At 44.9% G+C, this 288,358-nt stretch overlaps 1 protein-coding gene across 3 annotated transcripts; it reads right to left on the reverse strand.

Annotated features, from left to right (window-relative positions):
• Positions 1 to 13,113: 13,113 nt before the first annotated feature.
• LOC141107481 (SLA class II histocompatibility antigen, DQ haplotype D beta chain-like) lies at positions 13,114 to 237,472 on the reverse strand. Of its 3 annotated transcripts, none has more exons than XM_073598249.1 (6): positions 237,316 to 237,472; positions 236,820 to 237,089; positions 230,434 to 230,715; positions 226,473 to 226,586; positions 226,348 to 226,377; positions 13,114 to 13,196 (listed from the first exon to the last, which is right to left on the reverse strand). In XM_073598249.1, exons 1-6 carry the CDS (start codon positions 237,386 to 237,388, stop codon positions 13,129 to 13,131), a joined length of 837 nt encoding a protein of 278 aa, XP_073454350.1. In that variant the 5' UTR covers positions 237,389 to 237,472; the 3' UTR covers positions 13,114 to 13,128. The 3 variants fall into 3 exon arrangements, with proteins under 3 accessions (XP_073454350.1, XP_073454352.1, XP_073454349.1); XM_073598251.1 differs by lacking the exon at positions 13,114 to 13,196 and adding an exon at positions 200,226 to 207,140 and having other exon boundaries at positions 237,316 to 237,471; XM_073598248.1 differs by lacking the exon at positions 13,114 to 13,196 and adding an exon at positions 213,892 to 214,680.
• Positions 237,473 to 288,358: the final 50,886 nt, after the last annotated feature.

A 288,358-nucleotide genomic window follows, 5' to 3' on the forward strand; every position in this document is an offset into this window, starting at 1 on the left:
ATTTTTTCTACTTGCATTACAGACTCTATCCTCTTTTTGATGGCGGCCTGATTGTTTTGTGGTTTTTGGTTTTTGGTACACTTTTTTATGCTATATTTGCCGACGGTCATATTTTGCTTATAGATGTGGTATCTGCATCTATATTTCTACTTTTTCTTTTTGTATCACATTATATAATTGATATACCAGTTAGCAATATTATTGCATACATATATATTTTTCCTTTCTTGTATTATTGTACATGGCTTTGCACTAAGTCTAATGTGACACATTTTCATCCACATAGTATGGTTCACATTCACCTTCAGTTGATATTTTACTACCCACGCACTTTTAGTACTTATCACTTAATTATTGTCTGGGCATAGCTGCCTGCATTTAGGTAATTTTTGAGTTTTTTACCCCCTTTTATTTGTTAGTTTTTTAGGTAGCGCCATTCACCCCATTTTTTGTCTATTCACACACAATATAATAACATTTTTTGGGTAAAATATAAAAGATGAGGCTGCATCAAGTAAATAGATACCAAGCTATATATCAAGAAGTCTTCTGTCCTTTAATTTGGAAAGACTTATTTGTTCACCTACTATTTTATTAATGATGCCACAGATAACTTACACACAACAAAGCTAAAGTTGATTGATCGTAATACAGCTAGGTCCATATATATATATATATATATATATATATATATATATATATATATATATATATATATATATATATATATATATGGGCACAGGCACAATTTTCATACTTTTGGCTCTGTATGCCACCAGAAAAAAATTTAAACAAAACAAACCAAATGAATTTGAAGTGCAGACTTTCAGCTTTAATTCAAGGGGTTGAACATAAATATCAAGTACAAATTTTAGGAATTGCAACCATTTTTATACACAGTCCCTCCATTTTCATGGGCTCAAATGTAATTGGACAAATGAGTATAATCATAAATAAAATGTTCATTTTTAATATTTTGTTGAGAATCCTTTACTGGCAATGACTGCCTGAAGTCTGGAACTCATGGACATTACCAAAGATGGGGTTCCTCCTTTCTGATGCATTGCCAGGCTCTAACTGCAGCTGTCTTCATTTGTTCTTTGTTTGTGGGTCTTTCTGCCTTTTAGTTTTGCCTTCTAGCAAAAGTTATAGGTCGGCAATTAACTGCAAGATTGTGCCACATCCTAAAATATACCAACAAAAAAAGAGAAAATTCCCCTAATGGTGGACTTTAAAGGCACATGTAGAGAAGTGTAAGGAGAGTATATAATATATAAACAGTAGTTTATTCATTTCAAAACATAGTAAAAACATCGAGCAACAATATAACAAACATTGTAAGGAATGCAACTCATGTACTTATACACAGATAAGATGTTGGTACCAATGTACTTGCACCCGACGCGTTTTGGAGTTACGTAGCCTTCTTCCTCGGAGGTGGATATAGGTTAACAAAGATTTCTAAATTAAAGACAATGTATTGACAAAAGGATGGTAAGCATAGGGGTATACAAAACCATAAGGACATAAATACATACTATACTTTTCATTTTATTTACACTTACATTGGCACTGTGTAAGCTGACTTAGCATTCCAGAACAATTAAAAGCAAAGGCACTGACACTGTCAGTCTATCCAACGTATTCCTGATTGTGGTAGATAGAGGTTAATTAACGTATTCAAAGTGTTGTTACTTCATGCATAGCAATGAAGAATTTATTACGTATAGATGTAAATAGGTAGTTTAATTCCTCAAAAATTGAAGAAAGGACCAGAGATGGGAGGCATAGAAAGGTTTAAAAACCTGGCGCTCCACTGAGGCCGTGGGCGGATCCTGCAAAATGTAATGATGTAGATATGTAATGGCCGATCGTTGGTCAAAAACTATGAATGAACAAGATTAGATGGAGAAATATCTTTAAATAGTAAAGGTAAACCATACCTGATAATACTACCGTAGATGGTGTTGTGGAAAATTTTATATTAATGTATTGTCATAAGTCTCCCAGTGTGTGTTCAATCGCAGCCCGCTCTAAATAGCTGACTGGGGCAGACCGACCCTGGCTGAGACCTGTTAGGTAGTAGAAAACTTCCTGGTGTTTGGAGAGAAGTGTTTGCTGAGAGAGGGCATGTCTGCCAGCAAAGGGCCCCTGTGCATTGCACAGAACGATCGTCTGGTGGGGATGCGTTCCCTCTGCAAAGACATTATCGGTTTAGAGGTGTTTTGCTCTTGTCACCCCTGGTATGCCTGATCAACATGTTTGGGGTGCCATGACATACACCTGCAGATAATCTCCCATGCACGAGGAACTTTAGTCATCATCATTTAGTATATTGTATAATGTCCTGTAGTCACTGTTCATTGGTTGTTTTGTGTTCTGTTGTTAAATCCTTATATGGTCACTCACATCCTGTGAGGTCATATCCTGTGAGGCTGAGGTCATATCCTGTGAAGGAAGCGATTGGCTGTTGGGGCCAGGGCTTCCTGTTTGTGATTGCTTTTGTGGTCTTTTTGAATAAAGGAGGCAGACTGAGAGCTGTAAGAGCAGTCTTGCTGAGATGAGAATGTAAGAAGGATGTGTTGTGATTCTATTTGTAAGCATGAGGCACACACCAGAGGATGAGATACACCAGAGGAGAGACATATGATCAAAAGGTGAGATGGTATTATATCATTAGACGAAATTGTTATTATGATTAAAAACAGGAGATTTAGCTGTGTGCTTTGCGTACAACCAAATTTCGCTAACAGAATGGCGAGCCAGGTACTTTATGGAGCAGACAGAACCCCCATCCACATCGGTGAGAAAAGGGGGGAGAATGGATCCCAGTCTAGGACATTTCTTTCCGATGTGTTGGGGGGCCTTTGCTCTGCAATCGTCTTTTGAAATAATGCTGGAAGTTTGATCGTATGTCTGGTGTGTGCCTGGGTGTGTGCCTGCGTGTGTGCGTGCGTGATGCTGTGTAATGCATATGAGAACTAGAAATGTATGAATTGGGATTATTTGCAGCCTGCAATGTGTGTGTGGCTGAGTAGTTTTGTAAGTAGCTGAACTTGTTTGTAAAGATGCCATGAGTTTAGTGAAGGGGCAGGCATTGTTGTTTTTGTATTGAAAGGGGCTATGCCCTGGGGGAAGGGAACTCTAATGTTCTGAACAGACATACAAGCATTCACTGTCTGTATCTCTCGTTCCTGTGAAAGATGATGTGAACTGAGTTTGAGTGTATGTTTCAGCCGTGTAATTGTGGGTTATGTGGCTTGGTTGTTTCATTGGATAGCATGTGTTCCAAAGTTGTGGGTTTTTTTGTAACTTTAACACTTTTAAATGTTTGTCTAAGCGTTCATTTAGTATCTCAAATGTGTAATTTTGTGCAGAGAAATTTTTGGTTTTGGCAGGAAAATGGTTTTTGTCTGCTACTTCCTTTTGTTGTCTACCATGTGACTACGGTCGGCCATTTTCTTTTCCTTTGTGTGTGAACTTTAAAATGTTTATCCATCTTGGTCAGTTTTGGCGGGAAAATGCGCCATTTTGTTGGGGTATGGCCTTTGTTGTGGTCACCATGTGCATCGGCGGCCATTTTGAAGACCTGTGCTCCATTGTGTATTCCTTTGTGTGTGCAAAGCCATGTGCTTTAAGCTACAATCTGGCTTTTAGGCACCATTTTGTGAATTCTATTTTTGTACTGTTTACGTACTTTTCAAGGAAACTATTGCATTTTCTGTATTGAATATTGGTTTTAAGTTGAAATGCCTGTCGCATATCCAAGTGCCCATGCATTGTTGGGACATCACAATAGGAGCTGTTTACACCCTGTGGGGGTCTCAGGTTTCTAGGTAATAGCATGGGGGAGTTCTAACTCTCAGAGTCAAATAGAATGTATTGTTTAAGACGTTTTATTTCGTGTCTTATGTAATTTTGTGTCTTGTCATTTGTTAATGTCGGCCATATTCTGTAGTCCGGGTTTCATTCACCATTTTGCCGTGGACCGATTTTCGATTGCTGCAACTGCCTTTTTGTTTATGCTGATTTTAGTCTCCAGCGAAATATCTCTGGTTTTGTACTGAATTCCATTTCCAGTGGAATCATTTAGGTTTTTATTCCAGTTGTTTTAAAGAAGTTTATGTTTCTAGTGAAGATTTCTAATGTCTTGATAGAAAAAAATATGAAGCTATTTGAGGCTTCCCCTCCCCCTCCCTCTTCCTACTCAGGTGTGCAACAGGAAGTTGGTGGGAGGGGCTTGGGGTCGTTTGACTTGTGTTTGGAAGGACGAAATCATTTTTATTTTTAAATTAAATTAAGGTTAATACTGTAATACAGTTTTGGGTAGAGAGCAAACAGGAGGCATCCAAGTTATTGTTGTAATATCTTGGTACAGATAGAAGCCATAAGTTTGTTTTTGTTTTGAATAGCGGAGGATTTCATGGTGTTTTTATAGTTGTCGGATGAACACGTTTAGAAGGCTGTATATCGTGAGACTGGTCGGGCCGTGTATAATAGTCGGAATTCCAGTTCGCGATTGTATTAGCATAAATGTGAAGAGTAGTACGCTAACAGCCCCGCTCAGGCCATGTATAAAAATCGGAATGCGGGGGTCGATTATGGTGACAAAGGCGCAAATCATAATCGCTCTGAAAATAAAGCGCAGGGTTCTCTGGACGCAGAGTTCGCAAAAAAAAAGCGATTTGAATCGTCATGGGCAATAGGTCGTCCATGCACCCCAGTCAGACAGCTACATAATACATGAAATCTGAGTTCTGAGGAAAAGGCCATTAAACCCCAGAAAGATTGACATAGGTGGTCCAAGGATACTATTTTGGGTATCCCTCTGGAGTTGATGTTGCGCGACTGTGGCTTCAGAAATCTGTAATGTTGAGTGAGTTGATGGATGTGTAGTACACGTTTGTGTGATTAAAAATACACAGGCCTGTTTTTGAACTTTGTGTGGCTGGTCCATGCAAAGATTTTGAAATGCTCTCGTGCCTTTCAAATTGTATTCTTTTCTATCGCTAAAAGAGTGAAGGCAGCATTCCATCTGGTCGTTTTTATTTTTTCATTTTTCGTTTTTGGGAACTATGAAATATCTCCCCCACATTTGTATCTAAATGTTTGTCTTTGTTTCATTGTTTGTGTGTGGTAACAAGATGTTTGAACCTACCGCGACAGCCCTCTTGCGTGTCGCGGCTGTTGTATTTAAGAAAAAAAACAAAAACGTGAAAGTAAGATTTACAGAGGGTTTAGTTATTTTCGGTTTTGTGGAATGTCAGTGACAATTTACCAATGTACATGAATGTTGTATTGTTTACCATTCTTTGAAGGATAGAGTAATAACCTTTGTTTATAAGTATCTTTTCAGGTCCAGTTTCTGGAAGTGTGTGTACAGGTGTATAAGAAGGTAAAAGTATCATAGGCTATTTCACTGTTTTATTCTGCACCATTCTAAACCCTGCATGTCTTCCTCCAGTTTGTAATGAGGAGGGAAGAAAAGGGGGGATGGGAGTGGTGAGAATAACACATTTTCAAACCAACAATACTAACCGCTCTAATTCTAACCAAGTTTGTGCCAAGACTGTCTTTCTTTGATAGAATTTGAATCAGCAAGCAGCAGTCTGGTGAAGTAGGCTCCCATCCCAGATGCTAAGAACCTTTTTGTCACTGGTTCCAGGTATTACACCCCGGATGATAAGCCACGCACAGGTTATGCAGTGACCACAGTCCTGATGTCTGGGTTATTGTCATATGAGGTTTGTTTGAAGGTCAACCAAAACCAGAGTTGTACTTTCCTCATTAGCTGTCACCTACATTCTCAGCTGATGGGGTGGGTGCAGTCACTGTAACATGAACTTCAAAAGGTCCACCAACGGGTTCACGAGTCCATCCTGGACCCTGACACAATAACCAGTTTACATTCTTTCCAACCAGGTGACTGGGCCATTGTAAAGAAACTTGAGGGATGAGACCACACCAGCCAGTGCAAGAAGCTGATCAACCACAAAAGAGTAGAGGAGTATCTTTGTTAATTTATATTTTTTGTTTAATAAATTTTGGCAAGGGTAACGATGAAAAGCATCCCAACTGGCTAAGAAAGAGAACAGGACACATGGTCGGGTCTACTAGTGCCCCAGCGGTACATGGTACGTGACGTTCATATTGGTGTGAGGAGTTTTGACAGACTAGTAAAATCCAAACAGACACCTGTCAAAAGAACTTAACAGAACATTTATAGAGGGTAAAGTTAATTATAATTTTAACAATAGCTCTGGTTCTTGCCAGTTTTGGTATCGGGATAACTAGGTAGCCCACAAGTGTGCTACAACTGTAGTTTGGTATTAATGCGGATCTACAGCTTATAAGGTAATTCCCCTAAGGCAAGAGGTTCATGTGTGCTGGTGAAACTCGTCCCAGCATCTTATGTTGCGGCCGATTGTGAGGATCTGATGGCGCGAGAGAAGGTAAGAATGGCAGGGACAGCTGGAAGGGAATTGCTTGTACACGGTGGGGGCTTGAGTTTATGAAACGCTTGAACAATTTCTCATCCATGGAGGATGAGATGTTTTCATGTAACTGTTGAAGCTACAAGGAAGTTCCCACAGTCCAAGGGTTTCTGGGAATTCATAAGTAAAGATTGTTATATCAGGATCAGGGATAGTAGTGACAAAGTTCAGGCCCATATGGATAAGGTTTAGATCCCTACAAGGCAAAGCCAGAGCTATAGATAGTGAAGGTTGGAATCCTTTTTAAGGGTTTGGGAATCGTTGGCCTCCATCTTGCAACCCCGGCGGACATGAGCAGTCCGCCGGGGAAGCTGAACGTGTCGGCGGGTGGAGTGGGCGTGGCCATGTCCCGACGCGGGTGCTTGCACATGCGCGATGGGGACTCGGTGGCTATTGCTCCACCCGGGGGGCTATTCATGGCGCACCTGCCCTTCCTCCATTCTAGACAGTCAGCTGTTGCTCATTGTATCAGCAGCTGAATGGGGAGGAGGGCTTTTTATACCTGGACACTGCTCACACCGAGCGTTCGTTGCAGTCTGCAGGATGCTTTCGGCCTGAGCAGGTGTCCAGCTGTCTGATGTTAAAAGTAAGCGATAATTTTAACCATTACCTAATCAAGGCTATATTTAACACACCTTAATGATCAATGTGTCATTCCACCCTCTGCATTCATACCTGCTATGTGGTAGGGCACAATTCACCACTGAATGGTTTAATTTGTCTTGTCTAAAAATAACAATGTTTTCCTTATCTATTTAGTCTATTCAAGAAACTTTCTTCCTTATCTAGATTTTCTTTATGGTCTGTTCTGACTGGCCTGACTGGCCAATCATACTATAAACCATTATAATTCCCCTTACTGCATATAACACTAGTTAATTAATGATAGCTCAGTTCTATCAAAACCCTACCAGTTTTTTAGATACTGATACATCTTTATGCCTTAAACTGTTAGTAATATCCAGTCGGAGAGATTACTCACCCAATTAATGGTACTTTCATACCCCCTTTTCTTTTCACCATTATCCTCAGCTATTCAAGACATATCAAGCCAATACCAGTTACCTTTTACGTACCCCCTTGAACCATCTACGGTAGTATTATCAGGTATGGTTTACCTTTACTATTTAAAGATATTTCTCCATCTAATCTTGTTCATTCATAGTTTTTGACCAACGATCGGCCATTACATATCTACATCATTACATTTTGCAGGATCCGCCCTCGGCCTCAGTGGAGCTCCAGGTTTTTAAACCTTTCTATGCCCCCCATCTCTGGGCCTTTCTTCAATTTTTGAGGAATTAACCCTTTCATGACTAAGCCTATTTTTGAAATTTGGTGTTTACAAGTTAAAATCCGTATTTTTTGCTAGAAAATTACTTATGCCCCGTACACACGGTCGGATTTTCCGATGGAAAATGTCCGATCGGAGTGTGTTGTCGGAAATTCCGACCGTGTGTGGGCTCCATCGGACATTTTCCATCGGATTTTCCGACACACAAAGTTGGACAGCAGGAGATAAAATTTTCCGACAACAAAATCCCATCGCGTCAACTTCGACCGTGTGTGGCCTGTTCCGACGCACAAAGTGCCACGCATGCTCAGAAGAAATTCCGAGACGGGACAGCTCATTCTGGTATACTTAACGTTCGCAATGGATACAGCACTTTCGTCACGCTGCAATGTTCAAAATGGTTTAATACAGCGCACTCTCTTCTTCTTTATAATGTGACAAGAATTAAGTAGTTTTGCTGCTCATATTCACACACACTTCTCACAAAGTTTTATTTGTGTTTTTTTAGTGGGATTCCCTGAATATATTGTTATTAGTTGTCACATCTGACAGTTTTATATATATATATTTTTTTTTTTTTTTGGATTTTCAGCCTTTTTTTTTCTTTAATGTTTGGATTTTTTCCAAGGCTGATCTTTGTTCAATGTTATTTTTATTTTTACTCCAGAATATTTTTGGGTGTGTTTTGTGTGTCAAGTTACCCCAACACCATTGATATCTTATATTATTTAATTTCCAGGAGATTGTTTGTTGTTGGTGTCCCTTGTTCATTTCACATTGTATATTTGAAATGTACCTGAATCCTCACAAAAAAACTGTCCTTTTTGAAGTAAAACACATAGGAGAGTATAATTCAAAACAAAAATCCTTTATTAAGGGATCAGAACCAAACAAAGAGGAAGGCAACACTGGATCAACATGAGAAATTAGCGAAGCCTGGGACCCCCACGGCAGACATCAATTCTTCAACATCAAAATTGGTGGCCTGAGGAGTCCATATGTAAGGGAGGGCAGTCTGGTCCAGAATTCGCAGAGATCCGGATAGCAGCAGATGACATGTAACTCCCCAGGCTGTGGTACCACAAGAGGCTGCATTTTTTGGCCGACCAGACTGAACCCGGGGCAATCACTGTCTGGTCTTCCTTTCACGCTTCCTTCCCGGCTGTGGCTGTGCAGTTGGAGATGTGGCAGGAGGAGGAGTAGGACCTGGAGGAGGAGGAGGAGGAGGACCTGCAGGAGGAGGAGGACTGGGAAGACCTGGAGGAGGACTGAGAGGACCTGGAGGAGAGGGAGGAGGAGGAGGAGGACCTGCAGGAGGAAGAGGAGGACCATTGCGAAGGTGTGTCTGAGGTGTAATTTGGCCCCTCATACCTTTCTCCAGAGCCTCCGATACGAGAGCCTCACACATTACTTTTTGGCCCTTCTCCATCCTCTGCATTTTATATGCAATGAAGGCAGCAATGTTCTCCTCCATGGTGTGGGGTGCTCCCAGGACCTCTGTAGCCCTCCAAAAGAATCCTATAGCAGCCTCCTCTAGGGCACTCCTCCTACTGCCACTTTCTGTTTTCAGGGGGGGTGGAGGGACCTGCAGATCAGCCAGCCAGCTCGGCCCGGCCACCTCCTGGCTGAGACTTCCCTGTGTATGAAAAAAGGACATGGTTTTAGTTGTTGCTTCATCAATCACAATCCTAAATTAGTACTCCCAACTAACATCTAGTTAACATCATTGATTGGACAAGCAGAAATATTTAGAGGAATGCTATACCTGGCTCAATCTGGGCTCCTCCACATGTGGCCTGGAAGGCCCAGGTTGGGCGTCAGAAGCCTCAGCCGGGGGGGAAGGAAGCGTGGAAGGAAGACTTGAGAGGGATGACCTGGGTTCAGTCTGGCCTGCCAGAAAGTGCAGCCTGTCGTAGTACAACATCCTGGGGACATAGATGTCATCTGCTGCTCCGGATCTCTGTGAATCCAGGACCTTCTTGCGCTCCCTCAGATATGTGCTCCTCAGGCAACCAATTAATATCTTTAAATAAGTGATGTCTGCCGTGGGGATCACCTGCTTCACGATTTCACACAATTGCTCCAGTGCTGCCTTTCTCTTTGCTTGGTTCTTGAAATGGGGGTGGTTAATCTCCCACAGACATGGCAGCTCCCTTAGCATCTCTATGAATACTGACATGAAGTCATTATCTTTGAGTACCATATCCATGTTCACTGCAAGACACAACACAAGACAAAGCCTAATGTCAGACAAAACTCTCCTAATCTTGTTACAATATAGGCCTCAATCTAGAAGCAGTATAGGCACAAGTTTGTCTCTTACCTTCGTTCTTACGATCGGCGCGTCCAATGCTCCTTCCTCCGCTCACAGATCGTACGTAATATGCACGCGTGTTACGCTTTATACACACTGCGCATGCGTGTAACTCCGCCCGCCCCTGACGTTCTTTCTAGTCTATTCCCCGCCCCTTTTTGTTCGGCGCAGTGGGTGAAGAGCATGATGGCGGAGTTCGAGCAGGTGTGTGCTAATTATAGCAACGAGGAGGAGGAGGAGGAAAGCCCGGATCCAGGCACGTCCCGATCCAGAAGGAGACGTTTTAAGGCCACAAATATGTCCTTTGGGGAGATGTTGGAGATGGTCGACATCATGAGGAAGTCCGACTATGACGGAAAATATGGGCCTTACCCCCACCCCAACATCCGAAAGGCCAAAATCATTGCTAAAGTGGTCAAAAGCCTTCACAGGAATTTCGGGGTACGAAGATCTAAAGATCAGCTCAGGAAGCGGTGGTCGGACCTGAAGTTGAGAGAGCCAGAGCAGTACCGAAAGATCCGGAGAGTGCTGCAAAAAAGTAAGTAGTTGTGCTGTGCTCCTATTCTTTCTGTCTTTATTCTGTTTAAAAGGACAACTTTAATGTTCATGTGCCCATTATTCGTTCGTATCAAACATTTTTCTTTCGACCTCTAGAACACCATTGTTTAGGCCATATGCATTTTCACACATTTTTTTGGGGCCTACTTGGATGCCAAATATTTGTTTGTGTAGATGGGTTTGTTACTAGAATGAAATGCCAACTAGATTGTGTGTAAGGAGAGGACACTGAGCAGCTGTTTTCACATCTGGACACTGGAGCACTAGTGTGGGACACAAGAACCCCATTTTTATTAGGGGGCCACACAGGTGCTCCAGTGTATACTATAGGGGGGTCTCCATCTGTGAAGCTTGTACTAAACAGGTAAAGTATTGCAGCTTGACAAAGGCCAATAAAAAATATACATCTTGGAACTCTGCTAAAATAGACAATTTTACCCCACTTCCAAGCAATGTTTCCTATTTCTAGTTCTGCCATCAAATATCTGTGTGCTAATTATACCATTTTTGTTTTACATAGGGGAGAAAAGACTCGGAGGACACCCCTCATCCGAGGAGACCACAGACCCCCCACCTATGGAAGAAGGTGAAATACCCCCAAACGAAGCTGAGCAGGAGGAAGAAGAAGATGTGGTGGAGATTGGCACCACAACAGGTGAGTGTCTGCGACCACAGACTCAGGTAAAAGAGATGGATGGTGGCAGATTTTTGAGACCTATTTTTTTTTATTTATCTCTTTTTAGGTGATCGTGAGGTTGTGGATCCCCAACGCTTTACTTCTGAAAGTGCCCAGATCCTGATCGGGGAGATCATGGGGTGTAATGCCGAACTGCAAAACATCCAGCAAAAAATCCATGATGTTATTAAAAAAAATAATAACATCATTGATGTTTTGGGGTGAATTTAAACCCCACAAAATCACTTTTTGTATTGTGGTTCAATCTTTTAAATTTTTTTGCAATGTTTAGAAAAGCCAAATTTGGCGGATGCACACAGTGTGCCAACATGTGCTATCTGCCATCATGGGAGATCAATGGACGCGTTTTGGGGGTGCAACCCTTTCCTCAATTATAAAGTAGCATTGAGGAAGGGCTTGCTCCCCCAAAACACGTCCCTTGATCTCCCCTGATGGCAGATAGCACATGTTGACATTCGTAAATTGGTGTCCATCTTCCAAATTTGGCTTTTCCAGGGGTGATTTCCCCCCATCTGAACGCTATATCAAACCCAGTTCCTAAATACTGATGTCTGATATAGCCTTCAGGTTTTACCATATGTGAACTTTGTAAGTTCTAGTTTTTTGGCTTTCTTGTTGGTTTTACACAGGCCTGTTTTATCTGAAATGGATATTTCGATTTTTGATAATGCTACTGCAAAAATTGTTATACAACAAACATGTTGGTTTGTTTTAAAAACCTTTGATAAATGCACATGTGATTGTGCAGGTATAAAAAAAGTGGCTTACTCAAGAATGTGTGGATTATTGTCTCAACACTACAACACTTTTGGGGTGATGTAATAGCTGTTTTATGCAAAAGTGGGGGTTATTTCTTAAGGGCAAATCCACTTTGCACTACAAGTGCAGGTTCAGTGCAGTTGCAAGTGCACTTGTAGTGAAATGTGTTTTTGCATTTAGGAAATACCAGCCAACAATGCTTTGTATAAGGTTACCCAATCACAACATTTTCTGCACTCAAAACATTTCTGCCAGGGTCAGCTAAAACAAACACAAGCAGTAAATGTCCACAAAGAATTTCTTTTTTTTTTATTTGAAAAAGGCTTCACATATTGTCTGGCATATTGATAGCCCCCCTACCCGCAAAGAACTCCAGGTATCGTAACCGGACATCACGGGCACTCAGGGAGGGCAAGCCAGGACGGCTGCTTTCAAGCGCCGTCAGTGTTGTTGGATGTAGGATTCCGGCCTCAGGCCCAACTGAGCCAGCATAGTTGGCAGAATGTTTTCTTAAAAAATTATGGAGAACACAGCAAGCCAGTATTATATGGTTCAGTTTATACTCCGCCATATGGATGGGTGCCAGAAATAGTCGGAACCGGCTGGCCAGGATTCCAAATGTGTTCTCCACCACTCTTCGGGCTCTGGCCAGCCGGTAATTAAAAACCCTCTGTTCCGGGGTGAGGGTCCTCATCGGGAATGGCCGCATCAGGTGGTCCCCCAGCGCAAACGCTTCATCAGCAACGAACACAAATGGGAGACCTTCCACATTGTCCTCTGGAGCTGGCAAGTCCAAGCTGCCATTCTGGAGACGCCTGTAGAACTCCGTCTGGGCGATGACTCCACCATCGGACATCTGGCCATTCCCACGTCCACATACAAGAAGTCGTAATTAGCCGACACCACCGCCAACATCACTATACTATTAAACCCCTTGTAATTATAATAGTACGACCCCGAGTTAGGTGGTGGGACGATGTGGACGTGTTTCCCATCAATTGCCCCTCCGCAGTTAGGAAAGTCCCACCGCTCGGCAAAGTGGGAGGCCACAGTCTGCCATTCCTGTGGCGTGGAAGGAAACTGTTGAGGAAAAAACAATAAACATTACTATTTTTTCACAGAAACATGGCAAGCAGATTAGACACAAACATTCTGGGGCAACCTCCAGATAGCATTTATTAAGGGGAATTTAACAAGGCCAAAGTATAAGGTACACCTATCATATTCCCCCTCCCCCCCTCTCATGGGCCATTTCTAACATTATAGGGGGGGAACTCTTGGACAGGTAACCCTCTTCACTTCATTGAGAGATGAATGCCTAAATAATGGGTATTACTTGGAACAGCCCCTCCTTAGTTACACTATTGGCAGACCACTGGACAGGTAAGAAGTGTCATAATACAAAGATATAAATACACATTGTACACATTTGAGGACATTTGGACATTCTGCTATTACCTATCAAGATAATAATAGGATACAAAAACTTTAAACAGTACCATTGGAAAGTATACAGGCAGGCCCTTGCACTACATGCTTTGGGGAATTCATCCATAAATCAGAGCACAAAAGAGATGGGTATAGTGTGTATGGGTTTGGCAAAGTCAGCAGATAGATGATTGAGGATAGAGAATTGGGATCAGCTGACTTAGCAGTTGGGGGAGGGAGGGTTACTAAAAATTATTTGGGGACACCACAAAAAAAAGCCTCTGCCACTCTGCCTGAATTTAAATCAAAAATAACATTTACAAACATTTTAGGGGGTGTTTGGGGTAAAGCACTACTATGGAGCTGATAAAATACATTGTTAAGTGACTACATGAGGTGAATATAGGGCAGGAGACACCATGCTGGGGAGGTTATTGAAGGGCAAATATGTATGAAGGACCTAAAATAATAATTACATAACAATCCAGCATGCATGAGGACAAAGGGGACATTCACAGCATATTACAATCATGGTAATTAGGGAATGAGGAAAGAAATACAATATATTAGCAAACATTCAATACAATAAAATGTGATATTAAAGGATAAAAATCTTACCTTCATATACTCCTTCTGCAGGACCTGGATGATGGCAGAACAGGTCTCTGGGATAATGATCCCCAGAGCCTGGGGGGAGATGCCTGTCGAGAACTTGAGGTCCTGCAGACTTCTCCCTGTGGCCAAATACAGCAAGGTAGCGACCAACCTCTGCTCCGGAGTGATGGCTTGCCTCATGCAGGTATCCTGCCTGCTGATATAGGGGGTCAGCGAAGCCAACAAATGGTGAAACACGGCGTCCGTCATCCTGAGAAAGTTCCTGAAATCATCAGGATTATTCTCACGGATCTCACGGAGCAAAGGCATATGAGAGAACTGGTCACGCTGAAGCAACCAATTCTTGGTCCATGAACTCCTCCTCACCCTGTTCATGGACTGGACTTGTGTCAAGGTCAGGACCCCAACACCAAGCCCCCGCACAGCACGAACTCTACAAGGAGTACGCATACGAAACATGGCTAGAAAACGGTCGGCTGCTCAGAACGAAGTAACAGAACGCACTGAAGAACAGTAAGGCCTGTGAAGAGCGACCTGAAAAACAGCAACGAGCAGGCAAGATCACACAGAAAACTCTGATACGAACTGACTGCACGCACTGAAGAGCAGATACAAACCCACAAGCACAAACTGAACGGCAGAAAACGATCTGAAAGCCACCAGTCTGAAAAAGCGCGAATCGTCTCTCACCAAACTTTTACTAACACGAGATTAGCAAAAGGAGCCCAAAGGGTGCCGCGCTTGGTTCTGAACCGGCCTTTTCTAGTCTTGTTGTACGTGGTGTACGTGACCGCGTGGTTGGCGATCGGAAATTCCGACAACTTTGTGCCACCGTGTGTAGGCAAAACAAGTTTGAGCCAACATCCGTCGGAAAAAATCCTAGGATTTTGTTGTCGGAATGTCCGAACAAAGTCCGACCGTGTGTATGCCCTATTAGAGTTCCCAAACATTATATATATTTTTTTAGCAGAGAATCTAGAGAATAAAATGGCGATTGTTGCAATATTTTTTATCACACGGTATTTGTGCAGCGGTGTTTTAAACACAAATTTTTGGAAAATGGACACTATCATGAATTTTAAAAAATCCAAACAGTAAAGTTACCCCAATTTTTTTGTATAATGTGAAAGATGATGTTACGCCGAGTAAATAGATACCAAACATGTCACCCTTTATAATTGCACGCACTCGTGGAATGGCGACAAACTACGGTACCTATGACGCTTTAAAAACTTTTTACGGTTACCAGGTTTGAGTTACAGAGGAGGTCTAGGGCTAGAATTATTGCTCTCACTCTGACAATCGCGGCGATACCTCACATGTGTGATTTGAACACCGTTTACATATGCGGGCGCGACCTCCGTATGTGTTTTCTTCGCTGCACGAGCTCGCGGGGACAGGGGCACTTTAAAAAATTTTTTTTTTATTTATTTTATTTATTTTTTTACTTTATAAATTTAAAAAAAAAAAAAATAATTTTTTTTTTACTTTTATTGCTGTCACAAGGAATGTAAACATCCCTTGTGACAGTAATAGGTGGTGACAGGTACTCTTTATGGAGGGATGGGGGGTCTAAAAGACCCCCCATTCCTCCTTTACACTTCAAAGTATTCAGATCGCCGAAAACGGCGATTCTGAATACTGTGTACTTTTTTAAATTCGGTGCCATTGGCAGCCGAGTAAACGGGAAGTGACGTCATGACGTCGCTTCCGCGTTTACAACGAGAAGGCTGGAACGAAGCCGCCCACAGCTTCGTTCTAGCCCGCCCCCAGCCACCGAAGGTACACGATCAGACACCGGGCCTCCCGATCGCACGGGAGGCCCGGTAACAGCGGCGGGAGACGGCGGAAGGGGGGGACGTCCCCTCCCGCTCCTCCGGTATAACAACCGAGCGGCTTTTAGCCGCATCGGTTGTTATACTCAGGTAGCCGATCGCCCGCTGTAAACAACGGTGCCTGCAGCTGTGGGCATCATCCCGGTATAACCCCGGAAAGCCGAGTACGCATATCTGCGTACGGTCGGCGGGAAGGGGTTAAACTACCTATTTACATCTATACGTAATAAATTCTTCATTGCTATGCATGAAGTAACATCACTTTGAATACGTTAATTAACCTCTATCTACCACAATCAGGAATACGTTGGATAGACAGACAGTGTCAGTGCCTTTGCTTTTAATTGTTCTGGAATGCTAAGTCAGCTTACACAGTGCCAATGTAAGTGTAAATAAAATGAAAAGTATAGTATGTATTTATGTCCTTATGGTTTTGTATACCCATATGCTTACCATCCTTTTGTCAATACATTGTCTTTAATTTAGAAATCTTTGTTAACCTATATCCACCCCCGAGGAAGGAGGCTAAGTAACTCCGAAACGCGTCGGTTGCAAGTACATTGGTACCAACATCTTATCTGTGTATAAGTACATGAGTTGCATTCCTTACAATGTTTGTTATATTGTTGCTCGATGTTTTTACTATGTTTTGAAATGAATAAACTACTGTTTATATATTATATACTCTCCTTACACTTCTCTACATGTGCCTTTAAAGTCCACCATTAGGGGAATTTAGTTTTGCCTTCAGCAAGTGAAATGCTCAATTGGGTTGAGATCAGGTGATTGACTCGGCCATTGTAGAATATTCCACTTCTTTCTCTTCAAACGCTCCTTGGTTGCTTTTGCAGTGTGTTTTGGATCATTATCCATCTGTAAAGTGAAGTATCGTCCAATCAACTTTGCTGCATTTGGCTCAATCTGGACTGACAGTATATCTCTAAACCAGCTTTTCTCAACCTTTACAACACATAGGAACCCTGGAAATAATTCTCCAGTCTTGGGGAACCCCTGCTAAAAATGGAAAAACTACAACTCATCATATATTAGTGTGATGGTCAATGAGAAGAATGCTTCTTACACTTGTGGTTATTGGGAAGAATTACCCCCTTACAGATAACTAAAAAGATCAATGGTGTCCTTGAGAACTTACCTGAGAGGCAGAAATTGACGATTGCTCAGGCAACCCCTAGCAACCTCTAGTGGAACCCAAGGGTTTCACGGAACTCTGGTTGAGAAACCCTGCTCTAAACACTGCAGAATTCACCCAGCTGCTTCTGTCTTCTGTCACATCATCAATAAACACCAATGACCCAGTGCCACTGGAAACCATGCATGCCCATGCCATCACACTGCAAGCTCCACCATGTGACCACAGATGACGTTGTGTGCTTTGGATCATGAGCTGTTCCAAGCCTTCTCCACACTTTTTTCTTCCTGTCATTCTGGTACAGATTAATCTTAGTTTCATCCTTCCAAAGAATGCTTTTCTGGAACTGGTCTGGCTTTTTTAGATTTTTTTGGCAAAGTTTAATCTGTTTTTTCTATTCTTCAGGCTTATGAATGGTTTGCACCTTGTGTATTTGCTCTCATGAAGTCTTCTCTTGATTGTAGACTTTGACAATGATACACCTACCTCCTGGAGAGTGTCTTTCACTTGTCTGGATGTTGTGAATTGGTTTTTCTTTACCATAGAGAGAATCCTGCGATCATCCACCACTGTTGTCTTCCGTGGATGTCCAGGCCTTTTTATGTTGCTGAGATCACCAGTGTGTTCTTCTTTCCTCAGAATGTACCAAACTTTTGATTTGGCCACTCCTAATGTTGCTGCTATCTCTCGAATGCATTTGTTTCATTTTTGAAGCCTTACAATGGCCTGTTTCACTTGCATGTACAGTTCCTTTGAACGCATGATGTAGATTCACAGAAATAGATTCCAAATGCAAATACCACACTTAGAATCAACTCCAAACCCTTTACCTGTTTAATTGATGAAGAAATATCGAAGGAGTAGTCCACACCTGGCCATGAAACAGCTTTTGATGCAATTGTCCAATTACTTTTGGTCCCTTGAAAAAGGGGGGATGGCTATTCTTAAGAGCTGTAATTCCTAAACCCTTCCTCCGATTTGGATGTACATACCCTCAAATTAAACCTGAGAGTGTGCACTTTCATCTTAGCTCCATTATATAACTATAGCTTGAATATGTTTTGGTAAATACCTAAAAAAACTAAAAATTATGCCTGTGTCCAACTATATATGGACCTAACTGTATGTAATTTCAGTTATTTGTCATTTATAATTCACAAACACCTCTTTAGCAAGCAATGAGTGCAATTTATGGTTCATTTCACTCAGGTTACAGTCTTCTATACGCTCTGCTTGCTTCAAACGTTCTCACAATATGTTATACTGATTGTGGTAAAGTGGTAGAATATCTCCTCCTAGTGGACATATTTACAAGTGTACAATGTAGTAAGGGGTGTGTTTAAAAAAGATTCAATGGCAATTCACCAAGCAAATTGTTTATCAAATGAGTATCTCCATGGCATTTGCCAATCAGTTTCTGTCTGTATTCACTGTATGCATAATGCAGCAGCTGATGAGCAAATTTTGCCAAATTGAATGGAATTATTTTGTGTTTATTTATGTGTATAACTTTTCTATTATGTATATAACTTTGGGCTCCGGGCGCAGTGCTCTGCACCCCGAGCCCAACCTTTTTGAAGCCAATTAGAGCCTCAGTCTCTAATCATGTGCTTAAAAAAAAACCTCACAGAAACCAATGCGTCCAGGCACCCCGCATAGAGATTAGGGACTGGCGCATGGAGATTAGGGGGGAGGAACCCCTGCACCCCTATTGGACCAGCCGCCGTTGATGGCAGGTGATGAATCTTAGTTATGAAGTCAGGAAAACTCAAGCCTCAACCAATAGAGGGGAGCACAGAAGAGGGTTTGGGGCTAGTAAAAGTAATTTATTTTGTCTGTTCTTAGGCATCACATTTACCATTGTATTCTTAGGCATACGTTTAACACTGAGACCTAGAAAAACCCCCAAAAAAACACTTATGCCGCGTACACACGGTCGGACTTTCTATCCTACTTGGTCCTGCACACTTTCTGACGGACTTTGTCCGCCAGGTGCGCCGGATTTTAAAACGGACGGACTTGCCCACACATGACCAGACTTTGCAGCGGGCTAAGTCCACCCATCTTTCCGACGGACTTTCGCCGGAGTTACGGCGGACTTTCAGAATGCACGGACTTGCCCACACACGGACAAGTCCGTTCATTTTGAACGTGACTCAGGTGCAACGGGACTAGAAAAGGATGTCAATCTTGCCGCTTTTATTGGCGAGATTGACACCTTGCGAGCCCCATCGCGGGTCATACCAGGCCCTTAGGTCTGGTATGGATTATAAGGGGAACCCCCTACGCCGAAAAAACAGCGTGGGGTCCCCCCTAGAATCCATACCAGACCCCAATCCGAGCATGCAGCCTGGCCAGTCAGGAAAGGGGGTGGGGATGAGCGCCCCCCCCTCCTGAGCCGTACCAGGCCGCATGCCCTCAACATGGGGTGTGGGTGCTTTGGGGGAGGGGGCGCCCTGCGGGGCCCCCCCACCCCAAAGCACCTTGTCCCCATGTTGATGAGGACAAGGGCCTCTTCCCGACAACCCTGGCCGTTGGTTGTTGGGGTCTGCGGGCGGGGGGCTTATCGGAATCCGGGAGCCCCCTATAATAAGAGGGCCCCCAGATCCCGGCCCCCCCACCCTATGTGAATGAGTATGGGGTACATGGTATCCCTACCCATTCACCTAGGGAAAAAGTGTAAATAATAAAACACAACACAGGTTTTTAAAATATTTTATTAAACAGCTCCGGGGGGGAATCTTCCTCCGGCTTCGGGGGTCTTCTTCCGGCTTCGGGGGTCCCTCCGGTTCCTCTTCTCCTGGCGTCAAGTTGGTTCTTCTCCGCTCTCTTCTCCCGGTGTTCCAGTTCTTCGGCCGGCTCCTCCGCTGTGTTCAGGTAGCTCTCTTGCCAGCGGCTTCTTGTCTTCTCTTCTCCAGATGTTGACACGACGCTCTCTCCGGCTGGACTACTCTCTGAGGGCTGCGTTGTGACTTATATAGGCGGAGACCCCGCCCCCTTACGATGTCACAGTCCCTGGGCATGCTGGGACTGTGACGTTTTAGGGGGCATGGTCACTGGGTGATGTTGACCACGCCCCCTAAAACGTCACAGTCCCAGCATGGCCAGGGACTGTGACATTAAAAGGGGGCGGGGTCTCCGCCTATATAAGTCACAACGCAGCCCTCAGAGAGCAGTCCAGCCAGAGAGAGCGTCGTGTCAACATCTGGAGAAGAGAAGAGAAGAGAGGAGAGGAGAAGAGAAGGGAAGGGAAGAGAAGAGAAGAGAAGAGAAGAGAAGAGAAGAGAAGAGAAGAGAAGAGAAGAGAAGAGAAGAGAAGAGAAGAGAAGAGAAGAGAAGAGAAGAGAAGAGAAGAGAAGAGAAGAGAAGACAAGAAGTCCGGACCTCCGCTGGCAAGAGAGCTACCTGAACACAGCGGAGGAGCCGGCCAAAGAACTGGAACACCGGGAGAAGAGAGCGGAGAAGAACCAACTGGACGCCGGGAGAAGAGGAACCGGAGGGACCCCCGAAGCCAGAAGAAGACCCCCGAAGCCGGAGGAAGATCCCCCCGAGCTGTTTAATAAAATATTTTAAAAACCTGTGTTGTGTTTTATTATTTACACTTTTTCCCTAGGTGAATGGGTAGGGGTACCATGTACCCCATACTCATTCACATAGGGTGGGGGGGGCCGGGATCTGGGGGCCCTCTTATTATAGGGGGCTCCCGGATTCTGATAAGCCCCCCGCCCGCAGACCCCGACAACCAACGGTCAGGGTTGTCGGGAAGAGGCCCTTGTCCTCATCAACATGGGGACAAGGTGCTTTGGGGTGGGGGGCCGCAGCGCGCCCCCCTCCCCCAAGGCACCAACCCCCCCATGTTGAGGGCATGCGGCCTGGTACGGTTCAGGAGGGGGGGCGCTCGCTCGTCCCCACCCCCTTTCCTCACCGGCCAGGCTGCGTGCTCGGATCGGGGTCTGGTATGGATTTTAGGGGGGACCCCACGCTGTTTTTTCGGCGTAGGGAGGTTCCCTTTATAATCCATACCAGACCTAAGGGCCCGGTATGACCCGCGCTCGCTGCAATAGGAAAATTTGTTTTTCCTATTGCGGCGAGCGAGAAAAGCAATACCCTGCCATCGCGTCGTATCTGGTCCGTTGGACCAGCATACACACGAGCAGGCTTTCCATCGGACCAGCACACAGACGAGCGGACTTTCCGCCCGAAAGTGAGTCCAACGGAAAGATTTAAAAATGTTTTAAATCTAGGTCCGGCGGGCTTTTGGGAAAAAGTCAGCCGGAAAAGTCCGCCGGAGCCTACACACGGGCGGATTGTCTGGCACACTCTGGTCCGCCGGACCAAGTATGCCGGAAAGTCCGACCGTGTGTACGCGGCATTAGACCTCATTCACAATGCATGGCAGTTTTCTTTGCAGGTCTTTGCTAGCAAAAGATGCCAGCAAAATCTTATGTATATGAGCTCTCTGCACTCTATGCATGTAATGTTTGAACAAATTTTACATGCATACTGCCTTACAGCATAAATGGCATCTATTGGCCATCACTGCTGCTCAGCAAGATGCTAGAACACATGCAGATTCTGCCACCTGAATCCTAGCAATGAAGTATTCCAATCATGTCACCAATGGCAAACTTATAGAGGCACAAAGTTCCCCATTAGGTCTGATCCTGAAAGTTGGTGTAAGGAGCCTTTAATGCCTGTGTAAAATTTATTAGGCTTGACCAATCAAATTCTACAAAGGCAAAAACTACTCCTCCCACTGCTGTCAGGAGCGAACCTGATGGGGAACCCCACCGCACTAAAACCATTTTGGCTCTGCCACCTCATGTTTATTTAGATACTCCATAAATTATTCATACTGTCAAATGGACTTCATCCCGACTTACAGCCTGATATCGGATAAGCAAAAAGTTTGGATAGCTGCACTCCCAGAAATAGCACAAAATAACTTTATTCAGCAAAAAGTTAAAATCATTGCGAGATAGGCATACGGGCAGGGGGGAGAGGAATAGGTAGATGCGTTTCACACGATAATTGTGCTTTGTAAAAACCACAGCCTGATATACAGTGACCCGATCAGCTGTAACACTATGACCACTGACAGGTAAAGTGAACAACATTGATTATCTTGTTGCAATAACATCTGAAAGTGGGTGGGATATATTAGGGAGCAAGAAAACATGTTGTCCCTGAAGTTGATGTGTTGGAAGCACAATAAATGGGAAAACATAAGGATTTAAGTGACCTTGACAAGGGGCAACTTGTAATAGCTAAACGATTGGGTCAGAGCAACTCCAAAACTGCAGCTCTTGTGGGATGTTCCCAGTCTGCAGTGGTCAGGATCAACCAAAAGTGGTCCGAGGAAGGAAAACTAGTAAACCAGTGACAGGGCCATGGACAGCCAAGGCACATTGATGTATGTGGGGAATGATACAATTACAAGACCTACTGGAGCTCAAAACGCTAAAAAAGTTAATGCTGGTTCTAATAGAAGCTGCAGATCAGTCAGAGTGCCCATGCTGACCTGTGCCCACAATGGGCATATGAGCATCAGAACTGGGCCACGAAGCAATGGAAGAAGGTAGCTTGGTCACATGGATTCAAGAATGGTTTGAGAAACACAAGAATGAGTTTGAGGTGTTGACTTGGCATGCAAATTTTCCAAATCTCAATCCAATTGAGCATATGTGGGATGTTCTGGAAAAAAACAGGTCCAATTAATGGAGGCCCCACCTCACAACTTACAGGACTTGAAGGATCTGCTATTGATGACTTGGGGGCAAATACCACAGCATACCTTCAGAGGTCTAGTGGAGTCCATGCTTCATTGGGTTATGGTGGGTGGTCGTAATCAGAGTCTATCTTTAATGCCACAACAGAGGCTCCTTTCATAGATTTTATTAACATTAACCACTTACGGACCACCCGCCATCATTATACGTCAGCTCTTTGAAGTGGAATATCATTGTTACGGCAGCAGATAGCTGCCATAACCCCAGTATCCACTTCTTCAGCGGACGGTCCACTTTCAAATAAAAGTGGTCTCAGCGGCGGATTTGCAGCGAGATCACTTTTATCGGTGATGGGAGAGGGGCCCCCCTCCCGCCGCGCTTCAGTGCCCTCCGCTGCTTACCAGAGCCTCTGGAAGTGGCGGACACGAGCGGATCCTGTCCCCTCTATGGTATGGAGACGAGTGAGGGGAAGAGGGCCTTTCACCCGGCTCCATACCATTGCAGGGCAGAAGCGAAGTCAAAATGTAATTTCTACCCATAGCTCTTAAAGAGACCTTTTTTTTTCAAAATGACATTTTTTAAAAATTGAATTTAAGTGTAAATATGAGATCTCATCATTTTTTTCAATGCACCCTGTCCTGCCGAGCTCGCGTGCAGAAGCAAATGCATACGTGAGTAGTGCCCGCATATGAAAACGGTGTTCAAACTACACATGTGAGGTATCACTGTTAGAGCGAGAGCAATAATTCTAGCCCTAGACCTCCTCTGTAACTCAAAATGTGCAACCTGTAGAATTTTTTAAACGTCGCAGATTTTTAAGATTTTTAAGGATAAAGGTTTGTCCCCATTCCACGAGCGGGCGCAATTTTGAAGCGTGACATGTTGGGTATCAGTTTACTCGGCGTAAGATCATCTTTCACAATATCAAAAAAAATGGGGCTAACTTTACTGTTGTCTTATTTTTTAATTCAAAAAAGTGTACTTTTTCCAAAAAAAGTGCGCTTGTAAGACCACTGCGCAAGTATGGTGTGACAGAAAGTATTGCAACGACCACCATTTTATTCTATAGGGCAGGGGTCTTCAAACTACGGCCCTCCAGTTGTTCAGAAACTACAATTCCCATCATGCCTAGTCATGTCTGTGAATGTCAGAGCTTTACAATGCCTCATGGGACGTCTAGTTCTGCAACAGCTGGAGGGCCGTAGTTTGAGGATCCCTGCTCTAGGGTGTTAGGAAAAATATATATAATGTTTGGGGGTTCTAAGTAATTTTCTAGCAAAAAAATTATTTTAACTTGTAAACAACTTGGCTTCCTAAAATGCATCGCCCCCATACCATAGGTCCCTGTCTAGCTCACTCCCTTAAACTGTGGGATGCGGTTAAATACTCAGCAGGTCTAATTTCTCCTCATCTCCCACTACTTCGTCTCCTCCACTGCCCTTTATTTAAACCAGGTTGTGATAATCCACTGCAGTTTAAATGGTGGTCCGAGAATGGTTTCACAGATGTTCATTCGTTATTCACCCCAACCAAGATCATCTCTTTCGCGGCTTTACGTTCCTCACACGATATCCCCCTTAGGGAGCATTATAGTTACCTACAAATTAGACATTTTCTCCAACAGCTTATAAAATCCCATTCTGCCCCTTTATTATGACCCAATTTGAGAGCCTTTGTAGATCACGCCCCCAATCCTCAGGTTTGATTTCTCTAATATATATCACTATAATTGAGTCTAAGACACCAGCATTGAGACCCTACCATCTCCAATGGGAGGCCGAGCTTGGGAAACAATTAGACCTGGAGGATTGGCAAAGCATGACTACTGCGCTATCTAAATGCTCTAAGAATGTTCTCTTTTTGGAGAACACTTACAAAGTCTTCTATAGATGGTATTATACCCCGGCTAGATTAGCAAGCTTCATCCCAGCCTATTCCCCTCTTTGTTTTCGTGGGTGTTCACAGGAAGGCACGATGGCGCATATTTGGTGGACCTGTCCCAGGGTTTGCAGATTATGGGTCAGAGTATATGCACTACTACGTAATCTTTTTAATACCACCATAAAGCGGGACCTTTTGAAGCCCTTTTATGGAAACCGATTACAGAACTTCTTCGTCCTGAACGTCAACTAGCAGCACATATTTTCACTGCAACTAAATTGACCATAGCAAGGGCCTGGAAAACTCCGAACCTTAGTTTTGAAGCAGCTAAAAACAGTGTGAATGATATCATGGTAAACGAGAAACTTACGGCCATATTGTTGGACACACATGACACGTTCCTCAGGATATGGCAACCCTGGGTGACTTATAACCGCCCATCAAGATTTGACCTAACGCTCCTTTCCCTATAATGGGCCTCCATTCCCCCAACCCCAGGGTCCTTCCTTCCCTTCTTTCTACCCCCTTCTTCTCCTACTTTCATTTTCTTTCTCCTTCTCCTCATTCAAGCCCTCAGGCTTAATTCTGCAGAGATTGGATATTTAATATAATATACGAATTATCACATGCAGAGGTATGTTCTCCTCTTTGAAGTTATTCAATTTAAGCTGACTTTATTTTTGGTTCTTTTTGTTCCTCATTTTTTTTTTTTGCATATAACATTACATATTGCAACAATATCTTGCTATGTATTTTTTTTTAGTTATTCATGTGCGTTTGCAAAGATACTACTTTGTGCTGGTTCTATATAGTTACGCCAGTAAACGCGAGTTGAGGATGTGCCTTGGTATGTCGCCTGGCCTTGGCTTAAAGCAGGGTTCCACCCAAATTTTGAACAATATCTGTATGTATTCTCTTCCTTGCCTAGATGCTGACATGCCGTTTAAAAAAATTTAAATCGCCGTAATTACCTTTTATTTTTCTATTCTTCTTTGCACTTCCTGGTTCTCCTCCCATGGGAGTAGGCATGTTTCAAGCCTCTCCCACACTCCTGGGAGCTAGTCTCAGGCTTCCCAGGATGCCACTGAGCATGTGCGGGAACGAGCAGTGAATGCTGGGAGCACAGCATTCACCACATCCAGGAAATAAATGCTTGTGGGCTTCAAATGCCCACAATGAAGATGGAAACCGCCTGCAGTGAATAATATAAGTTATTCTTTCCGACAAAATCTGACACAGGCGGACATATTACACACAATATGTGAATATGTAATGCTGAGAAGAAAAGTTTGTGAATGAACTAAAAAAAAAAAAAACGATAGATAGGTGGACCCCCGCTTTAAAGTAGCCTGAGACCAGGCTTAAATTTTTGATCATTAGCTCTAATGGCCGGTTACCGGCAGCCATGTACCTGTTCATTTATGATGTATCCATCACTGTTTTGTACTTTTCTGTTGATAGGCCCAGTCTTAAAGTGGTTAAATAGATCAGTGATTTAGGGGAACAGGCTGGGGTTCACTTTGTCTGAAAGTGTTCATTTTTATGTAAATTTTTTATTTAGTTTTAGTCATAATTATTTTTACTAAAATGCCATTTTAGTCATCTGAATTGTTTTAATTGCAGTCGTATTTCAGTCGACTAAAATCTAATGGGTTTAGTTAAATTGTAATGCATTATTTAAGCATTTCTCTAGAATTGCCAAACTCATTATATACTGCTAGAGTAAAAATCGAATAACATATTATTATTTATGATATTAAGGTTTGAACTCATCTCCATACCACAGAGGGGACAGGATCCGCTCGCGTCCGCCGCTTCCAGAGGCTCTGGTAAGCAGCGGAGGGCACTGAAGCGCGGCGGGAGGGGGGCCCCTCTCCCGTCACCGATAAAAGTGATCTCGCTGCAAATCTGCCACTGAAACCACTTTTATCTGAAAGTGGACCGCCCGCTGAAGAAGTGGATACTGGGGTTATGGCAGCTAGCTGCTGCCGTAACAATGATATTCCACTTCAAAGAGCTGATGTATAATGATGGCGGGTGGTCCGTAAGTGGTTAATGTTAATAAAATCTATGAAAGGAGCCTCTGTTGTGGCATTAAAGATAGACTCTGATTATGACCACCCACCATAACCCAATGAAGCATGGACTCCACTAGACCTCTGAAGGTATGCTGTGGTATTTGCCCCCAAGTCATCAATAGCAGATCCTTCAAGTCCTGTAAGTTGTGAGGTGGGGCCTCCATTAACCGGTTCAATACCAGGCAATTTCACCCCCTTCCTTCCCAGGCCAATTTTTCGTTTTCAGCGCTGTCGCACTTTAAACGTCAATTGCGCGGTCGTGCGACGTGGTACCCAAAAAAAATTGACGTCCTTTTTTCACCACAAATAGAGCTTTTTTTTGGTGGTATTTGATCGCCTCTGCGGTTTTTATTTTTTGCGCTATAAACAAAGGAAGAGCGACAATTTTGAAAAAAACACAATATTTTTTACTTTTTGCTATAATAAATATCCCAATTTTTTTTTTTAAAAACACATTTTTTCCTCAGTTTTGGCCGATACGTATTCTTCTACATATTTTTGGTAAAAAAAATCGCAATAAGCGTATATTGATTGGTTTGCGCAAAAGTTATAGCGTCTACAAAATATGGGATAGATTTATGGCATTTAAAAAAAAAAAAAAAACATTTTTTATTTTTTTAGCGGCGATCACGATTTTTTTTGGTGACTGCGACATTATGGCGGACACATTGGACACTTTTGACACATTTTTGGGACCAATCACATTTATACAGCGATCAATGCTATAAAATTGCATTGATTACTGTGTAAATGTGACAGGCAGTGAAGGGGTTAACCACTAGGGGGCGGGGAGGGGTTAATATGTTTCCTAGGGAGTGATTACTAACTGAAGGGGGAGGGGACGCTCAAGGGGAGGAGACCGATCAGTGTTCCTCCGTTCTGGGAACACAGATCGCTCTCCTCAGAGCTGACAGGCTGTGGATCTGTGTGTTTACACACACAGATCCACATGCCGGCCCAGTTAACGGGCAATCGCGGGTGCCCGGCGGACATCGCGGCCGCCGGGCACACACACCGGGTCCCGAGGAGCGCGGCGGGCGGCGCGCGCGCGCCCCCTAGACGCCCGGGAATCCCAGGACGTCATATGACGTCCACCCAGGATGGGAGATCCCATCTGTGGACGTCATATGACTATGGGCGGGTAGGGAAGTGGTTAATTGGACCTGTTTTTTTCCAGCACATCCCACATATGCTCAATTGGATTGAGATTTGGAGGAAGGCTTACCAGAGCTATTGGACTCAACAAGGCATATGCCCAATGAGTCCTCAAGACTTGTGGTGAAAGCACACTGGTAAACACATCCACGTTTGCAAATCTTGACACAAGCGAATGGTGATCACACTGTCCCTCAGATGACTCCCATTAATCCTTTGGGATCAATCCTTTGCCCTCTGCTGCCCTTTTCTAAATCGCCAGCAAAATTCCATCCCCAGCCTATAATAATAGCACAATAATGTTTAAAGTATTGCACTATTGTACAACCACATAACAATAGGTAGAGGGCATTTACTAAGCTGCTGAAAGAAATTAAAAAAAAGAAGGCTTTTCTTTTTTTTTTCTTAACATTTTATGTTGGTAATATATTCAGGTAATATGTGCAATGGCATTTCTGCCAATAGAGTTTACAATTTTTTTGTTTTTTTTATATTTTAAATTTGCACCTCTGTTTGTCAAAAAAAACTATATGTTTTTGTTTGTTTATGAAACTTGGTTTCATTTATAAAGACGTAATATATATCACAATGGCTAAATCTGTGTCTGTAGTGCATGTTCAAACCTTAATATCATAAATAATAATATGTTATTCGATTTTTACTCTAGCAGTATATAATGAGTCTGGCAATTCTAGAGAAATGCTTAAATAATGCATTACAATTTAACTAAACCCATTAGATTTTAGTCGACTGAAATACGACTGCAATTAAAACAATTCAGATGACTAAAATGGCATTTTAGTAAAAAAAATTATGACTAAAACTAAATAAAAAATTTATAGCTCTGTTAAGCCTTCCTTATGTTGGTGGTGGCTTCTCCCATTATCCTCCCTTCACACCTGTCCTTCTACTGATGTCCTAAGGTGGTCATTCACTTACCTGGATTAACATCATATTTCAGTTTCCATCCATGGACTTTATTTATATTCCATCACGTTGTGGACTTTATTTAGTTTATTCATTTATGTATTTGCATGTGTGTCATTAAGAGTGTGAAACATCAATGTTTATTCATTTTTTCACTGTACCATATACGGTCTTATCTATTATGACCATTCTCATTTAGAACATATACTCGTTATTAAAGGATTGATGGGAGCCTGTGTCTCTTAGCCAATAAAGCTTGCCGATCGGAGTCAGGAGGCTGTGGCTTTAACAGACAGATGGATCATTGAGGAATGCTGAAGCTCAGGTGGGTAGATGTCCCTCCCTCTGTTTTTCAAAAAATTAGCACTGGTCTGAAAGTGCACTTATTCTATAATCAGACCATTTTAATGATTTTTTTCATGTTTGTTTTTTGCATTTACACACGCAGGCCCGGATGTACTCCCTTTGCCGCCCCAAGGTCAGGTCCTTCAATGCCCCCCCACACACACTCACCACCATTCAGGGCGTGGTTTACGTAAAACAGTGGGTGTGGCTTGTGTGGGCGTGGTTCTAATGGGGGTGTGGTTAGAGTCTGAGATGAATGAAGGGTGGAGAAAGAAAGGGGAAAAGAGAGAGGGAGGGAGAGAGAAAGAAGGAAAGAAGGAGGGAAGGAGAGAGAAAGAAGGAAAGAGGGATGGAGCAGGCCCAGATCCCACACCACAAAAGAAATATGTGTATTCCAGAGTTTAACAAATCGGCAGATAAAGATACTCCAAACACCTGGGGTTAGCGCTTCAATCATCCCAGCACCATGGTTGTTATGGTGTCAGGATGATTGAAGCTCATTATTACTATTATTACTTTGTAATATAGAATGAAATCATTCAACTCACCATAATCCAGAATCAGTGGGACCCCTCAGCGTGTCACCTGCCATGTTTGCCTGCCACCAGATGCCATCAGGTGCCCCCAACAGAGTCCGTCCTTACATTAGGTTCCCCCAGAAGCAGAGGCCCTCCTTACAGATCTGTGTCCCTGGCAGCGGAGCCCCCCTTACATCTGGTGTTCCCAGCAGTGGAGCCCACCTTACATCTGGTGTCCCCCAGTGGAGAAGCCCCCCTTACATCAGGTGTCCCCACTGGAGAAGCCCCCCTTACATCAGGTGTCCCCAGTGGAGAAGCCCCCATCAGGTGTCCCCAGTGGAGAAGCCCCCCTTACATCAGGTGTCCCCAGTGGAGAAGCCGCCATCAGGTGTCCCCAGTGGAGAAGCCTCCCTTACATCAGGTGTCCCCAGTGGAGGAGCCCCCCCTTACATCCAGTGTCCCCAGTGGAGAAGCCCCCCTTACATCTGGTGTCCCCAGTGGAGAAGCCCCCCCCTTACATCCAATGTCCCCAGTGGAGAAGCCCCCCTTACATCAGGTGTCCCCAGTGGAGAAGCCCCCCCTTACATCAGGTGTCCCCAGTGGAGAAGCCCCCCCTTACATCAGGTGTCCCCAGTGGAGAAGCCCCCCTTACATCAGGTGTCCCCAGTGGAGAAGCCCCCCCCCTTACATCCGGTGTCCCCAGTGGGGAAGCCCTCCCTTACATCCAGTGTCCCCAGTGGAGAAGCCCTCCCTTACATCAGGTATCCCCAGTGGAGAAGCCCCCTTACACCCTTACATCCGGTGTCCCCAGTGGAGAAGCCCCCATCAGGTGTACCCAGTGGAGAAGTTCCCCCTTACATCTGGTGTCCCCAGTGGAGAAGCCCCCTTTACATCTGGTGTCCCCAGTGGAGAAGCCCCCCCTTACATCCGATGTCCCCAGTGGAGAAGCCCCCCTTACATCAGGTGTCCCCAGTGGAGAAGCCCCCCCTTACATCAGGTGTCCCCAGTGGAGAAGCCCCCCTTACATCAGGTGTCCCCAGTGGAGAAGCCCCCCTTACATCAGGTGTCCCCAGTGGAGAAGCCCCCCCTTACATCCGGTGTCCCCAGTGGGGAAGCCCTCCCTTACATCCAGTGTCCCCAGTGGAGAAGCCCTCCCTTACATCAGGTATCCCCAGTGGAGAAGCCCCCCTTACATCCGGTGTCCCCAGTGGAGAAGCCCCCATCAGGTGTCCCCAGTGGAGAAGTTCCCCCTTACATCTGGTGTCCCCAGTGGAGAAGCCCCCCCTTGCATCAGGTGTCCCCAGTGGAGAAGCCCCCATCAGGTGTCCCCAGTGGAGAGGCCCCCATCAGGTGTCCCCAGTGGTGAAGCCCCCCTTAGTTCCGGTGTCCCCAATGGAGAAGCCCCCCCTTACATCAGGTGTCCTCAGTGGAGAAGCCCCCATCAGGTGTCCCCAGTGGAGAAGCCCCCCTACATCCGGTGTCCCCAGTGGAGAAGCCCCCCTTACATCAGGTGTCCCCAGTGGAGAACCCCCCATCAGGTGTCCCCAGTGGAGAAGCCCCCCTTACATCTGGTGTCCCCAGTGGAGAAGCCTCCCCTTACATCCGGTGTCCCCGCCGGGAAGCTGCCCACCCTCTGCCCCGCGGCCTTTCCCACAACATGTCACAGACTGTCAGACCAGCAGCGGGGCGGGGGGTGGGCGGCACCACAGCTCAATTTCTATTGGCAGCCACAAGGCGTTCTGGTCTTCTGCAAAATGGCGGCCAGTGGAGACATTGTCTCCGCCGGCCGCGGACCTCTAGCGGCGGCGAAAAAACGGTAAAATAAGGGGGGGCGTCCGCGAAAGACGAAAAGTCGCCGCAGGAGCGGCGCCGCCCCTGCACCACTGAAGCCCTGAGGCTTGGCCTCGGTGGCCTTGTGGGAAATCCGGCCCTATACTCATGCACAAAAAAGGAATATTACACACTAAGCCCCCCTTACATCTGGTGTCCCCAGTGGAGAAGCCCCCCTATCATCCGGTGTCCCCAGTGGAGAAGACCCCCTTACATCCATTGTCCTCAGTGGAGAAGCCCCCCTTACATCAGGTGTCCCAGGTGGAGAAGCTCCCCCTTACATCAGGTGTCCCCAGTGGAGAAGCCCCCATCAGGTGTCCCCAGTGGAGAAGCCCCCCTTACATCTGGTGTCCCCAGTGGAGAAGCCCCCCTTACATCTGGTGTCCCCAGTGGAGAAGCCCCTCCTTACATCAGGTGTCCCCAGTGGAGAAGCCCCTCCTTACATCAGGTGTCCCCAGTGGAGAAGCCGCCATCAGGTGTCCCCAGTGGAGAAGCCTCCCTTACATCAGGTGTCCCCAGTGGAGGAGCCCCCCCTTACATCCAGTGTCCCCAGTGGAGAAGCCCCCCTTACATCTGGTGTCCCCAGTGGAGAAGCCCCCCTTACATCCGATGTCCCCAGTGGAGAAGCCCCCCTTACATCAGGTGTCCCCAGTGGAGAAGCCCCCCTTACATCAGGTGTCCCCAGTGGAGAAGCCCCCCCTTACATCCGGTGTCCCCAGTGGGGAAGCCCTCCCTTACATCCGGTGTCCCCAGTGGAGAAGCCCTCCCTTACATCAGGTATCCCCAGTGGAGAAGCCCCCCTTACATCCGGTGTCCCCAGTGGAGAAGCCCCCATCAGGTGTCCCCAGTGGAGAAGTTCCCCCTTACATCTGGTGTCCCCAGTGGAGAAGCCCCCCCTTGCATCAGGTGTCCCCAGTGGAGAAGCCCCCATCAGGTGTCCCCAGTGGAGAGGCCCCCATCAGGTGTCCCCAGTGGTGAAGCCAACCTTAGTTCCGCTGTCCCTAGTGGAGAAGCCCCCCCTTACATCAGGTGTCCTCAGTGGAGAAGCCCCCATCAGGTGTCCCCAGTGGAGAAGCCCCCCTACATCCGGTGTCCCCAGTGGAGAAGCCCCCCCTTACATCAGGTGTCCCCAGTGGAGAACCCCCCATCAGGTGTCCCCAGTGGAGAAGCCCCCCTTACATCTGGTGTCCCCAGTGGAGAAGCCCCCCCTTACATCCGGTGTCCCCAGTGGAGAAGACCCCCTTACATCTGTTGTCCCCAGTGGAGAAGCCCCCCCTTACATCAGGTGTCCCCAGTGGAGAAGCTCCCCCTTACATCAGGTGTCCCCAGTGGAGAAGCCCCCATCAGGTGTCCCTAGTGGAGAAGCCCCCCTTACATCTGGTGTCCCCAGTGGAGAAGCCCCCCATTACATCAGGTGTCCCCAGTGGAGAAGCCCCCCTTACATCAGGTGTCCCCAGTGGAGAAGCCCCCCTTACATCAGGTGTCCCCAGTGGAGAAGCCCCCCTTACATACGGTGTCCCCTGTGGAGAAGCCCCCATCAGGTGTCCCCAGTGGAGAAGTCCCCCTTACATCTGGTGTCCCCAGTGGAGACGCCCCCCTTACATCAGGTGTCCCCAGTGGAGAGGCCCCCATCAGGTGTCCCCAGTGGTGAAGCCCCCCTTAGATCCGGTGTCCCCAGTGGAGAAGCTCCCCCTTACATCAGGTGTCCTCAGTGGAGAAGCCCCCATCAGGTGTCCCCAGTGGAGAAGCCCCCCTACATCCGGTGTCCCCAGTGGAGGAGCCCCCCCTTACATCCAGTGTCACCAGTGGAGAAGCCCCTCCTTACATCAGGTGTCCCCAGTGGAGAAGCCCCCCTTACATCTGGTGTCCCCAGTGGAGAAGCCCCCCATTACATCAGGTGTCCCCAGTGGAGAAGACCCCCTTACATCCGTTGTCCCCAGTGGAGAAGCCCCCCTTACATCAGGTGTCCCCAGTGGAGAAGCTCCCCCTTACATCAGGTGTCCCCAGTGGAGAAGCCCCCATCAAGTGTCCCCAGTGGGGAAGCCCCCCTTACATCTGGTGTCCCCAGTGGAGCAGCCCCCCTTACATCTGGTGTCCCCAGTGGAGAAGCCCCCCTTACATCCGGTGTCCCCAGTGGAGAAGCCCCCCATTACATCAGGTGTCCCCAGTGGAGAAGCCCCCATCAGGTGTCCCCAGTGGAGAAGCCCCCCTTACATCCGGTGCCCCCAGTGGAGAAGCCCCTCCTTACATCAGGTGTCCCCAGTGGAGAAGCCCCCATCAGGTGTCCCCAGTGGAGAAGCCCCCATCAGGTGTCCCCAGTGGAGAAGCCCCCATCAGGTGTCCCCAGTGGTGAAACCCCCCTTAGATCCGGTGTCCCCAGTGGAGAAGCCCCCCCTTACATCAGGTGTCTTCAGTGGAGAAGCCCCCATCAAGTGTCCCCAGTGGAGAAGCCCCCCTTACATCCGGTGTTCCCAGTGGAGAAGCCCCCCTTACATCCGTGTCCCCAGTGGAGAAGCCCCCCTTACATCCGGTGTCCCCAGTGGAGAAGCCCCCCCTTACATCAGGTGTCCCCAGTGGAGAAGCCCCTCCTTACATCTGGTGTCCCCAGTGGAGAAGCCCCCCTAATATCAGGTGTCCCCAGTGGAGAAGCCCTCTTACATCAGGTGTCCCCAGTGGAGAAACCCCCCTTACATCAGGTGTTCGCAGTGGAGAAGCCCCCCCTTACATCCGGTGTCCCCAGTGGAGAAGCCCCCATCAGGTGTCCCCAGTGGAGAAGCCCCCCTTACATCCAGTTTCCCCAATGGAGAAGCCCCCCATTACATCAGGTGTCCCCAGTGGAGAAGCCCCCATCAGGTGTCCCCAGTGGAGAAGCCCCCCTTACATCCAGTTTCCCCAATGGAGAAGCCCCCCATTACATCAGGTGTCCCCAGTGGAGAAGCCCCCATCAGGTGTCCCCAGTGGAGAAGCCCCCCTTACATCCGGTGTCCCCAGTGGAGAAGCCCCCCCTTACATCCAGTGTCCCCAGTGGAGAAGCCCCCCCTTACATCCGTGTCCCCAGTGGAGAAGCCCCCCTTACATCCGGTGTCCCCAGTGGAGAAGCCCCCCCTTACATCAGGTGTCCCCAGTGGAGAAGCCCCTCCTTACATCTGGTGTCCACAGTGGAGAAGCCCCCCTAATATCAGGTGTCCCCAGTGGAGAAGCCCCTCCTTACATCAGGTGTCCCCAGTGGAGAAGCCCCCATCAGGTGTCCCCAGTGGAGAAGCCCCCATCAGGTGTCCCCAGTGGAGAAGCCCCCATCAGGTGTCCCCAGTGGTGAAACCCCCCTTAGATCCGGTGTCCCCAGTGGAGAAGCCCCCCCTTACATCAGGTGTCTTCAGTGGAGAAGCCCCCATCAGGTGTCCCCAGTGGAGAAGCCCCCATCAGGTGTCCCCAGTGGAGAAGCCCCCATCAGGTGTCCCCAGTGGTGAAACCCCCCTTAGATCCGGTGTCCCCAGTGGAGAAGCCCCCCCTTACATCAGGTGTCTTCAGTGGAGAAGCCCCCATCAAGTGTCCCCAGTGGAGAAGCCCCCCTTACATCCGGTGTTCCCAGTGGAGAAGCCCCCCTTACATCCGTGTCCCCAGTGGAGAAGCCCCCCTTACATCCGGTGTCCCCAGTGGAGAAGCCCCCCCTTACATCAGGTGTCCCCAGTGGAGAAGCCCCTCCTTACATCTGGTGTCCCCAGTGGAGAAGCCCCCCTAATATCAGGTGTCCCCAGTGGAGAAGCCCTCTTACATCAGGTGTCCCCAGTGGAGAAACCCCCCTTACATCAGGTGTTCGCAGTGGAGAAGCCCCCCCTTACATCCGGTGTCCCCAGTGGAGAAGCCCCCATCAGGTGTCCCCAGTGGAGAAGCCCCCCTTACATCCAGTTTCCCCAATGGAGAAGCCCCCCATTACATCAGGTGTCCCCAGTGGAGAAGCCCCCATCAGGTGTCCCCAGTGGAGAAGCCCCCCTTACATCCAGTTTCCCCAATGGAGAAGCCCCCCATTACATCAGGTGTCCCCAGTGGAGAAGCCCCCATCAGGTGTCCCCAGTGGAGAAGCCCCCCTTACATCCGGTGTCCCCAGTGGAGAAGCCCCCCCTTACATCCAGTGTCCCCAGTGGAGAAGCCCCCCCTTACATCCGTGTCCCCAGTGGAGAAGCCCCCCTTACATCCGGTGTCCCCAGTGGAGAAGCCCCCCCTTACATCAGGTGTCCCCAGTGGAGAAGCCCCTCCTTACATCTGGTGTCCACAGTGGAGAAGCCCCCCTAATATCAGGTGTCCCCAGTGGAGAAGCCCCCCTTACATCAGGTGTCCCCAGTGGAGAAGCCCCCCCTTACATCCAGTGTCCCCAGTGGAGAAGCCCCCATCAGGTGTCCCCAGTGGAGAAGCCCCCCTTACATCCGGTGTCCCCAGTGGAGAAGCCCCCCATTACATCAGGTGTCCCCAGTGGAGAAGCCCCCATCAGGTGTCCCCAGTGAAGAAGCCCCCCTTACATCTGGTGTCCCCAGTGGAGAAGCCCCCCCCTTACATCCAGTGTCCCCAGTGGAGAAGCCCCCCCTTACATCCAGTGTCCCCAGTGGAGAAGCCCCCAGTTACATCTGGTGTCCCCAGTGGAGAAGCCCCCCTCCCACAGCAGCGGAGACCCTCTAACAGGCAGCGTGGAACAATAGGCGGAGCCGGCCCGGTGGCTGCCAATAGAAATTGAGCCCGCCGGGAGGCTGCCCACCCTCTGCCCCGCGGCCTTTCCCACAACATGTCACAGACTGTCAGACCAGCAGCAGGGCGGGGGGTGGGCGGCACCACAGCTCAATTTCTATTGGCAGCCACAAGGCGTTCTGGTCTTCTGCAACATGGCGGCCAGTGGAGACATTGTCTCCACCGGCCGCAGACCTCTAGCGGCGGCAAAAAAACTGTAAAATAAGGGGGGCGGCCGCGAAAGCCGAGAAGTCGCCGCAGGAGCGGCACCGCCCCTGCACCACTGCCGCCCTGAGGCTTGGCCTCGGTGGCCTTGTGGGAAATCCGACCCTATACTCATGCACAAAAAAGGAATATTACACACTAAGCCCCCCTTACTTCTGGTGTCCCCAGTGGAGAAGCCCCCCCTATCATCCGGTGTCCCCAGTGGAGAAGACCCCCTTACATCCGTTGTCCCCAGTGGAGAAGCCCCCCTTACATCAGGTGTCCCCAGTGGAGAAGCTCCCCCTTACATCAGGTGTCCCCAGTGGAGAAGCCCCCATCAGGTGTCCCCAGTGGAGAAGCCCCCCTTACATCTGGTGTCCCCAGTGGAGAAGCCCCCCTTACATCTGGTGTCCCCAGTGGAGAAGCCCCCCTTACATCCTGTGTCCCCAGTGGAGAAGCCCCCATCAGGTGTCCCCAGTGGAGAAGCCCCCCTTACATCCGGTGTCCCCAGTGGAGAAGCCCCTCCTTACATCAGGTGTCCCCAGTGGAGAAGCCCCCATCAGGTGTCCCCAGTGGAGAAGCCCCCATCAGGTGTCCCTAGTGGTGAAACCCCCCTTAGATCCGGTGTCCCCAGTGGAGAAGCCCCCCCTTACATCAGGTGTCCTCAGTGGAGAAGCCCCCATCAAGTGTCCCCAGTGGAGAAGCCCCCCTTACATCCGGTGTTCCCAGTGGAGAAGCCCCCCTTACATCCGTGTCCCCAGTGGGGAAGCCCCCCTTACATCCGGTGTCCCCAGTGGAGAAGCCCCCTCCTTACATCAGGTGTTCCCAGTGGAGAAGCCCCTCCTTACATCTGGTGTCCCCAGTGGAGAAGCCCCCCTAATATCAGGTGTCCCCAGTGGGGGAAGCCCCCCTTACATCAGGTGTCCCCAGTGGAGAAGCCCCCCCTTACATCCGGTATCCCCAGTGGAGAAGCCCCTATCGGGTGTCCCCAGTGGAGAAGCCCCCCTTACATCCGGTGTCCCCAGTGGAGAAGCCCCCCATTACATCAGGTGTCCCCAGTGGAGAAGCCCCCATCAGGTGTCCCCAGTGGAGAAGCCCCCCTTACATCCGGTGTCCCCAGTGGAGAAGCCCCCCCTTACATCCAGTGTCCCCAGTGGAGAAGCCCCCAGTTACATCCGGTGTCCCTAGTGGAGAAGCCCCCCTCCCACAGCAGCGGAGACTCTCTAACAGGCAGCGTGGAACAACAGGCGGAGCCGACCCGGTGGCTGCCAATAGAAATTGAGCCCGCCGGGAGGCAGCCCACCCTCTGCCCCGCGGCCTTTCCCACAACATGTCACAGACTGTCAGACCAGCAGCGGGGCAGGGGGTGGGCGATACCACAGCTCAATTTCTATTGGCAGCCACAAGGTGTTCTGGTCTTCTGCAAAATTGCAAAATGGCGGCCAGTGAGACATTGTCTCCGCCGGCCGCGGACCTCTAGCAGCGGCGAAAAAATGGTAAAATAAGGGGGGGCGGCCGCGAAAGTCGAGAAGTCGCCGCAGGAGCGGCGCCGCCCCTGCACCACTGCCGCCCTGAGGCTTGGCCTTGGTGGCCTTGTGGGAAATCCGGCCCTATACTCATGCACAAAAAAGGAATATTACACACTAATTTTCCATTACAAAAGTGAAAAAGCTACTTCAAATTCAAAACGCCAGTATGAAAAAAATCAATACTTTTTATTTCTGCTCTTATTTTAACATTTACCGGAAAAAAAAAATTAATAGAGAGGGAACACTGGTCATGTGACCAGTCTTGCTTCCTTTCCTTCATGCTATTCACAGGCTGGTTGAAGGAGACATATACCAATGCAAACAAAGATACCATTCAGCAGGGAGCAACTCTTTTATCAAAGTTTTAAGAAGCAGCGTTAAAGTTACACTAAGCAATAGTATGTATTTTTAACTCAAAAAAGCCCCTTTTATTGCTCTCCACCTCCTCCAAATCTCCAAATAAATTTTTTCTGCTGTGATTTATCATTCTGTTAGAGGGTGGCTACATTCATTCCCCATGGTCCCACTGTATGTAGGAACACAGCCACCCTGAGATGGACTTTGGACGCGTTTAGCGCGAAACCCGGCTAAACGCGAGTTACCGCATTTAGAAGCGTTTGGCACTTGAAATGCCTCTAAACTCAGCTTCTGAACCCATTTTTTTCAATTCCAAAAAAAGCCTCTAAACTCAACTGCCTAGAAACTACTGTAAACGTGTACATGTACTGATAAGCGTGGAAGAGCAAGAGGTGAAGGCGTGGAAGCAGGTGCTGTTACCTGCCTAACCGCGCGAATATCCCATGATATGAAATTTGGGACTATCTCGGCATTAGTTAATGACACAAAAGTAAGGAGAGGGATAAGTAAAAAATATATAAACTTTAATAATTACAAACATTGCAAATCATTGTTACAAAATAGTGCATATATGTAACATACTAAAATCAGTTACATACACCACATTGGACGTAAACATTGACGGAAAAACCGTAAAGTTTCTTGTACAGAGGGGTATATAGAATTGTTTCCTCAACCGGTTTCGCGGTTAGAACCGCTTCTTAAGGAGGGATAGGTCTAAAATTAATAATTTTGGATTTAGACAAGATTAAAAATTACACAGCAAAAGGGGATAAAGGACACAATACAAAAATAATAATGTGGAAAACTGGCTCACCAACTCAGACGTATTCAGTGGAGAAAATGGGACCCAATACAGATTCCCCCACAGTGGACACGGGGGATTGTGGACAGGTTCTGATTAAATAGGTAATGACCAAAATGTAAATATCAATAAACAAAAGGAATAGGGGAGTGCTCACCCGGGTGAAATGATGGGAAAGAGAGAAATGGAGAAGTGACAGAGAGTAAAATAAGAAAGGAGGAGAAGAGAGGGAAGGAGGTGGGGGGAGAAAAGGAGGGGAAAAGAGGGGGGAAAAAAAGGGGAGGGGGGGGAGGGGAGGGAAAACAGCAAGAGGGAGGGAAGGGAAAGGAATGGGAAGGGAGAGGGAAAGGGAAGGGAGGGAATGGGGGGGAGGGGGGAATGGGAAGGAGGAGGGAGGGAGGGATGGAAAGAATAGGGGGGGGGCGGCAGGGGAGGGAAGGAGGGAGGGAAAGGGAAAGGGGGAGGAAGGACTGGGGATGAAAACAGGGAAGGGAAGGGAGAGCCAGGGGAAAAGAGAGATGGGGAGGAGGGGGGGAGGGAGGGGGGGAAGGGAGGAGAGGGAAGGGGAAAAGGAGGGGTAGAGGAGAGGGAAGGGAAGAAGGTTGACAGTGAACAAGGAGGGGAAAAAGAGGCCTAGGGAAAAGGAAAGAGAGGAGGAGAAAAGAGAATGTAGCAGATTCACCCAAATCGTCCAGTGATAAGGATATGTAAAAACAAACAAAGAGGTAAGCACTCACCACATAATAGGCCAATCTATAAAAATGCATGGGCTGTCTGCATCAAGATGTCGCATAGAATTGATAAACCAGTGAGAGTAATCCTCAAAAGCGGAAGGGCTTAGTAATCAGGTTTGAAAGTGCAATGAGGCAGAATAATGTCAGGAAATGTTCCATCCGCTGGTAATATCTGTCATTTGGCATGCAGTACTGAGGTCCACCAGCAGGTGTCTCCTGGCAGTTTGGAACTGTCAGGAGAGCTTTTCCCTACTGATGTTATGTCATCTTTGGGCCGCAGTACTGGCGTCCACGAGCGGATGGATCCTGGCAGTATGGAGCAGACAGTACCTCCTACAATCAGGTGTCACTTGAGGCCAATCACAGGCCTATAAATACCCGGCAAGCAATCACATGTTTGCCTTGGTTTCTTCCTTGTGCCCTGACCTGCTAGCTTGTGATCTGATCCTGATTCTGAACCTGTTCCTGTGCCCTGAACCTGTCTCCCTGTCCCGATCCCTATCCTGTCCCACCTGTTACCTTGCATCCCTGCCTGCAGTCTGATCCATCCATCCTCTCCCTGTCCTGTGTTCCATACCCCATCTGCTGATCTCCCTGTGTTTGACCTTGGCCTGGCTTACGTTTATGTCTCTGGAACATCCCCTGTCCATCTGCTGATCTGCTGTGTATGACCCTGGCCTGGCTATTGTTTATGATCCTGGTATTTGCAATTTATTGTACTTATCTGTCTGTTGTTGTTTGTGGGTCTCTGTTTGTGGTTGGTTATTGCACTGTGTCATATTAGAGGTGGTTGTACTATATTATTCACTTACTTTAATAAATTATTATATTTTCACTTATATACATTTTGGTGTCCTCTGTCGCAGATCACACGGTTCTGGTCACACCTGTTCATGACAGTAAACCAAGGCCATCTCTGACCAGAAGTGACTGCGCAGAGGAACCATTGTAGTGCTCTTACTGCTACTAAAATGCAATCAGAAACAGTTGTTCTCCTTGCATCACTGGTGTTGGAGGATAACAATTACTGTCGTCTGGTATTGAAAGAGTGGGCCAGGGATCAGCTCCTGAAGTGTATCCGTCTGGCCCATTCTCTGGTTGATCAGGGTAGGTTACTGTTTAAAAATGTTCAGCCCCTGATACAGGTGTGTGCTGAGCTAGCCTTGTCTAGCAGTCCTAAAGGAAGTGACGATTTTTCTCCCCCTTTCAGTAGTGATCAGGTGGAGTCTCTGGTATGGCTGCTGGAGGATGATGCTGTATACTTTCTGGAGCATTATTCAGCTTGTCCTAAACAGGTGCTAGTGGACTGTATAGATTCGGTGCAGTCCCTGGTTAGACAGGCAGTATGTGAACCCACGTTTGTTCAACCTGTACTACAGGCATGGTCAGACTTATTATTTCCAGCCTCGGTCAGCTCTTCACAACCCAGACCTGCTATTAGACCCCTGCCTGCCCAAGAGTCTTTTTTCCCCTTCACCCATGGCCACCTCCATTTCAGCCCAATATACTCTTCTTCCCACCAAATATCAATACCCTGTCTCTACCCGCTGCACTTATCCTGCCTTTAACCCGCCTGCCTCTTCTCTGCTACCTACAACTTCCCCACAAGAACTTCCTCTGGCCACTGTTCCCTCTTCCTTGCCATATCCCAGACCTTCTCTTCAGTATGCCTCACCTCCTACCTACAGTCCTGCAGTCACCTACAGATCTCCAGCAGTTAAGCCAAAGAAGAAACGGAAGTTCTTTCCAACCCACACGATCCTGCCAGTAACCCAACCTGCCTCCACACCAACCAACCTGCTCCAGTCTGCTTGCATGCCAGCTGAACCTGATAACCCATCTGATTCTGCCAAATCTCTGCCTGCTATCCAGCCAGTGTCCCAGCCTGATGTGTTCCTGTCTGCTGCCCAGCCTGATGTGTTCCTGTCTGCTGCCCAGCCTGATGTGCCACCGTCTGCTGCCCAGCCTGATGTGCCACCGTATGCTGCCCAGCCTGATGTGTTCCGGTCTGCTGCCCAGCCTGATGTGTTCCGGTCTGCTGCCCAGCCTGATGTGTTCCGGTCTGCTGCTCAGCCTGATGTGTTCCCGTCTGCTGCTCAGCCTGATGTGTTCCCGTCTGCTGCCCAGCCTGATGTGCCACCGTCTGCTGCCCAGCCTGATGTGCCACCGTCTGCTGCCCCGCCTGATGTGCCACCGTCTGCTGCCCAGCCTGATGTGCCACCGTCTGCTGCCCAGCCTGATGTGCCACCGTCTGCTGCCCAGCCTGATGTGTTCCGGTCTGCTGCTCAGCCTGATGTGTTCCCGTCTGCTGCCCAGCCTGATGTGCCACCGTCTGCTGCCCAGCCTGATGTGCCACCGTCTGCTGCCCAGCCTGATGTGATTTTCCAGAGCCTGCTACCCAGCTCGAGGACCCGGAGCCTGCTGCCCAGCTCGAGGACCCTGAGCCTGCTGCCCAGCTCGAGGACCCTGAGCCTGCTGCCCAGCTCGAGGACCCTGAGCCTGCTGCCCAGCCTGATGTGCCACCGATTGCTGCCCAGCCTGATGTGCCACCGTCTGCTGCCCAGCCTGATGTGCCACCGTCTGCTGCCCAGCCTGATGTGCCTCCGTCTGCTGCCCAGCCTGATGTGCCACCATTTGCCCAGCCTGATGTGCCACCGTCTGCTGCCCAGTCTGATGTGCCACCGTCTTCTGCCCAGCCTGATGTGCCACCGTCTGCTGCCCAGCCTGATGTGCTACCGTCTGCTGCCCAGCCTGATGTGCCACCGTCTGCTGCCCAGCCTGATGTGCCACCGTCTGCTGCCCAGCCTGATGTGATTTTCCAGAGCCTGCTACCCAGCTCGAGGACCCGGAGCCTGCTGCCCAGCTCGAGGACCCTGAGCCTGCTGCCCAGCTCGAGGACCCTGAGCCTGCTGCCCAGCTCGAGGACCCTGAGCCTGCTGCCCAGCCTGATGTGCCACCGTCTGCTGCCCAGCCTGATGTGCCACCGTCTGCTGCCCAGCCTGATGTGCCTCCGTCTGCTGCCCAGCCTGATGTGCCACCATTTGCCCAGCCTGATGTGCCACCGTCTGCTGCCCAGTCTGATGTGCCACCGTCTTCTGCCCAGCCTGATGTGCCACCGTCTGCTGCCCAGCCTGATGTGCTACCATCTGCTGCCCAGCCTGATGTGCCACCGTCTGCTGCCCAGCCTGATGTGCCACCGTCTGCTGCCCAGCCTGATGTGCCACCGTCTGCTGCCCAGCCTGATGTGTTCCGGTCTGCTGCTCAGCCTGATGTGTTCCCGTCTGCTGCCCAGCCTGATGTGCCACCGTCTGCTGCCCAGCCTGATGTGCCACCGTCTGCTGCCCAGCCTGATGTGCCACCGTCTGCTGCCCAGCCTGATGTGCCTCCGTCTGCTGCCCAGCCTGATGTGCCACCATTTGCCCAGCCTGATGTGCCACCGTCTGCTGCCCAATCTGATGTGCCACCGTCTTCTGCCCAGCCTGATGTGCCACCGTCTGCTGCCCAGCCTGATGTGCTACCATCTGCTGCCCAGCCTGATGTGCCACCGTCTGCTGCCCAGCCTTAAGTGTTCCGGTCTGCTGCCCAGCCTGATGTGTTCCGGTCTGCTGCTCAGCCTGATGTGTTCCCGTCTGCTGCTCAGCCTGATGTGTTCCCGTCTGCTGCCCAGCCTAATGTGCCACCGTCTGCTGCCCAGCCTGATGTGCCACCGTCTGCTGCCCCGCCTGATGTGCCACCGTCTGCTGCCCAGCCTGATGTGCCACCGTCTGCTGCCCAGCCTGATGTGCCACCATTTGCCCAGCCTGATGTGCCACCGTCTGCTGCCCAGCCTGATGTGCCACCGTCTGCTGCCCAGCCTGATGTGCCACCGTCTGCTGCCCAGCCTGATGTGCCAGCATTTGCCCAGCCTGATGTGCCACCGTCTGCTGCCCAGTCTGATGTGCCACCGTCTTCTGCCCAGCCTGATGTGCCACCGTCTGCTGCCCAGCCTGATGTGCTACCGTCTGCTGCCCAGCCTGATGTGCCACCGTCTGCTGCCCAGCCTGATGTGCTCCTGTCTGCTGCCCAGCCTGATGTCCCAGTGCCTGCTGCTCAGCCTGACATCCCAGTCTGACGCTTCAGTGACTACTGCCCAGTCCAATCTACCTGTTGTTCAGCCTGTTATGCCGGTACCTGCTGTTCAGCCTGATGTGCCAGCGCCTGTGTCTGCTGCCCAGTCTGAAGTTCCAGTACCTGCTGCCTGGTCTGATGTCTCGGTACCCGCTTTCCAGTCTGATGTGCCCGCTTCCCAGCCTGATGTGCCCGCTTCCCGGTCTAATGTGCCCACCTTCCAGCCTGATGTCTTGGTGCTTGCTTTCCAGCCTGGTGTCTCTTTGCCTGCCTTTCAGCCTGATATCTTGAAATTAGTATGTCAGCCTGAAGTTTCAGTACCCGTGTCTCAGCCTGAAGTTTCGGTGCCCGTGTCTCAGCCTGAAGTTTTGGTGCCCATGTCTCAGCCTGAAGTTTCGGTGCCCGTGTCTCAGCCTGAAGTTTCGGTGCCCGTGTCTCAGCCTGAAGTTTCGGTGCCCGTGTCTCAGCCTGCTGAACCGGTGCCCGTTACCCAGTCTGTTGAACCGGTGCCCGTTACCCAGTCTATTGAACCAGTGCCCGTTACCCAGTCTGTTGAACTGGTGCCCATTACCCAGTCTGTTGAACCGGTGCCCGTTACCCAGTCTGCTGAACCGGTGCCCGTTATCCAGTCTGCATCACTCGGCCCATTAAGCCAGTACCCGTTATTCGGCTTGCCGGACCAGTGCCCGGTGTCCAGTTCGCTGAGCTGGGGCCCCTTACCCAGACCACTGGGCCGGTGCTTGTGATCCAGCCTGCCCTTACGGTGCTCGCTTTTCGACCTAATTTTCCAGAGCCTGCTGCCCAGCTCGAGGACCCGGAGCCTGCTGCCCAGCTCGAGGACCCTGAGCCTGCTGCCCAGCTCGAGGACCCTGAGCCTGCTGCCCAGCTCGAGGACCCTGAGCCTGCTGCCCAGCTCGACGACCCGGAATCTGCTGCCCAGCTCGACGACCCGGAGCCCACTGTCTGCTCTGATGTGCCCGCTGTCTGCTCTGATGTGCCCGCTGTCTGCCCTGATGTGCCTGATGCACAGCCTGAAGTGCCTGTTGCCCAGCCTGATGTACCCCCATCTGTTGTTCTGCTTGATGCCATAGACTATGGACAATTACAACTAGTTGGAGCATCCGGAGGCCGCTCCTTTGAGGGGGGTACTGTCAGGAAATGTTCCATCCTCTGGTAATATCTGTCATTTGGCATGCAGTACTGAGGTCCACCAGCAGGTGTCTCCTGGCAGTTTGGAACTGTCAGGAGAGATTTTCCCTGCTGATGTTATGTCATCTTTGGGCTGCAGTACTGGCGTCCACGAGCGGATAGATCCTGGCAGTATGGAGCAGACAGTACCTCCTACAATCAGGTGTCACTTGAGGCCAATCACAGGCCTATAAATACCCGGCAAGCAGTCACATGTTTGCCTTGGTTTCTTCCTTGTGCCCTGACCTGCTAGCTTGTGATCTGATCCTGATTCTGAACCTGTTCCTATGCCCTGAACCTGTGACCCGTGTATCTGATCCTTTCTCCCTGTACCGATCCCTATCCTGTCCCACCTGTTACCTTGCATCCCTGCCTGCAGTCTGATCCATCCATCCTCTCCCTGTCCTGTGTTCCATACCCCATCTGCTGATCTCCCTGTGTATGACCTTGGCCTGGCTTACGTTTATGTCTCTGGAACATCCCCTGTCCATCTGCTGATCTGCTGTGTATGACCCTGGCCTGGCTATTGTTTATGATCCTGGTATTTGCAATTTATTGTACTTATCTGTCTGTTGTTATTTGTGGGTCTCTGTCTGTGGTTGGTTATTGCACTGTGTCATATTGGAGGTGGTTGTACTATATTATTCACTTACTTTAATAAATTATTAAATTTTCACTTATATACGTTTTGGTGTCCTCTGTCGCAGATCACATGGTTCTGGTCACACCTGTTCATGACAGATAATAAGCAGTAATTAAACCCCCAATAGCAGGCAGGTCTATAATAAAGAATATATATAAGGGGTCAGTTCTCACAAGGTCGGTAGTTGATGGACATAAAGGGGCTGAGAAAGAAAAGAAGGGCAGAGAATGCAGAAAGGAGGGTGCCTAGGGCTGTACGGAAAGTGTGAATGAGGTAACAAACAGCAGCACATAATAGGAAGGAACACCCTGAGTGTGCACAGAACAAAGGCAAGAAATGTGGGGGTGGTAGGGACACATTCCTCCATCCATCGTAGATCCCAGAGAGTCTGCAGATATAGAAGGGTAGGAGGATGTTACCAACTAGCCAACAAACTTACCGGCCTGTGAGAAGAGGATCCGGAGAGCAGCCCAGCATCAAATGTCCGAACAGGCTCACTCAGCGGTCCCGAGCAGGGCCGCTAAATGAGCTCCCCAACCCGGACGTCAGAACACGCCGCGGTGAGCGGCGTCTGACGTCACCGGGTCTGTTTACCCACACTGCGCAGGTGCACGGGGCCGTGCTACTGCACAAGTGCGCGCTGCCGTCAAAAGGATCGGAATGATTCAAGACTAAGCAGTGCAAGCAGGTGAAGCCTGCCAGGGTAAACACATGTCCACCGGGGGAGATAGAACAGAGGATAACAAAGATTCCAGAAACACTGAGGGAAAGAGAGCGAGTTTTCTAAACGGCAAAAATATACAAATTGAAAAGCTGAACATAGAAATAAGTAAAGCACAATAATTACATAATAATAATATGCATTTCTGGGAATCAAGACACCAGAGCTGTCACCTGTCATCGTATACATACAGGATCATACATAAAGAAGAAAACAGCCTATGGATGATACATAAACATGATATGGAACCTAATGAAAGGGGAGGGGGAAAAAAGGGGGGACGGAAGGGAAAGGTAAAGGAGGGGGGGAAATGGGTAAGTAGGGGGAAAGGGAGAGGGGAGTGTAGAGGGAAAGAACAAGGGGACGGGAGGGGGGAAAAGAGAAGAAACAGAAACAAGGAGGAAATGGAATGGGGAAAAAAGAGGAGGGGGAAGGGGGGGAGGGAGGAAAAAGGGGGAGAATGGGGGGGAGGGGGTGAAGGGGGGAGTGGGGAAGATATACTATGATGTCACAAAAATGGTTTGTAAAATATTGTTTCATTGAGGCCGGGGGGATGCATGGCGTTAAGCCATTCTATCCATAAGGATTCCCTCTGAAGGACCGTACGGTCCCAGTCACCTCCCCTGGGTTTGGGCTGCACCACCTCAAGGATTACAAATTGAATAACAGAGTTGTCAAATCTATGGTATAAACCAATATGTCTACCGATTGTTGTCAATTTCCCGTTCTCTGAATAATAGAGATGATCACCTATTCTCTGTCTTAATTCGTAATAGTCTTCCCAACATAGAAGGTTTTACAGATTCATAGCATCAAATAAACCACACCTCTGGTACTGCAATCTGCAAAGGTTCGCGGGATAAAGAGCTCCCCGTTGGGTAGGACGAACTGCTGTACCTCACGAACCCAGGGACAGCGGGGGCAATCCCCACATCTGAATGTACCTTTAGGTCCTCTGCTGGAAGATTTTTCCAAAGTGTAATGACTGGAGGTCAGTTGGTCCCGCAGGGAACAAGCCCTGCAGAACACCACCTCCGGGGCAGAGCCTACATATTTACCCAGGATGTGATGTTCAGCCAAAAGGTGCCAGTTGTTAGATAAAATGTTACAAAGTACATTGTGGTGTGCTGAATAGGGATGAGCCGAACACCCCCCTGTTAGGTTCGCACCAGAACATGTGAACAGGAAAAAAATTCGTTCGAACACGCGAACACCGTTAAAGTCTATGGGACACGAACATGAATAATCAAAAGTGCTAATTTTAAAGGCTTATATGCATGTTATTGTCATAAAAAGTGTTTGGGGACCTGGGTCCTGCCCCAGGGGACATGGATCAATGCAAAAAAAAGTTTTAAAAATGGCAGTTTTTTCGGGAGCAGTGATTTTAATAATGCTTAAAGTGAAACAATAAAAGTGTAATATCCCTTTAAATTTCGTATCTGGGGGGTGTCTATAGTATGCCTGTAAAGGGGCACATGTTTCCCGTGTTTAGAACAGTCTGACAGCAAAATTATATTTCAAAGGAAAAAAAGTCATTTAAAACTTCTCATGGCTATTAATGCATTGCCGGTCCGACAATACACATAGAAGTTCATTGATAAAAACGGCATGAGAATTCCCCACAGGGGGACACCGAACCAAAATTAAAAAAAAAAAAATGACGTGGGGGTCCCCCTAAATTCCATACCAGGCCCTTCAGGTCGTGTATGGATATTAAGAGGAACCCCGGCCAAAATTTAAAAGAAAAATGACGTGGGGGGTCCCCTTAAATTCCATACCAGACCCTTCATGTCGTGTATGGATATTAAGAGGAACCCCGGCCAAAATTAAAAAAAAAAAATTACGTGGGGGGTCCCCCTAAATTCCATACCAGACCCTTCAGTTCTGGTATGGATTTTAAGGTGAACCCCGCGCCAAAATAAAAAAAAAAGAACAGCGTGGGGTCCCCCCAAAAATCCATACCAGACCCTTATCCGAGCACGCAACCTGGCAGGCCGCAGGAAAAGAACGGGGGACGGGAGAGCGCCCCCCCTCCTGAACCATACCAGCCCAATGCCCTCAACATTGGGAGGGTGATTTGGGGTAGCCCCCAAAACACCTTGTCCCCATGTTGATGAGGACAAGGGCCTCATCCCCACAACCCTGGCCGGTGGTTGTGGGGGTCTGCGGGCGGGGGCTTAAAGGAATCTGGAAGCCCCCTTTAACAAGGGGACCCCCAGATCCCAGCTCTCCCCCCCTGTGTGAAATGGTAAGGGGGTACTTTTTGACAAGAGACAGTTTTTGACAATTCCTTTATTTATTTATTCTTCTTTCTTCTTTCTTCTATCTTTTATCTTCCTTCGGTTTCTTCCTCCATCTTCTTCTTCTTCTGGTTCTTCTGGCTCTTCTGGTTCTTCCTCCAGTGTTCTCGTCCAGCACCTCCTCCACGGTGTCTTCTTCCCTTCTTCTCCTCGGGCCGCTCCGCATCGATGGCATGGAGGGAGGCTCCCACTCTTCTCTTCATCTTCTTCTCTTCTTCATCTTCTTCTCCGGGCCGCTCCACATCCATGGTGGCATGGAGGGAGGCTCCCACTGTGTGACGCTTCTCCTCTTCTGACAGCTCTTAAATAACGGGGGGCGGGGCCACCCAGTGACCCCGCCCCCCTCTGACGCACAGGGACATGACAGGACTTCCCTGTGGCATTCCCCGTGACGTCACAGGGAAGTCCCGTCAAGTCACCGTGCATCAGAGGGAGGCGGGGTCACCGGGTGGCCCCGCCTCCCGTTATTTAAGAGCCGTCAGAAGAGGAGAAGCATCACACAGTGGGAGCCTCCCTCCATGCCACCATGGATGCGGAGCGGCCCAGAGAAGAAGATGAAGAAGAGAAGAAGATGAAGAAGAGAAGATGATGAAGAAGAGAAGATGAAGAGAAGAGCAGGAGCCTCCCTCTATGCCATGGATGCGGAGCGGCCCGAGGAGAAGAAGGGAAGAAGACGCCACGGAGGAGATGCTGGACGAGAATACCGGAGGAAGAACCAGAAGAGCCAGAAGAACCAGAAGAGGAAGAAGATGGAGGAAGAAACCGAAGGAAGATAGAAGAAAGAAGAAGCATTTAAATAAAGGAATTGTCAAAAACTGTCTCTTGTCATTTTTAACATTTTTGACAGTTTTTTAGTGAAATGGTAGGGGTACAACCTTTACCATTTCACACAGGGGGGAGGGTCGGGATCCGGGGGTCCCCTTGTTAAAGGGGGCATCCAGATTCTGATAAGCCCCCCGCCCGCAGACCCCCACAACCACCGGGCAAGGGTTGTGGGGATGAGGCCCTTGTCCTCATCAACATGGGGACAAGGTGCTTTGTGGGGGACCCCAAAGAACACTCCCAACGTTGAGGGCATGTGACCTGGTACGGTTCAGGAGGGGGGGCGCTCTCTCGTCCCCCCTCTTTTCCTGCGACCTGCCAGGTTGCATGCTCGGATAAGGGTCATGTGTGGATTTTTGGGGGGACCCCACGCAGGGTTTTTTTTACATTTTGGCGTGGGGTTTCCCTTAATATCCATACCAGACCTGTAGGGCCTGGCATGGAATTTAGGGGGACCCCCACGTCATTTTTTTTAAATTTTGGTTCGGGGTTCCCCTGTGGGGAATTCCCATGCCGTTTTTATCAATGAACTTCTATGTGTATTGTCGGACCGGCAATGCATTAATAGCCGCGAGTAGTTTTAAATTACTTTTTTCCTTTGAAATGTCATTTTGCTGTCAGACTGTTCTAAACATGGGAAACATGTGCCCCTTTACAGGCATACTATAGACACCCCCCAGGTACGAAATTTAAAGGGATATTACACTTTTATTGTTTCACTTTAAGCATTATTAAAATCACTGCTCCCGAAAAAACGGCCGTTTTTAAAACTTTTTTTGCATTGATACATGTCCCCTGGGGCTGGACCCAAGTCCCAAAACACTTTTTATGACAATACCATGCATATAAGCCTTTAAAATTAGCACTTTTGATTTCTCCCATAGACTTTTAAAGGGTGTTCCGCGGCATTCGAATTTGCCGTGAACACCCTAAATTGTTCGCTGTTCAGCGAACTTGCGAACAGCCGATGTTCGAGTCGAACGTGAGTTCGACTCGAACTCGAAGCTCATCCCTAGTGCTGAATATATAGTAATGAACCTGACAGGATTATGTGAGGAGGGGGTTTTTTTGTGGTTAAATAACAGGGCATTGTGAGAGTGTGACAAGGCCCTATTGAATGCCTTTCTAAGGTTGGTCGAGGAATATCCTCGCATTAAGAGACATTTGCGTAGTGCCCTGGCTTGGATCCTAAAATCACTTTCCAGTGTACAGTCTCTGCTTAAGCGCAGATATTGTGCATACGGTATACTATGCACCAGCGAACTCGGATGAGCGCTGGTAGCGTAGAGTAGAGTATTACCGGCCGTGGGTTTGCGGTATAGGTCCATGCCAAGGGTACCATCTGGTTGTTTGATGATATTGAGATCTAAAAATGAGATCTGATCAAGGTCAATTTTAAAGGTGAATTTGAGATTCAGGTTGTTGTCATCTAGCTAATGGAGAAACTTCAGGAGTTTGTCTTTCGCTCCCGTCCATACTAAGAATAGGTCGTCAATAAAACGAAACCATAGTAATATGTCATTCAGGAATTCTGTGTAATGGTCGTCCGAGTGGATGAGTCTCTCCCAACCCCCAAATACAGATTTGCATATGATGGAGCGCAGGATGTCCCCATGGCCAGTCCTTGTATTTGTAAAAACCATTGATTGTTAAAGGTAAAATAGTTTTTGGTTAGAATGAAATATAATAATGCAGGGACAAAATGGTAAAGAGGCCATGTGGTCGTATCCTGTTCAAAGAGAAAGGAACCAGCTGTCCGTACGCCCTGCTCGTGGGGGATACTGGAATAAAGCGCCTCAATATCAACAGCCACGAACAGGGCGTCCGGAGGGATCTGGATTCCCTCAAGGCGCTGCAACAAATCCGTAGTGTCCCTAATATAGGACGGGAGACTGCGTACATGCGGCTTTAGAAACGCATCAACAAATTTACTGGCGTTGTCGGTTAAAGAACCTATCCACGAGACAATGGGCCTTCCTGGGGGGTTACGAACATTCTTGTGAGTCTTGTGAATGGAATAAAAGGTGGGGACACGGGGAAATCGGGGAATCAGGAACTCCAGCGTGTCTTTGTCAATGAGGCCCGAGAAAAAGGTACTGATAAGATAGAGGAGAGTTCAGGAGCAGTTGAAAAAAATGCCCAACTGCTCCTAAACGTCTGTTTACCAGCAGCAGTGTACATGAGGCCTAAGCAATGGATGTGTATGGATTATTTTTGGAGAATAAGGATTTTGTTACTCAAAAAAAATATAGTGTATGCGCTAAAATGGTCTATAAGCAGCAGCGTGCAATCAGTGTAGATATACAAACACCAAAAATACATATTAAAAAGAGAAATTCAGCGCTATAAATGAATAAGTGCAGTATGTATAAAGTCTCTATAAAGGGTAAAGAAAGTGAATAAAATATGATATGACAAACTAATAATGTGAATAAACCACAAAATAGAATAAAGTGTCCATGTGTGAAATAAAAAATGCAGGTGTAGATGATCAGCAATATCAAATTATCACCCTCTGTGTCTTGCCAAATGAGATGAGAGTAAGGTCAGATGAGAGTAATGCCCCATACACACTATCATATTTTCTGCTGATTTTTTCCTTCAGGTTTACCAAAACCATGTAGTGCAAGGGCCTGCCTGATTGCATACAAATTGAAACTCCTAAGGTTTGACTTCATATTATATGGTTTTGGTAAATCTGAAGGAAAAACTTAGTAGAAAAACTGATAGTGTGTATGGGGCTTAAGAGGAGGTCCAGCGATTAATGAATGCGTATTTGCTGTCCTATAATTTAGACAGCAATTGGCTTTGGTGAGTTTGCATTTTTGGTGGAGGGAAGACACAGAGGCTGATAATTTGACATTGCTGATCATCTGCACCAGGGACTTGCGGTGAGGTCAGTGGCTGGTGAGGCACTATCTAGTATCAGAGCCAGGTACACACAGGTTACATACTCCGCAAACGTTAGAGTGAGAACAATAATTCTAGCACTGGACCTTCTCTGTAACTCTAAACATGTAACCTGTAAAAAAATTTAACAGCGTCGCCTATGGAGATTTTTAAGTACTAAAGTTTGGCGCCATTCCACAAGTGTGCACAATTTTAAAGCATGACATGATAGGTATCTATGTACTCAGTGTAACATCATATTTCATAGTATACAAAAAAAAATCAGGCTAACTTTAGTGTTTTATTTATTCATGAAACAGTTTCTTTCCAAAAAAAATGCGTTTGAAAAGTTGCTACGCAAATACCGTGTAACATAAAAAGTTCCACCATTTTATTCCCTATGGTGTCTGCTAAAACTATATATATATATAATGTTTGGGGGTTCTGAGTAATTTTAGCAAAAAAATGATGATTTGTACATGTAGGAGAGAAGTGTCAGAATTGGCCTGGGTGGCAAGGGGTTAATTACCCTAAGTAAGTAAAAAAAAAAAAAAAAAAAATATATATATATATATATATATATATATATATATAATTATTTTTATATTAAGGTAATTTACTATATTTTCAAAAACTGTACTCCAGCAGGTGGCTTAATGGACAATTTACTGAGTTATAACTTTAAACCAGTAATTTTGCAGTGAATAGATAAATAATAAATTATTATCTTATAACATATAACATAATGATATATGATTTAGCTTGTACCTTTTCAGCAGCAGCAGATTTTTATTCTACCTCTTAACTGTGTGAGAAAAACATGGGATTATGGGTAAATCTTATACCCATAAACCCATGTATTTCATTGCAGATAAGAGGGCTGAGCTGGAAGGGAGCATTTGTCTTTTAGATACCCCCCCCTTCTATGACACTGCAGTAGGAGGCGTGCCTCCACTGTAGCATTTTTATTGGACAGCTTGGGCCAATGGAACTTTACCATTGGTCCAAGACTCCAAGCTGTCCATTGAGCTCAGTGCCTCTGACAGGAAGTGAGGAGAGGCACTGTGAGTTCATCTTTTCAGTCTGCTGCAAACAGAGTTGTATTTACACCGGCCGCTCTGTATGTAGCTTCTGACAGGCTGCGCAAGGAGCCCCGTATCTCCGGAACCATAGATGATAGGAGCCTCAAATTTTGACCAGTGGTGGGGTAGGACTTTATCTAACCCCAAATTTGGGGTCTCTGTGACCACAGGTTGCCGAGCTATGACCCCCAAAGTCAATGTTTTTTGTTTGTTTTTTATTCATGGCTCTGCCTCCCCTGACTGCATGTCCTTGATCTGCACTTGGATTTTATTTCACACATGGACACTCTATTTAATTCATTATATCATATTTTATGCACTTTTACCCTTTATAGAGACTTTATACGTACTGTACTTATTCGATTGTAGAGCTGTATTTCTCTTTTTTTTATAAGGATTTTTTTAAAACCAGAAAAATACACAATACTTTTAACATGCTTGGGAAATGCTTTAAACCAGCCTGTAAGGTGGTAAACCTGTTGGATGTACTAAAGCAAAAGTAACATTTACAAAGAAAAATTATTATTTACATTGTTGATAATAGACTTTTCCTGGTCATGGACATATGACCATATTTGGCCAATGACATCAGCTAGCATGGGGTTTGCAGTGCTAGCTCCATAAGTGTATGGGAGTGTTGGTTCCCCTTATACATACGATTATGACATAGTGACAGCATGTTTTCTCAAATATAGGAGAAACACAGTGATTTGATTACCCAGTGTCATCAATGAGGGATGATGTAGAATTAATTTAAAGAAACTTCTGGGTCAGATTGCCACAAGGAGAGGCACACATATGTACTGTATATGTTTATATACCAGGCATGATGTAGCAATCAGGATATGAGCATTGATACAAGCTTTCATCCTCATATACAACCAGGGCAGCCATCAGAAAATTTTGGGCCCCTTACACAGCATTCCCCATGGCTTGCCTATGGGCCATCCTACTGAATCCACACACCGGCCACCCCACCTGTACGCACTCAGCCCCCCTCAATCCTGTATATATGTCATCCCCCCCTCACACCTGTATATATGTCAGCCCCCATACACCTCTATATAGATCAGCCCCCCTCACACATACCTGTATATATATGTCAGCGCCCCCCAACACACACCTGTATATATGTCAGCCCCCATAACACACACACCTGTATATATGTCACCCCCCCCACACACACACCTGTATATATGTCAGCCCCCCTCGCACACCTGTATATATGTCAGCCCCCCACACACACACCTGTGTAACGCTTACCCCCGAAGGAGCGGCTGATATTTGCTATATCTGTAATTCACGTTTACTACTCAACCCTCGCAGCCCATAGATTTAAAAGTCACAGTCCTTAATGCTTTTTCTTAATGCTTTATTCATCAACATAAACTGGGATGGGAGAAGGACTTCCTTTGAGATGCTCTTCTGTTACATTGTCATCTTTCAGTGAAAAATACAGGAAAATCTGAGTACAATTGCGGACAGTCAAGAAATCATTTTTCAATGATCTCTTTAATCAGGGACGATGGAAGTAGATTTGATAGAGAATTATTTCATAAAGAGTCACTCTGAATAACTTCTTCATCTGGATAACTTTAAAAGAACGATCCATATCTCTACATGTGTGCTTGCAGCTTCACCGCTACCTCTTTACCACTACTTCCCACCGACATGGTACTTCCAAATTAAGCTAAAGGAGAGCTTGTCTTGTATAACTCCTCCCGCTTGACTGATTGGAATCCCGGGGCAATGCTGAACTCAAAGTCATAGGCCGTTACTGCCCATCTCACTGACTCATGCACCAACAACCCTCAGTCTCTGGCAGTACCTTTCCCTTGGGCTTTCACTCACTTGATCAATAGACCATGTGCCACTCATAAAAGATCGATCGCCCAGTTTCCTTCCGCTTTGCTGCTACTTCATCCGCAATGATCCTCAGCTTTCTCTATCTCTTTGTGGCCCGTTCCCCTCCCCGCAGGGGCGGCCTACGACATCCACGACTACATGCAGAAAGATGACGTCTGTTCCTCCATGAGGACTGGATCTCCACCCTTCTTGCTAAGGTGAAGCTCCGTTGGGGAAAACCTCCAACTTCCCCTCTGGGAGCCAGGCTGGCTCTCACGCTCCTCAGAGCAGGACGCGGACTCGGACCCCTCGTGGCACCATGTGACCCCTTTTTATTTGAGAGTCCCGGGATTACCAAGTAAATTAATGATTGGCTGAGACCAACACATAAACCACCTGTCACTCAAACATGGAAATCAAACAAAACAGGCCTGCTGCAAATAGCATCAGCCTGTCTAAATTTACCTGTAACAGAAACTAACAATAAAGGTCACCTGCTTAAATGTAGGTGCCCGCTACATACACCCCCCACTTGAGTCACAACTGTCCCCAGTTGTGAGGAATACATTTTAAAGAGACTCCTTAAAAGTTCAAAAGGAAAGAGCATCTCATTACATCAATGGGAATGGGGAAAAAAGGGAATAAACATTAAACAGGGTTAACATCACCCGTCACAGTATACAATATTGACATACGAAAAAAATATTTACATGGCCTAACTGTAGATCCCTACATTTAACACTCAATACAAGTGGAACCAAACCACTGCTCCCGTAGAAGGAATACTCTGATTACCACAGGCCTTCTTCTGTGGAATGGACAGCCGTCACATCTCCAATATACCTAAAGGAAAACACACAATAATTTCTAACTACTACACAAAAATTACCAAGCAGAGGGGGTTATAATCCTCTACCAGGTAATTTGAACAAATATACATTCCTTTATGGCATGTATGTCCCCATTGAGATAATCGCTCAATAATTGTTCCGACATCTTGGCCCCTACCCTAACACACCTCATAAATCAATCATTCAAAGAAGGAACTGTGCCAACCTCCCTCAAGCAAGGCATCTCCAAACCCCTGCTAAAGAAACCCAATCTCGACCCTAAGGACCCTAACTGCCGCAGACCAATAACAAGCCTCAACACCATCTCCAAGATTATGGAGAAAGCAGTAGTACATCAGCTACAATGCCACCTGGACACACACCAACTCCTGAACCCTCTGCAATCAGGCTTCCGCCCAGGCCATGGCACAGAAACAGCACTTCTCAAAATATGGGACAACGCCCTTGAAGCAGCAGATGACGGAGAATCGTGTCTCCTGGTACTGTTAGACCTCAGCACAGCATTTGATACAGTGGACCACAATACTTTACTTGTCCGCCTCACAGAAGTAGCAGGAGCTACAGATTCTGCTCTAAAATGGTTTGCATCCTTCTTAGAGAATCGCTCTCAGATAGTGAAACTAGGAACATTCACCTCGGAAACCCAGGCAATCTCCTGTGGAGTCTCTCAGGGCTCACCCTTGTCACCAGTGCTATTCAACATCTACATCCGCCCACTCCTCAATATCATCAGAAAAATGGACCTCTGCTTCCACTCATATGCTGATGACACCCAACTCTACCTTCGCATCACCGGACAAAAAGACCATCATCAGCAATTAGAGAAATGCCTCGCTTTAATAGATGACTGGATGACCATTAACTCCCTCAAACTCAACGGTTAAAAAACAGAACTTCTTCTCCTACACGCTAACAAAAATTCCAAAACTAAGACTCCGTGGACACCTCCCACCATCCTCGGACAGACCATCTCTCCAAGCACCAAAGCCAAGAGTCTTGGAGTCATCTTTGACTCAGGAATGACAATGGATGCACAAATAGGATTAGTAGTTAACGGATCCCACCATCTCCTCCGCCTGCTACGTAGACTCATCCCCTTCATCCCAGAAGAGGACAAAGCGGCAGTTGTTGGAACAATCATCAATTCCCGACTCGACTACGCAAATTCGCTCTACGTAGGATTACCCCAATATCAGCTTGCGCGCGTACAACTCATCCAAAACACGGCGGCAAGACTGTTAACAGGAAAAAAACCCTGGAAATCCATTTCCCCATCCCTAAAGAGCCTACACTGGCTAACCGTAAAGAATCGGATCACATTCAAGAACCTCTGCCTCACCCGCAAATGCATACAAGGAAATGCTCCGCTATATTTCCGGGAGAAAATAAAACACTACACACCTAATCTCAGTCTTCGATCAGCTAACCAAAACCTCCTCATCATTCCCAAATACCGCTACAAAGCAAAGGGAGAACGAAGATTTGCAGTCCAAGGACCTCGGCTATGGAACGCTCTTCCGACCTACATCCGCATGGAATAAAACCATCAAGCCTTCAGGAAAAAACTAAACACCTTCCTTTTCCAAGAAGCTGACAACAGAGAATGCATCTAGCGCCTTGAGGCGATTCAGTTCGCATTTGCAGCGCTTTACAAATCATTCATTCATCCATCGCTCCCTCAAAAGGAGTCCAGCAGTACTCCTGCAAAGCACATCCCAATAGACATGCTGGGCAATAAATCTGTTTGTCCATGGAAAAAAAAACTTTCTGTATGGCTGTTAATTAAGAGTCCTTGAAGAAGTACTTGTGCTACAAAGGGATTCAAGCAGAGACAGCACACCCTAGTGTCCTTAACTTTGTCCTTGGTAGGCACCATGAATATGAGTCTCCTGCTTAACAGTTTAATTGGGGAAAACCCACCCTAACCCATCTGCCATCCTGCAGTCAATCTGGGTAAAAGACATACACTTGTGAATACAATCCTTCTCACAAATAATATCTCAGGTCAGGCAACCTCTTTCGACTTATCTCCCGGTCCTCTCACCGAGATAGAGTAACTGCGGGTATTTTGTCCAGCTGTTACCACCAATACTCTTGTGGATCGCTCTTCCAAGCTTCCACTCTCGATGAATGTCTGTAAGCTAAAGGAGAGCTTGTCTTGTATAACTCCTCATGCTTGACTGATTGGAACCCCGGGGCAATGCTGAACTCAAAGTCATAGGCCGTTACTGCCCATCTCACTGACTTGTGCACCAACAACCCTCAGTCTCTGGCAGTACCTTTCCCTTGGGCTTTCACTCACTTGATCAATAGTCCGCGTGCCACTCATAAACGATCGATCACCCAGTTTCCTTCCGCTTTGCTGCTACTTCATCCGCAATGATCCTCAGCTTTCTCTATCTCTTTGTGGCCCATTCCCCTTCCCGCAGGGGTGGCCTACGACATCCACGACTACACGCGGCAAGATGTCGTCTGTTCCTCCATGAAGACCGGATCTCCACCCTTCTCGCTAAGGTGAAGCTCCGTTGGCTCCCCGGAGGGGAAAACCTCCAACTTCCCCTCCGGGAGCCAGGCTGGCTCTCATGCTCCTCAGAGCAGGACGTGAACTAGGACCCCTCGTGGCACCATGTGACCCCTTTTTATATGAGAGTCCCAGGATTACCAAGCAAATTAATGATTGTCCGAGACCAACACATAAACCACCTGTCACTTAAACATGGAAATCAAACAAAACAGGCCTGCTGCAAATAGCATCAGCCTGTCTAAATTTACCTGTAACAGAAACTAACAATAAAGGTCACCTGCTTAAAAGTAGGTGCCCGCTACACCTGTAAATATGTCAGCCCCCCCACACACACCTGTACATATGTCAGCCCCCCCACACACACCTGTATGTATGTCAGCCCCCCACACACACCTGTATATATGTCAGCACCCCCAAACACACACCTGTATATATGGCAGTCCCCGCACACACACACCTTTATATATGGCAGCCCCCCTCATACACACCCACCTGTATATATGGCAGCCCCCTCACACACACCTGTATATATGTCAGCCCACACACCTGTATATACGGCAGCCCCCCTCACACACACCCTACCTGGTGCCAGCTTGTTTAAGGCAGTAGAAGTGGCAGCTTGGTATATGGGGGCGTTGGGTTCCCCTTTTCATATCACTTTGGCACATTAACAACTGCTCTGATACAACTGAAAAGATATGCTTAGATTGTTCGAAGCTGGATGCTGTTCTGAGAACTTCTTTGTGGCCTGCCTGGTCCTGCACAGCTTCCATCCCCATATGTATCTGTGCAATGGTGTCATGGTCTCCAATTTTTCAGGCTGCAGATGAGTTTTACCATTACCTTGGCACAGGAACTACCGTATTTATCGGCCTATAACACGCACTTTTTTCCCCTTAAAATCAGGGGAAAGTCGCAGGTGCGTGTTATACGCTGATCCCCGCCGATCCCGAGCTGTCACATTTTCAAAATCGCGGACCGCGATTTGAAAATGGCGCCGCCGGAGCCGAAGTACACAGAGCCGGTCCACGGCTCTTTCCGGCGGCTCTCGTTTACTTTCGGCTCCACTCGTAGTCCCGAGCGGAGCTATCCGAACCTACTCGGATAGCTCCGCTCGGGACTACGAGTGGAGCCGAAAGTAAACGAGAGCCGCCGGAAAGAGCCGAGGACCGGCTCTGTGTACTTCGGCACCGGCGGCGCCATTTTCAAATCGTGGACCGCGATTTTGAAGCCCTGGAAGCAGGGACAGGGGATCCCAGGCTGCACCGGGGCAAGGCTGCACTGGGGAAGGCTGCACTGACAAGGCTGCACTGGGGAAGGCTGCACTGACAAGGCTGCACTGGGGAAGGCTGCACTGACAAGGCTGCACTGGGGAAGGCTGCACTGACAAGGCTGCACTGACAAGGCTGCACTGACAAGGCTGCACTGGGGAAGGCTGCACTGACAAGGCTGCACTGACAAGGCTGCACTGACATGGCTGCACTGGGGAAGGCTGCACTGACAAGGCTGCACTGGGGAAGGCTGCACTGACAAGGCTGCACTGACAAGGCTGCACTGGGGAAGGCTGCACTGACAAGGCTGCACTGACATGGCTGCACTGACAAGGCTGCAATGAAGGGCATTTAAATGTAAGTTTTTTTCCCTTCAACTTCCCTTCTAAAAGTTTTTTTTCCTTAAAATTCCCTCCTAAATGGGGTGCGTGTTATACGCCGGTGCGTGTTATACGCCGATAAATACGGTATTTATTCCAAGGACTTACAAAGAACAAGAGGGCACCAGATACAGGCAAAGGAAAGATCTTACCATGGCTAAAAAAAGGGTTTGATATGGTAGCATGAGTGATTAACCCAGACCAATTCATAAATCTAAAAAAAAATGTGCTTCAGCCCCCCCCCTTCCCCCGCCCAAGTTGATAAAGGATTTAACTCTTTTGCTGTCATGAACATTAGCATAGCCCTGTAAACTGACTCCTTACTCCTATAGTGTTTGGGAGTGCTTTTACATGTTTTCAGTTTACTGTCAGCTTTCTGGTGGATGTGACTTGGGTGGCTTTGAAGCTACCTAACTACTTACACACATGCTTCAATGTGCCACTTCCACCCTGCCAGACCCCCGCCATGAAGCCTAAGCTCCACTGCCCCTCTTGGGCACCATACACTGGTCCAAGCTGGAGCAATGTAACTATGCAATAAAAGCCATACATGGAGTTCAACTTTTTATGGTACCTTTTTAAGCTATACACAACATAACTGAAATTGTTTGACCATAATAAAATATTACCTTTCAGTCCTGTACCATTTAAACTACAAACTACGGTACCTGAAAATCTCCATAGGCGACACTTTCAAATTTTTTTACGGTTACGAGGTTAGATTTACAGAGGAGGTCTAGTGCTAGAATTATTGCTTTATTGCTCTCACTCTGACGATCGCGGTGATACCTCACATGTGTGATTTGAACACCGTTTACATATGCGGGCGCGACTTCCGTATGCGTTTTCTTTGCTGCGCGAGCTCGCGGGGATGGGAGCACTTTAAAAAAAAATTTCTTATTTATTTTTATATTAATAAATTGTTTTAATAAAAAAAAAATTGATCACTTTTATTGCTGTCACAAGAAATGTAAACATTCCTTGTGACAGTAATAGATGGTGACAGGTACTCTTTATGGTCTTTTAGACCCCCGATCCCTCCTTTGCACTTCAAAGTATTCAGATCGCTATTTTCGGCGATTCTGAATACTGTATATATATTTTTTTTTTTTCATGACGTCGATTCCGTATTTACAATTAGGAGACTGGAACGAAGCCGCTTACGGCTTCGTTCCAGACTGTCACTAGCCGCCGGAGGTGGCGGATTGCCGATCGGGCCTCCCGGTGGGACGGTCAGAGTGGCGGGAGGCGACGGGAGGCGGGGACGTCCCCTCCTGCTCCTCCAGTATAACAGCCAAGCGGCTTTTAGCTGCATCGGTTGTTATCCCTGGAAAGCCGTTCGCCGGCTCTAAAAAACAGTACCGGGATGATGCCTGCAGCTGCGGGCATCATCCCGGTATAACCCCAGAAAGCCGAGGCCGCACATCTGCGGACACTCGGTGGGAAGGGGTTACAATAATATACTGTGCTATAGACCTATTGATTAAACAGCTGCAAACACCACAATTTGGCAAACATTGTGCATGATTATAGAAAGTTAAAAGGTACTGCGCTATACATGTTCATTAATATACAGTGACTTATTCAGAAAGTGACATATATTGATCAGCCAAATGGTGTATCATACAATCCTATCCAGATTAGACCATTCACTTATGTGTATAAACTATAGTCCAAAAAAAAAACAACTACAGGAGGAGCTTGACAAAGTGTAATGAACCCGGAAGTAATACCCGTGTGTTCACAGCCCCCCATTGATCACGGCCATGTCTTGCAGTGCTACAAACAGACAACTTCTGCTACGGAGACAGTTGAGGCTAGTTGAATTAAATGTTGGATGGAATTTATTTTAAAAATATGCATACATTTGGAGATGCTTAAAATGACCTAGTAATATTAAACCAAAAAATTAAAAACTTTCCCCACGTCATAAAAATTAATACAAGGGGGCGTGGTCAAGATGGCGACCTAGACGGACGTGTGTGCCTGGAGCTCCACACCTGGATGGCCTGATTATCCGCTTGAAAGGATCTACAATACACCTAACCTATTGTAGCAGAACCGGGTAGCACTGGGTATGAAAAGGGGAGCCTCTGGGTCGCAGCGCAGGAGACAATCGACTCAAAAAACCCTGCAATCTCCCCAGGGCACACGTGCGTCCTGCATTTCCAATATGGCGTCTCAAACTGAGCAGCCGGAGCAATCTCCCCTGGGGACTGATCAGTTCAATGCCCTGATGCAAGCCATCACAGGCTGTCAGACTACACTGACGGCGAAGATAGAACAAATGCAGATGGAGATGGGCCTTATCAGATGCAATCTTGATAAACACCGGGACAGGCTCTCCGAGGCGGAATGGTGGGTAGGAGACACGGAGGACGTGTTTCGGTCGCATGGCGACTTCATCCGCACGTTACAAGTTAAAATGAAAGCAATGGAGTCCCGTGCGGAAGATCAGGAGAACAGAAATCGGAGAAATAACCTCCGTCTGGTGGGACTCCCAGAGGGATCGGAAGGTCGTGACCCGGTGGCATATACCGAGCAGCTGCTTTGTTCGCTCCTGCCACAAGCAACATTCTCCCCCTACTTTGCGGTCGAGCGAGCGCATAGAATGCCGTCAGCTAGAGGTCCGCCCGGAGCACCGCCGAAAACCTTCATATTCCGACTCTTGAACTTTCAGGACCAGGACCTTGTTTTGCGAGAGGCGAGCAAGATGGGAGAGCTACGCCACGACAATGCTAAACTCATGTTGTTTCCTGAATTCTCCGTTGAGACGCAGAGGCTCTGACGCACAGTCGACCAGGTCAAGGCCCAACTTCGCACCAGAGATCTGAAGTACAACATGATGTTCCCGGCTCGGCTCCGAGTAGTGGATGGTGAGACAACCAGGTTCTTTACCTCCCCAGACGAAGCTTCACATTGGATTGAGACTCTGCCCCGAGATCACTAACGGGAATAATGGCGGTTGGTGTTGCTCCTCTTTATCCAACTGACTCAATCCCCTTAACCTGATTTGTTGTCTTGGTGAATCCTCCCGAATCACCTTACGATTCGGCGCCCTTTGCCCCCCTGCTTGCCAATGCCATGGAGGGCCTATTTACAATCTTTTGGTGACCCTTGTTGCACATTGAGTGGCGGGGTGACTGATAACGGCCCGTCCATTTTGGATACATTGACCTGTCAGTTCCCTTCGTACCTGTATCCAGCTACGGTGGATATCTGCCTAGTGGAATATGATGTACTCTTCCCGGATACCACTCACAATTGTGTCTGGAATAACTATATATAATGCTATTAGCAGTCTCTTGCTAACTGCGGGTGACTAGAGAAGAGGCTTTACTATCTTTTCGAATGGAACATGGGGGAACTGACGGGGGGAAATATGATGTTGGCCTCTGAGGCCGGGATGAAGTGGGTGTTTATACTGCTGGCGCTAGTTGTTGTATAAAATGTTAAGCGATTTATGTCCGTATGATGGGAGGTTATGGAGGAGTAACCCCCGGGTTCTATGCATTGTTCCTTTTGCACAATTACAGTAACTCAGTTGGTACCCTTAGTGGGAAACTAAGAGAAAATTGCTGTCATTAAGTAGTATTTATCTTAATCCAAGTTGGGATCCATTTTTATATGATGCCTCCAGGGAAACTAAGGTACATGGAGTCTCCAGCTCCCCCTCGCCTTGGTGGGAAGTGTGTCCCGGGTGTATTGTCTAGTCGCATTGCCCCCATAGGAGGTCTTCCTTACTAGGGACCATTTGTTCTCTCTTTTAGGGGTTTATTTTTTGGGGTACTAAACACCTTTTGCTATGTTCAGCAGGATGTGGGGAGGGACGGGACGGGTTGTTACTGTTGGGTTTGTTGTTTTTAGTTTTTGTGTTAATTTCTTTTATTTTAGACAGATAAGCGATACTGAAGGTACTTTTGATCTGAAATGGCAGGAGGTCCTGGTGATCTGTTACTCATGTGGGTGGCGGGTCCGTCTTGGAATTGTGTCAACCATGGATGTGCTCCCCCAGTGTCCAGCAAATTGTATAACCTCTGTAGGTCCATTTGGCTCCTCTAACTCATGGCCCCAATAAAGGTCCATTCATGGAATGTCCGTGGGCTCAATAATAAAATCAAACGTTCATTGGTTTTTGAATTCCTTAAAAAATATACTCCTCATATATGCGTCCTACAAGAGACACATTTGGTGGGTAGAAGAATTTTGAGCCTTAAACGTCCCTGGGTGGAGCGACATTTTCATGCTACCTACTCGGGATACTCCCGAGGAGTAAGTATATTGATTCACAAGTCCCTCAACTTTGAATTGAGGGATGTTAAGCTGGACCCTGGGGGAAGATATGTAATTGTTCATGCATATATTGACACAGTTGAAATGGTAGTAGTGGTCCTCTATATGCCACCCCGGCTGACCTCTCTCTCTTACATACTATTATCCCTCTGGTGGCCCAATACCCTACAGATAATGTTCTTTTGGCAGGGGACTTTAATATTGCTCTGAACCCTTCCTTGGATAGGCTCACCCCAGACCCAGCCACGGACATGCCCCTCTCGAGATAGGCGGGACTGTTTGGCTTTGAGGATGTGTGGAGATGGAAACACCCCACAGATCACTCCTATACATGTCATTCCCTTTCTCACAACACGTTGTCTAGGATTGACCTAATCTATGCCAGCCTCGGTCTGCTGCCTAGGGTTAGAGAGGTTAAGCTCCTCCCTAGGGGCATCTCAGACCATTCACCCTTGTTATGTGATATTCAGACAGGGACACCCCCAACCGACAGAATCTGGCGTCTATCCAGATTTTGGATATCGCACCCCACTATAGAAGTTGAGATTGCTGCAATGATTAGACAGTACTGGCAGGTGAACGCTGGTACGGCCTCACCGGGCATCGATTGGGATGCTTTTAAGGCCTATATTAGAGGATGTTATCTCTCCTCTATAGCTACGGAAAAATGATGAGATAGTCTTGGAGGAGGCTGAGACCAAGGCCCAGTCCCTTGAATCTAGTTACGCTCTTACAGCTAACCCTATCATAGGACAGGATATGAAAACGGCCTATAGAGAGGTGATGCTCCTGAGAACTGCCAAAGTACATAAACGTCAGCTAGTCCAAACCCAAAGAATATTTGAGCACGGGGAAAAAACAGGTAGACTGTTAGCTTGGATTGCTAAAGAACAATCCCCGACTTCTACAATTGCCAGAATCCAGACAACGGACGGGACGATAGCGACTGACCCCTCGGATATTAATAGATGTTTTGCAGACTTCTATACCGCATTATACTCATCCAAGTTAGGATACTCTGAAGAGGAGTTATCAAGTTTTCTTGACACGGTGAGATTCCCAATGGATAGCCCAATCACGCTAGAGGAGGTCCAACAAGCGCTGGGTTCTTTGCAACCAGGCAAGACCCCAGGCACGGATGGGTTCCCGCCCGAGTTTTATAAACAGTATGGGGACAAGGTGGCTCCTAGACTGCTCAATATGTTCACCAAAACACTTAAAGACGGTGTCCTCCCCCCTTACATGGCCCAGGCCATAATAGTAGTGCTCTCTAAACCTGGGAAGGATCCCCAGCTGTGCTCGTCCTATAGGCCTATTTCCCTCCTTAATTCGGATGCCAAAATACTAACCAAAATTCTTGCTAGATGCCTAAATGAAGTTATACTTTCCTTAATTCATGAAGACCAATAGGGGCCTGTCCGGAGGTGGTGGGTTTTTGGAAAGCGGTACTACAAGATATTAACCTCATAGGAAATCTAAATGTCCCTTATAGTCCTATTCCCCTACTATTGGGCATATGTGATAATCTTGAGGCCCCCCAGAGGAAAAAGTTGTTTATATTCTATGCTGCACTATATGCCAGGAAGGCGATCCTCCTTCATTGGAACCAATCTCACCCCCCCCACCAGGCAACTTTGGCTTTCTCTCATCAATACAGCACTCCCTCTATACAAACTAACATATCTAGGATGGAACTGCCCGAAGAAATTTGACAAAATTTGGGCGAGCTGGGTTCAGGCTAGACATTTGACTCTTGATTAGACGTCATTAACCCGGTTTATCTACCCTTTTAGACTCAGAGGTGAACTTGGTCTGTGCCTCATGTTCCCCCCTGCTGAGGTCTGGGGCCGATCTTTAGACCAGTGCCCTATGTAATGTGCTCTGGGCCTGGATCGCCCCCCCCAATGGCTTCTGCGTTTTGTTTTATTTTTATACTATGCTGAAAGACTTTTGAACTAAGTGGATATTACATTATTGTTTATCACTGTCGCTGTAAAATGTCTGGAGATATATTTTACAATCGATTCATGCTTAATATCTGTCATAAGTTTTATTACTTGGTCTATTTTTTGTTTGTTTAATCTATATAAATAGAATTTATGTTAAAAAATAAATAAATACAAAAATAAAAAAAGGAAATCTCTTGAAAGTTTAGATCTGTCCTTATGGAACATGGATGGAACTATATGTAATAAAACACTCCATATCTACCAATAACTGTAATGAGTTGATATCGTAATGTGTTATAATTGAGTATTAACAAGTAAGAAGACAGATGTAGTAAACAATTAGGAGGTATTAATAAAATAAATAATGTCTCACTCCACGTTCATACTATTTGGATAGTAGGACTTCAATTCATAAATCCAAAAGGTTTCCAACTTGGAGACCCCCCCAACATTTGATCCACTCCTCCAGGGTGGTATGTATTTGTCTATGATTTGAAATCGAGTACCCTCAGGGTTCTTATTACGGTATTTTAAAAAGTGTTTGGGTAAACTATGATTTGTTCTCCCTTTTTTATATTTGTGATATGTTCATTCACCCGCACGGAGAATGAATGTGTAGTTCTAACAATAGTGTATCCCGCATGGACAGGTTATTAAAGAGACAATATTTTTTCTAGCACATGTAGTGAAATGTTTCATTTGATATTTGTGCTTCGTTACTGCAGATTCAAACGCTTCAGTCTTTTTTCTGCCGCAAGAGTTGTAACAACCGACATTGCATTTATGGAAAGGATAATACCCCGGTATATTATAAAAGAAAGTGGTTCTTTTGGGGGGATTAATTACATTGGGGGTTATAATACCTCTGAATGACTTTGGCTCTTTCCAGAAAGATGACATAGAAATAAATGCCCCCTAATTGGGACTTTAAATGGACCACCAACTCAAAAATTATAAAAATAAATCTTTAATATAATGAATTAAAATACAAATACAAAAGACCACATATATTAAAGGATGCACAACATGTGCTACATAAGACAAACCAATGTTTTGTAAAAAACGCATGCAATATAAATGCCCAAATGCCCAATGCATTTCTGGTATCAGATGTTCCTATACCTTCTTCAGGATCCAAGGGTTCAGAAAATTTAGTGTTCAAAATACATTCTGGTGTAAAGATTCAATATTAGAAATGCGTATGAGGAGCCAGTGAGTTCATATTGGCACTGCACACCTTGTCATTGGTGGTAATTGTGAGTGATTAGTGTGTTCTCTGGGTGAGTGGCACCCGCATAGTCTCCTAGGGAGTGTTAAAGTTATGGGCTTCAGTAAGATGATAACTAGACCGTTCATAAAGGCACTGTAGTAAGGCTAAATAGCCCAGGGAACAATGTCCCAGTAATCCACCTTAGATGAAACCTGTCCCTCCTGCATGCATCCTGAGATCTGACACAGCACGCAGGAGGGACAGGTTTCATCTAAGGTGGATTACTGGGGCATTGTTCAGTAGGGTATTACTTTCCACTTTAGTTACTTTTTCTATCTCTATCTAATTCAAATTTTTGATAACCCTTTCAAAGAATCTACATTTTAGGATCTGGGCCTGCTGGTGGAAATCCTGGATATTGGTACAGTTCCGTAGTAAGCGGAGAAATTGGCTACGCGGAACTGAGCTGAGCCACAATTTATGGTGACAGCTATCTACAGGTATAAACCCGTTATGGTCAGTCAGTTTGAAATATGTTTTAATTTCAAATTTTAAGGTCCGATAATAAAATTATATAAGGATTCCTGGTCTCCGTCCTTGGCCCAGAGAAGCAATTCGGGTCTCCTCTGGCCATAGATGACATCCTCCTCCCATTTGGCCATAAATAAATTGGCCAGGCTAGGGGCAAACTTGGCCCCCATAGACATTCCCTCTTGTTGGAGATAAAATTTGTCATCAAACCAAAAGTAATTTCGTTTTGTGGCAAATTGTAATAATTCCATTATGTATTGAAGTTGAAAGGGGGGAAGGGTACCATCTTCCTCCAAATAATAATTAACTGCTTCTAAACCCAAATGGTGGGGAATACATGTGTATAACGCAGCCACATCTGCTGTGGCCATTCGATAATTACCATGAAGGTCAATCCTCTCAAGGAGTTTAATTGTCTCTTTGGGAAGTAACCAAATCTATGCCACATTCTATAGAGCATCCTGGGGGATGTGTTGAATTTTTATGTACTTTGGGGGATAGTACATAACTGAAATTCTAGGGGCGACAAAAATGAAATACGAGCTCTTTTTTTTTATCCAAAATATGGTTGTTCGAATCTTTTTTTTTTTAATCAAATCATTTTTATTATTTTATATGAAAACTACATTGACACAATACAGACAAAACCACTAAAATAGAAATCACACCAAACCAAAACCCCCCAGAAAAAAAACAAACAAAAAAAACAAAAAACCCCAAACCACTTCCCTTCAACAAGCCCGCCAACCCCGCCCCCCCCCCCACCCCCACCCCACTCGGAGTATATATGACACACAAAAAAAGGAATAACAATATCCAGCATTACAAAGTACACAGTACACATTGGTTGACATGACACCTAAGTCATAGATTTAAGCCATCTAGACCAGATAACATCAAACTTATTCAGGGAGTTCCTTAGGGAATATGTATGCTTTTCAAAAAGAATGATCTTATTAAGATCTACAATCCAATCAGGCACAGTCGGTGGATGTGGAGAGGTCCCTTTAAGAGCAATCTGTCTACGGCAACAAAAAGTATGCGCCTTATAGTATTACCAGTAGGGGAGGTGTAGATAGAGGTGTCACAGTGACCCAATATACATATAAGCAGTTCAACCGGAATATTATTATCCAATACCCTATTTAAGGTACCAATCACCTCCACCCAGTACAGTAGGTGACCGCAATATTGTGTCAATCCCGCCGCTGTTATCGGTGAGATATGACACCTGCGAGCCCCGTCGCGAGAGCCAGCGCCGAGCTGGCTCACTCATCAGGAAAGGAAAAATGTGTTTTTTCCTTTCTTGATGAGCGACAAGCATTGCTGACAGGTGTTTGGTATGAATCATGAGGGGCAACTCCACGCCAAATTTTAAATAAAAAACCGGCATGGGTTCCCCTCCAAGAGCATACCAGGCCCTTAGGTCTGGTATGGATTTTAAGGGGAACCCCCTACGACAAAAAAAAGGCATGGGGTCCCCCAAAATCCATAAGAGACCCTTATCCGATCACGCAGCCCGGCCGGTCAGGAAAGGGGGTGGGGACAAGCGAGCACCTTCCTGAACCACACCAGGCTGCATGCCCTCAACATGGGGGGGTGGATGCTTTGGGGAAGGGGGGGCGCTCTGCGGCCCCCCCACCCTAAAGCACCTTGTCCCCATGTTGATGAGGACAAGGGCCTCTTCCCGACAACCCTGACTATTGGTTGTCAGGGTCTGCGGGCGGAGGGCTTATCAGGATCCGGGAGCCCCCTTTGATAAGGGGGCACCCAGATCCTGGCCCCCCACCCTATGTGAATGAGTATGGGGTACATTGTACCCCTACCCATTCACCTGGGGGAAAAGTGTCAATAAAAAAACACTCTAGACCGGTTTTTAAAGTAATTTATTAGGCAGCTCCAGGGGTCTTCTTCCAACTTTGGGGGTGTCTTCCGACTTCTCCGCTCTCTCTGGCCTCTTCTCCCACTCTCCGGTTCTTCTCCCACTCTCTGGCCTCTTCTCCTGGCCTCCGGTTCTTCTCCTGCTCTCCGGTTCTTCTGCCGGGCTCCGCTATCTTCTGCTTTTTTGCCGCTCTTTTGCTAGCGGTGGCCCGGTTCCCTCTTCTCTTTTTCTGATGTTGACACGACGCTCTCTCCCGCTGTAATGCCGTTTGCGAGGTGCGCAACGACTTATATAGGCATGGGGCATGGTCACCGGGTGATGTCACTGATGGGGGCTGACTTATTAAAGGGGGCTCTCAGATTCAGATAAGCCCTCTGCCCGCAGACCCCGACAACCAACGGCCAGGGTTGTCGGGAAGAGGCCCTTGTCCTCATCAACATGGGGACAAGGTGCTTTGGGGTGGGGGGGCCACAGGGTGCCCCCCCTTCCCCAAAGCACTCAACCCCCCATGTTGAGGGCATGCGGCCTGGTACGGTTCAGGAGGGGGGGCTGTGTGCTCAGATAAGGGTCTGGTATGGATTTTGAGGGGACCCCCACGCCTTTTTTTCGGCGTAGGGGGTTCCCCTTAAAATCCATACCAGACCTAAGGGCCTGGTATGCTCTTGGAGGGGAATTCTTTGTCGTGCTCACTGCAATAGGAAAATGTATTTTTCCTATTGCAGCCAGTGCGAGATGTACAGTACCCTGTCGCCAAGAACCAGCGCGCTGGGATCGCGCTGGAAACACATTCTCATGGGCAGGTACTGTATCTTTGAAATTTTGGACATTGCCACAAAAGATATATTAATGTACCTGTGTTACCGTATCTAGCACAGGCTGGCTCAGATTTCAGTCCATTTGCACAGAGAAACTGCGGAGTTCTATAGACATTATGGAGAATAAAAATCTGGGTCAGTCTGTGTGATGGAAAAAGAGACACCCTGGATGGGGACCGGAGGACATCGTCCCAAATCTCCTCAGAGATGGGACCAATATCTTTCTCCCAGCCAACCCGAGAACGGATGGGGAAGTTCAATAGAAACCCATCTGACAGTACCCTATAAGTAACCAAGGTAAGACCCTTTGTTGACCCTGCCCGTCTAAGACAGGGATAGAGGGGACAAACATCTTAGCAGAAGAAAACTGGGCATGAAGAGCATGTCTTAATTGAAGGAATTGGTAAAACCAGTTGGATTCTACAGAAAACTCTCCCCTCAGATCTTCAAAGGATTTAAGTATACCATTCTGATATAGCTGAGCTAAAGTAGTTATTCCTAGTTTTGCCCTCTAAAAGCCTCTAAGAGCCGAACCTTTATCTAGTAATTTACCCAATTCTTTCTTTATACATTTGACGTTCCTTCAAAATTCTATATGAAGCACCCACCCCATTTAGGTGGGTGCTTAGTGTGTTCTGTTATTAGTGATAGGTAAATTTGGCCTAGGCCTTGTATTTTTTTCCTTAGGCCTGGTTGTTTATTTGTGGGTGGGAGTGTTAGAATAGAGGGGGGTGTGGCCACCTACACTCTGGTTCAAGGAGGTCCCCTCATCCTTCCAGTGGAAATGTTCTGAAAGGGAGGCAGGATTTGGGACTTGAGTGGCAGGCAGATTATATGGAGAGCCCTGGACCAATCATTAAATTGTACTGGCAGGGGCAGGACTCGCATATAAGCTGGGGTCACATGTTTCCAGGGGGGAGATTCAGGAGTCAGCAGGAGTTGGAACCATGTAAAGAGTGCTGCAGGAGGAGGCTTGAAGGCCTGGGGGTTCAGAGACCCCAGTGCCGGATAGCAGGAGTAGAGGTCGTCATGTAGACCAGAGAAGAAACCGGGCGTCCCAGACGGGGATGTACCGGACCATGAGGAGGAGGAAGTAGGAGCAAAGAAGACGGAGGAAACTGGGAATTGACTTTCTGTGAGTATCATGGACTGTTAATTGGGAGTGAGCAAAGGGAGTGCAACCCAGTGGTGCTTATCCATAAACTTGCTATGAGTCCAAGGACCTAGTGAGAAGTACTTTTCTGAACTGACAGAAATTGATTGCAAGAGTCAAGAAATTAGGCGGTGGAGGCCTGGGACTTTGGAATCTTTTATCCACAGCATTATTCAGTGATGCTGGTCAGCTCAAAAAAAAAGGAAAGTGCACAAGACCAGAGACAGGAACCAGAATTAATAGAGGCATCTCATAGCTTCTATCTACTTGTTTACCAACCCAAGTTCAAGAATAAGGTTCTTTATAAAATATAAAGACTGTCTGGTGTTCTGAAGTTGCATGGGAAGGAAGATCAGGGGTCATTGACATAAAGGTAATGAACAACTTTGCAGCTCCCAAGGGAGTAGTGCGCTACATATACATCTTTTTTTGGTAATCTGACTTATCCAAAATAATGATTCCACCCCCCTTATCGGCAAGGCGGATGACTAGATCCTTTCTTAAACCCCTAAGACCTGCTTTTAACTCTGTCCATATATCTTTTTAGTGGACAATTTATCTAAGTCCCTCAATACTAAGTCTTTAAAGACACTTACCGAAAGGGTAATGGAACCCAGAGCATTATATAATGAGGGGTTATGAAGACCAGAATGGGTGACTCGTGAAGAGTCTATATTAACCTTGGCTATTGTCAGATTGGCAACAAGGTATCTTTGTATATTTAGTTTGCGAATGTAATTTTGGATATCAATAAACGTACCAAATTTATTCATAATGGAGAAAGTGGACGTAGAGTTGTTAGGTGGAGGCAGGATAGACTTCTCTGAAGCATGTGTCCACAATGAGTACTGTGGATTTTAGCTGTAGGTAGTAATTTTTGTAAAGTCCAAATCTTCCAAATGTGATAAATCGTTTTTCCCCATTCCAAGCTTACAAATGTTCCCATTTTCTACAAAGATATTGAAAAAATATGAAACAATTACACAAAAAAAATTCTGTAGTTGATGTATTTGTTTTTCCCCAGCTTATATCTAAGCCCTTCCAACCGTCATTCTCCTGTTCAATGAGATTACCTCTGTCACTAGTAAAGATGGTGTCACTGGACAGGAGGATGTAGGTGATGAATAGAGATGGGCCGAATAACCCCCGGTTTGGTTTGCGGCAGAACTTTTGAACATAGCAAAAGTTCGGAACCGAATAATGAACCCCATGAAAGTCTATGGGACCCGAACTGAAAAAATCGAAAGTGCCCATGTTTAATGCAAGTAATTGGGCATACAATGGATATGGGGGACCGGGTACTGACCTGGGGGACATGTATCAATAAAAAAAAGTTTGTAAAAAACATAATTTTTAAATGAGCAGTGATTTATTGGTGCTTAGCCACTTCCCATCCCGCCCATTATCATATGACATCCGCAGGAGGGATCTCCCATCCAGGGTGGGCATCATATGACGGCCTGGGCTTCCTGGCCATCTGGGGGGCGCGTGCACACCCCCACCACGTCACTCAGGAGCCGATGCGCGTGCCTGGTGGCTGCGATGTCTGCCAGGCACCCGTGATTGCGCGTTAACAGAGCAGGGCCATGGATCTGTGTGTGTAAGGACACAGATCCATGTCCTGTCAGGTGAGAGGAGACCGATCATGTGTTCCCAAATGCCACCAAAAGAAAGCTCTATTTGTGGGGATAAAGTGATAAAAATTTCATTTGGGTACAGCATTGCATGACCGTGCAATTGTCATTCAAATTGCAACAGCGCTGAAAACTGAAAATTGGCTTGGGCAGGAAGGGGGTGAAAAATGCCCAGTATTGAAGTGGTTAAAGTGAAATCATAAAAATGAGAAAAAAAGAAAAATTCCTTTAGATATAGTGCCTGGGGGTCCTCTTAGTCTGCTTGTAAAGTGGCGCATCTGCACTGTGTATAGAACTTGCTGCAGCAATAATGACATTTATTAAGCCAAAAAAATAACATTTTTCCTGCAAGCTTTTTTATTTTGTAAATAACGGTTTGGGGAGCCAGTCTGTATGATGAGGCCACAATTTAGTGCACTTGGAACCAGGGGCGGATCCAGAGTCTAGTCTCGGGAGGGGCACTGCCAGAAAATACGTTTTTTGGGGGGCAATTTATCGGGGGAAATGGCTGGTGTTGGCGCTTCAATCATCACAGCACCATGGTTGATATGGTGTCAGGATGATTGAAGCGCATTATTTCTATTATTACATTGTTATATAAAATTAAATAGTTCAACTCACCATAATGCAGAATCAGTGGGAGCCCTGAGCGTGTCACTTGCCACCGTCGCCTGCCACCAGATGCAGCTTGTCACTTGCCACATCGCCTGTCACCAGATGCGGATTGTCACGTCGCCTGCCACCAGATGCGGATTGTCATTTGCCACGTCACCTGTCACCAGATGCAGATTGTCACTTGCCACATCACCTGCCACACGTTATGGATTGTCACTTGCCACATCACTTGCCACACAATACGGATTGTCACTTGCCATGTTACCTGACACACATTGCGGATTGTCACTTGCTATGTCACCTGCCACACGTTATGGATTGTCACTTGCCACACGTTACGGATTGTCACTTGCCACACGTTGCAGATTGTCTCTTGCCGTGTCACTTTCCTGCTAAGGTGGTCTCTTGCTGTGTCAGGCAGCATATTACCAGTCAGGCGGCAGAGAGATGATGTCATCTCTCTGCTTCCCGCGGCTGTCTGGAAAGTGAGGGTGGAACTGCACTGCAGGGATGCGGCAATTGTGGCTCGGTTGGTAAGGGGCCCGCCGGCTCTCTGATTAGCCAGATTTGAGATTTTTGGGATAAATTCTGGTGTCTCTTTCGCAGACTTTGAATAGAAGTAACAGGTGCGGAAAAATTGGGCTTTGAGTGTCGGAGGTGCCTTTACACTGTAACCCTATAGAGCTACTTTTGATGAAAGCAAGAATTGGTCTTGCTTTCAAAAATTTAAATGATATGCCCCTGTCAAATAGGTGTGGAAATATTGGGCTTTGGGTGTCGGTGGTGCCTTCACACCGTAACCCTATATAGAGCGGTACTCTTGATGAAAGCAAGAATTGGCCTTGCTGTCAAAAATTTAAATGATATGCCCCGGCTAAACAGTGGCAGAAAAATTGGTCTTTGGGTGTCAGTGGAGCCTTCACACTGTAACTCTATGGAGGTACTCGTGATGAAAGCAAAAATTGGCCTTGCTGTCAAAAATTTAAATGATATGCCCCGGCTAAACAGTGGTGGAAAAATTGTTCGATGGGTGTCTGTGGAGCCTTCACACTTTTACCCTATAGAGGTACTCGTGATGAAAGCAAGAATTGGCCTTGCTGTCAAAAATTTTAATTATATGCACCTGTCAAAAGCTAGGCAGCCTAGACAGTCTTTCAGAGATTCAAGATTCAGAAAGAACTTAATCAGCGACATCAGCCTCAGGGCCTAGAGAGCTGCTGCTAATCCAGGACTGATTCATTTTAATAAATGTCAGCTGGTCCACGGAGTCTGTGGACAGACGCACTCTTATCTGTCACAAAATCTCCGGCAGCACTGAATGCCTGTTCAGAAAGCATGCTTGATGCAGGACAATCTAGCACAGGGATATGCAATTAGCGGACCTCCAGCTGTTGCAGAACTACAAGTCCCATCATGCCTCTGCCTCTGGGTGTCATGCTGGTGGCTGTCAGAGTCTCGCTATGCCTCATGGGACTTATAGTTTTGCAACAACTGGAGGTCCGCTAATTGCATATCCCTGATCTAGCAGCTCAATTGCATACTAGTCAAGTTCTGGCCATTGGTCTATTCTCATGACCCAGTACCCAGTGTATTGGCGACTGGAAAGCTCCATGTCTGTTTGCACCCCTAGATAATCTCCCACCATATGATGCAGGCGCTGTCGACGGGATATGAAAGCTGACAGCCCTGGGCACAGAGAATTAAAAAACGTTTGAAATGCATCACTGAGGCGGCCCTCTTCTCCACAGCTCCTCTCTTGACCAATAGAAGTCTAAAAACTACATTTTCCACAAGACTGTAACCTAGCCTAGTCTGGAAAGGCATTACATAAACTCCTCTTTAAGGTGTCCTCAAGAGATTTCATCTTCTGCTCCCTCTGTGAGGACAGGATGAGTTCCGGGCCTTTCTCCTTGTAACGGTGATCAAATAGGGGTTGTCAACCAGTAGTGATCCTTCTCCTTGATGCCATACATTCTTGAGTCCTTTTCACTGGCATTAAAGAATGAGGGAGCCCATGCACTGCAAGTTTGTGGAGGCATGAGAAGCAGACTCCTTGGGTCACTGAGGATTACAGTCTGGAACTGCCTTCTCCCAGCCACGTACTATTCCCAAGGGTTCTGGGGGTGGAAAACCATCTGTTAAAGGTTGATGTATGTCTTGCTTCACTCCCTCCAAGACTGCCAGAATCCTCCTCCTCCTCCCTCCCCTCTTGTATGTTCTGTGACATAGCAAGAATGATGTCTGCATAAAGCGGGCCTTGAGAGGAAAGGAAGTCCTCCTCTTTCTCCAGATGCTCTGCCTTGAGTGCCCTGTCCATAATGCCATACAGAGTCTGCTCCAGCAGGAACACAACAGGGATTGTGCCACTAATGCATGCATTGTCACAGCTCACCATCCTTGTCGCCTCCTCAAATGGTGACAGTACAGTGCATGCATCCTTTATCAGCAGTAGGGATGAGCTTCGAGTTCGAGTCGAACTCATGTTCGACTCGAACATTGGCTGTTCGCAAGTTCGCCGAACAGCGAACAATTTGGGGTGTTCGAATTCGAATGCCGCGGAACACCCTTTAAAAGTCTATGGGAGAAATCAAAAGTGCTAATTTTAAAGGCTAATATGCAAGTTATTGTCATAAAAAGTGTTTGGGGACCTGGGTCCTGCCCCAGGGGACATGGATCAATGCAAAAAAAAGTTTTAAAAACGGCCATTTTTTCAGGAGCAGTGATTTTAATAATGCTTAAAGTCAAACAATAAAAGTGTAATATCCCTTTAAATTTCGTACCTGGGGGGTGTCTATAGTATGCCTGTAAAGGGGCGCATGTTTCCCGTGTTTAGAACAGTCTGACAGCAAAATGACATTTTGAAGGAAAAAACTCATTTAAAACTAACGCGGCTATTGCATTGCCGACAATACACATAGAAGTTCATTGATAAAAACGGCATGGGAATTCCCCAAAGGGGAACCCCGAACCAAAATTAAAAAAAAAAAAATGACGTGGCAGTCCCCCTAAATTCCATACCAGGCCCTTCAGGTCTGATATGGATATTAAGGGGAACCCCGGCCAAAATTAAAAAAAAAAATGACGTGGGGTTCACCCTAAATTCCATACCAGACCTGAATCTGGTATGGATTTTAAGGGGAACCCCGCGCCAAAAAAAAAAAAAAAAAAAACGGCGTGGGGTCCCCCCAAAAATCCATACCAGACCCTTATCCGAGCACGCAACCTGGCAGGCCGCAGGAAAAGAGGGGGGGACGAGAGTGCGGCCCCCCCCCCCTCCTGAACCGTACCAGGCCACATGCCCTCAACATTGGGAGGGTGCTTTGGGGTAGCCCCCCAAAACACCTTGTCCCCATGTTGATGAGGACAAGGGCCTCATCCCCACAACCCTGGCCGGTGGTTGTGGGGGTCTGCGGGTGGGGGGCTTATCGGAATCTGGAAGCCCCCTTTAACAAGGGGACCCCCAGATCCCGGCCCCCCCCTGTGTGAAATGGTAAGCGGGTACATAAGTACCCCTACCATTTCACGAAAAAAGTGTCAAAAATGTTAAAAATGACAAGAGACAGTTTTTGACAATTCCTTTATTTAAATGCTTCTTCTTTCTTCTATCTTCCTTCATCTTCTGGTTCTTCTGGTTCTTCTGGCTCTTCTGGTTCTTCCTCCGGCGTTCTCGTCCAGCATCTCGTCCGCGGCGTCTTCTATCTTCTTCTCCTCGGGCCGCTCCGCACCCATGGCATGGGGGGGAGGCTCCCGCTCTTCTCTTCTTCTTTTCTTCTCCGGGCCGCTCCGCAATCCATGCTGGCATGGAGGGAGGCTCCCGCTGTGTGACGGCGCTCCTCGTCTGACAGTTCTTAAATAATGGGGGGCGGGGCCACCCGGTGACCCCGCCCCCCTCTGACGCACGGGACATGACGGGACTTCCCTGTGGCATTCCCTGTGACGTCACAGGGAAGTCCCGTCAAGTCACCGTGCGTCAGAGGAGGCAGGGTCACCGGGTGGCCCCGCCCCCCCGTTATTTAAGAACTGTCAGACGAGGAGCGCCGTCACACAGCGGGAGCCTCCCTCCATGCCAGCATGGATTGCGGAGCGGCCCGGAGAAGAAAAGAAGAAGAGAAGAGCGGGAGCCTCCCCCCCATGCCATGGGTGCGGAGCGGCCCGAGGAGAAGAAGATAGAAGACGCCGCGGACGAGATGCTGGACGAGAACGCCGGAGGAAGAACCAGAAGAGCCAGAAGAACCAGAAGAACCAGAAGATGAAGGAAGATAGAAGAAAGAAGAAGCATTTAAATAAAGGAATTGTCAAAAACTGTCTCTTGTCATTTTTAACATTTTTGACACTTTTTTCGTGAAATGGTAGGGGTACTTATGTACCCCCTTACCATTTCACACAGGGGGGGGGCCGGGATCTGGGGGTCACCTTGTTAAAGGGGGCTTCCAGATTCCGATAAGCCCCCCGCCCGCAGACCCCCACAACCACCGGCCAGGGTTGTGGGGATGAGGCCCTTGTCCTCATCAACATGGGGACAAGGTGTTTTGGGGGGCTACCCCAAAGCACCCTCCCAATGTTGAGGGCATGTGGCCTGGTACGGTTCAGGAGGGAGGGGGGGCCGCACTCTTGTCCCCCCCTCTTTTCCTGCGGCCTGCCAGGTTGCGTGCTCGGATAAGGGTCTGGTATGGATTTTTGGGGGGACCCCACGCCGTTTTTTTTTTTTTTTTTGGCGCGGGGTTCCCCTTAAAATCCATACCAGACCTGAAGGGTCTGGTATGGAATTTAGGGGGAACCCCACGTCATTTTTTTTTTTTTTAATTTTGGCCGGGGTTCCCCTTAATATCCATACCAGACCTGAAGGGCCTGGTATGGAATTTAGGAGGACTCCCACGTCATTTTTTTTTTTTAATTTCGGTTCGGGGTTCCCCTTTGGGGAATTCCCATGCCGTTTTTATCAATGAACTTCTATGTGTATTGTCGGCAATGCAATAGCCGCGGTAGTTTTAAATGAGTTTTTTCCTTCAAAATGTCATTTTGCTGTCAGACTGTTCTAAACATGGGAAACATGCGCCCCTTTACAGGCATACTATAGACACCCCTAAGGTACGAAATTTAAAGGGATATTACACTTTTATTGTTTGACTTTAAGCATTATTAAAATCACTGCTCCTGAAAAAACGGCCGTTTTTAAAACTTTTTTTTTGCATTGATCCATGTCCCCTGGGGCAGGACCCGGGTCCCCAAACACTTTTTATGACAATAACTTGCATATTAGCCTTTAAAATTAGCACTTTTGATTATTCATGTTCGTGTCCCATAGACTTTAACGGCGTTCGCGTGTTCGAACGAACATTTTTCCTGTTCGCATGTTCTGGTGCGAACCGAACAGGGGGGTGTTCGGCTCATCCCTAATCAGCAGCCATTGGCGTGGGCAAAAAAAGCCGAGCCTGAGCCTGTCATTGTGCCATACTCACACAGGTACTCGTTGACGGCCATCTTCTGCATGTGCAGCTGCTGCAGCATTGCCAAAGTCGAGTTCCACTTGGTGGGCATGTCACAAATCAGGCAGTTTACGGGCAGGTGGAATTCCTGCTGAATTTCAGCCAACCAAGCACTGGCTTTGTATGACCACCTGAAATAGCAACAGACTCTTCTGGCCTGCTTTAGCAGATCTTCCAACTCTGGGTACCTAGTTAAAAAACACTGCACCACCAAATTGAGGACATGTGCCAGGCTTGGCACATGTGTGAACTTTCCCTGTCTAAGAGTGGACAGGAGGTTTGTGCCAATATCGCACACCACCATTCCTGGCTCCAGCTGGTGTGGCATGAACCACCTCTGGGCCTGCCCCTGCAGAGCTGCAAGAATCTCTGCTTTGGTGTGGCTCCTGTCCCCTAGAGAGACCAGCTGAAGCACTGCATGGAACATTTTAGCCGGACTCATTGAATAGCCCCTTGAACGCTTAAGGGGTACTTGTGTTTCATAGGACAATTCAGCAGAGGAGGGAATGGCGGAGGAGGAGGGGATGTAGCTGACAAATCTTGCATCATCATCACTAGCTATATGGAGACATAGGAGCTCAACAAGCTGCAGCACTGAGCCCCCTGCATCCTTCCGAGTTGCAAGCACAGTTACCCAGTGTGCTGTGAACAAAATATATTGTACCTGACTATGCTTGCTGGACCACATGCCAGCAGTATCATTGACCTTGCAGCTGACTGCCTTGCCCAACAATTCCACAACATTGCCTTCCACATGATTGTACAGAGCTGAAATGGCCTTATGTTAAAAGAAATAGCGACTTCAAACCTTCCATTGTCATGCAGTCTTTCAGAGATGGTAAGCCAGTCCTCCACCTCCTCTGCATGTTGTGGCTGGCTAGCACGGACAACATCACTAAACAGAGGAAATGATGCCCTGCCTGAGGACAGACAGTGTTCACCTTTGCCTGTGGACACATATGCTGCTGCCCCCCTTACAGTATCATGGGATGTCTGCCTCTCCTTGTTGGCCTCCCAGACATGATGGGGGAGCACTTAACTAAATGGTATAAAGATGTGAAAATGTGTACGTGGATGCACTTTAAACAATGGAAAGTGGTGTTTGGTGCACTTTAACTTGAGTAATCACTACACAGACACACTCCACTAAAACACTATAATATATTGGAGTAAAACGCACTGAAATATACTGCATTCAATGTGCACTAATGCACTGAAATATACAGCGTTGAACACGCACTAACGCACTGAAATATACTGCTTTGAACGCGCACTAATGCACTAAAATATACTTCGTTAAACGTGCACTAACGCACTGAAATATACTGCATTAAACGTGCACTAAAGCACTGAAATATACTGCATTAAATGTGCACTAATGCACTGAAATATAAAGCGTTGAACGTGCACTAACGCACTGAAATATACTGCGTTGAACGCGCACCAACGCACTGAAATATACTGCATTGAACGTGCACTAACGCACTGAAATATACTGCATTAAACATGCACTAAAGCACTGAAATATACTGCGTTAAATGTGCAGTAATGCACTGAAATATACTGCATTAAATGTGCACTGTCATGAAGATCCTGCCAGTAACCAGCGATCCAGGCGCACGGGAACACGGCCACGGGTTCCACTGCGCATGCGCGCGTTCACGGGTGCGGTCACGCACGGGCACGCGCGCGCGCACTCCCGCTGTTGTCAGGCGGGCTATTTAAACCAGTCTGTCACACTTCATCCCCGCTGTCTGCTCTACAGCGTTCTGTGTGTGTTACCTGATCTGACTAGTGTATCCTGTTATCTGACCCGGCTTCCTGTTTGACCATTCTGCTATCCGCCTGCACCAGACCCTCTTGGCTTGCCTGACCATTCCTCTGTATCTCCCTTGGTACCTCTGCTGTCCGACCGATACCGACCACCGGCTTGTTGACCTCCGCTGTGTATACCAGCTTCCAGTCTGCTACCTACTGCTTGTTCCTGGTTCCAGTCCCGTGTTCCAGGCTACTACCTGCTGTGTCCCTGGTTCCAGTCCTGCGTTCCAGGCTACTACCTACTGCTTGTTCCTGGTTCCAGCCCAGCGTTCCAGTCTGTTACCTACTGCTTGTTCCTGGTTCCAGTCCAGCGTTCCAGTCTGCTACCTACTGCTTGTTCCTGGTTCCAGTCCAGCGTTCCAGTCTGCTACCTACTGCTTGTTCCTGGTTCCAGTCCAGCGTTCCAGTCTGCTACCTACTGCTTGTTCCTGGTTCCAGTCCAGCGTTCCAGTCTGCTACCTACTGCTTGTTCCTGGTTCCAGTCCAGCGTTCCAGTCTGCTACCTGCTGTTGTTCCTGGTTCCAGTCCAGCGTTCCAGGCTCCTACCTGCTGTTGTTCCTAGTTCCAGTCCAGTGTTCCACTATCCGGCTCACTTACCTGTTGGGCTTCTGATCCTATCTGCATTCCAGTCTCTGCCTTCAGTCTTCTCTTCAGGTTCCTGACTCCAGAGGGTGCCACCACTACTGTACTTCCAGCAACCGTTGATCCTGCCAGGCACCCATACCACTCTTCACTCCTGGCCCTCTGTTTCCATTCCAGGAGAACGGGAGTGGGAGCTGTAAGGGAGGTCTTTCCCTGCACTTCGGGCTCACAACCTACCAGGTACGTGACAGTAGCAGACAGCCATGTCTGAGCCTGAGCAGGGAACGTCTCCCATGGAGGAACTCTGTGCACACCTGGCAGGATTGACTGAAGCAGTCAAGAACCTACAGCAAGGATACACCAGGCTGGAGGAACGAGTGTTAACCCTGTCTAATCCCATTGGGGTCCAGGGAGCTCCCTCTGCTCCTGCTCCTTCAGTCGGGCCTTCCTCAACGGTGGTAATGCTTCCTCCAGAACCTAAGGTTCCTACACCTGAACGTTTCTTCGGAAATCGCCATAAGTTCAGAGCCTTCCGCAACTCCTGCGAATTATTTTTTGCTCTTCAGTCACGTACCTTTTCCCTGGAGGCTACAAAGGTGGGCTACGTAATTTCTCTACTCTCTGGGGACCCCCAAACCTGGGCCCATCGCCTCTTAGAACAGAAGGACATATCCCTGACCAATCTCTCCACTTTCTTTGACGCACTGGGTCAGTTGTATGACGACCCCCAGCTGTCCGTAACCGCGGAGACTGCTCTGCATACCCTTCAACAGGGTCGCAGAGCAGCAGAGGACTATGTGGCTGAATTCAGGAAGTGGAGTGCAGATACTAATTGGAACGATGCGGCTCTCCGCTATCAGTTTCGGTTGGGACTTTCTGATCCGCTGAAGGATGAATTGGCCAGGGTGGGTACACCACAGACTTTAAATGCTTTAATCGATCTAGCCATCCAGATCGATCGATGCCTACGAGAGCGTAGGTCTGAGAGAGCTATGGGGTCTTCTCGTCCAACTTGGGTTACCCCTAAGGTTCCCCATCATTCTTCACCAACACCACCCACCTCTACGTTTAACTTACCTGAGCCAATGCAACTGGGAGTCCTGCGGCCTTCGCTCACCCAAGAGGAACGACAACGTCGTCGAGCAAATAATTTGTGCCTGTATTGCGGGGAACCTGGGCACTATGTCAGGAACTGTCCCCTAAAACTCCATAAGTGTTTTTCTCTATCTACTGACTATGTGAACTCCCTGGTTAAAAATACCACTCACCTTGCTCTTCCTCTTCTGCTACAGCTTCCAGGAAAGACTCTACAAATAACCGCCATTATTGACTCGGGAGCTTGTAGCTGTTTCATGGATTCTCTTTTTGCCTCCTAACACCAAATACCTTTGTCGCCTAAAGCCCATGGACTCTCTATTCATCTAGCTGATGGAACCGCTATAAAATCTGGACCAGTTACTCAAGAGACTATCCCAATACCCGTTTCCATTTTCAATGTCCATCAGGAACAGCTACGCCTGGACATTATCACTTCACCCCTGTTCCCCATAATTCTCGGCATGCCATGGTTACAGGCTCACAATCCGGACATTAACTGGAACACGGGTGAGGTTACCTTCTCCTCTCCGTATTGCCAACAGTTCTGCAAAACTCAGAATACCCAGGAGAACCCTACTCTACTATGTCTAGATACAGACCCCAGTCTACACCCGTCCATTCCTGCTGCCTATCATGACTTTTTGGACGTATTTAGCAAGCAGAAGGCAGAGGTGTTACCCCCTCACCGGACCTATGACTATCCCATTGAGTTACTTCCCGGTGCTGAAATTCCTTTTGGAAGAATATTTCCCTTAACTGAAGTGGAACAAGGGGCGTGGAAAGAATACATTGATGAAAACCTTAAAAGAGGCTTCATTCGTCCATCCACGTAGGTGCAGGCATCTTTTTTGTACAGAAGAAAGATAAAACCCTCAGGCCTTGTGTGGATTATCGCGAACTAAATAAGATCACCGTGAAGAATCGGTACCCTCTCCCCCTAGTACCAGAACTGTTCCAAAGACTGGGGACGGCCACCATATTTACCAAACTTGACCTCCGCGGGGCCTACAATTTAGTTCGTATTAGGGATGGAGACGAATGGAAGACCGCTTTTCGTACCCGCTATGGACATTTTGAGTACCTCGTGATGCCTTTCGGCCTGTGCAATGCTCCTGCTACTTTTCAATAGTTTATTAATGATGTGTTACGTGATTTTCTAGACCTGTTTGTCATCGTCTATTTAGACGACATATTGATTTTTTCTTGTTCCCTTGAATCCCATCGCAGGCACGTCAGAAGTGTGTTGGGCCGACTTGGGCCGACTTCGACAACACGGTCTATATGCAAAGGCTGAAAAATGTGAATTCGAACAGGAAAGTATTCCATTTTTGGGGTTAGTCATTTCGAGTAAGGGCATTAAAATGGACCCTCAAAAGGTCAGTGCAGTCCTAGATTGGCCAGTCCCGACAGACAAAAAAGGAATCCAGCGATTCGTTGGATTCGCTATTTTTTACCGTAAATTTATTAAAGGGTTTTCAGCCATCATTACACCCATCACACAACTAACCAAACAAGGTACACGCTTCCATTGGTCTGCTGATGCTCAAAAGGCTTTTGAGACCCTCAAGGGCCTTTTCACCTCCGCCTCTGTACTAAAGCATCCAGATTCCTCTCTGCCATTTATAGTAGAAGTGGACGCATCTGAAATAGCAGTAGGGGCAGTGTTGTCCCAAAGACAGGGAACTAAGGCCCTGCTGCATCCTGTGGCCTTCTTTTCTCGTAAATTGTCCACGGCAGAGAGAAATTATGATGTAGGTGACAGAGAGTTGTTGGCAATCAAGTCAGCATTGGAGGAGTGGCGCTATCTGTTGGAGGGTGCCGCTCATCCAGTCTTAATTTTTACAGATCATAAGAACCTGGAGTATTTGAGATCTGCAAAGAGGTTAAAACCACGTCAGGCCAGGTGGGCTCTCTTTTTCTCCAGGTTCTCCTTTCATGTCACTTACCGCCCTGGTTCCAAGAATACCAAACCTGACGCCTTATCTAGGATGTTTCACAAACCCCAAGAGATTTCCCCTCCAGACACCATCCTGTCCCCGGGGAACTTTCTTTTACTTCAGGGAGATCTACTCTCTCAGATTAAACAGGCTTCCGCAGGATTAGAATCCTCCATTAGAACAGGGCTTCAGGTTAAGGATGGGTTACTGTGGCATGAGAGTAGGATCTTTATACCTGAAGCATTCCGAGTTTCAGTACTGGAGCTCTGCCACGATCATGCGCTGGCTGGGCATTTTGGCGTAGCTAAGACCACTGATTTGGTACAGCATGCCTTCTGGTGGCCTCAGCTACGCAAGGATTGTAAAGAGTTTGTAGAGTCCTGTACCACCTGCATTAGGAACAAAGGGCACAAAACAAAGGCATGGGGTCTACTAAAACCCTTGCCTGTCCCAGACAGACCCTGGAAAATGCTCTCTATAGACTTTATTGTAGAATTACCCCCGGCTGGGGGCTTCACCTCAATCTTTGTCATAGTGGACCGGTTGTCGAAGATGGCTCACTTTGTCCCAATGAAGGGCACTCCTTCAGCTACAGAAACAGCACAAGCATTCATTAAAGAGGTCATCAGGCTCCATGGGGTACCAGTCAATATCGTTTCAGATCGAGGGGTACAATTTACCTCTCGATTCTGGAGGGCTTTGTGTAAAACCTTGAACATTGAACTTTCATTTTCATCAGCTTATCATCCCCAGACTAATGGGCAAACAGAAAGAACAAACCAGACCCTTGAACAATATTTGCGCTGTTTTTCTTCCTTTGCCCAAGATGATTGGATTTCTGTTTTGCCATTGGCCGAATTCGCTTATAACAATTCTATTCATTCTGCTATCAAACAGACTCCGTTTTTTGCAAATTATGGCTTCCACCCTTCATTTTTACCTAACTCTCTTCCAGAATGCACGGTACCCGCAGTCCAGGAGAAATTGGATTTCTTTACCTCTAACAACCAGGTTTTACAGGACACCATGACCAGGACCCAGGAGTATAATAAAGCAACCTTCGATAAGAAAAGGCGAGGTGAGCTCTTACTTGCACCTGGGGATCAGGTATGGTTGTCCACAGTAAACCTCAGGTTGGCTTGCCCTTCCAAGAAATTGGGTCCCAAGTTTGTTGGACCGTTTTCTGTTAAACGGAGAATTAACGAAGTTGCATATGAACTTGAACTTCCGGATTCACTAAAGCAGTGGTTCTCAACTCCGGTCCTCAGGACCCACTAACAGGCCAGGTTTGCAAGATAACTAAAATACATCACAGGTGATTTCATTTACTGCTCAATGATTGCAGTATTCTAGTCTGCATCTCCCCAAGGTAATACTTAAAATCTGGCCTGTTGGTGGGTCCTGAGGACTGGAGTTGAGAACCACTGCACTAAAGGTACATCCAGTTTTTCACGTGTCCTTGCTCAAACCATCTATTGCCAACCTTTTTCCAGGTCGAAGTACGGATCCTCCTGATCCAATCTTGGTAGATGGGGAGGAGGAATTCGAGGTGGAGGCTATCATGGACCATAGGAAAAGAGGTACCCAGAATCAATTTTTGATAAAATGGAAGGGGTTTGGCCCAGAGGAGAATTCTTGGGAACCAGAAGATAATATTCATGCTGAAGATCTGTTACAAACTTTTAAAAGATCCCATCCAGAGAAATTTTCTCAAAGGGGCATCCGGAGGCTGCCCCTTGGGGGGGGGGCAATGTCATGAAGATCATGCCAGTAACCAACGATCCAGGCGCACGGGAACACGGCCACGGGTTCCACTGCGCATGCGCGCGTGTTCACGGGTGCTGTCACGCACGGGCACGCGCGCGCGCACTCCCGCTGTTGTCAGGCGGGCTTGTTGACCTCCGCTGTGTATACCAGCTTCCAGTCTGCTACCTACTGCTTGTTCCTGGTTCCAGTCCCGCGTTCCAGGCTACTACCTGCTGTGTCCCTGGTTCCAGTCCTGCGTTCCAGGCTACTACCTACTGCTTGTTCCTGGTTCCAGCCCAGCGTTCCAGTCTGCTACCTACTGCTTGTTCCTGGTTCCAGTTCAGCGTTCCAGTCTGCTACCTACTGCTTGTTCCTGGTTCCAGTCCAGCGTTCCAGTCTGCTACCTACTGCTTGTTCCTGGTTCCAGTCCAACATTCCAGTCTGCTACCTACCGCTTGTTCCTGGTTCCAGCCCAGCGTTCCAGTCTGCTACCTACTGCTTGTTCCTGGTTCCAGTCCAGCGTTCCAGTCTGCTACCTACTGCTTGTTCCTGGTTCCAGCCCAGCGTTCCAGTCTGCTACCTACTGCTTGTTCCTGGTTCCAGTCCAGCGTTCCAGTCTGCTACCTGCTGTTGTTCCTGGTTCCAGTCCAGCGTTCCAGGCTCCTACCTGCTGTTGTTCCTAGTTCCAGTCCAGTGTTCCACTATCCGGCTCACTTACCTGTTGGGCTTCTGATCCTATCTGCATTCCAGTCTCTGCCTTCAGTTTTCTCTTCAGGTTCCTGACTCCAGAGGGTGCCACCACTACTGTACTTCCAGCAACCATTGATCCTGCCAGGCACCCATACCACTCTTCACTCCTGGCCCTCTGTTTCCATTCCAGAGGAATGGGAGTGGGAGCTGTAAGGGAGGTCTTTCCCTGCACTTCGGGCTCACAACCTACCAGGTACGTGACAAACGCACTGAAATATACTGCATTAACCATGTAAAGGGTTTGTTAACCCATATATATAAAACTATGCCAGCTCCTCTATTAGAGGCTGGCATAGCACACTGTGTCAGTAGTTTTACAAAACGAGCGCTGTAAATACCTAATTTGAGCTGTCTTCAGGCTGGTGACATGGCTCGTGGCCGTTTTCCAGCTCCGATGGATGGCTCCTAAAGGGAAGGGGCCAAGATCTCCCCCTGATGTCAGCAGGGGAGTTCATGTGACCACTCGTCTCCTCCGCAGAAGCTGTGTATCGGAGCTGGAAAGTGGTCGCGAGTCACATGACTGGCCTGAAGACAGCTCAAATTCGTTATTTAGAAGGCTTGTTTTGTAAAACTAATGACATAGGGGGTCATTTACTAAGATGAATGCACTGCGCTGGTTCAGACCACTTTGTGCGTCGGATTTGTGTACACGCGATCGGAAATTCCGACAACGGATTTTGTTGTCGGAAAATTTTATAGCAAGCTCTCAAACTTTGTGTGTCAGAAAATCCGATGGAAAATGTGTGATGGAGCCCACACACGGTCGGAATTTCTGACAACAAGTTCCTATCACACATTTTCCGTCGGAAAATCTGACCGTGTGTACAGGGCATTACAGTGCATCTTCCTATTACTGCTTTAGCCTAATGCTCTCTTTCCACTATTTCAACCCCAAAGTTGCGTGATTTACAGTGTGCTTTTTCGACTTGTTTTCCACTATTGCAACTTGTCATGCTACTAGGGACTTAAAAGTTGCATCACAAGTTCTACCCCATGATTTACAATGAGTACCGTTCATATGTCTGCGACTTCAAGTTGCAGCAACTTCAAAGTAGTCCCTGCACTACTTTGGTCCCACTTTGATGCGACTTGAGGTCCATAGACCTCAAAAATACACAGGCATTGCTTCAGGTTTCGGCAAAAAGTTGCGGGAAACTCGCGGCAAAAAACACGCAACGTTGGGCTTGCAATAGTGGAAACCGAGCCTTAATGCCATGTCATGTGACTAATTCAAAACATCGGAGAAAAAGTCGCACTGAAGTTGGAACAAAGTAGTGCAAGAACTTTTTTTGGAGTTGCACCAATTAGAACGGGAGAACATTGAAATACATGTGTTTTGACTTGTCCTGCGAGGCCACTTGGGACTGAAAAGTTGCATCACAAGTTGTTCCCCATGATTTACAATGAGTACCGTTCATATGTGTGCGACTTGCTTACGCACATGCCGTATACACAGCGGGCACACATCTTTATTACAGAAATCCATATTTGGCATGGAAATTAACCACTTGCTTATTGGGCACTTAAATCCCCCTGCTGTGCAGACCAATTTTCAGCGCTGATGCACTTTGAATGACAATTGCGCGGTCATACTTAGCCAAATGTTTTTTTTAAAGTTCCCACAAATAGAGCATTCTTTTGGTGGTATTTGATCACCTCTGTGTTTTTTTTTCTTTTGTTCCAAAAAAAAGAAAAGACAGATTTTTAAAAATAATTTTGTATATTTTTTGATATTTTGATATTAAATTTTGCAAACAGGTAATTTGTCTAATTTGTCTCCTTCATTGATGTATGCTGATGAGGCGGCACTGATTGGTTACACTGATAGGCAGCACTGCTTGGGACCACTGGTGGGCATTGATAGGTGGCACTGGCAGGTGGTACTGGTGGGCACAGATGAGGCAGAATTGCCTCTTCGGGACCAATGTCCCTTGCACCTAAGCCGGTGATCAGCTTTTATTTTTATCCTTATGCTGTCAGCGTGAGGAGAAAAAATAAACAATTCCCAAGCTTTAGTTTACATCATGTGATCAGCTGTCATTTGCTGACAGCTAATCGCATGGTAAGGGGCCAGAATCGGCCATGAATTCGATCTGTGATCACCCGAGTCTCAGTGACTCAGTGCGCGCTGCGCGGCCTGCAGGGAGCACACAGGGAGCCAGTCCTATGACAGCCTCCCAGAAGTTCAGGTCCACGCTGTGGCCGTCGTTTGGCTATAGCACAGACACCAAGTGGTTGATAGAAAAACAGATGCAGATTTCTAGGACTGGCCAAAAATCATGTGTAGAGTCAAAGGCAACTGATGACTTTCTATTAGGTCTATAAGGTCTAAATGGGCCATTAACATGCATCACAATTGAACTTAGGAATTTGTCTTTGCAAAGTTAAACTAATTAAAATTCTTTCTTATTTTTGCTTGAGGATAGACTGCAGAGGGATTAGAAGTTTTGTCAGATGTCTACACCCCTGATAGGGTGAAGACACCTCCCAAATTTTGCCAATTTCTCATTCAAAATTATTCACTTCCTGTCACATAGCCAAACAGGAAGTGAGGGTAAAACCCTACCAATGTATGTCCTTGGGGACACACAGGTCAGTATAAATAGTTTCATCCCAAATTATTATGTATCTTGGGGTTTATTTACTAAAAGGTAAATCCACTTTGCACTACAAGTGCACTTAGAAGTGCAGTTGCTGGAGATCCGAGGGGGACAAGCAAGGAAAAGAAAAAAAAACAGCATCTTTGCCTCTACATGATTGGATGATAAAGTCACCAGTGCTTCCCCTCAGATTTTCATCAACTACACTTGTAGTTGTAGTGCTAGAGTGAAATTTGCATAGTGGAGGCACTAGTTAGATTGACCTGTGTGTCCCCAAGGAAAATATTGTTAGGGTTTTACTCTCACTTCCTGTTTGGCTATGTGACAGGAAGCGAAGCCAATTTTAAGAAAAGGGACACAAAGCCCAACCTTAAAATAAAATCAAAGTCAATGGTTTTGTATTTTGGACAGCTATTTTAGATAAGATACAATTTCCTAAACATGTCCTGTCGGGGGGGGGGGACTTGTGGACTGAGGCTGAAAACCACTGCTCAAAAAAGAAATTTGAATACTTACCACTCTGAAATGTTACTTTCCTGACAGGCTCCATGGCAGCATACGTGTGGGTAGGCTCCGCCTCCATAACTACCCAATAGGACCCCCTCTCCCATAAATCTTTGCTCTAGGCTGCTATCCATGTTCCTTTTTTGTCCTCCTCCGTAGGACCAGGTGTTGGTTCTCCTACCTGAAGATAAACCTCCCTACGATCGATTCAGCCGAGTGCCAATGATTCCTCCGATAGGCCCTGACTGTTAAGCAGGGTATGGAGTGTATAGCAGAGTAGCGCTGAAGATTGGATCGGTTCATCTATGTGCGCACGGTCTGTTTGCCTAATGTTTCAGGTGACCATTATCTGCTGCCAAGTCCGGTGTGTGTGTGTGTTTGGATGGCGGTTCCTCGGCCCAGGTGATCGTAGGTGGAGGGGTAAGTTTTTTATTCATTTGCTTATGGCAGCAGTGTTTTTGTGTTGTTTACCTCTGTGTGTTCCTCTGCTTCACTGGTGTCCAAAACGGCGCTGACGCTCCTTGCGTTCCAGCAGCTGCTCTCTCTGTGACTTCCGGGTAGCGGCGTGCGCTCTGCGCATGCGCGGAACCGATACGAAATCGAGGCTTGGTTCGCGCATGCGCGCGAGCGTCTTGCGTCTGATGTCGGCGATGACGTCACGGGCGCCACTTTTAAAAGCTGTGGAAAGCTTTCAGAGCCCCGGGAATGATCGTGGGGATACGGCGACTTCCCGGGGCAACTATCTTGGCGATTTAAGGTAAGACAATCTCTATTGTCTGGGGTTGGAGGTCTGTTGTCAGCCAGCTGAATGTGTGAATCTGTCTCTGCAGCTTCCTATTGTATTGACACCATGGACTCCTCACTGCCCCCTAGTGGCCAGCCCGCTTGTAGCAGGTATGTTTGCAGTTATGCTTTTCTGCCTGTACAAGGATTGAGAGTAGGATTTTAGGACACTAGCTGATTTCTTTCTCTTTCTCTTTCTCTTTTCTTATCTTTTCTGTGTTTCTTCTCTTACAGCCCTTCTAGGTCTGTTCCACACCGTAGTTCTCATAAAGGAAGTGGATCATCAAAATCACACCACCGGCAATCTTCCTCCAGGTCTAGCCATCATAGATCTCCTTCCAGATCTGAACAGAGCAATAAAAATCCTTCTCACCCCCCTTCATCTCACTCTAGATAGAGATCAGGAAAATCATGCTGGGGATGTAGGATGCCTGTTCCAACAGACAAATCTCTCTGTGATCACTGCTTCTCTAAAGCTGCAGATGAGAGGGATGGTGCAGACCAGCGTTTGGAATCTATGGTGAGGCGGGTTGTGAAAGAATCTCTACAAGAAAGAGAAGCTCAACAGCCCCGTGATTCCATATCAGACCCATTATGCCCTCCAGTGGGTGAAGGTTCTGTGCATGAGACATGGGAATCTTCCCAGCCAAGTCACCCTTCTGCTCCTGTTTCAGATAGCGAATGGGATCTGGAAGATCCTGGTGTGGGGTTTGAGTATGCTCTAGTCCCTTCTTTGGTGAAGGCAGTAAAAGAGGCCCTGAAGTGGGAAGATCCAGTTACTTCCCCCCCAAAACAGGAAGTTTTTCAAGCAGCTCAATAAGGAGCGACAGTATTTTCCTTTTCTCTCTGAGCTGGGCGATGTCATTTCTGAGGAATGGAGCAAGATGGACAAGAAAAGTTCCATGCAGTCAAAGGTCTTGAAACTATATCCTTTTAAGGAAGAGGAAGTAAAGCACCTTGAATCAGCTCCATTAGTGGATGCAGCACTAATGAGACTAGCAAGATATGTAACGCTTCCCTTAGAAGATACTGTATCTTTTAAAGATCCTTTGGAGAGGCGAATTGATTCAGATTTAAAAAGAATCTACCTGACGTCAGGAATGGCATGTAAGCCAGTACTTGCGATAGCTGCAGTCTCCAAAGCTTTGGAATCTTGGTCTGATAATGTGGATGAGTTCCTAAGAGGTATCTCTACTGAAACAGCGAAAGATTCTCCTATCCAGGAGATCAGGCTGGCATCAGCCTTTCTTGGGGAGGCATCTATTGATGTCATCCGCCTGATGTCCCGGGTTATGTTGGCGGCTGTTTCAGCTCGTCATGCTTTATGGCTCCGTCCGTGGTTGGTGGATCCAGCTTCCAAGCAAGCTTGGTGCCGAATTCCGTTTGAAGGTTCTTCATTGTTCGGCAATAAGCTCGATAGTGCCATAACCAGGGCCACAGGTGGGAAGTCTGGTTTCCTCCCTCAAGACCGATGCCTACAAAATCAGAAACGCCGTTTTCCTAGAAGACAAAAATCTGATCGCGCTAGGGATGCGCGCAGCTACAGACCTGGTCGGGAATTTTCAAGATCCTGGAAATCCAGGCAGTCCTCTTTTCAGAAACCCGCAAAAGGGGCTTCCTCTGGCAACCTGGACTCCACAAAGTCCTTTTGAGATTGGGCCCGCTCAGGCATGCCAGGTGGGGGCTCGTCTTCGCCACTTCGGGCATGTCTGGGCGGCCTCAATCCGAGATTACTGGACCATCAAGAAGGTCTCCTCTGGTCACAAGTGGGTCTTCAACAATACCCCAAGACTCAGATTTGTTCCCACATCTCTTCCAGGTTCAGAAGAGAAAAAGCAGGTCCTATTAACCTACGTGAATTGTTTATTGGATCAAGGTGCAGCCGTCCCTGTTCCAGAAAACGAACGAGGCAAGGGCATGTATTCTCCTCTGTTCATGATACAGAAGAAAAACAATACATGGAGGCCTGTAATAGATTTAACATATCTCAATTCCTTTATCTGAAAGGAAAAGTTCAAAATGGAGTCTTTAATTACGATCCAACAATCAGTACATCTGGGAGATTGGATGATTTCAATTGATCTAAAAGATGCATACTTTCACGTGCCAGTGGCAACAGAGTTCCAACAATTCCTCCACTTTGCGGTAGGCAATCAGCATCTGCAGTTCACATGTCTACCCTTCGGCCTAACAACGTCACCTAGGGTCTTCTCAAAGGTCCTGTTGTCTGTGGTGGCTTTACTTCGTATCAAGGGGGTTCGTCTCCACCACTATTTAGACGACCTACTTCTCTTAGCTCAGAACAAAGTTCAGCTTTTAGAGCACAAGAGCTTAGTCATCTCCACCCTGCAGGAATTCGGGTGGCTTCTGAATCTAGAGAAGAGCCATCCAGAGCCGACACAATCTCTGGTGTTTCTAGGGGCTCACTTCAACACATTGGAAGGCACCATCTACCTTCCAGAGGAGAAGATTGGAGTGATTCGAGACAGAATACACGCAGCCCTTGCGTCATCTCATCTCTCCGCTCTCCAATGCTTGAAAGTAATTGCACGATGACAGCCACCATTCCTATGGTGAAGTGGGCCCAATGGCATACACGACCCTTCCAAAAAGGGTTCCTTCTACAATGGGATTCTTCCAGCCAAGTCCAGCGCATACACCTTACTCCATCCATGAGGACGTCTCTCCTTTGGTGGCTTCAAGGGAAGAATCTGCGCAATCACCATTCAATCATTCCCATCTCATGGGTCACATTAACATCGGATGCCAGCAATCGGGGTTGGGGCGCTCACTGCCTTTCAGAAGTGGCGCAAGGCCGATGGATTTTCCCTGCACGAGGGATTGTCTCCAACATTCTGGAGCTGAGGGCCGCCTTTCAGGCACTCCTGTCATTCCGCCATCTAATAGAAGGGTCATCAGTAATGCTAAGGTTGGACAATGCAACCGCGGTGGCTTACATAAAGAAGCAGGGTGGAACTCGCAGCTGGTCTCTGTTACAGGAAGTGGAGCCAATAATGAGCTGGGCTCAGAAGTATTTGTCCAACATCTCGGCAGTTTACATTCTGGGGATTCAGAATGTACAGGCGGACTTCCTCTCGCGGGTTCAAATGGACAACAACGAGTGGTCTCTCCACAGAGAGGTGTTCGAGTGGCTTCCGACACTGGGAGTACTTCCGAAAGTCGATCTGTTTGCTTCCCCATGCAATCACAATATGCCCAGATATTATTTAAGGTTCAGAGACCCTCAGGCATATGGGATAGATGCTCTCTCAGATCAATGGAAGTTTCAGAAGGCTTATGCCTTCCCTCCGGTACCAGTGATTCTTCAATTTCTCCGGAGGCTCAGATCAGAGAAGGTGGAGATCATTGCAGTGATTCCTTTCTGGCCCAACAGGCCGTGGTTTCCTCTGTTATCGCTCCTGAGCTATCAAGACCCAGTTCCCCTTCCTCTCAGGCCGGATCTACCGTCTCAAGGCACGACGTTACACCCATGCCCATCTTGCCTACACCTCAGGGTGTGGTTCTTGAGAGGGAAAGGCTTGAATCTCTAGGCTGTCCTGAAGAAGCTATTTCAACTCTTCTCAGTGCCAGGAGGGGAAGTACAAATAGAGTATACGAACGTATATGGTCTAAATTCTCTGATCACATGTCTTCCTGGTCAAATCTGTGTAAATCTCCAGCAGTACAGGACATTCTAAATTTTCTCCAATCAGGACCTATCTTTAGCAGTCAGCTCACTAAGAGTTCAAGTTTCAGCCATCTCGGCCTTCACAGGAGTATCTTGGGCAAATCACGCATTAGTCCGTCAATTCTTTAAAGGAGCTATCAGGCTTAAACCTCAAAGAAGACCTAGGTTTCCCAAATGGGACCTTCCTATTGTCTTGGATTTTCTCTCCAATCTCGGATCAGATCCTGACAAACCTCTTTCCATGAGAGATCTCACGCTCAAGACCACCTTCTTAGTAGCTGTGACATCGGCTAAAAGAGTGTCAGAGATTAGAAATCTTGGTTCAGAAGAACCTTTCCTGACCTTCTTTTCAGACAGGGTAGTGTTGATTCCCATGATTGGGTCATTTTTGGGCGAGTTAATTCCCACACGTATGCTGCCATGGAGCCTGTCAGAAAAACGGAAAATTTATATCAAATACTTACCATAATTTTTCTTTCCTGATAGGCTCCATGGCAGCAGGAGTCCCTCCCAAATGTCTGGAGTAGGCTAGTTACGGAACATGGATAGCAGCCTAGAGCAAAGATTTATGGGAGAGGGGTCCTATTGGGTAGTTATGGAGGCGGAGCCTACCCACACGTATGCTGCCATGGAGCCTATCAGGAAAGGAAAATTACGGTAAGTATTTGATATAAATTTTCCGTTTTCCTGGTCACTATCCATGGCAGCATACACACAATCCATGCATGTGCTACCATGAAGGCACCAGGAAAGTAACTTAAAACTCAAAGAAAAAAAAAAAAAAAAATGAAAAAGGGATTTGTCCAAGACATGCCAATCAGCCTAGTTAAGCTGTAGCTGGGAAATCCGTTGCATGAAAAGAACACACATAAAACATAAAAAATTTGAAACAATTTTATTGGTCCAAAAAAAAACAAAAAAAAAAAAAACAGGACTTGGAAAAGAAGCAAGGAAAGCAAAATACACACATGTATGTTAATTTGAGACACTAACAGAATATGTTTGAGGTTTGACCCTTTTGCAGTGTAAATTAACAGAAGTTAAAAGGAATGCACCCACAAATAGACATCTATCAAGGATTAAAACATTAGGCACAACATCGTGAGAAATAATTTTAAAACTAAGGCAGCACAGACAGTTAAATCAAAGATAACAACGTAAAAACAACAAAAATTGCCAACATAAAAAAGATTTCATGGTAAAATAACCACCACCCCAAAAAAAACAACAAGCCAAAGTAACAAATAAATAGCATAAAAACACATCTGTTTTGCAACAACATAATCAACAAAATTCAAATAGAAAATACATGTGTTAGAAACTCGATAAGGACACCCCAATGTATTCTCTTGCCGACAGCCCCCCCAATCTTGGCTCTTTTCAGGGCAAAGTAAAGATTGCTATCTGCAAGCTTTATATAACATAGGTTTGTGTGCTAATGAGGCAATTGCAAACACATGGACAGTCCATGAAACACACAAAATGCAAGTTCACCCAATGTAGAGAGAATGTAAAAGTGGGTACACCTGTTAAGGATGTCCTTAAATTACTAACCCAAAAAACACATTCTGAGCATGCCCAGAAACATCCAAGTAATGTTCACACACAAAAAGCACCACCAAAAAAAAACAAAGTTCCTGAGCATGCCCAGACCAACCCAAATGCATTTCACACACCAAAAGGCACAGGAAAAAAACAGTGTCCCGGAGCATGCCCAGAACAACCCAAATGCAGTTAGCACAAAATAAGCCACCCCCCTGTCCAAAATTAAGCACATCATCCAGCATGCACCAAAATTACAGATGGGACAAAACACCCCCCAGTTCAGGGGGGCAACTAGCCTAACATGTTCAATAATTATACAACAAATACCATTGCAGTCTAAGGGAACTGACTTGGTAATTTTACTAGTCCCCACTTGGCTGGCTTATCTTCTAGTTATTGGCCTTAAAATGGGTATAGGGCCCAGGTCCCACCCTAAGGAACATATATCAATGTCACCAATTGGACAACCCCAAAAACGAAACCAGGAGAAATGCCCGGTGACCCCGTCCTCCTCTGAGGCATAGTGACTTCCCAGAGCCTTTCCCTGTGATGTCAGAGGGGGCGGATAGGGAAGTCCCTGTGCGTCAGAGGGGGCGGGGTCACCAGGTGGCCTGGCTCTCCATTATTTAAGAACCGTCAGAAGATGAGAAACGTCACACAGCGGGAGCCTCCCATGGATGCGGAGCGGCCCGAGAAGAAGAAGGGAAGAAGACGCCAGCGCCGCAGAGGAAGAACACCGGAGGAAGAACCAGAAGAAGAAGATGAAGATGAAGGAAGAAACCGAAGGAAGATAGAACAAAGAGGATAGAAGAAAGAAGATGGAAAGAAGAAGACTTTAAATAAAGGAATTGTCAAAAACTGTCTCTTGTCATTTTTAACATTTTTGACACTTTTTTTGTGAAATGGTAGGGGTACTTTTGTACCCCCTTACCATTTCCCACAGGGGGGAGGGCCAGGATCTGGGGGTCCCCTTGTTAAAGAGGGCTTCCAGATTCTGATAAGCTCCCCGCCCGCAGACCCCCACAACCACCGGGCAAGGGTTGTGGGGATGAGGCCCTTGTCCTCATCAACATGGGGACAAGGTGCTTTGCGGGGGACCCCAAAGCACCTTCCCAATGTTGAGGGCATGTGGCCTGGTATGGTTCAGGAGGGGGGGGCGCTCTCTCGTCCCCCCCTCTTTTCCTGCGGCCTGCCAGGTTGCATGCTCGGATAAGAGCCTGGTATGGATTTTTAGGGGGACTCCACGCCATTTTTTTTTCAGAATTTTGTATGTGTTTTCTTAATGCTGTTTTTATCAATGAACTTTTATGTGTTTTGCCGGACCGACATTTCATTATAGCCGTGAAGTGAACCAGCGTAAAAAAAAAAAAAAGTCTAGAGGTGCGCCCGTTCAACCTATGCAAATGCATTTACGTTGCTTGACATTTACTAAGATTTTGCCGGCGCACTAAACCAAAGCATTTGAACAAGTGCAAATGCCGTTTGAGCATGCGCATTGTATAAATTCACCTCCCGCAGCTCTAAATGTATTTGCCGGCGCTGCCGGCTTGTCAGAAAAAGACACTTTCTCATTCTATTTTGGCTATATTTGTTACTTGGACAGTTAGTACTACACTTCCCCACATCACCCCACATCACCCCCATAATATTGGCACTTCCAGCTTGTTTAAATTTTAAGTTAAAGATGCCGTGCGCCATGTCTATAGTAGAGTACCGATCACCTCTTCCCATGCGCCGGGAAGAGAATAGTAAATGGGGGATCACGCTGTGTTACCGGCGCAAATGCTTTGTAAATACGAAAATGTCATTTGCGCATCGGCGTGCACCGCAAGTCATGGCGCAAATGCTTCGTAAATCAGCCCCATAGTGTGCTATGTCAGTCTCTAATGGAGAGGCTGACAAAGCCTGAAATATACTAAAATATACTGCGTTAAACGTGCAGTAACGCATTAAAATATACTGCATTGAATGTGCAGTAACACACTGAAATATACTGCGTTGAATGTGTACCAACGTATTGAAATATACTGCAGGAAACCAGCCCTGACAAAATAAACTGCCACTAAAGTAAAAATGAATGGTCGCACTATCACTAGATTCACACTAAACTGACACTAAAATAAAACTAATGGTCACACTACACCCACACTGACTGAACTATCCCTACATTCACACTAACGTAAAGATGAATGGTCGCACTACACTCACACTGAACTATCGCTAGATTCACATTAAAATGGTATTCTACACTGACAATAGAATCATAATAGCACACTAACTCTCTAGTAGCACTGAACAGGGCCCTGTTCTATCTCTCTCCACATGCCAATATCACTAGGGATGAGCTGAACACCCCCCGGTTCGGTTCACACCAGAACTTGCGAACAGACAAAAAGTTTTTACGAACACGTGAACACTGTTCTATGGGACATGAACGTGAAAAATCAAAAGTGCTCATTTTAAAGGCTTATATGCATGTTTTTGCCATAAAAGGTGTTTAGGGACCCGGGTACTGCCCCAGGGGACATGTATCAATGCAAAAAAAAGTTCATAAAAATGAAATATTCCTTTAAATTTTGTGCCTGGGGGTCCCCTTAGTCTGCCTGTAATGTAGCACATTTTCCCATGTTTAGAAAAGTACTGCAGCAAAATGGCATTTCTAAAGGAAAAAAAAAGTAATTTAAAATTGCTCACGGCTGTAGTGTATTGCCAGATCCCGGCAATATACATAAAAAAATAATAAAAAAAAAACCAGCATGGGTTCCCCCCCCCCAGTCCATACCAGGCCCTTCGGGTCTGGTATGGATATTAAGGTGAACTCCACGCCAATTTCTTTTTTTTAATAAATGCCGTGGGGGTCCCCCCCAAAATCCATACCAGACCCAAAGGGCCTGGTATGGATGAGGGGGAACTCATGCCATTTTTTTCTTAATTCTGTCATAGGGCTCCCCACTTCAATACACTATATTATATATTGTACGCTGCACTATATACCACTACACTGAGGGCACTATATACTCTGAACTGCAGTATATATACACTATACAGACTGCACTATATACTCTCCTGAAAAATTGGGCCTTAGGTGTTGGTGGTGGCAGAACACGGTAACCCCTCACAGTTACTCTTGTTTGGCGCAGGAATGGTCCCTGCTGTTCAATATTATTTCAATATTATTTCAAAAATTGTAATTACATGCCACAGTCAAACAGGTGCAGAAACATTGGGCCTTAGATGTTGGTGGTGCCAGAACACTGTAACCCCTCACAGTTACTCTTGTTGTGTGCAGGAACGGTCTGTGAGCATCTGCCTCTCTTTGGAGGCCTTCCGGACATAATGGGTATTTTTTTTTTAACACCGCACTACACTGTATTATATACTGAAGTGTATTTGAAACTGTACACACTGTATAATATACTGTGTACACCGCCTGCACTGTACTATCTACTGTACACCGTTGAATACATATATATATATATATATATATATACTATATATACTCTGCATGCAGCGTAGCCTATATATACAGTGTAAACTATATATATATATATATATATATATATATATATATATATATATATATACTGTATTTATCGGCGTATAACACGTGCCGCCGTATAACACGTACCACAAGTTTAGGAGGGAATTTTAAGGAAAAAAACTTTTAGGAGGGAAGTTTAAGGAAAAAGCTTACATTTAAATGCCCATAAATGTAGCCTTATCAGCATCCATCTGCAGCCATGTCCATCATTGCAGAATGACAGATTTCCATCTGCAGTCTTTCCCAGTCTAATTGCAGCCTTGCCCAGTCTCATTGCAGCCTTGCCCAGTCTCATTGCAGCATGATTGTTTAAAATTAGCGCCGCCGAGATACACAGAGCCGGATGTCCTGTGTACTCGGCTCCTCTTGGCTCCTCTCACAATCCCGCCCAGTCCCACCCCTTGGCCCGGCTCCTATGATGGACATAACACAGGTCCAATGGCGGGACTGGGCGTGACTGCGAGCAGAGCCGAGAGGAGCCGAGCCTAGCCTTTTCCTTTCCTGGCCCATCCTCATGTCAGCACATAATGGGTTAACACCTCCCCCCTCACTCGGGCACATGATTCCGCCCAGAACAGGGACAGACCATTTAGGCAGGGGGGACCATCCATACACCTGTCATTGTGAGACAGCAGCAGCGGAATTGTAAAGAATACACTGTGCCTGCGGTGTGTGTTCGGCATTCAAAGCTCCTTTCTGTATCCCCCCTCTAGTCTCGTGCAGGGTCCCCCCCTCCAATCACCAGTGCGGTGTGTTAAGAGAACTGGGAGGCAGAGCTCACTGTAGTTCCTGACAGGCTGACCAGAGGAAGGGAGGAGGTGAGCTGAATTTTTTCTGGAAGAAGTCTACTATTGTGGAAAGTTGCAAACTTTCAGGTTGATGTGTTCTTCAGGAGATGCAGTGAAGGGTTAAATTGAAAGAAGAATTGGAGGAGATAGTGAGTGTGGGGGGATCACATTTGACAGATAACATCTAAGCCTGAACAGTCTGTCTATGCAAACATCCCCCAATTGTTCAGACTAGATAATGTGAAGTCTATGAAAAATTGTGAAAAAACCTCTATGGGGGGATTTTTAAGGCAATAAAAAGTATTTTTAAGTTTTAATAAAATTCATTTATTATAGACAAAGAAAAATTCATTGGATTTCAACATGTTGTAAACATTGTACATAATATTTAATAAAAACTTTGCATATTGAAGAAAAATTGAAAGTGATACTGCCTACTACATAATTCAGTAACCACCGTTGCAAACAGGTGGTGCCGAGTAGCAGTAATCCAACGCGTTTCAATAAGTAATATTCAAAGAATCTTCTGAATCGTCATCAGGGATATTATATCACTATCTACAAAGAATCAAAATTGCAATGTTATGAAGTACATATAAGTAGTGTGTTATTTAAGAGTAGATATAAAATATCCAATATTGTATCTACATAATAACTTACATTTTCCTTATATATTCAAAAGGTAATAATAACCGATGCATTCCCCATGTCAGGGCAGGGTAGAATCCAAACATCCCCAGTCCACAGAATCTGCCACTCATCCTCTATAGGACGGCTGGATACAAATGAATCCCACAAATGGCACTCAAAAACGTGGCTCAGTGACTGTACAGAAACATTATTTATATATGAGAGTGTGGAAACCCCCCCATCACTCCAAGTTAAGCCCCCACCAGTAAAGGGTTACATCTCAACAAAGGAGAGAAATACCCATCCCCTCAGACATTATTGAGAATGCTGGTTTTAAAATGTCTTCTGCATCTCAATTCTCCAAGAAGTGAGAAATAAATTGTTTCCTATTTTAGTCAGTCTTACCTGTACTAAAACCATCTAGAAAGGGTCTGAAGCTCTCGGCTTCATTTAGGCCTGGGGGGGGGGGGTTGTGGCTTTTAGGTATCTGATCCAGCGCATTTCGCGCTGCAGCAGGACCCTGTTCCAGTCGCCCCCTCTCATGGGCATATGTAACCTGTCCAAGACTGAAAAGTTTAATTTTGGTAGTCTGTAGTTATGTTGTCTAGCAATGTGTCTTCCCAAAGGTAAATAAAGATTACCTATACGCATGCTATGCATATGTTTCTCCACTCACTTGCCAAGTTCTTGACGGGTTTTGCCCACAAAGAAGGCACCGCACTGACACTGCATGAGGTAGATGACGCCTTGCGTCTTGCAATTTGCAAAATGTTTCAAACAAAATGTCTCCCCGTTGGGCAGTGTCAGTGAGGTCCTCCTACCTATAACCACACATTGTGAGCAGGATCCACAAGGATAAGTGCCCCAGGTTTTACATGGATCTTTCCTTGAGTTTCCCTTATATTCACTTTGTGTTAACATATTTCCAATTGATTCTGCTTTTTTTATATGTAATCTGTGGTTTGGGTGTCACTAATCCTCCCAAAATGGGGTCCCCAGTTAGAATAGACCAGTATTTCGAAATAATTTTTCTTATTGAATCATGTTCATTTGAAAATCTCATGATAATTCTTGTTATCTTATCTTCCTTACTTCTACATTTAGTTTTAAAGATAAGGTCTCGTCTGGTGGTATTTTTGACACGGTTAAATGCCTTTTTTAGGGCTGATTTAGTATATCCCCTAGTTAGCAATCTAGTGGTCAGTTCATCCGATTTTTGCTGGAAATCTATATTAGTACTACAATTCCTTCTAATACGTAGAAACTGACTAAAAGGAATTGATTTCTTCAGGGAGTCAGGGTGAAAGCTATCCGCATGTAGCAACGTATTGCCAGCGGTTTCTTTCCTGTATAGTTTACTTGCAAGTCCACCATTTGAACCTTTTAGGATGGTAATATCGAGAAAATTAACCTCATGAAAGTCATGTGACATTGTAAAAAAGAGTAGACATGTGCACACTGAAATATTTCGTTTCAGAATTTCGTTTTCGTCTGAAAAATACATTTATTTAGTTACTACCGAAATTCGTTTTTATTTATTTCGTTTTTCGTTAAAAATTGCATTCATCCGAAAATCCAAATTAAGGTCGAATCTGTCATTGAAGGCTTATGGTGTCTGTCGAATGTTCAAAGAAGATTTGACGGAGCAGCTAAACTGTACGACACCGTATAGTTTACCTGCTCCGTCGAATCTTCTTAGAACTTTCAACAGACACCATAAGCCAAAGTACGTGTGTACTTATTTCTAGCTATTTTACTGCTCCTCCTCTTTGGTTACAATCAGCCAATAACATTCATCATCATCATTATTATTTTTATCTATCTTTTCTCCCCCACGTTGAATCTTTTCTCCCCTACGTCAAATCTTTTCTCTCTATGTCGAATCTTTTCTCTCTATGTAGAATAATCTTGGACTAATAGAGTTAATGTTAGGCACATTCGACCACAGGTTTGATGGACACAGATTGCTATTGTCATCATCATGTCGAATCTCCTATCTATATCGAACTGTTGTAGCAACGAAAATGAAAATAAAGCATTTGTTTATGTCGGATCTTTCGTTTTTCCGATTCTGTACTTTCGTTATTGTTTGTTAAAATGATAACTAAAATACCTGAAATTCGGACGAAAATGCATTCGGACGAAAACAAATGCACATGTCTAAAAAAGAGATTAAAACTGTTCTAATTCATAAGATTCAGACAATCTCTTAATTCCATTTCTGGACCATCCCAAATAATGAGAATGTCATCTAGGTATCTCTGCCACATTAAAATCTGGCGAGTATACATAGACGACACTTCTCCTGACAAAAAATCTTTCTCCCACTCCCCCAGGTATAGATTGGCATATGAGGGTGCGCAGCACGTTCCAATAGCCACTCACTGTACCTGGAGGTAATGGGAGCCTTTGAACAAAAAAATGTTGTGCCTTAAAATAAAGTGCAACATTTGAAGGACAAAACAGTTAAATTTCCATTCTGTGGCTGCCCGTTGTCTAAGAACCCGTTCAATCACTGCAATGCCAAGGTCATGTGGAATACTGTTATGCCGCGTACACACGAGCGGATTTTCCATCGGAAAAATCTTGGATGGTTTTTCCGAAGGAATTCCACTCAAGCTCGCCTTGCATACACACGGTCACACAAAAGTTCTCTGAACTTTCGACCGTCAAGAATGTGGTGACGTACAACACTACAACGAGTCGAGAAAATGAAGTTTAATGCTTCTGAGCATGCGTCGAACTGTTTCCGAGCATGCGTAGGAATTTTGCGCATCGGAATTGGTACAGGCGATCGGAATTTCCGATTGGAACTTTTTCCGACCGAAAAATTGAGAACCTGCTCCCAATCTGTTGCTGGCTGGAATTCCGCTAGAAAAGTCCGATGGAGCATACACACGGTCGCATTTTCGGACCAAAAGCTCTCATCGAACTTTTGCTGGCAGAATTTCCGCTTGTATGTACAGGCATTATACAGGAATTCCACATGTAACCAATATTGCTGAATAGGGGATCACCAGATTGTCTAAAATTTGTAGTAAGTGGATCGTATCCCTCGTATATGTGGGTAGATCCATCACATGCGATCTAAGGTGTTGATCGATTACCTGGCTTATTCCTTCTGAAATACAGCCATATTTCTGGCTCCTTAATCTTTTGTTTGATATATAAACTCTTAAATAATATCCTCCTGGCAAAGAGATTAATATCTTTTATTGTCTCAAAACTTTCCATACCACTATCTGGACAGAATGAGAGACCCAATGACAATGCATCTTGTTCCGCTGTTGTCAAGATGTATGAGGATAGATTGATAACGTTCAATCTTCCTTCTGGGTCATTTGGGTCAACGGAAATATCATTGACAGTTGTGTTAGAGGTGACAGGGTAGGTGGGGGTGCATTGTTGATGTCGGTCGATCTGTGGTGGACTTGAGTCCATGGTTTTTCCAATCAAGTTTTTCAACTAGGTTTTGTTGTTTACATGAATCCGATTGGATTTGAACAATTAATGTATGTCCATTTGTTGTCACCATCATGGCTGATGATTGGATGGACATATACTGGTTTCTAGTATCAAGGGACCTTTAAAGCGTAAGTTTCTGTGTAAGTCTCTTTGCAAGTTTCTTGGAACTTCGTGTCATGATGCGCCTGGCTCCATATTCGAGACACGGGTCTTCATCTATATGTCATCTTTTTAGCCTGTCATTTTTTCCGTATTATTTAAACTCCTTTATTCAATATTTATTCAATATTACGCCAATGGTTTATACATAGGCTTAACAAAAGTTTAGTAATAGTGGGAAAGGGTTCTGTTTTAATTTAGCATGTATACCCATCCTCTATTTTTTTAATATTGGTTCCATAACACTCAATATATCTATATTACACTACAATAATATCAAAAATATTATCTATATAACGGAGTCAGGTAATCATATTTTGAATAGGATGGGATCATGCATTAGTGCACATTTCCTTCATCTAATGCAGTTTGTATTAATGTATATGGTTTTATATCATATTTTATGTGGTTTGTTTAACCACTTGCTTACTGGGCACTTAAACCCCTCTCCTATCCAGACCAATTTTCAGCTTTCAGCACTGACGCACTTTGAATTTGCACTTTGAATTGCACGGTCATACAACACTGTACCAAAATGAAATTTTTATAATTTTTTTCCCACAAATAGAGCTTTCTTTTGGTGGTATTTGATCACCTTTGCAGTTTTTATTTTTTGTTAAAAAATGTAAAAAGACAGAATTAAAAAAAAAAAAAAAAATTTATATTTTGTTATAAAATTTTAAAAAAGGTAATTTTTCTCATTCATTGATGTATGCTGATGAGGCAGCACTGATGGGCACCGATAGGTGGCAGTGATGGGCACTGATGGGTGGCAGTGATGGACACCAATGAGTGGTAATAATGGGCACTGATCGGTTACACTGATAGGCAGCACTGCTAGGTGGCACTGATTGGCACCACTGGTGGGCATTGAGAGGTGGCACTTGTGGGCATTAATAGGTGGCACTCCTGGGCATTGAAAGGTGGCACTGATGGACACTGTCAGGTGGCAATGGCAGGTGGCACAGATGAGGCATAATTGCCTCTTCCTCTTTGGGACTGATGTCCCTTGCAGTTGAGCCATGATCGGCTTTTTTTTCTCCTCGCGCTGTCAACGTGAGGAGAAAAAAACCCCGATCACAGAGCTTTTGTTTTGATCATGTGATCAGCTGTCATTGGCTGACAGCTGATCACATGGTAAGGGGCTGGGACCAGCCCCTTACTCGGATCGATGATCACCCGAGTCTCAGTCACAGCGCATTTAGCGCGCGCCCTGCAGGGCGCATGCACAGGGGAGGCCGTCTTACGACGGCCACCCGGAAATTCAGGTCCGGGCTGTGGCCGTCATTCGGCTATAGCGCGGATGTCAAGAGGTTAAATGTGTCAATGGCTTGAATTATGATGTTAAGTGTAGTAAGGTTTTATACATATAATATTTTTTTGTTTTTATATATCGGTTGCCTTTATATATATCTATTTCAATAATGTCAGATTGTTAATGGGATTGGCATGTGATCTTTTGAATTAATTTGTTAATCATTTAGGCATTAAAGCAACTCCATTTGGAGTATGATTGCAGCTTTTTCATTAAGTCCTGAGGCTCTAGCAACATAGAAATATAAATTTTCTAATATGTATATATATATTTACTAATGCCCCCACATACACGTACGATAATAGAGAGTTTTTACTAACATCATCCATGATCACACGTCTAACCTTTGGTCCCTTTACACAGATTAAAATAGTGGGATAATGCCCAACAGCACGTCAATTAACGGACATATTTAGATATATTAGTAATCATATTAATGTTCACCTTTATCTACATCTAAATTCTTGCACACCAATATGATTGGGATTAATAGAATTATTATTGTCACTTATTACATATGAATACGAGTTCTGTTAATGTATACATAGCACACATGAATGTAGAGTGGTCTGTACAATATGGCCCATATGGACTATACATTCACTGATGTGCTTTCACATTTATGTTTAGTGAAAATACATAGTATTCACTCATTTATCCTGATGAAGATGAATGGATATAGTTTAAATTAAATTATTTCAGTTATCTAAATTATTTATCTACAATAATATATATTTTTATGTATCCATTCATTTATGTATTTATTTTTTCACGAATATTTACTAAATATACACCATAGGTTTATATTCTATAATTCATACATTTTTCACATATATCTTTTGACACACTTCAACACAGTGTTGTATATATGGTGTAGGGTACATATATATATATATATATGGTGTAGGGTACACGTACACATGTTCGTATATATTTTACCACACTATACACTTGTTTTTCATTTTTTATTTTTCATTTTTATCTTTTACTTTTTATTTCATATTTCATCACAAGCTTTAATAAGCTTTCAATGTTTTACTTCATTTCACTAGTATCATCATTATTTTTTATACATATATGCACATAGATTTTCTTTATGGGCATATTCTAAACACAGTTGTGTTAAGTTATACAAAATGTGTGGAGATTTCAGGTGACCAATTAAGCTTGATTGATTAATCAATCAATTTAGCAAATTTTCTGATCACATGGTTTACAATTGAAATGTATTTATACTGAGTTCAGTTCTGTGAATAGTAGCTATGACTAAACACTGTATTTAAGTGTGAAACGTGTCAGCTCTTGTCCTTTCCTGCTGTGGCTTGTATTTTTGTTCACAATCTTTGAATAAAAGGCAAAAACTTTTTTGGAGTGCGGCTGTCCAGAACTTCTTCCTGTTTCTAATGGCTATATGCATTGCCGGCACCTGGGCTTCTAAACTGGATGAGAGGCGTTTTACTTTTGTTTGACCTACCTGGAGCGGTGATATCCCCTTCCACATGGAAGTATGAGTCGGCCGATCGATTGATACCAACTGGTCCTCCTGCTGAACTTTACCCGAGACTGTCTGCATGGACTCCATCTTGAACCTCTTGATGTATATGAACACATTTGATTCCTTCAAACTGAAACAGGCCAGAAGGTTCCTGCCAGATGATTTTGATGGTCTTGTAGCAGTTTATATATTTTGCAAACATTTTCTCTTCTGAGATCTGTTGAACATAAATTAAATGGATACAGTGGTTAGCTTTGGAATTCTCCATTGTCCTCCCACCTGTCTTCTGGACCCACTGGTCTTTGGTGATTGTTGTCCAAACCCTCAAGATAAAGGCTACAATCATCAACTTCACTCAGGCCCCCTGGCCCCAACTGTAAGAGACTGGTTGGACGCACCTTTAAAAGAGACTTTCCAGCCATCTTAGCAGCTTGCTCTGGACTTGATTTAATGTCAAAAGTAACTTTGAGATACCTCCACTATGATCCATTAAATCTGCAGCCTGTCCTATAAGATTTGGCCTCCTGCACCCTCTGAAGTTCAGTGGGCTTGAGTGAAGGATGGCGGCTTCCTCTTACTAGTCTGTGGCCACAGTCCAGACTTTTCCTCCTATCATTCGCTTAATTGCATTGTTCAGCGTTTGGCTGGACAATAACCTCCCATTATAGGAAATTTTGAAGGCTTGTGTAGATGTTCTGCCTGCCCTCCAGCGGTGTAACCACAATGCTCTCATAGCAATGACTGAGTGCGTCAGCGCTTGTACTAGGTCTATCAAAAGCAACCAAAAGTCAGTTGCTAGGTTCCACTCTTTTCAGAAACAGTGCCAAATCTTGTAGTTTCCAATGTTGAATGTAATGCCATTTCTGAAGTTTATATATCGAAGTTAACTCTATTGCTGATTCGCAGGCAAAATTTGTCACTGCATAGATTCTGTGCAAGCCTGATGGCCAGATCACCACAATTTCTGCATTCCAGATGTCTTTCTGCATGAGTGTTTTTGATACATTCTCAATGCATTTTGCCACTTTCCAGATGTGTTCCATACAGAAACAATGCAACAGTCTACTCTTGTTGGCTGCACTAGAATGCGCTGTACTGGTGTGAACGAATTAATTGGAATTAAAGTTAAACACTATCCATGCGTTCTTGATGCAGAATAAAAATGCACTGGACTGCATCTGGTGTGAACAAGTCCACTTTCTCATCCATAGGCTCTCTGAAGGCAACCATGTTATAAAAAAAGCAGACACTTGCTGCACCGGACACTAAAGGGCAGCGTCCACCCCTGGAAGTGCAGTGCATAAACATACAGCAGCTATCTTATACGGATAAAGCTTAGGGAACCTGTTACTGTAAATTGGTCTTCTGACGAGGTCTCTGTCATCCTTCAGACGAGCGCTTTATGCTCTATCATTGTTGAAAAAGACCATTTTTCATGAACGAGCGATTTACGCTCTGCCATTATGGGAAAAGACCATCCTTCATGAACGAGTGATTTACGCTCTATCATTGTGGGAAAGGACCATCCTCTATCAACGAGCGATTTACGCTCTATCTTTATAAGTGTTGCTTGTGGCGTGGATATTTGCAGCATACTTTCTGCTATAGCCTCCTTAATAGGGCTTAGAATTTTGTACAACCATATCCTTGTGAGGCGACCTGTGCAATTTAATTTTTCTGCCACTGCAGACTGTATGCAGGCCCAAAATGCACCCTGAGCTGGGTGAGGCATTTTCTATCATGCTGGCATAAACGCACGTGCCAATTTCCTAGATCCTGTCCCTTCACCGGGTAAGTGGAAATGACTCCTTTAGAGTGTATTGACCACATGCTTAATGAATGTGACAAACTGTTAGTTGTCATCGTCCTGATCAGGATAAGATGATTGTTGGCAGGTCGTATGTTTTTTGGAGTGTTGCGTTCAGGGTTTCTGCTCCTAAAATAATGCAAAACACCTTGATTTGCATAATTTCCTTGAGCAGTCTTTTAAAAACCATGTCCCACGTTGCTCCCTCCTACCTTTGCTAATCTTCTGTGCCACTAACAGGTGTGGCAAGCTCATATTTGTGTAGCCATGGTGTTGCAGCTAGTGACAAACAATCCACCAAATCACCCACTGCCAGACTTCATACATCACTTCCAGAGACAATGAACAGTCTTTTGCGAGTTTTGTTTTTGTTTTTTTATTGGGGGGTACAACTTGGATAGGGATTGGAATATGGGATGCCGATAGGATTTGTCATTGCCATCATATTTATAATTGAAGCACAAAAGCACAATGTTTGAGACAGAAGATTAGATGTGACTGGACATTAAATGTAAATTTCCTCCTGCATCTTCATGCAGACTGTTACTCCTCCTGCAGAAACTTGCTTCCTTCTACCCACACTGGTTTCCTCCTGCACACACTTGTAGTTACTGAAATGAAATATGTCACATGTTGGGGGGGCGTGGCCAACTGGCCAAAGGGAAAGACGTGCTCCAGAGGAGCTCCGCTCAGCTCGCTGCTATCCACAGCCATCCTGAGGATTCTGGAGACAGGAGAGCATAGAAACTCTCCCCAGCCATCCTCAGTGAACACTTGCTTAGCTCCCAGCGGGGATTACTGCAGCTGACAAGCCGTTTTGGTGTCCTCAGGCCCGCGGCCGGACCTACCACTATACAACAGGCCGCCGCCATCTTGAGGCCTACTGTGCCTCCTACATTCCCAACCTCCCGTACCGTGATCAGCGGGCGGAGAGGCAGCAGATCGCCGCACAAGGAAGCTGGTCATCCCTGGGAAGGTGCTGCAGGGTGAGGGGGCCTGAACAGAAGTAGGAAGGCACACAGGAGCCGTTCCTAGAGGACCGTGGCCGCCGCCATCTTGAGGCCTACTGTGCCTCCTGCATCCCCAACCTCCGGTACCGTGATCCGTGGGCGGAGAGGCAGCGGATAGCCACACAAGGAGGCCGGACATCCCTGGGAAGGTGCTGCAGGGTGAGGGGGCCCAAGCAGACGTCGGGTGGTACACAGAGGCCGTTCCTGGAGGCCCGCGGCCACCGCCATCTTGAGGCCTACTAGCCCGGACAGAGTCTCCAGACCCAGGAAATTTATTTCCTCATAACAGCGCCGCTCTCCCTGCACCATAATTTGGGTCCTAAGGGTCTCCTACTGCCCTCTTGGTGCCACCAGGTGGGCTCCTGCCTCTCCCTTCCAGCCCCCTCACCCCCCTGGAAGCTGGGCCCAGATGGAAAGAACCCGATCATGGATGGCTGAGGACACCCATCCCTGAGTCCCGTGCCACCCCGACAGCGACAGGCTATTTTTACAGAACAGCGCACCCGAGACCTACATGGCGATAGCTGGCTCACACTCCTCAGAGCTCACTGACCCTCATCAAGGCACCATACAGAGATGTCTTCTTAGAACGGTGCCCATCGATCCTCGGACCCCCAAAGACAAGATGGCGCCCGGCCGTAAAACAGGGAAGACCAAACCTCCACCTACCACTTCAGCCGGCACGGTGGAAGACAACAATACGAGACTCAAAGACCCCGGGGGAGAACCCTCAGCCTCATCTGTGAACTCAGTCGCACTGCTAGACACAGGCGCTTGGGAATCTCAGTCAGCCACACATCTCCTGCCAGGAGAGCCCACCAGAACGGAAGCTACAGCCCTCCTTTCTGCCTTCAGAATGGATTTTGAATCATGGGCAAGCAAAATGGAAGATTCCCTTCATGTGGAGCTAAATGTTATGAGACAACAAGTCACAGCTAATGAGGAAGCAGTGTCAGTCTTAACCACTGCTCAGGATGACCATGAAGCACGTATAACAGCACTTGAAACCTCAAACGCGACACACCTCCATTGCCTGCGCCATCAGCAACTCCGCATAGAAGACAGCGAAAATCGCAGTCGCCGAAATAACAGTAGACTGCAAGGCATACCGGAGGCAACGTCTGGAGCAGAGTTGAAACCCACTGTCATAACTATCCTCAATAAAGTACTGGGGAGAGAGGCAACATCACCAATTGAACTAGACCGTGTTCACAGAGTGGGAGGTACGGAGTGGGAACAAGATGGTCACCCCTGAGATGTTCTTTGTCGGGTCCACTACTTCACCTTGAAAGAAGAGGTCATGCGAAAGGCATGGAGCCTGGGTTCAGTAGACTTTTTTGGCGCCCCTATCCACCTGTACCCGGACCTGTCTGGTAATATGCTGTACATGCGTCGAGTGGTGCGCCCTCTCCTCGACCTTATACGACAAGCCGGAGCTTCATACACATGGGGTCACCCCTTCAGCATCAAGGTGACCAGAGGAGTCAGCAGGTTCACGCTATCAGACCCAGATCAACTGCCAGACTTTTTCCTCTTTATCGAGCAAGAACCGGTGGATATCTTAAACTGGCTGGATCCTCCGGAAGATCGATCACGACAGATGGGACTTGGCTCACTCCCGCAGCGCCGTAGACGTCCTAGGTCTAGATCAGCCTCATTCGGCCCCGGGATAAGAGGACCTACCTCTCCAGAAGATTGATACAACAGCTCGCTGGGGACTGATGTCTTGTATCGCCTTGACTAGTCTCCCATCTCGCAGAGGGGTCCCGTAGCCTTGCCATATTTCTGGAGTCATGTTATCTTTATGACCCTCGGACTGTGACTTTCCTCTTCTTTAAAACCAGAGCTCTCTAGTAAACCTGGAAAGTGATTCTGTAAGTACAGGACTTGGAAATACTAGCTCTTTCCCTGCTCTTTGCCGATTTAACAACTGGCTGGGGTTCGGAAGAGAGCATAGGCAATAGTCACTCTGTGACTCTCACTGTGACGGGCGCCAGGTAATGCCAATATGCACTAAATGTTTTTTTTCTCTGTTATTATGTTCCATTTCAGATTGTTCTCTCCCACCCCCCTATACTGTATGTGCTGGGGGGTTTGTGGTGGGGGTGGGGGATACCGCTCTGGGGAGCTTTGACCACCGGCTTTAATTAATCTCTGCTTCGTGAGATACAGGTCTAAAGGAGCAACCCACGGGGTGGTTGATTGCGTCCGTGAGTGAATCCTCCGCTTCCCCCTGCCCTCCATTTATGTATATTATGGGTTTGGCTAAATAATTTCTCTACACACAGGAACTAATATAAGTGTTCTAGTTATGTACCCCTAGGCTAACTACCTGAATCCTATCCACAAATTTAGTGGGATGTTCCCAACTGTTATCATTAAAGGTAGTTCACATGACTCGGTTTCTATTGTTTTGTTGAATAGGTAAAGACAAGCGCATTCACGAGTCTTAACCCACTGGCCTTGTATATCTGATGAGACTTAGAAATAGAGGCTCTGGGGGTCATTTACTATAGCGCTACGGCGCTAATTCACGCAAATTGCCGCGAATTAGTGCTAATTCGTGGCAATTTAGTGCGATTCACTATTGCGCTGGTGAGGAAATACTCCCAAAATCGAATTTACTATAGCTCCCTGAAACTAAATAGCGCCCAAACCCTTACTCTGCTAAAACCTGGAGAATTGCACATGGAAATAATATTTAGAGCATGATATAATTGCCTAAATGGTACTGAAATATGCGGTATATTATTTCAAGATTATCTGCTTTTAAACTGTGTGAAAAAGTGATTTCTACGCTGAAATATCTTTAAAAGTCTGAAAAGTGAAAAATTCCTCGTTTTTGGACAACTAGGTGCCAACACAACTGAGCATGCTCAGATCTGAAAATAACTCTCATTTTAACTCAAGTGTCTTTTTTACCCGGAGCTATAGTAAATACCAAATTGAGAGCTAATTAAAGAACATTTTTTGGAAGTTAAAATCTCCTCTAATTTAGTCCAAATGAAGTTTCAGTCATTGATTCTAATGGAACAATTCTAACTTTCACAAAAAACCTTTTAATGTTGAGATGAAATGTATCTTTCTGTGAAATAAATATTCCTTTGCAACATTGTTTCTTCTACTTAAAATATTTTGATTTTAAGAATGCTACAATGTGGAATGTTTTGATGTTTTGGTAAAATATATTTTTCTCTGTCACTTTGGCCTCTTTCACACGGACGATCCGTATGTCCGTTTTTCATCCTTCCGTTTTCGGATGAAAAACGGACATACAGTCATCCCTATGGAGCGTCGGATGTCAGCGGTGACACGTCCGCTGACATCCGACCCGCTCCGATCCGAAAAGTGTAACGGAGGAAAAACCTACTTTTCCATCCGTTTTCGGATCGGATCGGATGACGACGGACACTACGGACCGTCATCATCCGATCCCCCCATAGGGGAGAGCGGCGCTCTGACAGGTCCGTCGCTGCACAGTGTGCAGCGATGCACCTGTCATCTTCCTGCTCAGCGGGGATCGGCGGAGCTATCCCCGCTGAGCAAGCGGATGTTCACGGGGCGGATCATGGCTGATCTGCCCTGTGTGAAAGAGGCCTTTCACTTGTTACTCTTCATCTCACAACAATCTTTACCCCAAACTCACACAGGTGTCTTTATAATCCACAAACAATACCATTGCTGATGCAAATTTAAAATGAATCACAATTTTTTGTGCTTTGTATCATTTCCAAATATTCATAATTTGAGCCCAAAAAATGTGATATGTGTACCAACATCAGAAATCAAAATGTAATTCCCAAAAATTTGAGGGTAATATTCTACTCTCACCCACAAAAAAAAACAAATATCACAGAATAAATCAAGAAGAATAACTCTTGAGTAATGTAATTCCATCACTTGTCCATAGAAATGCAGTATTTATGTGTTTTTATGTGTATTTATGTGTAGTTATATGTAGGGGGTTCTTGAATGTGGCAGCTACGTGGCTTAGAGGTTAGAACTTCTGCTTAGTATCCCTGAGGGTCTGGGTTCAAATCCCAACCATGTTACTTCATGTAGAGAAGTTGTCTCCTATCTCAGGTCCTTTAACTATGTCTAAATGTAGTAGTTATGTGTAGGAGGGTTCCACCACCATTGTAAGTCTTTTCCAGATACACTACATAGCCCAAAGTATTGGGACGCTTGCCTTTGCACACACATGAAGTTTAATGGCAGCCCAGTCTTAGTCCATAGGGTTAAAATTTGATTTGGCCCATCCTTTGCAGCTAGAACAGCTTCTGGGAAGGCTGTCCACAAGGTTTAGTGTGCCTATGGGAATGTTTGATCATTCTTCCGGAAGTGCATTTGTGAGGCCAGGCACTGATGTTGGATGAGAAGGCCTGGCTTGCAGTCTCTACTCTAATAAAGCCAAAGGGTGTTCTATCAGGTTGAGGCCAGGACTCTGTGCAGGCCAGTCAAGTTTCTCCACCCCAAACTTGCTCATCCATGTCTTTATGGACCTTGCTTTGTGTACTGGTGTGCAAACATGTTGGAACAGGAAGGGGTTTTCCCCAAACTGTTCCCACAAAGTTGGGAGCATGAAATTGTCCAAAATGTCTTGGTATGCTGACGCCTTAAGAGTTCCCTTATCTGGAACTAAGAGGCCAAGCCCAACCCCTGAAAAACAACCCTGCACCATAATCCCCCTCCACCAAATCATTTGGACCAGTGCACAAAGCAAGGTCCATAAAGACACGGATTAGTGATTTTGGGTTGGAGGAACTTGACTGGCCTGCACAGAGTCCTGACCTCAACACAACAGAACACCTTGAGGATGAATTAGAGAGGAGACTGTAGGTCAGGCCTTCTCGTCCAACATCAGTGCCTGACCTCACAAATGCACTTGGAAGAATGGTCAAACATTCCCATAGACACACTCCTAAACCTTGTGGACAAGAAGAGTTGAAGCTGTTATAGCTGCAAAGGGTGGGCCAAATGAGTTTTGAACCCACTGCTAATACTGGGATGCCATGTGCATTTAAAGGCAGGCATCCCAATACTTGGGCCAATATATTGTATATTGCTTGTGACACTGAGCATGGCTATGGACTTAGGACTGGTTCACACCACAGAGATGCAGAGAAAATGTGTGGGGCTGCCTGGTGGCTAAGTGGGTAGCAGTTCTGTCTAGCAGCACCTGGGATGTTGGTTCTATTCCCCAACATGCTAATCCTTGTGTTGAAGTTTATATGTTCTCCCTGTGTGGGTTTCTCACCACAATCCAAAGACATGCTGGCACCTTATTTGTCTCCTGTCGAAATAGGTTCTAATGTAAGAAAGTTAATTTTGGACTTTATATTGGAAGCTCATTGCAGCCAGGGACTGATGTTAATGTTTATTAGGACTAATCATGCCTAGGGACTTGGACATTTAAAATTTTAGGGTTTACACTACACAGGTACATATGCTTAGAAAACTGTTGCTTTGTTTATGTGGATGCAAATGGACTTTGATCTTTGGCCTGTAGTTGGTGATTTGATGCACATAGCCAAGGGCTAACACAGTTGCAAATAGTATTATGTGTTCCTGCTCATCGGGTGCAATCACTTTAGACATACATGAAGAGACAGATTAAAAGATACTGGTGGGCATGTACTTCTATTGGGTGTGTCAGTGTGCTAACAATACAACCTCTGCTCGGCTTCCTAACTTAAGATCAGGTGTCATACTTGCCTAGGTTTTGAGTTGGGGGTGTTCTGGGGGCCCCTCTTCTGGGGGGGACCCCCGGATAAACGAGAGGCCAAAGAAAGGCAGAACCAAAAAAGACGTCGCCATGTCGCGAGGTCCGATGCGTTTGCGAAATTCTATGAGAATCCAGGTAAAGCCTGAATATCGTGGCGAAGTGGGTCTGAAGACGATCGCTGTGGATGTTTTACAGAAGTTGCTGAATTTACAGGTCAGTGATATATTTGCTCTCCAAGATTTTGTGGTCAGTGGTCAATACGATGTTTCTTTTCATATTGAGGATACCTGCCAAGCTGCATATGAGAATTGGGTGAAGGCGGATCTGGGAGGAAATTTGCTAACTAAGAAGATGGATGTCAGTTTATTGTTTGATCCTGGATTGAAAACCATGACTGTACATTGTTATAATCCTTTTTTGGAGCCGGAATTGGTGAGACAATTTTTGTTGCGGTATTGTGTGGAGTAGGGATGAGCTTCGAGTTCGAGTCGAACTCATGTTCGACTCGAACATTGGCTGTTCGCAAGTTCGCCGAACAGCGAACAATTTGGGGTGTTCGCGGCAAATTCGAATGCTGCGGAACACCCTTTAAAAGTCTATGGGAGAAATCAAAAGTGCTAATTTTAAAGGCTAATATGCAAGTTATTGTCATAAAAAGTGTTTGGGGACCCAGGTCCTGCCCCAGGGGACATGAATCAATGCAAAAAAAAGTTTTAAAAACGGCCGTTTTTTCAGGAGCAGTGATTTTAATAATGCTTAAAGTCAAACAATAAAAGTGTAATATCCCTTTAAATTTCGTACCTGGGGGTGTCTATAGTATGCCTGTAAAGGGGCGCATGTTTCCTGTGTTTAGAACAGTCTGACAGCAAAATGACATTTTGAAGGAATAAACTCATTTAAAACTACCCGCGGCTATTGCATTGCCGACAATACACATAGAAGTTCATTGATAAAAACGGCATGGGAATTCCCCAAAGGGGAACCCCGAACCAAAATTTAAAAAAAAAAATGACGTGGGAGACCCCCTAAATTCCATACCAGGCCCTTCAGGTCTGGTATGGATATTAAGGGGAACCCCTGCCAAAATTAAAAAAAAAAATGACGTGGGGTTCCCCCTAAATTCCATACCAGACCCTTCAGGTCTGGTATGGATTTTAAGGGGAACCCCGCGCCAAAAAAAAAAAAAAAAATGGCGTGGGGTCCCCCCAAAAATCCATACCAGACCCTTATCCGAGCACGCAACCTGGCAGGCCGCAGGAAAAGAGGGGGGGACGAGAGTGCGGCCCCCCCCTCCTGAACCGTACCAGGCCACATGCCCTCAACATTGGGAGGGTGCTTTGGGGTAGCCCCCCAAAACACCTTGTCCCCATGTTGATGAGGACAAGGGCCTCATCCCCACAACCCTGGCCGGTGGTTGTGGGGGTCTGCGGGCGGGGGGCTTATCGGAATCTGGAAGCCCCCTTTAACAAGGGGACCCCCAGATCCCGGCCCCCCCCCTGTGTGAAATGGTAAGGGGGTACAAAAGTACCCCTACCATTTCACTAAAAAACTGTCAAAAATGTTAAAAATGACAAGAGACAGTTTTTGACAATTCCTTTATTTAAATACTTCTTCTTTCTTCTATCTTCCTTCATCTTCTGGTTCTTCTGGTTCTTCTGGCTCTTCTGGTTCTTCCTCCGGCGTTCTCGTCCAGCATCTCCTCCGCGGCGTCTTCTATCTTCTTCTCCTCGGGCCGCTCCGCACCCATGGCATGGGGGGAGGCTCCCGCTCTTCTCTTCTTCTTCATCTTCTTCTCTTCTTCATTTTCTTCTCCGGGCCGCTCCTCACACATGCTAGCATGGCGGGAGGCTCCCGCTGTGTGACGGCGCTCCTCGTCTGACAGTTCTTAAATAACGGGGGGCGGGGCCACCCGGTGACCCCGCCCCCCTCTGACGCACGGTGACTTGACGGGACTTCCCTGTGACGTCACGGGGAATGCCACAGGGAAGTCCCGTCATGTCCCGTGCGTCAGAGGGGGGCGGGGTCACCGGGTGGCCCCGCCCCCGTTATTTAAGAACTGTCAGACGAGGAGCACCGTCACACAGCGGGAGCCTCCCTTCATGCCAGCATAAATGCGGAGCGGCCCGGAGAAGAAAATGAAGAAGAGAAGAAGAGAAGAAGAGAAGAAGATGAAGAGAAGAGCGGGAGCCTCCCCCCATGCCATGGGTGCGGAGCGGCCCGAGGAGAAGAAGATAGAAGACGCCGCGGAGGAGATGCTGGACGAGAACGCCGGAGGAAGAACCAGAAGAGCCAGAAGAACCAGAAGAACCAGAAGATGAAGGAAGATAGAAGAAAGAAGAAGTATTTAAATAAAGGAATTGTCAAAAACTGTCTCTTGTCATTTTTAACATTTTTGACAGTTTTTTAGTGAAATGGTAGGGGTACTTTTGTACCCCCTTACCATTTCACACAGGGGGGGGCCGGGATCTGGGGGTCCCCTTGTTAAAGGGGGCTTCCAGATTCCGATAAGCCCCCCGCCCGCAGACCCCCACAACCACCGGCCAGGGTTGTGGGGATGAGGCCCTTGTCCTCATCAACATGGGGACAAGGTGTTTTGGGGGGCTACCCCAAAGCACCCTCCCAATGTTGAGGGCATGTGGCCTGGTACGGTTCAGGAGGGGGGGGCTGCACTCTCGTCCCCCCCTCTTTTCCTGCGGCCTGCCAGGTTGCGTGCTCGGATAAGGGTCTGGTATGGATTTTTGGGGGGACCCCACGCCGTTTTTTTTTTTTTTTTTTGGCGCGGGGTTCCCCTTAGAATCCATACCAGACCTGAAGGGTCTGGTATGGAATTTAGGGGGAACCCCACGTCATTTTTTTTTTTTTATTTTGGCCGGGGTTCCCCTTAATATCCATACCAGACCTGAAGGGCCTGGTATGGAATTTAGGGGGACTCCCACGTCATTTTTTTTTTTTAATTTTGGTTCGGGGTTCCCCTTTGGGGAATTCCCATGCCGTTTTTATCAATGAACTTCTATGTGTATTGTCGGCAATGCAATAGCCGCGGGTAGTTTTAAATGAGTTTTTTCCTTCAAAATGTCATTTTGCTGTCAGACTGTTCTAAACACAGGAAACATGCGCCCCTTTACAGGCATACTATAGACACCCCCCAGGTACGAAATTTAAAGGGATATTACACTTTTATTGTTTGACTTTAAGCATTATTAAAATCACTGCTCCTGAAAAAACGGCCGTTTTTAAAACTTTTTTTTGCATTGATCCATGTCCCCTGGGGCAGGACCCAGGTCCCCAAACACTTTTTATGACAATAACTTGCATATTAGCCTTTAAAATTAGCACTTTTGATTATTCATGTTCGTGTCCCATAGACTTTAACGGTGTTCGCATGTTCGAACGAACTTTTTTCCTGTTCGCATGTTCTGGTGCGAACCGAACAGGGGGGTGTTCGGCTCATCCCTAGTGTGGAGGCTGATCGAGGAGAGAAGCTTTATAACCAGTATGGCATGTATAGAGGTAAACTGCGTTTTAAAGTACGCATGAAGAGGGATGCATCAGGTTTTTGTGGAGTGTGTCACCCTCCCCCGGCATTTACCATTGCTGGGGAGCGGTGTACTGTTTTCTATTCTGGGCAACCCCGTTACTGCAGGGGGTGCTTTCAGTATGGACATATTCGTGAGGACTGCCCTTCTAAGCTTTGCTGTAGAGTGTGCTTGAAGCCGGGACACAATGCAGCGGAGTGCATGGAAAAGAAATGTGATCTGCGTGGTTCAGGGGAGCATATGGTCAGAAACTGTCCAAAAATAGTGGGGAGGAAGATGTTCTCATATGCGGAGGCTGTGCAGAGATGGCGGTTTACAGGGCAGAATGTGAGCCGAGAACCGGAGGAGCAGGAGACTGAGCGGGCGGATGACGGGGGTAAGCAGGTGGCCGGCACGGAAGGTGGAAAGGCGCCGACCCCCCCAGACGCTGAAAACCCTGGTAGTAGCTCCAAGGAAGGTGTCGGACAGGAACTGCAAGGGAGTATGGGTAAAAGTGGAGTGAATATTAATCTGATGGGGGGATAATGAGATGCAGGTTGGTGAGGCGGAAGAAGCTGTGGCAGATGAAGGCATGGAGGGGGGGAGGAAGGTGAGTGGAGTGTGTGAAGAACTGATCGCTTTGATAAAACTGGTGGAGGCAGAACAGGAGAGTCAATATGTAGATGAGGAGCTTGGTGAGTGGGCTGAGGACATGGAGGTGCTGGAGGTGAGGAGGAAGGAGGGTAAGGATCAAAAGACCTTTTAATGGCTACTCAAAAACCAGGGCCTGAGGTGGAGCAGGAGAGTGAGGCATGGAGAAAGAAGCCTAAATGGGACTTGTCTCTGGGTTTGAGCCCAGGTGGTGGTGGGTGTGTACTGCCAAGTTTAAGTAAGGATTCACAAGTGCCATATGGTTCAAGTGGAGCTACATCACCATTGGGCTTGGTAGGTTCTTCTGCCATGCAATATTTGGAGAGTGAATCAGTTGATCCTCATGTAAAAGGTACAGGGAACAGAAGTGGAAAACAGCTTCCTGTGTTCTGCAGGATCTTTTTGATCCTTCTCATGGCTTTGTCTATATGTAGTGTGAATGTGCGTTCGATTGGATCTGTCTATCGTCGTGCAGCTGTTTTGTCTGAGTTGGCTAAGATTGAGTGTGATGTCTTGTGTTTGCAAGAGTGTGGTTTGTATGCAGCCAGGAAGGCATGGTGCTTTTCTGTTGTCTACAAGGAAGTAATGTGGGATGTTAGGAATATATGGGTAGAAAGGAAGAGGTTAATTTCTGTAGAAGCTGCAGTGAGGATATTTTTGGCTAGGATGTGTATTGTTTATCTTTTTGATGTGAAAGGGATGGGGGAGGAAGAAGCTGGGAGATATTGGAAGAGGGATAAGTGGAATGTTTTTTGATATATTTGCATGATTAAAATATGCTCTGTATTATTAATTTGTTTGATCATATGATAAGAAGGACGCAGTCACTAAGTACTGACAGTATATATGTTGTGTTGTCCATTTACTGAATTGACAAAAAAAATTGTGGGGGAGAAGGAATGATATTTGATGAAATTCTTGTGCATTTTTTCAATCAAAAGTGGGTTTATGTGGCCATGCTGTCAATGTGTGTGTATTGTTCCTGTCTGATCATGCAAACATCATTTGGAAGCATCTGCTGACCTTCTACTCTTTTTGATCTCGTTGTTTAAGCGTGTACACCGAAATGCAGCTTCCAGCAGAACATGGTCAGCAATGTATGTGTGTGTGGATTGTGGGCTGGTGGTAGGTGTTTTGAATAAGTCTTTTGTAATATTATGTGGGAATGCTTTGTAAGAATGACTGTTAAGTATGTTTCTATAATCTTGCAGATAATGTGATTTGTTGCCCGTTATACACTGAAATTAAAGCTGTGTCCACTCTAAGGTTTTGTCTAATTGTAAGCTCCTATGAGCAGGGCCCTTAAAATTCCATTGCTAAATGTAGCACCATATATCCTGTCCAAATTTTTTTGAAGCTAGTAAATGTAAATGTATTTTTTTTCTGCTGGTAAAATAAAAGTACATTATTGAGCTTTTGTTGTGGGGTGTGTGTGGTGTTTTTTTTTTTTTTTTTCTACTTTTCTTTCTCTTTAGTTTTTGTGGGTGGTGGTTTTGGGAAAGTGCAATATCTCTTATATTTTATTTCAATATGTATTTGTACACCAAAAAACTAATCTCTTTGCCCTGGTTCACATGCTACTTTGAAATCGCGCTACTTCACTTGCAGTAGCACGATTTCAAAGTAGCAAGGTCAGCGTGATTTCAGGTGGCTTCATACACAAATGTCTATTGAAGTCGCACCTGAAATTGGCAAAAGTAGTGCAGGAACTACTTTAGCAAATTGGTGCGGTGCCACAAAAAAATGTTGCATCGATTGGAACAGTGCCATTGCCAATAGTCATGCGATTTGATCTCTCAAATCGCATGACCAATCGCTCCAATGTAAATCTAGGCTTCTGCACAACTGCAAGTTATATATAAAGATTCCACCTTTATCATTAACAGCTGTGGAGAATTGCAGGTAATGAATTCAGCTGGTGGATAGGCAGTGTTTGAATGTGTCAGCTCTTGTACGCATTGGTGTGATTTGTATTGATATTGGTGCAGAAACCTGCACTGATGTCTCTGATATTGCCCCCACAGTTGGGATTGACATGCAGGAATGAAATTGTGTGAGTTCAGCTGAACGCTTTCCTCCCTCTGTCAGTGTGAACCAGGGCTCAAACTGGGCCTTTTGTCTTTGTAATTCACCTGCTGATAACCCAGGGACACCATTTCTTATCAAAATCCCTTAAGTTTACCTTCAAATATATGTAGAAATACAGATTTGCATATCTGAAAATAAAAAAATACTAATCATGGTTGAGATCAAATATTCGCAGCTGCAATCAAAAGCATGGTTTCACCTTCTGACCTGGAAATTAGTCATTGTAATCACCCGGAAGTTCCTGTGCTGGTCAGGATCTCCATCTAGGTGGACATGGCGAGGTCTCTTTAGCAAAGAGGAGGTACTGCTCATTGGCCGGGTAAGTGTAGGATATGTACTTGTACTTAATCAATGCGGGGGTGGATGTCATAGTTAGATTTGGTGTGGGTGGGGTTCATTGATTTGTTTGGCATCACCACACATTTGCTTCCGTCCCATGTGCGCACATCACTTCCTGCATTTGTTCTGCTGATGTAAATCAGTAAGGACTATGCAAGTATAAATGAGAGCTCCTTTTATTAAAATATATATGACTTGTTTCACAGTTGGGCGAATTTTCCAGCAAATTTGGACCTCTGCGTTGCATGACAAGTTGTACCCCATGATTCTCAATGATAACCATTCATATCTGTGCTACTTTAAGTCGCACCAACTTCAAAGTAGTCCCTGTACTACTTTGGTGTGACTTGGGTACAATATGACACAGGCATTCCCAGAAGTTGGGGCCAAGTTGCAGCGGCAAAGTGGCAGAAAAATAGTGTGACTTTCAGGTCACAGCAGTGTGAATGAGATTCAAGGATAACACCTTTGAATTTGGCCCTATTGTCACTTGTGCATCCTGAAAGTGTAGCAAATTCGTCCCTGCACTACCTTGGTTTGACTTTGATGCAATTTGAGGTCCATACACCACAAGATTACACAGACATTGTTTCAAGTCATGACAAAGCTGTGCAATTTTAAGGTCGCACAAGTGCAATGGGGCCTTATTCAAAGGTGTTATCAATTAATCGCATTAGGTTACTTTCACACTTGGGTGACTTTTCATGGAGCTTTGGACTTCAGAGTCGCATGAAAAGTTGTCCCCCTTGATTTCCATTCATATTTATTAGAGCTGCACGATTAATCGTCATCGTGATTTTTTTCCCCTTTGCGATCTTGAAAAAAGCGTTTCACGCTTCTTGCTATGCAAAGAATTCTCTCTGCTCTTCTGAAGCCACAGCTGTCAAAAGAAAGGAATAGAAAAACTGGGAAGTCTGCCAAGAATTAGAACATTCTTTATCAGTGAACTTAACTAGAAACATTGTAACAATTTGTCAATGAAATAGACTTCTGTTTAAGTAAGGAAAGTTTAACCACTTAAACACTAAACCTTTTTCTGACATTTGTTGGTTTCAGGTTGAGAAAATTGAGTACTGTCCGTGATACTTTTTTTATTTGCACTAACATACAGTTTTTCAGGACAAGCTTTCGGGGTATGTCCCCTTCTTCAAGGTCCAAGCAGTACTGATTCACAAATTTTTAGGCAGAATGTTAAAGAAAAAGAAGAAAAAAAAAAAAAAAAAAGAAAAAAAGAGAAAACCAAACACATACAAATCAATGGTAATAAAGATAGCAGCAGAGTTAGTGAGATAAGACAGAGGGAGAGCTAGGGGGGAATGAGGGGGGGATACTAATCACAGAGCGGTCGTAAAACTTTAGCATAATGTGTAAGGAAACCAATATCTAAATTCAGGCCATTATTCTTCGTGTCAAAAAGAAGTATCATTCTTAGTTCAAACGTTTTCCTTTCCTGGATAGTTCTGAAATTCCCTTTAAGAACTAAGACATTGAGGTCTTCTATGGTGTGGTCCGATTGTGAGAAATGATGTCCCACAGGTGTGCATAAACTGTCTTCTTTATGTTCTTTGATGGTATGTCTGTGCAAATTCATCCTCGCTTGCAACTTCTGTCCTGTTTCACCAACATAAGATCCTTTGCTGCACCTTTTGCATTGGATGAGGTACACAACATTACTTGAGGTACAGCTGTAAGATCCCATGATATTGAAGGTCCCATTTGTGTGTGTGTAACACTTTTGGATAGATTTATCTGGTTGCATAGTTTGCAGCGTTTTTTATTGCAGGGTTTGCTACCATTATTTTTGACTTCATAATCAGAGTGAAGTTTCCTGCTGATTAGTTTGTGTCTGAGGTTGGGTGGTTGTCTGAAAGCCAATAATGGGGGTTGTTGGAATATTCCTTTCAGAGTTTCATCCTCTGTTATAATGGGTTGTAAATCTTTGATTATCTTTTTGATCCCTTCAAGTGCTGGGTTGTATGTGGTGACTAGAGGTACTCGGTTATTTGTTTTTTTCTCTGTGTATTGGAGGAGATTTTCTCTTCGGGTTTTCAAGGCTGTGTTTATGCTGTTGTTTATGGTTTTGTCTTTGTAACCTTTCTTATGGAAGGAGTCTGCCAGTGTTCTGAGATGTTTATCTCTGTCTTCTGGGTCTGAACAAATTCGGTGGTATCTGATGGCCTGGCTGTGTATGATGGCCCGTTTGGTGTGTTGGGGGTGAAAACTGGAACTATGAAGATAGCTGCATCGGTCAGTCGGTTTTCTGTATATTGACGTGTGTAGCTTGTCATCCCTGATGTATACTGTAGTGTCCAGGAAGTTGACATGTGTGTGTTCGAATAGTCCATTTTTAGTTTGATAGATGGGTGAAAAGTGTTGATCAATGAAAAGAATTGGTTTAGATTTTCTTCACCTTCAGTCCATATCATGAATATATCATCAATATAGCGATAATATCTGTATGGCTGTATGCTGTTCAGAAATTTGTCCTCCAGGTCAGCCATAAATAAATTTGCATATTGGGGTGACATTTTGCTTCCCATAGCAGTACCCATACACTGGAGATAGATGTCATTATTGAAAGTGAAGTAGTTGTGTGTAAGAATGAATTCAATGAGCTGTGTCACATCCTCAGCAGTGTATTTGTGGTCTGGTGAGGATGATAAGAATCTGTGACATGCCGCCAACCCATCCTTGTGAGGGATGTTACTGTACAGAGATTCTACATCCATAGTGACTAGAAGTGTATTAGGTGGTAATTGTTGTATATTGTTAAGCTTGTTCAGAAAATCGGTGGTGTCTTGCAGGAAACTTGCAGTGTTCATGACTAAAGGTTTTAACATGTTTTCTACAAGGCCTGAGATATGTTCGGTAAGTGTATTCATACCTGTTATAATGGGTCTGCCTGGATTTCCTGGCTTGTGGACCTTGGGCAGCATGTAGAAGTCTCCAATTTCTGGATTATCCGGAATCGCATTGATGAGTTCTGAATGTAGGTGGCTTGGCATTGTCGCAATGAGACCTTTTAATTGCTTAGTAAAATCCTGGGTCGGATCATAATCCAGTTTTTTTGTAGTAAGTAGTATTTGCCAGCTGCCTCTGGCCCTCTTGTATATATTTGTCTGTATCCATCACAACGACTGCTCCCCCTTTATCTGCTGGTTTGATGGTTATGGCCTGATTATTGCGCAGATCATGTACAGCTCTTCGCTCCAGTGGTGAAAGGTTGTATAATATTTTCTTTTGCTGGGTGGATATCAGGGATGTAACTCGCAGCCTGAAGCTGTCAATATAGGTATCCAGTTTGGGGTTGCGTCCTTGTGGAGGTGTGAAGTTGCTGTTCTTTTTCCTTTTGTAACCTCCTATTGTCCTAGGATTCCTTTCCTTACTGTCAAAATATTCTTTGAGCCTTAGTCTCCTAAAGAATTCCTCCATATCTGACCATACCTGTAATTTATCCAATTTGGTGGTTGGGCAGAATGTGAGGCCTTTGGAGAGGACTGTTGTTTCTGGTGTAGTAAGTTGATGATTTGACAAATTTATTATTCCGAGTTCCTCTGTTATATCCACATTTTCTGTAAAGTCAGCATTTGCACAAGGGATACCTTGGGATTCTGGATTGGCTTCCAAGTTGCTGATAACAGGAGTTATAGAAGTTGTGTTTTCATTGATCAATTCTTTTCATTGATCAACACTTTTCACCCATCTATCAAACTAAAAATGGACTATTCGAACACACACATGTCAACTTCCCGGACACTACAGTATACATCAGGGATGACAAGCTACACACGTCAATATACAGAAAACCGACTGACCGATGCAGCTATCTTCATAGTTCCAGTTTTCACCCCCAACACACCAAACGGGCCATCATACACAGCCAGGCCATCAGATACCACCGAATTTGTTCAGACCCAGAAGACAGAGATAAACATCTCAGAACACTGGCAGACTCCTTCCATAAGAAAGGTTACAAAGACAAAACCATAAACAACAGCATAAACACAGCCTTGAAAACCCGAAGAGAAAATCTCCTCCAAGACACAGAGAAAAAAACAAATAACCGAGTACCTCTAGTCACCACATACAACCCAGCACTTGAAGGGATCAAAAAGATAATCAAAGATTTACAACCCATTATAACAGAGGATGAAATTCTGAAAGGAATATTCCAACAACCCCCATTATTGGCTTTCAGACAACCACCCAACCTCAGACACAAACTAATCAGCAGGAAACTTCACTCTGATTATGAAGTCAAAAATAATGGTAGCAAACCCTGCAATAAAAAACGCTGCAAACTATGCAACCAGATAAATCTATCCAAAAGTGTTACACACACAAATGGGACCTTCAATATCATGGGATCTTACAGCTGTACCTCAAGTAATGTTGTGTACCTCATCCAATGCAAAAGGTGCAGCAAAGGATCTTATGTTGGTGAAACAGGACAGAAGTTGCAAGCGAGGATGAATTTGCACAGACATACCATCAAAGAACATAAAGAAGACAGTTTATGCACACCTGTGGGACATCATTTCTCACAATCGGACCACACCATAGAAGACCTCAATGTCTTAGTTCTTAAAGGGAATTTCAGAACTATCCAGGAAAGGAAAACGTTTGAACTAAGAATGATACTTCTTTTTGACACGAAGAATAATGGCCTGAATTTAGATATTGGTTTCCTTACACATTATGCTAAAGTTTTACGACGCTCTGTGATTAGTAAATCCCCCCCCCCCCCCCCTGCATTCCCCCTAGCTCTCCCTCTGTCTTATCTCACTAACTCTGCTGCTATCTTTATTACCATTGATTTGTATGTGTTTGGTTTTCTCTCTTTTTTTTTTTTTTTTTCTTTAACATTCTGCTTAAAAATGTGTGAATCAGTACTGCTTGGACCTTAAAGAAGGGGACATACCCCGAAAGCTTGTCCTGAAAAATTGTATGTTAGTGCAAATAAAAAAAGTATCACGGACAGTACTCAATTTTCTCTGTCACAATTGCACTAATACGGCTACAACAAAACGGAAAATTGTATACTCCCCTTTCCGTAATTTTCCTTTCCTGACGCATCTTCATGGCAGCACACACTGGGTTGTGACTCCGCCCCCACAACCTGACAGGATTGGTCTATCTATAAAAGTTGAAGAGAGATGACCCCCACCATTCTCTGTATATATCATCTAAGACAGGGTGGGAATCTGTGTGCTGCCATGAAGATGCGTCAGAAAAGGAAAATTACGGAAAGGTGAGTATACAATTTTCCGTTTTCCTGACGCCTTCATGGCAGCACACACTGGGAAATAACTCGCCAGTCAGGAGGGTGCAAATTAAAGTTTATTATTCTAAAGAGCCGTGGAATTGGCTGTAATAATGGATCTGCCAAAGTCCGCTGTAGTTAGTTGTGCAGAGTCAATTATATAGTGAGAAGTAAATGTATGTCTTGACGACCAGGTAGCTGCCTTACAGATTGTTTCCGGTGAAACTCTGCAGTATGCTGCCCATGAAGTTGCCACTGCCCTGGTTGAGTGTGCCTTGATGCCTTCTGGGATGGCTAGCTGCTGAGATGAATATGTCTTTTTAATGGTGTTGACTAGCCAGGATGCGATTGTTTGGGAAGTAGCTGGATGACCCTTCCTAGGACCGTGAGGAATTATGAGAAGAGTATCTGATTTTCTGAAAGAGGCTGTAGCTTCCAAATAGCTGGTAATGAAAGTTTTAACGTCCAATGCATAAGGTTCACCCTGGTTATTAGTAAAGGATGGAAGATTGATGTCTTGATTATAATGAAAAGAAGATGATACCTTGGGAGTGAAACGTTCCGAGGGCCTCAATACCACTCTATCGGGATAGAAGACTAGGTAAGGTTCTGTTATCAGTAATGCTTTTAGTTCTGAAACTCTTCTCGCAGATGTAATGGCGATAAGGAAGGTTACCTTCAGAGTCAGTTTCCAAAGTGAAATTGTCTCAGTCGGCCAAAAAGGAGGTTTAGATAATGCATCGAGTACTGTAGAGAGATTCCATGCTGGAAATGTGGGTTTTTTTGGAGGTCTGATTTTTAAGCAAGCTCTCATGAACTGAATCACTAGAGGATGTAGTGCCCATCTAATGCCTGTTTTAGCTGAAAGAGCCGAAATCTGGACTTTAAGTGTACTAGAGCTTAAGCCTTTGGTAATACCTAACTGAAGGAATTCCAGAACTTGTGGTTCTGGTGATACTAGGTTCCATTTTTTTTGCTGAGCCAGAGAACAAAACCTATTCCATACTTGCGAGTAGGTCTTGTTGGTGGTGCTTCTTCTAGCTTGAAGAAGAGTGGAAATGACCTCCTGTGAGCATCCCTGCTCTAACAGCCGAGTCCTTTCAATTTCTATGCTGTCAAGTGTAACTTCTCTGGAGCTGGGTGTAGAAATTGACCCTGGGACAGGAGGTCCGATGTTACTGGGAGAGGAAGCGGTTGTTGTAGGCTGAGTTGTAGTAGGGTTGTGAACCACGGCCTCCTCGGCCAGAAAGGAATTATGGCTATTACTGTTGCTGATGATTTCCAAAGCCTGGATAGGAACCTCGCAATTAAGGGTACTGGGGGAAAAATGTAACCCAGCTTGAAATTCCACGGATGGGTTAGACAATCCGTCCCTTCGGCTGATGGGAAGGCTGCTCTTGACAGGAATCTCCGACATTTGGCGTTCGCAGGTGTGGCTGCTAGGTCAATTTCTGGTGTTCCCCAAGTTGTTGCAAGAAGGGAAAAGGCCCGTTGGCTCAATGACCACTCGTTGTTGGAGAGAAGCTCCCTGCTCAAATAGTCGGCCAGCATGTTCTGAGCTGCTGGAACATATACCGCTTTCAGGTCTATTAGGTGTACTTGAGCCCACTCCATGATAGGGCGTACCTCCTGCATCAGAGTGCGACTCCTCGTACCCCCTTGCCTCTGGATATATGCCACAGCGACTCTGTTGTCCATCCTTATCACCACGTTCTTCCCTACCAGGTATGGAGTGAAGGCTGGAAGTGCCTGAAAAGCCGCTCTGAGCTCTAGTATATTGGATACTATCCCCTGGGCTTGAAACTTCCACTGCCCTTGTGCTGCTAGATTTTGGTAATGAGCTCCCCATCCTAGCTGGCTAGCATCTGAAGTGACCACCTCTGGCTGTGGAGAAACTAGAGGTTTGTATCTCTTGAGACTCCTGGATCGTGTCCACCACCACATCGATTGTTTCACACCCCTGTGTATGTAGATTCTCTGAAGCATTGATACTCCATTCCACTGCCTCAGAAAAGAATTCTGCAATATTCTTGTGTGCCATTGGGACCACTGGATCATGGGCAGAGTCGCAGACATGGAGCCCAGGACACTCATACATACTCTGACTGGCAAGTGTGTAACCGAGATTAGCCTCTGAACTTTCTGAATCAGAGGCATGATTTTTTCCTGAGGAAGCTGTACTCTGTTCAGGACGGTGTCTAGCTCCGCACCGAGAAAAATCATCCTCTGAGTGGGCTGAAGCTTGGTCTTATGCCAGTTTACCAGCCAACCAAAGTTTTGCAGAGTTGATAGTAGGATCTCTCGGTGTTGTATCAAGACCTGGCGACTTTCTGCTAGAAGAAGTATATCATCCAGATAATGATGTACTCTCAGACCTCTTTCTCTGAGGTATACGATGAGAGGCAGAAGAACCTTGGTGAAGGTTCTGGGAGCTGATGAGATGCCGAAGGGTAGGCATTGGAACTGGAAGTGGTGTTGATTGAAAAGCGGAGAAATCTTTGAAAAGCAGGATGTATTGGGATGTGAAGATAGGCGTCTGATAAGTCTATGGACAGCATCCAATCTTCTAGATTCACCGCTAATAGTATGGACTGTAGGCTCTCCATCTTGAAGGTTTCTAACTTGATATTTTTGTTTAGTCTCTTTAAGTCCAGCACTGGTCGCAAATCCCCCGTTTTCTTTTTTACTAAAAACAGAGGGGAGTAGAAACCTCTGCCTCTTTGACATAGTGGAACCTCCAAAATTGCCTCCTTTTGTTTTAGCTCCATTATGTATTGCAGAAGGATTCTTCTCTTTTGTTGAGAAGCCGGGAGATTGGTTGGCAAAAAATGGTTTCTGGGGATCTTGTTCAGGAATCTCCACCTGTGACCGTACTTGATCGTAGAAATGGTCCAATGATCCCTTATGTTTTCGGACCATATTTGTGTGAATCTTTTTAGTCTGGCGCCCACCCTGGGAGGATGGGTGGGCGTACCTTCAAAAGGACTTCTGTTGTTCGATAGAAGGGGTGGCCTTGGTTTTTCGCATTCTCAGGAAAGAAGACTGTGTATTCTTCCAGTTTCTTTTAAACTCTCTGCCTGGTTTGTATGTTTTTGCTTCTCTGTACCTTTCTGGAAGGTTACCTTTGTAAACGGGACCTCTTGGTCTCTTAGGTCTCCTGTCAGAGGGAATGAGCCCAGATTTTCCCCCTGTCACCTTAGAAATTGCTGTATCTAATTTGGAGCCGAAGAGGTTGGAACCATCGTAGGGAATTCTGCACCAATTTGTTTTTGATGCTGCGTCTGCTACCCAGGGTTTTAGCCACAGAGCTCGTCTTGCCATAACCGAGGCTAACATTGCCCGGGCAGAGCACCTAATAATGTCCACGGAGGCTTCTGCGATAAAATCGCCTGCTAATTTAAGTTCCTGTAGAGACGTAATTACTTTCTCCAAGTCTATCTCTCCCTGAAGAGATTTTTCAATATTGACAGTCCAGCCTGAAATGGCTCTACCAACTGCTGCTGTGGTGACTGCTGGTCTGCAAGCACCCCTGCTGTGGAGTAGGCTTTTTTGAGTTCTAGGTCTATTTTCCGATCCAGGACGTCACGGAAGGAGACGGCATCTTCAATGGGTAGGGTGACATGCCTTGCCAAACGCATCAAAGAGGCATCCACAACCGGGGCATTAATTAAGGAGGTGACCTTAGGTTCTCTTAAAGGGTACATTTTTGCCAGTCTATTGTTTAGGTTAGGCCTCTTGTGGGCTCTCTCCCATTCATCTTTGATCAAATCATTTAATTCTTCAATGAAAGGGAAGGTTTCTGGATCCCTCTTCAGGTTCGGAAAATATTTCCGCGTTTTTTGCGGTGTTTCCTCAGATTCCTCCCAACCTATGGCCTCTTTGACAGATTTTGCAAACGGTTCGACCAAGGTGAAGTCAAAACCTGTTGGCACTTCCGAGTCTTCGTTCTCTGAAGGGGATTCTGGAACTGCCCTTACTTCGATTGCTGAGCAAGGAGGAACCATGGAGGTACCTGGTTCTGACCTGGCCGGCAGGGGTGCAGTTGACTCCATTATAGATTCTCTGACTGATTCCCAAATCAGGTCAGTTACTTCTCTGACGTCCGATTCTCTATCCTTCTCCTTCGTAGCTTCATTGAAGCACGAGCGACATGCTAATTTATCTGGCAAAGCAGTGGCGCCACATACCCAGCAGCAATTGGCTGCGGGACAGGTGTGCTGGGTTTGCTTGCGACGTAATGAAGGTGATCTTCTATGATGAGATCGGCTACGTCGAACGACTGTGGCGTGAGTGACCACGACGAGAATGGCTACGGTGTGAGTGCCTGTGACGAGATGAGGAGCGTGATCGGCTTCTGCGGGATCTTCTGCTTGAGGCACGGCTTGAACTCTCCCTGCGTCTTGATTTAGACCTGGAAGGACTGATAGAAGAAGTCTTGTCAGAAGATGTGCGCTCTTTTTTCTCTCTTCAATACCTACCATACGGACAGCCCCTTACCTTACAGGACGTGGGTGGTCTGCTTGGGCAGTGGTCTCCATGAGCAGAGAGGAAGAATGTAGGCAGGAAAAAAGGTCTGGAATGGGTTAAAGAGGAAAACAAAAATATACATATATATCTATGCCAAGATAATAATAGCATATTTCCTTTTTTTTTTTTTTTTTTTTTTTTTTTTTTAAGTTGTTACAAGGGTATTTTTATTTGAAAAAAAAAAAGTAACGATGGATCAGGAGGGATCATAAGGACTTACCAGTTTCCAGAGGGAAATTCAGTTCCAGGATGCCAAGAAGAGTCAGCAAAAACGAGCAGAATAGCAAACTGCTGTATTTAAAAGTCAGAGCCCTTTTTTAAATAATACCGCCGCCGTCGCGCCAAAAATGACGCTCCGCACATGCGCAGAAGCGTCGCGACGGCTCCGGCGCCATGTTGGGAGCTGGCAAACGTGTAGGCTGTCCCTATTCGATTCTCCCGCGCAATGCGGGGCGAGACGCGCCGGCGGCCATCCTGCAAGCCTAGAGCGCTGTGGGACTACAGGTACCAGAGAGAGAATAGATTATAGAAGAAAAAGAAAAAGAAGTGGAGACCACTGCAATACTTCAGCTTCTTTAAAGCTTACTATGTGCCAGATGATCCACGATGCTGCCCCTGAGACCACCAGAGTGGGGGCTCCCTCCATAGAAGCTCCTTTAGAGACTGTACAAGAGGGACTTCCAAACAGGAGAGGCTTGAACCTGCTGGGGTGATGCGGTAAGAGGCTCTTGCGATGTCCAACCATCTTGTCAGGTGAGGATAAAAAAGAGAATGGTGGGGGTCATCTCTCTTCAACTTTTATAGATAGACCAATCCTGTCAGGTTGTGGGGGCGGAGTCACAACCCAGTGTGTGCTGCCATGAAGGCGTCAGGAAATCAAGTTTGGTTTCAGGTTAAAATCATTTTTATTGCTAGAAAATTACTTAAAACCCCCAACATTATATATATATATTTTTTTGTAGAGACCCTAGAGAATAAAATGGTGGTTGTTACAATATTTTATGTCACACTGTATTTGCGCCTTTCAAATGCAATTTTTTTTGGAAAAAATTACTTTAATGAATTAAAAAAAGTTAGCCCAATTTTTTGGGATAATGTGAAAGATTTTACGTCGCGAGAATCGTGATCTTTTTATTCTAAGCAAAAAAATTGTGATTCTCATTTTGGCCAGAACCGTGCAGCTCTAATATCTATGCGACTTCCCCCATGTTCACATAGGTCTGAATTGACATGTCAAATTGTAGGCCAAATCGGCGCCTATTGATGGCAATGGAACTGTCCGTATTGGTGCGACGCCACAACTATTCCCAAAAGTAGTTCCTGCACTACTTTGGGCAACTTCAGGGGGCGATTTCTTACCTCCCAACTTTTTGAGATGGGTATAAGGGACACCTATTAGCAAAAGTAGGTAGGCATAGGACACCTTCTTAAAGGAGAACAGTTGGGACCTATGTGATTTCACTAGACATCTGTGCAGGAAAGTGCACTGATGTCTCTGAAATCGCTGACAAAGTCGGGCTGAGTCACACTTGTGCAACTTTGGACATCAGAGTCGCATGACAAGTCATACCCCATGATTTTCAATGTGCACCATTCATATCTGTGCGACTTCAAGTAACACTGACTTCAGCGTAGTCCCTGTACTACTTTGGTCTGACTTTGATGAGAGTTGAGGTCCATAGACCTCAAGTTTACACAGGCATTCCCTGGAATTGCGGCAAAATTACTGATGCAAAATCGTGGGAAAGTTGCGTGCCTTTCCCTGCGACTCCTGCGTCCACAGACCTCAAGATTACACAGGCATTGCTTAAAGTCGCATTAAAATCTTGCAACTTTCAGGTCACACAAGTGTGAAAGGTGCCTAGGTCACTGTGCTGAGTACTATTTTATACCTAGAATATAAAGTAGTCCCACCATCAAACTCTAGTAAACGTATGTTCTCAATAAAATTGTGCTCAAATGGCTGAAAATCACACAGATGGTATTACCTACTGAAAGCTTGAATTGTACTCAGCAGCATATGCTGAAAAGAGGCGAATGCCTATTAGCCAATGCCACATCGGCATGAGCATGGTTGCTATTATTGTATAGGATCAAACATTAGTAAATGTATTTTCGCTGTAGGTAAGTGCTCAGCTCTGTAGCATAGTGGTATACCCTGCTGCCCCCAAAAGTTCAAGTCATGAGTTCAAATCCCACTGACAGCATCACCTCCTGGAAGTGTGCATTGTACTCAGAAGCATAATTAGCCAAAGCACATCAGCTTGCTTTGTTCCATATTTTAACTCTTCAAATGCATGCAATGGTATGTACTTATTCAATAATATTATGGTATGGAATTCCAAAAATCAAGGAAAAAAATGTCGTAGGGTCGTACGTACCAGGCCCTTCGGTATGGACTTTAAGGGGAACCCCACACCTAAATGTAAAATAAATTTGATGTGGGCCCCCCCAAAATCCATACCAGACCCTTATCCGAGCATGCAGCCTGGAGGTCAGGATAGGGGGACGAGTGAGCACTCTCCCCTTCTGAACCTTACCAGGCCACATGCCCCAAAGTACCTTTTCCCCATGTTGATAGGGACAAGGGCCTTTTCCTGACAACCCTGGTTGGTGGTTGTCGGTCTGCAGGCAGGGGGTTTATCAGAATCTGGAAGCCCCCTTTAACAAGGGCGCTCCCAGATCCTGCCCCCCTATGTGAATAGGTATGGGGTACATCGTACCCCTACCTGTTCACCAAAAAAATCAATAGCCGGTTTTTGACAAGTCCTTTATTTATTTAAAATATCACCGAGCTTGTCTTCTTCACTGAGCCATCTTCTCCAGACGCTGTCTCTCCCTCCTCCATCTTCTCCCCGAGCTGTATTCTCCCAGAGCCGTCTCTCCTGCCACCGCCATTTTCTCCATCTGCTGTGTTCTTCCGCACCACTGGTTACCCGCTAATAAAAAAAGCTGCTCTTCTTCCATGGCGGTCTTCCTCTGCTGTGTTGTCACCCGCTGTGTGGCGTCTCTTACATAGCCATGGAGCGGACTCTCCGGGTGACATTATCGGATGGCCACAGAAGACCGCCACAAGAAGAGCAGCTTTTTTTTTTTTATTAGTGGGTAACCGGCTGCGCTGAAGAACACATCAGCGGGAGAAGATGGTGGCAGCAGGAGAGACAGCTCGGGAAGAAGAAACATCAAACACTAGTGAATGTATTTTCTATGTATGACTGTGCTACACCCAATAGGCTAGCGGTCAGCACTTCTACCTTGAAGAACTCGTGGGTTCAAACCCACAGAGAAATACTAAAAGATTGAATTGGTGAAAAAAAGGCAAATGCCAATTAGCCAAAGCAGCATATGCTGAAAATAGGTGAATGCCAATTAGCCAATGCACTTTAAATTTGGCTGATTCTATTATATTAACTCTTCAAATGCATGCAATGATATGTAAGTGTTCAATACTATTATGCTGTGAAATTCCAAACACCACACACTAACTAATGGGCAGATTACATTTTTTTGTTTGTTTATTTGAATTCGCTTGTGCACTGAAAAAATAAACACAGCTGGGGGATGGTAGGTTGGCTGGTATTTGAACTTGTACCGTGAGTGCTGTGGAGACATCTGAGCAGACTACTAAGCCATTGTGCTAAGTACGAGACCTGCATAATAGTGTAGTATGATTAAAGAATGAATATAAATAATTACCGCTTTATAGTCACCTAAATAAAAAAATAAAAAAACAACAAACAACAAATAGGTAACCTAAATGTTTAATACATGTAACTTTACAGGATAGCAGACATTACTATGTAATAATCATTCATAACTGCATTAGTTAGCAAAAGAAGGAAAAAACTAGGAATACTAATTGCAATATAAATCAATAGATTTCTTTCACATACATGGATCATGGTTACAGTGTAGTGCTATATAACAACTTGGTAGGAATTGGCATGTACATATACGCGGAAGCGCTAATTAGCACCAGCTTAGAATTTACTAACGTGTTTCTCACTAATAGCGCTAATTTTTCATTTGCACATTCGCCTATTGAAATTTTATTTGGCTAAAATTGGAGCTATTATTTGCCATAGTGCCCTCATAGACTTTAACGGTGTTTGCGTGCTCGAACGAACTTTTTTCCTGTTCACATGTTCTGGTGCAAACTGAACAGGGGGGGTGTTCGGCTCATCCCTACCTAGCAGTAAAAAGGGTCGCTGGTTCGTATTCCCAACCACACCACAAGACTACCTACCTGGAGTTTGCATGTTCTCCCTGTGCCTGCGTGGGTTTCCTCCGGGTACTCCGGTTTCCTCCCACACTCCAAAGACATGCTGGTAGGTTAATTGGCTTCTGTCTAAATTGGCCCTAGTATATGAATGTGAGTTAGGGACCTTAGATTGTAAGCTCCTTGAGGGTAGGGGCCCATGTGAGTGTATAATGTATATGTAAAGCACTGCGTAAATTGACGGCACTATAGAAGTACCTTAAATAAAAATAAATAAGTCTTCACTAATATTATGGTGTGAATCTCCAAAACACCACACACTAGCTAACAAGCAGTTTACATTTGATAAACTTTATTGTATGGTATATAAACCATCAAACACTAGTAAAAGTATTTTGTATATATAATTGTGCTCAGCCCAATAGGCTAGCAGTTAGCACCTCTACCTTCAAAAATTCAGGTATTGAAAGACTCATGGGTTCAAATGCCACAGAAGAATCCTAAGAGATTACTATTGGTGGAGAAAAGGAGAATTACTGTTAGCCAGTTAGCCAAAACAGCATACAGTGAATGCCAAGTAACCAATACACTTTAATGTGGTTGATATTATTGTATTAACTCTTCAAATGCTTGCAATGGTATGTAAGTATTCACTAATATTATGGTGTGAATCTCCAAACACCACACACTAGCTAACAAGCAGTTTACATTTGATAAACTTTATTGTATATAATGTAACACATCAAACACTAGTAAAAGTATTTTGTATGTATAATTGTGCTCAGCCCAATAGGCTAGCAGTTAGCACCTCTACCTTCAAACATTCAGGTATTAAAGACTCATGGGTTCAAATCCCGCAGAAAAATCCTAAAAGATTGCATTGGTGGGAAAAGGAGAATGCCAGTTAGCCAATGCAACACAAATATACATATATATACTGAAAATAGGTGATTGCTAAATAGCCAATGCACTTTAATGTGAATGATTTTATTGTATTAACTCTTTAAATGCATGCAATGGTATGTAAGTATTCAATTATATTATGATGTGACATTCCAAACACCACACACTAGCTAAAGGGCAGTTTACATTTCTTTGTTTGTTTATTTTAATTCACTTGTGCACTGAAACAATAAACACAGCTGGTGGATGGTAGGTTGGCTGTTTGAACTCATACCATGAGTGGTGTGGAGATATCCAAGCAGACCACTAAGCCATTGTGCTAAGTACAAGACCTGCATAATAGTGTAGTATTATTAAAGAATGAACATAAATAATTACTGCTTTATAGTCAACTAAATTAATAAATAATAAATCAAAAACATGAAAAAAACAACATACAACAAATAGGTAACCTAAATGATTAATACATGTAATTTTACAGAATAGCAGACATTACTATTTAATAATCATTTAGAACTGCATTTCTTAGCAAAAGAAGGAAAAAAAAAACTAGGAATACTGATTGCAATATAAATCAATAGATGCACGGGAACTAGAGCACATCTCTGATAAAAAAACCCTAGTTAGACTTACCGGTAACGGTATTTCTACGAGTCTTTCAGGACAGCACGTGGAGAGAGCGTAGCTCCACCCACTTTTCCCAGGAAACACTGCAGTCAGTTTTTTCTTTAAAGACCGGACACTTCCACCATGGCCTCAGTTGTTCATGGAGTACCTCCAGCCATGCTGAAATTAGATAAGCAGAACATAGCAATAACACCACATCTTTATAAACCAATTAGGGCGGGTCATCGGTGCTGTCCTGAAAGACTCGTAGAAATACCGTTACCGGTAAGTCTAACTAGGGTTTTTCTCCCCTCGTCTTTCAGGACAGCACCTGGAGATGATTAAAGAGTACTTACTCTAGGGTGGGACCACCGCCTGCAGGACCTTCCTGCCAAACGATTGATCCGCTGCTGATAGCAAGTCCAACCTGTAGTGGCGGGTGAAGGTGGAGAAGCTTGTCCACGTGGCCGCTTTACAAATCTGACCTGGAGAAGCCCCTGCTCTTTCCGCCCAGGACGTTGCTACTGCCCTTGTTGAATGGGCCATTACCCCTGTGGGAGGATCAGCCCCTGCAAGCTTCACTGATCGCCATTCTTAGCCATCTGCCTATAGTGCTTTTAGAAGCACAATGACCCTTGCGTGATCCAGAAAAAAGAATAAAAAGAGAATTTGTCTTCCTAAACTCTCTCGTAATCTCTAAATAATGGAGTAAACATCTTCTCACATCCAGGGTATGAAAAGCCTCCTCCTTAGAGTTGGATGGTGTAGGACAAAAAGTAGGTAAAACTATCTCTTGTGCCCTATGAAAAAAGGTTGCAACCTTTGGCAAGAAACCCGGGTCAGTTTTCAGCACTACCCGGTCTGGAAATATCAAACAAAAGGGCTCTATTATAGATAGAGCTTGCAACTCACTTATTCTTCTGGCTGAGGTAATTGCTACCAAAAGAACCAGCTTAAGCATCCATACTTTTAAAGTCGCTTCCTGTGGGGGCTCAAAAGGTGTTCTGATCAACCCCTGTAGCACCAGAGATAAATCCCACTTAGGGAAAGATCTGAAAGGTACCGGCCTAAGCCTGGCCAACGCTTTGAAGAATCTAACTATAAATGGTTCTTGAGATAATTTTCTCTCAAGAAACACCGACAAGGCAGCTACCTGAACCTTCAGGGTACTGGCTGCCAGCCCCATCTCCATACCCTCATTGAGAAACTCTAATATTGAGGGCAATTCCTGTGGTAAACATTTTTTAGTCATGCACCAGGAATTAAACCGTTTCCATGTCTTAAAATAAATACCCCTGGTAACCTTCTTTCGGCTACTTAACAGGGTTGACACCAGCTTATCTGAGAAGCCCCTTCTTTTTAGCAGCTGCTCCTCAGTAACCAACCTGTCACCCTGAGCTGGTTGATATTTGGATGTTGAAGGGGTCCCTGTGATAGTAGATCCTTTCGAAATGGGAGAACCCAATGTGGTTCCACTGCCATCCTCTGTATGGTTGCAAACCAGGGCCTCTTGGGCCAAAAGGGAGCCACTAGGATCATACTTGTGGTCTCTCGTTGTAGTTTTTTCAACACCAAAGGGATCATTTGAAAGGGGGGAAAGGCGTAGCACAAGTGGAAGTTCCATGGTTGTGCCAGCGCATCCAATCCTTTCGCCTGATCTTGCCTGTTTAGTGAGTAATAGGCCTTCACCTTTGAATTCTTGTGGGATGCAAACAGGTCTATCTGAGGAGTTCCCCATTTCTCTGTTAATTCCTGGAATACCTCTTTATTCAGACTCCACTCTGCCTCTAGTATCCTTTCTCTGCTTAGAAAGTCGGCCACTAGATTCAGCTCTCCTTTTAGGTGTACCACTGTTAGGGACTTTACGTTGCCTTCCGCCCAGGATAGCATCTGAACTGACAAGGCTAGCAAGACCCTGCTTCTCGTACCCCCCTGTCTTGTTTTCAATCTTAGTTTATTTTCAAAAGTAAGAACACAAAGAATATAACAGAAAAATACCATTCTTTACAGTTTGGCAACACATATAGTATACATAGAATAGTGAGGTGTACTTTACCCATGTATAAACAGGAGTGATCATTTTAACATACAGCTTTCGGTGAACTACTGGTATATCATATTGTATATTGAAATCTTTATTCTAAGAGAGGAATAATATACGGGTGGGGGCCAACATATAATGAACCTTGTAGTTTCGCGGGTTGGTGTTATCTGAGGGTTCCCTCTCAACGAATTAGACTGCTGTAGAAGTCTTTTATTCACCTATTATAGATAATCAAGTCATTTAGCTAGTCCAAAGATATGATCTTTAACTATATATGTGAGTGGTCGGTTCAGTACTTAACAAAGAGGAGACAGAAAAAGTCAGAAATAAGAACGTGAGTAGAAGTGTGGGATGGTACCTGAGGCACCAGGCACTCCAGCATGGCTAATCGGCGGGTAAGGGTGGGGTATCTCTGACCCAAAGGGAAAACTCATCAGAATAGCGAAACATGGACCATGAGGTCCAGGTGGCGGTAAACTGCTCCTCCTTTCCCACTTCCTCCGCCAACAGGCGCTCCAGATCTCTTATCTGGTCCACTTCAACCACCCATTCTCCCAAGGAAGGCACATCTGTCGTTTTCCAATGTCGGGGGATCACTGTCCTAACTGCTGCCAGAAAGTGGCGCAGTACATCTTTTTTAATCGACTTGAGGGGGCCTGGGAGTATAGATAATAGGGCTATCTCTGGTGTGGGTTTGATTGATGTCGCCATCAGCCTGCTGTAAAGATCAAAGACCTTTTGCCATAGTTTCCAGATTGGAGGGCAAGCCCACCAGATGTGAAGCATTGTCCCGCTAGAGGACAGGCATCTCCAACACACGTCTGTCAAAGAGGGGTTAAACTTTTTAATATCTACTGGGCATCTGTACCACCTCGTTAATAATTTAAACCCTTTTTCTTGGTTCTTGGTTGCCAGGGAAATCCTATGCGTTAGGATAAAGCTTTTTTGCCAATCAGTGGGGGAGATGGAGTGTTGCAGCTCCGCTTCCCATTTCTGTGTATATGTTGGAAGGTCAGGGGCATATTCGTTCAGTAGTAGGGAATACAACAGTGATACTACATGTATTGGTGGGTCTGGTTGTAAAAGCAGTTCGTCAAAGTCTGATGGGTCGGCCAGTATCTCTGAGATGGATGAGAAAGTGCGTATATATGACGTTATTTGACCCCTTTGTAACCACATTGTTGAGGTCCCTAATTCCGTCCGAGAGGGTATGTCCGTTCTCAAGGATGGGTCAGCGCGTAAGACCTGTGCTAAACGTCTATGGCTATCCCTACTCCAGGGTCCAAATCTTAACTTGTTCGCTGCTGGGGGGAAAGCCGGAGTCCCGAAGAGAGGGGTCATTGGGCCCTGGATTTTAGACAATTTACTCGCTGAGATCATGCGGTCCCAAATCTGGAGAGTTTGGCGAGTAAGAGCAGTGGAGAATAAGCCGTCCCCACGCCCAGCCATAGGGGTCCATGGCAGGGCGCAAAGATCAGCCTCATTAAGATATTTCTCTAGTTGAACCCAAAGTTTGGAGGAAGAGTGGTGGAACCAATCCACTATACGCACGAGTACCGCTGCCTTATGGTATATAGAGGCATCTGGGACCCCCGCACCCCCCCTGACTTTCGGGAGAATCATTGTGTCATGTTTTATCCTGGGGCGACGTCCCTGCCATATAAATTTAGAGAAGATCTGACGGAGCCTTTTGAAGAACGAGGTGGGGATATAGATAGGAATGGTCTGGAAAAGGTATAAGAATCGAGGGAGAACATCCATCTTCAAGACATTCACCCTACCCAGCCAGGAGAGCTGTTTAGAGGCATATGTGGTCAGATCCGCTTGAGTTCTGGTAAGTAAAGGGGTGAAGTTGCTGGAGAATAGTTGGGATGAGACTGTTGGAATATGGATTCCTAGATAGCGGATAGATGTGGAGCTTGTCTTAAAAGGGAAGGAAGTCGTAAGCTGTTGTAGAACCGCTGTTGGGAGTGAAATGTTGAGGATTTCTGACTTATTTAGATTAACTTTAAAATTACTAACCTCTCCATACCTCTGAAACTCCTGCATAATGGAGGGTAGAGAAATTTGTGGTTGGGTTACAAATATGAGTAGATCATCAGCAAATAGGGCAATTTTAGTGTGTAGTGGGCCTACTCTAACGCCATGTATGGCCGGATTGTTTCTAAGGGCAATGGCTAGGTGTTCCATGACAATTACATAAAGAATGGGGGACAAGGGGCACCCCTGCCGCGTTCCGTTGTGTATAGTAAACTTAGGGGATAGGGAGCCGTTTAGTCTAATCCTAGCGGAAGGAGATGTGTAGAGGGACATTATTCTGGAGATCATGTTTTGGCCTAGACCTAGTTGTTGTAATGATAAGCGGAGAAATTGCCAGTCGACACGGTCGAAGGCTTTTTCCGCATCGACTGTGAGAAGGCACAATGGGATATTGTGGGCCCGAGCATAATCAGCAATGAGGAGTGTTTTTAGGGTGTTGTCACGCGCCTCCCTTCCACTCACAAAGCCAACCTGATCTAGGTGTATTAAACGGGGTAACAATGGTTGCAACCTATTAGCTAAAATTTTTGCGTACACCTTTAGATCTACTCCTATTAGCGAAATAGGTCGGTAATTAGCGCAAACATTCAGGTCTTTGTCTGGTTTGGGGATGAGGGTAATATGTGCCTCTAAGGTTTGTGGTGGGAACACTGATCGTTCAGAGATGGAGTTAAATACTTTTGTCAAGAAGGGAGTAAGAAGGGTAGCAAATTGTTTATAGAATTTCGGAGTAAAGCCATCAGGACCCGGGCTTTTACCAGATGGGGTAGAAGTAATGGCGCGGGCAACCTCGTCTTCCGAAATCGGGGCCTCAAGGTCCTCTATCGTCTCGCCATCTAGAGTGGGTAATGCAGTTTGCTCGATGTATAAGGCTTGTGTTTCCGCTGTAGTGAGGGGAGGATCAGTGGAGCTCGCTGCAGGTATATTATATAGGGATTGATAAAAGTCCCGGAACACCTGTCCCATCTCGGAAGGTGATGAGACAGTTTTCCCAGAGCTGTCCCGTATATGAGGTATAAAGGAGTTAGGTTGTTTGGTGTGGAGGGTGCGAGCCAGGGATCTACCACATTTATCTCTAAATTTATATTGATGAAAAGCTAGTTTGTTCGCAAACGTGCGGGCTGATGCCTCATATAACTCTCTAAGCTGGGTGCGAGCAGAAGAAACCTCCGTAAGCAGTTCAACCGTCGGGGAGCGTTTATGAGTAGTTTCTAGTGTCCTTAGCTTATGTACTGCCGTAACTATCGCAGTTGAACCTTCTTTTTTCATGCAAGCACCCATCTGAATAAACCTACCCCGTAATACCGCCTTCAATGCTTCCCATTTCATGGGTGGTGAGGTGTCATCAGATGTGTGATCTGTGAAAAAGTTTGATATCGTCTCTGCTATCTGTGTTTCAAACCCTGGTTCAGTCAAGAGAGAGTCATTTAACCTCCATGTCCATTCTTTTATTGGTGTAGAGGGGATTGTAAGCGTCAGGAATATGGGTGAGTGGTCGGACCAAACCATAGGGTCTATTTCACAATTGGGGGACCAATCTAAGCAGCCGTGCTCGACTAAAAAATAATCTATACGACTGTATGATTGGTGGATGTTGGAGAAGTGTGTGTAGTTTCGTGAGTCCGGGTACAGTATTCGCCATACGTCTATGAGATGCATATTGTAGATGGTACGTTTTAGGGCCCGTATTTTTGGAAAGGATATAGACGAACGGGATGTCGATGAATCCAAAAGTGGATCCAGGGGAGTATTGAAGTCCCCTCCGAGTATGAGCTTGCCCTCCGTGAAACCCGCCAAAATCTTTAGGTATTGCAAGGCTGATGGGACTTGGTGTGTGTTAGGCAAGTATACGTTGGCAATTGTAAATTTAGTCCCCCATAATAAAATTTTTACAAAGACATACCTGCCTTGGGGGTCCGTCACCTGATCAAGCAGCTCAATAGGGAGTGTTTTATGAAACGCAATAGATACTCCTTTAGATTTTTGTGTCGGGTTGGTACTGTGTATCCATCTATTGAAATATCTATTGGAGCAGGAAGGAGTGGAGTCAGAATGGAAGTGGGTCTCCTGCAGCAAGAGTATGCTGACCTGTCTTTTGTGCATCTGATATAGAATTTGCCCATGTTTCGACGCTATGTTAAGTCCGTTTACATTATACGAACAAAGTTTCAGGTGTGGGCGCAAAGTCACCGTGTGAGCCATGCTGGAGTGCCAAAAGCTGTAAAAGGGAGAAAGTATTAAGATATGGAGGAAAGGTATAGGGAGCAGGAAAGAAAAAGAAAGAAGAGATGAAGAAAAAGATAAACAGACAAAGGAGGGGAAGAGAGGGAGGGGAGGAAGAAAAATGAAAGGAGCGTGAGGATAATGGAAGAAATACGATATAAATGAAAAGACACCTAAAAAGATGTGTCTGGAAAACTAATGTGTCCGCGAACGCAGAACACTGCGTGAAAATTCACGTTTTAGGCACAAACCGTGCCTGTCCTATTGTGGGGGAAAAGTCGAGATGAATGGGTCTGAGCCGTGTTCCCGACAGCATATCAGGCATGCAAGTAGTATGTGTGGCACACTTGATATTTAAAACGAGTGTGGGGCATAAGGCAGCTTAACCACAACAAATGATAACAATCAACCAAGTGTGTGCATTGGATTTAAATAAGTAACCCTGAGGTATATATAAAACTATTGCATTGTCTCATGTATATAAAGAAAGTTATTGCGCCAAGACAATTGGGTGGGTATATGGAGGGCAGGGAGAGTGGGGGATCCCTCCATGGGGGCAATCCTCTGCTCCATGTGTAACGTCCTTTAAACCCTATATTCTCTGTAGCAGAGACCGAGTAAAACCGGGTACCAAACCCCCCTCCGAGGAAGGTATCCCCCCACTCCCGCTACACCTCCCCCACTGCATATATCATCATGGGAAGGTGAGAGGAATCAATCTGAGACAATGCAAAACATCTTTAGAAAAACGTCAGATAAAAAGGAAAAAAGAAAAACACAAAAACATAGCATTGGTAGACATTCGCATTACCTGACGCTCTTCATAATGAGAGGCATAAGATTGACTCCAATCTATGTTCTCACCCGAACCCCAGCCAAATTGTAAATTGGCAAAGAGCAGGGAAAGAACCAGTGGAGACAAAACAAGCCATCAGTCTCTAATTAACTGTTGAGTTAATCTTCTGGGGAAGTAGGTCTTCTTATCCCTGGGCCAGAGGAAACTGATCTGGACCTAGGACGTCTGCGGCGCTGTGGAAGTGGACCAAGTCCCACCTGGCCTGATCTATCCTCTGGAGGGTCTAACCAGTTCAAAACTTCCACTGGATCTTGTTCGATAAAGAGGAAAAAGTCGGGCAGTTGGTCTGGATCAGAGAGCGTAAACCTGTTGCCGCCCCGTGTCACCTTGATGCTGAAGGGGTGACCCCATGTATAGGTAGCTCCAGCTTGCCGTATAAGGTCAAGTAGAGGGCGCACCACTCTACGCATATACAGCGTATTGCGAGATAAGTCAGGGTATAGGTGAATAGGGGCACCAAAGAAGTCAACAGGACCCAAGTTCCATGCCTTTCGCATGATCTCTTCTTTTAAAGTGTAATAGTGGACCCGACATAGAACATCGCGGGGGCGACCATCTCGGGCCCCCCCTGGTCCTCCTACTCTGTGAACACGATCCAGTTCAATTGGTGATGTTGCCTCTCTTCCCAGTGCTTTATTGAGGATAGTTATGACAGTGGGTTTCAATTCTGCTCCAGATGTTGCCTCCGGTATGCCTTGCAGTCTAATGTTATTTCTGCGACTGCGATTTTCGCTGTCTTCTATGCGGAGTTGCTGGTGACATATGCGCCTAAGATGTGTCGCGGATGAGGATTCAAGAGCTGTTATACGTGCCTCGTGGTCATCCTGAGCCGTGGTTAAGACCGATACTGCTTCCTCGTTAGCTGTGACTTGTTGCCTCAGGGCGTTCAGCTCCACGTGGAGGGAATCTTCCATTTTGCTTGCCCAGGATTCGAAATCCATTCTGAAGGCAGAGAGGAGGGCAGCAGCTTCCGATCTAATGGGTTCTCCTGATAGGGGATGCGTAGCAGACTGGGATTCCCCGGTGCCTGTGTCGGACGATGAGACTGACCTTGTGGAGGAGGCTGAGGGCTCTCCCGTAGAATTCTGAAGTCTCTCATTATTGTCCTCTGCCGTGTGAGCTGCTGCTGAGGCGGGAGGCTTGGTCTTCCCCGGGTTGCGGCCGGGTGCCATCTTGTCTTTGGGAGTTCGGGGATCAATCGGCGTAGTTCTAAGTAGATACCTCTGTATGGTGCCTTGTTGGGGGTCGGTAAGCTCCGTGGAGTGTGAGCTAGCTGCCGCCATGTATTATGTGGGTGTGCTATGCTATGTAAATAGCCTGTAGCTGTCGGGATAGCACGGGACTCAGGGGTGCGGGTCTTCAGCCATCCATAGTTAGTCTCTCTCCATCAAAACCTATCTTCCACGGAGATGAGGGGGACTGGGGAGGGTGACCAGGCCTGCGGGAGCAGCGGTGTCACCCTATTAACATGGGCGCAAGGCTGGGACACCGTATGGGTTCAAGGGGGAGAGCACCGTCCAGCCAGGGCACAGTTTCTGATAGTGCGGGCCCGTCTTGTAAGCTAGGCCGCAAGATGGTAAGATGGCGGCCGTCACTGGAAGTCTCTAGTGTTACCGGGGTCAGCGATGGGTCTGAGCTGGCTATAAACTTGTCAGATATGCCCAGGGGGGGCCACTTTAAGTGAGGGTGAATTATATGACCCCCTTACCTCCGGTCGTGGCGCCAAGATGCGGTGATGCTGGGGGCCTCACAGGCCTCGGGCCTGCCGCAAGCATCCAGTGCCTGCTTTCTCTGCCTTGTCTGGTGTCCCCTCCGCTCCGGATACAGCCCTCCCGGCCCCAGGGCCCCCGATCGCCCTCCGCGGCACCCGAGACCGGGGATTCTGTGTGTCTCGTAGGCCGCAAGATGGCGGCCGGCGTCTGTGGAGTGAGGCCGGCCGCGGCCCGAAAACAAGCAATCCGTCAGCCAATCTACTTAAATATTCTCAGGGAAGGACTCCTCCAGTGCCCAGTGGCTACCAGGTAGGCTTTGGGGCAGCTTTTGATGTCTGTGGAGGCCGGATGGCTGTAGATTGTAGAAGGCCGGCCGCGGCCTGAAAACAAAGTAGTCCGCCGGCTAATCTGCTCCAATGTCCTCAGTAAAAGGCTCTCCTAGTGCCCAGTGGTTATTAGATAGGCTTTGGGGCAGCTTTTGATGTCTGTGGAGGCCGGATGGCTGTAGATTGTAGAAGGCCGGCCGCGGCCTGAAAACAAAGTAGTCCGCCGGCTAATCTGCTCCAATGTCCTCAGTAAAAGGCTCTCCTAGTGCCCAGTGGTTATTAGATAGGCTTTGGGGCAGCTTTTGATGTCTGTGGAGGCCGGATGGCTGTAGATTGTAGAAGGCCGGCCGCGGCCTGAAAACAAAGTAGTCCGCCGGCTAATCTGCTCCAATGTCCTCAGTAAAAGGCTCTCCTAGTGCCCAGTGGTTATTAGATAGGCTTTGGGGCAGTTTTTGATGTTTGTGGATGCCGGATGGCAGTGGATTGCAGAGGGCTAGACAGAGCTCCTCTGCAGTGCGTCCATTCACCTCGCCATTCGGACACGCCCCCCCGTACCCCCCTGTCTTGTAACATATGCCACTGCTGTGGCATTGTCTGATAGCACCTGAACATGGTGACCCCGGACTATCTTCTCGAAAGCCCATAGTCCTAGGAGAATAGCTCTTAGCTCCCTCCAATTGGAGGATCTCCTGGCCTCTCTTTTTGTCCAATTCCCCTGAGCCATCTGTCCTTCCAGGTGGGCGCCCCAACCCCAGGAACTCGCATCTGTTGTTAATCTCCTCTCCTGGGGAAAACACCAGAGCAGGCCCTTGTCCAGATTGGAGTGACTCCTCCACCACCAGAGCTTCCTCTGAACTCGTGGGGATATTGTTATCATTTTTTCTAGGGACTCTCCATAAGACCAATTTTTCAAAATTGTCTGTTGAAGTTCCCTTGCGTGCAAACGTGCCCACTGTACTGCAGGTATTGCTGCAGTAAGGAGCCCAAAAACGGACATCACTGCCCTGATAGAAATTGGCAGGTTTGTCTGAGCCTTTTTTACAGCGTTCTGAAGCTTTACTATCTTTTCCTCTGGGAGGTAGGTTTTTCCCTCTATGGAATCGATAGTGTAACCTAGAAAGGTTATTGCCTGTGACGGGATCATGTTCGATTTTTCCTCGTTTATTAACCACCCCAGGCTCTCCAGATGACTCCTTGTCCTTTGCAGATCTCTCTCTAATATGTGCCTTGTTTTGGCAAATATTAGCAGATCGTCTAAATATGGGACAATCGAGATTCCTTCTATTCTGAGAGGGGCTAAGGCCTCTGCCAGAATCTTTGTGAATATCCTCGGAGAGGATGACAGCCCGAAAGGGAGAGCTCTGAATTGCAGATGTATGACAGACCCCTCTATCCTGGTCGCAAATCTGAGGTGTTTTTGTGATGCTGGGGCTATAGGCACATGGAGATATGCATCTCTCAGGTCTATGGATACCATAAAGCAGTCTAGGGTCAGGAGACCCTTTACCAAAAAGATCGTATCCATCTTGAACTTCTTGTACCTGACCACTCTGTTGAGAATCTTCAGGTTCAGGATTAATCTGAACTTGCCTGAAGGTTTCTTCACCAGAAAGATGTGCGAATAACACCCCTGTTCTACCTCGTTGGGGGGAACATTTACTACCACCTTCTGCTGAATTAACTCCTGAAGAATTGCCGACATCGCTGTAAGCTTTTCTGGGTCTCTGGGAGCCTGAGTTATATAAAACCGAACCGGAGGGGATTGGGCAAACTCCAGTCCGTAACCCTCCCTTATAGTTTTTAGGATAAATGGACTGTCTGTTATCCTCTGCCACTGTGGGAAGAAGGTCTGTAACCTTGCTCCCACAGACGGGAGACCGTCACTGGCTCTTTGTATTTGGGGTAGGGGGGCGAAAGAGTACCCCTGACTTGCCCCTGCCTCTCTGAGACCTCCAAGGTCTTTTATATCCTGTCTCCTTTGAGTCTGAGGTTTTCCGAAAAGGACGAAAATTTTTGTTGCCCTGAGGAACCACCTTTTTCTTAATGGGGAAGGCCTTCTTCTTGTCGGCCGTTCTCTCAAGAATGGCTTCAAGACCTGGGCCAAAAACCAAATCCCCCTCAAAGGGTAAACCACATAACTTGGTCTTAGAGGCTGTATCCCCCGTCCAAGTCTTGACCCATAGAGCTCTGCGCATTGAATTGATTAGAGCAGATGATCTGGCCGACATCCTAACTGATTCTGCTGAAGCATCTGCTAAATATCCAACAGCTTTCATAAGCACTGGTAAGGTCTCCAAAAGATCCTTACGAGGTGTACCTGCCTCGATATGAACCTTCAGCTGTTCCAACCAGTGCTCCAGGTTTCTGGCTACCAATGTTGATGCCATCGCTGGTTTTAGATTTGCTAGTGTGGAATCCCAAGCTTTCTTTAGCAGGGAGTCAGCCCTCTTGTCCATGGGATCCTTGAGGATACCCATGTCCTCAAACGCAAGGTCAGTGTTTCTCGACACTTGAGAGAAGGCCGCATCCAGTCTAGGCTTTTTGTTCCAGACCTGTGTGCTGTCTTCCTCAAAGGGAAACCTGCGTTCGAGGGATCTAGAAAAGAAGGGGGCCCTCTCTGGGTCCTTCCATTCTCTTTTAATTGTTTCTGACAGAAACTTGTGCACCGGAAACATTCTGTGTTTCACTTCACCCATGCCTTGAAACATCTTGTCGTGTAACGACAGCTGGGCTTTGTCCTCTGTAATATTAAGAGTAGTGTGGATAGTTTTTAGCAGATCATCCACCTCCTCTAGAGACAATTTATATCGAGAAGAAGAAGATTCCTTCTCTTCCTCTGCTTCTTCCTCCGATTCCGTAGCCACGCTACGATTTTCCTCCTCCGAGTCACTGTCACCCCTATATGCGGAAACAGAAGACTGGGAACGAGGTACTGAGCTGCCTGCGCCTGGACGTTTGTCAAGGTAGGATTTAAATGACTCAAAAGTATCCGCCAAATCCTTCCTAAACGAGCTCAGTAAATCCTGCTGAACCACAGGTGCACTAGGAGTGGTTTCACTAAGTCTGCAATACATTCTTTGCATAACACTTTTGCCCACGACTCTTTAAGCACATTTTTACAAGATGGGCATTTTCTTTTAACAGAAAAAGACGAATGTTTGGTCTTTTCTTTTGCCTTCTGAAATACACAAACAGAAAAACACCCATAAACAGCATGCTGAAAAGGACTGGAAGAGCTAACACTTTAACCCCCCTCCTTCACTCAGCCAGTAAATCCCCCCACAGATTTACTTCACAATCTTAAAACACATTTACTTCCTGTTTCAATACACAGGAAGAATGCAGCAGGCTCTTTAAAATTTTTACCAAAGAGGGAACTAAAACATGCCCATAGAGTAGAGTTACAGAGACACACTGTCCCCGCTTACCTGGGCCTGGCTGACTTGTGTGGCTCCTGCCACCACTGATTGTTCCTCCTCCATACTGTCAGGATTTGCAATGGCGTTTGGTGCTTGCTTTTTAAACTTTCCCGGTCCGCTCGCCACTGCGAGGGCCGGAAATGACGTTAGCCAGAAGAGACCTGCCCTCCCCTCCTGCGTCCCAGCGGCCGGAACCAGAAGCCGTGTCGCGCCGCTAGAGGTCCCGCCCCCGGCCGTAGTGACGCGCTCGCCACCGGAACCCGGAAGGCTGAGCTATGGGGATGAAGAGGAGACACCGCTCCTCCCAAGCTAGCCGCCGGTCTAAAGGAGCGGGGACCCCCAGCAGCCTGACCCTCGCCGGGTATGAAGAGGGGAGGACGCCGGAGCAACCTCCGCACGTGAAGGGAGGAAGCTGGGCTGGCCTGCCATCAAAAAAACACAATTACCGGTATGCCCCAACTCTCTCCACCTGGAGACAGCGCAGCACACCCCCGGTTCCCTGCAGCGCTTCCACCATGGCAGAGGAAACACTACAACTGAGGCCATGGTGGAAGTGTCCGGTCTTTAAAGAAAAAACTGACTGCAGTGTTTCCTGGGATAAGTGGGTGGAGCTGCGCTCTCTCCAGGTGCTGTCCTGAAAGACGAGGGGAGAAATGTTTCTTTCATATACATGGATCATGGCTACAGTACAGTGCTATATAACAACTTGATAAGAATTGGCATTTGTATATACGCGGAAGCGCTAATTAGCGGCAATTTAGAATTTACAAACGGTTGTTCCCCTCTTATATTGCTAATTTTCATGCGCAAATTCACCGGTTTTGTTTCCATTTGGCTAAAATGGGCGCTATTATTTGCCATAGTGCCCAGTACTTCCTGGAGTTATAGTAGATGACCCCCTCTGTCTCAGAGGGGGGATAACAAACATAGCAAGGCTTAGTATACAGACCCTCACCCCACCCATGTTCTTTTATGTTGCAGTGGGAGTCATTTCAATCCCACCCAGAAGGTACTGTCCTTATTTTTATAGGAAAAAGCTGTCACATGCTTCACATACGGCTCAAATGTTAAGTGTGCAACATATAATCTTTATATGCCTGATTCGCTGTCGGGACCACGACTCAGGTCCATTCGTCTCGACCTCTCCCCCACGATAGGACGGGCACTGTTTGTGCCTAACGCGTGACATTTCACGCAGTGTCTTGCGTTAGCAGACACATTAGTCTCTCAGACACATATTATTAGGTGTCCTTTCTTTTACACCTTACTTCCCCCCCTTTTTTTTGTGTTTCTCCTTCTCTTCTCTTTAACCACTTCAGCCCCGGAAGGATTTACCCCCTTCCTGACCAGAGCACTTTTTACAATTTGGCACTGCGTCGCTTTAACTGCTAATTGCGCGGTCATGCAATGCTGTAACCAAACAAAATTTGCGTCCTTTTCTTCCCACAAATAGAGCTTTCTTTTGATGGTATTTGATCACCTCTGCCGTTTTTATTTTTTGCGCTATACACGGAAAAAGACCGAAAATTTTGAAAAAAAATGATATTTTCTACTTTTTGTTCTAAAAAAAATCCAATAAACTCAATTTTAGTCATACATTTTGGCCACATGTCTTTGGTAAAAAAAATGTCAACAAGTGTATATTTATTGGTTTGCGCAAAAGTTATAGCGCCTACAAACTAGGGTACATTTTCTGGAATTTACACAGTCTTTAATTTATGACTGCCTATGTCATTTCTTGAGGTGCTAAAATGACAGGGCAGTACAAAACCCCAACAAATGACCCCATTTTGGAAAGTAGACACCCCAAGGAAATTGCTGAGAGGCATGTTGAGCCCATTGAATATTCATTTTTTTTGTCCCAAGTGATTGAATAATGACAAAAAAAAAAAAAATTACAAAAAGTTGTCACTAAATGATATATTGCTCACACAGGCCATGGGCATATGTGGAATTGCACCCCAAAATACATTTAGCTGCTTCTCCTGAGTATGGGGATACCACATGTGTGGGACTTTTTGGGAGCCTAGCCGCATACGGGGCCCCGAAAACCCATCACTGCCTTCAGGATTTCTAAGGGCGTACATTTTTGATTTTACTCCTCACTACCTATCACAGTTTTGAAGGCCATAAAATGCCCAGATGGCACAAACCCCCCCAAATGACCCCATTTTGGAAAGTAGACACCCCAAGCTATTTGCTGAGAGGCATGTTGAGTCCATGGAATATTTTATATTTTGACACAAGTTGCGGGAAAGTGACAATTTATTTTTTTTTTTATTTTTTTTTGCACAAAGTTGTCACTAAATGATATATTGCTCACACAGGTCATGGGCATATGTGGAATTGCACCCCAAAATACATTCTGCTGCTTCTCTTGAGTACGGGGATACCACATGTGTGGGACTTTTTAGGAGCCTAGCCGCGTACGGGACCCCGAAAACCAATCACCGCCTTCAGGATTTCTAAGGGTGTACATTTTTGATTTCACTCTTCACTGCCTATCACAGTTTCGGAGGTCATGGAATGCCCAGGTGGCACAAACCCCCCCCCCAAATGACCCCATTTTTGAAAGTAGACACCCCAAGCTATTTGCTGAGAGGCATGGTGAGTATTTTGCAGCTCTCATTTGTTTTTGAAAATGAAGAAAGACAAAAAAAAAATTTTTTTTTTTCTTTTTTTAATTTTCAAAACTTTGTGACAAAAAGTGAGGTCTGCAAAATACTCACTATACCTCTCAGCAAATAACTTGGGGTGTCTACTTTCCAAAATGGGGTCATTTGGGGGGGTTTGTGCCACCTGGGCATTCCATGGCCTCCGAGACTGTGATAGGCAGTGAAGAGTGAAATCAAAAATTTATGCCCTTAGAAAGCCTGAAGGCGGTGCTTGGTTTTCGGGGTCCCATACATGGCTAGGCTCCCAAAAAGTCTCACACATGTGGTATCCCCGTACTCAGGAGAAGCAACAGAATGTATTTTGGGGTGTAATTTCACATATTCCCATGGCATGTTTGAGCAATATATAATTTAGTGACAACTTTGTGCAAAAAAAAAAAAAAAATAATAATTTGTCTCTTTCCCGCAACTTGTGTCACAATATAAAATATTCCATGGACTCGACATGCCTCTCAGCAAATAGCTTGGGGTGTCTACTTTCCAAAATGGGGTCATTTGGGGGGGTTTGAACTGTCCTGGCATTTTATGCACAACATTTAGAAGCTTATGTCACACATCACCCACTCTTCTAACCACTTGAAGACAAAGCCCTTTCTGACACTTTTTGATTACATGAAAAAATTATTTTTTTTTTTGCAAGAAAATTACTTTGAACCCCCACACATTATATATTTTTTTAAAGCAAATGCCCTACAGATTAAAATGGTGGGTGTTTAATTTTTTTTTTTCACACAGTATTTGCGCAGCGATTTTTCAAACGCATTTTTTGGGGAAAAAACACACTTTTTTACATTTTAATGCACTAAAACACACTATATTGCCCAAATGTTTGATGAAATAAAAAAGATGATCTTAGGCCGAGTACATGGATACCAAACATGACATGCTTTACAATTGCGCACAAACGTGCAGTGACAACAAAATAAATACATTTTTAAAAGCCTTTAAAAGCCTTTACAGGTTACCACTTTAGATTTACAGAGGAGGTCTACTGCTAAAATTACTGCCCTCGATCTGACCGTCGCAGTGATACCTCACATGCATGGTGCAATTGCTGTTTACATTTGACGCCAGACCGACGCTTGCGTTCGCCTTAGCGCGAGAGCAGGGGGGACAGGGGTGCTTTTTTTTTTTTTTTTTTTTCTTTATTATTTTTTTGCTTTTTTATCTTATTTTAAAACTGTTCCTTTCATTTTTTTTTTTTTTTAATCATTTTTATTGTTATCTCAGGGAATGTAAATATCCCCTATGATAGCAATAGGTAGTGACAGGTACTCTTTTTTGAAAAAATTGGGGTCTATTAGACCCTAGATTTCTCCTCTGCCCTCAAAGCATCTGACCACACCAAGATCGGTGTGATAAAATGCTTCCCCAATTTCCCAATGGCGCTATTTACATCCGGCGAAATCTAAGTCATAAAATGCTCGTAGCTTCCAGTTTCTTAGGCCATAGAGATGTTTGGAGCCACTCTGGTCTCTGATCAGCTCTATGGTCAGCTGGCTGAATCACCGGCTGCATTCTCAGGTTCCCTGTTGAGACAGGAGAGCCAGAGAAAAACACGGAAGACGGTGGGGGGGGGCATTCTCTCCCACTGCTAGTAAAAGCAGTCTAGAGGCTAATTAGCCGCTAGGATTGCTTTTACATGAAAGCCGACCGCTGGCTGAAAAGAATGATACCAAGATGATACCTAAACCTGCAAGCATCATTCTGGTATAACCACTCAAAGTCGTGAATGCTGTACCTGAAGACAAAAATATGGTTAACAATAAAGCACAGTAAACGGTAAAGTATAAAAAATTGCAGACCTGAAAAGCAAACATGATAAAACATAATAACAATAAAACATTGCAGAATAGAATACAGTAAAAAAGAGCAGAACAATAGAGAGAATAGAGAGAGAGAGAATAGAGAGAGAACAATAAAACGACAACTATTATCTTTTATTTTATATTTTTGTTTGTGTTTTTTTTTTTTACACTTTTTTTGTAACTGTAACTTTTATAACTGTAACCGGTTCCAGGTTCGGGTCTCTCAAAATGCGATGGCATCTTGGTAGACCCTGTGAAAGTGTGTCCTAGTCTGTGCAATGCTGTACCCTACGCTAATACTCAACTAGTGAATGGTAGCGTTCAAAACATTCACCAATGCAAAGACCAGGATTGTCAGGACAGGAGGGACAATAATAGCGGGTGTCACGCCTATATCCGCGTTTGCTGCAGACACAACATCTTTTTTGGGGGGGTTCGTTGGGTAGGGGTACTCGGGAGGACATAAAAATGCCTCTCATGCAGCCGACTGCATTTGGTTGGGGATGTGAATGGGGGAAGTACGGGCGCTGCAGAAGCGGTGGGTTCCCAATTAGGATTGGCGAATGCAGCAGGAAGGGCACTATGGGCACGACGGGCCTGTGTTTGTCTTCTTGGTGGCAGCGGGACACTATTTGTGCTTGCCACCTCACCAGCTTGAACTGCACTTATGGGACTCGCCACATCACCAAGTGTTACTGCAGTGCTGGTTTGACTACGACCGGGGTGTACTAGGCCGCTGGCGCTTGCCAGTTCACCAAAACGCTACCAAAAAAACTGTTAACGATCGCAGGGATCAGGCCTGACTCTGCGAACGCTGCAGTTATGCATTTACTGTTTTGTAAGTGACAGTGATCAATCGATACTGCACTTGGGTGGGCTGGGCTGGGCCGGGCGGAGGGGCAAAACGCAGGTGCTAGCAGGTATCTGGGCTGATTCCGCTAACACTGCGTTTTTGGGAACCCTAAACTGCTGGGGACGCCAGTATAGATCTGATCGGATCAGATCAGATATTGATCAGTTCAGATACTATACCACTAAGGGAGGTGTACGGTGCGTGCGTGGGTGTTAGCGCTACTGGCACTAACCTGACGCTGCCTGGGGCTGGTGCTTGCCAGTTCACCAAAACGCTAAAAAAAAAACTGTTAGCGATCGCAGGGATCAGGCCTGACTCTGCGAACGCTGCAGTTATGCGTTTAGTGTTTTGTAAGTGACAGTGATCGATCGATACTGCACTTGGGTGGGCTGGGCCGAGCTGGGCGGAGGGGCAAAATGCAGGTGCTAGCAGGTATCTGGGCTGATCCCGCTAACACTGTGTTTTTGGGAACCCTAAACTGCTGGGGACACTAGTATAGATCTGATCGGATCAGATATTGATCTGTACAGATACTATACCACTAAGGGAGGCGTATGCTGCGTGCGTGGGTGTTAGCGGTACTGGCGCTAATCTGACGCTGCCTGGGGCGACGCATATCACCGTCGGGTGATCAGGGGGCTAAATCTTTATTCGGTAATAAACGGCGGGTGCCCTGACACTATAAAAAATAAACAAACTAACCAGCGTCACCCGTAACAGTTATACGGTGATCAGTGGTGAAAGGGTTAACTAGGGGGCAATCAAGGGGTTAAAACATTTATTAGATAGTATATGGGGTCCCTGTCGCTATAAAACGCTGACGGCGAACCTAAATATTTATGTCCCTAACTAGCGTCACCAGCGACACTAATACAGCGATCAGAAAAATGATCGCTTAGTGACACTGGTGACAGGGGGTGATCAAGGGGTTAAAACTTTATTAGGGGGGGTTAGGGGGGTACCCTAGACCTAAAGGGGGCCTAACACTCACTGCCCTGACACTGTAACTGTCACAAACTGACACCAATACAGTAATCAGAAAAAAAAAAAAAAAAAAAACCTGCTTGGTGTCAGTTTGTGACGGGGGGGGTGATTGGGGGGGATCGGGGGGCGATCGGGGGGGGGGATCGGGGGTGTAATGTGTGCCTGGCATGTTCTACTGTGTGTAGTGTACTTACATTTCAGTCTTCTCTCCTCGGCCCGGAACGGAAAATACCGAGCCGAGGAGAGATGACATAATTTCCTCTGCCTCTGTGTACAATACAGAGGCAGGGAAATGATCCCATTGGCTGAGAGCGATCGCGAGGGGGGAGCCACGAATGGATGGCCTCCCCCTCACCACCGATCGCTGGGGGAGATTTGCCGACTGCCGCAGGCACCGGGGGGGGTCCGATCGGACCCCCCACCCGCGGGCAGGCAAGGACGTACCTGTAAGTCCTTTTGCCTGCCCGTGCCATTCTGCCGACGTATATAGTCGTGCGGCGGTCGGCAAGTGGTTAATCTTACAAATTGCTCCTATTCCTTTCTCCCCCTTCCCACACTTCCGCACTCACTTTTTTATTATTTTGCTCCGTACTGCTCTCTACTCTACAACCTTTTTTTTCTCTTTTTATATACAACCTATAGCACCCCAGCATGGCTCACACGGTGACCTCACACCCACAGGTGAAATTTTGTTCATATAATGTAAATGGGCTTAACATTGCTTCAAAACGTGGGCAAATTCTGTATCAGATGCACAAAAGACAGGTTAACGTGCTTTTGCTGCAGGAGACCCACTTCCAATCTGGCTCCACCCCTTCCTGCTCCAACAGATACTTTAATAGATGGATCCACAGTACCAATCCGACACAAAAATCTAAGGGAGTATCTATTGCATTTCACAAAACACTCCCTATTGAATTGCTTGACCATATGACAGACCCACAGGGCAGATACGTCTTTGTGAAGATCTCCCTTTGGGGGACTAAATTTACAATAGCCAATATTTATTTACCTAACACACATCAAGTCCCATCGGCCTTGCAGTATTTAAAGACTCTGGCAGGTTTTGCAGAGGGGAAGCTCATACTTGGAGGGGACTTCAATACTCCCCTGGATCCACTATTGGATTCCTCAACATCCCGTTCCTCTGTTTCCTTTCCTAAACTACGGGCTCTAAAACGTGCCATGTATAACATGCATCTGGTTGATGTATGGCGGATACTATATCCTGACTATCGAAACTACACACATTTCTCCAACGTGCATCATTCTTACAGCCGTCTAGATTACTTTTTAATAGACCACGGCTGCTTAAACTGGTCCCCAAAATGTGAAATAGATCCTATGGTTTGGTCTGACCACTCACCAATATCTCTGACGCTTGCGGTCCCCTCTACCCCAATAAAAGAATGGACATGGAGGTTAAATGACTCACTCCTAACTGAACCAGGCTTTGATGCACAGATAACAGAGACTATAACAAACTTTTTTGCGGACCACACCTCTGACGACACTTCACCACCGATTCAATGGGAGGCATTATAGGCGGTTTTGCGGGGTAGCTTTATCCAATTGGGTGCTCGCCTGAAAAAAGAACACTCAGCTGCAATAACTACGGCGGTACACAAACTTAAGACGCTTGAGACTACTCATAAGCGTTCCCCCATGGCGGAGGTGCTTGCGGAGGTTTCTTCCGCTCGCACTCAGCTTAAGGAACTATACGAAGCATCAGCACGTACATTTGCGAACAAACTAGCCTTTCATCAATACAAATTTAAGGATAAATGTGGTAGATCGCTAGCTCGCACCCTACATACCCAACAACCTAACACCTTTATACCTCACGTTCAAGACAGGACCGGGAAGACTGTCTCAGCGCCAGCCGAGATGGGACAGGTATTCCGAGACTTCTACCAATCCCTATATAACATACCTTCAGCAAGCCCCACTGAACCTACCTCCATTACAGCGAAAACACAGGCCTCATATATTACGCAAACTGCACTTCCTACTTTAGATGATGCAACGATAGAGGACCTCGAGGATCCGATATCGGAAGATGAGGTCGCCCGCACCATTGCATCTACCCCATCTGGAAAAAGTCTGGGCCCTGATGGCTTCACTCCAAAATTCTACAAACAATTTGCTCCCCTCCTTACCCCTTTCTTAACAAAAGTGTTTAACTCCATCTCTGAGAGCTCAGTATTCCTGCTGCAAACACTAGAGGCTCATATCACCCTTATCCCAAAACCAGACAAAGACCTGACTATATGTGCTAATTACCGACCCATATCGCTGATAGGAGTAGATCTGAAGATGTACACAAAGGTGCTAGCTAATAGACTACAACCATTATTGCCCCGCCTAATACACTTAGATCAGGTGGGCTTTGTGAGTGGAAGAGAGGCGAGAGATAACACCCTGAAAACACTTCTCATTACGGATTATGCTCGGACACAAAGTCCCATTGTGCCTCCTTACGGTTGACGCAGAGAAGGCGTTTGACCGTGTCGACTGGCAATTTCTTCGCCTCTCACTACAGCAGTTAGGCCTAGGCCGGAACATGATCTCCAGAATAATGTCCCTCCGCTAGGATTAGACTAAACGGTTCCCTTTCTCCAAAATTCACGATCCACAATGGAACGAGACAGGGGTGCCCCTTGTCCCCCATTCTCTATGCTCTGGTTATGGAACACTTGGCCATTGCCATTAGAAACAATCCGGCTATTCATGGTGTTAATGTAGGCCCTATACATACCAAAATGGTCCTATTTGCAGATGACCTGCTCATGTTTGTCACCCAACCACAAGTTTCCCTGCCTGCTATTATTCAGGAATTTAGGATATATGGAGATGTTAGTAACTTTAAAGTTAATCATAGTAAGTCAGAAATTCTCAACATTTCACTCCCAAAAGCGGCTCTCCAACAGCTCTCATCCTCCTTCCCTTTTAAGACAAGCTCTACTACTATACGGTATCTGGGAATCCATATTCCAACAGACGCATCCCAACTATTTTCCAGTAACTTTACCCCTCTACTTCTCAGAACACAAACAGATCTGGCTTCATACACATCTAAACAGCTCTCTTGGTTGGGTAGGGTAAATGTCTTGAAGATGGATGTTCTCCCTAGATTCCTATATCTTTTTCAAACCATTCCCATATATATTCCCACCTTGTTCTTCCAAAAGCTTCGACAGATTTTTTCCAAATACATATGGAAGGGAATCCGCCCCAGCATAAAATACGACACAATGACCCTCCCGAAGGTCCGGGGGGGGAGCAGGGGTCCCAGATGCCTCTACATATCATAAGGCGGCGGTACTCACACGTATCGTAGACTGGTTTCACCACTCCTCCTTCAAGCTCTGGGTCCAATTGGAGGGGCATTTCAATGGGATTGACCTTTGCGCCCTGCCGTGGATCCATACGGCGCAGCGTAAGGATAGTTCACTCTCTACTGCTCTTACTCGGCAAACCCTTCGGATTTGGGACCGCCTGACTTTAACTGGAAACCTCAGGGCCAAATGACCCCTCTCTTTGGGACTCCGGCCATCCCCCCGGCAGTAAACAGAAACAGATTTGGACTCTGGAATAGGGATAATCATAGACGCTTAGTGCAGGTTTTACGAGCTGACCCATCTCTGAGAACAGACATACCCCCCCAGACGAACATAGGGCCCCAACAATGTGGATACAGAGGGGTCAATTAATGTCATATACGTACTTTTTCCTCTATCTCTGAGATCCTAGCTGACCCATCAGACTTTGACGAGCTACTTTTACAATCAGACCCGCCCACCCACGTAGTATTGTTGTTATATTCCATACTACTAAACATCTCTGCCCCAGACCTTCCAACATACACGCAGAAATGGGAAACAGATCTACAACACTCCATCTCCCCTGCTGATTGGCAAAAAAGCTTTGTCCTGACGCATAGGATTTCATTAGCGACCAAGTCCCAAGAAAAAGGATTTAAGCTATTAACAAGGTGGTACAGATGCCCAGCGACTATCCAACGGTTTAATTCTTCCTTGTCAGATACCTGCTGGCGGTGCATGTCCTCTAGAGGGACAATGCTCCACATTTGGTGGGAATGTCCTCCAATCAGGGAACTTTGATCTATACAGTAGGCTGATGGCGACCTCAATTAAACCTACTCCAGAGATAGCCCTACTATCTATGCTAACAGGCCCCTTCAAGGCGATTAATAAATATATATTGCGCCACTTTTTGGCCGCAGTCAGGACAGTGATTCCCCACCACTGGAGAACAGCAGATGTGCCTTCCTTGGGCGACTGGGCTGTCGAGATGGATCAGATAAGAGATCTGGAGCGCCTGTTGGCGCAGGAAATGGGGTAGGAGGAACAATTTTCCATCACCTGGACCGCGTGGGCGATGTTCCGTTACTCCGACGACTTTTCTGTATGGGTCAGGGATGCCCCATCACCGTCTACTGGCTAGCCATGCTGGGGTGCTCCCCACTTTCTTCATCATCCCCTACTTCTTTTCACAGCGTCTTTCTCATCCCCCTCTCTCTGCCTATTCCTCTTCCTGTTTTGAACCAGTTTCTTCAGCATATGAACAAAGGCCATATACCCAGATTAGTTTAACGACATCAATACTTTGTATAAGTGAGCAAAAAAAGGTCCCGACAACATATCATGTAGGGGGAGATCGCTCTGATAATACCGATACACAAAATCATATGAGTAAACATATGTTGGATCCCACGCATATAACATACTTCCCATATGTCTAAAGACCTTTGTTTACAATATGATATTTCGTTGTTTAACCAGAGACTTTATGTCAAACTGTATACACCTGCTCATCTATGGTATAGATATATAACATTGTTTTTTGCACAATACATGTAATCACGTGTTGTAAGAGTACAATGTAGCGAAGTTTCTCTTTCTGTTATATCTCCTTTTTTATTGTTTTTTTTCTCTGAAATAAACTAAGATTGAAAAGAAAAGAAATATGTCACATGTTCTTCTATTGGGTAATAGGGGCCCACTCTGAATAAGTCCCTTTACTGACGCTGGCTGCTACTAGGCCTGAGGCCTGCAGAACCTCTCCCGGAGGCCTAGTAGGTTAAAAGCATGTCTTTAGATAACGGACTACTGTTCCCAACCAGCCCAACTTGCAAATCGTGTGTCCTGAGGCCACACTGACTTGACACAGATCCCCACAGTCTCTTCTCTGATCCAGGACTCCCCATCATCCACCGTGTGTATGATGAAGACTCTGCTAATGACCATTTAAGAGCAGAGTTCCCTTACAGACTTTTCTGCTACATCCAGCCCTCCATTGTGGTAACACTCACCGACCTTCCACTGCCCTGAGTCCTTGATGAGGAACTTGACTGGACCATGCGTTCTGACAGCTTCACCTGCCCCTCTGCTCCAGGAGTTCCCTGCCGCCGACCGTGTGGTGACAGACATTGCCAATGACCATGTAGAGGCAATGTTTCCTCACAGTTCTCCCTGGGCCTCCTCCTGAGATCGGCACACCCCCCCTCCAGATGGGGATGGCCTCCAGCTGCTGCCTATCATTCCATTCCTCACTTCACTCAGCCGTCTTCTCCTCCCAGTGACATATCACCACAGCTTATATATGAGGCCCGCCCCCTGCCAATACCAAATGGGGATTGGTCAGGGCTCAAACACAAGCTGCCTGCCACTCCAGTTCCAGGCCCAGCCCCTCTTCCAGAATATTCTCCCTGGAAGCAGGGGAGGCGCCTCAGAAATTAAGTGCAGGGGGTCACACCCACTGCTACTCTGACCACTTCCAGCCCCCAGATCAAAACAGACAGGCCTAGCTCGCAGCATAGGCCTGCCTAAATTTGCCTGTGCTGAAAAACCCTAGTAAAATAACACCTACTAGCACCTACCTGTTGGTAGAGGGTGCTACATTTGCACAAAATATATGGAGAAAATCATATTACCTCTCACCAAAAAACAAGTACCCTGTCTCCTTAAGAGCCATCTGCCTTCATCCACTCACTTCAGAAGCCGCAGCAGACACAGAGTCTGAGACTCCCGATCGGAGGACCACGAGGTAGCTCCTTAACGTATACCTGTCGGCCAGGAGGGCCAGCAGGTGGCTGTAAAATGAACCCTAGAACATGGCGTCTGTCTCATAAAATACCCTCTTCCCAGAATGCAACTCGGAGGACCACCTCCACCGAGCTTGTCTCCGAGACACAGGAGCATCTATACACTTCGACACGTTGTCTTTCCAACACTGACCAGTGGCAACAGCGACACCCACCGGTCAGCACGGAAGCACACACAACGTCAGCCAAGCTGGAACAGAGGCAAACTTTTACCTTCCTAACGCACAAATTACTAAATTTACCTAACATGCGGTAGATTGTAAATCTACCAGCGCTACATACTCCCGCCACTACAATAGACGTTGTCCCCTACGTCTGTCCAAACTCAGTAACAGTAACTCTCAAGCCTGAGAGTAAGCATTTGAGTTTCTTATAACTTTAGATAGACAAAGAGAGAAAAAGGACAGTTTAAAGACATTATGAGACTTATATCTTATAAAACAATATGTTCACAGCCGTGAACAAAACCACAATATAATTGTACACAACCTCACTAACTAACTAGCTGAAAAGCCTCCCAGCTATACATATGATCCGATGATCCCTGAAAAGGAAACATAGTTAAGCACACATATATACATATCCTATACAACAGTAGGAGCAAAGCCTCATTAAAAATGAAACTCTCTTCCCACAATCTATACTACGAAAACTTAGGAGTCCATCCCTGCATAAGAACTCTTTTTTTTTTTTATAAAAGAAATCTGGCTAGCAAAAGAAGTCCTTGGATTTAAACAATGAACAGGATCTGTAGATCTTGACCACGCAGATCTCCTTACCCTGACACTATGGGGGTCATTTACTATAGCGCCAAAAAATTCTCCTGCAGTACCAAAAAATAACTCTCAAAAAAGGCCAGGAAGACTTCAACTCTCAGAAAGTCAGCGCTAATGCAAATGGAAAGCAGCGCTATTGCGGCAATAATGCCTGTCAGATCACATATGCTGGAATAGTGGAAGTCAGTGGGGCTCGAACCTGCAAAATCCCAAAGTTCTCACTGAAGGCTTATATGCAAGTTCTTTGCCATAAAAAGTGTTTGGAGACCCGGGTTCTGCCCCAGGGGACATGGATCAATGCCAAAATTTTTTTTAAAAACGGCCGTTTTTTCGGGAGCAGTGATTTTAATAATGCTTTGAGTGAAACAATAAAAGTGTAATATTCCTTTAAATTTCATACCTGGGGGGTGTCTCTAGTATGCCTGTAAAGGGGCGCATGTTTCCCGTGTTTAGAACAGTCTGACAGCAAAATTACATTTCAAAGGAAAAAAAGTCATTTAAAACTACTCGCGGCTATACTGAATTGCCGGCTCGACAATACACATAAAAGTTCATTGATAAAAACGGCATGGGAATTCCCCACAGGGGACCGCCGAACCAAAATTTTTTTAAAAATGCCACAGGGAAGTCCCTGTGCGCCAGAGGGGGGGGCGGGGTCACCGGCCCTCTGTTATTTAAGAACTGTCAGAAGAGGAGAAGCATCACACAGCGGGAGCCTCCTATCCAATCGTGGATGCGGAGCAGACCGAGGAAAGAAGATGAAGTGAAGACGGCGCCGCTGAGGAAGATGCCGGACGAGAAGACTGGATGAAGAACCAGAAGAACAAGAACCAGAAGAAGAAGAAGAAGAAGGAGGAAGAAACCGAACGAAGATAGAAAATAGAAGAAAGAAGAAGCATTTAAATAAAGGAATTGTCAAAAACTGTCTCTTGTCATTTTTAACATTTTTGACTTTTTTTGGTGAAATGATAGGGGTACTTTTGTATCCCCTTACCATTTCACACAGGGGGGAGGGCCGGGATCTGGGGGTCCTCTTGTTAAAGGGGGCTTTCAGATTCCGATAAGCCCCCTGCCTGCAGACCCCCACAACCACCGGGCCAGGGTTGTGGGGATGAGGCCCTTGTCCTCATCAACATGGGGACAAGGTGCTTTGGGGGGCTACCCCCAAAGCACCCTCCCAATGTTGAGGGCATGTGGCCTGGTACAGTTCAGGAGGGGGGGCGCTCTCTCGTCCCCCCCTCTTTTCCTGCGGCCTGCCAGGTTGCTTGCTCGGATAAGGGTTTGGTATGGATTTTTGGGGGTACCCCACGCCATTTTTTTTTTTTTTTTTAATTTTGACACGGGGTTCCCCTTAATATCCATACCAGACCTGAAGGGCCTGGTATGGAATTTAGGGGACCTCCCGTCATGTTTTTTTATTGTGGTTTGGGGTTCCCCTGTGGGGAATTCCCATGCCGTTTTTATCAATTAACTTTTATGTGTATTGTCAGGCCGGCAATTCAGTATAGCCGCGAGTAGTTTTAAATGACTTTTTTCCTTTGAAACGTAATTTTTCTGTCAGACCGTTCTAAACACGGGAAACATGTGCCCCTTTACAGGCATACTATAGACACCCCCCAGGTACGAAATTTAAAGGGATATTACACTTTTATTGTTTGACTTTAAGCATTATTAAAATCACTGCTCCCGAAAAAACAGTGGTTTTTAAATTTTTTTTTGCATTGATACATGTCCCCTGGGGCAGGACCCAGGTCCCCAAACACTTTTTAGGACAATACCATGCAAATTAGCCTTTAAAATGAGCACTTTTGATTATTCATGTTCGTGTCCCATAGACTTTAACCACTTGCCTACCAGACCAATTCTGACATGTCTCTCCTATATGTAAAAATCATAATTTTTTGGCTAGAATACTACATAGAACCCTGACCCGGTTAAACTGATGATAGGCAACTCCTATCCCCATATTGATTAGTGGTTCCAAATTAATAATAACTACTGCAGTAGGGAACAGACACAAAAGATACGCTCAGCATCTTTCCAAATTACTGTTCTGCCTTATTATGACGCAATTGAAGATTTTTATGCACATGATTACGTAGGTATCACATTAATATTACAATTGTAGGTTTATCGTAACAAGGGGCGTTACATAGGCAGGCTTATTCTAATCAGGACTCGAAAGAATGTAAACATTTACTGAAAACATTATTAGTGCTGTTGCACAGTGAGGGCAATGTGCAATACATACAAAATACAATACAATTATATACAGAACTTACAAATTTCCATTACAGTCTCCCCTCTTTTGATCAATATTTTGATCACTAACCACACCTGCTATCACCTTTAACCTGGAACCTCCACACGCTTAGGTGAAGGTAGTCCTGGCCAAAGAGGCAAAAAACTCCATTGTGGAGAAAATAATAGCTGAGCAACTTTTTCATTACCAAATGACTTTTCATTGTGAAAAACAAATGATTGATAAGACATATTTACAGAGTACTGGCTGTACACTCCTGTGGCCAGAATGGCCTTCTAGCTTAATTGTGAGCATGCTGACTTATCAGCATATGTAAACACAGACAATTCTACATAAAATGGAAGACGTACAAAAGACAAAATATGACTTCAACATGGCTAAACTACTTTTCAAATATATATATCCCTTACAAATAAAGTAATTTAATCAAAAAGTACCCTAGACTGTGATCACAAGAGGGAAACAAATCAAACTCAGAGATTTCTTTAATTTATTCATTTTTGCAGTGTCTGGTGTGGATCCAGGTGACTTTTTCTTCACGTTTTGCAAAAACTGTACATGAAATAGATGCTGTATTGAGTCTCCAAACATTTCCTTATATATAAATGTCTCTTAACAATCCACAAGTCACCTGGCTTTAGTTTTAGATCCTTCCAAACTTTTAGGATCTGGAATTGGGGAGAAAACACATAAATGAGTTTGTCAAAAAACCTTAAAAGATCAGCAACATTCTCTGTGAGATCCGAATGGAGGACTTCAGCTGCTGAGACAAAATATAAGCAAGTGAGTAACACACTCCCAAACCAAATCCCATAGGGAGAGAGTCCTTCATAAAATATAAAAAAACATTCAGGCAAAATTTTTCTAGTTTCTTACTCTACTTTGTCCGCTACATTGTAGACAGTAGGGGGTGTAAAAATAAAACCTCAAAACTTCTATTAAGGACTCTCCTATAAAAAATGATTTCCTCTGTTACTCTCTGTACTTTCTGGCACTCTGTACTTACAAACTACTTCTGATAACACTTTTTACTGTGGCCTTTGCAGTAGCATTTGCCACTGGACATCCATAAAACATGTCCATACAGACAAAATGCATACTTGTAAGATCCTAACTTGGGCATCTGGATATATCTTTTTTGTAATCTCTGGGAGGGATGTTCAGCTTTTGGTAACACCTTTGGTAACAGGTAAAACAAGAAGTGGTGTGTTATAAAAACAACCATGGAGAACCCTGGCTCTATCCCACGCTTATTTACTAAGGCAGCCATAACTTCTTGTGACTGATGACTCGGTTCATGTGTCAAGCTGGAGGGAAAAGAGTGGCTGGCAGACATAAATGATCACCTTTTCCAAAGTCCTATTTCATAAGACGTTGCCCCCTGTGGACCACTTGTTCTTCTCGTTCTGGGGTCCTTAAAGTTGAATTATTAATCCCAGCTATACTGGGCCAGAACTAGGGTGGAATCTGTGAGTTGCACAGACCCATCAAGTGTCCGGGGCTGTAAATGCAGCATCCTTAGTCACCTGGTCTGCTTCCATGTGTGAAAGTTAATATGGCTACCTCAGCAAGAACCTGGAAGGCTGAAAACAGCCGATCAAATTAACTTAGCATGCTTTATTGGTTTACCTGCCGAAGTAAAAACAAACTTCTGGCCCTTTAAATGGAACCAAAAGCTCTCTATATCTCGACTATCTATATAAATATACAATCTTTTTACAGCTCACAGGCTTTGCTAAACCATGGAGCTCTGCTTCTTGAGCTGGGGAAAAAGGATCCAATGACTTTGAATACAGAGTATCCTTCTGGGTGATAAACTGCATACTCAAATCTACAAAAAATTAAATATCTGGGTCTTCAGGGAGTGTGTCCTGCACTGGGCTCACAGCAGCAGATTCCTACACCATCAATTTAACACATGTGTCTTTTCCTTTCTTTTGAATAAATGTACGCATTTTTCATTGTTAGATTTGTACATAAACAAACTCATATTTTAAACCTTTCATTAAACAAACATTTAGTTAGCTGTATATTTGCTGCACAGAATGTCGGACCATTAAAAATTAAATGTTTGACCAAAACAATATCTAACTTTGTCTAAAAGCACCTTTGCATAAAAGCTGCACCTCTGATATATCGGGGCGAACCCTTCATTACTGGGTCCAGCTTCCATAAATATATTACAATGGCTTGTTTTCTTTCATGCTGTTTGTGTAAGAACTCCAGTTTCATGTTTCAAAAGACAACTTTTTCCTGGCAATATTATAACAAATGATAACAATACCCTGCGGTCATGCAGAGATGCCCATAAATCCAAAATATTCTTTTGCTTATACCACTGTACTTACAAGAAAAAGGGGCACATCATTTCACAATCCACACATTCTGCTTTGGATTTCAAAAATAAAAATAAATAAAAACAAAAGGATCAACAATCTGTATGATGGACCAGAAAGCATCAAAAACTATAAAACAACTGGCTGCCGGTGGCATCTATCCTAACAGGGTGTGTGGACTTGATGTGATGGGTCTGTTATATTTAAATTGTATTTATTATAACTCTCACATCATGGACCGCACATCAAGTTATTATAAAAAACCTTAAAATTTCATTTTTGTAGAAGAACTTCTTATGTATCCCATCCATCTTGGCTTTGTTAAATATTATGGCAGCTTTATTCAAAATAATAACCTTATCTTAATCTTTTTTTTCTCTCAATAAGGGCTTATTGTATAAATGTAAAATTACAAAATTGTTATCTTAATCTAAACTAATCTCATTCATTACAAATTTCCCCAATAACCTGGACTTCATTTCCAACCAAAGGTTGTCTAAACCAGTTTCAATATATCTATATTATTAATAAAATTGTTAAACTCATATTAGAAATGAATACTCATTATTACTTAATTTTACTTAATTTCCCTTTTTTAAATGCACTGTTTCCACTATCAAAGGATATTCAATTTGTGTAATACACGGTTAAATGTAACCTTCATTTTACCATGTTTGGAAAACAGATTCAAAATAATTGTGATCACATTGTTTACCATTAGATTCGTTAACCCGACCCATGTTTTGTCTAAGAAACTGGAATTGGTATGGTGTCCTTCCAGCTTATCACTGACCTCTCAGGGACATTCTTTCAGGAGAGCACAAAGGAGGGGGTCACATCTGTGTACATGACACACACAAGCAATAGAACTAAAGGTCCCAGCATTCGCACACACATACACCAATATCTCTCTCACTTTCTTTTAACTCTCATTAATATTTTCCTGTCTAAATTCTACTTTCTTTATTTTGTTCAGATATCTTTTATATCTAGCTTCTATGATCAGATGGTCAGCCAGAGTGCTCATCCCATCTTCCCTCTCTGACAACATATAAAGTATTCTGTTTTAACTCTCATTTCTCTGTTTCTGACTCTAATAGTTGTAGTGCCTGACCCCAAATTCATCCCACAACTTAACATGAAAATGTCCCTTTCTAGTGTTAATGTCACCCTTGATCCATCCTGCTCACATAGATAGCTGTTTCTCTAGCTGTTTACTCTGCAGGATTCTTAGTCCCTGTAGACCTTGGTAACCCAGTTACCCATTGTGGATCCCTGTCCACTTTAACCATTAATCTAGGGGCTCAGTATAGGCGGAACCGCACCTTTGGTTCATATATAGCGCTCCTCTTGCGCTGGGCATTTTTGAGGGTCTCTTACCCTTCATTCCCTTACTTAATTCAATGCCCATAATGACTGGCCAGTCTTCTCTCTTCTCTACATGTGCCTATACCCTCTTGCCTCTAAACTACTTTATCTAGCAGATTTACTACATATACCTGTGAACAGCACTATTCTTCCCTTTCTTATCTATAACACTCCGATGGACAGTAGACAGGGACAACATAACATATAACCACCAATCAATACAGTTCGATTAAGGGGAGTAAAATAGGTACCCTTTGTCCCGAAAATGCCTTACCGATCAAGGAAGTCTGATAACTCAAATGTAAGCAAAAGGCTTACCTCAGCCGGCTGATTATCAGAAATTCCCGGATCGTCTCAAGCTCCTCATTTCGGATACTCAGGGTCACCTGGAATCCCCTCCTGGCTGTCTCGCCATGCTGACCCGGTTAAATTGATGATAGGCAACTCCTATCCTCATATTGATTAGTGGTTCCAAATTAATAATAACTACTGCAGTAGGGAACAGACACAAAAGATACGCTCAGCATCTTTCCAAATTACTGTTCTGCTTTATTATGACGCAATTGAAGGTTTTTATGCACATGATTACGTAGGTATCACATTAATATTACAATTGTAGGTTTATCGTAACAAGGGGCGTTACATAGGCAGGCTTATTCTAATCAGGACTCGAAAGAATGTAAACATTTACTGAAAACATTATTAGTGCTGTTGCACAGTGAGGGCAGTGTGCAATACATACAAAATACAATACAATTATATGCAGAACTTACAAATTTCCATTGCAAACCCCCAAATATTATATATGTTTTTTTTTTAGCAGAGACCCTAGAGAATACAATGGCGGTCATTGCAACTTTTTATCTAGCACGGTATTTGCGCAGCAATTTTTCGAATGCGTTTTTTTGGAAAAAAAACAGTTTTGGGCTTTAAAAAAAAACAAGAAAGCTAGCCCAATGTTTTTGCATAATATGAAAGATGAAGTTACGCCAAGTAAATAGATACCCAACATGTCCCGCTTCAAAATTGCACACGCTCGTGGAATGGCGCCAAACTTCGCTATTTGAAAATCCCCTTAGGCGGCGCTTTAAAAATTTTTATTGGTTACATGTTTTGAGTTACAGAGGTGGTCCAGGACCAAAATTATTGCTCTCGCTCTAACGTTCGTGGCGACACCTCACATGTGTGGTTTGAACACCATTTTCATATGTGGGCGGGACTTATGTATGAGTCTGCTTCTGCATGCGAGCTCACAGGGACAGGGGCGCTTTAAACAAAATTTTTTTTTTATTGTTAATTTTACTTTTTTTATTTTAGCTTGACACTTTTTTTTCCCCCAAAAAATTTTTTTGATCACTTTTGTTTCTATTACAAGGAATGTAAACATCCCTTGTAATAGGAATAAGCATGACAGGTGCTCTTTACAGTGAGATGTGGGGTAAATAAGACCCCACATCTCACCTCTAGGCTTAGAAGCCTGAAATCCCCCCCCCAAAAAAAATGATCTCCGCTTCCCAGCCGAAGCGGCGCCGTTTTTTTTAATACAGAGGCCGGGCTTGACGTCATAACATCACGCCCGGCCTCCGAACGATCATAGAGATTCCGGCGACCATCTGGTCCACCAGAAATCTTACATAGTAATATAGTAGGTGAGGTTGAAAAAAGACACAAGTCCATCAAGTCCAACCTATGTGTGTGATTATGTGTCAGTATTGCATTGTATATCCCTGTATGTTGTGGTCATTCAGGTGCTTATCTAATAGTTTCTTGAAGCTATCTATGCTCCCCGCTGAGACCACCGCCTGTGGAAGGGAATTCCACATCCTTGCCGCTCTTACAGTAAAGAACCCTCTACGTAGTTTAAGATTAAACCTCTTTTCTTCTAATTTTAATGAGTGGCCATGAGTCTTGGTAAACTCTCTTCTGCGAAAAAGTTTTATCCCTATTGAGGGGTCACCAGTCCGGTATTTGTAAATTGAAACCATATCCCCTCTCAAGCGTCTCTTCTCCAGAGAGAATAAGTTCAGTGCTCGCAACCTTTCCTCATAACTAATATCCTCCAGACCCTTTATTAGCTTTGTTGCCCTTCTTTGTACTCGCTCCATTTCCAGTACATCCTTCCTGAGGACTGGTGCCCAGAACTGGACCGCATACTCTAGGTGCGGCCGGACCAGAGTCTTGAAGAGCGGGAAAATTATCATTTTATCTCTGGAGTTGATCCCCTTTTAATGCATGCCAATATTCTGTTTGCTTTGTTAGCAGCAGCTTGGCATTGCCTGCCATTGCTGAGCCTATCATCTACTAGGACCCCCAGGTCCTTTTCCATCCTAGATTCCCCCAGAGGTTCTCCCCCCAGTGTATAGATTGCATTCATATTTTTGCCACCCAAATGCATTATTTTACATTTTTCTACATTGAACCTCATTTGCCATGTAGTCGCCCACCCCATTAATTTGTTCAGGTCTTTTTGCAAGGTTTCCACATCCTGCGGAGAAGTTATTGCCCTGCTTAGCTTAGTATCGTCTGCAAATACAGAGATTGAACTGTTTATCCCATCCTCCAGATCGTTTATGAACAAATTAAATAGGATTGGTCCCAGCACAGAACCTTGGGGAACCCCACTACCCACCCCTGACCATTCTGAGTACTCCCCATTTATCACCACCCTCTGAACTCGCCCTTGTAGCCAGTTTTCAATCCATGTACTCACCCTATGGTCCATGCCAACAGACCTTATTTTGTACAGTAAACGTTTATGGGGAACTGTGTCAAATGCTTTTGCAAAATCCAGATACACCACGTCTACAGGCCTTCCTTTATCTAGATGGCAACTCACCTCCTCATAGAAGGTTAATAGATTGGTTTGGCAAGAACGATTCTTCATGAATCCATGCTGGTTACTGCTAATGATATCGTTCATATTACTAAAATCCTGTATATAGTCCCTTATCATCCCCTCCAAGAGTTTACATACTATCGATGTTAGGCTAACTGGTCTGCAATTCCCAGGGATGTATTTTGGGCCCTTTTTAAATATAGGTGCTACATTGGCTTTTCTCCAATCAGCTGGTACCATTCCAGTCAGTAGACTATCTGTAAAAATTAGGAACAACGGTCTGGCAATCACTTGACTGAGTTCCCTAAGTACCCTCGGATGCAAGCCATCTGGTCCTGGTGATTTATTAATGTTAAGTTTCTCAAGTCTAATTTTAATTCCGTCCTCTGTTACCATGGAGGTGCTTCCTGTGTTGTGTCATGAGGATAAACACTGCAGTTTTGGTTACTGAAGCCCCCCGATTCACTCGTGAAGACTGAGGAGAAGAATAAATTCAATACCTTCGCCATCTCCCCATCCTTTGTAACCAGATGTCCTTCCTCATTCTTTATGGGGCCAATATGGTCTGTCCTCCCTTTTTTACTGTTTACATACTTAAAGAATTTCTTGGGATTTTTTTTGCTCTCCTCCGCTATGTGTCTTTCATGTTCTATCTTAGCTGTCCTAATTGCACCTTTACATATCCTGTTGCATTCTTTATAAATTCTGAATGCTGAGGATGATCCCTCAACCTTGTATTTTTTGAAGGCCTTCTCCTTTGCTTTTATATGCATTTTTACATTGGAGTTAAGCCATCCAGGACTTTTGTTCGCTCTTTTAAATTTATTACCCAATGGGATACATTGGCTAATGCCCTTATTTAATATGCTCTTAAAGCAAACCCATCTCTCCTCCGTATTCTTTGTTTCTAATATTTTATCCCAGTTTATGCCTTTTAGCAAGGTTTGTAGTTTAGGGAAGTTGGCTCTTTTGAAATTCAGTGTCTTTGTATTCCCTTTATGTTTCCTATTTGTGTGATTTATACTGAAACTAATTGACCTGTGATCGCTGTTACCTAAATTGCCCCGCATTTCCACATCCGTGATCAGGTCTGTATTGTTGGTAATCAGTAGATCCAGTAATGTTTTATTTCTAGTTGGTGCGTCTACCATCTGACCCATAAAATTGTCCTGCAAGACATTAAGGAACTGGCGAGCCTTAAATGAATGCGCGGTTCCCTCAGCCCAATCTATGTCTGGATAATTAAAATCCCCCATTATGATAACACTTCCCATCCTTGCTGCTACTCCAATTTGTGATAGGAGATCCGTCTCCACTTCCTCCCTCAGGTTTGGGGGCCTATAGCATACTCCCAGTATTATTTTCCCCTTAGCTTTATCCCTTTGGAGCTCTACCCATAAGGATTCCCTTGAATGTTTGCCAGCCAATCATGAGAGCTGTTGAACCAGGTCTCTGAAATTCCCACAAAATCCAAATCCTCCTCGTACAACAGTATCTCTAGTTCACCCATCTTGTCCGCCTTGCTCCTGGCATTGGTGAACATGCCACATAGTTTAGACCGGTCGCATATTGTCTTCGTATTGGGTGTTTCGAGATTGCAACTAGGACTTGCTACTATACTCACCTTGTGTTTTTGTGCTTTGGTTAACCTACCACTAATGCCCCCAATACTACCCTCTGGAATATCTTCCGCGCTGGCTATCTCTGCCTCTGGACCCTCCCCCCCATCGCCTAGTTTAAAAACCCTTCTAACTTTTTGGCCATCTTCCTTCCCAGCAGATCTGCACCCTCCTCATTTAGGTGCAGTCCGTCCCTTCTATAGTACCGGTTACCAACTGAGAAGTCGGCCCAGTCCTCCAGGAACCCAAACCCCTCCTTACTACACCAGCTCTTCAGCCACTTGTTTACTTCCCTAATCTCCCTCTTCCTTTCTGGTGTGGCTCGATGTACCGGTAGTATTCCTGAGAATACTACCTTGGAGGTCCTTTTCCTCAATTTAGCACCTAAGTCCCTAAAATCGTTCTTTAGGACACTCCATCTGCCTCTGACTTTGTCATTGGTGTCAACGTGCACCATGACAGCCGGGTCTTCCCCAGCCCCTCCCAGTAATCTGTCCACAAGATCCGTGATGTGCCGAACCCGAGCGCCCGGTAGACAACATACTGTTCGGCGCTTCAGGTCTTGGTTACAGATTGCCCTCTCTGTCTTATTGGGATGCTCCAGTCCTGGATCGGCCTCCCTGGCACTTCCCCCTCTACCCCTCCTGACTGTCACCCATCTACTCTTTGCTAGTGCCAGCACCTCTTTGTCTCCACTCGCCTCTGTGCTGGCCCCTGCCGGCACCTGCCGTGTACGTTCCTGGCTCTCCTTTAGTATGGAGGGACTTCTCAGTAGTATGGAGGGACTTCTCTATGCTAAACATCCGGGGCTGGCGGATCCTGTGACCGACTCACCGATCGTAGCGGTAAGTCGGTACAAGCACCGGAGGGCGGCGGGAGGGGGGGCTGAACATCCCCTCTCGCCTCCCGTAAGAATGATCAAGCATTGGAACAGCCGCTATGATCATTCTTATGGTGTGCAGATTCGCAGGCTCTAAAAGACGATATCTGGATGATGTCTGTAGCTACAGGCATCACTCAGATATCCCCGCTCAAAGCCGAGGACGTCATTTGGCCTACGGCGGGCGGGAAGCGGTTTTAATGGTGTTCGCACAAATTTATCTGTTCGCATGTTCTGCTGCGAACCGAACAGGGGGGACGTTCGGCCCATCCCTAGTTCTCATTAACCGGTTCAATACCGGGCAATTTCACCCCCTTCCTTCCCAGGCCAATTTTTAGTTTTCAGCGCTGTCGCACTTTAAACGTCAATTGCGCGGTCGTACGACATTGTACCCAAAAAAAATTGACGTCCTTTTTTCACCACAAATAGAGCTTTTTTTTGGTGGTATTTGATCGCCTCTGCGGTTTTTATTTTTTGCGCTATAAACAAAAGAAGAGCGACAATTTTGAAAAAAACACAATATTTTTTACTTTTTGCTATAATAAATATCCCAATTTTTTTTTTTAAAAACACATTTTTTCCTCAGTTTTGGCCGATACGATTGACTGCGACATTATGGCGGACACATCGGACACTTTTGACACATTTTTGGGACCAATCACATTTATACAGCGATCAATGCTATAAAATTGCATTGATTACTGTGTAAATGTGACAGGCAGTGAAGGGGTTAACCACTAGGGGGCGGGGAGGGGTTAATATGTTTCCTAGGGAGTGATTACTAACTGAAGGGGGAGGGGACGCTCAAGGGGAGGAGACCGATCAGTGTTCCTCCGTTCTGGGAACACAGATCGCTCTCCTCAGAGCTGACAGGCTGTGGATCTGTGTGTTTACACACACAGATCCACATGCCGGCCCGGTTAACGGGCAATCGCGGGTGCCCGGCGGACATCGCGGCCGCCGGGCACACGCACGGGTCCCGAGGAACGCGGCGGCACACGCGCGCCCCCTAGACGCCCGGGAATCCCAGGACGTCATATGACGTCCACCCAGGATGGGAGATCCCATCTGTGGACATCATATGACTATGGGCGGGTATTGAAGTGGTTAAGAATCATGGGGGTACAACTTGTCAAGCAACTCGGAAGTCCAAAGTCGCCCAACTGTGAAACAAGTCATATATATTTTAATAGAAAGGAGCCCTCATTTATACTTGCATTTACATCAGCAGAACAAATGCAGGAAGTGATGTGTGCACATGGGCCAGAAGCAAATGTGTGGGGATGCCAAACAAATCAATGAACCCCACCCACACCAAATCTAACTACCAAATCCGCCCCCGCATTGATTAAGCACAAGTACATATCATACCCTTACCTGGAAAATGAGCCGCACCTCCTTTGCTAAAGAGGGACCTCGCCACATCCACCTAGATGGAGATCTTGACCAGCACAGGGACTTCCGGGTAATTGCAATGACTTATTTCTGGGTCAGAAGGCAAAACTACACTCTTGATCGCTGCTGCAAATATTTGATCGCAACCACTATTAGAATTTTATTATTTTTGTTTATTTGCAGATATGCAAATTTGTATTTCTACTTATGATATTTAAAGGCGTTCGATAAGAAATGGTGTCCCTGGGTTAGCAGCAGGAGGAAATCGTTCAGCTGAAATCACACACTTTCATTCCCGCATGTCAGTCCCGACTGCAGGGGGAATTTCAGAGACATCTGTGCAGGTTTCTGCACGGATATCAATACAAATTGCGCCCCAAAGTCGCACCAATTAAAACAGTGCAATTGTCACCGCTTTGACATGTCAAATCGCACCAATGTGAACTAAAGCTGACACATACAACAGTGCCTATCCACCAGCTGAATTCATTACCTGCAATTCTCCACAGCTGTTATATATAAAGATTCTACCTTTATCATTTACTTGCAGGTGTACAGAAGCCTAGGTTTACATTGGAGCAATTTGTCATGCTATTTGAGAGATCAAATCGCATGACTATTGGCAGCAATGGCACTGTTCCAATCGATGCAACATTTTTTGTGGCACCGCACCAATTTGTTAAAGTAGTTCCTGCACTATACTTTTGCCGATTTCTGGTGCGACTTCAATAGACATTTGTGTATGAAGCCACACGGATATCTATTAAGTAGCACCTGAAATCACGCTGACCTTGCTACTTTGAAATCGTGCTACTTCAAGTGAAGTAGCTCAATTTCTTTTACAAAAGGGTTTTATTGATAATCATAGCAATTTCACAGTTTAACAGTGTAGATAACGCATCATGAATAAACATAACAAAAAGTTTAGCATCTTATAAATAAAATAAGTATGCTAGTAAAACAAAACAATAAGAATATAACAGAGGCTGAAAACAGTTTTGAGAGGGAGGTTAAAGAAGAGCTAGGGGCAGAGATTAGTTGAGAAGGGAGGAGTAAATAGGGGTAAAGGAGAGAAGAGGAAGAAAGGGGGAAGGGTGGGTCCTCGTGGTGGGGAGCAAGAGTGCATTAAATCCGAAGGGTGATATAAAATCTGGTGGGTTTAGTATATTCGACCCATGGCCTCCATACCTTCAGGAACTTATCATGAGTGTTCGAAAGGACAGCAGTCAGCTTTTCATTGAAGTAGCGCGATTTCAAAGTAGCATCAATGTGAACCAGGGCAAAGAGATTAGTTTTTTGGTGCACAAATACATATTGAAATAAAATATAAGAGATATTGCACTTTCCCCAAACCACCAGCCACAAAAACTAAAGGGAAAAAAGTAGAAGAAAAAAAAACACCACAACAAAGCTCAATAATGTACTTTTATTTTACCAGCAGAAAAACAAAAAATTACATTCATTTACTAGCTTCAAAAAAATTTGACAGGCTATATGGTGCTACATTTAGCAATGGGATTTTAAGGGCCCTGCTCATAGGAGCTTACAATCTAAAATTAGACAAAACCTTAGAGTGGACACAGCTTTAATTTCAGTGTATAATGGGCAAAACACATCACATTATTATCTGCAAGATTATAGAAACACACTTAACAGTCATTCTTACAAAGCATTCCCACATAATATTACAAAAGACTTATTCAAAACACCCACCACCAGCCCACAATCCACACATACATACATTGGTGACCATGTTCTGCTGGAAGCTGCATTTCGGTGTACACGCTTAAACGAGATTTAAAAAAAAAAAAAAAAGAGAAGAGTAGGTCAGCAGATGCTTCCAAACGATGTTTGCATGATCAGACAGGAACAATACACTCACAACATTGACAGCATGGCTACATAAACCCACTTTTGATTGAAAAAATGCACAAGAATTTCATCAAATCTCCCAATAGCATTCCTTCTCCCCCACAATTTTTTTTTTGTTAATTCAGTAAATGGACAACACACATATACTGTCAGTACTTAGTGACTGCGTCCTTCGCATCATATGACCAAACAAATTAATACAGAGCACATCTTAATCATGCAAATATATCAAAAGACATTCCACTTATCCCTCTTCCAATATCTCCCAGCTTCTTCCTCTCCCATCCCTTTCACATCAAAAAGATAAACAATATACATCCTAGCCAAAAATATCCTCACCGCATCTTCTACAGAAATTAACCTCTTCCTTCCTACCCATATATTCCTAACATCCGACATTACTTCCTTGTAGACAACAGAAAAGCACCACGCCTTCCTGGCTGCATACAAACCACACTCTTGCAAACACAATACATCACACTCAATCTTAGCCAACTCAGACAAAACAGCTGCATGCCGATAGACAGATCCAATCGAACGCACATTCACACTACATAAAGACAAAGGAAGGATCAAAAAAATCCTGCAGAACACACTAAACCCCTCCATCAGGAAGCTGTTTTCCACTTCTGTTCCCTGTACCTTTTACAAGAGAATCAACTGATCCACTCTCCAAATATTGCATGGCAGGAGAACCTACCAAGCCCAATGGTGATGTTGCTCCACTTGAATCATCTGACACTTGTGAATCCGTACGTAAACTTGGCAGTACACACCCACCACCACCTGGGCTCGAACCCAGAGACAAGTCCCATTTAGGCTTCTTTCTCCGTGTCTCACTCTCCTGCTCCACCTCAGGCCCTGGTTTTGAGTAGCCATTAAAAGGTCTTTTGATCCTGACCCCTCCTTCCTCCTCACCTCCAGCACCTCCATATCCTCAGCCCACTCACCAAGCTCCTCATCTACATATTGACTCTCCTGTTCTGCCTCCACCTGTTTTATCAAAGCGATCAGTTCTTCACACACTCCACTCACCTCCCCCCCCTCCATCCCTTCATCCACCACAGCTTCTTCCACCTCACCAACCTGCATCTCATTATCCCCCTCTGTCAGATTAATATTCACTCCACTTTTACCTATACTCCCTTGCAGTTCCTGTCCGACACCTTCCTTGGAGCTACTACCGGGGTCTTCAGCGTCTGGGGGGGGTCGGCGCCTTTCCACCTTCCGTGCCCGCCACCTGCTCACCCCCGTCATCCACCCGCTCAGTCTCCTGCTCCTTCGGTTCTCGGCTCACATTCAGCCCTGTAAACTGCCATCTCTGCACAGCCTCCGCATACGAGAACATCTTCCTCCCCACTATTTTCGGAGAGTTTCTGACCATATGCTCTCCTGAACCACACAGATCACATTTCTTTTCCATGCACTCCGCTGCATTGTGTCCCGGCTTCAAGCACACTCTACAGCAAAGCTTAGAAGGGCAGTCCTCACGAATATGTCCATACTGAAAGCACCCCCTGCAGTAACGGGGTTGCCCAGAATAGAAAACAGTACACCGCTCCCCAGCAATGGTAAATGCCGGGGGAGGATGATGCACTCCACAAAAACCTGATGCGTCCCTCTTCATGCGTACTTTAAAACGCAGTTTACCTCTATACATGCCACACTGGTTATAAAGCTTCTCTCCTCGATCAGCCTCCACACAATACCGCAACAAAAATTGTCTCACCAGCTCCAAAAAAGGATTATAACAATGTACAGTCATGGTCTTAAATCCAGGATCAAACAATAAACTGACGTCCATCTTCTTAGTTAGCAAATTTCCTCCCAGATCCGCCTTCACTCAATTCTCATATGCAGCTTGGCAGGTATCCGCAGTATGAAAAGAAACATCGTATTGACCACAAAACCTTGGAGAGCAAATATATCACTGACCTGTAAATTCAGCAATTTCTGTAAAACATCCACAGCGATCGTCTTCAGACCCACTTCACCACGATATTCAGGCTTTACCTGGATTCTCATAGAATTTCGCAAACACATCGGACCTCGCGACATGGCGACGTCCTTTTTTGGTTCTACCTTTCTTTGGCCTCTCGTTTATCCGGGGGGTCCCCCCCAGAACACCCCCAACTCAAAACCTAGGCAAGTATGACACCTGATCTTAAGTTAGGAAGCCGAGCAGTACTCCATAAGGAAGATTTTAGCCCTCCTCCCCACAAATCACCGCAAAAAACCTGACCTTCTCAGGCCAAACGAACCCTCTACTGCAGGCCTTTATATAAGAGAGGTTGTATTGTTAGCACACTGACACACCCAATAGAAGTACATGCCCACCAGTATCTTTCAAACTGTCTCTTCATGTATGTCTAAAGTGATTGCACCTGATGAGCAGGAACACATAATAGTGTTCGCAGCTGTGTTAGCCCTTGGCTATGTGCATCAAATCTCCAACTACAGGACAAAGATCAAAGTCCATTTGCATCCACATAAACAAACAAAGCAACAGTTTTCTAAGCATATGTACCTGTGCAGTGTAAACCCTAACATTTGAAATGTCCAAGTCCCTGAGCATGATTAGTGCTAATAAACATTAACATCAGTCCCTGGCTGCAATGAGCTTCCAATATAAAGTCCAAAATTAATGTTCTTACATTAGAAACTATTTCAACAGGAGACAAATAAGATGCCAGCATGTCTTTAGATTGTGGTGAGAAACCCACACAGGGAGAACATATAAACTTCAACACAAGGATTAGCATGTTGGGGAATTGAACCAACATCCAAGGTGCTGCTAGACAGAACTGCTATCCACTTAGCCACCAGGCAGCCCCACACATGTTCTCTGCATCTCTGTGGTGTGAACCAGTCCTAAGTCCATAGCCATGCTCAGTGTCACAAGCAATATACAATATATTGGCCTAAGTATTGGGACGCCTGCCTTTAAACGCACATGAACTGTAATGGCATCCCAGTATTAGTATTGGGTTCAAAACTCATTTGGCCCACCCTTTGCAGCTATAACAGCTTCAACTCTTCTTGTCCACAAGGTTTAAGAGTGTGTCTATGGGAATGTTTGACCATTCTTCCAAGTGCATGAGGTCAGGCACTGATGTTGGACGAGAAGGCCTGACCTACAGTCTCCTCTCTAATTCATCCCCAAGGTGTTCTGTTGTGTTGAGGTCAGGACTCTGTGCAGGCCAGTTGTAGAATAATTATATTAATTCGGCTTTATTATCAAGATCTGTATTTATGCAGTCTGAGTTCCCTTTTATGCTTTGATTTGATTGTAGCTTTGACATTGAAATCTCACTCAGCTCAGCATAAGACGAATCTTGAAATAGTTAGGTTGTGTGCATGTCATTTCTGTAACAGTTGTTCTCCATGTACTGTTAATGACTAAAGGTCAGTAGGTCAGTGGTTTCACAGATAAGAATATACTCAGTATATCTGTCATAGACTTTATTGTAAAGATCTTTTTAAAAGTAAAAACATATATTATCTATAATATAGTTAGTTATTTGATATAGTTATTTAATTAGTTAGCTAGATTGAGTTTGTGTGAAGTAATATATGTTTATATGTATCCAATTATAGTTTAATATGCATTTGTAAGGTTTGGTACAGAATTGCATTTCTGTAGCTTAAAGAATATCCATTACAAGAATTCGGCCATTTGGAAAGGTCATTCACCTTTAGTTTTTTATAAGAATCTGTTGTGTGTTACTGACAATCAAAGAGGTTTAAGAGACGTGTCAGCTGTTGGCAAAGAGAATATTTAGAATAATCACGAATATGATCATTTCATATTTAGTTCTAGCCGTATATGGCTATGGCTTTAGTCTGCTGACTGGTAGATTTGAAATAGTATAAAAACAGAGTGACACTTCACTTCAGGACGCACGACACACGCACGACACACGCACACACTTCACTACACAACACACACAACACATGTCCTTTACTCACACACAGAAGGACTTCACTACTTTTTCACATATACAAAGAAGGACACACGCATCCTTACACTGAAGAAGACATTAGGCCTAAATACAGCCTACCTCACAAACAGCTGCTAGAGCGGACATCTCTCTGACATAGAAAAGCACAAACGGAGCTGAAAACATCTCTTGAACTCTCTTGATACAAGATTTTGTTCCTATTATTTTTGTTTTACTACATCAAGCTGTAAGAAGAATTTAACTTTGTATATATTTTCAAGTTGTTGCCAAGTGTGACCAAATAAACTCACACTTTGTTTTAAGACAGCCTGGCTACTGAACTTTTGAACAAAACGCCTAAGACACTGTTGACATAACACGTGTCTGTGAGAAGAGAAGGTTTTTACACCCTCTCCACATTTTTACATTGGCGATTGCCAGCCAGTCCAGTTTTTTTCCCTGCTCCTTGACAAAGGGGGGAGACTCACACATTTTCATGATTGATCAAGTCTCGGGAAAAAACGATCAAAGAACCTAGAAAGCGGCGTTTGTGTTCCATCAGACAAGGATGCAAGGTCCAAGGAACTGAGCCAGCTAAAGACGAGAAATTCTTCTAAATAAGATATGGCATCTGATAATCAAATATGGAGGAACAAGCAGCTCCAAGAAGAAACTAAGTAAAGAACCTAGACGGAGGCGTTTGCGTCAGATGTGGACAACAGTTCAATAAAAGTCGCGGGTGAGTTTTTCTATGTCTGTTTTCTCACCTCTAGCCAAAGTTTGTAACTTTGAAGAAAAAAAAAAAAAGGAAGACCCAGCCTATGAAGTTGATTGACAAGGCCATTTGGACGGTATGCTTCAAGCTATGGTTGGAAATCCAAGACTTTGTGAAAACGTAACGTTACGTACGTGAAGATTTCTGCTAAGGTTAGTTCCTAAGAACTGAGACTTCACGTTATTTGAAAAAGCTACCATTGAGGTACAACAGGCAGATGTATGTAATGTATGTACTATTTGGTAAGCTAAGATGAAAGTCGGATTTTAATGTTTGAAGATGGAAAGTCCAAGAAACAGGCAAAGAAAAATCAACAGGCAAGAACACTAAAGCACACTAAAGCACACTACAGCACACAATACAAGGAACAAGGCAAAAAGCTACAAGAAAATGATTCTTCCAAGAAAAAGCAACAAACGAAAGAAGAAGCAATGAAAGAAAGAAAACGCAACAAACGAAAGAAAAAGCAACAAACGAAAGAAAAGGCAAAGAACAACAAAGTTAAAGGACATTATTCATCTCTTGTTTTTTTTAAGTGCACAAGGACTATCATACTAACAAGGGGTGAGTGTGTTTGTTTATATAAAATGGTAACATGGGATGGTTAACATCTCAAGGCTCAGAAGTATTTTCCTGTACTATCGGGAAATTGATACATTCCATATATATGGAATACAGGAATACATGCAGTAGTAAGGTAATTAATTAATGCCAGAGTGTAAAGAAGTTATTTAATAAGGAAACTAAGTTTAATGCTGCATGTAAATGTTTATGATGTTTATGAATATTTTAGGCCCTGAACAACAGAAATGTGTGTTATTACACGTGGTCATTTTAAAACACATATATAGGGGGCAGAAAAAAGTTTTCAGAGGAAAAAATATAGATTAAGATTGTGGAAAGAACTGTATGAAATTGAGATAATGGAAAAAACATGGTGTTTAGTGTTTTAAAAAAATCCTACAGATTTGGTTGTAGGAAATAATAAGTTAAGGATTGAACAATTTTTACAAAAATTCCAAACTTGGATTTGGTTATTAAATTAAAAGTAGTAGATTGTTCTAATTTATTTAAAACTACCCAGAGAAAATATAAAAATATGAAAGTTTTGTTCAATCTAAAAAATTGTAAAAATAGCAATTGTTAAAAGTCTTTGTAAATTAGTATTTTTGGTAAAAGTAAGGACTTTGATTGATGGAGGAGTTTTCTCGGGGAAATGGCCAATCGCAGGTCATGGGCAGGACCCAATCTGTGATTGTCCTGTGATTGAGATTGTCCTCTAAACAATTTTTTTGTCATTACTATAATCAGAAAAGTCATATAACGTAGTGTACATGATTTTTGGCAGATGTACAAACAAAATATGTTTAAAAAGTGTTAAAAAGGTTAAACATTTTAAAAACGAAAAACTAGATTGTTACCGAATTGTACAGTGTGTTGTATACAAAGCATGATAGCTAAGATTGACTGTAACAGATCATTCTCTGAAGAGTTTGTGACATACGAGGAGCCTATTACCAACAGAGAAATGCAGATCAAGTTACACAGACTAGTCGTCATGCCATGACAGTTTACACTTCTGTGGATCAAAGTCTTCCAAATATCTGGAAGAGGGTTCATGGATGAGAAAAAATACATTTTTAAAAGGTATTATTACTTACTAAAGTAATTGTTTTTAAAAATAAGATTTTTTGAAGCCTTAATAACTTTTCTTAAGAGTTCATTGAGATTTTTGCAGACAAAGAATTTGTCTGAGTGAATTTTAATGAATTATATAGGCTTAATGTAGGGCAAATATTTTTTAATAACAAATTATAACTTATATACAATAATTTGAAGAAAAAATGTGTTAGGAGTGCATTGTCCAATGCTACAGATCTGAGACATTGTGGGTTTTGCACCATTTGTTTTGAAAAGCATCTTACGTTACACTAAAGGTGTTATTACAAGGAAAACAGGAGGTGTCAATACACACAGCTTTGTCTAGTGGCAATTGGATGTTAAAAAGATCAGTTGTGGTGGTATTTAAAAATACATGAGGATTATATAGATGCAATATGAGGGATAGAGCCACAATTGTGTAAGTTAATCATGAAAAAGTCACTTTTTCGACTTTTAGTGGACATTTATTGGGAAAGAATTTCCTGTGTTTGTATAAATAGCGCTAAATATATTGGCACAATGGAATGACAATATTAAACTTTCTGTAGGTGTCTGCATTAAAAGCTGAACTTAAGACTGCCATGTGTTTGTTTAGCAGTCAGAGTGTCAGGCATGTGTGGTTCATTCAATCATACTGTATGAGAGGGATGTTTTTAGTTCTGAAAAGAAATTTCAACATGATCACATTTCTTTCAGAAATAGAATATTTGGGAAAGCCCAACCTAAATTGTCAGTGTAAAGGAAAAAAATACAATAATCTGGTAAGATTATTCTTTTACAAGATTTAATATTAGTCACAGGATAAAGAGGGGGGCTATGAAATTTTGTCTTAGAGTCAGTACAGATTGATTATGGAGATAAAATTTATTGTAAAAAAAAAAAATAATTGATTCCAACAATAATGGATAGAGTTATTTTTAAATGAAAATATTTCTTTTTGCATATCCAGGTACCTGACTGACTGATTGATTGATTTTTTTGTTTAAGCTAATGAAAGAAATTCTGAACTACTCATTTTAGAACACTTTGTCATCAAACTTCTGAATAGTGTTTTATTTGTTTATAGAGCAATCCAATAGGAAAGAGTAACCTGATACTACAAAGTATTGAGGAATTTGGCAAATCCATATAGATTGATTATATTAGTTTTTTTCCACCTACTAAAGGAGGATATTAGGATTTGTTTTTTTTAGTTAATGTTTCTTTTTGATAAATTAATTGAGGTTATTCTAGAAAAAATAATATTTTTAACAAAAGCTAAGTTGTTGTGAACTTATGTCATATTCCATTGGGGTTGGATTTCAAACCATGGAATCAGATTATGATTTAAAATTTTGCAGCATATGTATGCAATTTTAGGTATTTAGTAAAGTTTTTGTTTCTTATCATCTTAAATACTCAGGTATTGTAGAACGTATGAATAGTATTATAAAGTCTAAATAGGGTAAGATTATTCAAGAATAAGGTAAAGATTGGATGACTTATTTACCTGTTATAGTCTTAGTTTAAAAACTTTATTATTTTTTTAAACATTAGGTTTGTTAACTTTTTGAGTTAATGACAGGATGTCTTTTGAGATCAGCATACTCCATTATTTTTATATAATCTGTTGTATAGAAAGAAGTGTGGTTGCAAACTTTGCAAACAACAGGTACAGGTATTTCAGAAGTTTGTTCACAAATTATGGCTAGGCCTTTGCTAAATTGAAATAGAAATGATGTCTTGAATGAGATTTCTACTTCTTATGAGTATGTTTAGTAATTTATTCCAGTAGCTAAAGTTATGGTTAAGAATTATAGATCTTAAGGTACCAGGGATGCAAACAGAGATGTCAACTGGGATGCCAATTGGAAAGATTATTTTGTTATTTTTAAGGTACATTGGAATTATAATGTTTTGTTTATTGCATCCTATAGTTATTATATTTATTATCATGATATTATGTATTTTATTTCAAATCTGTATTATGGTTAGAATGAAACGATTTTACAAATTGATTAAGAAAGAGATGAAAAAAGGTGAAAAAATTATGACAGGTATTTTTAGTCGGAAAATTACTTCTGGCTTATCTGATCCTGTGATTGGCTGTGGTACATCTGGAGCAACTGATTCAAAATGTGTATGAAAGGGCCATAAATGGAGTGCGCGTGACTTAGTTAATATAATAAATTATATTCAGGGGGAATTGTAGAATAATTATATTAATTCGGCTTTATTATCAAGATCTGTATTTATGCAGTCTGAGTTCCCTTTTATGCTTTGATTTGATTGTAGCTTTGACATTGAAATCTCACTCAGCTCAGCATAAGACGAATCTTGAAATAGTTAGGTTGTGTGCATGTCATTTCTGTAACAGTTGTTCTCCATGTACTGTTAATGACTAAAGGTCAGTAGGTCAGTGGTTTCACAGATAAGAATATACTCAGTATATCTGTCATAGACTTTATTGTAAAGATCTTTTTAAAAGTAAAAACATATATTATCTATAATATAGTTAGTTATTTGATATAGTTATTTAATTAGTTAGCTAGATTGAGTTTGTGTGAAGTAATATATGTTTATATGTATCCAATTATAGTTTAATATGCATTTGTAAGGTTTGGTACAGAATTGCATTTCTGTAGCTTAAAGAATATCCATTACAAGAATTCGGCCATTTGGAAAGGTCATTCACCTTTAGTTTTTTATAAGAATCTGTTGTGTGTTACTGACAATCAAAGAGGTTTAAGAGACGTGTCAGCTGTTGGCAAAGAGAATATTTAGAATAATCACGAATATGATCATTTCATATTTAGTTCTAGCCGTATATGGCTATGGCTTTAGTCTGCTGACTGGTAGATTTGAAATAGTATAAAAACAGAGTGACACTTCACTTCAGGACGCACAACACACGCACGACACACGCACACACTTCACTACACAACACACACAACACATGTCCTTTACTCACACACAGAAGGACTTCACTACTTTTTCACATATACAAAGAAGGACACACGCATCCTTACACTGAAGAAGACATTAGGCCTAAATACAGCCTACCTCACAAACAGCTGCTAGAGCGGACATCTCTCTGACATAGAAAAGCACAAACGGAGCTGAAAACATCTCTTGAACTCTCTTGATACAAGATTTTGTTCCTATTATTTTTGTTTTACTACATCAAGCTGTAAGAAGAATTTAACTTTGTATATATTTTCAAGTTGTTGCCAAGTGTGACCAAATAAACTCACACTTTGTTTTAAGACAGCCTGGCTACTGAACTTTTGAACAAAACGCCTAAGACACTGTTGACATAACACGTGTCTGTGAGAAGAGAAGGTTTTTACACCCTCTCCACATTTTTACACCAGTCAAGTTCCTCCACCCCAAAATCACTCATCCATGTCTTTATGGACCTTGCTTTGTACACTGGTCCAAATGATTTGGTGGAGGGGGATTATGGTGCGGGGTTGTTTTTCAGGGGTTGGGCTTGGCCTCTTAGTTCCAGATAAGGGAACTCTTAAGGCATCAGCATACCAAGACATTTTGGACAATTTCATGCTCCCAACTTTGTGTGAACAGTTTGGGGAAAGCCCCTTCCTGTTCCAACATGTTTTCACACCAGTGCACAAAGCAAGGTCCATAAACACATGGATGAGCAAGTTTGGGGTGGAGAAACTTGACTGGCCTGCACAGAGTCCTGGCCTCAACCCGATAGAACACCTTTTGGCTGAATTAGAGTAGAGACTGCGAGCCAGGCCTTCTCATCCAACATCAGTGCCTGGCCTCACAAATGCACTTCTGGAAGAATGATCAAACATTCCCATAGGCACACTAAACCTTGTGGACAGCCTTCCCAGAAGCTGTTCTAGCAACAAAGGATGGGCCAAATAAAATTTTAACCCTACAGACTAAGACTGGGCTGCCATTAAAGTTCATGTGTGTGTAAATGCAGGTGTCCCAATACTTTTGGCTAAAGAGTGTATCTGGTAAAGACTTACAATGGTGGTTGAACCCTCCTACAAATACTGTAAATACTACATTTAAACATAGTTATAGGACCTGGAAGATGAGACAACTTCTCCACATTAAGTAACATGGTTGGGATTTGAACCCAGACCCTCAGGGATACTAAGCAGAAGTTCTAACCTCTAAGCCACAGAGCTGACACATGGGAGAGCCTCTTACACATAAATACACAGAACTACACATAAAAACACATAAAAACACATAAATACTGCATTTCTATGGACAAGTGATGGAATTACATTACTCAAGAGTTATTCTTCTTGATTTATTCTGTGATATTTAGTGTTTTTTTGTGGGTGAGAGTAGAATATTACCCTCAAATTTTTGGAAATTACATTTTGATTTCTGATGTTGGTACACATATCACATTTTTTGGGCTCAAATTATGAATATTTGGAAATAATAAAAAGCACAAAAAATTGTAAATCATTTTAGATTTGCATCAGCAATGGTATTGTTTGTGGATTGTAAAGACTCCTGTGTGAGTTTAGGTTAAAGATTGTTGTGAGATGAAGAGTAACAAGTGAAAGTGACAGAGAAAAATATATTTTACCAAAACATCAAAACATTCCACATTGTAGTATTCTTAAAATCAAAATATTTTAAGTAGAAGAAACAATGTTGCAAAGGAATATTTATTTCACAGAAAGATACATTTCATCTCAACATTAAAAGGTTTTTTGTGAAAGTTAGAATTGTTCCATTAGAATCAATGACTGAAACTTCATTTGGACTAAATTAGAGCAGATTTTAAATTCCAAAAAATGTTCTCTAATTAGCTCTCATTTTGGTATTTACTATAGCTCCGGGTAAAAAAGACACTTGAGTTAAAATGCGAGTTATTTTCAGGTCTGAGCATGCTCAGTTGTGTTGGCACCTAGTTGTCCAAAACGGGGAATTTTTCACTTTTCAGACTTTTAAAGATATTTCAGTGTAGAAATCACTTTTTCACACAGTTTAAAAGCAGATAATCTTTAAATAATATACCGCATATTTCAGTACCATTTAGGCAATTATATCATGCTCTAAACATTATTTCCATGTGCAATTCTCTAGGTTTTAGCAGAGTAAGAGTTTGGGCGCTATTTAGTTTCAGGGAGCTGTAGTAAATTCGATTTTGGGAGTATTTTCTCACCAGCGCTATAGTGAATACCGGTTTAGAGCGAATTAGCACTATTTTGCGCTAAATTGCCACGAATTAGCGCTAATTTGCGGCAATTTGCACGAATTAGCGCCGTAGCGCTATAGTAAATGATCCCCATTGCTACACAAAGCTGTGGACATGCTATAGGAGTCGGTAGAGAATATGGACATACTTTAGGGCAGTGGCGGACTGTTCATAGAGGGCGCATGGGCGCCGCCCCCTATCCATGTGTCCGGCCCCCAATCTACATATCAGGGCACTGGACTATAGATTCCAATGGGGGGGAGTTTTTTTGAAGTACATGATTAGAGCCATAGGCTTCAAAAAAGGGTGTGTTCAGGGTGCAGAACACTGCGCTCCACGTCCACCCAGTTGTGTGAATTAATTTTTGCTATTTTCACACTAAAGTTCCTTCCCGCCAATCAGGAGGCAGGTCGTGAGACCTGTTTCCTGATTGGCCAAAGCATCAGGCGATCCTACTGGATGCCTAGCGCTTTTAGGTGGAAGAGAGAGAAGACCCACGGCAGAGGAAGCCGCTGGAGGAGCGGACATCAGAGCCGTTGCCTGCACCCCACTGCCTGCTCGGAGGACACCACATCCCACCACCTAGAATAGATCGGGTAAGTGCCGTGGCTGTTTGCCACCCCCCAAAAGAAAAGCCCACCAGGCATCACTGCTTTAGGGGGCTTTTAGTGCTTGGAGACACATTATAGAAGACTGCTAAAGCTCACTGCTATTACAGCCCTTTTACAAATCAATGCTTCCACATTTGTGCTCTTACTTGTCCCATATAATAATATAGTTCTGATATTTCTCTAAACAACAACAACATCCATTGTAAAAAATTTGGAGGACAATACTAAGTATAAAGGGATACAAATCATGGGCAGCACAGAAAAATAGTGTGTAATAAACCATATCATTCTATAACACATTCTCAATAGGTTTTCCTTCACTGGCCTGATTACCTAAGTAAGAAAAGCAGATTACTGTCTGCAGGTGCCCACAGGCTGCATATTAGGTGCTTAGGGCCCCAGGCTGCAAGTTGGGCACCAGCTCTGAATCTGCTGGGGCTGCTGGAATCACATCCAAGATGGAGGTACCCAGCAACAGCTTTAGGTTTACCCACTTGACCCCTTTCATTACCAGGTAATTTTTCGCTATTCGCCACTGCGCTACTTTAATTGGTAATGGAATGGTCATGCAACGCTGTGCGCAAACAAAATTTATATAATTTTTTTTACACAAATAAAGCTTTCTTTTGGTGGTTTTTGGTCAACCACTGGGTTTTTTATTTTTGTGATATAAATGAAAAAGTCCAAAAATTTTGATGTTATTTTTACTTTCTGCTACGAACCATATCCAATTAAAAAAATGAAAAAAAATTGAATTTCTTCATAACTTTTTAGGCCAAAATGTATTCTGCTACATGTCTTTGATAATAAAAAAAATCTGAATAAGTGTATCGATTGGTTTGCGTAAAAGCTATAGCATCTACAACCTATGGGATATTTGCAGGAATTTTTTCTTTATATTTTTATACTAGTAATGGTGGTGATCAGCGACTTATAATGGGACCGTGATAGTGTGGCGGGCAATCTGACACTGATGCTGGGAAGAACTAACTACCACTGAGATCACTATACACTGTCACTGTACTAATGACACTGACTGGGAAGGGGTTAACATCTAGGGGCGATCAAGTGTTAAATGTGTGGCTAACAATGTGTTATTTGTGCTGCTTTGCAGGGAATGAGAAACAGAGAGATTGTTTCCTCTGTACAGAGCTCTGTGTTGACTGTCAACACAGAGCTCTGGGCTGTGATTGCACATAGCTGATCAGCAGGTCCCAATCATTGGCTGGGACTTGCTGACAGGTTCCCACTGTGTACAATCACAGTGGGTGGCGGCAGGGGGGAATGTGCTCGTCCTAAACCCGGAAGAAGGCAGTGACATATGGATATGTCGCTTTTCCTGTGTGGGCCCCTTGTCCACAGTGCATTGTGGGCCGACAAGCCTGCCTTTTTGTTACACAAAGCCAGGGGTTTTCACTGTGCAACATTTTAAACTTGGGTAACATGTGGGCCAGCCACCAGCAACCTAACAACTGCTGATGCCATTAGTTGATAAGGAGGACATCTGTCACCTGCCAGCATTCATGTTTGACCCTCAGGCTAGGTTTCCACTAGTGCGTCCCCAAAGTCGCGCGATTTACACTGCGACTTTACAATGCGATTTATGTTGCGATTTGATGCAACTTTTAAAACGACTTTGATGTTCTGCGATTTAGCCAGAGTGATGTAATTCCTTATCCTGCTTAGTTACTTCCCCTTCCTGTCTTCCACACTCACGTATATCAATGTAGGAAGTGATGTATTTGGGAGGAGCAGAGATCATGTGCTTCCGTAGACTTCCGTGGAAGTCGCAACAAAGTCGCGGTGTCAGACATGTACATGCGACTGCATTGCGACTTAATACCTTTCTATGGAGAACAAGTCGCACCGAAGACGGAACAAAGTAGTACAAGAACCTTTTTTGGAGACGCTGCGACTTGAGTCGCACTAATGAGAACGGGGACCATTGAAATACATGGGTTTTGACTTGTCATGCGACTTGACATGTGTCAAGTCGCAAAATAAGTCGCACTAGTGGAAACAGAGCCTCACCCCTCTGTGTCAGCACTGGGGTCACATTAGCAGCATGGTGGAGAGAAAGTGTATTTGCTTTGCAAGAAATAAACACCTCTAATGTTGGGTGGCCTACCTGTGTGGATGTCGCTGCAATATGTAAAATTATTAGGGGTGCCTCAAAATTGTGCATAATTTTAAAGGGTGCCTTGACTAGAAAAAGGTTGAGAAACACTGCTTTATCTTTCAATGATTTTTATTCAAGTTTTTCCGAAACACTGCTCTAAAGTATAAATGCACAATTAGTGTATTAAGTGGGGATACTGCTACAAATATATATTAAATGTTTTCCAGTGAACACGACAGTGGCAGAACTACCAGGGTCGCAGCAGTCGCACTTGCGACTGGGCCCTGGCATTCTGCTGCTGTGGGGGGGCCCAGGACCTGGCATCTCCCCCTGCACCTCTGGCTGTCAGTCTAGTATGCAGTGGCAGAAGGTGGAGGGTGCAATCGGCATCGGATCTCCCTGGGGATTGTAGTTCTATTCCCAAATGTGTACAGTGGAGAGGGGAGGGGGGAGGGGCCTCTGACCCAAGCATGTATAGAGTACAGAAGCAGAGCCACTTACTTGTGCACTGAAGAGAAATGCGTGAAACCGATACATGCTCTGGTCAGAGGCCCCTCCCCTCTCCACTGTATACATTTGGGAATATAACTACCCCCAGGGAGATCCATAGAGCTTCCGATTGTCCCCTCCACCTCACCCACTGCATACTAGACTGACAGCCAGAGGCGCAGGGGGAGATGCTGACCACAGACTGTCATCAACATGGGTGAGTGACCATTGGGTAAGGGGGGGCAGGGATGTGATGTCACATGATGCACTTCCGGGCGCCGTTATTTTTTTTTCTTAAGGAAGCACGGCATGGATACACTGAGGACATGCTGCTTGGAACAGTCTGCTGAACGCCGGACAGGCGCATTTAGCGGTGCAGCAGCAGTCTATCTCTCCAGCTGATCGCCACTTGACTCATGGAGTTTGAGGACAGGTCTGAGGATGGAGCGTCCGCTTGGATTGAACCAGCGGCAGCATCCGGGTCCCATACTGCCCCCAAGGTAAGCCCTTGTCTGTGGATAGCTCTACAGCAGGGGAATTTGTATGGACCTTTTTCGTTTATGGTTCTTGTTTCTGCTTTTTTCTAGGCCAAACCGGTGAAGAAGAAATGTGGGAACTGTAGGGCCAGGCTTTCTGATAGTTGTGAAAAAACTATTTTGTGAGGATTGTATTCCATCCAGAGCTAGTTCAGAGACTTCCTCTTTTAAAGGAGTTAACGTCTTCTTTGAAGGAGGTAGTGGCCTCCTTTTGGGCCTTTAATGACAGGGTAGCTGGACTAGGACCTTCCTCGTCTAGACCCATAGCTCAAGAGCCTTCAGCCTCGGCTAGATCCCTTCCTCTGTTAGTGTCTGAGACCATTAGTTCATGCAATACTTCTGATCTGGAGGAAGGTGAGGATCCGGTTTCTTCATCTGATGAGGAATCTGCATCAGAGGAAGATACAGGTAGCTCATCTAAATATCTTTTTCCAGTTGAAGATATTGACGAACTTCTAAGGTCAATATACAGATTGAGATGCCACAGCAAGCCCAATCTGTACAGGATAAAATGTATAGGGGTCTACAGCAGCGGAAGTCGAGAGCTTTTCCACTGCACCAGTCACTTAAAGACATGATTCTTTCTGAGTGGAAAGAACCTGAAAAAAGGTTGTTCCAGTCTAGAGGGCACAAACAAAGGTTTCCTTTTCAGTCTGAGTTTGAGGAAGTTTTCTTTAAGTGTCCTAGAATAGATGTCCCTATGTCACAGGTGTCCAAGAGGTCAGATCTTTCTTTTGAAGACTCTGGGGTCCTTAAGGATCAAATGGATAGAAAGGCCGGCTCATTGCTACGTTAGGCCTGGGATGCTTTGGCTTTTTCTTTGGGTCCGGCGGTAGCATCCACTTGTGTGGCTAGTAATTTAGACATATGGGTTCAGTGTCTGGATGATCTTCTTTCATCTGACACCCCCAAAGAGATTAGGGAGTCTCTCCCACTCATTTCCAAGTCAGTTGCCTTTTTGGCTGATGTGGCAGCAGATTCCATAAAATCTGCAGCCAGGTCTTCTGCTGTCATTTTAGCTAGGCGAGCTATCTAGCTTAAATCTTGGGAAGGTGATCTTACCTCCAAGAATAAACTCTGTGACATACCCTTTGAAGGCAACCTCTTATTTGGTTCCTCCTTAGTGGAGGTCCTAGCTCATTCCTCTGAGAAGAGTAAGCTGTTCCCTTCTTCCCAAAGGAATAAGCCCCAGAATAAGAGGCCTGTTTTACGGCTTCCAAAAGCAAGGTTAATTTTAAAACCAACAGGCAAAGAAGAAGTGGTCTTTTAACAAAGACAAGCAAAAAGGGGGGGCTCTTTTGCTCCTTCAGCCCCTTCCAAAAATCCCCAGTGACGCCAAGATAGGGGTAGGGGGAAGGTTGTCCCATTCCGACAATTCCTTTATTCTTCAAACATTGGAAAGGGGTTACAGGTTGGAATTCAAAAGTCTTCCCCCCCCCTGGAGATTTTTTCTTACCCATCTGCCGAGAGACCAAGAGAGATGGCAAGCCATGATGAATCTGATTTCTGTGTGAGAAACAGAGGGTTATTTCTCCTGTTCCAGGAATTTAAAAATTCCAGGGTTTTTCATCTCACATCTTTCTGGTCATGAAAGCATCCAGTGGCTTTCGTATTGGTCATCAATTTAAATGTCCTGAACAAATGTCTACAGACGTTTCCGGATAGAGAACATTTATTCTGTAAGGAATCTGTTGTTGCCAGGGGTCTTCATGATAACCCTGGATCTCCAGGACACTTATCATCATGTACCAAACGGGCCAAGTCATTGGCAGTTCAATGCCCTTCCTTTTTGGTCTCTCAGCAGCACAAAGAATCCCTTGTTCAGGATCTGCAGTTGGTTTTACGGACCTTTCAGAAATTGGGGTGGAAAGTCAACCAGCGAAAGTCTTGCCTGGTGCCCTCCCAGAGCATACTTTTCCTGGGTTATCTAATTGACTCTGTTGACCAAAAGATTTTTCTTCCCGAAGAGAAGATTTTGAAAATTCTTCTCTCTGTGCAGGCCTTCAAGTTGCTCCCACAGACTTCCCTTCAGGGGATCATGCAGATATTAGGGTTGATGACTGCGGCCATCCCAGGGTTGCCTTGGGCCCAAATACACTCCAGACCCCTTCAGAAAAGACCTATTAATTTTCTCAGACCATGCCACAACTGTGGCGTACATAAACAAGCAAGGGGGCACTCGCTCAAAGTCGCTTGGGCAGAGATCAATGTCACTTCAGTCAGGGCAGTCCACATCAGGGGGTCAGAGAATGTGCTGGCGGACTATCTGAGCAGGGTGAGCATCAGTTCCAGCAGTTGGGAACTACATCAAGGCACGTTCCAGGAGGTTGTGCTAAGATGGGGTCTTCCCACAGTGGATCTTTTTGCCTCCAGTCTCAACAGAAAACTGCCAGCGTTCTCACTGGAGAGAGAGAGACTGAGTCCTTGGGGACGGATGCTCTCTCCTTCCTGTGGGATTTCACTCTGGCCTACGCCTTCCCTCCTTTTCCCCTCTTACCTCTAGTAGTTCGGAAAATTCTTCAGGACCGGGCAGAAGTTGTTCTGATTGCCCCCTGGTGGCCAGGAGGAGTTGGTTTTCCTCTCTGAAGGCCCTCTCTGTAGATCCTCCCTGCCCCCTACCAGTTCAGAAGGATCTGCTCCATCAGGGATCGGTGTTGCAACCAAACCCTCAGACCTTCCATTTGACGGCCTGGAGGCTGAGCAGCGCATACTACAGTTGAGGGGGTGTTCAGAGAGGGTTATTCAAACTATCCTGGACAGCCCTAAGTTAGCCATGAGAAAGATCTATGGGAAAGTTTAGAAAACTTTTATTTCCTGGCAAAAGAAAACCGGCTTAGATTCTTTTTCGACTCCCTGTATATTGGATTTTTTGCAGAGGGGAGTAGAAAAGGACTCTCTGTCAGCACCCTTAGGGTTCAGATTACTGCCCTAGCTTTGTTTACAGAAAAAAGACTAGCGAAAGATCCTTTAGTCAGGGGGTTCCTTTCAGCCAGATCTAGACATACTCCCAAGGTCATCAAACATATTCCTCCCTGGGATCTGTCGTTAGTGTTAAATGCACTAACAAGGGCTCCTTTTGAGCCTTTGCATGAGACTTCCCTGAAATGTATTTCTTTGAAGATTTCCTTCCTTTTGGCTATTTTGTCAGGGAGAAGAATTTCTGATCTAGAGTCTCTTTCCTGTAAAGACCCCTTTCTGAGGATTCTAGAGGACAGGGTAATGATTAGGCCTGATCCTTTCTATTTACCCAAAGTTTCTTCCAACTTTCATAGGTCCCAGGAGGTAGTACTTCCTAGTTTCTGCACCTCTCCCAAGAATGCGGTGGAGGAAAGGTTTAGTCTTTTAGACGTGAAAAGATGTCTTCTGCTTTATCTAGAAAAGTCTAGTGGTTTTAGGAGTTCCTCCCAACTGTTGGTATTGTTCAGTGGCCCCAAGAAGGGGTCCAAAGCTTCTAAAAGTTCTATTGCTAGGTGGATTAGAGGAGCTATTTGTGAGGCGCACAAAGCGTCAGGTGCTTTCCAGCCAGGACCTCTCCTTTGGTAGGAAAGTGCTTCAGGCTGTCATCCCTCCCTAAGGTATAGAATCTTGCTTATCCTTTCAAGTAGCTGTCCTGGAAAGTGAGAGGGGAAAACCCCCATTAGACTTACTGGTAACGGTATTTCCAGGAACCTTCCAGGACAGCGTCTATATTCCCACCCTATTCTGTTTTTTTCACTGGTTGACCTTGTTTACCTGGTGGTGGTGTTTTTATATGAGTTTCTGTTTTTTTCCTCTGCCGAATGCACTTTTGGTGGAGGTTTACTTGATCTTCTAACAACTGAGGGTCAGAGGAAAGGGAGGAGCCTTTTAAACTGTATGTGATTTGTGTTTCCTGTGGAGGGCGGAGCCGATCATCTCTCAAGTAGCTGTCCCAGAAAGACTGTTACCGGTAAGTCTAACAGGGGTTTTTTGGGACCCTGATGTAAGGGGAAGGCTCTCTGGGGACCCTGATGTAAAGGGTGGCTCTATGGGGACCCTGATGTAAGGAAGGAAGCTCTCTGGGGACCCTGATGTAAGGAGAAGCTCTCTGGGGACCCGGATGTATGGAGGAGGCTCTCTGGGGACCCTTGATGTAAGGGGGATCCGCACTCAGATATGTAACAATATTTTATATATATATACATATACACACACACACACGTATATTATATACATGTGTATGCCCGCCCAAGCGTATAACTTTCTTTACTTCGCTGCTATGGGCTCTAGCCACAGATCTTTTGCGGACCTAGCAACGTCCCTGGTGGGGGCCCTTCATGGTTTCTTGCACCGGGGCACTGAAGATTCTAGTTACGCCTCTGGAACATGATATATACTTCAGGAACATGTACAAGATTAAAGCGGAGTTCCAGGCTTTTTTTTAAGTTATTAAAAGTCAGCAGCTACAAAAAGTGTAGCTCCTGACTTTTAATAAACAGACACTTACCTGTCCCACGGTCCAGCGATGCGGCCGCACGAAGCCTCGTTCCTCTCCACGGCACCTCCATTGAAACTGTGGGCACCCAGCCGTGACAGCTTGCGGCTTCACACTGTGCATGCATGAGTCGCGCTGTGCTCTTCGAGTGGACAGGCAATCTTCTGAGACCTGTGACGTGTCCCAGAAGATTGCAGAGAGGGAGGGGGAGAGGAGGAGTCACCAAGGCAGCCCATAGTCAGAAGTAGGAAGTGGAACAGGAAGTTACACTCTAAAATAGGCACCCACTCCCCCCCCAAAAGAAATGACATGCCAAATGTGGCATGTAAGGGGACGAGGAGTGCTTAAAGCTGAAGTTCCACTTTTGGGTGGAACTCCGCTTTAAGGAACACTGGGAACATCCCTTTGGAATATCTTGCTCAGTGATCATAAGTGACAGGCTTGGAGTGGCCTAGCATGGCCTAAATCATTTATTTTGATATTGCTCACACATGAGTTTTTAACCACTTCAGCCACTTCACTTTTTGCGATTCGGCACTGTGTCACTTTAACTGACAATTGCGCGGTCATGCGATGTGGAACCCAAACAAAATTGATGTCCTTTTTTCCCACAAATGGAGCTTTCTTTTGGTGGTATTTGATCATCTCTGCGTTTTTTTATTTTTTGCGCTATAAACAAAAAAAGAGCGACAATTTTGAAAAAAATGCAATATTTTTTACTTTTTGCTTTAATAAATACCCCCAAAAAATATATAATTTTTTTTTTCTCAGTTTAGGCCGATTTGTATTCTTCTACATATTTTTGGTAAAAAAAAAAAATTGGAATAAGCGTATATTGATTGGTTTGCACAAAAGTTATAGCGTCTACAAAATAGGGGATAGTTTTATGGCATTTTTATTATAATTTTTTTTTATTAGTAATGGCAATTTTTATCGTGACTGCGACATTATGGCAGACACATCGGACACTTTTGACACTATTTTGCACTGATTACTGTGTAAATGACACTGGCAGGGAAGGGGTTAACCACTAGGGGGTGAGGAAGGGGTTAAGCGTGTCCTAGTGAGTGATTCTAACTGTGTGGGGGCTGGACTACGAGTGACACAACAGTGATCACTGCTCCTGGGGACCGGGAGCAGTAGATCACTGTCCTGCCACTAGGCAGAACAGGGAAATGCCTTGTTTATAAAGGCATCTCCCCATTCTGCCTCTCTGTGACACGATCACGGGACACCGGCGGACATCAAATCTGCGGGTTCCACGGGCACAGAGCACGCGGCAGGGTCGCACACGTGCCGCCGGCACGGCAGCAAATTCAAACCAACGTACAGGTACTTTGCTTGGACGTATATATACAGGAGGCGGTTGGAAAGTGGTTAAGGCGGAAATTTGGTCCACTGCTCCCACCCAACCCCCATTTTAAACCCCCTCCTATGTCCTCAATTTACATACTCACCTACCCTGTAGATCTAAAGTTGTCCTTCTGCGATAACAGACTGTAACCCGTACCGCCACCCTTACATCTGCTACGTTCCCAGCCGCACGATGATGCACACTATACCAACCCTCTCATCTGTGCTTTGTGTTTTAGTGTTACAAAAAGAGATCACACTTCACATAAGAAAGATAACAGGCACTTGAAAACTGTTTGTGTCATACAAATTTTCTAGATTATGCAATTTAATAGCAAGTAATACAACTATTGCATACCAAAACACCCGTGTAGCATGTGCATATTTTTAGGTTTATTGGCTAAATCTACAGAAACAATATCCTGCAATTACTTTTTGTTGTTTTTTTGTTTGTTTTTTACTCTTTTAATACATCAGCAAAGATTGTATATTTAAAAGCTTTTATTGACCCAGAAATGTAAGATTTTTTTTAAAAGAATTACAAACACCCAACATAACATCTTACATGTCAAGCCTGACATTAAAGTGGGGTTCCACCCCCAAAAAAAAAACTACATGAAAAATCCTAAAAAAAAATACAAAAAAACATTTGGATATATATGGCTCAGCTCTGCTCCCTCCCTCCTGTCAATCATCTGGGACCCATTACAGGTCCCAGGTGACTGAGCGGCCAATCACGACGCGTGGTGCCGCTTGCGCATGCGCAGTGGGTGCCAGGCTGTGAAGCCACAGCCTGGCGCTCACAGTTGCAATGCCGGCGCTGCCGAACGGAGGGGGAGACAAGCGGGGCTTCGATCCCCCGCATCGCTGGATCCAGGAACAGGTAAGTGTCCAATTAAAAGTCAGCTGCTGCAGTATTTGTAGCTGCTGACTTTTAATTTTTTTTTTTTTTTTTGACTGGAACTCCTCTTCAAGCATATTAAGGCACTGCAGAGCACAATTACCATAAAAATTGTATTAAATACAGAGAAACCAATTACAATACATTTTTACTGAAGGTAGAAGAGTGAATACATTCTGATTAGTTGCACTTGCAATAAGCCACATTTGACCCAATCACTGCATCTATATATATTTTCATTATCTCCCCTTGAAGCTTACCTTTGGGAAAAGAAAAATCCTTTCTTGTAGCGGGGTTGCCTCTGCACCGCAAGGGTTAAAAGCTCACTAAGGTCTAGGATACTGGAAAAAGCTGTTTAAAGCCTGGTACACACAATGAGATTATTGGATGCATGATCATCTGTTTTTTTTTTCATGCTAGTCTCATATTGAAAATGAAGAGGTTACTAAAGTTACGAAAATTCTTGTACCACAGAATAAAAATCCGAAAGTGATATAATGTATTGCATTGTATTTGTATTTTTTTCTGGATGAAAACTGTACTGATTAAACAAAAATTATACGATCTGGTATTGTACAGGAAAAATTTTTGTGTTTGTCCCATCAGATAATTTCAGAGAAACTATCGTGATCGGCTCTCGAAAGCTGTGTACCAACGATCAGATTATCGCACGATTGCTTCGAAAGCGGTATTTATTGTATGATTTTCTGATCGTGTGTACTAGGCTTTTGTTACCTGATCCCCACTCTGCCAGCAGCTGGTGCTCTCCTCTACCCCCCTACATTTTAGTGGAGGACTATGCCTACGATCAGCAGGGGACCTGCGCAATGGTGGCCGCTCATACAGGACACACGGACGCCGCCCCCCATCCATGCGTCCAGCCCCCTAATTTACATGCGGGGTGCCGGATGCATGGATTTCAATGTTTGTTTTTTTTTCAAAAAAGGGTGGACTCGCTATTGTGTTCCTGATTCACCTCCCAGCCAATCAAGAAGCAGTTCTTGTAACCCGATTGGCCAGGGACTCTTAGGACTCTGTTTCTCAGGACACACTTCCTGTTTGCCCGGGAGGAGAATCAACAGACCGGGTCTTCATTTCTCCTGACTCCACAGGTGATGCCCTGATTGCCGCCGTCCCATCCGTCTTCCGCTTGGAGGGGGGTTGATCGCCGCATTCCTGGCTGTCTCCGGCAGGGAAGTTTGGTGTTAGTTTGCCACCCCCACAATATATTAAGCACTGGCCACCACTGGACCTGCATAAGGGAAAAGAGGCTGCAAAGACTGGTCTAGCACCATGGAGGGAGCCTGTGAGAGTGGAAGTTTAGGTAAATAAAATGTATTTTCCTGTCCTATAGGCCTAAGTAAGCATTTAATCTTTGCTGTAAAGGCCCTTACACACGATCGGACTTTTTGTTAACAAACATGCAAATGAGCTGTTTTAAGGCAACATCTGACTGTGTGTACGCTCCATCGGACAAACTTTTTCAGTTTTCATCTGACTTTTGTTGGCTGTGCGAACGGACAAACTTTCCAGAAATAAAAGTCCGATGGAGTAAAGTCCGATCGTGTGTACACAAAACAATTGGACTTTCGTACAAACTACAAACACACATGCTCAGAACCAATGCAAAGATCAGGCAACAATACAGAAGTTGACCAAAGGGTGGCGCCGGAGAATTGAACGTCCTTTTTTTGAAGTGTCGTCAGTACGTTGAAACGTCACTACGTTCGGGTTTGTTGCCGAAAAAGTCCTGCTGTGTGTATGCTTAATTAGGTTACAGCCAACGCCCTTTGTACAAAAATCCACGGGAAAGTTTGTACAAAGTCCGATTGTGTGTATGAGGCTTTAGAAAGCATTTTTGTTTTTCACGGAGTTCAGCATTAAAGAGTAATTTCAAGCAAATGCCTAAATAAGGATTTGACGTATACATATGTCGATTGTTTTACCAGCCAAAGGATTTGTATTTCTGTTCAGTCAGTTTTTTAACACCATCACACTGTAAAGTTGCATACAGTATACCACTATTTCCTTCTTTAGTAAATCAATATCATGGCCCTGAAAAATTATTCAAACAGTAGGAAAGGGATACCTAAAACAGGAAAAAGTAGTGTCACCTGTCTGGTGATGTGGCCTGAATTATAGTTCTGACTGAATGGAAATGCAAGTCCTTTGTTTCCACTATGTATTTATCGGTTTGCCTGGAGTTTCATTCACTTAACCTATTTCTATTTACAAAAGGATTATTGGGAAGTTCTTGTTTAGGCATGGTGGTGACTGCATTATGAGCAGGGATGAGCTTGGACAGGTATGGACACGAGTCCATACCTACCTGAGCTATCCCACAAAGAAGCTGTCAAAGCAGACAACTAGTCATAGGCTGCTGTGGCATTCCCCACACATATACATGTCCTTTGTATACATGCTGCTGTGGGATGGGGACAGTGCATCCGTCACTGAAACATATTTTAATTCAGCTGATGGTTTAGATATTGCTAAGTTGCAACATTTTCTTTTGAAATTACCAACGCTATAATGATGGATAGTATAAATCTTTTAGATGCATAGGTGATCTGAACCATAGGATCTTTAGATTATTAACCACTTGACAACTGGGCACTTAAACCCCCTTCCTAACCAGACCAATTTTCAGCTTTTGATGCTCTCACATTTTGAATGACAATTACTCAGTCATGCAACACTGTATCTTTATGTAATTTTTGTCCTTTTTTTCACACAAATAGAGCTTTCTTTTGGTGGTATTTAATCACTGCTGGGTTCTTTATTTTTTGCGCCGTAAAAGAAAAAAGACCGAAAAATCTGTAAAAAAATACATTTTTCTTAATTTCTGTTATAATATTTTGCAAATTAGTAATTTTTCTTCATATATTTTGGCCAAAATTTATACCGCTACATATCTTTGGTAAAAATAACCCAAATCGGTGGATATTATTTGGTCTTTTTGAAAGTTATAGAGTCCAAAAGCTATGGTGCGAATATCTGAAAATTGATCACACCTGAATTACTGACGGCCTATCTAATTTCTTGAGACCCTAACATGCCAGAAAAGTACAAATACCCCCCAAATGACCCCTTTTTGGAAAGAAGACATTCCAAGGTATTTAGAAAGATGCATGGTGAGTTTTTTGAAGTTGTCATTTTTTCCCACAATTCTTTGCAAAATCAAGGTTTTTTTTTTACTTTTTTTTTTTCCACAAAATTGTCATATTAGCAGGGTATTTCTCACAGACCGCATATGCATACCACAAATGACACCCCAAAACACATTCTGCTATTACTCCCGAGTATGGTGATACCACATGTGTGAGACTTTTACACAGTGTGGCCACATACAGAGGCCCAACATGCAGGGGAGCACCTTCAGGCGTTCTGGAGCACCCAGGCCAATTCTGACATTTCTCTCCTACATGTAAAAATCATCATTTATTAGCTAGAAAATTACTTAGAACCCCAAAACATATATGTATTTTTAGCAAAGACCCTAGAGAATACAATGGCGGTCGTTGCAACTTTTTATCTCGCACGGTATTTGCGCAGCAATTTTTTTAACGCGTTTTTTTGGAAAAAAAAAAGGTTTGTGCTTTACAAAAACCAAAACAGTAAAGTTAGCCCAATGTTTTTGCATAATGTGAAAGATGAAGTTACGCTGAGTAAATAGATACCCAACATGTCACCCTTCAAAATTGCACGCGCTTGTGGAATGGCGCCAAACTTTGCTACTCAAAAATCCCCATAGGCGACGCTTTAAAATTTTTTACTGGTTACATGTTTTGAGTTACAGAGGAGGTCTAGGGGCAAAATTATTGCTCTCGCTCTACCGATCGCAGCGATACCTCACATGTGTGGTTTGAACACCGTTTTCATATGTGGGCGGGACTTACGTATGCTTTCGTTTCTGCATGCGAGCACACAGGGACGGGGCGCTTTAAAAATTTTTTTTTTTTTTTTTTATTGTTCATTTTACTTTATTTTAGTTTGATGCTTTTTTCCAAAAAAAAAAAATTTTTGACCACTTTTATTCCTATTACAAGGAATATAAACATCCTTGTAATAGGAATATGGCATGACAGGTCCTCTTTACAGTGAGATATGGGGTCAATAAGACCCCACATCTCACCTCTAGGCTGGGAAGCCTGAAATTAAAAAAAAAAAAAAAAAAAAAGATCCTGGCTTCGATCGTAGCGGTGAGTCGGTAGAAGCACCGCAAGGCGGTGGGAAGGGGGGACGTCCCCTCTCGCCTCCCGTAAGAATGATCAAGCAGTGGAACAGCTGCTATGATCATTCTCATGGTGTAGGGAATCGCCGGCTGAAAAAGCTGATATCTGAATGATGCCTGTAGCTGCAACCATCATTCAGATATCTCCGCACAAAGTCAAGGACGTTGTATGACGGCCGGCGGGCGGGAAGCGGTTAAAACGCTTTTTTTTTTTAACACAAAGTTGTCTATTTATACAATATTTCTACCACATAACATGTACATGCCAAAAATGACACCCCAAAATAGATTCTCCTGCTCCTCCTGAGTACGGCGATACCCCATGTGTGAGACTTCCACAGCCTGGCCACATACAGAGGCCGAGTACAGCTGAGCATGGCAGGGTATGGCGGGGTATTGCGGGGTATTGCGGAGTATGGCGGGGTATGGCGGGGTATGGCGGGGTATGGCAGGGTATGGCGGGGTATGGCGGGGTATGGCGGAGTATGGCGGGGTATTGCGGGGTATTGCGGAGTATGGCAGGGTATGGCGGGGGGCATTGCAGAGTATGGCGGGGGGCATTGCAGAGTATGGTGGAGGCATTGCAGAGTATGGTGGAGGCATTGCAGAGTATGGTGGAGGCATTGCAGAGTATTGTGGGGGCATTGCAGAGTATTGCACAGCATTGCAGAGTATTGTGGGGGTATTGCAGAGTATTGTGGGGGTATTGCAGAGTATTGCACAGCATTGCATAGTAGTGAGGGATGGCTGAGCATGGATGGATGGATGTCTCTGTGCAGCGCTGTGGGCACTACACATACAGCCCACAGCGCTGCAGACATCCATCCATCCCCCTCCCCGCTCACTGTGTACCGATCAGTACACAGGAGGGGAGGAGAGGAACCGGCGTCATCAGATGACGCCGGTCTGTTTACATTTACCGGGATCACGGATTTGTTCGGGTGCGCGCCCCAGGGGGCGCGCGAGAGGGGAATTCTGGGAGGACGTCATAGTACGTCCTCCCAGAGTTATCCAACCGCCCTGCAGCCGTCATTCGGCTATGGGCCGGTTGGTAAGTGGTTAAACTCTAACAAATGGTTTTAACAGTTTTATATCTAATGTGTTCAATAGCTTAACATATTCATTTGTTTTATGCTCAATTTCCTCTGAAGATTAGGCTTGAAGGATGAAGCAGGATGAAGCTTCCCTGGTAGAGTATATACAAGAAGTTTTACTCTTTGATCAGCTCATGGGATCTGTAAGAAAAAGAAGAAAAAAAAAAGATCAATTATAGAAGCACGTACAAACAAATGGGTGGCAACATTTTACAATAATTGTTGGGCATTCTTTGATACTTAGCCAATGATCACTAACTCATTATGCACAATACTTACTCTAATGCCCCGTACACACGGTCAGATTTTCCGATGGAAAATGTCCGATCGGAGCGTGTTGTCGGAAATTCCGACTGTGCGTGGGCTCCATCGGACATATAGTAGGTGAGGTTGAAAAAAGACACAAGTCCATCAAGTCCAACCTATGTGTGTGATTATGTGTCAGTATTTCATTACATATCCCTGTATGTTGCAGTCATTCAGGTGATTATCTAATAGTTTCTTGAAGCTATCAATGCTCCCCGCTGAGACCACTGCCTGTGGAAGGGAATTCCACATCCTTGCCGCTCTTACAGTAAAGAACCCTCTACGTAGTTTAAGGTTAAACCTCTTTTCTTCTAATTGTAATGAGTGGCCACGAGTCTTATTAAACTCTCTTCTGCGAAAAAGTTTTATCCCTATTGTGGGGTCACAAGCTTCTCTTCTCCAGAGAGAATAACTAAGATCCTCCAGACCCTTTATTAGCTTTGTTGCCCTTCTTTGTACTCGCTCCATTTCCAGTACATCCTTCCTGAGGACTGGTGCCCAGAACTGGACAGCATACTCCAGGTGCGGCCGGACCAGAGTCTTGTAGAGCGGGAGAATTATCGTTTTATCTCTGAAGTTGATCCCCCTTTTAATGCATGCCAATATTCTGTTTGCTTTATTAGCAGCAGCTTGGCATTGCATGCCATTGCTGAGCCTATCATCCACTAGGACCCCCAGGTCCTTTTCCATCCTAGATTCCCCCAGAGGTTCTCCCCCCAGTGTATAGATTGCATTCATATTTTTGCCACCCAAATGCATTATTTTACATTTTTCTACATTGAACCTCATTTGCCATGTAGTCGCCCACCCCATTAATTTGTTCAGGTCTTTTTGCAAGATTTCCACATCCTGCGGAGAAGTTATTGCCCTGCTTAGCTTAGTATCGTCTGCAAATACAGAGATTGAACTGTTTATCCCATCCTCCAGGTTGTTTATGAACAAATTAAATAGGATTGGTCCCAGCACAGAACCCTGGGGAACCCCACTACCCACCCCTGACCATTCTGAGTACTCCCCATTTATCACCACCCTCTGAACACGCCCTTGTAGCCAGTTTTCAATCCATGTACTCACCCTATGGTCCATGCCAACGGACCTTATCTTGTACAGTAAACGTTTATGGGAAACTGTGTCAAATGCTTTCACAAAATCCAGATACACCACGTCTACGGGCCTTCCTTTATCTAGATGGCAACTCACCTCCTCATAGAAGGTTAATAGATTGGTTTGGCAAGAACGATTCTTCATGAATCCATGCTGATTACTGCTAATGATATCATTCTTATTACTAAAATTTTGTATATAGTCCCTTATCATCCCCTCCAAGAGTTTACATACTATTGATGTTAGGCTAACTGGTCTGTAATTCCCAGAGATGTTTTTTGGGCCCTTTTTAAATATTGGTGCTACATTGGCTTTTCTCCAATCAGCTGGTACCATTCCAGTCAATAGACTGTAAAAATTAGGAACAACGATCTGGCAATCACCTGACTGAGTTCCCTAAGTACCCTCGGATGCAAGCCATCCGGTCCCGGTGATTTATTAATGTTAAGTTTCTCAAGTCTTATTTTAATTCCATCCTCTGTTAACCATGTAGGTGCTTCCTGTGTTGTGTCATGAGGATAAACACTGCAGTTTTGGTTACTGAAGCCCCCTGATTCACTCGTGAAGACTGAGGAGAAGAATAAATTCAATACCTTTGCCATCTCCCCATCCTTTGTAACCAGTTGTCCTTCCTCATTCTTTATGGGGCCAATATGGTCTGTCCTCCCTTTTTTACTGTTTACATACTTAAAGAATTTCTTGGGATTTTTTTTGCTCTCCTCCGCTATGTGTCTTTCATGTTCTATCTTAGCCATCCTAATTGCACCCTTACATTTCTTATTGCATTCTTTATAAATTCTGAATGCTGAGGATGATCCCTCAACCTTGTATTTTTTGAAGGCCTTCTCCTTTGCTTTTATATGCATTTTTACATTGGAGTTAAGCCATCCAGGATGGTTGTTCGCTCTTTTAAATTTATTACCCAATGGGATACATTGGCTAATGCCCTTATGGACATTTTCCAACACACAAAGTTGGAGAGCAGGAGATAAAATTTTCCGACAACAAAATCCGATCGCGTCAATTCCGACCGTGTGTGGCCTGTTCCGACGCACAAAGTGCCACGCATGCTCAGAAAAAATTCCGGCATGGAACAGCTCATTCTGGTAAACTTAGCGTTCGCAATGGATACAGCACTTTCGTCATGCTGCAATGTTAAAAATGGTTTAATACAACGCTCTCTCTTCTTCTTTATAATGTGACAAGAATATAGTAGTTTTGCTGCTCATATTCACACACACTTCTCACAAACGTATTTCGTTACTATTTATCTGCATTCCCTCAATATATTTTGATTGCTCACATCTGACAACATATTTTTTTTTTTTTGTTGGCTTTAATGTAGATTCTTTTTTTGTGTTTGTATTTTTTTGAAGGGTTTTTTTTTTTTGGGGGGGATTTTGATTTGTACTCCTGAAAATGTTTGTGTGTGTTTTTTGTGACAAGTTCCCACAACACCATTGATATGTTGTTCTATTTAATCTGTAGGAGATTGTTTCGTGTTGGTGTCCCTTGTTTATTTCACATTTTATGTTAGAAATGTACCTGAATCGTCACCAACAAACTGTCCTTTTTGGATGAAAACACACATAGGAGAGTATACTTTCCCCAAAAATTTTATTAAGGGCTCACAACTAAACAAAGAGGGAGGCAACACTGGAGAAACTGCAGAAGTGGGTGAAGCCTTGGACCCCCAGGGCAGACATCAACTATTTTTAAGCAAAATTGGTGGCCTGAGGAGTCCATATCTAAGGGAGGGCAGGCTGGTCCAGAAGTCGAAGAGATCTGGAAAGCAGCAGATGACATCTATGTCCCCAGGTTGTGGTCATACAAGAGACTGCATCTTCTGTCACACCATCACTCTCTTGTCTTCTTTCCATGCTTCCTTCCACGCTGTGGCTGTGGTGGTGGAGTTGTGGCAGCAGGAGGAGGAGGAGGATGGTCCAACTCAACCACGTCGGTCTGGGGTGTTAGTTCCCCACTCACCCCCTTACGTAGGACTTTATACATAAGGTCCTCACAGAGCCTGCGTTGACCCTCCCGCATGCCCTGCAGTTTTGTGGCAGCCATGCAGGCAAAGGCCTCTTCAGGAGTTGGGTAAGGCTCGTAGGGACGCCGAAGCCTCCTGAATCAGCCTGAACGCAGAATCCTGCACGGGACTCGGAGTCGTCTTCCTGGCTCTTTTATATGGAAGGCGGAGGGGAGGAACCTGAGACTCAGTCAGGCTGCGACTGGTCCCAGGCTTCTCCTGGCTGCCACTTAGCCCCGCCTCCTCCTGGCTGCCACTAATCCCCGCCTCCTCCTGACTGCCACATTCCACAACCTCCTCCTGGCTGAGGTCTTCCTGTGTATGAAAAAGGGACATAGTTTTAGTTTTTTATTCATCAATCACACACAATTTTCACCTCCTGACTGCTGCAAATTGAATGTTAACAAATATAACAGACTATCCTTCTGAGCCCAGCAGTTTTCATTCTTGTCCCAATTTTGGGTGCCCACTACTGTCTATTAATATGTAAAACACTTTCAATCAGCAATTAGTGATCAATAATAACATCTAGTAAACATAATTTATTTATTGCCCAGAAATCAGTAGAACAATGCTATACCTGACTCCAGCTGGGCTCCTCCACTTCTTCCTGTCTGGAAGGCCCAGTTTGGACATCGGAAGCCTCAGCTGGGGTGGAAGGAAGCATGGAAGGAAGAGTGGAGAGGGATTCCCTGACTTCAGTGTGGTCTGACAGAAACCGCAGTCTCTCATAGTACCACAGCCTGGGGACATAAACATCATCTGCTGCAGCTCCAGACCTCTGGGAATCCGTGACCTTCTTGCGCTCCCTGAGATATGTGCTCCTCAGGCCACCAATTTTGGCTTTTAAATAGGGGATGGTTGCTGTGGGGACCACCGGCTTCACCAACTCCAGCAGTTTCTCCAGCGCTGCCTGCCTCTTCTGTTTATGGTTATAGTGGGGGTGTCTGACCTGCCACAGCCAGGGCAGCTCCCTATATTTGTCAATGAACAGGGGGAGGAAATTGAACCCATCCATTTTCTCTGCAAGACACAACACAAGACAAACCCTAATGTCAGGCCAAACTCCCCTAATCTTGTTACAATATAGGCTTCCATTTCGAAGCAGTATAGGCCCAAGTTTAGATCCTACCTTCGTTATCACGATCGGCGCCTCCGATGCTCCTTCCTCCGCTCACAGATTGTACGTAAGACACACGCGTGTTACGCTTTATACACACTGCGCATGTGTGTAACTCCGCCTGCCCCTGACGTTCTTTCTAATCTATTCCCCGCCCCTTTTCGTTCTGCGCAGTGGGGGAGGAGCACATGGCGGAGACACAGCAGGATCGTGCTAATTGTAGCAACGAGGAGGAGGAAAGGCCGGATCCGGACACGTCCCAATCCAGAAGGAGATTTAAGGACTCAAATATGTCCTTTGGGGAGATGGTCGACATCCTGAAGAAGGCCGACTATGACGGGAAGTATGGGCCTTACCCCAACCCCAATATCAGAAAGGCCAAGATCATGGCGAAAGTGGTCAGGAGTCTGCACCGGAATTTCGGGGTACGATGATCGAAAGATCAGCTCAGGAACCGGTGGTCGGACCTCAAATTACGAGAACATGAGCAGTACAGAAAGATCCGGAGAGTTCTGCAAAAAAGTAGTTGTGCTGTGTTCCTATTCTTTATGTTTATTACGTTCGTGCTGCTCCATGTGCTTTTAGGAACTGTTGTACAGTTTAAAATGGCAACTTTCATTTTCATGGGCACATTATTCGTTCGGATCAAACATTTTTCTTTCGGACTATAAAATACCATTGTTTAGGCCATATGCATTTGGCCAGCATTTTGACGTCCTATACTTGTCTTAAAAGAATTGGGTTGTGTAGATGGCTTTGTTACTAGAATGAAATGCAAACTAGATTCTGTGTAAGGAGAGGACACTGAGCAGCTGTTTTCACATCTGGACACTGGAGCACTAGTGTGCTACACAAGAACACCATTTTTATTAGGGGGCCACACAGGTGCTCCAGTGTATACTATAGGGGGGGCTACATCTGTGAAGCTTGTACTAAACAGGTAAAGTATTGCAGGTTGACAAAGGACACTAAAAAAGCTACATCTTGAAACTCTGCTAAAATAGACAATTGTACCCCACTTCCAAGCAATGTTTCCTATTTCTAGTTCTGCCATCAAATATCTGTGTGCTAATTATACCATTTTTGTTTGACATAGGGGTCAAAAGACTCGGAGGACATCCCTCATCCGAGGAGACCAGAGCCCCCCCCCTCTGGAAGAAGGGGAAATCCCCCCGACACAATCTGAGCAGGAGGAAGAAGACGTGGTGGAACTAGTCACCACAACAGGTGAGTGTCTGCAACCACAGGCTCAGATAAGAGATGGATGGCGGTCTTTTTTTTAGACCTAATTTATTTTGGGGTTCCTCTCTTTTTAGGTGATCATGAGGTTGTGGATCCAGATCCTTTCACATCCGAAAGTGCCCAGATCCTGATCGGGGAGATCATGGGGTGTAATTTACAATTGGAAAACCTCCAGAAAAACATGAATGATGTTATTCAAAAAAATAAAAACATCATTGATGTTTTGGGGCGAGTTTAAAGCCCCTCCAAATCACTTTCTTCTTTTGTGTGCTACAATGTGCTAAATGTTTTTGTGATTTTTTCCAAAGCCAAATTTGGAGGATGCACACAGTGTGTCAACATGTGCTATCTGCCATCACGGGAGATCAATGGACGCGTTTTGGGAGTGCAACCCCTTCCTCAATAATAAAGTAGCGTGAGGAAGGGGTTGCTCCCCCAAAACATATCCCTTGATCCCCCGTGATGGCAGGTCGCACATGTTGACATTGGTAAATTGGTGTGCATCTTCCAAATTTGGCTTTTCCGGGGGTGACTTCACCCCATCTGAACGCAATATCAAACACAGTTCCTAAATACTCATGTCTGATATTGCCTTCAAATTCTACCAAATGTGACGTTTGTAAGTTCAAGATTTGTGTCTTTCTTGTTGGTTTTACACAGGCCTGTTTTATCTAAAATGGACATTTTGAGTTTTGATAATGCTACCCAAAAAATTGTTATACAACAAACATTTTGGTTTGTTTGAAAAACCTTTGTTAAATGCACATGTGATTGTGCAGGTATTAAAAAGATTGTTAATCAAGAATGTGTGGATTATTGTCTCAACGCTACAACACTTTTGGGGTGATGTCATTGTTGTTTTCTGAGAAAATGGGGGTTATTTACTAAGGGCAAATCCTCTTGGCACTACAAGTGCAGTTTCAGTGCAGTTGCAACTGCACTTGTAGTGAAATGTGTTTTTGCATTTTAGTCAATAACAGCCAACAGTGCTTTGTATAATAAGGTTTACACAATCACGACATTTTCTAGACTCAACACATTTCTGTCAGGGTCAGCTAAAACAAACACAAGCAGTAAATGTCCACAAAGAATTTCTTTTGTTGTTTTATTATAAAAAGGCTTCACAGATTTGCTGGCATATTGATAGCCCCCCTACCCGCAAAGAACTCCAGGTAGCGTAACCGGACATCACGGGCACTCAGGGAGGGCAAGCCAGGACGGCCGCTTTCAAGCGCCGTCAGTGTGGTTTGATGTATCATTCCGGCCTCAGGCCCAACTGAGCCAGCATAGTTGGCCGAATGTTTCCTTAAAAAGTTATGGAGAACACAGCACGCAAGTATAATATGGTTCAGTTTATACTCCGCCATATGGATGGGTGTCAGAAATAGGCGGAACCGGCTGGCCAGGATTCCAAATGTGTTCTCCACCACTCTTCGGGCTCTGGCCAGCCGGTAATTAAAAACCCTCTGTTACGGGGTGAGGGTCCTCATCGGGAATGGCCGCATCAGGTGGTCCCCCAGCGCAAACGCTTCATCAGCAACGAACACAAATGGGAGTCCTTCAACATTGTCCTCTGGAGCTGGCAAGTCCAAGCTGCCATTCTGGAGACGCCTGTAAAACTCAGTCTGGGCGATGACTCCACCATCGGACATCCGGCCATTCTTCCCCACGTCCACATACAGGAAGTCGTAATTAGCCGACACCACCGCCAACATCACAATACTATTGAACCCCTTATAGTTGAAATAGTACGACCCCGAGTTTGGTGGTGGGACGATGTGGACGTGTTTCCCATCAATTGCCCCTCCGCAGTTAGGAAAGTCTCACCGCTCGGCAAAGTGGGAGGCCACAGTCTGCCATTCCTGTGGCGTGGAAGGAAACTGTTGAGGAAAAAACAATAAACATTACTATTTTTTCTCAGAAACATGGCAAGCAGATTAGACACAAACATTATGGGGCAACCTCCAGATAGCATTTATTAAGGGGAATTTAACAACGCCAAAATATAAGGTACACCTATCATATTCCCCCCCCCCTCTCATGGGCCAGTTCTAACATTATAGGGGGTGTGTGGAAATCTTGGACAGGTAACCCTCTTCACTTCATTGAGAGATGAATGCCTAAATACAGGGTATTACTTGGAACAACCCCTCCTTAGTTACGCTATTGGCAGCCCACTGGACAGGTAACAAGTGTCATAATACAAAGATATAAATACACACTGTACACATTTGAGCACATTTGGACATTATGCTATTACCTGTCAAGATAATAATAGGATACAAAAAATAGGATACAAAAACTTTAAACAGTACCATTTGAAAGTATACAGCCAGGCCCTTGCACTACATGCTTTGGGGAATTCATCCATAAATCTGAGCACTAAAGAGGTGGGTATAGTGTGTATGGGTTTGGCAAAGTCAGATAGATGATTGAGGATAGAGAATTGGGATCAGCTGACTTAGCAGTTGGGGGAGGGAGGGTTACTAAAAATTATTTGGGGACACCACAAAAAAAATCCTCTGGCACTCTGCCAGAATTTAAAGCAAAAATAACATTTCTAAACATTTTAGGGGGTGTTTGGGGTAAAGCACTACTATGGAGCTGATAAAATACATTGTTAAGTGACTACATGAGGTGAATATAGGGCCAGGAGACACCATGCTGGGGAGGTTAGTGAAGGCCAAATATGTATGAAGGACCTAAAATAATAATTACATAAAAATCCAGCATGCATGAGGACAAAGGGGACATTCACAGCATATTACAATCATGGTAATTAGGGAATGAGGAAAGAAATACAATATATTAGCAAACATTAAATACAATAAAATGTGATATTAAAGTATAAAAATCTTCCCTTCATATACTCCTTCTGCAGGACCTGGATGATGGCAGAACAGGTCTCTGGGATAATGATCCCCAGAGCCTGGGGGGAGATGCCTGTCGAGAACTTGAAGTCCTGCAGACTTCTCCCTGTGGCCAAAAACCGCAGGGTAGCGACCAGCCTCTGCTCCGGAGTGATGGCTTGCCTCATGCAGGTATCCTGCCTGCTAATATAAGGGGTCAGCGAAGCCAACAAACGGTGAAACACGGGGTCCGTCATCCTGAGAAAGTTCCTGAAATCATCAGGATTATTCTCACGGAGCAAAGACATATGAGAGAACTGGTCATGCTGAAGCAACCAATTCTTGGTCCATGAACTCCTCCCCACCCTGTTCATGGACTGGACTTGTGTCAAGGTCAGGACCCCAACACCAAGCCCCCGCACAGCACGAACTCTACAAGGAGTACGCATACGCAACATGGCTAGAAAACAGTCGGCTGCTCAGAACGAAGTAACAGAACGCACTTAAGAACAGCAAGGCCTGTGAAGAGCGACCTGAAAAACAGTAACGAACGAACAAGAATACAATGACTAAAGTCACGCGGAACTTGCTTGCACGCACTGAAGAGCAGATACGAACCCACAAGCACAAACTGAACGGCATAAAACGATCTGAAAGCCACGAGTCTGAAAAAGCGCGAATCGTCTCTCACCAAACTTTTACTAACATGAGATTAGCAAAAGGAGCCCAAAGGGTGCCGCGCTTGGTTCTGAACCGGCCTTTTCTAGTCTCTTAGTACGTGGTGTACGTGACCGCGTGGTTGGCGATCGGAAATTCCAACAACTTTGTGCGACCGTGTGTAGACAAAACAAGTTTGAGCCAACATCCGTCGGAAAAAATCCTAGGATTTTGTTGTCGGAATGTCCGAACAAAGTCCGACCGTGTGTACGCCCTATAAGTCATAGACCACTGCTGGTATATTAAGACTAAACTAATCTAATATTGATAATCTGGAAGTGTATGGACACCTTGAAAGCAATGGAAAGGGCTTTTTAGTCAGAAAAAAAACTGAGTTCATTGAAGGACACAGCCAAATCATTAAACAAATGGTTTTGATATTGCCACCTGCAGGAGTAGGATGATAGGTGTAGCCAAAAAGACAAAACATGCCCTAGGGGTGGTCCCTTGCTGATGGCTAAACCCCCCAACTGCAACACACAGCTCAGTTAGTAGCCAGCAGAAATAGGATAACAAGTGCTGTGTCCTTCAACAAACTCAGAGAAAAGGATTTTATGGTGAGTACAATGATCCCAATTTCTCTTCTTTTCATTGAAGGACATAGCCAGATCATTAAATGGACAGTGCACCCAAAGGAGTGGTAGGTATAAAAAGGGTGGGCCCATAACCAATGAGCCAAACAAAAAGAACCTCAACCTGGCAGAACTCAAACTTTCTCCTACAGAACTTTCCAACCAAAACTGGCATCCACTGAGGCAGTCACATCAACTTTGTAAAACTTGGTAAAAGTGTGAACAAATGAGCAGGTAGCCACCTTGCAAACCTGAACAACAGAGACAGAATGATGGAATGTCCAGGAGGCACTGAGAGCCCCGGTAGAATGAGCAGAAACAGGAGTTTATGGCCCACCAGAGCATACACCTGAACTACCGTCTGGCGAATCCAACAAGAAATAGTAGAGGATGATTCTGCCTTTCCTTTTCAAGGATCTTCTAGGACAATGAACAGCGAGACAGTCTTCCAAACGCAGGCAGTAGAACTCAAGTACTCTCAAACAGCCCCACCACATCCAAGTGGTGAAGAGCCACCTCTTTAGGCTGAGAAGGATGAAAGCACAGAGAAGGCAAAACAATGTCCTCATTCAAATGAAAAGCCAACACCAGCTTCTGCAGAAAGAATGACTAAGGGCAAAGTAACATCTTAACTTTCTGGAGCACTAAAACAGCTTTTGAGAAGAAAAAAACGAACTGATAAAAGCTGCAGTGAAAGGAAGACTGCTTTTTGAGAGTCAGGAAGGGGATATCATGAATATTTTCAAAAGGAGGCCTTTGCAAGGTCAGCAAGTCCCAATTAAAGTGCCAGGGCAGTAGAGGAGGTCTGGAAGGAGGAACCACCCATGTTACCTCCTTGGAAGAAGGTACAACCTCATATTCAAAAAAGTTGGGATGTTGTGTAAAATCTACATAAAAACAGAATGCAATGATTTGCAAATCTCATAAACCCATATTTTTTTTCACATTAGAAAATAAAAACGTTAGAAAAACGTAGAAGAGTTGGGACAGGGCAACAAAAACCTGGCAAAGTGCAACCCTATTTCCAAAAAAGTTGGGACAGGGATATGTTTAGTGTGGTGTAGCATCCCATCTTCTTTTAACAGTACTCTGTAAATGTCTATAAACTGAGACCAGTTGCTTGAGTTTTGGGAAAGAAATGTTTTCCCATTCTTTCCTGAGCATATGCTGCTCTAAAACCTGGATATATCTTTCAGCATTGATGGTGCCTTTCCAGATGTGCAAGCTGCCCATTCCATATGCACTAATCTACCCCATACAATCAGAGATGCAGGCTTTTGAACTGCATGCTGATAGTAAGTCAGAAGGTCCCTCTCCTCTTTAGTCCGGAGGACGCGGAGCCCATAGTGTCCAGATTTCCATTCATCTGACCACAAAACAGTTTTCCACTTGATCATTTTAACTGCTTTAATACCAGACACTTTCACCCCATTCCTGCCCAGGCCAATTTTCAGGGCTATCACACTTTGAATGACAATTGCTTGGTCATGCAACACTTTACCCATTTGAAATGTTTATCATTTTTTTCACACAAATAGAGCTTTCTTTTGATTGTAGTTAATCACCACTGGGTTTTTTATTTTTTTGCTAAACATTTTGATAAAAAAATTTGAAAAAAAACACGGTTTTCTTTGTTTCTTTTATCAAATTTTGCAATTAAAAAACTGTTCTTCATACATTAATTTGGCCAAAATGTATACTGCTACATTTCTTTGGTGAAAGTAACCAAAATCCGAGTTTATTATTAAGTCTGTAGGAAATTTACAGAGTCCAGAAACTATGGTATATATATCTATAGATATATCTATAGATAGATAGATATATCTATATTATCTATATATATATATATATCTATATTATCTATATATATATCTATATATCTATATATATATATATCTATATATCTATATATATATAGATATCTATATCTATATATAGATATAGAGATCTATATATATATAGATCTCTATATCTATCTATATATATATGAAAATTGCTCAATCCCAATGTACCAACGGGCTATCTTCATAGATCCTGATGTACTGATGGCATATCTTGAGGCTCGAAAACACCAGGACAGCACAAATACCCCCAAATGACCCCTTTGGAAAGTAGACAATCTAAGATATTTAGTAAGAAGCATGGTGAGTTTTTTGGAGTTGTCATTTTTTTTCACAATCTTTTGGAACATGAAGAAATTTAAAAAATATATATTTTTTCACAATTTTTACATACATACTGTCACCAGTGCAGTACAGCATCATCATATAACTGGAGTGGCAGTAATCAGGGACACTGACTGGTGACCTAATATATAAAATAATAATAATCATCATAGTTTTGTTTTTATTATTACATTTTTTCCTCTTTTTTTAAATTTGTTCTTGCATACTGTAACCATCACAGAATCGTGTGTGTTTTTAATGCAGTGCTGTCAGAGGGCCCAAAGATCATGGGCATTTAATATTGCATTTCAGCCTTCTTCCTTGCACACATAGATTTCTCCACATTCTCTGAATCTTTTGATATTATGTAATGTAGTTGATGATATATTTAAGGTCTTTGCAATTTTTACATTAAGGGACATTATTCTGAAACTGTCAACAAATTTTAGATGCTGTTTTTCACAGGTTGCTGAACCTCTCCCCATGTTTACTTCAGAGACACTATTTCAGTCTAATGCCGCGTACACACGGGCTGACTTTTCTGGTACAATGTTTTTATTGAAATATGAAAAAGGGAAAACCAGGTAACGAATTCCCACGCAGGGGATATGTACAAAAAACATAAGAAAAAGGTTTACATGAAAGTACATAATGAAACATATTTTGAGGGTGTAGTTTATCAACTGACATTGACCTGCCAGCCAGTGCCGGAGGTCAGTGCGCTATGCCCGAGCCATGAGACCCAGGGGCTAAGGCAGACAAGGGTGAGCGGAGTTGTCCGCAAAACAGGGAAGAGGGAGACAAACAAACACGAGAAGAAAAAAAAAGGAAAGAACACATATACAACAACGGGGGTGGGGGGGGGAGGGAGGTAAGTGTAGAACAGAGCGGTGGGCGAGAGGCCCAGAAAGAGAGGAAATGGGAGGGGGAAAAAGGATAGTTCAAGTTGAATTTACAGACCTAGACTAGTCGTATTTAGATTAAGGAGTGCGTAGAACCACCACGGGGCCCATACCTTAAGAAATTTTGCATGGGAGTCGTGGAGGACGCTGGACATTTTCTCGTGGATCATGAGGGTAGTCAAGGTATTACGGGCGGGACTTTTCGACTGGACTGGTTCGACGGTCTTTCCGACGGACTTTCGAAGGAACGGACTTGCATACACACAATCACACCAAAGTCCGACAGATTCATGCGACCGGACTAAAATAAGGAAGTTGATAGCCAGTAGCCAATAGCTGCCCTAGTGTCAGTTTTTGTCCATCGGACTAGAATACAGACAAGCGGATTTTTCGACTGGACTCGAGTCTGCCGGAAAAATTTGAAACGTTTTATTTCTAGGTCCGTCGGACTTTTGGGAAAAAAAGTCCGCTGGAGCCCACACACGATCGAATTGTCCAACGGAGTCCGGTCTGCCGGACCAAGTCTGCCGGAAAGTCCGCTCGTGTGTACTTGGCATAAGGCCTGTTTCACACAGGCTTCATTTTGTATAGGAGCGGTGTGAACAGCAAGCTTTGACAAAGCATTTGCAGAGCTTTGAGCAAGCTTTGTTGAAGCATTTAAGTACTATTCATCTTCGCAGTTTGTAAATGCTGAATACAGATACTAATGGGAGTATTGATTGGCACTTTTAACAAGCTGCTAGCAGACTTTCAACAAGCTTCAAGAAGTGCAGAAGCCTGTGTAGCATCACATATGGGGACCCATCACATTTCGCTACCCGCTGGAGTGCGCATGCACGACGCCGCCATAGGTGTTCCAACACTTTTACGTCAAAACTCCACCCCTAAGTCCAGGTTTAAGCCCCACCATCCAAGTGGACATAGAGTTAGATTATAATTATGCCGAGCGAAGCGAGGCCGTACCTGAAGCGTGGCGAGTGAAGCGAGCCCGCGAGGGGTGTGGAGTTTTGTCGTAAAAGTGCTGGAACGCATATGGTGGCGTCGCGCATGCGCACTCCAGTGGGTAGCGAAATGTGATGGGTCGCCATATGTGACGCTACACCTGCTCGTAACTTGCTTAAAGTGGCAATCAACACTCCCATTAGTATCTGTGTTCAACATTTACAAACCAGAGCTGAATAGTACATAGTTGTTAAAAGCTTTGCAAATGCTTTGTCGTAACTTGCTGTTCACACTGCTCTTATATAAGCTGAAGCCTGAGTGAAACAGACCTTAGATACTCTTTTTATACCCAATCATGTTACTGACCTGTAACAATATTCCTACTTAATTGCAAAATGTTCTTCCAGCTCTTCCACTTACTTTGACAGCTTTTTGTTGCCCTATCCCAACATTTTATGTAGTGTTGGTGACCAACTGAATGAGATCCACAAACGAAGTCCGGCATGGCTATTGAGGATTACTAGAATGCCTTCCCAACCCATCCAGCGTAGCAACCGGGGAATGAACTTTTGGGAGAAAGGCATACATCAGGGAGTACTGGTGCCACAGAACTATCAGTGCATCTTATGCCTATGTCCAGGGGTCCTGTTATCGGGCCACAAACCTGAGAATCTTCCAATTGAGTCTGGACTCAAAGAGGTCCACATCTGAAATGCCCCAGTATTGGCAATTCTGGAAGAAACCCTCCACTTGTGGAGACCATTCCTCTTGATCCAGACTCTGACAGCTGAGATAGTCTGCTTGCCAGTTGTTCACCCCTGGAATGTGGACCACAGATAAGGCTGGAATGTGAGATTCCACGGATTCGAGCATCCAGGACATCTCCAGAGCCGCAGCTGAGCTCTTGGTGTCACCCTCGTGATTTATGTAGGTCCCAGCCATAGTGTTATCCAGCTGGACCCTGATCAGGCAACCTTCTTCAAGAAGAGCCATCCGGTGGGATATAGATAGATGGATCATCCAGAGCTCCAAGATGTTGATAGGAAGATTCCAGTGACCCTGGACTGAAAGATTACCCATCACTCCCTATACCCAAAGACTGCCACTCTAAGGGGGCATTCTTTCCACTGACTTCCAATATAAGGGACATTCTTCTCACTAACCAACAATGTAAGCTGTATTCTTCCCACTGACCACCATGTTATGAATCATTTTTCCACTGGCCACCTATCCAGCCCCTCCAAACTCTCCTGACCATGTCTGCACTGTCTAGGATAAGGGACCGGAGGTAAAGTAGGCTGAGAAGGAAGATCTGCTAACCCCCACCCCCCCCAGCAGTCTGGAGGACCTATGCACAGTAGAAATAGGAACCACCACAGGAGAGACAGACTCAGGGATCACATTACTAGGGTAAACAGAATCTGACACAACAGATGTAACAGACACAGGAAGGACAAACGCCATTTCTTCCCTAGTTTCAACTGCCTCATCCTCTTTATCCAGCCTTTGCAGTTCAGTCTCCAATCCTGGCAAATCACAGTATGTGGTGCCTCTGGGCAGTAAGTATAAGGATGACCCACTTCTTGGCACAAACTGGACAAAATCTGGGAGAATTCTCTTGGCCTAAATCCTTGCAACTACCCCTACTGATGGAGTTTCCACTACCTCCTACTTCAACTGTACATTTTTCCTCCTATAACCACTAACAAGCCCACCACCAAACTTCCACTAATTGGGAGTATAGAATTTACAAAATTCCTTCCACCCTCCTTGGTAAGGTTTAAAACAGAAATGTAACTCCCAACATTCCTCGTTGCAGAAGAACCATCTGCTTCTTTTGAACCATCTGCTAAAACTCAGATATCAATTGCAGAGATTTGAAATTGGTCTGTATTACTGATGAATCCTTTCTCTGCTGAGTATGGTGAGAAATGTCACCCTTATTTTTGTCAGCATCATTAACCCCCTCACCACTGCCCACAACCAGCAAATCCATTGCTTTAACAGTATCAGCACATTATTTGCTGGCACACTCATAGTTCCTGCTGTCATCACAACAGTGTGCATACCCACTGCTGCAATGATAGGAGTTTCAGCTCCAACTGCCATATTTTCTTCCACCAGGACAGAGCTCTGAGCTAAGGAAAGTGAAGGCTGTTGTGACACTACAGCTGCAACAAGTGAATCATTACTGGCACAGGTAACTTACATTACTGCCTCCACAGCACACTCTGCTCAGCCAATCCCTCACCAGCATCATATACCTATTGGTCACAGGGAAGCACAGGCGCAGTAGGGTCTTTTGCAGCTAGCAGCCATTTTGTCCTAAACACATACTGCAGCTTTGGTAGAGATGCTGCTGGTATCAACAGGGGCAGAGACAGAAATATCCATGCCTGGGGTGCTTGGCACAGGTCCATCTGTATTCCCCTGATGGTCCTTTGTCTGTGGTTTTCCTTCCATTTCTGTAGAGGATTCCTCCACAGCAGAAAGTCCCACAGGCAGCTTTTTGCATAGGGTCTTCTCTTTCCGCTATCCACCACAGCCAGTGGGCAGCCATGTTGGAAAGAGCTGGCTTTGTGTACTGGGATTTCTCCACCAGTACTGGTTTTGCTGATTTGTGTGTATCTCTTCTGACAAGCCTCAGGAACTTCTGAGAAAACCCCAGAAAAAGCATACCCGTCTGCCCTCAGGGGTGACTCCCTCTGCTGGAGGAATGTTATTGTGCTTTGTTTACTCTCAACCCCCTGGATGGTTGCCGCTGAGAATTCCTAGGCCTGACATAGAAGAAGAGGTGCCAAGGCAGATGGAGCAGGATCGTCTGCTACCTGAGGCTTCTGACCCACAGAACTTTCTGATGTACTGCAAATCGTTTTCATTATCAGACTTATCAAACAACAATAAAGTTTTGCTTTCCAATTCCTGGCTGGTCGATTTTTACTCCAGGCCTGGAAGTATTTGTGATCAGTTTTCAAAACTTTAAGTTTCTCCTCAGCTCTTCTAATTGCCATAAAATGGTCAATAATCTGTCTGAAGACATCCACACTCACACCAGGGCCAGGACCTACAGTCAGGACCTCCACACCCTCCTCCTCACTAGGCCCTGTGTCATCAGGGTGACCCCTCCCAAGGCCTCCCCCAGGATCAGGCATTGTACCTGGGCCAAGTTAGCAGGCAAGGCCCAGACTGTAAATAATGGTTCTCAGAGAGAGCTCCTTCAGTGTGTCCTCCTCCTTCTCCCACTGACCACCAATGTAAGGAGCATTCTTCTGTGCTATCTACCAATCAGACAACCCTCTCTGGATCCTCCCACTCCTTCCGGGTGACACTGCAAACACATCCCCAGTGCTTTACCGTATACGACGGCAATGCTGGCATACTTGATTCCCTGAATGCTGGACGAAGACATTCCCCCATCCTCAGTGGCCTAGACCGAGCCCGCATATGGGTGGCATGTCGGCCCTGTATTAAGGAGGTGGATGAGATTGACAATACACAAGTGGCAAAGTGATGAGCTGTATCTATCCCTATCTTAGGTGGGGTGTTTTTTACCTGTACGCACACTTACTTGCCATCTCAATATCCAGTAGTTCCTCAGGGGGGATTGTTTCACAGTGATTCTGTGTCCAACTCATATGGATTATGTCAACAGGAAACTGTACTCCGTGTGTAAGGTTTGCATTAGTAATCTCCAGTTCACCCGAATGGAGCCAAATGCATGAACTCTCTATACCGGTAACTACCTAGGCTGGCATACTTAGTGAACTATTCACTGCCTTTATCCAAATCACGTCTGCACTAGGACTGTATTAAGAGAACTACTCCTGCATGATACTTGAGAGGCCTGTATGTCGGTTTGTGGTGGCCATCTGTGTCTGTAAAGACTATTGTCTAAATTTAGATAAATGTAGTGGAGGCGGGTGTATCTAGAAATTTATTATATGTTAGTATCATAATACCGGAAGTTCCTTGTTGACAAATTCTTTTGGGAAACTCTTCTCCCTTCTGTTTCTATATGTTGACTCTAATTCAGAGGAACACACCACTGTGGTTGATAACTTTGTAATCCCGGGGGTTAAGGTATGTTATGACCATGACAGGGCCTATCTATATTCATTACCCCCTATCCGAGTCTCACTAATGCCCCTGTCAAACTTATACGACTTGTCCCACGATTTTGGACTGCAAAATCGTATGACAAGTCATTCTCCATGATTTTCAATGACTACCATTCATATTAGCACGACTTTAAGTCGTGCCGACTTCAAAGTAGTTCCTGCACTACTTTTTTTCTGAAGTCGGATCAAAGTCGGATCCCCGTATTAACAGATCCGACTTTGGCATGCGACTTGTGCATGAAGGGGAACTCCACAGCAATTTTTTTTAAAACCGGCATGGGTTCCCCCTCCAAGAGCATACCAGGCCCTTCGTTCTTAGCATGCAGCCCCGAAGGTCAGGAAAGGGGGTGGGGACGAGTGAGCTCCCCCCCTCCTGAACCATACCAGGCCACATGCCCTCAACATGGGGGGGTGGGTGCTTTGGGGCAGTGGGGGGGCCCTGCACCCCCCCACCCCAAAGAACCTTATCCCCATGTTGAGGACAAGGGCCTCTTCCCGTCAACCCTGGCCGTTCGTTGTCGGGGTCTGCGGGCGGGGGGCTTATTGGAATCTGGGAGCCCCCTTTAATAAGGGGGCCCCAGATCCCGGTCCCCCACCCTATGTGAATGAGGACAAGCTTCTTTGGGATGGGGGGCACAGGGCCCCCCTGCCCCAAAGCACCCACCCCCCATGTTGAGGGCGTGTGGCCTGGAACGGTTCAGGAGGGGGGGTGCTAGCTCGTCCCCACCCCATTTCCTGACCTGCCAGGCTGCGTGCTCGGATAAGGGCCTGGTATGGATTGTAGGGGGACCCTCACGTCGTTTTTTTGGCGTGGGGGGTTCCCCTTAAAATACATACCAGACTGAATGGGCCTGGTATGCTCTTGAAGGGTGAACCCATGCCGTTTTTTTTTTTTTTTTTTTAAATTGGCGTGGACTTCCCCCTAATTATTCATGGATAAAAGTCGGATCCCTGGTCATTGAAGTCGGACTTCAAGTCGCAGGGCAAAGTCGGATTCACAGTCCTATGACTGTTTTGTCAAAATCGTGGCCGTGAAATTGCGGAAAAATCGTGCGACTTTGGAATCGCACGAGTGTGAAAGCTACAGTGTCTTTTTACATGTTTGTTCTGTTATAACCACCAATGTAAGGAGCATTCTTCCCACTGACCACCAATCAATTGATTTTAGCTGGGTTCCCTGAGACCTAAAAATTATTTCAAGGGTACCTCCTGGGTAAAAAGGTGGAGAAAGCCTGCACTAAATAATTGGAGAGCAAACAAATCTAAAAATGTATGTACTTACTGTTTTGCTGTACAGGCAAGAATCTGGCACCTGGAGACAAACAAAAAAACAGGTTTAAAGAGAATTTGTTGGGTTTGTTAGTTAAAAATTAGGAAGTCAAATTTTGGTAAGCTTGGTGAAAATACCTTTTGTATTTCGCAGATACACAAGGAGCCCAACAATGAAGAAAACCACTCCCAGGACAAACCCCACTATGCCGGTCAGCATCTTGCTTCGAGCAGATTCCGATGTCTCAAATTCTACAAAAGAAAACATGACAATACAGTTCTGTCCATAAATGTAGCTCTTTTCACCCCTTCATGACCAAGTCAAAGCAAACCTTAAAACCCTTTTGGGTGAAGTTCTGCTTGTTTGCATCTTCCCCCCTCCACTGCCACATTTGGCACTTTTTTTGGGCAGAGGGGGAGCTGGGTACCTGACTTTGAAAGCTACCTGCTCCCACTTCCGGTCAGATGCAAGGTGCAGCGTGTCTTGTTTAAGCACAGTAAGAAACCGGCTGTGAATCTGCAACGCTTAAGCCCTGGTGCACATTGATGCTACTTTGAAATCACGCTACATCACTTGAAGTAGAGCGATTTCAAAGTAGCAAGGTCAGCGCGATTTCAAGTGCTACTTGATAGACATCTGTGTGGCTTCATGCACAGTTGTCTATTGAAGTCGCACCTGAAATAGGCAAAAGTAGTACAGAAACTACTTTTGCAAACCAGTGCAGCACCACAAAATTAATGTCGCACTGATTGGAACAGTGCCATTGCCTTCAATAAGCTGCGACTTGTCATGTGATTTGATCTCTCAAATCGCATGACAAATCACTCCAATGTGAACCCAGGCTTACTGCTAGTTTCCCTTACTTACGGTGCGGGCGCCTGCACCCGAAGCTGATTGAAGAATCAGCTCGGGTGAGGACATCGCTGGATCCCTGGACAGGTCCTTATATTAAAAGTCAGCAGCTACAATATTTATTATTATTTTTTGGGGTGAGCCTGGAGCTCCTTTTTAACACCCAAAGCCAATTTTGCAACTTTGACATGTTCTAGTATATTCGTACATTTCAACACTACTTGCATCCAGGTGGATTATACCACGTTTTCCTCAAGACAGATTGAGCTTTCATTTGGTGGATGATGGATAGAGTTAATGGATATCTCCTGATTTTTCTTTTTATCAAAAACTTGCCCAAAATAGTACAAAATTATTGTTTTTTTTTTATACCTTTGCTGTTATGCAGAGAAAAAGAGGAAAATTTGGGACTTTGAACGAAGCCTGTCATTATGAATAGGAAATGTTTATGAAAATAATATATTTTATTGTCAAGTTCCTATTTGCAGTGTTAGGCCCCTTGCACACATGCGGACAGTATGTCCATATTTCATCCATCCATTTTCGGATGAAATACGGACATACATGCATCCCTATGGGATAGCAGGTGTCAGCAGATGAACATCCGCATGGCGCTCGCAGTTCACCTATTTTGAATCCTATTAGAGCCTATGGCTCTAATCAGGTGCTTCAAAAACACCCCCACTGCTGTAATTCAGGTGCCGGAAAAGGGGCCAGGTGCTGGAATAGGGGGTGGCAGCGGCAGCAATGGATAGATTCATGCTATGCATTGGTCATAGAGGGGGTGGCTGGAGAGAGGGGGTGGCGCCCTTATGGATGCACCGCAACTGGTCCATATAGTGAGCTTGGGGTTAAGTTATTCACTTTAAAGTAATCACAGAGGACAAGGGGGCACTCTTTACGTCTGGAGGAAAAGAGATTTCATCTCCAGATATGGAAATGTTTCTTCACAGTAAGAGCTGTAAAAATGTGGAATAGATGCCCTCAAGGGGTGGCTCTGGCAAGCTCAGTAGATGTTTTTTTAAAAAAGGCCTGGATTCTTTCCTAAATGAACAAAATATAACTGGGTACTGACATTTATAGGTAAAGTTGATCCAGGGAATATCTGATTGCCCTTGAGGGATCAGGAAGGAATTTTTTTCCCCTGTTAAAGCAAATTGGATCATACTTGATTGGGTTTTTTTGCCTTCCTCTGGCTCAACTTTGGTATAGGATTGTGTATACAGTATATACGATTGTATTTCATTTTTCCCTACTACTGGTTGAACTGGATGGATTTGTCTTTTTTTAACCAGACTAACTATGATAACTATAGAGTAGTATCGCTAACATCTCAGCATATATTACATGAAGACATGTACAATTAGTTTTGTTATGAACCAAAATTTGGAAGAAATTTCCGTTATTCAGAGACTAAGATGTATCCGAATTTCCAAATCACAATAGTAACGAATTTCAACAAATCGGAAATAAATTGATATCGAAATAAATTATCCAAATTCAAAAATGAATTTGAATTTAAAATGGAAACATACTGCAATAAATACAGTAAGGTATAAAAGTAAAATAAGACGATGATTTCTACTTAGGCTACTTTATAAAATAGAATATAACAGAATAGAATAGAAAAAATAATAGAATACAAAAAAATAGAATAGATTAGAATAGAATAAAATAGTACAAATATAGCCTTCTTCTGAAATTAGAATTTCAAATTGATTAGAAAAATTTCAAATCTATTTGAAAATTTACAAAACAAATGCTAATATACAAAACAAATTCAGAAAATGAAACATTCTAATGAATATGACAAAACTAAATGATTACAAATCCTACATGAAACAAATGTTTCCATCGTGCACATCTCTAATTATATATACTGTATATTATACTCACAAAAATCACAAGGTACATAAAGCATCAAACTCCTTGCCGTTGTACAATGGCGAGAGCAGAGCTTTTTTATGGGGGGAATGCAGTTCCGGCACCTCCAGCACTGACTGTATGTAATGGCAAGAACAGCTGGGGTGTGCTGCTGGGTCTATTGATTGGGGGATCTATTCTGGTTGGAGGGGGTCTATTTTTGCAGGGGGGTCTATTGTTGCTGATGAGGTCTAATGTTGCTGGTGGGGAACCTATTGTTGCTGAGGGTGGGTCTTATATTGCTGGGGGGGTCAGATGTTGCTGGGAGAGATCTACTGTTGAGGGAGGGATCTATTGTTATTGGCTGACGGAGAGTCTATTGATGTTGGCTGCAGGGAAAATTTGTTGCGTATGGTCCACTGCTGTTAGGGGGATCTATTGTTGCTGGTGTGGGGCCCTATTGTTACTGACTACAGGGGATCTATTTTACTGCTTTTCTTGCTATCATTACCAAATTCCATACAAATTACTAAGCACCACAAAATTATATGTGGTTTTGTATTCTTTAAAAGGGGCAGTACTGGGAGGTGGGTAGGGGGTGGAACCAAGGAATGTTGCTCGGAGGTGGGTAGGGGGTGGAACCAAGAAATGGTGCTCGGAGGTGGGTAGGGGGTGGAACCAAGGAATGTTGCTCGGAGGTGGGTAGGGGCGGAGACAAGGGGTCACTCAGAAAGGGGAGTTCCTGCACCTATTCTCTGAGAAAAAAAGCCCTGGGCGAGAGTAATTATATCACAGGCCACTGACCCTGCCCAACATGCATTTTGTCTACAATTTGATGTCTTCAGCAGGCAAATATGTACGGTTTTACTAACATGCCAAAGTTGCAAAATTGGGTCTGGGCATTAAGGTTTGTTTTACCCTCGGTTCTGAATAGGTTAAAATATATCTAATCCCCATTTTTTTTAAATTGTGGATGGAGCAAAAAATGGTAAGAACCCTGATCAGGTTTTTTGCCATCTGTGTCCCACTGTGGAAACTTCCCTGAAGTTCCTGCGTCGGAAACACAACAGGAAGAGATTGGTTGTCTCTCCTAAGTGATGGAAATCCCCCCTCAGACAGTTTACATTGGGCCAGGTTTCTACATCAGAAGACTCCCCCCATCCTATTCTGATAACAACTCAAAATGTTTGAATTTTCATTGAAGAAAAAACAAGACAGAGGTTCTAACCCCCTCACTACTCTATGCAATATTTGAAAACATAGTTTTGGCTTTAGAAACACTTTTGCCATGAAAGCAACAGTTTTTAGCAGCTGCTTATGTCCCTCTTCTGTTAAATTCCCTTTCATGTGAAAAAGAAGTAAGTAGGGTTATGTTGATCTTACTCCATTGTACTTCTCTAGGTGTGGTCCAACTGCTGTGCTCCACACGACAGGTGAAAACATCTCCATGCTGTATGGTTGTCTCCAGGTTGACATGTATCTGGTATGTCCAGTCTCCATCATTTAATAGCTCTGAAGATGTGACCTTATCTGATTCCTCCACCCCATTCTTCAGCCAGGTGATATTTATCATTGAAGGAAAAAAGTGTTCCACAAAGCAGGACAGTATGTTCTCATATTCCGGATCTGTTGATGGTGCATAGATAATTCTGATTTTGGGTTCAGCTGTAAGACATGGAATTTATTTTTTAACAAATGTCATAATAAGTAATCATAGAGGTTTCCAACAAAGAAGCTTGAGGAATTATTAAAATGTGGTTAGCGCCTCTTACAATATTGCAAGGAGACCAAAGAAACCAAATAAACCATTCACTTGCTTCTACTGCCTTGTCCTCCTCACTGCCCAGACCAGCAATGCATTGCTCTGAGTGACACCATTGAGTATTGGATTTGGCAATCCAGTTACTGGTGTGTTGCCACCTACAACAAGATGGTCAAACCCTGCGAGACCCTTAAATGTCTGTGCCAATACAAAGCAGGAATGAGATATTAGCACTAACATACATTTCGTTATGGAATTTGTTTAGTTTGGTTTCGTTAAATTTTTTGTTTTCAATAAAAATTAATTTCATTTATTAATTTTCTAACGAATTCTAACTTTTCAGAACAATTAGAATTCGGATTGGTCCAAAAACGATTGACCGATTCGAATTCTATTTGAAGAAATAGCTGGTTGTTAGGCAGCGGGCCGGGAAGCTGACAAAGACCCCCTTTTAACCCCCGCTAGCAGCAGAATAAAGGGGTAAATGCGCCCATGTAGCACCACTGCTGAGGCGCTTCTGCAGCGGTGCCCATTCATTTCAATGGGCAGGAGTGGTGGAGAAGTGGTATATACAGCGCTCCTTCTCCGCCCCAAAGAACCTGCTTGCAGGACTTTTTTTAACGTCCTGCCAGCGCAGCGGCCCAGTGTGAAAGCACTCGGGCTTTCACACTGGAGCTGCAGGGGAGCCGTTTTTCAGACGCTTTACAGGCGCTATTTTTAGCCAAAAAGCGCCTGAAAATTGCCCCAGTGTGAAAGGGGTCTAAATAAGGACAAGTGTGTTCCAGTGCGTTTTTGGTGCATTCCGGTGCATTCCAGTGCATTTTTTATGCGTTTTACAGAGTTCCAGTGCAGGAAAAATGCAGCATGTTCTACTTTTTTTCTGGAACTGTAAGCACTGGTGTGAACTATGCAATTGAAAACCATATCACCTACTTTCCATGCGTTTTTGATGCAGAGAAAAACACACTGGACTGCATGTGGTGTGAACTGGCCCTAAAGCTGGATTCACATCTATGGCATTTTTAGTGCTTTTTGCATTTTTGCAGATTTGCACTACAGTCCATTTAACATGGTTTTCTATGGAACACGATCTGTAGTGCAAATCTGCAAAATGCAAAAAGCACTAAAAATGCCATAGGTGTGAATCCAGCCTTAGAATAGATACCGAGAATTACACCCGACATACAAGACAAGAGAAGTGGTACTGTACAGAGTCCATACATACAGAATAAGAACAGATACTGAGAATTACACCCGACATACAGACATTTATATACAAGAAAAAAAACATATAATTACATTCAGTGTGTAAAAAAATGAAGAGGAGCATGACCTGCATTGTTGGCTATACTTCCCTTTAATGTCACTGGAGACTATTTACTGTTGTTGCCAGTGTCAGCTGATAGCAAGCAGAACAGCGCCACACTCAGGAAGGATCCCGAATGGCTGATTTATAATTGGCTTCACCTTTTATCACATGACTGAGAGCTGGAGCCAGCTGTGCCCGCCCCCTCCCCAGCCTTGGTGGGTGGGGGAGGGGGATTTGTGCTAGTAGGGATGTTTTGGGGGGCATTTTTGCTTTAGGAGGGGAAATATTGGGGGATGAGGGATCTGTGCTAGAATGGAGGATTTGGGGAGGGGAGTTTGTGCAAGCAGGGGGGATTTGGAGTGGGGGTGGAAAGGATTAGTTCAAAGTCGCATGACAAGTCGTACCCCATGATTTACAATGAGTACCGTTCATATCTGTGCAACTTCAAGTCGCAGTGACTTCAAAGTAGTCCCTGCACTACTTTGGTCCGACTTTGATGCAACTTGAGGTCCATAGACACAGGCATTGCTTCAAGTCACCTCAAAATCGCAGCAAAATCACATCAAAGTCACAGCAAAATCACATGACTTTCAGGTCTCACAAGTGCGAAAGGGGTCTAACACCCACATTAACTTGAATGGCATCCCAGTCTTAGTCTGTAGGGTTCAATATTGAGTTGGCCCACCCTTTGCAGCTATAACAGCTTCAACTCTTCTGGGAAGGCCATCCACAAGGTTTAGGAGTGTGTCTATGGGAATGTTTGACCATTCTTCCAGAAGCGCATTTGCTGATGTTGGATGAGAAGGTCTGGCTTGCAGTCTCTGCTCTAATTCATCCCAAAGGTGTTCTATCGGGTTGAGGTCAGGACTCTGTGTGGGCTAGTCAAGTTCCTCCACCCCAAACTCGCTCATCCATGTCTTTATGGACCTTGCTTTGTGCACTGGTCCAAATCATTTGGTAGAGGGGGGGATTATGGTGTGGGGTTGTTTTTCAGGGGTTGGGCTTTGCCCCTTAGTTCCAGTGAAGGGAACTTTTAAGGTGTCAGCATACCAAGACATTTTGGACAATTTCATGGTCCCAACTTTGTGGGAACAGTTTGGGGATGGCCCCTTCCTGTTCCAACATGACTGCCCACCAGTGCACAAAGCAAGGTCCATAAAGACATGGATGAGTGAGTTTGGGGTGGAGGAACTTGACTGGCCTGCACAGAGTCCTGACCTCAACCCGATAGAACACCTTTGGGATGAATTAGAGTGGAGACTGCGATCCAGGCCTTCTCGTCCAACATCAGTGCCTGACCTCACAAATGCTCTTCTGGAAGAATGGTCAAACATTCCCATAGACACACTCCTAAACCTTGTGGACGGCCTTCCCAGAAGAGTTGAAGCTGTTATAGCTGCAAAGGGTGGGCCAACTCAATATTGAACCCTACGGACTAAGACTGGGATGCCATTAACCACTTCAGCCCCGGAAGAATTTACCCCCTTCCTGACCAGAGCACTTTTTGCGATTCGGCACTGTGTCGCTTTAACTGACAATTGCGCGGTCGTGCGACGTTGCACCTAAACAAAATGGACATCTTTTTGTTCCCCACAAATAGAGCTTTCTTTTGGTGATATTTGATCACCTCTGCGGTTTAAATTTTTTGCGCTATAAACAAAAAAAGAACGTCAATTTTGAAAAAAAGCAATATTTTTGACTTTTTGCTATAATAAATATCCCCAAAAAAATACATAAAAAAGCTATTTTTTTTCCTTGGTTTAGACCGATATGTATTCTTCTACATATTATTGGTAAAAAAATCCCAATAAGCGTATATTGATTGGTTTGCGCAAAAGCTATATCGTCTACAAAATAGGGGATAGTTTTTTGGCATTTTTATTAGTATTTTTTTTACTAGTAATGGCGGCTATCTGCGACTTTTATCATGACTGCAACATTATGGCGGACACATCGGACACTTTTGACACTATTTTGGACCATTGTCATTTATACAGTGATCAGTGCTATAAAGTGCTATAAAAATGCACTGATTACTGTGTAAATGAAACTGGCAGGGAAGGGGTTAAACACGGGGGGGGGGCGATCAAGGGGTTAAGTGTGTCCTAGGGAGTGATTCTAACTGTGGGGGGGATGGGCTACCACTAACATGACAGATCACTGCTCCCGATGACAGGGGACAAGGGGACATACAGGTACACCCATTTGCCAACTGCTGCCATTGTGTCGACGTATATCGGCATGCAGCGGTTAAAGTTCATGTGCGTGTAAAGGCAGGCGTCCCAATACTTTTGGTAATACAATGTGTGTTTGTGTGTGTGGTAATACACACACACACAAACATGTGTTTGAGCTTTGGGGTGTACACCTTAATGCAATAGGCTGTGCAATAGGCTGTGCACTCCTATGAGAGTCGGATCATTAAAGTGGAGTTCCACCCAAAAATGTTACTTTTCGGTTTTTGGCACTTTTCAAGGGGGAGCAGATACCTGTATAATCCAGGTATTTTGCTCCCACTTCTGGACATAGATAGCCGAGCTATCTACGCCATGTCTGGTGCCTCCTCCGTCCCCCCACTGTCTTCTGGGAGACACACAGGTCCCAGAAGACAGCAGGGACCAGTAAGGGCATGCAGCACGATTCGCGCATGCGCAGTAGGGAACCAGAAAATGAAGCCGCAAGGCTTCACTTCCCGATTCCCTTACCGAAGATGGCGGCGGCAGCACCCGAGAGCCAAGGGAGAGATCGGCTTCAGGTGAGGACATCGTGGACATCGTGGGTGCCCTGGACAGGTAAATGTCCTTATTTTAAAAGTCAGCAGTTGCAGTATTTGTAGCTGCTGACTTTAACCACTTACCGCCGGCCTAAAGCAGAATGATGGCCAGGTGGTGATTTTGTTATCCTGACTGGACATCATATGACATCCAGCAGGATAACAGCCACTGTCAGTCTGACACACCGTTACACAGATCTCGGTAAATTCAAATAAATTCAGTGATGCCCAGCAATCAGTGTCCATCAGTGCCACCCATCAGTGTCCATCAGTGCCACCCATAAGTACCCATCAGTGCCGCCTATGGGTGCCCATCAGTGCCGCATACCAGTGCCACCTATCAGTGCCCCATCAGTGCTGCCTATCAGTGCACTTCATAAGTGCCACCTTATCAGTGCCCATCATTGAAGAAGAAAACGTACTTATTTACAAAAAACATTTACAGAAAAAAATTTTTTTTTCGAAATTTTTGCTATTTTTTACATTTTTTGCGTAAAAAAAAAAAAAACGCAGAGGTGATCAAATACCACCAAAAGAAAGCTCTATTTGTGGGAACAAAATGATAAAAAATTAGTTTGGGTACAGTGTTGTATGACCGCGCAACTGCCATTCAAATTGCGACAGCGCTGAAAACTGAAAATTGGCCTGGGCAGGAAGGTGTATAGGTGCCCAGTATTGAAGGGGTTAAAATAAAAAATACATTTTAAAAAAATCGACGGAACTCCGCTTTAACCATCCCCAATGGTTAAACCTGCTTTAGAGTCGGTTCCCACTGCTGTGATGTCCGAGATCGGATGTGATTCGCAGCGCACTGCAGTGCAAATCACATCCGATCTCTGTGCGATGTGATTTCAGCCATACAGATAGTATGGCTGAATTTGCATCACATTGGGGACCAAACTCGCACAGGACCCTTTTTTTTGGTCCGCAGCAGAATCGGATCGCATGTGTGTTTACACCATGTGATCCGATTCCTGTCCCGAGTTTGCAGATCACACTGCGATATGTGAACCGATTTGGGGATGTCATTAACTTTCAATTGACACTCCCAGCAGCTCGCATAGGGCAGTGTGAACTGCTGCCGGGAGACATGCGATGAGGGAACCCGCAGTAGATTCTAGATTTGCAGCGTTCCCGCATCGCAGCAGTGTGAACCGGCCCTTAGGCCCGGTTCACACTTGTGTGATGCCAGATATTGCATGTAATTTGCAGCGCACTGCTGTTCACATTACATGCGATGTCTGTGCGGTGCAAAATCAGCCATACAGATAGTATGGCTGATATCGCACCGCATTCAGTCCAAATACGCACAGGACCCTTATTTCTGTTCGGACCAGAATCGGATCGCATGGGTGTTCACACATATGTGATCCGATTCATGTCCGAACTATCAGTTAGTGCGATATGTGAGCTGAACTGGGGGGTGTCGTTAACAATGTATTGACACTCCCCAGCGATTCGCATATAGCAGTGTGAACCGCTGTGCGAGTCGGTGCGATGCGGGATTTGAAGGGTTCTCGCATCGCACCAGTGTAAACCGGGCTGAAGTGCTGGTTCACACTGGTGCGATGCCCCTGCAAATCCACTGCAGTTTCCCGCATCGCACCGACTCGCACAGCGGTTCACACTGCCATATGCGAATCGCTGGGGAGTGTCAATACATTGTTAATAACAACACCCCTATTTCAGCTCACATATCACACTGTGAAATTACAGTTCGGACATGAATCGGATCACATGGGTGTGAAGAGACACTACAAAACACATAATCCAGTAGTAAAAAGCCACCAATCACAAGAAAGAACGTTCTCTTCCCTGACTGATCCTCTATTAGAAAGTCGAATTCCCCGGCTTAGTAGCCAGGCGCAGTGTATTCCTTCATAGGAGAACTCCGAGCATAGCAGACGGAGGAGTCCGGTACTCACATTTCAGGTCTACGGTTAGAGCTTTGTAGAGCTGATAGTTGTGTTTGCAGATTGTCTCCACCTCAGCCCGGTTTCTCTCCAATATATCCGGATTTTTGTTATAGGACTCGGCGTCCAGTCTGCCCAGCTCGGTTACGGGGATGAAGAATCCTTTATCACTGTCGAAGTACAGATACTCCTCCTGATTGTACATGTAACGTGACACAGACCAGATATCCTCCGTCCCGTTCCGGTAATAACACTGACCCTTAAACTGATACATGAAATCATCTGCGGGGAGAGAAGACATAGAGGGGTCATTACACCGGGTGGGGGTCACACTGCAGGGTCCGGCTTCTCCCATCACCTCCTCTGTCCTACAGCCATGTCCTGACATTCTATCCAATGTAATACAACAAGTAGAAGTTATCTGGACAATTGATCACCAATCACACAATACACGCACCGATTACTGAGATAGACACAATCATTGAAGAAATAGTCCCATGTACATTACCTGGATGGGAGGCGGATAGTAATCCGGGGAGAAGAAGCAGGGAGAGGAGCAGCGGGTAACATACAGGAATCATCTCTGCGGGGCTCAGTGATCTCCAACACTCTACTCTACATCTGATAGCATTGGATCACTTACATTCTACTTCAACTCGGAAACTGACCAATAGGATGCCTCATCTGGCAGCGTCATTAGTTACCAGGCAAACAAGATCTTTGCTGAGCTAAAACTGGTGTACAGTACTGGAAACAATTGCAGAGAGTTGCCACATCATTCCTTTAATCCAGGACACATATGAATTACACAGGTTCCGAGGCTGATTTAATGCAGATAAGGCACCAAGTAAGTTTAATTACCACCTTAATCAGCCACAAAACCCGTGTAATTGATGTGTGTCCTGGATTAAAGGGATGATGTGGCAACCCATGCACCTTAGAAAATGATTTATCATCTCCCTTCTAACTTCATTCCAGTATCCTGCAAAATTTAAAGGAGCCCATCAACAATGTATTTATTACAGGTACTTATATAGCACTGATAGTTTACACAGCACTTTACATATATAGTACATTCACATCAATCCCTGCTCTCGAGGAGCTTACAATCTAAGGTCCCTATTTCAAATGAATACACACATACTAACACTAATTAACCACTTCAATACCGGGCACTTTCACCCCCTTCCTGCCTAGGCCAATTTTCAGCTTTCAGCGTTGTCACACTTTGAAAGACAATTGTGTGGTCAGACAACACTGTACATATATGAAGTTTTTATCATTTTTTTCACACAAATTGAGCTTATTTTGGTGGTATTTAAAGGGTTGCCGCCCACCCACCGTTAAATGAGGGCGGGGCGGTGCGGCTCTCATTCTGGGACAATGTCATATGACAGCGTCCCAGAACGGGCACGCATCACAGTGATCACGGCCGTGCCATGTTGCTAGGAGACGGCACAACCCCGATCTCTGTAAAGAGCCGCATCCACGGCTCTTTAACCATGTGATCGGCTGTGTTCAATCACAGCCAGTCACATGTAAACACAGAGATGCCAGGAATCAGCACTCTTCGCCTCACACTGACAGAGTGTGTGGCGAGGAGAGCCAATCAGTGGCATCTCCTCACAGGGGGGCAACAAAACATGTACAAGCACTGATCATCAGTGCCCTGATTATAATAAAGTGCCAACAGTGTCACCAATCAGTGCCCACTATTGCCCACCAGTGCCAGCATTCAGTGCCTACTAGTGCCAACAATCAGTGCCCATCACTGCCCACAAGTGCCACCAATCAGTGCCCAATAGTGATGCCAGTCAGTGCTGGCTATCAGTTCAGCCTATCAGTGCTGCCCATCAATGTCCATCACTGATGTCCATCAATGCCAATCAATGTCACCCATCAATGCCCACCAGTACCACCTATCCATCTATCTGATAGGCAGCACTGATGGGCACTGATAGGAGGCTCTGATGGGCAGCCTTTATGAGCACTGATAGGCGGCACTGATGTGCACTGATAGCTGGCACTGATAGGCAACACTGATGAGGAGGCACTGACAGACATTACTGGTGGGCACTGATGATTGGCATTACCGAGGGGAACTGCAGGGCACCACTGGTGGGCAGGCCCCCCCATCAGAAGAGCTGCTTATCAGCTCTCCTCTACTCACATCCTGTCAGCGTGAATAGAGGAATGCCAAGAACCAGAACTTCCTAGTAATGCTCTGATCAGCTGTGATTGGACACAGCTGATCACATGGTAAAGAGCCCATGTCATAGGCCCTTTACCATGATCAGGGATGCGGTGTGTCGAAGTGTCGGGCGCGCACAAGCGGCTTGTCTGCTGGACGTCAAATGACGTCCAGTCAGAACGGAATAGCCACCGCCCAGCCGTCATTGTGCTATAGGCCAGGCAGGAAGGTGTTAACCTACTAGGATGTCTTTGGAGTGTGGGAGAAAACCCATTCAGACAGAGGGAGAACATGCAAACTCAAGGCAGGTAGACTCATCTGTCAAGTGACAGCGTCAGGAGTCACTTGTTAGTTGTCAGAGCCACCTGTGAAAATGTCACTTTTCAGCTGTCAGGATTGACTGGTTTGCAGTTATTACCAGGGGCCAGAGTCAGTGGTCTGCATTAGGGATGGTCTGGATGTTTGAGTCAAACGTAAGTTCGACTCAAACATCCGCTGTTCGTTTGTTCGCAGAAGCATACAAACGAACATATGGGGTGTTCGCAGCAAATTTGAGTGCAGCGAAGCGCCCCATAATGCACTGCGAGATCGAATTGCATTGACAGCTGCTGATTGGCCAAAAGCATGCACACTGACCTGCATGCTTCGGCCAATCACAGCATATAGGGCTGCTGCTTACACGGCGGCTGTATATAGTGTATGAATGAGAATTAGGCAGGTAATGTAGTGTACAGTCAGTCAGTCAGTGTAGTATAGAGTGTGTGTGTGTGTGTGTATATAAAAACTGTTCGGAGTATATAGTGCAGTCCATATAGTATATATAATGCGGTTCAGAGTATATAGTGCAATCCGTATAGCAGGGGTAGGCAACCTTAACCCCTTCCCGCCCGGCCGGGCGGTGGTTCAGTTATCCTAAATGGGTGTCATGACATCCAGCAGGATAACAAGCCAGCGCACGCAGCGTGGCGATTGTTGCAGCATATCAGACTGACACACCGCAACTCCGATCTAGGTAAAGAGTTTCTGACGGAAACTCTTTACCACGTGATCAGCCGTGTCCAATCACAGCTGATCACGATGTAAAAAGGAAGAGCCGTTTATCGGCTTTTCCTCACTCGTGTCTGTCAGACGCGAGTAGAGGAGAGCCAATTTGGCTGCTCTTCTGACAGGGGGGTCTGCGCTGATTGATTATCAGCGCAGCCCCCCTGAGGATGGCCACCAGGACCACCAGGGATTGCCACCCCTGATGACCACCAGGTATGCCACCCATGGCCACCAGGGATCCCACACAGTGCCCACAAAGAATGCCAATCAGTGCCCCTCACTAGGGATGGGCTTTATGTTTGGGTCGAACATAAGTTCGACTCGAACATTGGCTGTTCGCCAGTTTGCCGAACAGCGAACAATTTGGGGTGTTCAGGGCAAATTCGAAAGCCCCAGAACACCCTTTAAAAGTCTATGGGAGAAACCAAAAGTGCTAATTTTAAAGGCTTATATGCATGGTATTGTCATAAAAAGTGTTTGGGGACCTGGGTCCTGCCCCAGGGGACATGTATCAATGCAAAAAAAAGTTTTTAAAATGGCCGTTTTTTATGGAGAAAAATGACATTTCTAAAGGGAAAAAAAAGTCATGAAGTAATAGCGGTGTCGGCTATAGTGAATTGTCTATGGGAGAAATCAAAGGTGCTAATTTTAAGGGTTAATATGCAAGTTATTGTCCTAAAAAGTGTTTGGGGACCTGGGTCCTGCTCCAGGGGACATGGATCAATGCAAAAATAAGTTTTAAAAAACGGCTGTTTTTTTGGGAGCAGTGATTTTAATAATGCTTAAAGTGAAACAATAAAAGTGTAATATCCCTTTAAATTTCGTACCTGGGGGGTGTCTATAGTATGCCTGTAAAGGGGCGCATGTTTCCCATATTTAGAACAGTCTGACAGCAAAATGACATTTGTAAAGGAAAAAGAGTTTTCCTGGTATGGACCTGAAGGGCCTGGTATGGAATTTAGGGGGACCCCCACGCATTTTTTTTTTTATTTTGGTTCGGGGTTCCCCTGCGGGGAAGTTCCATGCCGTTTTTATCAATGAACTTTTATGTGTATTGTCGGACCAGCAATTCATTAATAGCCGCGAGTAGTTTTAAATTACTTTTTTCCTTTAGAAATGACATTTTGCTTTTAAAACTTTTTTTTGCACTGATACATGTCCCCTGGGGCAGGACCCAGGTCCCCAAACGCTTTTTATAACAATAACTTGCATATAAGCCTTTAAAATTAGCACTTTTGATTATTCATGTTCGTTTTCCATAGACTTTAACGGTGTTCGCGTGTTCGAACAAATTTTTTGCCTGTACGCATGTTCTGGTGCGAACCGAACCGGGGGGGGGGGTGTTCGGCTCATCCCTACTCATCACTAGTGCCATCAGTGCCACCCATCAGTGTCCATCAGTACTACCTATCAGTGCCCATCAGTGTCGCATATCAGTGCCACCTATCAGTGCCCATCATTGCCGCTGTGCCCATCAGTGCCACCTCATTTGTGCCACCTTATCAGTGCTCATCAGTGCAGCCTCATCAGTGCCTATCAGTGAAGGAGATAAGTTACCTGTTTACAAAATTTTGTAACAGAAACAAAGAAAAACTTTTTTTTTTTTTTCAAGATTTTCTGTCTTTTTTTATTTGTTTAGAAATAAAGACCCCAGAAGAGATCAATACCACCAAAAGAAAGCTCTATTTGTGGGAACAAAATGATAACATTTTTGTTTGGGTGCAGTGTTGCACGACTGCGCAATTGTCATTTAAAAAGCGACAGCGCTGAAAGCTGAAAATTGGCCTGGGCAGGAAGGGGGGAAGTGCCCTGTATTGAAGTGGTTAAAGAGGTGGAGATCTACCTGAACAACATGGGAAAAGTCAAAGATCACCGGGCACAGTGTCGCCTAGTGTTGCCCGCTTACACCTGATTTAAACTTCTAATTTCCGTACTACCATGTCACAATCGCATGCATTGCGTAGCAATCATTGGTTTACATCAGGTGGTGAGGAGGCAACATATCGCCTCTTCACCAACTGTCAAATACACTTGGATCACTTTTCAGAGAAGCAGCAGTGCCTGCTGCACTTGTGAATGAGCCCTTATTTAAGTTTGGCAGTGGCACCCTTAGGGCTCGTTCACACTTAAAGTTGGGGGGTAGCAGCCCTATACTATTATGCCTAGTGTATTGCTTCACACTGACCTAAAGATCTCTTCTTTCCTGCTGCTGGCACCACTCTGGAGACAGTTAGCTGGGATAAGAGGTGGAGTGCAGTTGGTATCACTCCGCATGGGACAGGAGTCAGCACTACAGAGGAGGCATCGGCTTTTGCAACTCTTGCTCCCTACTACAGCTCCAATTTTACAAGTAGTACCTCTGCATTGCACCCTGTTTGATGCTCTGGGATGATGGGTCAGCAAGCCCAGACCGAGATCTACCAGTCATCTGTCCGCAATCTACTGGTAGATCGCGATCTACAGGTTGCTGACCCCCGCCGTATGGTATATCTAATACAGTTCAGAGTATATAGTGCAGTCCGTATAGTATATATAATGCAGTTCAGAGTATATAGTGCAGTCCGTATAGTACAGTGGGGAAAGTATTCAGACCCCCTTAAATTTTTCACTCTTTGTCATATTGCAGCCATTTGCTAAAATCATTTAAGTTCATTTTTTTTCCTCACAGCACCCCATATTGACAGAAAAACACAGAATTGTTGACATTTTTGCAGATTTATTAAAAAAGAAAAACTGAAATATCTCATGGTCCTAAGTATTCAGACCCTTTGCTCAGTATTTAGTAGAAGCACCCTTTTGATCTAATACAGCCATGAGTCTTTTCGGGAAAGATGCAACAAGTTTTTCACACCTGGATTTGGGGATGCTCTGCCTTTCCTCCTTGCAGATCCTCTCCAGTTCTGTCAGGTTGGATGGTAAACATTGGTGGACAGCCATTTTTAGGTCTCTCCAGAGATGCTCAATTGGGTTTAAGTCAGGACTCTGGCTGGACCATTCAAGAACAGTCACGGAGTTGTTGTGAAGCCACTCCTTCATTAATTTAGCTGTGTGCTTAGGGTCATTGTCTTGTTGGAAGGTAAACCTTCGGCCCAGTCTGAGGTCCTGAGCACTCTGGAGAAGGTTTTTGTCCAGGATATCCCTGTACTTGGCCGCATTAATCTTTCCCTCGATTGCAACCAGTCGTCCTGTCCCTGCAGCTGAAAAACACCCCCACAGCATGATGCTGCCACCACCATGCTTCACTGTTGGGACTGTATTGGACAGGGGATGAGCAGTGCCTGGTTTTCTCCACACATACCACTTAGAATTAAGGCCAAAAAGTTCTATCTTGGTCTCATCAGACCAGAGAATCTTATTTCTCACCATCTTGGCGTCCTTCAGTTGTTTTTATAGCAAACTCCATGCGGGCTTTCATGTGTCTTGCACTGAGGAGAGGCTTCCGTCGGGCCACTCTGCCATAAAGCCCTGACTGGTGGAGGTCTGCAGTGATGGTTGACTTTCTACATAATTCTCCCATCTCCCGACTGCATCTCAGGAGGTCAGCCACAGTGATCTTTGGGTTCTTCTTTACCTCTCTCACCAAGGTTCTTCTCCCCCGATAGCTCAGTTTGGCCGGACGGCCAGCTCTAGGAAGGGTTCTGGTTGTCCCAAACGTCTTCCATTTAAGGATTATGGAGGCCACTGTGCTCTTAGGAACCTTAAATGCAGCAGAAATTTTTTTTGTAACCTTGGCCAGATCTGTGCCTTGCCACAATTCTGTCTCTGAGCTCTTCAGGCAGTTCCTTTGACCTCATGATTCTCATTTGCTCTAACATGCACTGTGAGCTGTAAGGTCTTGTATAGACAGGTGTGTGGCTTTCCTAATCAAGTCCAATCAGTATAATAAAACACAGCTGGACTCAAATGAAGGTGTAGAACCATCTCAAGGATGATTAGAAGAAATGGACAGCACCTGAGTTAAATATATGAGTGTCACAGCAAAGGGTCTGAATACTTAGGACTATGTGATATTTCAGTTTTTATTTTTTAATAAATCTGCAAAAATATCAACAATTCTGTGTTTTTTCTGTCAATATGGGGTGCTGTGTGTACATTAATGAGGAAAAAAATTAACTTAAATGATTTTAGCAAATGGCTGCAATATAACAAAGAGTGAAAAATTTAAGGGGGTCTGAATACTTTCCGTCCCCACTGTATATATAATACAGTTCAGAGTATATAGTGCAGTCCGTATAGTATATATAATGATTTAGAGTATATTTAATGCAGTTCAGAGTATATAGTACAGTGCGTATAGTATATATAATGCAGTTCAGAGTATATAGTGCAGTCCTTATAGTATATATAATGCAGTTCAGAGAATATAGTGCAGGCCGTATTGTATATATAATACAGTTAGCGTATATAGTGCAGTCTGTATAGTATAATAATGCAGTTCAGAGTATATAGTGCAGTCCGTGTAGTATATTTAATGCAGTTCAGAGTATGTAGTTCAGAGTAGGAGAAGGGAGTGGGAGTGGTACGGGGCAGGTATGGCATTGTGTACATCACACGGAGAAGGGGCATGATGGAGGGCAGCGTTTTTACTGACTACAGTACTGACTGGCATATTCAAGGTTTTGGATATCTTTTTATATCCCTTTCCATCTTTGTAAAGTTTAATTACCTTGTTACGCAGGTCTTTTGACTGTTCTTTTCTGCTCCCCACAGCTTAGTATTTGGCCTGCTTAGTGCATCCATGTGAGAGCTAACAAACTCATTGACTATTTATACACAGACACTAATTGCAATTTAAAAAGCCACAAATGTGGAATATTAACCTTTTTTTTTAAATCTCTTTTTATTAATTTTTTAAATTACAAACAGAACATAAAAAGACACAATAAACCATCATACACATTGAACCAACAATATAATACAATTAAAAAAATATATATAAGGATTATTGATCCAAAAGGGAAGAAATAAATATAAGAAGAAAAAATAAAAAAACAATTAGGTAGATTAAAGTATGCATTAATTCCTTCTTTCGCCAATAGCCACAGACATTTCTCATATGGGTACGCTCATTTTATACACAATAGCCCTCATAGGCGTTCTATACTGTATCTGGCTTGTCCAGCCACTTTGCCCACACTTTACTTTTGTACTTACTAGGGCAGCCCCTATTCATACATCTCTCTACAAAGAAAGATTATTATTTTCCAATTGCTTCCAATATGAGAGTGTGGGAGGACGGGGTTTCTTCCAGTGCAACGCAATGGCTTTTCTTGCGTAAAATAATGCTGTATTGGCAAACACTCGTTTAGGCACTGTTGGAAAAATGGTCTCTATCAAACCCAATAGACAAACAGACATTGAGACCGGTAGAGGGGCGGAAGTGATAGAATTCAATAAATCCACCACTTCCATCCAAAAAAATAGCTATATATAGGCAAGTCCAAAAAATATGTGTAAAATCCCCCTGAATTGCTCCACATCGCCAGCACTCTGAAGAATGCAGAGGGTTTATCTTTTTAAGTCTGTGTGGCCTAATATACGCTCTATGTACCAATTTATATTGGATCATACGGTCGCTCAATTCGCGCTTTTCACACTTCAGCTTATTTCGATCATTTTCTGCAGTTCAGTTTGTGCTTGTGAGGTTTGTATCTGCTTTTCAGTGCGTGTTGGTCAGTTCATAACCTGCCTAGCAGGCCGTTCTGGTCCGCTCGTTCCTGATCTTCAGGTCGCTCTTCATAGGCCTTGCTGTTCTTCAGTGCGTTTGTTCTAAGTTTGTTTGTTTGACCAGCCGACCGTTTTGAAGCCATGGTGCATGGACGTACTCGTTCTTGAGTTCGTGCTGCGTGGGGACTTGGTGTTGGGGTTAATACTTTGACCCGAGTCCAGTCCATGAACAGGGCGAGGAGGAGTTCATGAATGAAGAATTGGTTGTACCAGCGTGACCAATTCTCGCACATGCCTTTGCTCCTCGAGATCCGTGAGAATAATCCTGAAGATTTCAGGAATTATCTCAGGATGACGGACCCCATTTTTGAACGTCTGCTGGCTATGCTGACCCCTTATATCTGCAGGTAGGATACCTGCATGAGGCAAGCCATCACTGCGGAGCAGAGGCTAGTTGCCACTTTACGTTACTTGGCGACTGGGAGAAGTCTTCAGGACTTGAATTTCTCGACAGGCATCTCCCCCCAGGCTCTGGGGATAATAATCCCAGAGACCTGTTCTGCTATTATTCAGGTCCTGCAGAAGGACTGTATGAAGGTAAGTTTTATCCTTTAACATTACATGATATGTATTTAATGTCCTCGTTACCTAATTACCATGCTTGGAATATGCTGTGAATGTCCCCTTTATCTTCATGCATGCCTGTTTTTTTACATTAATCAAGTGTGTTTTTGGCCCAAATTAGAACCCCTCCCCCACCCCCTCAAATGTTTGCAACTGTCAGGTGTGTTTTTGGCCCAAATTAGAACCCCTCCCCCACCCCCTCAAATGTTTCCAACTGTCAGGTGTGTTTTTGGCCCAAATTAGAACCCCTCCCCCACCCCCTCAAATGTTTGCAACTGTCAGGTGTGTTTTTGGCCCATATTAGAACCCCACCCCCTCAAATGTTTGCAACTGTCAGGTATGTTTTTGGCCCAAATTAGAACCCCTCCCCCACCCCTCAAATGTTTGCAACTGTCAGTTGTGTTTTTGGCCCAAATTAGAACCCCTCCCCTCCCCTACCCCCTCAAATGTTTGCAACTGTCGGGTGTGTTCTTGGCCCAAATTAGAACCCCTCCCCCCACATACAAATTGATCAATGGTCCATCAGAGGGGTGAGTAATCTTATAAGTGGGCCTTATGTTTTTCTAATTTTTTATAAAAATAACACATATTAATAATGTTTGACTGCTGTTGTTCAAGAATGTTTTTGTGTAATCTGATATCAAAGTTATGTTTAAAAGTACTTAGATTTTTTTTTCTTGTTTGACTCCACAGTTTCCTTCGAACACACAGGAATGGCAGCCTGTGGACTTTCCCAACTGTGTCGGGGCGATCAATGGGAAGCATGTCCGCATTGTGCCACCACCCCATTCGGGGTCTTATTACTATAACTATAAGGGGTTCCATAGTGTAGTTTTGATGGCGGTGGTCTCGGCACAATTGGACTTTATGTTCATGGACGTGGGGAAGAACGGCCAGATGTCGGATGGAGGAATCTTTGCACAGACCGAGCTGTGCCAGCATCTCCAGACTGGTGGCCTGGGATTGTCACCTGATAACCAGAACGTGGATGTACTCCCCTCAGTTTTCATCGCTGATGAAGCGTTTGCTCTCGGCGAGCACTTGATGAGGCCGTTCCCCCAAAGGGTCCTCACCCCTGAGAGGAGGGTATTTAATTACCGGCTGGCCAGAGCAAGAAGAGTTGTGAAGAATGTCTTTGGGATTTTGGCCAGCTGGTTCCGTTCCTCTCCGCAATAAATCTTGCAGAATACAAGATCAAATATGTCATCATGGCTTGCTGCATTCTGCATAATTTTTTGAGACGTCATTCTTTGACATATCTTACGTCAGTTGGGCCTGAGGCTGGACTTAGTGGTGAAGATCCACTCACAGGCCTGGATAGTGGCTGTATTGGCTTGGCCCCTGTTTCGCTAAGTTTGTGCTAATCATTAGTAATAACCTTTCGTTAAGGAAATGTGATGGAGATATTGAATTCCATATTTTTATCAATGAGATTCAAGCGTACCATCGTGAGGACTTTCTAATTAGATTACCATGCCCCATTTGGTATGATGTGTACGTGTATGTATGTATGTATTCATCTATCTATCTATGTGTATATATTTATGGGTGTATATAGGTGTATTTTTTATAGTAACATGTACTAAAAGGTGGGCCTATTTACTGTTTTGGCATCTCAAACACACCTTTTGTGTTGGCCTGCTATCCGCATAGTAACTAAGTTACCCTATTGTTCGTAGAGAGAGCCAGGGCAGACATTGCATCTCTCGAGTCCTTGTAATGCTAATTTATGTTATATCACAGAGGGCTGATGGTTGGAAATCAAGAGATAGTTAAAAAGGCACTCTTCAGGGGTAGCCAATCAGGATTCAATGCCACTTCTGAACCAATGAGGTGACCCTGAGTTCTGATTGGTGGGAGTGGGTTCTAACAACATACAACCAAATACCTGGAGAAGGCTAGGTCTCTTCTTCGGCTGACGGTCTAGATGAAGGATGGTTACGTAAGACTTCTCCATACAATGTATCTCTATGTCTCTTTTCTTTCCTGTAACCTTTTCTATCGTAGGATTCGGCCTTAATACCTTATTAATCTCTTGATAGCATGGGTATGACCATTATAGCAATATTTATTATCATTGGTAACATTGTTGTTTTTAAGGTTGTATCATTTATGTTATAGTTGCTAATCTCATATTAACACAAGTTTCTTTTCTGTACAATAGTAAGTTTAAATAAATTAGATTGTAACCCTTTTCGAACAGGTATCATTCGTCCTTAATTTCATGGCTTGATTCATATATAGATAAAAGGTTTTAATCACTTATGTATCATTAGGTATATAAGTGAGGTATGTATAAAAGGTAGCCATGTCAGATGGTTCCCCGTGTGAGGAAGTTTAATTTTGGGGTGAATATGATTCTTGTATGGAAGACAGAGCTGGTTTTGTGTTTACCTGTCTCCCATCTGAATACCCAGACTGAAAAAAACTTATTAGAACTTTACCTTTTGTCTGTGCTAATACTTTGATGAGACTGATTTTGAATAATGCATATGAGAAATAGAAATGGAAACTGTATATTGTGTATGATTATAGATGTGGGATTAGTTGCAACCTGCAATGTGTGGGTTTTGTGAGCAACTGCATGTTTGTGGCCATGCACGGGGGATGGGCAGCCAGGCTCGCTGTTCCATGGTTGTTACATTAGGATATGTATGTGGAAAGGGCTACTCCCTGTACACAATAGGAAGAGGGAGGGTTTCTTTTTGTTTTTGAGATGAAAAGACCATGCAAGCATTCACTGTGGGTGGAATGGTCTCAGGATCCCAGGAACGCTGTTTGTATTTCTGAGATGTTTTTTTTCTGTGAAAGCTGATGCCAGAAGAAGGATTGAACTTTCTTTGAGAAAAGTGGGTATGTTTGAGCTGTGTTATATTGTGGCGTTGTTGTTTCATTGTAAAGCATGTGTTGCTAAGTGTGCGCTCTCAATTGTGCGGCGAGATTACATACTTTTCAGTGGAACTGTTCCTAAACTGTGTGTCTATGGTTAAGTGTGCATTTACAAATGTGTAGTCAGTCTTTGTGGAGAAAGGAGTCTAGTGAAGAAGTCTGATTTAGCAGGATCAACAATTGCATTTCACGTGTTGGTGTTTTAGTGTGCCCTTTTTCTCATTGGCCATTTTGTGGTCGCTGTGAGACTGTGGCTCGATGTTCATTTGCAACTACCAGTTTATGTTTTATGTAACTTTTGGCTTTTTCTGATGTGTTGTTTGGTTGGAGAGCCTGTATTTGAGGCCTGCCAGGGTCCCTAGTGATATGCAGAATGAAATGTTTGTAAGTGTTCATTTAGTATCTCAAATGTGTAATTTTGTAGGGAGAAATTTTAGTTTTGGCAGGAAAATTCGCCATTTTGTTGTGGCCTGGCCTTCCTCTGCCATTTCCTTTTGTTGTTACCATGTGACTGTGCTGTGGTTTTCATCGGCCATCTTGCTGTAGTCTACCATGTGGTCGTGGCCTGGCTTTCGTTTGTGCTGTTTGGCCTGTGGGTCATCCTATAGGGGAAGGTGCAGCCACCATTCCTTTGTGTGTGAAACCATGTGATATGAACCACCATTTTGTTTCTAGGCATTATTTCTGTTTTAAGTGAATGTAAGCTTTTGTAGGTGTTCTGTGTTTGTACTTTTTGTCAACTTTTCAGTAGAAGAGTGGCGATTTTTGTATTGGATTTCTGTTTTGGTGGGAAAATGCACCATTTTGTTGTGGCCTGGCTTTTGTTGTAGTCACCATGAGGCCATGGTCGGCGGCCATTTTGAGAAGTGCAGTTTAAGGATTTTGTGCTTTTTAGCCTGTAAATCATCCCAGAAAGGAAGCTGCTCCAATTCCTTTGTATGTGTGTAGCCATCCAGTCTACTTTGCATTGAATTTAATAGCTTCAACTGAGTTTTTGTACTTTTAGCGGTGCATGTTTTTAAAATATTTTTGGAGTTCTTCAGAGGGCAATTCATTGTTTTGAGGCTTGTATTGTATATCCTGCAAGAGTTTAGGAAGGGGGCAATTTATTCTTAGATATCTCTATGCAGTTATGGTTAGGGAGCAGGATGTTTGGTCAACTCTGGGAGTGGCAGACAGAAGAGATGTACTGTGTGGACTATTAGAGGAGAGATATGCTGTGTGTACTGTGGGGGGTGTGTCTGGTGGATATCATCAGACTCAGAGATCAAACTTTTTTATTTAAACAAAAAAAAAACAATGTCCTTTTAGGAAGGGTGTCATTTTTGGGAGCGTTCGTTTGATTTTCTAATCGTTAGTGGGGTCGGGTCAACGTTTATTTTCAACCACAGTGATGGGAAGATTTGGAGATAATAGGGAACTTCTTGGTCAAGCGAATTGTCAGACAGTGTATGTGGTTTTCGTTCAGAAATTACATTGATTTTAAAAACAGAATGTTAAAAACAAGTTAAAATTTCAAACATTTTTTTTTTCCATTCAGCGAAGGTACAAAGACTTTTCGTCTGAATATTCCTGTCTGAAAATTGATCTGTGTGGCCAGCATGAGGCTCGGTGCACGCCTATGCAGTTTGCTTTTTATCTGTTTCTGCAGTGCTTTTTGCTATGCGTTTTCGATTTTCTTGCACGTGATTTTGCTGCAATTTGCGTTTTTGTTTTTTCTGGCCAGGTTGTTGTAGGTCAGATTGGAGGACACGGGTTGCTGCAGGGGTGCATTGTATGTTTTTCTGCAGCTTCTCCATTGAAGTGTATTGAACACAAGAGGCGCTGTTTTGCATTAAGGAGGGAGTCCCTGACCCTTTCCAAATATGCTGGGGGGGGGGGCATGGATGTGAACGTGTCTCATGGGAGGCCATTTGAATGAACTGTAGTGTGTTTCTGCAAAAGACATCAGAAAAGCACATAGATGTGAACCAGGTCTAAGACGTTTATTAACATAATGGGGTTGAGAAGGCTAGGGTTGGCCCTTTGTGGTGCAGGGGGAGCAGATAGTCACTACTGTAAGGGGTTCATTTTTTACTGTAGAATGGTGAAAGTTATATTTACGTTTGTGATTGTTTGTTTTTTTTGTACTATAGAGGGCTCATTTTGTTTTTGTTTTTTAACCCCCATTGTGTTACCGGCCGATTGATCGATTGTGAAGGTAGTAGTCGAATGATTTTGTGGTCGATTGGTTGTATATTAGTCGATTAGTTGTTTCAGCCCTAGTATGGATCTGTCTCTTTGTAAACTACTAACTGTGGATGGTGAGCTTTGTAATTAGACCTGTATACACTGGCTATATTGTAAACTGCTACCAATCATATTGAAATTAGGTGTACATCAGATAACTGCCTCCTGTACTACAAGCACCCATAGGGTCCTGATTATCCAAGTTTATGTTAATCATTATGGAGATAACAGAAGTAATAGCCCTTTGTTAAGCATTTCCTTTAGAATACCTCTGAAAAGTCCACGGGGGAGATTGAACTCTTATGCCGCGTACACACGGTCGGACTTTTCGTCTACAAAAGTCCGACAGCCTGTCCGACAGACTTCCGGCGGACTTTCGGCGGACTTGCAGCAGACTTTCTAACGAACGGACTTGCCTACACACGACCACACAAAAGTCCGACGGATTCGTACGTGATGACGTACACCGGACTAAAATAAGGAAGTTCATAGCCAGTAGCCAATAGCTGCCCTAGCATGGGTTTTTGTCCGTCGGACTAGCACACAGACGAGCGGATTTCGGGTCCGTCGTAGTTACGACGTAAAGATTTGAAGCATGTTTCAAATCTAAAGTCCGTCGGATTTGAGGCTGAAAAAGTCTGCTGAAAGTCCGGAGAAGCCCACACACGAACGGATTACCAGCCAGCTTTAGTCCGTCGGCGTCCGTTGGACTTTTGTAGACGAAAAGTCCGACCGTGTGTACGCGGCATTATAGTTTGGAAAATCTCCAGGCTATTTTTTTTTTTGAAGGACTATAGTCAGAACAGGGAAACTAATGACCACAAGGGAAGAGATGATAGATAGATATGGACCTTGGGTTGTGAAAGGCAACCTGTAAAACGGTTGGGGAATCAGTTCAAGGTCCGGAGTCCGTAAAGGATCGGTAATCTAATCGCTTCAAAGAGGGGGTCTGAATGGGGTAAAAAATTGTTCTGACAAGTAGTGAAAAAAAAAATCGGCAAGGGTGACAGGGGCGGTACCTGTCAACCCAATTCTTGGTCAGAGAGTAGCTACCTCTGAAGTAAAGGCAACCTGTAAAAAGGTTGGGGAATCGGTTCAAGGTCAGGAGTCTGTAAAGGATGGGTAATCTAATCGCTTCAAAGAGGGGGTCTGAATGGGGTAAACCCTATCAAATGACCCCAAGGGAAGAAATGATAGATAGATAGATATGGACCTTGGGTTGTGAAATATTTGCAAGATTGGGATCGTTGGACTGGGAAGAAGTATTTTAAAAGAGGTACTTTTAAGCCAAAAGCTTGGGAAAATCTGTACCTTGCTCACCACAGAAAGATGACACGGCCATATGAAAAAGATACTTTATTTATATGGATGCTGGAGTCAGCAAATAAAACAGAGGAAGTGAATGTTATTACTATGGGATTCAAAGAGAGATCATTCCAAACTCCTGAGTAGGGATGAGCCGAACACCCCCCTGTTCGGTTCGCACCAGAACATGCGAACAGGAAAAAAGTTCGTTCGAACATGCGAACACCGTTAAAGTCTATGGGACACGAACATGAATAATCAAAAGTGCTAATTTTCAAGGCTTATATGCAAGTTATTGTCATAAAAAGTGTTTGGGGACCCGGGTCCTGCCCCAGGGGACATGTATCAATGCAAAAAAAAGTTTTAAAAACGGCTGTTTTTTCAGGAGCAGTGATTTTAATAATGCTTAAAGTCAAACAATAAAAGTGTAATATCCCTTTAAATTTCGTACCTGGGGGGTGTCTATAGTGTGCCTGTAAAGGGGCGCATGTTTCCTGTGTTTAGAACAGTCTGACAGCAAAATGACATTTTGAAGGAAAAAACTCATTTAAAACTACCCGCGGCTATTGCATTGCCGACAATACACATAGAAGTTCATTGATAAAAACGGCATGGGAATTCCCCAAAGGGGAACCCCGAACCAAAATTAAAAAAAAAAAATGACGTGGGGGTCCCCCTAAATTCCATACCAGGCCCTTCAGGTCTGGTATGGATATTAAGGGGAACCCCGGCCAAAATTTTAAAAAAAAAATGACGTGGGGTTCCCCCTAAATTCCATACCAGACCCTTCAGGTCTGGTATGGATTTTAAGGGGAACCCCGCGCCAAAAAAAAAAAAAAAAACGGCGTGGGGTCCCCCCAAAAATCCATACCAGACCCTTATCCGAGCACGCAACCTGGCAGGCCGCAGGAAAAGAGGGGGGGACGAGAGTGCGGCCCCCCCTCCCTCCTGAACCGTACCAGGCCACATGCCCTCAACATTGGGAGGGTGCTTTGGGGTAGCCCCCCAAAACACCTTGTCCCCATGTTGATGAGGAGAAGGGCCTCATCCCCACAACCCTGGCCGGTGGTTGTGGGGGTCTGCGGGTGGGGGGCTTATCGGAATCTGGAAGCCCCCTTTAACAAGGTGACCCCCAGATCCCGGCCCCCCCCTGTGCGAAATGGTAAGGGGGTACATAAGTACCCCTACCATTTCACGAAAAAAGTGTCAAAAATGTTAAAAATGACAAGAGACCGTTTTTGACAATTCCTTTATTTAAATGCTTCTTCTTTCTTCTATCTTCCTTCATCTTCTGGTTCTTCTGGCTCTTCTGGTTCTTCTGGTTCTTCCTCTGGCGTTCTCGTCCAGCATCTCCTCCGCGGCGTCTTCTGTCTTCTTCTCCTCGGGCCGCTCCGCACCCATGGCATGGGGGGGAGGCTCCCGCTCTTCTCTTCTTCTCTTCTTCTTTTCTTCTTTTCTTCTTTTCTTCTCTTCTTCTCTTCTTCTTCATTTTCTTCTCCGGGCCGCTCCGCAATCCATGCTGGCATGGAGGGAGGCTCCCGCTGTGTGACGGCGCTCCTCGTCTGACAGTTCTTAAATAACGGGGGGGCGGGGCCACCCGGTGACCCCGCCCCCCTTCTGACGCACGGTGACTTGACGGGACTTCCCTGTGACGTCACGGGGAATGCCACAGGGAAGTCCCGTCAAGTCACCGTGCGTCAGAGGGGGGCGGGGTCACCGGGTGGCCCCGCCCCCCCCGTTATTTAAGAACTGTCAGATGAGGAGCGCCGTCACACAGCGGGAGCCTCCCTCCATGCCAGCATGGATTGCGGAGCGGCCCGGAGAAGAAAATGAAGAAGAAGAGAAGAAGAGAAGAAAAGAAGAAAAGAAGAAAAGAAGAAGAGAAGAAGAGAAGAGCGGGAGCCTCCCCCCCATGCCATGGGTGCTGAGCGGCCCGAGGAGAAGAAGACAGAAGACGCCGCGGAGGAGATGCTGGACGAGAACGCCGGAGGAAGAACCAGAAGAACCAGAAGAGCCAGAAGAACCAGAAGATGAAGGAAGATAGAAGAAAGAAGAAGCATTTAAATAAAGGAATTGTCAAAAACTGTCTCTTGTCATTTTTAACATTTTTGACACTTTTTTCGTGAAATGGTAGGGGTACTTATGTACCCCCTTACCATTTCACACAGGGGGGGGCCGGGATCTGGGGGTCACCTTGTTAAAGGGGGCTTCCAGATTCCGATAAGCCCCCCGCCCGCAGACCCCCACAACCACCGGCCAGGGTTGTGGGGATGAGGCCCTTGTCCTCATCAACATGGGGACAAGGTGTTTTGGGGGGCTACCCCAAAGCACCCTCCCAATGTTGAGGGCATGTGGCCTGGTACGGTTCAGGAGGGAGGGGGGGCCGCACTCTTGTCCCCCCCTCTTTTCCTGCGGCCTGCCAGGTTGCGTGCTCGGATAAGGGTCTGGTATGGATTTTTGGGGGGACCCCCACGCCGTTTTTTTTTTTTTTTTTTGGCGCGGGGTTCCCCTTAAAATCCATACCAGACCTTAAGGGTCTGGTATGGAATTTAGGGGGAACCCCACGTCATTTTTTTTTTTAAATTTTGGCCGGGGTTCCCCTTAATATCCATACCATACCTGAAGGGCCTGGTATGGAATTTAGGGGGACCCCCACGTCATTTTTTTTTTTTAATTTTGGTTCGGGGTTCCCCTTTGGGGAATTCCCATGCCGTTTTTATCAATGAACTTCTATGTGTATTGTCGGCAATGCAATAGCCGCGGGTAGTTTTAAATGAGTTTTTTCCTTCAAAATGTCATTTTGCTGTCAGACTGTTCTAAACACAGGAAACATGCGCCCCTTTACAGGCACACTATAGACACCCCCCAGGTACGAAATTTAAAGGGATATTACACTTTTATTGATTGACTTTAAGTATTATTAAAATCACTGCTCCTGAAAAAACGGCCGTTTTTAAAACTTTTTTTTGCATTGATCCATGTCCCCTGGGGCAGGACCCAGGTCCCCAAACACTTTTTATGACAATAACTTGCATATTAGCCTTTAAAATTAGCACTTTTGATTTCTCCCATAGACTTTTAAAGGGTGTTCCGCGGCATTCGAATTTGCCGCGAACACCCCAAATTGTTCGCTGTTCGGTGAACTTGCGAACAGCCAATGTTCGAGTCGAACATGAGTTCGACTCGAACTCGAAGCTCATCCCTACTCCTGAGAATGCGTCCATACAGGCTGAGAAGGGGCTAATGAAATGGGATGGATCTCTGAAAGAATTTCAACCTTACCAAACAGATGTTATGGGTTTAAGAAGAAGTACAGGGTATTATAGAAAACATGCTGATATGTGTGATGTCTAGAGGTCATCTTTAACCTAGCCAATTGTGTGTGGAGTATGCAATATATGTCGTGTTGTGTGACGTTTGTTCTCAGCTGCTGACAGCCCACCCAAATGACCCCCCTTCTTTCTCCCCAGGTCTGTGAAAAGGTACAGCGAACTGTATTGACATGCAAATGACCTGAGCCAAGATAATTATCTGTACTAGTGAATTGAAAGATACATGTACTAAAATGACTTTGTTTTTCAGGAAAACAGTACTGGAGAGGTTCTTTGTGGTGAGGTATTATGATCTGTTGACAAATGGTACTGCTAAAAGGTTTTTTACGGATTGCTAATTTTTTCAACCATGGTGAATACATTTTTTTGGGGGGAATTATTGGTATACCATAGAAAAAAAAAATCCACGTGGTATTAATGTGTATTAAGTAATACATATTAATGATAAGTTGAGCTCAACAATTTTTTGGTATCTTAAAAAAAAAAAAAAGTGCACTGTTTATGTAATATAATGTAATGTATATTTGTGTTTCATATGCTAATGTCTTGTTACAGGTATATAACCATTGGATTATTTTGTTTCTAGGAGGAAAATGGAATATTTATTACTAAATTTTATTGGTGTTTTATTCCTCAGATTCGATAATTGGGTTTCCTGGCTTTAAAGGGCACATCGGTCGGCTCGTGTACCCACTACTGTTCAGTGATCCCAGCGCCTCAGTGCTGCAAGGGATTTTTCTTTGCCCTTTGGCCAGTTGTGTTTGGTAGCAGAAGTTCCTCGAGTTGGATACACATTATGCAATTTTTGTTTTCCAATTTCCTTCAGATTTACCTTCAGATGTATAGTATGAGGGCCTGCCTGATGGCATACAAGTTGAGAGTGTATAGTTTTGGGAGAGCCTGGAGAAGAGTTGTGCAGGAAGATTGTGTAAGATATTGCACTCTGTGTTCTGGATGGAGAGGACATTGCTGGGAAGGAAGCACCTGGGTATTATTTGGGACATAGACGAGTTTGTTTCTGTGTCCTAAGGAATACCGATGTAACGTTAGTCAGGGAACTAGAGGGTTCTTTGAACCTAACCATAGGTAGAGGTGCATTGTATACCCTGGGCATGGTCTCTGAAATCCAGGCACAGGGATGGAGTTGTGTGGGCATGCTGTATTCTCCTCAGTGGATACCCATAGGTGTCCTTCCTGTCCTAGACTCCTTGCGTACCTTAACTAGTGGTCTGTGTCCTGCATGACAGGAAGACCAGTGCCCCATAAGGTGTGCAGCCTCAAGGAAGAGACAAGTGTACCTGGTGGCAGGTGGTTTTCAATCCGGGTATTCTGACTATTTCCCATCCTTAGGAAAGAGAGGCTTAATGGAGACTGTCTTTGGAGCTGGAGGTGGGGCACTGGGTACCTTAAAACACTATGGAGCTGGAGATATTCAGGATCACATTGGGGGGGTCTTGTGCTACATATCAGGGAAGGGGTTAGGAAAGCCAACTTGCTCTGTCCAGCATCACTTTGCAAGCACAGACAGGGGGGGGGGGGGTAGTATCCAGGTTGCCTATGAGCCGTAATAGATTGGTGGATGATTCAGTTCCAGGATCGTCAAAAATCTTACTTGAACTGTTCTCATCCCTAATGGCAGGGATGGAACATTGTGCAGATATCACGGTCAATCTGGATACTATCCTATCAGACTCTACTGGATTACACCCTGGAGTCCATCTTGTTCTGATGGTTTGAGTCTGGACAGCCTCAGATGACTGGTACTGATAAGTGCTAGAGGAAGGTAGGGGTTGTGCTATGGGAAAAGGCAACAATGCTGGCACAGGGGGGGTCATGTCTAATGGATGCCGGGGTAGTGTCCCAACTGGTCCTAAACAAAGTTAAAACTACTTGAGACTGGAAACCAGGGTACTGGTGCTAGTATCACATATCTAATGATGCACTGTTTTCAGCATCAGGTTAAATGGTACTCAGCAGGGTACACTACCTCGGGGAGTCTAGTGTACACCTCCTCTGGCCCGTGGCATGGATATAGCAGGAACACCGGGCTGTACCCCGATCACCCCTGAAGAAAGGTTTTATAGCAAACCTGACATCCCCTTACACCTACAGAAACTTCCTCTGGTATTTGGGGCTGAGTTAAAAGCTTGGCTGATGGATTTCGGACAACAGGATGAAATATTAAATGTACTAAGAGATGCTGAAAAACAAGCCACCATACGACTCACCCATGATCAAAATAGACTGTTCCAAGTATCCCACGCTTTAGACGCAGACGCTAAGATTTCCTGGTGGGAAAGTTTATTTGGGTACAGTCCTAACGCTAGAGCTTTCCTAAACATTTTGCTCCACCCTGTTGTTGTCCTAACCTGTGCAGCCTTATTGCTTTTCCTGATGCAGGTAATAATGTGCGTTACTATCAGGAGAATGAATGCCAAAGCTATGAGAATGTGCACCTCAAGGAGGTATCTTCTCTCAAGGAACAGAGAGGCCACTAACTCAGAAACAAATCTCTGAGGATGCCATATCCAATCCAGACCAGTACACAGAAGTTGCGCATTTAAGAGAGGACCCTAGAACTATATTTTTCTTGTTCCAGGGATAAGCCTCTTCAATTTTTAGTAACAAAGTGCAGTCAGGTTTACCTAAATTCCAAAAGTTTTAATCATTTTTAATTATTATTATTATTTTTTTTTTCTCTCCCTTTTGTTGTTAATATCTGTGTACCTGACCTGCAAAAATACTGTTAATGGGAGAGGAGTTTTTTTTTTAAGAAAAAACATTTGTTTTTGTTTTTTTATTTGTTTTTTATTATGTTTTTTTTAAAAATGTATTCGTTTTTTATATACAGATTCAAGGCTCTTTAACAGTCTTGGTTGGAGCAGCGTTCAATCTGTAGTTTTTTTCGTTCTTTTTTCATTATTATTCCCACTATTTTTCCTGTTCATTTTCATTACTCACCTATCTTCCATTCCTTTTTCTTCTTTAATATTATGCTCTCTGAGTTTTTCCTTTGGTTTCTATCCTCTATCTTCTCAAGATAATGTAACTAAGACATCAGTCATATCATTTTTGTTTAAAAAAGACTTTGCCTGCCCGCAAGTACCATATTTTAACTAAAGTATCCCTGGACATCCAGTTTTATGTCTTAATGTAATTCCACCTCCCCTAGTCTACCTACTGCCTTAACCTGAGCCCCGTGAGCAGGTGTGGTGAACCCAGGGACCTGGCAATAACAGACAGTATTGACTATCCCTACCATCAAGGGCCATGGATGATACTGGCTGTTGCTCAGACTCTGTACCCTGTGGGGAACCCACTCTACTCGTCCACATTACACCCTTTAGGAGTATTTAGTCTTATGGCCAACATTCTGCTCCTGTCCAGCATTTCTCCAATATCTGTACACTAACGTTCTCCTCTCTCTGTTTGTATTCATGCACGACTGTCTGGAGGCCCGCCCGACCCCACCTGAAGAAGCAGCGACCACCAAGTTATTTCTTGAGATAAATGTGTCACGAATAAGACTTTCCTGGACTTTCCTTCACCATGCTGAAAAGTGCTGTCTCGCGGTCCGATCCAATCGATGCAACCATTACATGATCTTACAAAGATACAGGACTAGATATGCCAGGATCCCGCCATCAATGTTGGAGTTCCGCTCTTCCAAGGCAGAGGGGCGATGAAACATTGCAGTACAGACACTCATGGTTTGGATGCGAAGTCTCAAAGGCACCAGGATTTCTTTGCTATCTTAAGCGTACCTTGAGGAGTTCTGGCGTGTTCAAGAAAGGAAGAGGAGGCCGCAGTGGTGGTGTGGGAAGGGTCGGGGCTTCTGGGCTGTTGTGGGTGGGTGCAAGATCATTGAAGGAGGACATAAGTTCAAGAATGAACTTCAGGGGGAAATGTGATGGAGATATTGAATTCCATATTTTTATCAATGAGATTCAAGCGTACCATCGTGAGGACTTTCTAATTAGATTACCATGCCCCATTTGGTATGATGTGTACGTGTATGTATGTATGTATCCATCTATCCATCTATGTGTATATATTTATGGGTGTATATAGGTGTATTTTTTATAGTAACATGTACTAGAAGGTGTGCCTATTTACTGTTTTGGCATCTCAAACACACCTTTTGTGTTGGCCTGCTATCCGCATAGTAACTAAGTTACCCTATTGTTCGTAGAGAGAGCCAGGGCAGACATTGCGTCTCTCGAGTCCTTGTAATGCTAATTTATGTTATATCACAGAGGGCTGATGGTTGGAAATCAAGAGATAGTTAAAAAGGCACTCTTCAGGGGTAGCCAATCAGGATTCAATGCCACTTCTGAACCAATGAGGTGACCCTGAGTTCTGATTGGTGGGAGTGGGTTCTAACAACATACAACCAAATACCTGGAGAAGGCTAGGTCTCTTCTTCGGCTGACGGTCTAGATGAAGGATGGTTACGTAAGACTTCTCCATACAATGTATCTCTATGTCTCTTTTCTTTCCTGTAACCTTTTCTATCGTAGGATTCGGCCTTAATACCTTATTAATCTCTTGATAGCATGGGTATGACCATTATAGCAATATTTATTATCATTGGTAACATTGTTGTTTTTAAGGTTGTATCATTTATGTTATAGTTGCTAATCTCATATTAACACAAGTTTCTTTTCTGTACAATAGTAAGTTTAAATAAATTAGATTGTAACCCTTTTCGAACAGGTATCATTCGTCCTTAATTTCATGGCTTGATTCATATATAGATAAAAGGTTTTAATCACTTATGTATCATTAGGTATATAAGTGAGGTATGTATAAAAGGTAGCCATGTCACCCCCCAAACTGCCCGTCAAGTGCGTGACAGATATGTCAATTATTTAAATGGTCGGGGGGCCATTGCAATGCAACAAGAGCTTTAATCTTTTATTTAAAAAAATAAAAAAATTTTTGGCAAAAATCTCTTGTTTTGATTCTTGTTTGCATTTAGTTTTGTCTGTCTCCTAATGCACTTGTAGTGACAAGTGCATTTCCCTTTAGTTAATAAGGTCCTTTGTCACTGTAACCACACAAAAAAAAAACAATAATCTGTTATTGATAAATAATAAGCCACACACATTGTAGTAGTAAAAACATTTTACTGTGTGCACTTTGAAAGGTGCATTTTGTTTGAACGTGTTTATGTTTGGTTTTTTTTTTGGAAAAATATATATATATTTTTTTTTTCGTTTAGGCATATTTGTTAAAAATATTCCTTGTTTACAAAATTAGGCTTGACAACAGAGTTTTTAAAAACATAATAACAGGAACTTACAAAGTTCAACATGTTAATAACAGTTCTGGTGATGTCACCCATGTAAAACAAAAAATTTTCAGATGCTCACAATTTGGGAGTAAAAAAGGTTCAAGTCAACATGTGCTATGCTATCTCCCATCATGGGGGAGCAATGGACATGTTTTGTGTGTGCAATCCCTTTGTTCCTCTCACAAACTAACATTTTTCTGATGAAGGGGTTGCAAACACAAAACAAGTACATTGATATCCCCTGATGGAAGATAGCACATGATGACACACCGTGTGCATCTGCTAAATTTTTAGATTAGTATTTAACAACTTCAAACATTTAAAAAAAATAAAACTTGACAATGAAATGAAGAACATGATTGATGTTTTTAGGCAAAAAGTTATTAGATTCTGCCCAAAACATCAATCATGTTCTTCATGTCCTGTTGCATGGTGTCCAGCCGATTTCTCATGCTGTCAATTTGACCATTCCACACCATTATCTGCCCAATCAGTCTTTGTGCACTGTCTGTGCTAAATGGCTCCGTCGTTTGGCCTTCCACAACCAGAACATCACCTAAAATGTGTGGATAAAAAAATTTATAAAAATATGCACGCCTAAAAAGATTAACTTAAGCTGGGGTTTCAGTCACTCACTTGGTGGGGTGGAAATATCACACACTTCCTCCACCTCTCCTTCCTCCAGCTCGTTGGGTGGGCGTGGCCTTGGGCTGGGGCTTGGGCTAATTGCTGCCTGAGGCTGGTGACTTGGGGGGGTCCTGGGATCCTCAGACTGTTGTCTGAGTTTTTTCTCCCCTATGAGAATTAAACAAAAGGTATAGTTAAAACACAGTGATATTTCAGTCATGAAAAAGGAATATGAAACTTTGGTTAGAAGTTGGGGACAATTGTCATTTTGTTTCCAAAAAAATTTTGAAGACAGGATTAAAATTCACTCTGACAAAAAATGCAAAACAATACACATTTTCATGCAAGTTTCACAGATGCAGACATCTCAATTATCCCCTATGTGTATAAGCCTCAAAAATTTTATCTGGTGTCACATAGTACACTAGTGCTCGTGAGTCCAGATGTGGAAACAGCTGCTGTGTCCTGTCCTTACATTATACTGAATCATTTTTGAAGAAGCATTATAGTTTCAAACACATCTACACAACATCACCACATTTTTTGAATACGACAAATTATCAAGACCTAAATGTATGTCCAACCCTGTACCATCGTATTTGGCGAAAAATAAACGTCATTTTCTTAGTATCATATGTATTTTCAAAAGGTCTTTACGAACGTTGCTGTATAAACGAAAAGCATATGAATCAGCATGCAAGTTAAGTATCTCAATAGGAACACACAACAAGTACTTACTTTTTTTAAGCAGCTTCTTTATTCGCCAATATTTTTCAGGCTCCTTAGTTTTGAGGTCAGACCACCGCTTCCTCAGTTGTTCTTTAGCCCATTTAATGCCAATTTTTTTGTCAAGAGCAGTGACAACTGAGGCCATTATTTTGTCCTTCCGCATATTGGGTTGTGTGTACGGTCCTTTTTTGCCATCATAGTCCTCCCTTCTCAATATGGACACCATCTCCACCATCTCTTCAAAGGCCATGTTGGTGGCCTTATATCTCCTCCTGGATCTGGATGGTTGTGGCTCCGGGCTTTCCTCCACGCTACTTGCAGATAATCTCTCCGCCATCTTTCTCTGTATACTCCCACTGCGCAACGAAGAGTGAAGGGGCAGGGACAAATCGTACTAAAGAACGTCAGGGGCGGGCGATGTAGGCGTAACATGACACATGCGCAGTGTATATAAAGCTTTTACACTGGCCTACGTATGTCCGTCAGAAACGAAGGTAAGATTAAATGTGGGTGTGTGTTTGAATGTGTTTGGTGTGTGTGTGTGTGTGTGTGTATATATGTGTACCCTAGATTCAGCAAAAAAATAATACTGGGAGTTTGGACTGACATTACAGTTTTTATGTTGTGTCTTGTCTTTCAGCAAAAATGAATCCCTTTAAGGATGCTGAATTTTTGACACGTTTCATTGATCTGTATCAAGAAAAAAGAAACCTGTGGGAGGCCAAGCACCCATTATATTTTAATAGAGATGTGAGGAAAGTAACACTGGGCACACTTTTGGAATTTTTTAAAGACTCGAGTCCCCCAGGCAGACCTTAAGTTTGTGGACAGTAAAATTGGTATCTTGCGCAATATGTACAGGCAGGAACACAATAAGATCCAGGAGTCCCGCAGATCAGGAGCAGCAGCAGACCAGGTTTATGTCCCCAAGCTGTGGTACTACCAAAAACTGTGATTTCTGGATGACCAGACAGAAGCAAGGCAATCACTTTCGACCCTTCCCTCCAGCCTTCCCTCCACCCTTCCCTCCACTCCACCCCAGCTGAGGAGTCCCAGGAAGAACTGGGCCCTTTCATCCTTGATGAAGTGGATGCGCCCAGCTTCAGTCAGGTATACTTTTTTTGTGAATTTGGGATTGTGTAAATATTAATGATGTAAACTTAAAAAAATTTGAAGTGCTTCACCAAAAATGACTTCATCACAATTATTAATATGTAGACATATCACTAGACAGTAGTGGCCAAAAATATCCTTCAAATATTGGTGAGCAGCTACAATAATGGTGGGGTCAAAAAGATAGCCTTTACTATTTGTTTAGAATTATATTTGCAAGTCATGAGCTGAAAATTGTGTGTGATTGCATAACCCAAAATTACAACTACCGGTATGTCCCTTTTTTTTTACCCAGGATGAGCTCAGCCAGGAGGAGGCTGTGCCCAGAGGTATAGAGGAGGAGGCCTTGCCCAGTGGGAGAGAGGAGGAGGCCGTGGCTGGGCCCAGTAGGAGCCTCACAGAATGTCAGTTGCCTCCCCTCCGCATTACCACAAAAAGGCCCAGGAAGATGACCCGAACAGAGGAGGAATCACTAGCCCTCATTCGGGAAGCCAGCCAAATCCTGAGCACACCACCTAATGCTGAAGAGGCCTATGGAACATATATAGCCACCAGGTTGCTGGAACTAGAAAAGGGGCAATGCCTCTTCTGTGAGGGTCTTATTTTTCAAGCATATCAGAAGGGCTTTGTCAGGTCACCTAGAGGCTGGGTGACAGATGCACACCGTTGTCATCAGGAGTGCACCACAAGGCAGTGGACCCTACGGCTGACTGCTGCGCATGGAGTCCGGATGGTAAGGAAGGCAGGGCCACTGGGACACCAACACTGATCCCACCGGGGTTAGAGCGTAGGATTCCCTGGGGCGCGGAGTCTAAGAGCCAGCAGGTTTTCACCAGAGCCTCTAGAGGTGAGGATGGACTGGGCTGCAACTGGCTCCAGGTCCTGACCCCCAGGGTCCCCCAGCTCACACCCACAGTAGGCTACAGGAGGATAGGGATAGTAAAGGAATAAGCCAAGGTCAGGGCCACAAGCAGACAAGGACAACAGAGTTCACGCCAAGGTTCAGGGTCACAGGCAAACAGGGATAGTCGGGGACACGCCAGAGGCCAGGGTCACGAGCAGACAGGAATAGTAGAGAACATGCCAAGGTCGGTAACAGAAACAAACGTATAGCACACGGCAGGCAGGAACAGGAAGCCAAACACACAGAGGTTGATCAGCTGGCCTGCAGTGCAGAGGTTAATATAGAGTTCTCTGATAGGAGCTGGGGTGGAGCCGTGCTAGAGGAGAGTTAATAAAAGCAGTCAGGTGAGGGTCAGCTGGTCTTTAGAGATGAACACATGGAAACAGGTAAGCTGATAGACAACACTATTGCATAACCATGACAGGCTTGAGAGGGGAGCTTACTCAAACAACCTATATAGCAGATGAAGCCACTCCTCCTGCTACTCCTCCTCCTCCTCCCCCCCCCCCCAAGTACACCACCAGAGGTACAGCCTCCAAGGAAGGCTGCAGAGAAGCGTGAAGGGAAAGCTGCAGGGCAGCGTGCAGGGAAGGCTCCACAGAAGAGTCGAAGGTGATTGCCTGGCTTCTGTCTGGTCTGACTTCTGACTGTGCTCCCTAGTCGCAAGATACCAATTTTATTTTCCAAAAACTTGATATGTGTCCTGGGGGACAAAAGGCTTCACACATTTCAAAAGTGTCTCCAGTGTTGCCTTCCTCATTTCTTTTTTTACCAAAATAAATGGATTTTTTTCTTTACCTTACGTTATTGACTATGTGTTTTGATTCAAAAAGGACATTTGGTTTGTGAGTAGGCAGGTACAGGTCAAAAAGACTGTGGGTTATTTACAAAAGGCTAAATCATTTGGCAATTCAAGTGCAAAGTACAAATGCAAAGTGCACTTTATAAATTGCCTTGCAAGTGCATTAGTTGGAAGTGCAGTCGCTGTAAATCTGAGGGGAAGATCTGAAATGAGGGGAAGCTCTGCTGATTTTATCATACAATCATGTGCAAGAGAAATGTTTTTTTGGGGGGGTTCCTTGCATGTGCCCCTCGGATACACAGCTAATGCACTTCCAAATGCACTTTCAGTGCAATTCCAAGTACAATTTGCGCTTGTAGTGAAAAATGATTTTGCCTTTTGAAAATAACCCCCCTATGTCAAATTAACAAGGGACACCAACCTCATTAAGGTTCATTAAAACAATAAAAAAATATTAAGGTTATTGTGGTAACTTGAAACTCCAAAAAAATAAATAAATAAAAAAAACTAACATTTTGTATAATTTAGCACACATTGTAAAATAGATATTGTTTAAATCTAAAAAAAATAAAGATGAGTCCAAAAAATAATTTTCTACTTTATTTCTGGAGATCTGGCTTTTAAAAAATATAATATTAGTCATGGCATGAGGATAAATCATGAATAAAGTAGTTTGTGAGAACTCTGTGTGAGTATAAGCAGCAAAACAACTTCATTCATCTCGCATTCTAAAGAAAAAAAGAATGCGCTGTATTAAAAGATCACAGAAGAGGAATGTGCTAGCTTCAATACAAAGGCAAGTTTTACCAGACCGAGCACTTCCGTCTTGTACTTGCTTCAGAGCATGCGTCAGTTTTGGTCCGTCGGACTAGCACACAGACGACCGGTTTGTACGCTAGAAAGCCGAGTCCGAACATGTTTCAAATCTAAGTCTGTCAAACTTTTGAGAAAAAAAAGTCCGCTGGAGCCCACACACGATCGAATTGTCTGACAGACTCTGGTACGCCGGACCAAGTATGCCAGAAAGTCCGGTCGTGTGTATGCGGCATAAGTCTGGTATATCTTGCACCCACCTAGCTCTAAGAACTTCTAATGGCAGGATAGAAATTAATATAAGGTGAAAGTACAATCTTGAGATGGGCTTATCCAGGCATTCAGACCTAAGCACTGATTCTAAAGTAGATTGTCTAATCATTAAACTATCCTGTGGGAATTGGGCATGAAAAGTATGGAGAAGCTGGAAATATCTAAATAGATGGGAACTTGGAACATTAAAAGTCGATGTAAGTATAGAAAATGTGGATATTTTATGGTCAGTTATCACTTGAGAAAGTAATTTAATATTATATGTAGTCCATGCAATAGGCTCAGGTGCTTTAAAGAATTGAGGAAGAGTAGGATTAAGCCATAAGGGAGCGCTTGGAGAAAACGCGCCCTTAGGATAGTGCTCACATCTAAGACCGGCCTCCCAGGCACGATCAGTAGTGAGCATTGAAGGAGTCAGCGGGTATGGTGCCTTATGGCCCCTAAATAAGAGGGCCCTAAGAGCATCTATAGAGCCTACTGCTGCCACTTCCAACGGGGTTGAGGAGTTGTATAGATCAGGATTCAGCCACCATGTGGCTGCAACCAGCTGAGTAGCTAGAAAATATTTGTCTAGATCCAGAAAAGCTAATCCTCCCTGATCACAAGGGTGCATTAGGGTAGTTAATTTATACCTGGGGTTCTTTGCTCCCCATAAAACAGACAAGGAAAGTTGATTTAATCTTGTAAAAAAGGATATAGGAAGCCACTGAGGGGACTGTCTAAATAAATACATAAATTTTGGTATAATTTTCATTTTCAACAAATTGATACACCCCAATAAAGACAACGGTAAAGACTTCCATGCCTTCAATTTTAACCCAATATCTCCTAGAATCGGGGTCAAGTTGTCAGGGGCATGTCAGTAGCCGTCGGGCGAATCTACGTGCACGCAGGTGCACGAGGGGTCTTTCTAGGACATTTCAGCTCAATTCTCCACCAGGAGGTGCCGGAGCGCTCCCGCGTGTGCCCGTACGCGCGTTCGCGGGTGCGCGCGCATGCCCGTTCGCGCTAGCGCTGTTTTGGCGCCAAGGTCCCTTTAAAAGAGTGACAGGTGCTCATGCCAGGTGCTGTTCGTCTGCAGCTCTGCACCTGAAGTTCCTGTATCTGCCTATCTGTTATTCTGCTAGTGACCCGGCTACGTCTGACCATTCTCCAGTCTCCTATCCGACCCGGCTTGCCTGACTTTGCTTATTCTGTTACCTGTTGCCGAACTCCTGCCTGCCTGACTATCCTTGGATCATCCCTCCTGTTTATACCTGCCTGATCTCCTGCCAAAACGGACTGTCTGACCTTGTTTGCCTGTGTCCTGTGACGCTGTTCCCAGCCTGCTTGTTTTGCATCCAGCTGCTGTTTTCGCATCTGTCTGCCTGCCTCCCGGCCTGCACCAGCTTACCTGCATCCGCAGCTCAGCCATCCCTGAGGGACATCCTTCCAGTTCCGGTATCTGCTTCTGCTGGACCCTGCATCAGGCCCTCCTACCCACTGCGCTCAGGAGACCACTGTTCCCACCTCCAGCGGCTCCTGAACCAGCGTTTAAGAGAGGTTTCCTTCTACCAGTTAGGCTCAACTACCAGGTACCTAACAGTACGAACAGCCATGACTGAGCCTGCAGGAGAGACCTCTCCCATCAAGGAGATCTGCACGCACTTAGCAGCCCTCACCCAAGCAGTAAAGACCTTACAGGACAGTTACAACAGACTGGAGGGTCAAGTGTTAAACCTCAGTGGTCCCGGTGGTGTGGCTCCTGCTACCGCAGCCGCTCCAGTACAGGCTGCTGCACCACCCTCTGTGGTCATGCTTCCACCGGAGCCAAGAGTCCCTGTTCCTGAAAAGTTCTCTGGTGACCGTACCAAGTTTTTGGCTTTCCGCAGCGCTTGTCAACTTTACTTTGGCTTACAGCCACGGACTTTCTCCTTGGAAGCTACCAAAGTGGGATTTGTCATATCCCTCCTCCAGGGGGAACCCCAGACCTGGGCCCACCGTCTGCTTGAAACCAACGCTATACAGATTCAGTCTTTACCCGCCATTTTTGAAGCCATGGCCCAGCTATATGAGGACCCTCAGCGAGCTGCCACCGCTGAGGCAGCTTTGTTCGCGCTCCAGCAAGGCCGTAGGCCGGCCGAGGACTATGTTATGGACTTTCGACGCTGGAGCGCGGACACTCAATGGAACAACGCAGCCCTGCGCCACCAGTTCCGCTTGGGGCTATCTGAGGGTCTTAAGGATGAACTTGCCCGGGTAGGAATGCCTGACACCTTGGAGGAGCTAATTGCTATTACCATCCAAATTGATCGACGCCTTCGTGAGCGCCGGTCTGAACGATCTTCTCAACAAACGCGGCCTATGTGGATGACCGCAAGAGCCCCGCTGCCTGCCTCCCGGTATCTACCTTCTGCCGGTCCAAGTCCAGTCAACCAAACAACTGATGCTCCTGAACCTATGCAACTAGGACTTATGCGTACTACTCTGACCCCTGAAGAACGGGCCCGCAGGCGCCAACTGAATCTTTGTCTCTATTGTGGCGGGACGGGCCACTATGTGAACAGCTGCCCAGTAAAGATCCGTAAGTGTTTTTCTTCGACTCCAACCAGTTTATCCGCTTTAACAGCCAATGCCACTCAGCTTGTTCTCCCTCTCTCATTACAGCTCCAGGGAAGAACAATTCAAGTCAACGCCATTGTTGATTCCGGGGCATGTAGCTGCTTTGTTGACTCTGTTTTTGCTACCCAACAATATCTTCCTTTAAAGAATAAAGCACACAGACTTTCAATTTTTCTGGCCGATGGGTCCCATATAAGATCTGGACAGGTCTCTCAAGAAACCCTTCCTCTGTCTGCTACCTGCTCATCTCAGCACCGAGAAATCCTAGTCCTGGACGTTATTTCATCCCCTCTTTTCCCAATCATTTTGGGTATGCCCTGGCTTCAGGCCCACAATCCTCTTGTTAACTTGGCCACGGGCGAGATCAAGTTTCAGTCACCCTATTGCCAAAGACATTGTCTACCTGAACCCGTTAGTTCTGCGGCAACCTTACTTTGTATGGACATTGACCCAGATCTGCCTCAAGACGTACCAGAGGTCTATCAGGGATTTGCAGATGTGTTCAGCAAGAAGGGAGCAGACTCTCTGCCACCCCATCGTCCCTATGATTGTCCAATTGAGTTGCTCCCTGGAGCTGAGATTCCTTTTGGGCGCATCTTTCCGCTTTCTGAAAAAGAACAAGAAGCGCTTAAAGTTTACATAAACGAAAATCTTGAAAAAGGCTTCATCCGTCGGTCCACTTCACCAGCTGGTGCGGGAATATTTTTTGTCTCCAAAAAAGATCAAACGCTTCGCCCTTGTGTGGATTATCGGGAGCTAAACAAAGTTACGGTCAAAAAACGCTATCCGTTGCCTCTAATACCTGAACTGTTCCAAAAATTAAGGTCTGCCATCATCTTTACCAAATTAGATCTGAGAGGGGCCTACAATCTGGTTCGCATTCGGGCCGGGGATGAATGGAAGACGGCTTTCCGGACCCGTTTCGGACACTATGAATACCTAGTCATGCCCTTCGGCCTTTGCAATGCTCCTGCCACGTTTCAGCATCTGGTCAATGATGTGTTTAAAGATTTCCTGGACATCTTTCTAATCGTCTACTTGGACGATATTCTAATCTTCTCCAGTTCACTCGAGCAACATAGGGAACATGTTCGTAAAGTCCTGGCCTGACTCCGCCTGCACAGATTGTATGCTAAGGCGGAGAAGTGCGAATTTGAACAAAAGGAGATTCAGTTCCTGGGGTTAGTGATCTCCCCAACCGGCATCAAAATGGATCCTCAGAAGGTGTCTGCTGTGTTAGAATGGCCAGCACCCATGGACAAGAAGGGCGTACAACGTTTTGTTGGGTTTGCAAACTTTTATAGGAAGTTTATCAGGGGGTTCTCTGCCATCATCTCCCCCATCACGCAGCTAACTAAGCAGAATCTTCATTTCCACTGGAACCCGGAGGCTCAGGGGGCCTTTGAAGAGTTAAAGAGACGTTTCACGTCAGCTCCGATTCTTAGCCATCCTGACCCATCCTTGCCCTTTATCCTGGAGGTTGATGCTTCCGAAGTAGCCGTGGGTGCTATTATTTCCCAACGGCAAGGCAACAAGGACCTGATGCATCCTGTAGGGTTCTTTTCTAGGAAACTTTCACCGGCTGAGTGGAACTATGATGTGGGGGACCGGGAGCTACTTGCTATCAAGGCAGCTTTGGAGGAATGGAGGTATTTGCTTGAAGGCGCAGTCCACCCAGTATTGATTTATACGGACCACAAAAATCTTGACTATTTAAGATCTGCTAAGAGACTAAAACCCAGACAGGCCCGTTGGGCTCTATTCTTTACACAGTTTTGTTTCCATATCACCTACCGGCCAGGATCCAAAAATGTAAAGCCAGACGCGCTGTCACGCATGTTTGATAATCCTAAAGACTTTTCTGTGCCTGACACTATCCTGCCGGCAAATAGTTTTCTTCTCCTTCAAACAGATCTTCTGTCCATGATCAGAGAAGCATCCCCAGAACCTTCAAGTCTCCAGTGGTCCTCTTTAACATCTCGAGATGGACTATTATGGAGGGGAAGTCAAATTTTTGTACCAGAGAGCGTCCGAGTCAAGGTGCTGACACTTTTGCATGACCATCCACTTGCAGGACATTTCGGGGTCCGTAAGACCCTTGAGCTGGTGCAGCGCACCTTTTGGTGGCCTAACTTGAAGGAATTTTGCAGAAAATATGTCAACTCCTGTTCTGACTGCATCCAGAATAAAACTCCCAGGAACAGAGCTTGGGGACTGCTAAGACCATTGCCTATACCAGATAGGCCCTGGAGGATGATAGCAATGGACTTTATAGTTGAATTGCCATGTTCTGAGGGATGTTCGGCGATCCTTGTGGTTACATAGTTACATAGTTACATAGTAGGTGAGGTTGAAAAAAGACACAAGTCCATCAAGTCCAACCTATGTGTGTGATTATGTGTCAGTATTACATTACATATCCCTGTATATTGCGGTCATTCAGGTGATTATCTAATAGTTTCTTGAAGCTATCAATGCTCCCCGCTGAGACCACCGCCTGTGGAAGGGAATTCCACATCCTTGCCGCTCTTACAGTAAAGAACCCTCTACGTAGTTTAAGGTTAAACCTCTTTTCTTCTAATTGTAATGAGTGGCCACGAGTCTTATTAAACTCTCTTCTGCGAAAAAGTTTTATCCCTATTGTGGGGTCACCAGTAGGGATGAGCTTCGTGTTCGAGTCGAACCCATGTTCGACTCGAACATCGGCTGTTCGCCCGTTCGCCGAATTGCGAACGATATGGGCCGTTCGCGCTAAATTCGTGTGGCGCGTCACGGCCCATAATTCACTGCGGCATCGCAGTGCATTGCTGGCTGATGATTGGCCAAGCATGCACTATGACCCGCATGCTTGGCCAATCACAGCGCCGTCAGTAGAGAGAGCTGTAATTGGCCAAAGCCAGGGTGGCTTTGGCCAATTATGGCTCAGGGGATTTAGTACACACCCCACACTATATAAGGCCGCCTGCACGGCGGCCCTGTGTAGTGTGTGTTCCGGTGTGCTGAGAGATAGAGAGAGAGAGAGACAGTGTCATTTGATTTGAGTTAGATAGATTAGGCAGAACAGTCAGTCAGTTAGCTGCACTTACAGTGTATTGTGTATATATATGCATCCCAGGTGTTGCATATATATATATACACTGTATTCAGTTTAGCTAGATCCGTTCCTGTTATCTTCTATCTAGACTATTTACATTTAATGCAGTGCGTCCTGCTCACAGTGTTCAACTAGATCCGTTCCTGCTATTTACATTTAGTGCAGTGCGTCCTGCTCACAGTGTTCAGCTAGATCCGTTCCTGTTATCTTCTAGACTATTTACATTTAGTGCAGTGCGTCCTGCTCACAGTTTTCAGCTAGATCCGTTCCTGCAATTTACATTTAGTGCAGTGCGTCCTGCTCACAGTGTTCAGCTAGATCCGTTCCTGCTATTTACATTTAGTGCAGTGCGTCCTGCTCACAGTGTTCAGCTAGATCCGTTCCTGCTATTTACATTTAGTGCAGTGCGTCCTGCTCACAGTGTTCAGCTAGATCCGTTCCTGTTATTTACATTTAGTGCAGTGCGTCCTGCTCACAGTGTTCAGCTAGATCCGTTCCTGCTATTTACATTTAGTGCAGTGCGTCCTGCTCACAGTGTTCAGCTAGATCCGTTCCTGCTATTTACATTTAGTGCAGTGCGTCCTGCTCACAGTGTTTAGCTAGATCCGTTCCTGCTATTTACATTTAGTGCAGTGCGTCCTGCTCACAGTGTTCAGCTAGATCCGTTCCTGTTATCTTCTAGACTATTTACATTTAGTGCAGTGCGTCCTGCTCACAGTGTTCAGCTAGATCCGTTCCTGTTATTTACATTTAGTGCAGTGCGTCCTGCTCACAGTGTTCAGCTAGATCCGTTCCTGCTATTTACATTTAGTGCAGTGCGTCCTGCTCACAGTGTTCAGCTAGAGCCGTTCCTGCTATTTACATTTAGTGCAGTGCGTCCTGCTCACAGTGTTCAGCTAGATCCGTTCCTGTTATCTTCTAGACTATTTACATTTAGTGCAGTGCATCCTGCTCACAGTGTTCAGCTAGATCCGTTCCTGCTATTTACATTTAGTGCAGTGCGTCCTGCTCACAGTGTTCAGCTAGATCCGTTCCTGTTATCTTCTAGACTATTTACATTTAGTGCAGTGCGTCCTGCTCACAGTGTTCAGCTAGATCCGTTCCTGTTATCTTCTAGACTATTTACATTTAGTGCAGTGCGTCCTGCTCACAGTGTTCAGCTAGATCCGTTCCTGTTATCTTCTAGACTATTTACATTTAGTGCAGTGCGTCCTGCTCACAGTGTTCAGCTAGATCCGTTCCTGTTATCTTCTAGACTATTTACATTTAGTGCAGTGCGTCCTGCTCACAGTGTTCAGCTAGATCCGTTCCTGTTATCTTCCTACTGACAGGCAGGCTTGTCTGGTTACAGTATATAAAGCTACCTGAAGAAAATTACAGGTGTTCTATTTGATCCTATTAGTACCACGGTCAGGCAGCTAGACTATTTACATTTAGTACAGTGCGTCCTGCTCACAGTGTTCAGCTAGATCCGTTCCTGTTATCTTCCTACTGACAGGCAGGCTTGTCTGGTTACAGTATATAAAGCTACCTGAAGAAAATTACAGGTGTTCTATTTGATCCTATTAGTACCACGGTCAGGCAGCTAGACTATTTACATTTAGTACAGTGCGTCCTGCTCACAGTGTACAGCTAGATCCGTTCCTGTTATCTTCCTACTGACAGGCAGGCTTGTCTGGTTACAGTATATAAAGCTACCTGAAGAAAATTACAGGTGTTCTATTTGATCCTATTAGTACCACGGTCAGGCAGCTAGACTATTTACATTTAGTACAGTGCGTCCTGCTCACAGTGTTCAGCTAGATCCGTTCCTGTTATCTTCCTACTGACAGGCAGGCTTGTCTGGTTACAGTATATAAAGCTACCTGAAGAAAATTACAGGTGTTCTATCCCAGCTTAGTGCAGCTACAGGCCATTAGTATGTCTGGAAGGCCAAGAAGGAGAGGCAGACAGTCACAAGCCAATAAGAGAGGGCAAGCAGGCTCTGTGTCTAGTGCTGGTCGTGGAGACGGTGCATCCTCATCAGCACGTGGCCATGGGACACGCTTGGCCTTTTTTTTGGCAGCTGGCCGTGTTGAGCCGCAACATGCGGAAGACTTGGTCGAGTGGATGACCAAGCCGTCCTCATCCTCCTCATCCTCTCTCACCCATGCCCAGGGTGCTTTGTCTGGCAAAGCAACGGCCTCTTCCCTCAGCTCAATGTCATCAGTGACTCCTTCCCTAGCTCCACCATGTCCTCATGAGGATTCCCTCGAACTGTTTGACCACAGTGTTGGGTACATGCTCCAGGAGGATGCCCAGCGTTTGGAAGGCTCTGATGACGATACTGAGCTCGATGAAGGCAGTAACATGAGCACGGACAGAGGGGGTGCCCAAGAAGGACAGCAATCTGGCAGTCATGCTCCCCCTGCTGCAGCATACTGCCAGGTTTGCTCCAATGATGAGGAGGGAGGGGATGATAAGGTCACTGACTCAACGTGGGTGCCTGATAGGAGAGAGGAGGAGGAGGAGGAGGAGGCGGCGGCACATCACCAACGAGGCAGGATGCCCTCCAGGGGCCAGCCTAAGGGCAGCACATTGACTGCATCACACCCCAAAGCTCCACATGTGCAGGGCGCTGCAGTCTCTGCGCGTTATTCAAAAAGTTCTTTGGTGTGGGCCTTTTTTGAGACGAGTGCATCAGATCGCACCGCTGCTATTTGCAACATATGTCTCAAGCGTATCTCGCGTGGCCAAAACATCTCCCGCTTGGGTACCACATGCTTGACCAGACATATGTTGACCTGCCATGCAGTTCGTTGGCAAGCGTATCTAAAAGACCCACACCAAAGAACAAAGAGGATCTCTCCTTGCTCCTCATCAGCTGAGATTTCCAACCCCACTAGACCTTCAGTCCTCTCTGAGACCTGCAGTGAGAGGAATGAAGGTGTAGAATTAGGTGTGTCACAGCCAAGTACTTGTGGGCAATCTGCTTTTGGTACACCGACGTCAGATTGTACCAGGCAAATTTCCCTGCCCTAGCTGCTGCACCGCCGAAAGAAGTTTGCTCCCAGCCATCCACATGCCCAGCGGTTGAATGCTAGCTTGGCAAAATTGCTAGCACTTCAACTGCTGCCTTTTCAGTTGGTAGACTTTGCCCCCTTCCGTGAGTTTGTGGAATGTGCGGTTCCTCAGTGGCAGGTACCCAAACGCCACTTTTTCTCACGGAAGGCGATTCCGGCTCTCTACCGGCATGTGGAAGGCAATGTCCATGCCTCGCTGGACAGGGCGGTCAGCGGTAAGGTGCATATTACCGCTGACTCATGGTCCAGCAGGCATGGACAGGGACGTTACCTAAGTTTCACGGCGCATTGGGTGACTCTGCTGGCAGCTGGGAAGGATGCAGGACAAGGTGCAGTAGTGTTGGAGGTTGTTCCGCCACCACGCCTCCAAAATGCTGATTGTGACACACCTCTCTCCTCCATCCCCTCCTCTTCTTCTTCCTCCATGGCCTCTTCCTCGGAACCAGCGGTGCTCCGTAGGCGTTCAAGGGGCTACGCAAGTACGCAGGTCAAAAGATGCCATGCGGTGCTTGAGCTGGTGTGCTTGGGGGACAGGAGCCACACTGGGGCAGAGGTTCTGTCAGCTCTGCAGGGGCAGGTTCAGAGGTGGTTGACGCCACGCCAACTTAAGGCAGGAATGGTGGTTTGCGACAATGGCACCAACCTCCTCTCTGCCCTCCGACAGGGACAAATGACCCATGTGCCCTGTTTGGCTCACGTCCTTAACTTGGTGGTGCAGCGGTTCATGGGCAGGTACCCGGGCTTACAGGATGTCCTGAGGCAGGCCAGGAAAGTCTGTGTGCATTTCCGCCGGTCATATAATGCCAGTGCTCGGCTGACGGACCTCCAAAAGGAGTTTAACCTGCCCAAGAACCGCCTAATCTGTGACATGCCCACCAGGTGGAACTCAACGTTGGCCATGCTGCAGCGGCTGCACACGCAGCAGAGGGCCATCAATGAGTACCTGTGCGACTATGGCACCAGGACAGGGTCAGGGGAGCTTGTTTTTTTTTCCCCACGCCAGTGGGCCATGATCAGGGATGCATGCACTGTCCTGTCACCATTCGAGGAGGCCACGAGGATGGTGAGCAGTGACAGTGCATGCATCAGTGACACTGTCCCCCTTGTCCACCTGTTGGAGCACACGCTGCGTGGAATAATGGACAGGGCACTTGAGGCAGAACAGAGGCAGGAAGAGGAGGACTTCCTTAGCTCTCAAGGCCCCCTTTATCCAGACAGTGTTCCTGCGTGCCCGCCGATCACACAGGAAGAGGACGAGGAGGAAGAGGAGGAGGAGGAGGAGGAAGATTGTGTCAGTATGGAGGTGGAGCCTGGCACTCAGCATCAGCAGCAGTCTTTAAGGGATCAGTCCCAAGAAACACATGGACTTGTACGTGGCTGGGAGGAGGTGGCTGCGGACCACGTCGTTCTTAGTGACCCAGAGGACTCCGGACCGAATGCCTCAGCAAACCTACGCTGCATGGCCTCCCTGATCCTGCAAAGCCTGCGTAAGGATCCTCGTATTCGTGGTATCAAGGAGAAGGACCAATACTGGCTGGCAACCCTCCTTGATCCACGTTACAAGGGTAAGGTTGCGGACCTTATCTTGCCATCGCAGAGGGAGCAGAGGATGAAACATCTTCGGGAGGCCTTGCAGAAAGGTCTGTGCAACGCGTTCCCAGAGACTGGGAGGTTACAAACTCCTGTTTCTGGACAACGTGTTGCTGAGGCTTCGGTCAGTCAAAGAAGGAGCGGTGGAGAAGGTGGCCATCTGACCGATGCATTCAGACAATTTTTTGGTCCGCAGCCCCAAGGTATGATCGGTTCCAGCAACCATCGCCAGCGTCTGTTTTACATGGTGCAGGAATACCTAGGGGCAAGATCAGACTTGGACACCTTTCCCACCGAAAATCCTCTGGGTTACTGGGTCTTGAGGATGGATCACTGGCCAGAGCTTGCACAGTATGCAATTGAGCTACTGGCCTGTCCTGCATCCAGCGTTCTTTCGGAACGCACATTCAGTGCTGCTGGAGGCGTGGTAACAGATCACAGGGTGCGTCTGTCCACCGACTCGGTCGATCGGCTGACCTTCATAAAAATGAATGAGTCTTGGATCACCACCAGCTACCAAGCACCTGATGCTGATGTAACCGAATAATTTTTTTTTAAATCTCAGATCCCTTCAAAGACTGCCTATGCTGATGCTGAGTGACTATCCCTGAGTAATTATCCTCTTCCTCCTCAATCATCACGCTGATAGCTTGTAAGAACATTTTTGGTTCTGGGCGCCACCACCAGTGCCTAAGGCACAATTTTTCAGCCCCTGTTTAACAGGGGCGTGTAATTACAATTTTTGATGTAATACTTTGCAGCAGGGCTCGTTCCTGCATTCCAACTAGAGTCTCTGTGAGGGGTTGCAGTGTTGTGGCACCAGCACCAGTGCCTAAGGCCCAATTTTTCTGCCCCTGTCTAACAGGGGAGTGTAATTACAATTTTTGATGCAATACTTTGCAGCAGGGCTCGTTCCTGCGTTCCAACTAGAGTGTCTGTGAGGGGTTGCAGTGTTGTGGCACCAGCACCAGTGCCTAAGGCCCAATTTTTCTGCCCCTGTCTAACAGGGGCGTGTAATTACAATTTTTGATGCAATACTTTGCAGCAGGGCTCATTCCTGCGTTCCAACTAGAGTGTCTGTGAGGGGTTGCAGTGTTGTGGCACCAGCACCAGTGCCTAAGGCCCAATTTTTCTGCCCCTGTCTAACAGGGGCGTGTAATTACAATTTTTGAAGCAATACTTTGCAGCAGGGCTCGTTCCTGCGTTCCAACTAGAGTGTCTGTGAGGGGTTGCAGTGTTGTGGCACCAGCACCAGTGCCTAAGGCCTAATTTTTCAGCTCCTGTTCAACAGGGGCATGTAATTACAATTCTTGATCTAATATTTCACAGCAGGGCCCTGTGAGGGCTTACAGTGTTGTGGCCACAGCAACACCTAAGGCCCAAATTTCTGCTGAGTATATAGGGCAGGACCCTACTTTCAAACATCTAACTTACAAACGACTCCTACTTGCAAACGGAAGGAGACAACAGGAAGTGAGATGAAATCTACCCCTAGGAAGGGAAATTCTCTCCTGTAAGAGTTAATATGGGAAAACAATTTCTCCTTTCCACTGATGCTTTCCAATCCTTGTTCCACAAAAAAACCCAAATTTTCAAAAAACATTTTTCATTGGGACAAAAAAGTGAGGTGAAATCTTCTGAAGAGGAGGAAAGACAGCAAAACAAATGTCACAGGGGTGATAACCCTTCCCTATGTTTTCCAAAAAGCTTAGAAAAGATTTTTTGGCTGGAGCTAAACACGTTAAAAATGTTCAAAATTACAAACAGATTCTACTTAACAACAAACCTACAGTCCCTGTCTTGTTTGCACCGCCTGTATACTGCTGTTCAGAGTATATAGGGCCTGGTGGCCCCACACCTTTCCTTATTTTAATTTGGGTGCGGGGTTCCCCTTAATATCCATACAAGACCCAAAGGGCCTGGTAATGGACTGGGGGGTACCCATGCCGTTTGTCTCACTGATTTTCATCCATATTGCCATGACCCGACATGACATTAAACCCGCAAGCAGTTTTAAATGAGATTTTTTCCTTTAAAAATGACATTTGGTGCAGGGACTGTTCTAAACATGGGAAACACGCGTCAATTTACAGGCATACTATAGACACCCCCCAGGTACGATATTTAAAGGAATATTTCACTTTTTTTTTTACTTTAAGCATCATTAAAATCACTGCTCCCGAAAAAACGGCCGTTTTTAAAAGTTTTTTTTGCATTGATACATGTCCCCTGGGGTAGGACCCGGGTCCCCAAACCCTTTTTAGGACAATACCATGCAAATTAGCCTTTAAAATGAGCACTTTTGATTTCGAATGTTCGAGTCCCATAGACGTCAATGGGGTTCTAACGTTCGTGCGAACTTTCGGTCCGTTCGCGGGTTCTGGTGCGAACCGAACCGGGGGGTGTTCGGCTCATCCCTAGTCACCAGTACAGTATTTGTAAATTGAAATCATATCCCCTCTCAAGCGTCTCTTCTCCAGAGAGAATAAGTTCAGTACTCGCAACCTTTCCTCATAACTAAGATCCTCCGGACCCTTTATTAGCTTTGTTGCCCTTCTTTGTACTCGTTCCATTTCCAGTACATCCTTCCTGAGGACTGGTGCCCAGAACTGGACAGCATACTCCAGGTGCGGGCAGACCAGAGTCTTGTAGAGCGGGAGAATTATCGTTTTATCTCTGCAGTTGATCCCCCTTTTAATGCATGCCAATATTCTGTTTGCTTTATTAGCAGCAGCTTGGCATTGCATGCCATTGCTGAGCCTATCATCCACTAGGACCCACAAGTCCTTTTCCATCCTAGATTCCCCCAGAGGTTCTCCCCCCAGTGTATAGATTGCATTCATATTTTTGCCACCCAAATGCATTATTTTACATTTTTCTACATTGAACCTCATTTGCCATGTAGTCGCCCACCCCATTAATTTGTTCAGGTCTTTTTGCAAGATTTCCACATCCTGCGGAGAAGTTATTGCCCTGCTTAGCTTAGTATCGTCTGCAAATACAGAGATTGAACTGTTTATCCCATCCTCCAGGTCGTTTATGAACAAATTAAATAGGATTGGTCCCAGCACAGAACCCTGGGGGACCCCACTACCCACCCCTGACCATTCCGAGTACTCCCCATTTATCACCACCCTCTGAACTCGCCCTTGTAGCCAGTTTTCAATCCATGTACTCACCCTATGGTCCATGCCAACGCACCTTATTTTGTACAGTAAACGTTTATGGGGAACTGTGTCAAATGCTTTTGCAAAATCCAGATACACCACGTCTACGGGCCTTCCTTTATCTAGATGGCAACTCACCTCCTCATAGAAGGTTAATAGATTGGTTTGGCAAGAACGATTCTTTATGAATCCATGCTGATTACTGCTAATGATATCATTCTTATTACTAAAATCTTGTATATAGTCCCTTATCATCCCCTCCAAGAGTTTACATACTATTGATGTTAGGCTAACTGGTCTGTAATTCCCAGGGATGTTTTTTGGGCCCTTTTTACATATTGGTGCTACATTGGCTTTTCTCCAATCAGCTGGTACCATTCCAGTCAATAGACTGTCTGTAAAAATTAGGAACAACGTTCTGGCAATCACCTGACTGAGTTCCCTAAGTACCCTCGGATGCAAGCCATCTGGTCCCGGTGATTTATTAATGTTAAGTTTCTCAAGTCTAATTTTAATTCCGTCCTCTGTTAACCATGTAGGTGCTTCCTGTGTTGTGTCATGAGGATAAACACTGCAGTTTTGGTTACTGAAGCTCCCCGATTCACTCGTGAAGACTGAGGAGAAGAATAAATTCAATACCTCTGCCATCTCCCCATCCTTTGTAACCAGATGTCCTTCCTCATTCTTTATGGGGCCAATATGGTCTGTCCTCCCTTTTTTACTGTTTACATACTTAAAGAATTTCTTGGGATTTTTTTTGCTCTCCTCCGCTATGTGTCTTTCATGTTCTATCTTAGCCGTCCTAATTGCACCCTTACATTTCTTATTGCATTCTTTATAAATTCTGAATGCTGTGGATGATCCCTCAACCTTGTATTTTTTGAAGGCCTTCTCCTTTGCTTTTATATGCATTTTTACATTGGAGTTAAGCCATCCAGGATGTTTGTTCGCTCTTTTAAATTTATTACCCAATGGGATACATTGGCTAATGCCCTTATTTAATATGCTCTTAAAGCAAACCCATCTCTCCTCCGTATTCTTTGTTCCTAATATTTTATCCCAATTTATGCCTTTTAGCAAGGTTTGTAGTTTAGGGAAGTTGGCTCTTTTGAAATTCAGTGTCTTTGTGTTCCCTTCATGTCTCCTATTTGTGTGATTTATACTGAAACTAATTGACCTGTGATCGCTGATCGCTGGTCGTTGACCGGCTATCCAAAATGGCCCACTTTGTGCCCCTAAAAGGAACACCTTCTGCTGTGGAGATGGCCCGTGTGTTCATCAGGGAAATTGTCAGGTTACACGGAATCCCCGCAAATATAGTGTCCGATAGGGGGGTACAGTTTACTTCACGCTTTTGGAGAGCCCTTTGTGAAAATCTGAAAATTGAACTAGCCCTGTCCTCAGCATACCATCCCCAAACACATGGGCAAACTGAAAGGACAAATCAGACTCTGGAGCAATACATTAGGTGTTTTACATCTTTTGTGCAAGATGATTGGGTGTCCTTGCTGCCCCTAGCGGAATTCACTTACAATAATGCCAGCCACTCTGCCACCGGTCAATCCCCTTTCTTTGCCAATTATGGGTTTCATGCATCTTTTTTACCAGATTTTCTTTCAGAATCATCAGTTCCAGCGGTCCAGGACACAGTGCAGTTCCTCAGTCGTAATAACCGGATCTTGCAGGAAGCGGTATCCAAGGCCCAAGCGGACAATAAGAGGTTCTTTGATCAGAAAAGAAGAGGAGATCTAAACCTTCAGCTTGGCGGCAAGGTATGGTTGTCTACCAATAATATTAGATTGACATGTCCTTCCAAGAAGCTTGCCCTTAAATTTATTGGGCCTTTCCCTGTGAAAAGGAAGATTAACGAGGTGTCTTATGAATTATGCTTACCTGACTCACTTAAGATACACCCTGTGTTTCACGTATCACTCTTGAAACCTGCTGTAGATGATCCTTTTCCTGATAGGGGCACCAGAGTCCCTGAACCAGTTCTGGTGGACGGCAATGAGGAGTATGAAGTGGAAGCCATCCTTGACTGCAGAAAGAGGTCTGGGCAAGTACAGTTTTTAATTAAGTGGAACGGGTATGGTCCGGAAAATAACTCATGGGAACCTGACTGTAATATTCATGCCAAACGTTTGATTCATGCCTATTTCTCTGCCCATCCTGAAAAGAAGAGTTATCTGGGCATCCAGAGGCTGCCCGTTGGGAGGGGGCAATGTCAGGGGCATGTCAGTAGCCGTCAGGCGAATCTACGTGCATGCAGGTGCACAAGGGGTCTTTCTAGGACATTTCAGCTCAATTCCCCACCAGGGGGCGCCGGAGCGCTCCCGCGTGTGCCCGTATGTGCGTTCGCGGGTGCGCGCGCACCCGTGCGTGCGCCCGTTTGCGCTAGCGCTGTTTTGGCGCCAAGGTCCCTTTAAAAGAGTGACAGGTGCTCATGTCAGGTGCTGTTCGTCTGCAGCTCTGCACCTGAAGTTCCTGTATCTGCCTATCTGTTATTTTGCTAGTGACCCGGCTACGTCTGACCATTCTCCAGTCTACTATCCGACCCGGCTTGCCTGACTTTGCTTATTCTGTTACCTGTTGCCGAACTCCTGACTGCCTGACTATCCTTGGATCATCCCTCCTGTTTATACCTGCCTGATCTCCTGCCAAAACGGACTGTCTGACCTTGTTTGCCTGTGTCCTGTGACGCTGTTCCCAGCCTGCTTATTTTGCATCCAGCTGCTGTATTCGCATCTGTCTGCCTGCCTCCCGGCCTGCACCAGCTTACCTGCATCCGCTGCTCAGTCATCCCTGAGGGACATCCTTCCAGTTCCGGTATCTGCTTCTGCTGGACCCTGCATCAGGCCCTCCTACCCACTGCGCTCAGGAGACCACTGTTCCCACTTCCAGCGGCTCCTGAACCAGCGTTTAAGAGAGGTCTCCTTCTACCAGTCAGGCTCAACTACCAGGTACCTAACATAAGTTCAGGGAGATAAATTTAGAGGCTTGACGAGAAATGACAACTCCTAAGTATTTAAAATTCTCCACCCACTGCAATGGAGTATCATTAGAGGCCGTACTACAAGCCCCCATATCTATTGGAAACGGCAAGGACTTGCTCCAATTTACCTTCAACCCTGTGACCATTGAAAAATAATCCAAAATCTTCAGAGCCCCTTGGAGAGAGGGTCCAGCGTCATTTAAAAATATTAAAAGGTCATCTGCGTACAAGGCTACCCTCTCCTCCAACCAACCAATACGCAATCCCTTAATATTGGGGGAGGTGCATAAAGCCTCGACCACAGGCTCCATAGCAATAGCAAAAAGGGTCTGAGAAAAAGGGCAACCCCTAAACAATGAAAAAGCAGTTGACAATCCACCCCCCATCTTCACTGCGGCTGTTGGATTTCTATATAAGACCTGCAGCCATTTTATAAACACAGTTGGAAAGCCCATTCTACAGAGTACTTCCCACAAAAAGGGCCACTCCAAAGTATCAAAAGCTTTCTCTATATATAGGGAAGCAATAACCCTAGAGCCTATATTATAATGTGAGGTATGAATGTTGGTATATAGTCTCCTCAAATTTACATCGGTGGTCCTACCTGACATGAATCCTGTCTGATCTGAATCAATAATATTAGACAACAAAGGTTGTAGTCGCCTAGAGACAAGCTTTGTCAAAATCTTAAAGTCTACTTTCAACAGAGCAACAGGCCTATATGAAGTGCAAGCAGATGGATCTTTTGGATGCTTGTGAATTAAAACTATATGGGCTCCTTCCCTCAAACATTCAGAGTAGAGAGAAGCAAGTACGGGGGCTAAAAGCCCTCCACGAGCCTTATAAAATTCAATAGGAAGGCCATCCGGCCCCGGTGACTTCCCCAATGGAAAGGAACCGATGACCAAGAGGACCTCCTCCGGTGTTATTAAATGTACTAACGTCTCCCTCTCATTATCGGATAACCAAGCCAGTGCAACTGAATCCAGGCAAGCTGCCAGTTCTGTTGTCTGGAAATCAGGGCACAGCTGCGATGTATACAGTGTCTGATAGAATTGCCGAAAAGTCTCCAAAATTTTAGCCATCATGGCCAAAACACTACCATAATGATCTCCCTGCTCATAAAGCTTTTGTTTATTTTTATATATATTTTTTTTGTATACATCCAACCTTGTGGCCTCCGCCATATGTAAGTGAAGTACTCGTTTATCATGGAGTAATTTGACTCAGAAGGATCTGCAGCATATTGGCATACTTTTTCCTCTACTATACGTTTTAAAGTTTCACTCTTTATTTGCCCCTAAATTAACCTTTAATAGCCATTTTACCTGTGTGTGCCACCTTCTGTGTCTGTACCAAGTCCAAACATTCCAGGGTATGTAAACTTTTCATCAGGGCCATTTGGGTGATTTCTATCATGATTTTAAAAGGAGCCAAAAAACTATGTGATAATAAATGGCTTCATGTTACATAGTTACATAGTAGGTGAGGTTGAAAAAAGACACAAGTCCATCAAGTCCAAACTATGTGTGTGATTATGTCAGTATTACATTGTATAACCCTGTACGTTGTGCTCATTCAGGTGCTTATCTAATAGTTTTTTTAAACTCTCAATGCTCCCCGCTGAGACCACCGCCTGTGGAAGGGAATTCCACATCCTTGCCGCTCTTACAGTAAAGAACCCTCTACGTGGTTGAAGTTTAAACCTCTTTTCCTCTAATTTTAATGAGAGGCCACGCGTCTTGTAAAACTCCCTTCCACAAAAAAGTTTTATCCCTATTGTGGGATCACCAGTATGGTATTTGTAAATTGAAATCATATCCCCTCTCAGGCGTCTCTTCTCCAGAGAGAATAAGTTCAGTTCTCGGTACCTTTGCTCATAACTAATATCCTCCAGACCATTTATTAGCTTTGTTGCCCTTCTTTGTACTCCCTCCATTTCCAGTACATCCTTCCTGAGGACTGGTGCCCAGAACCGGACAGCATACTCTAGGTGCAGCCGGACCAGAGTCTTGTAGAGCTGGAGAATTATCCTTTTATCTCTGGAGTTGATCCCCTTTTTAATGCATGCCAGTATTCTGTTTGCTTTGTTAGCAGCAGCTTGGCATTGCATGCCATTGCTGAACCTATCATCTACTAGATCCCCCAGGTTCTTTTCCATCCTAGATTCCCCCAGAGGTTCTCCCCCCAGTGTATAGATTGCATTCATATTTTTGCCACCCAAATGCATTATATTAAATTTTTCTTCATTAAACCTCATTTACCATGTAGTTGCCCACCCCATTAATTTGTTCAGATCGTTTTGCAAGGTTTCCACATCCTGCGGAGAAGTTATTGCCCTGCTTAGCTTAGTATTGTCCGCAAATATAGAGAGATTGAATTGTTTACCCCATCCTCCAGGTCATTTATGAACAAATTAAATAGGATTGGTCCCAGCTCAGAACCCTGGGGGACCCCACTACCCACCCCTGACCATTCCGAGTACTCCCCATTTATCACCACCCTCTGAACTCGCCCTTGTAGCCAGCTTTCAATCCATGTACTCACCCTATGGTCCATACCAGTGGACCTTATTTTGTACAGTAAACGTTTATGGGGAGCTGTGTCAAATGCTTTTGCAAAATCCAGAAACATTACGTCTACGGGCCTTCCTTTATCTAGATGGCAACTCACCTCCTCATAGAAGGTTAATAGATTGCTTTGGCAAGAACGATTCTTCATTAATTCATGCTGATTACTGCTAATGATACCGTTCTCATTACTAAAATCTTGTATATAGTACCTTATCATCCCCTCCAAGAGCTTGCATACTATTGATGTTAGGCTAACTGGTCTGTAATTCCCAGGGATATATTTTGGGCCCTTTTTAAATATTGGTGCTACATTGGCTTTTTTCCAATCAGCTGGTACCATTACAGTCAGTAGACTGTTAGTAAAAATTAGGAACAATGGTCTGGCAATTACTTGACTGAGTTTCCTAAGTACCCTCGGGTGCAAGCCATCTGGTCCCGGTGATTTATTAATGTTAAGTTTTCCAAGTCTAATTTTAATTCTGTGCTCTGTTAACCATGGAGGTGCTTCCTGTGATGTGTCATAAGGATAAACACTGCAGTTTTGGTTAGTGAAGCCCCCCGATTCCCACATGAAGACGAGGAGAAGAATACATTCAATACCTTTGCTATCTCCCCATCCTTTGTAACCAGATGTCCTTCATCGTTCTTTATGGGACCAATATGGTCTGTCCTTCCTTTTTACTGTATACATACTTAAAGAATTTCTTGGGATTTTTTTTGCTCTCCTATGTGTCTTTTGTGTTCTATGTTAGCTGCCCTAATTTCACCCTTTATATTTCTTGTTGCATTCTTTATAAAGTCTAAATGCTGACGATGATCCCTCAACCTTGTATTTTTTGAAGGCCTTCTCCTTTGCTTTTATATGCATTTTTACATTGGAGTTAAGCCATCCAGGACTTTTGTTTGCTCTTTTAAATGTATTACCCAATGGGATGCATTGGCCAATACCCTTATTTAATATACTCTTAAAGAAAACCCATCTCTCCTCCGTGTTCTTTGTTCCTAAGATTTTATCCCAATTCATGCCTTCTAGCAAGGTTTGTAGTTTAGGGTAGTTGGCTCTTTGGAAATTCAGTGTCTTTGTATTGTCCTTATGTTTCCTATTTGTGGGATTTATACTGAAGCCAATTGACCTGTGATCGCCGTTTCCTAAATTGCCCCATATCAGTAGATCTAAAAACACTTTATTTCTAGTTGGTGCGTCTACCATTTGAACCATGAAATTGTCCTGCCAGACATTTAGGAACTGACGAGCCTTAGACGAATGTGTCATTCCCTCCGCCCAGTCTATGTCTGGATAATTAAAATCCCCCATTATGAAAACACTTTCCATCCTTGCTGCTAATCCAACTTGTGATAGGAGATCCGTATCCCCCTCTCCTTCAGGTTAGGGGGCCTATAGCATACTCCCAGTATTATTTTCCCCTTAGCTTCATCCCTTTGGAGCTCTACTCATTACTATTGAAGTACCTGCATGCGAAGGATGACTCCAATACTGATACAGTCGATTGGTCAACATACAGCATGAAGGAATTTAAAGCCTTACGGGATTTAACTCTTCTCTACCAAGAGAATAACACAATAGATTTGATTTGTCAAATCGATTTAGATGCTTTGTTAGACGAGGTTGAGAAATCAACCCCGAATGCAACCACCATGTTTAAGAAAGCCTCCACTTCATTCCCAAACTCCAATACCAATCCGAATGTAACCATTTTTTTGAAACAGACTATTCGGGACATATCCAAATTATCCCGAACTAAATCCAACCCACACAACTTAAAGTGGGGTTCCACCCAAAAAAACAAAAATACATAAAAAATCCTAAAAAAACAAAAAACAAAAAAACATTTGGATATTTTTTTTTTAACTTACCTCTAAATGCCTGTTGCTAGGGGGTCCCTCATAGTCTGCCCCTTCCAGTGCCTGGGCTGGTGACATCACTTCCCCCTCGGCACAGGAAGGGCTCCGCTCTGCTCCCTCCCTCCTGTCAATCATCTGGGACCCATTACAGGTCCCAGGTGACTGAGCGGCCAATCACGACGCGTGGTGCCGCTTGCGCATGCGCAGTGGGTGCCAGGCTGTGAAGCCACAGCCCGGCGCCCACAGTTGCAATGCCGGCGCCACTGAACGGAGGGGGAGACGAGCGGGGCTTCGATCCCCCGCATCGCTGGACCCAGGGACAGGTAAGTGTCCAATTAAAAGTCAGCAGCTGCAGTATTTGTAGCTGCTGACTTTTATTTATTTTTTTTTTAATGGCCCCCCTGGGTGGAACTCCTCTTTAACTACTGAAGAAAATCAAGCTCTCAATCGACTAAGCAAAAATACTAAGATTGTAATTAAACCCTCTGACAAGGGTGGCAACTTAGTCATCATGGACAATGAAGACTATACAACTATGTGTCTAAATATCCTACAAAATAAAGAATGGTACAAACAAATCTCCGTTCTAAACAATCAGTACAACTCTACGTTCTACAATATGGTAGATCGCGCCTTTCACACCGGCCATTACCAATGACCTTTATGAGTTTCTTAGGACCCAACACCCTAAAGTGGCTACTTTTTATAGCCTTCCTAAAATTCATAAGAACCTGAAAAACCCTACTGGTCGTCCCATTGTCTCCGGCAGGG

The sequence above is a fragment of the Aquarana catesbeiana genome, linkage group LG09 (assembly GCF_042186555.1).
Source record: "Aquarana catesbeiana isolate 2022-GZ linkage group LG09, ASM4218655v1, whole genome shotgun sequence".
NCBI classification, from domain to species: Eukaryota; Metazoa; Chordata; class Amphibia; order Anura; family Ranidae; genus Aquarana; species Aquarana catesbeiana.

Coding starts and splice junctions, on each gene's coding strand:
- LOC141107481 (XM_073598249.1), bottom strand. CDS start 237,388: ATGATTCCTGTATGTTACCCGCTGCTCCTCTCCCTGCTTCTTCTCCCC. Junction 237,090..237,315: donor ACTATCCGCCTCCCATCCAG/GTAATGTACATG, acceptor CTCTCCCCGCAG/ATGATTTCATGTATCAGTTT. Junction 226,378..226,472: donor GTATCTGCGAAATACAAAAG/GTATTTTCACCA, acceptor GTTTGTCTCCAG/GTGCCAGATTCTTGCCTGTA.